The sequence below is a fragment of the Castor canadensis genome, chromosome 1 (assembly GCF_047511655.1).
Source record: "Castor canadensis chromosome 1, mCasCan1.hap1v2, whole genome shotgun sequence".
In the NCBI taxonomy this organism is placed as follows: Eukaryota; Metazoa; Chordata; class Mammalia; order Rodentia; family Castoridae; genus Castor; species Castor canadensis.
This window is the reverse complement of record NC_133386.1, coordinates 173,029,590-173,278,585: the sequence shown is the minus strand read 5'-3', so window position 1 is coordinate 173,278,585 and position 248,996 is coordinate 173,029,590. Positions and strand designations below refer to the sequence as shown.

Below are 248,996 nucleotides of genomic sequence, written 5' to 3'. Positions count from 1 at the left end.
TTGATATTCCATTGGTGAAAAATCTTGAGTGATTCCTCATTTCCATTGGGTCAAAGTCCAAATGCCTCAGCATGGCATGACATGATTCTTTAGACTCATCTTCCCCTTTGTACCCAATTCTCCATCAATGCTGGATATCCTCCAAATGGAAAATCCTTCCCCCTGGTGAATAATTATCATCCTTCAAGATTTATTCAATTTTGAAGTTCTCTAGGAAACTTTCAACCTAAACAGAGTGTAACACTCACTCTTTTCCCAAATTATCTCTCTTTACAGGACCTATCAGCTTATATGGCACATTTTTACCTGACTTTCCTATTTGATAGATATATTCTAACTTTAACTTTCTATCCTTAACAGAAAGGACAGTTTGGGGGCACACTGAATTGAATTAAGTTTATTGTACACAGACTGACATAAACTCATCTCGGCAGTTGTTGTCTTACTAGTTTTCTGATTCCTTAATAAATAAAGGATGAACTATAGGAATAAATTATTTGTGTTTTAAGTATCTTGATCAATCCTACTATCTTATAGAACTTGAAAACCAAAATGCACAGAATGAGATGAGATCTTGAGTTAAATTCATTCTTTTTGCTAGTGAAAGGAATTCCTGTGGGATTAGAAGGATAGCATAGTAGATTTAGATGGGATAGACAACCATTGTAATCCACATTGACAAAATTCCAAATCATTTATATGCCACAAAATTCCACTCTAGCATGAAACATTGCTGTTTGACTTAAAATTTACCATAAAAGACATCACATTTTCCCAAACCTGATTCTGTCAAGAAACACCTAACAGGACACACTTACTTTTAAGAGAAATAATTCTTCATCTTGTCTCCAAATATCAATCCAACAGCTCTGTATTCAATTAAATCATAATTTGTGAGAATAAAAAGGAAAGCCATCGGGTGGTAAGGGAGGGGGTGGGGGCAGGGGGGAGAAATAAACCAAGCCTTGTATGCACATATGAATAATAAAAGAAAAATGAAAAAAAAAAAAAAGAAAGCCATCCATAGCATTCATTTTTAAAGGCTGAATAAGTGTAGCTTACGCATAAAGATCCCCTAAATCTATCAATAGGCAACTTCTGGGTATCTATCAATAAGCATTTATTAAAATTCCAAGACCAACATTAAATATTATGCTATCTGCAAAAGAAACAAAACAGAAGCCCCACCTTTAGAGAACTTACAGTATCATTGTAGAAAGGGGCCAGAGGCAGGACAGGAGACTTTTAGCAAGTAAAATAATTTGTTTGGATAGCCTATGTAGTGCAGGCTATCCATCTGATATTAGCTCTTTGGTTTTTTTAATTCATATTTGCATACAATGTTTGGGTCATTTCTCCCCCCTTCCCTTACCCCTCCATCCCCTCCTTCTCTTCCCCACCCCCTCGTTACCCGGCAGAAACTATTTTGCCCTTATCTCTAATTTTGTTGAAGAGAGAGTATAAGCAAAGCTCTTTGTTAACCTTGGATACATTGGTAAAATTAAGATATTGGACCAAAATATCTCTAATTTTCATTACTATATTTTCTGACTCTTTCTTGTTAGCATGTATTAATTGTACAAAATTGTTTCATTGTGGTATTTCCAAACATGCATATACCCTACTTAGGTCAAATTTACCCCCTCTATTACTCTTTATTACACCATGTCCCTCCCTCCCTGCTTCTTTTGCAGTTTAAGTGAATTTCATGTTGCTATTTTCATATATAAATATACTATATTTGATATCAATATTATTTTACCCCTATGACCCTGTCTTTTTCCTCTCCCCCTCTTCTGTTGGTCCCCCCCCTGCAATGGAGAAAGAGAGTCTAGATTCCACATATGAGTAAAAACATGCATTATTTGTCTTTCTAAACTTAGCTTATTTCACTTAACATTATGGCTTCTAGTTCTATCCATTTTCCTGCAAATGACATAATTTCATTCTTCTTTAGACTGACTAATACTCCATTATGCATATATATATTATATATATATATAATTTTCTTCATCTTCATCTATTCATGCATTGATGGGCGCCTAGACTGATTCCATAACTTAGCTATTATAAGTAGTGCTGCAATAAACATGGGTGTGCAGGTATCTCTATTGTATGCTGACCTATTTTAGATATATTTCCAAGAATGGTACAACAGGATCATATGGTAGTTTTAGTTTTCTGAGGAACCTCCTTACTGATTTCTATAGTGGCTGCACTAATTTACAGTCTCACTAATAATGTATAGTGTTATATTGACTTCTGCTGAAGAGATGCTATGACCAAGATAATGGAAAATATAGAACAGACCATCTGAAGTGTTATGCAAGATGGGCGAATCACTGATTTTGAATGAAAAAAAGTATTAATTTCTTTAGAACAAAGATGGAAAGATAGTTATCTAGAATCAAATATTTACTTAGTCCTTAATTTGATCCCAGTACCAAAAATATATATATATATATATTTGAAGGGAGACATATAACTTCATCATCAGGAGGAGAAAAAAGACAAAAAAATCCATGATAAAAGAGGAAAGAAGCCAGAGGAAGAAAATTGACCTCATGAAATGATGACATTATCAAGGACTGCAAACACCCTCCCCTTTATCTCTTCCAGCTTAAAGTTGAACACAGTCATCTGAGAGAGTGAGACACGAGTTCACAGGCAATGTAACACTGAAGTAAAAAAAATGCTTAAAATTGCTACCATATCACTTAAGCTTATATGCATAACCCTTCTCAGACTTGGACAAATGCTCTCACACTTAATATCTTCCCAAAGCTCTCTTCTTATTCTCTACTCTGGCCTTGTGTGGATTGTCTCCCTTGCCCACCTCTCATTCTTCAATGGTTTCCCTCTACACTCAGGGTAAGTCCACAGAGTCTGGGACCCTCTGCCTGATTCTCCAGTCATGGAATCCTTACCCCCTCTAACCACTCCTGCTCACTGATCTTCCCAAAATTCCTAAGCACTTTTGATTGCTCTCACACCTCAGAACTTCCCCACATGCCAAGTCCGTTCCACTTGACCTCACCTGCATCATTCTACCTGTCTCCATGTAAATGTTCTTTCTTCCAGATGCTTTCTCTTACTACCTAGTCTAAATTTTATTATCCTATCAGACTTCATATTTCACCTATTTTACTCTGGTGTATCTAGTGCTTTTTCCTTCATCACACCTACTAGAGTGTGTTGCCAAACATTTACTAGTGTTATTGTCGATTTGATGTCTACCTACCCACACCTCTTTGTGAACAGAAGCTGTCTATCCTCACCACTGTATCACCAATGCCAAGCATATACTGCCTGCTTAGAGAAGACCTCCTACAAATACTTGTTAAAACAGAAGCTGAAGTGTTAGAAAGGGTGTCAGGAAGGATGAAGACCTTAACTGGGCCTTAAAAGACAAAGAGATGCTACATTCTCAAAGTCAGGAGTAATATTCAGTTATTCAAAATGTCAGTCCAAAGAGTTGGGTACGTAGCTTAATGGCAGAGCACTTGCCTAGCATGTGCAAAGCCCTGGGTTTGATCCTCAGCAGTTTTTTTTTTAATTCTTGCCAAAAGGCTTGGTCCAGAAAGCTCCTAGCTCTGCCAAGAGTTAACCTACTACTTGCTGGACTGTAGAGTGATCCAGGGTTCTTGGAGGATGGGGTGGGGCTGTCAGGAAAGTAGAGGGGCACTTGGGCTTTGGAGAACAGGCTATTTACCTATAAAAACAGACATGTTTCAGTATTTTAAGATGTTAATGCTACAGAGACAACCAGACTGAATCTTAGTCTGGAGTGAAAGAGAGCTTGGGCGCCTCCAACAAAGGCAGGGGAAGTGGAGTTAAGTTTGGCAGAGATAGAAGATTGTGAAGATATGATTCTGCCATTTTCTGGCTGAGGTATGCTTCCATGACCTCATGTGTAGCACAGAAATCAGAGTAGTAACCACTTCAAAAGGATCAAATGAGATAATATTTGCAAAGTCCTTACCACAAAAAAAGTTTGATAAATGCTACCTTATTATTATTATTACTATTTGAAGGTACTCAGTTTGAACTCAGGACCTTGCACTTGTTGGCAGGCACTCTAACACTTGAATTACACCTTCAACCCTTTTTGCTTTGGTTATTTTTCAAATAGGATCTAGTTTTTTTGCCCAGGAGCCAACCTCAGGTGGCAATCCTCCTACCTCTGCCCTCTACATAGCTGGGACTATAGATGTTCACTACCACCTCTGGCTTATTTGTTGAAAAGGGATCTCACTAAGTTTTTGCCCAGGCTGGCCTCAAACTATTGTCCTTCACTCTTCTCCTCCTGATAATAGCTACTTTTTTGACACTATGTCTCACTAGGTAACCCAGGCTGACCTCAAATTCATGATCCTCCTGCCTCAGTCTCTCAAGTAGCTGAGATGGTTGCCCCCATACCCAGCTTATTATTATTACTGTTAGTACTAGAAGTATTAAGTAGCAGCAGCAGCAACAATAGACGTAAAAGCGTTGTACAAAAGAACCTGAGATCTAGCCAATTTTGCCATAATCCAAGTGGTCTTGGACAACTCAACAACCAAAATTTTGATCAAAGCTTTGAATATATAAGAATGTTCTAAAGAACATTCTCTACATTTTCATCAGATTCTCAAAGGAATTAAAAATAAATAAAAAGTTCTATTATTAACCTTAAGTCTCCGAAAACAAATAATCTCATCCAATGTTAGGATAAATTATATTCTATCTTTATGATATTGGCCTTTATTTCAAAGACAGCCAAATTTATTTTGCATTTTCCTCTAAGAAAAAGCTGTTAATTTTAAATGTAGCACTCAATTTTATTAATATAGAACAACATAAATCACGGCACCAGTTCTTTTCAAATCTTAAGCTTTTATTTCAAACACTTAAACACAAAATTGTGACCAATACTCACAATATTAACAAGTGGAAATATTAAAATATAAAAAGGAAGTGTCGAAACTCATTTCCTTAAGCTGGGAAACATTTAACATGGAAATACAGGTCCTCTGCATCAAATAAATCCATTGCATCCTGGTACCTGAACTTCCCCTAAAGGAAAAATAAGTATGCTCTTGGAAACCATTAAACAAAATGTATGATTATTCTCAAGAAGCATAGAGTAAAGTGCAATTCCACAAAAAGAAAAATCTCAGCAAAAATTAATACTGAAGTGAAACATTAAGTAGATTCCTGTAGTTAAAGGGGAAAAAAGTGAAATGGGTACAAAGAATCTACTCTTACTTAAAAATCTCTTAGCAGAGAAAGAATGGAACATCTGTCATACAATAACTGAAGACACACACATCTACAGTCAAAACCCAGCTGCATTCAGATGATGGCCTGTTCCCCCCAACCACCAGTAGTTCCTACAAGTCCTACCTCCTACTTGTATGGAATTTAATTTTGTTTGATGTAATTCAATACTCACAATTTCAACCAAAAAATTCTTAATCTTCATCCATATTTTGTAAAAACAAATTGAGGCAAAGCTAAATTCAAGTTCACTTGGAAGAAAAAGACATTTCCTTACTGCTCTGGCATCTGTGTTCATGTTTATAAATCCCAAGGCATTTTTTAACCTCACACCAACCATTCATCAATTTTCATCAGCTACTATCACTGGTCCCTGCAGTGCACCTCAGTGGGTCGGCAGGAAAACTTGTAGAGGCAGGTTTTCAAGAGAGAAAAATGCATTGCACTTCTGAAGTCCCAAAACCCTCCATTCAGTGTGGTGAATTTCCCAGGAGTATGTGACTACATTTTCAATAGCATTGTTAAAATAAACACAAATATAAAATCAGGGTCTAGGTTATTGCCATCTCAACAACGAAGGCAAAAATAACCATAGGCCACTTTTCTACCTATTGAAATTCCTGTGACCAGATGTTCCAGGGATTATTATAATGTGATCTGATTAAGGAATCACTGAAAAGGTTGTGCTATAAATCATGCTGTTAGTCACATGCTTTGGAAATAGTTCCTACAATGCTAGAAAAGGGGAATTTAATATTAGAAAGTATTTACAGCACAACCAATTGAGTAACAGAGTGGAAATGGGTTGGGAGGGGGAATCTACAAATCAGTGCCAGCATGCTTCAGAGAGCAGGAGGATTATGTGAATTTAGCTGCTTATTAGTGTGGGGACACACTGTAGGGATTAAGCAGGATGAAGGGAAGGGGTGGCTTGGAAAGCCCATGAGTTTCCAAAATGCAAAGCAAATAGTTTTCAAGAAAATTAATATTCATATACATACGTATATGTTTTTGACAACTAAATTATGAATGTGTTTGATAGTCTCCATATAAAAAGTAAGGAAAACTGTTATATTTTTAATGGAAAATACTGAGTTCAATCCCTGCAAAAGCACCAAACACATACCATTTAGGATAATGTCACTGATGCATGTTTGACAACTAAATTACAAAGCTCTTTGATATACTGTGTATGAAGAGTGGCAATTATGGCCAATAAAATGAAAGGAAGAAAAAAACTAATTAACACTAACATATCATTATGACTCACTAGCACATAAAATCCCTTGCCTGCTCTAAATTGCTAGCAACTGGCAAATCCCAAATTCCTAAGGATGTAGACAATAATTCCAAATAACTGGAGCCAACAGAGATTTCATGGACTCTTTAGAGGTTTAGTATTACTTTCTCATATCAAATGACCCACACATTCAAATTACTTAAAAACTTATCCACTCTTCCCCCCAAAAGATATAACTCACAGGATAATAAACTATACCAATATTAGTTGTGTCTACCAAATTAACTCTGATAATACCTTATAAGCAAAGATAGTGATTAATTTTGTGGCATACAGAATGTGAGATTTAGAAATAAAAAGCCTGGGTTCAAATTCAACATCAGGTATTGATTATCCCGGTAATTTTGGAAAAATCATTGAACCCTCCATCAAATGGGGACAATAACAATGACTACCCCCTAGAGTTGCCACAATGCAAAATAAATGTGAAAAAATCCAAAAGTGACACAAAATAAACAATGTACAAGTGTTAATTCCTTCACTATTTTATGAGTAGTCTCCATCTAAACTTAACAAGTAGAAAAAGTAAAAATTAACCTAGCTACTAAAATCTGAATACACTGAAAGTAAACTGATCATAATTGAAAGAATAACACACTGAATTTAGTAAAAACCTGCATTTAGTGAAAATTGACCCAGATTTCACATAGAGAAAATCTGACAGAAATTTTCAGCATGACATTAAATCTGTTTTAGGCAGTAAAGAACATGGATTTTTACAAGTCTCTATGACCTTGAGTTTGTATGAAAAAGAACGTATAGACTCTAAATTACTTGAAATTAAAAAATAAAAACACCTAATCAAACTTGGTTACTAATAAATAAGTAAACATATATTATGAGATTTAAAAGCTTGCTGTAGCTAAGAGGTGTATTCTCTAACTTCCTTACTGTAAACTTCAGGACGGTAGATGACCCCCAAAAAACTCTGAAGGTGACAATAGAAATACTGTTTAAACTTAAAAAGGAGATGATTTTCTGAAACTTTTCTTGGTGGAAGTTATTTCTACATAAATGTACCAAATGAGAAAATGCATCGAGAGCTTGTTGTAAAGGTCATTGTGACATACAAATCTAAGATATTGTTAGAGAAACTTAAAAAGTTCTTTTGAATCTTGTAGAATAAATCAAGAATGTGAAATTTATAAAATAAAGAATCCTACAAGAAATGTAATAGAAAAAAAAACATTTTATCTCAATACAAAATGTAACAAATTGAGGGGAAAAAAAGACAACCTCAAGACAAATTCCTTTCCTGTTCTCACTGGCTGTTCTTTGACAACCTTGGCTTTGATTTTCATGACACTCAGTCGCATACACACACATATCTTTGTTCATCTCTAGTCCCCCGCAGTTACTTCTGATCTGTGCTATTGAGCTTTCAAATAACTGATTTCTCCTGTTGCTTTTCTGAGCTCACTAAATGGCTCAGACAATCAGCTCATCAGTTATCTATTCCTGACCTGGTTACAGCACCTGTGGCCTCTCACTCCAACTTGCCACCTCTTGGGTGGTGAAGCCCCACACATGGAAGTGAAGGGTGCTGAGAGAAGACCTCACTGCAACCCAAAGGAAAATTCATTTGCAAAAACCAACTCCTAAGTGGTTGCCCTACTTAAAACTCCATTGAATCTTGGCTTTCCAGAGAGTCCTCTATGTCTAATGGGTCCCCTGTGATTGCCTTTGAGTTCATGGTAAACCCAGAGGTTTTTAAAGCTTTATGAGCATTCATAAACTTCTGGAGATATTTAGAGGTATACAACCAGTGATGTTTCAGGACATCTTCCATTTCATAGCACTTGGATTGCCTGGCATTCATTTTCCGGAAACGCCTGAACAGTTTGTTACCAGACTCATTTCCCTCACTCGCCCATGCTCCAATAGAGCCATCCCTCTCAATAATTTCAGGGACATGTGCCAAGGTTTTGTGAAAATAATTGGTGATTTTTCCCTCATATCTATACTTGAACTTGGTAGAGAGGAGCTCAGCAAAACGCTGTGAGTTAAAACTATACTGGCAGAGAGACTCTGGGCACTCTTTAGCTGGGCATGATGAGCGCCACACAGGTTTCATTTTCAGGTAAAGGTCCATCAGCTCTCTGAGAGCTTCATGCCTCTCCTTAGAAGGAATTAACTCACAAACTGCCTCAACAGTCTCTTTGGTCATAAGCTTCCTGGCAAAGTTGCCATTCATCCTCATGATTGGTTTTAGGTTCATCTTCTTCCGGAGATGCTTGTCCAGTGTCACCTGCCATCTTTTCCTTTCCTCTTTGGAGGCACTGGGATTTTTATACACCTCTCCTATCTCTAGCTGGAAAATCTTGTAGAACTCTGCTGCATTGCCAATGTCACAGTGAAGTGCATCTATAGAAGGGACTGTCTCAATGAAAGGTTTGGCCGAGACTCCTTTCACTCGATCCCGCAGTTCTTCCACTGACTCATGGAATGGGTTGGAACGCCAGACCTCATAGCGCTCCAAGTTCTCAGCGTGGCTTCTGGTTATGGAGTGGAAGACAAGATTCTGAGAAGCTTCCAGGCGGGTGGCATCACAAAGTGTACAAATGTAGACTGAGCCAGAAGCCTCCAGGCCTTCTACTTCCCGGACAAGTTTTTCATCATATCCAGTGCCCCTGAAGATGAACTTGAAAGTCCTAAGGATACCTCCCATCTCAAGCATCAATTCACTGTTCTTCATGGCCTCCCTCTCTGCAATGAGAGGGCTGAGGATGGCAGTCAGGGTCTCATGATCAGACTCATCCGCCAGCATAAGACACAATGGCTTGCAACACAATTCAGAGTTTGGTTTGGTTTCCTCAAACACCTTCACATTCTGGGAGCCATGCACTATGGTGATATTCATGACTGTGAATGAAAAACGAACTGCCTTTTCTGGAACTGCTGGGCCACTCCCGTGCTTCTCGCTCACATCTCCCATTCCATCGCAAGACTCCTTCACCACTACAGTGAAAGGGCCATTCAGGTAGTCATCAAGGTCTTGGGATCTCATGCCTTCCAAGATGTCTTCTTCCATGTCCATCAAAGCAGACACCAAAGCAGAATCATAGCGGAACCTCTTTGCAATGGTGTCCACTGGGTAATCATCCACAGAAGAGGAAAGTCCAGACAGCCCATCGATGATGCCAACATCAGTGCTGGAGGACACATTCTTCAGAGGTGGCTGCCACTCAAAAGGATGGTAGCCTGGCAGAAGGACCTTCTCAGCATTTCGAAGGGCATGCAATGGCTGAAAAATCTGCCTCCCTGTGATGGCTTTCACCGTCCTGTACATCTTGTGGTACTGACTACAGCTGAGGAACGTGTTAACACGGATGGCCAAGCAAACAGCTGGCTGCAGGCCAGAGCCCCGTCCCTGCATGATAGCCTCCAGCTCATTGGCTTGTCTGTGTTCATTCCTTGCCCTCAGTGCCAGCAGGAACAAGGTCAAGCATACAGACTTCACATCTCCACCTTCTTCTTTGTCAGCAAATGCCTTGACCTGCTGCTTGAGCTCCCTCAACCGGTACTTCTGAGCTCTCCGGGTCAGTGACAAGAGATGTTGACGAGGCCGGCCCCCTTTATTGATATGCACAAAAGTCTCTTTGGATTCCTTGTGACTTGAGACATGGTGATTATACTTTTCCAAACTGACTTCCTCATTGCACTCTTTTGCTGGACATTTTACCATCAGGGAATTCAGGATGCTCAGAAAGGATTTCACCGGACTCTCCAGGTCAGTTGGGAAGCATGGATATCGGCAAGAGGGACAATAGCTGCCTATGACTTTGAGGCATCTGAGAATGCAGACCCTGCAAAATACATGCTTACAGCTGGTCTCCACAGGGTCAGCCAGAATGTGCTCACAAATCTGGCACGAGATAGACTTCACAAAGTGTGCTGGGAAGTCCACTGTCAGAAGCTTGGTACTGAGATGTATCTTATTGCAGTCAGCAATCTTCTTCATGACTTCCTTGCTGCTGACACTTGCCTGAGCTCTTCTCTTGTGTTGACGGACTTGCTTCGCTCGGTCAAGCATAATTTTGATTTTTTTGCTGAGCTGCACATTTGTCTCATGTCTCTTCCTCTTGAGTCCCTGCTGGGCAGTGTGGCAGATGTCACAGGATGGCGTGTGTGGGCGCCATTCCACGGTTGCATTCCTTGGGAAGTAAACCTCACATGGGGCACTGCTAAACTTCCTATACATGATGCTCCAGCAGTTATGGCAGAATTCAGTGGGGTGGATTGAGTCAACATCTGCCTTCACATCAATCCGGAAAACCCTGGCAATGAGGTCTGGCCAGGAAGTGGCTCTCTTTTCCTTCTTCCTCAATAGGCCTTGGGTTTTAGCATCCACAGGCCCATGGACTGGGTATCTCCTCTTGTGTTCATTAATTTTAAAAGGATTTCCACAGATGCGGCAGAAGTGTCGAAGTTTGGCTTGGTGAATTGCTTTGTCTCTTGCTTTCCCATTGTCATGAGATCGCTTTGAAAACTTTGGGTGAACCTTCAAGGTTGGCTGAGGCAGGACTGACTTCTGATCCCCAGCCGTATCCAGAACTGCTGGAGATTGCTCTAGAGAGGGTTTCCCCTCAGAGGAATCTTTCTTCTCTTTTTGAGATTCTTCAGGTGGCTTTTCAAAGGATCTCACTCTGAATAGCTTAAATTTCCATTCTGAAAACTTAATATGTGGGTGTTGAATTTCATCAGGGGCAGAACTGAGTCCCAAGGTGGGTGGCAAGGAGACAGCCATGCTGGCTGAGGTACCTGGGGACAGTGAAAACAAGTCACATTAGGAAAAATGTCAGTATCCCAGTGATATGGCTTCAAAGTCATAAAAAATTGATACATTCAATTATACATTCATTAATTCTTTCAAAAATTATTTATTAATTCTCTTATTTTAATATATCATGTTATGTACTAATCACACAGCAAGAATACTCACTCCCTGTTCTGACAGGCAGAATATTTATACCACATATATGTATAATTTCAAACTATCTGTGTATATGCAATTTAATTCCTTCCACAGAAACCTTAACATCTTTAAAGACAGAATCTTTGAGTGATTGATGTTCATCTCCCCAAGGTTCCCAGTACACATTAGATACTCATTAGTTATTTGTGAGTAAATGCAAAGATAAACTGGCTACTAAACCAAAGAAAAACAATATTTTCCACATTGTATTAGCCTCATTTCACTAGCTGGACAATATATTTCTGGCTTTTTAAAGCAGTCTTCTGGGATGTTGGTTGTTTATTTCTTCCAAACGGGTCATAAAGGGATGATAAAGCTACAAACCCAAAGAAACTAATTACTCACTACTTGAAAGGATGAAGTGAATTTTGAGGTTTATGGATGCAAACTAATAATAAGTATCATGGATAGTAATTATGCTTATAATTTTAATTAGTGAATGCTGCTGTAAATTAAAAGGCTGTGTCTACATTAGAAAAAATCCACAGAGCTCTAAACTTGAAACAAACCATAGTGCGTACACACTAAGATGTCAAAGGACTTTTAAGATGAAAAATTCTAGCAGTTTCAGATTAAAACTCACACAGGTCATCCTGCAAGTCATTGCAGGTCAATGATCACTAGCACCGCAGTGCTCATGGTTTTCTTCTGGTAAAAAAAAATATTGCATATACCAAGGAACCCTATCAAACTCGGTTGTAGTATACGTGTGAACAGGAATGTAGAAAAAGGTCTAACAATGCCATCTGAGTACTCTCCGGAGCCACTTAGACCAATCTTCCCAAAATTTACTAGTACATAGTTGGAAACAGACTTGGTATTTTCAATATACCATCCATACTTCCCAAATTTGTTTGGTTAACTCTTTTGGCCTACCAATTATATCAAGCAACATATGTTTTTCCCTCAATTGATTAACCAAGTAGATGAGATTTTTATAATCACATTGTCATGAAATAAACTCTCAGATGAACACCTTTTGACCTGGGTTGGAATTTGGGTGACTGGGAGAAAGTGAGGGTGGCAAGGACTAATCCTGACTCCTAGTACCAAATTTCCTTTTCAATTCTTCCCTTTAAACCTGAAGTTTATTCCATCTTATATGCATTATGCATCAGAGATTAGTGTTTTTCATTAAAAGTACTTTCTAAGACTTGGTTGAAAGGGAAATACAGTTGGGTTCTTCATTACGAGGACTGTGTGTGAGTTAAACAATTCCAAACTGTTTCAAAGCTCTCAGAAACCTCAAAGGCATTTCAAGTGAAACCCAACAAACACCTCAAAGTTGCTTATGGTTCAATTTTGTTTCCTAGTTCTCTCCTGTGACCATGCTAAGTCATTCCTTATCTCTCTTGTCTCTATGGCTTAAACTCCAGTTCAAATGCCTTTTTTATTCCTTTAGCATTCACTTCCCAGTCTTTTCTAAAACATTTGTCCTTGGCATTCAAAGATGATATTTTGAGTAGTTGTTTAAAGAAAAAAAAAAAGAATGCATGACCATTTCTGGAATTCATCAAGTTAAATATTGACCTTTCACATTGAGCAAGTTGAGCACATGCCCAGAACCCCTAGAACTATCTCCCCTCCCTACATATTCCTCCCCTGACTCCCACTGGCCTGAAATATTATGCCAAAATCCACCAAACCACATTTGTTTCGTGTCATCACCAATAGTTGTTAGCCAATGATATCCAAATTGAATGTATTTGTTAGTTTTCCAACTCAACTCCTAAAAGTTTATCCAAATTAGGAACGAGAAGAGGTGGCCAGATGTGTTATATTTTTAGGGGAATATATATTAAGATTCTAGTGGTTGGTATTTGTGAAAGCTACACATATTTTATACTTTTTTATCCTTATATGTGATTTTCACTCTTTAAAATAAATATGTATTACTTTTGAAGGAAGATAAAACATTTAAGAACCAGATTTAGTGAGGTATTGTCATCTATCCAATTAACAAAGATCAAAACTATGATGCTACTCAATATTAATGAAGTCATTGAGAAATTAAGAAATCTCCATACATTCTTGGAAAGAGTGCAAATTGGTATAAAATGTCTATTAGACACTTCAGTAATGTCTTTTAAAAGTTAAAATATATTATCTTTGCTGCAATAAAACTCCTTTTGAGAAGATATTCTATACAGTAATATTCATATGAAGACAAGAGATTTGTTTGACAAGATATTGTTACCTTGAAAAATAGGAAATAATGTAATTATCAGAAGAGCATTATTAAATACACTATGATCCAGACACACAATAGAAAATTGCACATAAAATTAAATTTCTATATGCATTATTCATATATGTAATTTCTATACGTATCAGTGACAGAAAGCTCACATAAATTAAAGCAGAGGGCAAAACAACAATAACCTGTGTAGTAGGACCTTGTTTGTGCACCTAAGATTCAGGCTTGTGTTCACACCAAAGTACAGAAATTCTAGAAGGACATGCACTAAAATCTTAACAGTGTTTAATCACTGGAAAATACAACTAGCACTAATAAGAGGGTTTCTTTTCATTTGAATTTTTACAACACTTGCATTTTTAAAATTTTGTGATCAATTCATTTTGGATTAAAAAATCTTTTAAAGACTCCATGTATACGTACCCACATTCACTTTTCCATCATTTATTCTTAAATTTCCTCCCAGAAAAGTTTAAAACCTGGCTAAATTTCAAATCTGACCATAATCATTAGATTATCTTTCTTCTCTATTAAGCATGTAGAAAAGGGACTGAAAATATCAACCACAAAGACAGCATGAAGTTAGAATTATGCAAGAGTGATCTTGTATTCATGCTTTGACACCCAGAATTTTGCAAATGCCTAATCTCCTGTTTGGTTGGTTGGTTTTTGGTACTGGGGTTTGAACTCAGGATTTCATGCTAGTGAAGTAGGCACTCTACGGCTTGAGCCATGCTTCCAGCATGACGGATGTGTATCACCATGTCCAACTTTTTTCCATTGAGATGGAGTCTCACAAACTATTTTGCCCGGGCTGGCCTTAACCTGTGATCTTCCTGATCTCAGCCTCCCACATAGCTTGGGATGACAGGCATATGTCACTACTGAGGCACACTCAGCTATTGGTTAACAGGAGGTCTTGCAAACTTTTTACCTGGGCTGGACTTGAACCAAGATTCTCCTGATTTCAGCTTCCCAAGCAATCTCCTCTCTTATAACAAAGGTCTCAGTTGTAGACCAACCTCAGCATCTAAAAGGCTAAGGGGCTGGTGCTGGCTCAACCCTATCCCCACAGACACTGTCAACTCAGCATTGCCTTTGTCTGCCATCATGGGTGCATGGGTCCCTTCCTCCACAGTACATGGACTCATGTTGGTAAACCAGCCTGAGGTGGCTTGGAGCAGGCAAAGCTGTAGTTTGTAGTGAGTGTGATTGTTAGTTACCTTAGGAAGCTAGACCACAACAGCAGCACCACTGCCCATTTTCCTCTCATCCTCCCACTCTATAACATATACATTCTACTACTTGGCTCACTGTCTGCTCTCTGAACATCTTCATTCTCATCTAAGCAAGTTGTGAGCAACCATGTGTACCCAAGTGCCACAGATTGCCCAGATGTGTGGAGTGCCAAGAGTCATTTCACAAATACTATTGCCTACCCTTTGCCACACACCATTCATCACAACACTGATAGCATCAAAATCCTTTTTATAAGTCTCAGGCATCCACAAAATGAGTGAAAGATGCTTACCCTTCCTTCATGCAACTTCTACCTTGAACCACTTTAGATGGAAGTCTACAGTCACAGCCCTGGTCATGAATTCCAACTCGAGAACATAACCTCAAGCAGAGTCTCTTCCACAGAAATTCTCAAAATTAATACGAATCACAGTCACTAGGGAGATTGTCTTCCCAAAATTCAGATCATTAGAGGTCCAAAATTGAATTAAAACAAGCATTCCAGTGATCTTGGTGTAATTGGCACCCAAGTCACATTTTCAAAACCTCAGGCCTTCTCCTTAATCCACCCAAGTTCATGAAATGCCTGGAATCCTGGTAATACCAAGGAAGCCACACATTTCCTCCAGCCCTGGAATTTCTTTGTTCCTGATTACTTTTCTTGTCTGTACTACCAGTATTTCTTCCCGAGCCTCACATCTTTCTCTGCGCTGATTCGTCTACATTCATTCAAGAAGTTCTCTTTCAATCCTCCTTCTGCAATAGCATTCATTTATAGTAACTTAGGTATATTACATTTTTTCTATGAGCCTTTAGTGTCTCTAAGATTGACCTCTTGTAACTTTTCTATTTTCATTCATTTCAAAGAAAAACAAAATTGATGTCAATTTCCTTCATTCCCTCCCCTCGTTGCCTGCTAGGGAAAAAAGCTGGAGTAGTTCTGATTAGAAATATAAAAAGACAATAAATATTTTTGGCTCAGGGCTTAAGAAATACAAATGTTACCTTGCTCAGCAGGCTGCCTGGCCAAAGTGTTGGAATGTCTGCAATTTGGTTGATATTACTCAGTACCACAGAGAAGATGAAGGGTGTTCTCTGCTCCCTCCTTGCTCTATTGGCCCTCTGTACATACTGCTGCATTATTTATCAGCCCCCATGGTCCTTCCCAGCCTCTCCCACCACAGAGAACTAACCACAAATGATGGCAGCCAATCACAAGCCTGGAGCCCCCCCTCCCAGCTCCAGCTGGCACCTGGCTCTTCAGGAAGCTTAGCTGGGGGACCTGAGTGTGCAACCGTGCATGAATATGGCTACCAGTTCAGTTCCCAAGAATGTTTGGGTTGGAAATGATCTTGCCAAAATAAGCTCTGGCTTCTGCTTGGATTCTGTAGCTTTGTGCCTCGATTCCTGCGTATGTAAAATGGAAATACCTCCGATTGTCAAAGAGTCAATGAAATTATACAGTAAGAATTATTATAGGAAAATTCATAGAATGGTACCCGGTTCTTACTAGATGCTTATCAAATATTAACAATGCTATGAATTTTATCATTATGTAAAAATGGCATATAAGCAGTTCCAGAATCCTTCTACCTGGTCAATTCTTGATCAGGGAAGATTAATCCTCCTTGAAATTAAGCTAAGTTTAAACATGACTAGAATTTTGAGGATAACAGACCTGGATTTAAATCTTGACTCAGGCATTTGATTCATTATTTAAGCTTTTTGAACTTCAATCTCATCATTTACAACCTAGGATTGGCAATATTTGATCCTATGATTGAGAACAATGAGCCAGGCTTGTCAGTGCTTTGCGGTAGTATTTAATTCTTACAGCAATCATACGCACTTGATATTATCTCTAAAGAGAAACAACAGAATTTCTTAGCAATGGAGAAACTCGCCCAGGGCACATCACCATTAAACTGTTAAGGTGGGGTGGGATGGTGAAGTTCATGTTCTTAATCTCTTCCGAGTGCTATAAAAGGAGAATGAGGAAAACCACTTCACAGTAAATAGCCTGCGGATGAATCAAGAATGAGCACATAAAATGAGAACCTGTGTACCTAGCACAGTCTCTGCTTCGAATTCCCTTTGTAACTCTTAGACCAGCTTTATCCCCAAAGTTACCTCTGTGTTCAACTAGTATGTGAGGGATTGCTGTGTTTCTCTGCTCCTCAGCAGAAACTGTCAAGCAGGCAAGCGCAAGGATTTCCTTGTTCTGTGCTGCCCTCATTAGACAATCTCATATCCTTGCTCTTTTGCACTTGAGCATGTCCGACCACACGGCAGTCCTGGGGATGGAGTTTCTCCTCACTAAGTTAACAATGTGACTTCAGTTCTACATGCTGTCTTAGAAATTAACTGAAATTGAGGTGACTAAACTGTCTTTGTTTGCCTAGGACTTTCCTGGGCTTAGCATTGAAAGTCCAAGACAAGCAGAGTTGTTTGTCATCATTTAGCTCCAAACCAGAGTTGGGAAATTTGTCTGAATGCAAATACTTATAAGTGGAATTCTTCTCAGTTTTTCTTGGGGAAGTTAGCCAGTCAAATAGACTCATCAAAGAATACACACTAGGCCATTGGGGACAAGAATGTAAGAGTCAGAACTGATAACTAGGGGAGTTCTCTCTTTTTTATATATACCACATTTACCACAGATCTCTGTATTGCCTAAGTTTTATCAGTCACATATTATTTTTATAAATGGGGGAAACCCATGAGAGTGACAAAATTATTCATAGTAAACTTAAAATGAAAAAATGAGTAAAAAAAAAATTGGGGTGAATATGAAGATAGTCATATAATTGTTTTGTTCTGCCAAAGTATGAATTTATATAGGTCAGGTTTTTCAAGTTCTTCCACATTTCACTCAACAGCCTTTTTTTATCATTCACATTTAAATTGCAGCACTATGACTTTCTCCCCTTTCCCCACCGGCAAAACTGAGAGATGAGTCCTCCTTTAAATTACCTGGGAAAACAAAATTCCCTTTGCCTGAATACTATAATTCCATCCACTGTCCTTTCAAATATTTTCCATGCAAAAACTGAACCTGGAGAAATCCTTGACTTTCATCATAAAACGCAAAGTCAGAGTTGCCTAGGATTCTGCGTTCTTCTAAGCAAATTAAAAATAAGACACTGCTGACAGGTGTTGACCAAATTCTACAGGAGGCAAAGAATGAAAAGGGCAAACTGGAGCCTGGACAACGCAATGCCAGGTTGCAGCCTTCAGCATAGCCTTCCAGCTGAGTGATTAGCTGTGGATAATCCTGGAAGTGCAGATAGGCCCTTCAATGGCCCTTCACTGTGCTCCTCCAGGCACTAGCTCCTGCTGTCCCTCCTTTCATATGCCTCTCCATCCAAGCCCCAAACTCTCCTTAGCAAGTTGCCTATACTTGTTCCCTGTGTCTCCCCAAAGGCCCTTTTAAAAGTACTTTTCAAATTCAATTTCTTTCCAGACAGCAATAAGCTCTAGTTGCTGATATCAATCAAAATCTTCTCCTGCAGCCTGAGTGTATGAACACTGCATTTTGCACCCTTATCATAATCCAGCAGATGCTGTTGTCTGACACTGTGTTTACATATATAAGCATGTATCTATACATCTCCAACTAGCATGATTCTTGTCTTTTAACATCACTAAACTGAAAGTCAGAGCTAAAAGAGAACCTAGACGTTATCTGGCCCAGAGGATGTATTTTGAGGTCCAAAATTGTCCCTCAAGGGCAAAGTGTCCTTTCCAATGTCACGGAAGGGAATTAGCCCCAGAAAAAGCATTTCAAGCACGGTCTCAAGGGTCCAGGACAAGATTCTTTCTTCTGCACTGGAAAAGGGACATCCCTCCCTCTCTCCCTCCAATGTCATCTTGTCTGCTTTAGCCTGGACAGGAACTTGAGTTGGCATGGAGCAGATCCTTAACAGGTCATTACTAGATTAGGGTGACAGTGTAAATTTGCCACACTGCACAGGCAGTAGAGAGTATCTCCACTTACTCATTTCTTCCCCACTTTCCCAGCCTCAAAAATGCTTTCTAATTAACTCAATGTGGATTATCCCTGTTAGTAAATTTTCTAATGCGTTATTAATTACTCTGAACGCCAACTGCAGCTCATTTCCAGCACATTCAGGATTGCCACAGTCGGCTTTTTGAGATTGGCCAGGCTGTTTTCTAAACAACTAGTGCCACCGTGTGGGCAAAAATGTCCATACCCATGAGGGATTAGGAAAAGCCATTAGAAAAACTCAAAAAACTATTAAATTCACAGACTGATTACAAAGGAGTCCTGCCGTTGAATTCTTCTTGATAATTAACCAGAATATGAACATTTGTACTTAAAATAAAAAAGATTAAAAAAATAAAATTTAAAACCTGGGTTTTAAATTTTAAACTTTAATACACCAAGGCATTAAATTAAAAAAAAAAAAAGGAATCATGTTTGCTTCTCTTATCTCAACCTCTCTTCTGTTATCTCAATCTGTCTCACCTCTACCTAACCCTCCCACCACACCAGTCTCTGTAAGAATTCCCCTATAATTCAAAAAAAAAAAAAAACTAGGAAACAAGACCAAAAGCTTAAGAGGTCAAAGTAATTTGACAAAGAGCCTACACCTAGTTCATGCCAAACTTCTATAAAAGTTAAGGGTCCAATATGGAACTCCAGCTTCACTGTCTTACTCTTGCTGACTGGTCCCCCAAAATAAATACCTTGGCTTTATTCCTCAAACAAGAAAAGGCATTTGGATCATGTCTTCATGAGGGAAATTGGAAATGTAAAAAGTGATGGCCAAAACATAAGTCCCTAATAGACAAATCTAATTTGGTGTCTCGTGTTTCATTCCCAAAAACAGAAAGGCAATCTTTGCCTCCTCATCCTATTTAACTGCAAAGAGTCTAAATTTAATACAGGATGACTTTGATCTTAATGTCTCAGAGCTAGTCTTCTGGATTGGGGAATGAACTTTTTCAAGTCTAGAGTACACATAGCACCCTGAACACCTAATCACAGGGTAGCAATGGCTGTTTCCAGAAAAAGCCAAACTAGGTAACTGCTCCAACCTCTACGAATTGGGGGCTCCCAAAATTTAACAATAATCTTTGGAGGGTGAGAAAGAGATAGTTTTTTAAACAAAGGGGCCTTAATTGTAATTTAATTTGACAATGTTTCTATCTATAGTTACTCTGTGGCTTTATTTGCTGTATGATGAGAACAATTGCCAATTTTTTAATAAATTTTAATTAAAAACCAATGGAGAGAGATGAAAAGGCAGAAGGAACTTCTGGCTATTTTTGTGCAAAACTCAGCCACTGAAGAATTGTCTATAATTTATTTTTCAAAAAAAAGTTTGTAATTTAATGTGTGATTTAAATATTTATCTTATTATAAAAATATTCTGAAATATTCCCTAAGAAGTATGATTCCCAAGTCCCGAGAAACCCCACTTTACCATTTACATTATAGAGAAGAGAAGAGTCTCTATTTCCACATTGGAGATAGTGACAAATAATACAGGTTAAGCATCCCTAATCCAAAAATCAGAAACCCAAAATCCAAAAAACATTTTAAGTGTTGACATGACACCACAAGTAGAAAGTTCCACCCATGAAACTTTGTTTCATGCACAAAATTATTAGAAATATTATATAAAATTACCTTCAGATATAATGTGTATATGAAAATAACCTCAAGATACCTCATATGTATGTTCAAATATTTCCAAAATTTCTAGTATTTTGGGTAAGGGTATTCAGCTTGTAATATTTTGTGTCATTGTACCATATCTTTAAAGGCCTATCTTGATTCTACTGGTTCTCACTTATTTTTCAATTTTTCTAAAAAGTAACTTTTTTGTGATGAGTAAGGGGAGACGAGTTGAATGTAGTTAACATTTGCCAATTCCACTGGGTTAGACCCCACCATCTCTGAGCTCATTTTACCTTAATTACTTCTTTAAAGACCCTGTGTTCAAATATAGTCACTTTGAAGGTTAGAGCTTCAACATGTGAATTTTGAGAAGACATAATTCAGTCCATGTACTACCATTTGACCTAGAAGTCCACATATACTAATTTATATCAAGAATATTCAAGTAAAATAAAAGCAAAATAATATATGTATAGAATTATTCACTGAATTCTGGTTTGCAATACCAAAATATTTTTTTAAAAAGAACAACTTCAGTTATTATTGGATAAATTCTAACCCACCTTGTCACTGGAGTATGATAAAAGCATATCTATATAGAATAATCTTTGAGTTATTATTAGTGGAAAGAACAGAATACAGGACAATTCGCATGCTATCATTTATGTGAAAATAGCAGGAAATACAGAAACATGTATGTTGCTAGCGTATGCATCAAACATCTATGGAAAGATGTGAGAAGCTAGTAATCTAGAATCTTCAGAAAGGGGAACTTGATAGAGAGGAAATCTTAGATTCCTCTGGCATCCTTTAAATTTTGGAAGGTTCTAGGGCAGAATTAGGTCCTTACTTCTTCCAGCCTGTATAGCTGCATTCCTTCTGTTCTGTCAGAGTGGACACCTCACTCTAATCTCTCCATCGGTGTCACACTGTCTTCTTCTACCTGTGCTAAATGATTCCTCCCCTTCTCTGTTGAAAGGACACTATTATTGATTTTTAGAGATCTAGAGTTCATCTGGTTGATCCAAGATAGTCTTCCCATCAAGAAATCCTTACCTGATTCACATTTGTAAAGTCTCTGTTATATCAGTAACATTTTCACAACCCAGGGAGTAAGACCTTTGATCTTTGGGACTCATTATTCAGCCTACTGTGCTGATCCTAAGAGAATGGCTAATGGTAAGTTACTGGTTTATGAATTGTGGTGAATGTGTTGTACAAATGTAGATCATCACTAGAGGAAAATAAATGTAGGATGTGTGAGGATTATCAGTACAATATTCCCAATTTCTCTGTTAATTTGGAACTGTTCTTTTATAAAGTGTATTAAATTAGAAAACATGCAACTACTATACAGCCCAAGAATTGCATTCCTGGGCATTTATCCCTGAGAAATAAAAACTATGTTCCTACAAAACTTGTACACTAATTTTCATAGTAATTTGTAATTAGTCTGTTGAAATTCATTACCCAGAAAATAAACCCAAAAGAAAATGTTTTGATATGCCTAAGACTGGGCTTTCTGAATTTAGCATATCTCATAAATAATAAAATTAGGTAATCCCGGTCTCAAGGATATTAAATATTCCTTGGAAGGAAAGATGGAGGAAAGGAGAGAAGCCAAGCAAGAGACAAGGCTGGTGAGAAGGGACCCGTGCCTAACACCCCACTTCAGAGTTTGAAAGTGCCCTCAAAGTTCATGTATTGGAAACTAAATGTCCAGTGCAGCAGTGTTGAGAGATAGGGCCTTTAAGAGACAATTAGGCCAGTCATGGTGGGGTATACCTGTCATCCCAGGTGTTGCAGGAAGATTGTGAGGATTGTGAGGTTGAAGCCAGCCTGGGCTATATACTAAGTTTGAGGTCAGTTTGGGCTACAGAGCAAGACCCTGTCTCAAAAAAAACAAATATACACCCAAACAAAAAAGAGGTAATTAAGACTTTGGGCTCTGCCTTCATGAATGGAGTTTGTGTTTTTGGTTTTTAGTGGTGATGGTACTAGGGTTTGAACTCAGAGCCTTGCACTTGCAAGGCAAGCACTCTACCACTTGAACCACAGCTCCAGCCTTTTTTTCTTTTAATTATTCTTCAAATAATGTATTGCACTTTTTTCCTGGGACCACCTCGAACCACAATCCTCCTACCCATACCTCACTTGTAACTGTGATTACAGGAGCAAGTCACTGTGCAGGAAATGAACAAATTATTGTCATCCTGTGAGTGAGTCCTTATGAGATAGTTTGTTATAAAAGCAAGGTCATCCCTGTCTTGGTTTTCCCACAATGTGATGCCACCCATCATATTTTATCACTGAATGAAGGCCCTCACCAGATGCCAAAACCTTGACCCTGGACTTAGCTTCCTGAACTGAAAGAAATGAATTTCTGTTCTTTATAAGCTACTCAATCTATAGTATTGTTAGAGCAGTGAAAAATCCACCTTAGACCAAGGTGGGAACAGGTGGAAGGTTACAACAGAACCACTCCCCAGTATGTTCTGGGATCTGAGACAGAAAGTTCTGATTTTCTGTGTAGATCCTGAAAAGTGAGCAAAATCCCATAGTTCTGATGTAACATGCCTGCATAAAGCTGTCAGCAAGAGAGTCAGTAACTGTACAGGAGGCAGGGTATCAGAGAACTGAGAAACGCCTACCACATGCTCGTTGATGACAATGACACAGACAGATGAGAGAGGACCTCACCTTCACAAGGGGGAAAAGGGAGAGGCATGGTCAGATAACCAGTCTTGAAAAAAGAGTGATGTCCACAGAGACCACACTGAGAAGGTGTCAGCCAGGTTCTTACCTGCCATCCAGGAGCCCTAATGTTGAAATGAAGGAGTCACTAAGGAAAGAGAGGGGAAAAAGAGAGGAAAATTCGGAGGTGATTAATCTGAAATGACAGCTACAACTAGGTCTTCAAGTTCAATGGGGATTCCTAACAGAGTCAGAAAATGAAGAAGCTCGCTTATTTGCACAACCTAGATTTGTAACTGCTTTGCTTAGGAATTTTAAATACCGTCTGCTTCCAATTCCACAGGCTTGGCATCTCAGGAATCAACCAACTGTGAACAAAAATATTCAGGGGAAAAAATTAAGGTTGTACCAAACAGGTACAGACTTTTGTTTCTTGTCATTATTCTGTAAACAACACACTAGAACAGCTATTCGTATAAATTTACGTGTATTAGGGATTATAAATACACAGAGATTATTTAAAATATATGGGGGAGTGTGGATTACGTGCAATAACTGCTCCATTTTGCAGGAGAGATTTGAGTATCTGTGCATTTTGGTATGAACGGGGGTGGGGGGGGAGTCCTGAAATCAATCTCCATAGAAACTGAGCAACCACTACACAAGTCTTTCTTCTATTTTTTTCTACGTTGGAGGTATAAAATATATGCAACAATTGTTGTGGAAATATTGACAGACGAGAAACCAAGAGACACTTGGATTTACGGCCCTGTTTCAAGGCTATCTTCCTCATCACAATAGCCATTTAATTGATTAAAAGGAAAAGATCCAAAATATGATGTTAGGCCCCCACGTTCAACAACCATGACATCAAGCTTTATTATTTTTCCACAGCCCTGTCAATTCACATGCCCCTTTGATATAGCTCAAAGTCCCAGGCTTCCCATATCTCTTGATGTGCCTTGGAGATCACTGTCCTAATTCCCCTCACATTGCTCTTCTTGTTTCCTCCAGGGGACTATCAGAAGGGCGACTGGTCAGAGACCTTCTCTGTGCATCAAGCATGATTGAGATCCATAGAGATGGGCCATCTCTCCTGCTGGCAACCTCTCCTGATGGGGCTGGACCAGTCTCTTCTGGAGCAACTTCTCCTTCCTCTTGGGCATCTTCACACGAGATATCACTAATAATCTATTCTAACTCTGCACTCAGCCTCTCTGCTGACATCCCAAAAAGCCCTCAGTTTCTTCAAGAGTAGCAGCAAGGAGGAGGAGTTGGAGGTAGATATGAAGCCCTACTAGTCTCCTCATAATGTCTCTGTGGGTACCACTTTCCCATATGTTTTCCTGTTCAAATACCACCTATGAAATTATTTATTTGATACTTTTCTTAAAAGGACTCATTTTTTAGTTTAATTAATTCATTTAAAGAAGGACTTTAATATGATATCAAGTGGTAGTAGAAGAAATACAATCGAAAAAGGGAAAATGTTCTCTGTTAGAAAGCAAGAGTAGTGAGAATATACAGAAGTGTCAAAAGGCCTACCAACACCAAACAGACACTTTTGCCCAAAAGTGTCTTTTATCCCCAAATAAAAGATTTGAAAAAGTATTGGAAATGCAATTCAATGTTAATATTTGCCCAATATTAATGTGTGCCCACCTAAGGTCATCTTGTGGATCATCTAAAATCATTTCATGTGCCACAATAAGACCTGGTGAAATGTCAAAGAATGCTCCCCATGTGACTTTTGCATGTCACGAATCATTTCACATCTATCCCTGCCCAGCTGACAGTTCAGGAAAGTGACCAGTGGACAGCAAGACTGAAACAAGTGCTGCAGATGCCAGGCTTTTCTTAACATAGCTCCTTTGTTTACAGCTCTGCAGCTGTGGTTTCCAGCTCTGGGACCTGCCTGCCTCTTCCTCCTCACCTGCTATTTGTCTACATCTGCCTCTAGGTCCCCAAGGAAAACAACAGACCAACATATCATGTCATGTGGAAACCACAACAAGGGACTCCTAATACTCATATTTGTTAGGAGAAAGCTGCAAACCACTCTCCCCTCATCGTGAACTCTTGAATTTTCATCTAAACCTATGAAACAGAAAAGATCAAGGCCACTGTGGCCCTGGATCCAACTTGAGTATTTAAAGCAATCAACTGACCATCTATCATTTTTAAGCATCAGCATTGTGCCAGACAGAACATGATAACCTGCTGCTTGCAAGCTGCAGGTTAATTGGGCAGATGACATTAAAACCATTGCTATCACAGAAGGAGCAGGATTGAAAATAACTGCTAAATGACATGATAGAAGCCCTAAGAAATGTGAGGTTTCAGAGATGAATGGAAGGCCAAACGGACCCTTCTTTTCCAAAGTCTCATTACATTGCCTATGAAAGCATCCAACAGGAAAGAAAATTTCTGCACACCGATTATTAGTGAGAAAAACAGAACACATGCCAAGATCCCCAGAAGGAGTCACTATAGATTAGCAGAATTATGGGTAAATAGGGTCTGTATCCATAGCTAGGGCTGCCATAACAATACTATAGATCAAGCCTGGTGTGGAGCACACTCCTATAATTCCAGCTTCCCAGAGACTGAGGCATAAGGATTATGAGTTCAAAACCAGCCTGGACTACATAGAGAGACCTTATCTCAAACAAACAAAAAACCCCAATGCCACAGACTGTGTGGTTTAAACAGCAGACAGCTATTTCTGATGCTATCAGAGGATGAAAGTCCAAGATCGAGGTGTTGGCAGCTGTGTTTCATCTGAAGCCTGTCTTCTTGGCTTGCAGGTGGCTGCTTTTTTGCTATGTCCTCACATGGTCTGTCCTCTGTGTGTACCCACCCCCGGCATCTCTCCATCTCTCTTCTTATAAAGATAATAATTGTATTAGATGAGGGCCTCACCCTTATGATCATCTATGATGTTAATTACTCCCTAAAGGCCCTATCTCCAAATACAGTCATATTAGGGGCAATTTAATCCACCAGAAGGCCCCAGCCCAGTCTTCAGTTTTTTTCAGAGAAAACAGTGTGGAAGAAAAACGGTGAAGAAAAAGAATAAGAAGGAAGGGCCAGAGGTAAAAAAGTGAATGTGTCTTGATGATTGAATAGGACTCCTTCCTTAATAACAGTACACCCCAGGAAGCTTCCAACCTGGGCACAGAAAGGAAGGAGACACTAAGGAAAGGCCTCTTAGAGCAAAAAGGCTTTGGAACACAAAGCTGAATAGAAAAATCTGCTCAGATAAACAGATTTCACAAGCGTTTGGGAAGCAGACTCCAAAGGGAAGAAAAAAAATCCATTTCAGCTGTACAACATGGCACTAGCTAGGAAATCAGCCAAAGGGAAAAGGTTAAAGAACCCCTCAGAAAGCCTCACTCAAAACTCCAACATACCCCTTTGCAACTGCAGCTGCAGAAGCATGTAGGGTTATGCTGAGTTCAGTCAACATGCATTTGTTTTACTATCTTAAAAAATGTTATGAGTCGGGTGTCCAGTGGTTCATGCCTATAATCCTAGCTATTCAGGAGACAGAGATCAGGAGATTGTGGTTTGAAGCCAGCTCAGGCAAATAGTTTGTGAGACCCTATCTCAAAAGAACCCATCACAAAAAAAAAGGTGGGGGCTGGTAGAGTGGTTCAAGCAGTAAGAGCGCCTGCCTAGCAAGCATGAGGCCTTGAGTTCAAACCCCAATACTGCCAAAAAAAAAAAAAAAAACTTTACGAAGTCTGCAAATTATACAATAAGCCAGGAACCTACCCTTATTTGCTTTCTTATTCTTTCAAGTAAGAACCCATTGAATTAAGTAAGAGAAAATTCAAGATAAGTTTATTTGCATTAGCACTGGAGAGTTTTACTTTTGGAAAGCAATCTAACCTCTTATTCCTTATCCATGATGGCTTCAGCCTTTGACTCAAGCAGGAGCTGCAGCCAGCAGCTGTTCTTTAATGCTGGCTACACATGACTTCTCTTCTTCCTTCAAGGATGAGTTATAGGGCAAAATCATTATGATAGCTATGAAGAAATTCTACAGCACAAAGAAATCTTTTTAATGACCAAACTATACAACAGAAAGGTTTTTCTTTGAAGAAAAGAAAATGACAACATATGTACTTCTGATCCTGTAAAGAATTGTCTCATTGCTGGGCACTGGTGGCTCACATCTGTAATTCTAGTTACTCTGGAGGCAGAGATCAGGAGGATCACAGTTCGATGCCAGCCTAAGAAAATAGTTTGTGAGACCCTATCTCAAAAATATCCAGCACAAAAAAGAGCTTGTATAGTGGTAGAGTACCTCCCTAGCAAGTGTGAGGCCTTGAGTTCAAACTCTAATGCCACCAAAAAACAATTATTTCATTCCTATTTTTTGATCTTTAGCAATCAGCTATAGATTAAGAATTTCTTTGCTTGAATCAACAATAGAGTTCCTTTGCAGAAGACAAATCTGAAACCCCTCTTCTATAGGTTTATGTAAGGTTGAAACTTGAGACTTGTAAGACCTTCTGGCATTTAAGTGGGTTGCAGAGATTCCAATCTGTCATGGCAAGGAGGGCATGATGGAGCAAAACATTTTATGACATGGCAGCTAGGAAACAGAGCCATCCAATTGTTTTTCAAGGCAATCCTCAATCTTAGAATCCAAGTGAAAATGAGTAAGACACACCAAAAGGTGGATAGAGCACAAATTGATACAATCTTTCTGGGAAGTCATTTGTAACAAGAGTCAAAAATATTCATAGCCTTGGACCCATCAATTTCCTTAAAGTAATTCTTTAAAGTCATAAAGGGACAAAGATTCATGCACCTTATAAAAGCAAATTCAGTAGAAATAACTTGATATTCAACCTTAGAGGAATATATACACTCTTCAATATTATTCTGTATCATTTTAATTTCAATGGAAAATGCTTGATAAAAGTTAAGTAAAATAAACTATTTCAAAAGCATTGAAACTAATGCTGTTAAATTGTTCCAGTTTCCAAGTATCCAACTATGTTCTGATTTTTAATACTTTATTTTCTCCATTGAATATGATTTTGTCTTTTCATAGATTTAGTTCTGAGAGATTTTCTATCAGAAATAATGCTTCTTTGATTGTGACTAAAATTATTCCCTGTTCATTGATTTCGAATTTTAACCCTTTATATCCCTAGTTCCCCAATACAGAAACCAGAAAATGTAAATGACCCTTAATAAGGGTCATTTTATGTAAAGTTGAAATCTGGGACTTGTAAAACACTTCCTCTGAAACTCACTTAAGAAATTACCACTACCTAAGGGAGGGGGTGGGGGCAGGGGGGAGAAATGAACCAATCCTTGTATGCACATATGAATAATAAAAGAAAAATGAAAAAAAAAAGAAATTACCACTACCAACACTACGAAACCACACTGAAGGTGTCAAGTATTCAGAGAACATTATTAATTTAGCATGATTTTATACATATATGAAATAGAACAATGAAACCTCTTGCAATTACTGTAAGTGCGGTGGGGAAGGGGTCGAAGCAGGGAGATAGTGGGGGCAATCTAACCAATGTATAATGTAAGACTGTTCAAAATTATCATAATAAATCCTCCCTGTACAAGAAATATATTCTAATAAAAATGAATAAATGAATAAAAAATTTAATCTGGATTGATACTTTTGGTAGATGAAATACTAAAAGTTCAATTTGGGGTTGAAAATTATTTTGTTCTTAACATCATAGGTATTAACAACAACTATGTGAAAAAGGAAAATGTGGGCAAAGCCTGTAGGGACATGGAATGTGAATCCTACTGTAATGCTAGAAAATTAAAGGGTTTGATAGCATTAATGGAACACACACACATACACACATACATACATGCACATATGCACACAGGCACACACATGCATACACTTGCACAAAGCTTCCATTTCCCTTAGAAGGAAGCAGTTTGTAATTTACCTAATTTCATCATAGCAATAATCTTCACTGTAGGCTATTATCAGTCTATTAAAGAACTGTATATTTCTTCCCCCAGAACTTTTTTATTTAGCATTTAGAACAAAATGCATACTGTCTATAGAAACAATATCATATAAATTGTGACTAGTTTCCAAGTCTGTCCCAAAAAAGACTACTTACCTTATATTGTATCTGAAATATATTTGCAATAAAAAGATACAATTACTGAAAATAATACTGTTGCATAAAAAGTACATTATTTCAACTATACTGTGGATAGTTCGTGGACACTAAAAATTATTTAATTGCCTTGGGGGATTATGCTACAAATCCTAATCAGGAACACTGGGAATACATCTCCTATTCTTCCTACAAGTTCAAACTGTGCTTGAGGACACTTCCTGTTGCCTTGCCTCAGACAGTCTCTGCTTTTGCTGCTGCTTTCCACCAGGAACATACACAAATCAGACTGTAACTCACACACTTTCTAAAGGATAAGCCTTTGATTGTTCAAAATATGTATAAACTAATAGTTTAAATATTCATTTTTTTGTTTTGTGTTGCAGTGCATAATTAAAGTTTATTATAAAGATCCCAATGCTCTGAAAGATTCAACATTATCAGATCCAATGGTCACAAACATCCAACACCCAGCAGTCTGACTGTGTGCAGTTTATTCAACACACAAATACTGGAAAGGAACGCATTTAAGCAGGAATGTGATGATGTTGAAGCATAATTTTCAAAAAGTTAAACACAAAACTGACACAAAAATATAAAGTGAACATGTCTTTCAACTCAGCAGTGAATGAAGGAAATCAGTAAGATGATAAAAGTGGCTCAAAGAGAATTTTTAAAATGGACATTTTATACAGGAAGTCAAAGGAATGTTGAAATGACTTCTGCTTAATAGACACAAAGCTGGTTAAAACCTATATGGTATGGTATGGTATGGTTATGATATTTTTCTTGGAAAGAAATCAATAAATTACTATGTAGCTTCAATGTCTGGTGTCTTAAAATCATAAATAGCAAAATCACGAACATAGTTACTTCATGAGCATGTCAAACAATGACACCGAAAAGATACGTGGACACTCGTTTCTTTATTTCAAGTTTTGGAAGATTTTTCTTAATAATAATTTTTAAATGTGACAAGAAGGGAGTATACCAGGAGTCATTAGATACTTTTTACCTTGGTGAATTAATTTGACCCTTAGCTCTGTCAATCCAAAAACTGATGCATTGATTTTATCCATACTGTGTTCCTGTCTGATAAGCTCACAGGAAGCATATATACACATCAGACCAAAGCAGCCATTTACGTTAGAGCTATAACTCACAAGACCAGATACTTGCACGCTCTGACTGGTTCATTCTTTGCCTCAAGGAAAGCCGTTAATTGGGTCAATTTATCATCTTAACCTTCCTTGAGGAGCAGCAATGAAACTAGGAAAAAATTAGTCCCAATGCAATGGAAATGTCCTGAGAGAGGGAGGGAGAGAGACAAAGAGAGAGACAGAGAGACAGAGAGAGAGACAGAGACAGAGAGAGAAAGAGAAGGAGGGAAGGAAGGAGAGAGAGCAGGGAAAATTAACGTGGCTACAAAGAGCCTATGTTCTTGACTGGGACTTGGGGAAGAGAGTGCAGATAAGCTTGTCCAAAGACAATTGACAATGAGTTCATTGACAATTTAGGGAACATATCTAGATACCAAGATTCTATGGTTTGAGGGCACTTTGTCCCTCTGAATTCATGTTGGTTTAATCCCTATTGTGAGACACTAAGGAGGTAAAAACTTTATCTGCTTATGGTATTCAGAGTATATTCTTTGGGAGGTAATTAGGATTACATAAAGTCATTTATGAGCCTTGATAAGTGAATTCTGATGCTTTATAAGAACAAGGCCAGAACACTCAGACAAACACACGCACTCTGTCTTTTACTATGTGATACTGTCTTGCAACTCTGCCAGCAAAGAGACCATCACCAGATGTGAGCCCTTGAACACCCAAAACTTGGAGCTAAATAAATCTTTCACTTATAAAGTCACTCAGCTTTATGTATTTTGCTATAGTAATTAAAAACAAACAAACAGGGCAATTCCAAAGTGAAACTTCTGCCTCATGGTGGCTCATCACCTGCTGTCTGCTCTCTGACAGCTGACTGAGCCAAAGGCACTGCTCCAAAGCCTATTATTACTGACTCAGTCTCCCCAGAAGCCTTCTTGTACAAACCCACATGCCCACACCGCTTTCTTTCCCTCTTTGTTCCGTTACCTCTTCACTTCTCACCACCTCTTCCCTCCCTTGTTCTGAACAAATTGCCTCATTTTGATGGAGAAGAAAAAAGTTGTGGAGAAGAGAGAGGAATGGAAGAGGCTGCCCTGAAACTTACTGTACTTGGAGTATATTCCAAAGCCAAAATCCTTATTAGCTAATACTCCCTCATGTGCTCTTTTGGCTGCATTGAACCACTGTTAGCAATGCTGAAAATAGTCAGTAGGTAATTGCTTTTACAACTCAAAGATTAAGGACATCAAGCCATCTCCAAATTCCCTGCCTTTGAAAACAGACAGGGGTAGATTTTGATCCAGGGTACCTCCTCCTCCAAACACAAAATATGGCCCTTCTTGAGGTTCCATCATATCTAATCTCTCTTCTGATTAACTCATTCTTTCTTGTTTTTCCTGCTTCTGGCCTGGATATGATTCTGACTCTAAACTGCCTTTGTCTGGGTTACTTGTGCCAGATTATATCTTTTCTGAAAATACAGTTTACCTCAGTAATATCCCTCCCTTAAAACCAGCTGGGCTCAGGTACCTTCTGGAAAGCCTTTGTGTCTCCTCAGCACCGTCTCCCTACTTCCACCACAGGACTTTATAGATGCTGGTTGATAAATCATGCTCATTTCAACCTCCTAATTAGTTGTTCTCACTGCCTGGATCACTCAGTTTAAAGATCTTTACATAAGAAACCATCATTCAGGCAGGTACTCTACCACTTGAACTACTCCTCCAGCCCTTTTTTATATTGGATACTTTCAAGGTAGGGTCTCACAAACTATTTGCCCAGACTGGCTTCAAATCCTCCTGATTTCTGCCTCTTGCGTAGCTAGTGTAGCAGGAAAGAGGATCAAAAGAAAACAGACTAGGCCTGAATCCTGAGAAAGTAGCAGGGAGGTAGGGATGGCACAACAGAGAGATAAAACCTGAGAAATCTGAACATGAGGAAGGTCATGTAGGACCAGGGAGGGGAAATTCACATAGCACTAGGATAAAATAAACAATAAAATTAAAAATAACCATATATGGGTTAAACCTTGCTTTATGCTTCTGTAACCTGCTTACAAGGGTTTATAAGGTGAGACCCCTTTGTTCTTGGGGCTCAGCCTTTGGACAGGAGTCCACTGGGTCTGTGCTGGCATAATAAAACGTTGCTTCTTGCTATTTGCCTCAAGAGTCCTGTATCTCAGCTAGCAAACTCCCACAACATTTCTTGGGGGCTCATTATCCAGGATCGCGGAGATGATTATCATCTCCCTTGTCACCGGGGTGCATCCTCCCTGACTGCCAGGAGACGATCCCACCAGTTGCCAACAGACAGCTTGATCCAGAGGGGGCAGATTCATCCTCCTGGCAAGTCAGGGTGAGGGCCTCAGATGCACAATGGAACCCAGTGAGACACAGGAACCAGTGAGGGATGGGGATCACTGCTCATCAGACTGGTAAGAACCCAGGTTCAAATTCAGGCCTGCCCCAGGATGCAGAAGGGGATCTTGATCACCTCCCAATGGGACATCCTGGTAGCCAAAAATTTGGGGGATGAAATCATGTCTCTCAGGCTCAGGAAGTGGGATGAAAGTACCGTGCTGTGTGAGAGTATATGAAAATGTGAGCTGAGATGCAACCCAGCTGTGAAACAAGTGAGGAGTTCCCTCCCACTCTGTGTCTGTCTGACAGTCTGGTAACAGGAGGAGATGTGTGGAAATCAGAGTAAAAACACTCCCTTGGAGTGTATGATTAGTAACTTCAAAAAGAGATTTAATGGAGACTATGGAGTTAACTCCTAACAAGCTAAAGGTCCTTTGTGAAGTAGATTAGCCTGATCTTGGTGTAGGATGGTACCCAGAAGGGTCACTAGATAAAGCTGTGATTAATGAAGTTTACAGAGTAATTGTGGGGGAAAAAAAACAAAACTTAACACACAGGAGAATGGGAAAAGCCAAGAGGCTAAAATGATCTTCAAAACCCAGACTTTGCTGTTTATTTAAGTTCAGGTAGCAATTTATTGGGCATACTGAGGAGAAATCAGAGTCTTTCAGTCTTGATGGGTAGTTTTGGTGTCCCAGTTTGCACTTCTTCACCCAAAATGGGGATCCTGAAAGAGGACTGAGGCTCAGCACTAACTGAGCTCTTACAAAAATTAGCACATGAAGGATGGACTTGCACTGATACATAAGATCTGGTCTGACTTGAAAGAAAAGGAATGTTGCAGAAGGGCTTTAAATGTGGAGAGAGGGAAATGGAAAAATGGAAACAAAATTGGGATGAGGTCTTCATGGATGAAGTGAAGGGGGGGAGAAAGAGAGAGAGAGAAGAGAGAAAATGAGGGGAGAGAAAGAAAAAAATAAAATGTCATAAAATGTTTAGAGACAGAAAAGAGTGAAAGGTTTAATACACTCCTTCAGTTGAGTTTTTATGTCTTAAAAATAAAAAACAATTTAGGATTATCAAAAAATGCCAAAAATACTAAACTTGCTGGCATCTTTATTTCTAAGGAGCATAAACAGGAAGAACCTACCTAACAGGGTGGGAAAAGGAGCAACTTTGTTGCTGGTAAAAAAACTGTTCCAAAAGGTTGGTGCAGTAAGCTTGATCTGTTATTGAGACAGTCATGAGATGCTTATGTTTCCCTTGCTAATGGCTGGTCAGATTATGCATCCATCTAATGGTGTACTCACAGTGTGTGTGTATATGTAAACACCTTCAAAATTGCTCTTAAAATGCTGCTATAAGGTTAATATGATACTCAAGGTAACAAAAAAAAACAGGATATTTATTTTAAAGATCTCTGTTATAAATTGCTTAGGCTTTTTACACATAAATATGTAAACATCTTGAGAACAATTCTTATTATAGAGTCAATGTAAAAATTATTACTCTGTTCTGCTGCTACTTTTTAAGAAAACAGGTTTCCAAACTTATTTCAATCAGATCTCACTAGGATGCAGGCATTCAGGGGTTAACACTCCAGCTCAGACCAGAGAGGGAAAAGAAAAGAAAAGGGGGGCCCCAGCCTGCAGCAAAAATCTTACAATTTGAGTAAAGAAATGACCTTCGCATGTTTCATTCTTCCATAAATACAATCTGGAAATATTAACAAATGGGCTTTCTATAAATTCTTTTTATACAAAAAAATAATTTTAAGGTTGCTTTCTTTCTGTTTTTTCCCATACACATATAAGGTTCTAAGTTCAAAGGTTTTATAAATTAATTTCTACAAGTAACACGATATTAAAGATATAATTTTTTTAAATAAAAGGATAAAAAATACTTTAAAAAAAGATAAATACAAGCTCTCACAGGGGATACAAAATAAGTTGTCATAAAGATACAGAGTAAGTTGTCATAAAAGATGGAGCTTATGTAAGTGATTAAGTTAACTAAAATCCAGTTAAATTAAAGGTTTTGTAAGGTCAAAATTTAAAGTACTGATGTTAAACTAAAAACTTAATTCTCTAAGATCATAACAAGGCTATCTTTAAAATATTGTATTGTTCTTGATAACATTTGCAAAAAAATTATCTTAAAAATGGTTTTTGTTTTGTTAAGATAACTGTCAGGGAATTTTTGGTGCAACAAGTTAATCCACATATTTGGCAAGACAACAAGAGTTTATTAAAACACACAAAAACAAGAGGCAGCTGAGCACAGGGAATACTGCTATACTGATGTGAGAGTTAAAACAAATTTACTTATAAAAAGCCAAAGTGCACCCACCAGATAGGAAAAAAAAAAAAAACTCAAAAAGGAACACTACACTGGAAGTCAAGTCCTCCAGTTTTTATTGAACTCAACAGAGTGAAGGTGTTAGTCCTACTCTTTCCACATGTTGGATGGAGGGAATGTTTTGCCCTGGGATGGCCAGATTGGGCCTGTTATTTTAGGGGGGGGCTCCATTGACAACAGGTTGGTGGGATCCTGCTGTATGTCATGAGCCATTTGTTAATATCAACAATCTGGATGTGATCCCTTATCAACATCTGAACCATGATTCTTGGCCACTGTGTTTCCTAACTCCACACTTAGTCCCCATAAATATTTACCTGTGTTCTCTGGTGATTTTTGTCGGGGTTTTAACTACTAAGGTAACTGAGTCATGTTCATTTAAAAGTTGGTTTATGTTGGGGTTAACAATGAGGACAGCCATGTTAGGACTAGACCCCCTCCCCCTTGCAGATGGCTTCCCTTTATCTCCCTGGATAGATGCCAAGGACAGTTGGGCAGACAGTGACCTAACTACAACTTATCTTTCTTGGTTGTCCAGCAACAATATCCTTTAGTGACCTTCCTGGTACTTTTCCACTAGCCCCCTATATCTAGCGCAAGTCTGTGTATGGCAATGGGCTCTAGCTCTCTTGCTGGGGTCTCCATCCACAGGGCTCCTGCCTGAACAATAAACCCTGTACTGGTGTTTGAGTCATCTCTCTGCCTCTTCCATGCCTCTTATTTTCTAACAGTTTATATAAAACTTTCTAGATGACCTCATGGTTAAACAACTGTTGTCTTGGGAGATTCTAATACAGTTGGTACCCTATATGTGTCTGTGACTGGGTTATTTGGGGTCATTGATAATGTTCCCCCCCAAAAATGATGAAAAAAATCTAAGGTTTTACTTCAAGAGCAACAACTAAACTAATATGTATATATAACCTCATAAAAGCTGTGATGCTGTTGCTGGTTCCTGTATATTAAGTATATTTACGTTTTTCAAGTATATCAAGCCTTCTAAAATACAAAATTTAGTCAAACACAGTAACAAAAAGTTAGTGACACTAATATACTGTTCTGTTAGTTGCTAAATTGTCCATCAGAATTTTAACCATGATTCTTAAGTTTTTGTCATTACAGTTCTGATCCTTCTGGGACATTTACAATCAAGTCTATAAAAAAAAATGACTCTAAAAACTACTTGTGTGTCAACCAGGTTAGCTTTTTAGACATCTGCTTTTGTTAGGTTTTGTTTTGTATTGTCCTTGTCTAGAAGCCCACTGCCTAAGAGCCACTCCTTCTAAGCCTCTTTGTTGCTTAAATTTGGCCAAAAAGGTCTAGTTGGGTACTGACTCCCACCTGATCTGCTCGTTATTCCCTCCCAAAGTGGGACCAAAACCAACCAAACAAACAAAATCCAGGAAAAGGCAAATCCTGACAATGACCAATCAAGAAAGATCTTCAGTCGAAGGCCATATCATCTGATCTCGGAAGCTAAGCAGGGTTGGGCCTGGTCAGTACTTGGATGGAAGACAGATCTTCAGAATAGACTGCTCAGAGACAAGCAGTTTGGAGACAAAGGGGGGAATGCCATCAAAGTTCCAATGGAGTCACTGATGTCAGACCTCTCAAAAATAACCAAGGCCAGGAGGATTAAAGAAATGGTTCTTATGCATGTATGGCTATCTGGCATTAAAGCTTTTCCAGTCACAAACTAATATTTTTAGACAGCATCTTCTACTTAAATGGAGACAAAATAACTATTTTTACTGGCTCTAAACATGTGATACTTAAAGATGGAGGTTTTAACCTTTTTAAATGAGTTTTCTTGGACATATATACTAACAATATATTGTTGCCAAGGTAATTCTACTTAGTTAAAAGAAAAAAAAACTGTCTGGGTAAAAAATAAAATAAAATATCCAACCATTGGTGGGGCCCTTTTGTTGTTATCTTGTCTACTTCCATCATAGTTAAAGTAGCAGAGATTGCTCCTTGGATCCACTACAGTCGAGTCAAATCAGCTTCTCTCCAGTGGGAGTGCATCCCTGATACGGCTTCACTGTATAGGATCACCCTCCAGAACCTGAGCACCCTCCCTCAGCAGGACACTGTTTCCCAGGAAACAACAGGGGACCAAGAACAATGGAATGACAGCCCTGCGCTAGTCACCACTGGAAGCTGACTAGTCTATGAACAACAGAAGCTTGAGGACTCAACTCTCCAACAGGACAAAGGGGTTGTTTTTCACCCCAGTTATTTCACTGTAATGCATTGTCACACATCCTTGTTTATATCTGCTGCTGTAGTTCTCACCCTAGTTTTCACCATAGGCTTGGCATAAACCACCCCTGCTGATTGATCACATGGTAAAAGGTTTTTATTTGCTCTCTTCTATCTCTTTTGAACAGGATGCATATTTACTATTTATTATTACTGATCTGGTTTAACAAATGACAAAATACACAGCTTTCCTTCATAAGGGAAAGCTGCCCCTAACTACACCCATGGCACCTGTAACACTGTAAATTTCACTGTACTTAAGCCATCTGATTAAACACAGAAAAAAGTAATTAGTATAAAAATAGATAAAAAGGGTCTTGACCCTGAGAGTCTGATACACCTCAAATTAGTAACTTTTACTCATGAGAGTTCCTCATACCAAGTTTTTCACTCCTTTTATAGAGATGAAAAATGAATTTTCCATCTCTGCCAAAGCTAAAAACTTGTTCTTCTCACTGGCTGAGTTGATAGCCCAGACACTAAATGTCACTTTATGCTATGTTTGTGGGGAGGACCAACATGGGAGACCACTGGGCTTGAGAAAAAGGTGACAAATGGCCTTACATATAATGATGTTATAAAAATACAAAGCCCTAAATTAAGATGATGCTCTTTTGATTCCAAGATGGTGGCTACAGGGAGGAAGCAGAAAGCATGTCTCCTAAAGTGAAATCTTGGAGAGATGCTGGAGACACACCTTACAGGCAAGGCCACCGAGAAGAGGCAAAACTTTGACGCCTCCACACCTCCAGCCTGTGCAGAGCATCTCCACTTCACGTTGAACAGAGAAACCAGGAGGGCCCCCGGGCCGCCAGATGCCCGCACCCAGATGGCTTGGGAAGACACGGACAAGGTGAGCTAAGCAGTTTGTGGTACTTCCACAGACAACCCTGGGCCAGATCAGCATAGCCCCCTGGACAGACTGACCCCCACCCGGGGAAAAAAGAGAAACTAATAAGCAATAAGAACAATACAGACACATAGCAAAGAGGGTGGAGCACCCTGAGCTCCGAAGGGGGTGGGGGGAATCCCTCAAAGAACTGTAAATAAACAAGCCGGGCCTGGCCAGAGAGGAGAGGGCGGTAGTGGCGGTGCGTGCCCAGCAACCAGGAGCGGGAAAGCTTGTGAGAGTGGCAGAGGGAGGAAAACTCCACAGGAGAGGGGGGAAGACCCACCTCCCATGTGAGCTGTAAATAAACATGCAGGCCAGAGAAAGTGTGTGCAGTGTCATCTCCCCCAGTGTGCTTGGAAAGGGGAAAGCTTGTAACAGTGGCATCGCACACAAAACTCTGAGTAAACAAAGCCTGCGGAGCCAGGTGAGTGGTAAGCTCACCCCAAGATCTGCATAAATAAAGCTGCCAGCTACAGCAGGCTGACAGCAGTAGGCATGCGAGCCACAGCCGCAGATAGCCATTCACAGAACTGTCTCCAGACTCTTTTTTTTCTCTCTTACTACCTTTGATAAGAAAACAACTGAACTACACCCGCATGCTGAAAAACTTACTGAAACTGTATTGCATTTGAACTTGGGACTCTTTGTGGGGTTTTTTGTGTGTGTGTGTGCAGTTTTGTTCTACTTCATGTTTCCCCTTTGATGAGACAACTACAGAACAACATCTGAGGCACCATCTCCAGGATTGGAGGCTGAGGGACGAACACCAAAATTATTAAGACTGAAACTTCATTGCATTTGAACTTGGAGGGTTTTTTTTATTATTTTCTTTTATTTTATTTTTATATATTTTTTCTTTCATTTAGTTATTATTTCTTTGTATTCCTATCTTTATTATTTTTAGTTTTTATTTTCAATCCTCTCTCTGTCTCTCTAATGCCTTTTCAGCTTAAGGTTAATTAGTACACTGTCTCTCCCTGTGTATATCTTTGAAACTTTTTTTGTTTATTTCTTTGTTTTGTTTTTTTTCTACTTAATTACTTGTTTTTCCCTTTTCCTTTAACTTCTTTGCTTTCCATCCCCTCTCACCCTTCCATTCTAAATATTACCATTGTTGTTATTACAAGCTAGAAAATACTTAATTTCACACAGTACAGGGACATTAACACCACCAAGGACAATGACGGGAAGACAGAAAAAACAGGGAAACAAGTTTCCCCACAGCAAAAAATTAGTACAGGAACCAGAGGGAAATGAAGAAAATAGATACTCAGATCCAGAATCCAACAAAATGAAGATAAACTATGCCAAAGAACCCAATGAAGCCCACAAGAACAATCTAAAAGAAGACTGAAAGATCCCAAATCAATGACCTAATGATACATCTCAAACTCCTAGAAAAACAGGAACGAGCAAATCCCAAAGCAAATAGAAGGAGAGAAAAATAAAAATAAGAGCTGAAATCAACGAAATAGAAACCAAAAAAACCATACAAAGAATTAATGAAACAAAAAGTTGGTTCTTTGAAAAAATAAACAAGATCGATAGACCCCTGGCAAACCTGACTAAAATGAGGAGAGAAAAAACCCAAATTAGTAGAATCAGGAATGCAAAAGGGGAGATAACAACAAACACCATGGAGGTCTAGGAAATCATCAGAGACTACTTCAAGAACCTATACTCAAATAAATTTGAAAATCTTAAAGAAATGGACAGATTTCTGGATACACTTGATCATCCAAAACTGAACCAAGAGGAAATTAATCACCTGAATAGATCTATAACACAAAATGAAATTGAAGCAGCAATCAAGAGTCTCCCCAAAAAGAAAAGTCCAGGACCTGATGGATTCTTGGCTGAATTCTATCAGACCTTTAAAGAAGAACTGATACCAACCCTCCTTAAACTGTTCCATGAAATAGAAAGGAAAGGAAAACTGCCTAACACATTTTATGAAGCCAGTATTACACTTATCCCAAAACCAGGCAAAGACACCTCCAAAAAGGAGAACTATAGGCCAATTTCCTTAAAGAAATTGATGCAAAAATCATCAATAAAATAATAGCAAACCAAAATCAACAACACATCAAAAAGATTATTCACCATGACCAAGTAGGCTTCATCCCAGGAATGCAGGGGTGGTTCAACATACTAAAATCAATAAACATAATAAACCACATTAACAGAAGCAAAGACAAAAACCACTTGATCATCTCAATAGATGCAGAAAAAGCCTTTGATAAGATCCAACACCATTTCATGATAAAAGCTCTTAGAAAACTAGGAATAGAAGGAAAGTACCTCAACATTATAAAAGCTGTATATGACAAACCTGCAGCCAGAATTATACTTAACAAAGAAAAACTGAAACCATTCCCTCTAAAATCAGGAACTAGACAAGGATGCCTACTATCTCCACTCCTATTCAACATAGTATTGGAATTCCTAGCCAGAGCAATTAGGCAAGAAGAAAGAATAAAAGGAATACAAATAGGTAAAGAAACTGTCATCCCTATTTGCAGATGACATGATCCTATACCTTAAAGACCCAAAAAACTCTACTCAGAAGCTCCTAGACATCATCAATAGCTACAGCAAGGTAGCAGGATATAAAATCAAAATAGAAAAATCATTAGCATTTCTATACACTAATAATGAACAAACTTAAAAAGAATATATGAAAACAATTCCATTTACAATAGCCTCAAAAAAAAATCAAATACCTAGGTGTAAACCTAACAAAAGATGTGAAAGACCTCTACAAGGAAAACTGTACACTTCTGAAGAAAGAGATTGAGGAAGACTATAGAAAGGGGAGAGATCTCCCATGCTCATGGATTGGTAGAATCAACATAGTAAAAATATCTGTACTCCCAAAAGTAATCTACATGTTTAATACAATTCCCATCAAAATTCCAATGACATTCATTAAAGAGATTGAAAAATCTACTGTGAAATTTATATGGAAACACAAGAGGCCACGAATAGCCAAGGCAATACTCAGTCAAAAGAACAATGCAGGAGGTATCACAATACCTGACTTCAACTATATTACAAAGCAATAACAATAAAACAGCATGGTACTGGCACAAAAACAGACATGAAGACCAGTGGAACAGAATAGAGGACCCAGATACCAAGCCACACAACTATAACCAACTTCTCTTTGACAAAGGAGCTAAAAATATACAATGGAGAAATAGCAGCCTCTTCAACAAAAACTGCTGGGAAAACTGGTTAGCAGTCTGCAAAAAACTGAAAGTAGATCCATGTATATCACCCTATACCAATATTAACTCAAAATGGATCAAGGATCTTAATATCAGACCACAAACTCTAAAGTTGATACAGGAAAGAGTAGGAAATACTCTGGAGTTAGTAGGTATAGGTAAGAACTTTCTCAACGAAACCCAGCAGCACAGCAACTAAGAGATAGCATAGATAAATGGGATCTCATAAAGCTAAAAAGCTTCTGTTCATCAAAAGAAATGGTCTCTAAACTGAAGAGAACACCCACAGAGTGGGAGAAAATATTTGCCAACTATACATCAGACAAAGGACTGATAACCAGAATATATAGGGAACTTAAAAAACTAAATTCTCCCAAAACTAATGAACCAATAAAGAAATGGGCAAGTGAACTAAACAGAACTTTCTCAAAAGAAGAAATTCTAATGGCCAAAAAACACATGAAAAAATGTTCACCATCTCTAGCAATAAAGAAAATGCAAATTAAAACCACACTAAGATTCCACCTCACCCCTGTTAGAATAGCCATCATCAGCAACACCACCACCAACAGGTGTTGGCGAGGATGTGGGTAAAAAGGAACCCTCTTACACTGTTGGTGTGAATGTAAACTAGTACAACCACTCTGGAAAAAAATTTGGAGGCTGCTTAAAAAGCTAAACATTAATCTACCATTTGATCCAGCAATACCACTCTTGGGGATATACCCAAAAGACTGTGACACAGGTTACTCCAGAGGCACCTGCACACCCATGCTTATTGCGGCACTATTCACAATAGCCAAGTTATGGAAACAGCCAAGATGCCCCACCACTGATGAATGGATTAAGAAAATGTGGTATCTATACACAATGGAATTCTATGCAGCCATGAAGAAGAACGAAATGTTATCATTTGCAGGTAAATGGATGGAATTGGAGAACATCATTCTGAGTGAGGTTAGCCTGGCCCAAAAGACCAAAAATCTTATGTTCTCCCTCATATGCGGACATTAGATCAAGGGCAAACACAACAATGGGATTGGACTGTGAGCACATGATAAAAGCAAGAGCACACAAGGGAGGTGTGAGGATAGGTAAGACATCTAAAAAATTAGCTAGCATTTGATGCCCTCAACACAGAGAAACTAAAGCAGATACCTTAAAAGCAACTGAGGCCAATAGGAGAAGGGGAAGTAGAGAAAAGGTTAGATCAAAAAGAATTAACCTAGAAGGTGACACACACGCACAGGAAATCAATGTGAGTCAATGCCCTGTATAGCTATCCTTATCTCAACTAGCAAAAACCCTTGTTCCTTCCTATTATTGCTTATACTCTCTCTACAACAAAATTAGAGATAAGGGCAAAATTGTTTCTGCAGGGTTTCAAGGGGGTGATGGGGAGAGGGAGGGGGCGGAGTGGTTGGTAAGGGACGGGGTGGGGGAAGGGGGGAGAAATGACCCAAGCATTGTATGCAAATATGAATAATATAACAATAAAAATTTTTTAAAAAGATGATGCTCTTTGACCCTAAGTGGGTCCAAGCATCAAAGGGGGGAATAACTTAGCAGGGAGGAGGACCAGAAGAAAACAGTCTAGGCCTGAGTCCTGAGAAAGTAACAAGGAGGATGGGATGGCACATCAGGGAGGTAGGGATGGCACAGCAGAGAGACAGAACCTGAGAAATCTGAATATGAGGAAGGTCATGTAGCACCAGGGAGGGGAAAGTCACATAGCACTAGGATAAAGTAGACAATAAAATTAAATATAACCATATATGGATTAAACCTTGCTTTTTGCTTCTGTAACCTGCTTGCAAGGATATATAAGGTGAGACCCCTTTGTTCTCGGGGCTCAGCCTTTGGACAGGAGTCCACTGTGTCTGTGTTGCTTCCTGCTAATTGCCTCAAGAGTCCTGTATCTCAGCTAGCAAACTCCCGCAACACTAGGATTATAAGATGAGCCACCGGTGTGTGGGTTCATTGTCTATTGTTTAATATTTATGGTCTGTTTCTCCCTCCCTAATGAAATGTAAGCCTCATGAGGAGCTGGTTTGTTTATCCACCACTGTATCTACTGGGCTGAAATCAGTGGTAACATGTTCTATTCATTATCTGTTACTGAACAGTAAACAAATAAACCCAACATTTAGAAGCTTAAGACAACACATATTTTATCTCATAGCTTCTGTAAGTAAGGAATCCAGAAGCAACTTAGCTAGATGGCTCCATCTTAGGGTCTCTCATGAGGTAACAGCTGAGGTGACAGCTAGTGGTACAGTCAACTGAAGGCTGGACTAAGACTGGAAGATCCACTTCCAAAATGGCCCCTCATGGGGCTGTAGCAATCCTCTGACTGTTGTCAGGAGGGCTCAGTTTCTCATCACAGGAGCCTTTTCCAAAGGGCTGCTTTGGTGTCCTCAAGAGTTTCCCTTAGAGTGAATAATTAAGAGAGAAAAAGACAATGTCTTCTGCAATCTAACCCAGGAAGACCTTCTGTAATTTCCACTGTATTATATTGCTATGAGTCAGCCCTATTCATTATGGAAGGGGATTACACATGTACATTAATATCTTCAAGGCTAGCTGACGCACACACACGTAATCATAAGGCAATAAATATATTTTGAACTAATGAATTGTATCTTAATTTTATAATTTAACTTAGTGGGTCATCTTATTTTCAAATGTTTGGAAAAGAATCTCTTACCCATTCAACCCTATCCCCACCAGCCTATAAAGTGTGTCCTATTTAATTTTTCAAATAGAATGTTAAAAACAGCAATCCAGGAATAAGTACTATATGTTGTACATATTTGATTTATTTATAAGGAGAAATGAACTAAATATTTTAAATCAGCAGCTTTTCGGAAAACTTGGTAATTGTGATTGCCTCTGACTAGCAAAGATAAGTCTGCTAATCAGAATATTCTATTCTTTTGATCTGTATAGGACTTCCTAATTTGCATACAGTTTTTGCATATGGTCTCATTTGAACTCATTTCAGCTCTGAAAAGAAAACAAAGTAGATTTTATTCCAACTTCACATATGAGGACACCTGACCAGGTCCCAATTTTAATGAGAAGCAGAGATAGAAGTACAACTTTGGTGTTCTGATTCCTAATATCAAAGAAGACTTGAAGAAGGAGGTGTGCATAAGATAGGCGAGGTTATGATACTGAAAAAAAAAAACCCAATATCTCAATAGCTTAAAGCAACAAGAATTTGTTTACTACTCATAAGTCTATAGCAGGTGGTTTGACTCTGCCAGGTAAGTTCTCTCCATACAACAGTACAGTGATTTACCCTTCCCTTCCTATAGCGACCTCCTGATCCCCATAGTTGTGATGGTTAATCTTAATGGTCAACTTGATTAGAGAAGCACTGAGGAAATTAGTAAAGTACACCTTTGGGTGTATCTTTGAGGGTTTTTCCAGATACCATAAAATCATGAGGGCTCTGACTTAATGAATGGTTTAATCCATTGATAGATTCAGAATTTGAATAAACTATTGGGAGGTGGCGGAACTGTGCAAGGTGGAGCCTGGTCAGAGGAAGTAAGTCACTAGAAGGTATATTCATGGGGGATATATCTTGTTCTGGCCCCCTCCTGTTGCTGCTGTGTTCTGCTTCTACCTGCCTTGGTGTGAACTTCTCTGTTCTGTCTTTGTCTCCCTGCCTTAATGGATTGTATGCTCAAAAACCATGAGCTAAAACAAATTCTTCCTTTTTTTAAAGCTGTTTCTGTCAGGTATTTTGGACACAGATACACACAGGTAACTACTACAGTGGGTGAACACAGGGAACAAAGTCTTGCAATGCAAATCAAATGCTTTGACCTAAAAATAAGCATTCCTTCCCATCACAGCTCATGAACAGAACATGGTCCTGCCTGACAGCAAGTAGTCAGAGATTTGTAAGTTTCCTGTGTGCTCAGCGCATGGGTGAGTCCTAAGACTCTCTACTACATATAAGGTAGTGAAAACAAATAAGATTTGTAGAAGTAGAAAGAGGGCCCTCAAGGACACTTATAAAAACAATGTAAAGAAATACACACAGAACATCTGATTTTTTTTTTGAAAAGCCTAGTGCTGAGTTCTCTCACATTTTTTTTTAGTTGATCCTGACCACAGCCCTGCAAGGTAGACATCATCCCTTTTTTATGGTTTAGGAAACTAAAGCTAGTAGGTTACATAATTTGCCCCAGACACCAAGAGAAATATAATTCCCTTGCTCTTCTGTTCTTCACTTCTCAATTTTATATAATGATCTCTTCTCCATCCCTTACGAATTTTTCTGAATTGAGAGAGTTTACTGGGGATGGATACACAGGGTCTGGCAATTCTGCTGATAGTATTTTATTTTTTACGCTGGGTGATGAGCATATACAGGTTTGTGCAAAGTTTTTGTGCTTTTTATGTCTTAAATATTTCAAAACATGTTTTTTTAAATGGGAATCCAGTTGAGTCTGAGAAGTAGTGACAGATTCTTATCTTTAAAAGATAACCATTTTAATAAGTATTGGCAACAAGAAGAATAAATATTGTTAATATTTATTTGGTATGTATTATTTCCTGAATATTAAACCACTTGTTTACATATATTGACTTATCCCTCCCAGCAGCTGTATTAATAGCCATATGTTAATATGAGATGAGGGAGCTGGAGACATAGCTCAAAGACTAGAGTGTCTGCCTAACATGAAATGAGAAAACTGAAGCAAGTGCAGATTAAGTGACTTAATCTAAATTCAAACACTTTATAAGGAGGAAAAAGCGTATTTGAAGTAAGCATTGTAGTTTCAAAATGTGTACCTAACCACTAACCTGTAATACCTCCCCTAACAGGTGGAGGATGAGCTCAATTTGCATAGGTGGAAGAAAATCTTTGTGCACCTCTTGCAATGTGCTTATTACATCCTGCAGATGTTTGTGTCCTGTTAAACAGGGAAATCAAAATAGCTTTCCCATGACAATGAGAATAATCCGGCTAGCGTCCTTGACAGCAATTTCAAAGAAATGTTTCATTCATGGGCTGACTTCCTTGGACTGGATGAAGGGGAAGGACCACATGATTCACAGATGGTTCTGCAAGGAGGGTGGATTGGGGAGGGATTAAACAATTACCGAAGGTCAAAGTCTCCTGCTTGGATAGGAAGGCTATGAAAGTACAGTTTGGGGTTACTGCTGTGGCTGCTATTCCCCAAAGCATTGCGAACTTTCTTACTGCAATTTATTCGCGCCCCACGCCCACCTTCACACACACACACACACACACACACACACACACACACACACACACGGCAAAGCCACATGTACACATCTTGAAACACGCACACTCCAGTTCCGGATTGTGGCATCAGGAATCCCCAGATGGGACTCGGAGTTGGAGGGAAGCCCAGCCTGAGTGAGCGGAGTTGCCCTGCGCCTGCGCAACAGCTTGAGCAGTGGAGGACCGGCGCCAGGGGGCGCTCTATCCACACTGGCCGCTCTGGCTCCCGGGGCGCCCCCCGCCCCTCGCTGTCCTCCCGGAGCTGAAAGGCGGAAGCAGTGGCGTCCGCGGCTGGGGCTGGGGCTCCCGGGCGTCCGCGGACGCAGAGGCGGGGGCCTCTGGGGTCGGGAAGTTGGCATCCCTGCCACCTCTCCTCGGAGCGCTGTGTGCGTCCTCTCGGCGACTTGGCTGAGCGGTCCGGTGGAGCCTTGCCTGCCTTGTTCGGCGGCCCGGCGCGCACAAGCGGTGGTCTGCTGTGGAGGGCGGCGGCCTCGCTTCCCCGGTCCCGGACGCCGGCCCCGGTCCCCCAGCTTCCCACAGGTAAGGGACACCGCCCCCTTGCCCCAGCTTCTCACGGGTCCAGGATGCCGTCCCTTGACTCTCCTCCCCCCAGTTTCCCACAGATCGGGACGCTGACCCTGGTCCCCCGCTTCCCACGGATCCAAGACGCTTCCCACAAGTCGGGGTCGCAGCCCCTTGTCCTCCAGTTTCCCGCTGATCGAGGACGCCGCCCCTTGTCCCCCTCTTCCCACGGGTCCAGGAGCCGCTCCCTGTGCCCTTGTCATCTCCCCTCCCGGCAGGGCGCCCCACGCCAACTTCCTCAGTCCTGCTTCCCCCTCACCTCGCGTTTTCTGCTTCCTAGAAAAGGAAATTGCCTCCTGGGTCTTCCACTCCCTCGGGAGCTGTTACCAGCTTAAATTAAAAAAAAAAAAAAAATCCTTTAAATTCCCAGCGACTTCCTCTGTCACTATCATGGGAAAGCTATTTTGGGGTTCCCTGTTCAACTCGATAGAGGTTCCCAGGTAGCAAGTTTTTTTAAAAAGTGGGATAACACGAATGGGTCCTCCCCGCCCCTGCATGCTAGTTGTAGTGATTGTTCAGACGCCTGGCTGATAAAGCTGTTCCTAGTATTTGGCTTTAGGGGAACTCCAACTGAGAGTGAGGACTGGCTTGAATGTGAACAGAAAACACCTAAAGTATTAGCAGCTTGAATGTATAGGATTTGGTTATTTCTCGGCCAGCAGATTGCTGTCTAGATAAACAGGTCTAGAAACGAGAACAACCTGTTAAAGTGTTGGTTTATGAACTTGGCCGCTGGCATTTCATTCCTTCTCCTTTGATACCAGGGAAGATATAGGGGCTTTCCTATTCTGAGATTGGGGGGTGGAGTAAGGACAGCATGGCCTCTTCTGTGACTCAAGGAAAGAATGTGTTTCAGGCATTAGTTGTCCATGTCATGGGGACAAGGACCAAATCCAAGTTTAAACCTTGATGCGCCTCGAACTTCACTATATTTAAGAATTATAACCTGATGACTTTTTGGTGATACATTCTGATACCTAGTGCTGATAGATTTTTGGCAACCTTGGATTGTGAAAGAACATGTTCAAATCCTTGCCTCCTGGAGGAGAGCAAATAGTACCTAAGAAGGGAGATGCATCCGGAGATGCATCTTGAATTTGGATTCAAAATTAAATTACAGCAATTGAGCGTTTTTGCTGCATCTCTTGGCCATTGTAGCACATTTGCATTTCAGGAATGGATTTTAAAGAGTTGGTAAATAGATCTTGTTAGTAGTCAATTGAAGGTTGGTCAATATTTTCTTCTACATAATTTTACTTTATAAGTTTACCCGTATTTGAATTTCAGTTGACTTAAAAGTGACTCACTCTAGGCATAACTTGATTTCTTTAGCTTCCCACAGTTCTATACTTAGCATCCATTGATCTCAGGAGGAACTATATTTTATGGGTCACCCTATCCCTCATCCCTAGACATTTAACAGTATTGGCTTTGGATTATAATATATACCCAGATACTAACTGGTAGATACATGCCATGATTTACGAAAAGGCTAATTTCAATTTTTATTCATTTTTGCAGTCAAAATAAGTTGGCAATAGTCACAGTATTTAATTAAAGGAGCATTTAAACTTAGATTCCCAACTGCAAAAGGGAATTGCAATCATAAAGCTGAGCATACAAGTTAAAGGACGATTGAAACTTTGTTCCCTCCCCTTTATTAATTCATATAGATAGCCACATAATTAAGTGGAGAAGAAGCTGGAAGAAATACTTATTTAACCTAAAAATATTAGTTCTTGGTTTAGCTTAGCTCAAGCCTGCTTTTGCAGCAACTCATGAAGTAGCTCCCTTGGTACAAGAGGAGGATAAAAAGAACCCTGATAAAGCATGCTATTTTCTATATGCATGCCATGTTATCTTCCATTTATGTCTAGAACTGACTCAAAGCACCTTTTGCTCTTTTTTGTGTTAATTAAAATAACCATTCATGATACTTAAGTTAGAAAAGTGATTTTCATTATGTAAGTAAAGGGGAAAATGTTTTAACTTGCCTAAGAAAAAGTAAATAGAAAAATGCTAAATGGCATTCAAAATATTGCTTGAAGCTTAACTTTCCCTTTGCAGTCTAGTTATATGGGACTCTATATTTAGATGGTGACTGTCTAAAAAGTTTATTTGGAAGATATAAAGCTTTTGTGTTACTTCTTAAAGCATGGGAAGAAATGTGAAAGCAACTTGATGTCATACGGATTTTTAAGGTGCTCACTTTAATGTCTTGCACTGTATTCACACAATGGAATTCCTTTTAAGGAAATGTAACTGATTAGACGGATACACATAGCTATGAAAGGTCTCTTTAAGACTTTAGAGGTTTTTAACTGGACAAGAGTATCAGTAAACTGATTTTTTAACTGGACATTTGAGCAGAAAAAGGTAGACTAAGTTCAGTCACATTTGCCATTATCTTCTGGGCAGCACTTTGATGTGTGCAGAACAACTACATTACAAACATTAATTTCTCAAAAATAATTTTACTTAAAAAATAAAGACTTAAAAGTTAGTTATACCTAGTGTTGTCAAAGGTAAAGAAAATCGACTCATATAATCTGTTTCAGAGTAAAAATTAGAAAATCTTTGAGATATATATATATGTATATATATATATATATATATATATATATATACACATATATATGTATGTATAATACCTTTCAACCCAGAAATTCTATAAAATATACCTAAGGAAATAATTGAGCACAGTCTTAAAGGAAGGAAAGTAATGAAGAGTATAAACCCTACTGTGGCAAAACTGTCTTTGTCCTCAAATCTGAAGGGTGTAAAGGGGACTTTATACCCCACCTAAAGGCACAGGTATCTATATATACATGACTAGTTCTGCTGCTTACCACTGTCTCATATTCCTTTCTTTCTTTTAATCTGAATGAGCTTTCCCTGGAAGTCTACATTAGAAATAACAAGGCTTTGAGAGCTATTTTTAACTTTTCAAAAATATATCAAAACAAGTAAAATAAAATGCCATGTCTTTGCTGTGTCTTTGGAATCCTGTTAACTAATGTACTAACACCTGTGTGGTCAGCTCCCTAGTCTAGTAGAATAAAAATAAAGGGAAATAAGTCTTAAATGCTTCTTCATAAAAACAAAAAATTGTCAAAATGCAGATAAACGTAACATGTTACAAAGTGTATAAGCTCTGTTATTTATTAATCTTGGACAAGTTCCTTAGTCTTTTTAAGCTCCATAACTTCCGCTTTGATAAGTGGGACCAATAAAATTAATGAATAAAATGCTGTATGAAAGCTACATGAAATAATAACTCATTCTGACTACCAGGTATGGTTCTAAGTGCTTTGCACATATTAACATTTAATTCTTGCAGTAGCTGGCAGGTGGATCCTGTTGTTAACCCCATTTTGCAGATTAGGAAATTAAAGCATAGAAAGGTTATATAACTTGCCCGAGTCATCACCAAGTGATGAAAGAAGAGATTAAATCCAATTTCAGTGCCTGGTTTCACCACTTCACAGTACTGCCTTTCCAGCCAGAATAGCACTCATCCTTTGCTGGTGTTCATCAAATGGACCTCAAAATCTTTGAGACAAATAAGAAGGTATTTGTACTTGTAAAAAGATTGAGAACTGCTGTCTTAATCCTCTATTTGGCAAAGTGGCAGACAGGATTTTTTGTATAAAAATGAGAAAAGCAGATGCATAATTGCCTACTGTGTTTACATTCTGCTTGTAGAACTTACCCAGGATGTATTTGGAATTTTCCTTAGGAATAATTATCTAAAATAGAGACATAGCTACATGAACTGTGAATTGCTTTTAGATATTAGCTTCTCATGTAAATACCGTAACAGTTTAGAATTTGAAGGCATCCCATCTACTCATTAGAGGAATGGTTTTCCATAGGCAAAGAAACCTCACTTGTTTTTCCAGTCATTAATAATGAAACATAGTCACTTGACCTGACTGAAGGCAGTAGGACATAAAGATATGCTTTTTTCAAATTCTGTTCTTTCTACATAGTAGAAATCCCCACAGTGAACATTTGGAAATTCTTATAGAATTTTAAATCAAGAAGAAGAAACGAAGATCCAAATGGTTAAGTACATACCCAGAATCACACGCCCAGTAGTGGTACACGATCACTTGATTTCTGTACACTGTTCTGCCTAGCACTACATTGCTAGCCATACTGCTCACTTCAAAGAATACTTGAAGGAACTTAGGCAATATGATTGAGTTCTTCAGCAGATGCCCAATGAATACCTTTTGTGAAAAATCTTGTGCTAGGTACCAACAGTATGAAAACAAAAATTAAAATTCCTGACCTTAGTCATAGGAAATGGACATACAAGCAGATATTGTGATATAGATCAGTATTACAATTGAAGTGCTTTTCCTTTTTTATCTTGTATTGTCATTCTCTTAGATCAAGTGTTCTGAATGCTTTGCATAGGTGCTGATATTTGTTTTTTGGAGGGAATCAGAAAATTTATTATTTTAAAATAGTAATCATGAAACAAAGCCCAAACACTATAAAAGTTATTTTGCAAATGACATTAACACAGCTAGTGTATATGAACTAATAGGTGACTTGCATAAATAATCTGGAAAGTCGTATGTGTGTGTACAAAAATATGCTAATTTATTTTTTCTTGATATTTTTACAGAGTAATTGACAGTCAAGTTACTATGAGTCTGTTAAACTGTGAAAACAGCTGTGGGTCCAGCCAGGCTGAAAGTGACTGCTGTGCTGCCATGGCCAGCTCTTGCAGTGCAACAGCAAAAGATGACAGTGTGAGTGGAACCAGCAGCACAGGGAACCTGTCCAGTTCCTTTATGGAAGAAATCCAGGGATATGATGTAGAATTTGACCCACCCTTGGAAAGCAAGTATGAATGCCCCATCTGCTTGATGGCATTACGGGAAGCGGTGCAAACACCATGTGGCCATAGGTTCTGCAAAGCCTGCATCATCAAATCGATAAGGTATGTGAGCAAAAGAAAGAACTGTGTCCTCCAACAACACAGGCCATTGCAGGAATAGTTTTACACATAGAAACCTACTTAGGAAAAAGGAAATGTGGACAGAAATTGAGAAAGTTAGTTTTTTATCCCAGGTTGTGCCGTGGTACAAAATGTGACTTCTAGCTCTTCCTCTCCCTGACCTTCAGATAAATAAAAAAATAAATAGCTACTTATACTTAAAACAATTCTAATGTAGACTAGGTAATAATTCTATAACTTATGAAAATAATATTTTTTAACATACCATTATTCCTGTGGTTGAGATCATGATATTTTACTAATTCTGTATGTGATCAGTTATGAGTTTAGCCATGGTAAATTCTGTTACCTAATGTATATGGATAACTGTGAAATAAATAGTATTTTTAAAGAAAGTATTAACTGGAGGTTCTACCTTCATAATATCCACAAATCAATCCCTTCTTACGTCTCCACTGCTACTGACATGTTTGGACTCACCATCAGCTCTCACAGGCCTTTCTGCTTCTACACTTGCCTTCTTCCAGTCTCATTACAGCTGTCAGAGTGATCCTGGTAAATAAGTAAGAGGGTGTCAGCTCTGCTCAGAGCATTGCATAAGTATCCAGGAGTAAAACCAGAGTCCTCAAAAGGCCCTGTATAGAGGCCCATGGTTCATTTTCTGACCTCTTGTCTGCTGTGTTTGCTCTCCTTCCATTACTTTCTTCTTTGCTATTCATTGAACTTGTCAAGCTGTCACCTATCTCAGTGAGTTTCTTTAGCTCTTTTCTCTGCTTCAAACATTCTTGCCATAGCTAACTGCTTAACTCCCTCTCCAGTGTGGCTGAAATACCACTCTCTCATAGGTTCTTTTGCTACCATATTTTACCACAACAAGCTTCAACCCCACTTGGCCTCTAGCACTCTAGTCTTCCTTACCACACTCTACTTTTTTTTTCCCCTAGCACTTTTACCTTCTAGTGTATTTAATAATTCAGGTTTATTGTCTAGTTGCCCCAATGGATGGTAAGCTCCTTGAGAGTAAAACTTAGATTTGCTTTATTTCTTGAGTGCCAGGAATAGTGCCTGACCCACAGTAGATGCTCAGTATGTGTGTTGCCTCGATTCATTTAACAAGATCTGTGTAGGATAGGTCTTCTTAGCTTTGGCACTGTTGTTGTCTTAGGCCATAAAATTCTTCGTTGTGGCAGAATGTCCTGTGTGTTGTAGAATCTTTAGCTGCAAGCCTGGCCTATGATCACTGGATGCTAGTAATATCCTGCTCTCCCTCAGCTGTAAGATCCACGGTGTGTCCTAGGGGCAAGATGGTCCCTGGTGAGACCTCTGGTTTAGGATAGCTGGGTTTAAGTCTCAAACCTTTTTTCTGTTTAAATAGTTTTTATTTATACTCTAGCCAGGTAAAAATGGTACCACATTCTGAATTGTCAATTTTTCTTGTTAGGTAGAAATGTGCAATATTTATTAAGTGCCACTCATATCCAGGAAGGTAACTAATCTTTAACAGGTTTTTAATAGCAAAATACTCATGAAAATAGTGGGACAGTGATCTAAAAAAGAAAACAAAACCCACAAAAGGAAACCTGAGGCTTTTCTCTACCTCTCTCTAAGCTAGAAATGACCACCTTACATTGGTTCTAATGTTCTTAAAAGAGCTACTCTAAAATGACTATTCAACGAATCCATTTTCTTTTTGGAATGGTTGCTAAAACTGTACAGTGATGTTCAGTTTGCTTGGTAAGTTTCTTATTTTCTTCTAGCTGTGTCACTTTAAGTTTGGGGTATGTATTTCAGTAAATTTGTTCATGGCTTTCTATGCTCTCAGCATATTTGATGGTATAATTACAACAATATGCAGCCTGAGAGAGGCCCTGTAAAGATCAACGTGTCTCTCTTTTATTAGTTCTGTGCCATCTGACAGCAGATCCATTTTTTAGTCATCTTTTTTTACCTACTACAGAGCAGAGAGCACTGATGAGCACAATGAAGGTACTCGCAGGTGTTTAAGTGATTGATTAGGGCTCCTCCCTGACCTGTCATATTTTGTGAGTGAAGATTAAGACACCCCAGAAAATAAAGAATGATAGCCAATGCTCCTGAAGATGGACAAAAAAACACTGGGAAGCAGGACATGTAGGTCCTTTAAATCCCTATTACATTATGCCCTAGATACACAAATAAAAGAAACCTTTCATTGCCCAAGAGATACAGTATCATAGTGACTATTTTGATATAAACCTTGAAATGAGACCTTTGTGAGATTACTGCTAATTGGTTAAATTTTCCCTTATAACTGAGCAGTCCACTGTAGACTTGCTAGTATTGTGAGTAGCACAGACCATCTTGCTAGTATACTGTATGGGTGCTGCCAGAATTGCTAGAATTCCTATTTTAAGTTTCATTTATGCCAAGAAAAATATGATTTTATTCAATTGATTTTTTTTCTCATTCTTTAGCTGAAATCTTTCCCACAGTCTAAAATCTCCTATCTTTTGACAGATGATCAATGTGGTACCAGTTTGTACTCATTTTATAAAAGAATAATTCATAAACTATTCTTAAAAGGAGAGATCATTTTTGTGGTAGTAGGCAATATAATGCATTACATTTTTATGTGGTAAATTAAAGCTGGTTTTTCTCATGCAAATGTTTAAATCTACTAATTACATGTATCTTGTTTCTTTTAGAGATGCAGGTCACAAGTGTCCAGTTGACAATGAAATACTACTGGAAAATCAACTATTTCCTGACAATTTTGCAAAACGAGAGATTCTTTCTCTGACGGTAAAGTGTCCAAATGAAGGTTGTTTTCACAAGATGGAACTGAGACATCTTGAGGTATTGGTTACTTTCTAGCTGTGAGCATGTATGCGAGGCAGTTTCTAAAGAACAGAGAATAGGGAATTTTTGATGTTTATCTGTGCATTGACTATACCTCACATATAATAATCAGTTAATAAATTTTTACTGAACTAATACTAACTCTTTGGTTATTAAATATAAATATAAGAAGATATCAGAAATTTTTTATTCATTCTACTTTGTCTCAGCAATAATAAAAAATAAGTATTCTGCAAGTTTTGGGGTAATCATTATCAGCAATAAAATTACGAAGAGCTTTTTAAATAAATGCAAGAGTCACATTTTAACCCTGTAATTTTATTTCTTTCACTTTGAAAAAAGAAGTAAGTACCAAGTAGCCATCATCTCAGTACCCTCATCTTACTTTTTTCTCTATTTTTCTGAATTAGAGATTAAAATAATTTGCTTATAAGTTAAATCAGTTCTTAACTTGGTGATTGTTTTTTTACTAGGAACTAACTAAATATGGTTAATATTCTATTTGAAATGTTTAAGATAGATTTGCAGTTTGCCCTTTTGAGATAGCCCTTTTTGAAGGAGTGGTCCTTTGAACACAGCACTAAATTGCTAATCTGGAAAGCTGACTTCTTTCCAGCTCTCTTCTCTAATTGAACTTGAGGATTCATATTTTTTGTGTCCACAGCTATTATTTGAAATAATTCATAGAGGGCTTCATATTGTGAATGGTTTTGTGGTGTATATTAGACAATGTAGGTTAAGTAGCCAATTCTGAAAAAGAGAACACTATATTCTTAGAAGAAATTATCTTTAGAAAATATTAAGGTTGGCAAATACTAATCAATTATTTTTCTACATTGTAGGATCATCAAGCACATTGTGAGTTTGCTCTTATGAATTGTCCCCAATGCCAACGTCCCTTGCAAAAATGTCAGCTTAATGTTCACATTCTGCAGGATTGTCCAAGGAGACAAGTTTCTTGTAGAAATTGTGCTGTATCCATGGCATTTGAAGATAAAGAGGCATGTACTAACTTGGATTTCTTAATTTTACTACTTCTTATTTTTTAAATGTATATTTGAGGGGGTTAGCAGTAGATAGTATACACAAAAATGAGCATATGTTAATTAATTTTTAGAATACTGATTTTTAAGAGATAAAGTTTCAATGAATCATTATAAATAAGTGTGGAGTTTATATTTGCATATTGTTCTTAGAAAACATTGTTCATACTAGTTAGTACTGTTGTAGATAAGCAAATAAAAAGTACTAGGAAAGGCATTTGCTGGTCAACTTTCATATGGATGATTCTAATGACTATTCAGATTGCAGACAAACAAGTAGAATGATGGCTCTATAAGACATATACAGAATTATTTTGCAAAAGAGATTGAGTTGTTACAACTATTACAAAGAGAGAGTATATTTATAATACTTTAATTAAAAGATTTATCTTTTAAAAAGAAAGTCCATGGTGCCTGGCACCATCATGATGGTAGAAACCAGGATATAGAAAGGTTAAGTAGTTTTATATTAATATTGTCAGTGTCAAAACCAACACTGAAATCTTAGCTATTGATCTATATCCTTTGTACTCTCTACTAAAATAATCTACATGTAACTTATGGTTTTTTATAACTAATACTTAGATTCCTTCTTAAACTTTAGTTTTTATAAATTTATGTTATCATTTTCTCTAGGAGATCAAGTTTATTATACTTATATGTTGATAAAATATTTTGAAAAGTCAACTAACTTGCTAAACATATAGAGAAATCTCAGTCATAATTGGAGCAAATTGATGTCTTCTTAAACTTGAGTAAGTTAGATGGATTCACATGGAGGGTTAGTTATTTCTCAGGACATCATATAAACTAAAGTCATTGTATTCTAGTAAACAAGGCTTGCCCTTCTGGGGCATATGAGAACCTGGGCACCAAAACCTCATGCCCCAATATTGCATTTGTTCTTCAACCCGACTGAAAAGAGCTGTAACTAGAATGTCATGCAGTTTTGGGAAAAGATTGCCTTTGGAAAATTATATCATTGGCAGCTGATGTCCAAGCTAGTCATAGATAGTCTGCCTCAGTTAAAAGGAAGTAATTTTAAAAACTGCTTTACATGATTCTGTTTTCTTTGAATGAAGCAGAAGCTTGAATGAATCTCATTATTCCATAGCAAAGGGAGGGAAAATATCTTTTACATAGTATTCTTACACTTTTGCTTTATAACAAACTTATGTTATTAATTTGTTCATAGTGAAAAAATACTCTTTTTATAAAAATTAGTTTTACATTTGAATTTTCTTAAAGCTTTTCTTGTATTTTTCTCATGAAATTTAGATCCATGACCAGAACTGTCCATTGGCAAATGTCACCTGCGAATACTGCAATACCATGCTCATCAGAGAACAGGTATAATGATTCTCTTTTTAAATTAATACTTTATTTCCATACTAGCTTAAGTAAGTGATAACTTTTTTAAGTGAAAATTTAAATCAAGGCAAAATCAGTACAAGCAGAGGAAGTATTAGAACTGTGCAAAAATGTTTCATATAAATTAATGTAATTAATAAATATTTTCAAAAGATCAAAACATCCAGTACTTTTTAAGTACTTAAAATTCCTAAGTCATTGACATAATGCCTACATTTATGAATGACAGGGACTGGGGGTATAGCTGCGCTATAGCACTTGCTTAGGATACTTAAGGTTCTGGGTTTGATCCCCAATACTGCTCCCTCCAAAATATATAATCAAAACCAAATAATTGTAAAATAAAAACAATTGAAATTAAGGATAAGATATAGCAATAAATAGAAGAAAGTAAATCTATTCCATGGCAGAACATTATTTGTTGTGGCATATGGAAGGGTTTTGAGATTTCCAGAACCTGTGGCCTCTGTTCAGTTGTCCTTTAGGCCACTGACAGGGCACCATCAGAGGTAGTAGTCATGACAGAAAACTGTATGTTTTAATTATTAGCAGAGAAAGAAAAATTCCATCTGGTTGTTATCTTTTTGACATTTGGGAGTTTACCCACAAAATATGAATATTAGTCATTAAATCTGTGTATATACCCATGAAATCTGTAAACCCAGAGATCATTATTGATTATTATGAAGTAGAAACAGCAAAACCTGTCACTTGACTAACTCTTTCCATTTGTCTGTTAACACAGTCTTTTAGTTTCTTTCCGACTTGAAGGCGTTAAGCTTCTTTTTGCCTCTGAAGGTGCCACCTCCCTGGTTTTCCCTTTTGTTCTCTTTTAATATCTAAAGGAAACCATGCAGCACATTTAAAACCCAGCAATAAATAAAATGTAATAGGGGAAGAAAACCTAGACAAGGTATCAGTTCCTGACTGTGCCATTAACTTACCATCTGATTCATAGCTATAGCCAACCTAAACTTCTAAAGAAAATTTGGCACTACTTTCACTTGATATTTTGTTGTTGTTGTATTTTTGTGGCTTTTTTTTTTCCCCCTTCCTATGCTAGGGATCTAACCCAGGGCCTCTCGCATGCTAGGCAAGTGCTCTACCATTGACCTGTATCCCCAGGCCTTTCTAAGTGTGATGATACTATGTAATGGATCTCACCATAAAGAATGTGTTTGAGTCCCCAAATCAAAGACTGAAACCTCGTTTAGAAAGCGCTTAAACTACCTTCCAACACCTTAGTCCCCCGGTATAGCCAAAATTTGCCCAAGTTAGCAGAAGAGAAGTTGAATTCTGAAAGTTTGTCATGAGGGAAGTAATTAAAGTCAGTGACTTTAATGCATGTAGTTGACTGGTCCCTAGTAAATGGCCTAGATCACTAGGAGAGCCCTGGTTGAGTTTGCATTTTTTTTTTGTTTGTTTGGTTGGTTTTTTTTTTTTGCATTTGTTTTTTCAGTGGATTTTTTTCCTTCAAATTGCCACTAGAGGGTACCATTTCCCAGCAATAGGAACAGATTCATTTTATGAAATCAATTTTAGCAAACTTGGGAGTGGATCATGTGAGATTGTTAATAATTCATTTCTCTCTGCATTTTAGAGGTTAATACTATTTTAATCTCTATAGGCTACAGACTTCTATAGCAGCTCACTTAACTTTGCTAGTGTTGCCCAAAAGAAGCCAGTATATATAGTTTTGTTAAGGTGAAATGTAAATTTCGAAGTATAAATCAAATGAGATCATGATGTACAGGGAAAAACATTTTTCAACCTTTGTTTTGATTTTAAGATGCCGAATCATTATGATCTAGACTGCCCAACAGCCCCAATCCCATGCACATTCAGTACTTTTGGGTGCCATGATAAGGTAAGTTTTCTTTTTTTAATATAAATAAAAACTACTCAGTTTATATAGTCTAGTGGAGAATGCCAAAAACATTTATGTACAATGTTTCTATAAATTATATGATAAAGTTGATGCTGAAAGCAGATACAAGGTACACTTAGCCATGGCTAAAGCATTTAAGCAGACATGACAAAATGTGATTGGGCTGAATCTTGACAGATAAAAAAAGTTGTCCAAGAAGACAAGGGAGGGGCTGATGGAGTGGCTCAAGTGGTAGAGTGCCTACCTTGCAAGTGTGAAGCTCTGAGTTCAAACCCCAGAAACCACCAAAAAAGAAAAGAAAAAGATGGCTAGTGAGACTGAGTGAGCATGCTGATCTGGAGAACTACAGGTAGTTTGTTTTATGTTATTCAACTCAGTAGCAATGTCAAAGATTGGAGGTTTTGGAGGGAATGGCAGTACTTGAGCTTGGATAACAAGGCCAAAATGGGAACAACATGAATGATGGTAATGAAAGTGGAGATGGATCTAGGAGCCCAGGATTAGGAGGGAAGAGGTATTGACTGTATAACTAAGTAAATATAGTGGGCAGAGGAGAGAATGGCATCTAGAATGGCTTTTGGTCACTGGAGGGCTGGGAAGGGACCATTCAGCAAAAAATAAATAAATCAATAAAAAGAGTGAGCACAAAACAGCGGAGATGGAGGATAAGAAATTAGTTCTGTTTTAATAGTATGAAGTTTCAGATAAGAGTTCACCCAGCTATGAAATATCCAAGTGGAGATGACTGTCATGCACTGTATATGTGGTCTTAAACTCCAAAGAGAAACTAAGACTTAGAATATTGACTTAAGTTGTGGTGACGGTGGAAGGTGTGATCGTGATTGTGTAGAATGAGTATTGCAGGAGAGAGAAGTAGACCAAGGAAAGGAGCCATGACAACAGTACTAAAAACAGGTGAACCAGGCAAGGAGAAAGTATTGTTATGGTCTCCCAAATTAGTTTTAAGATTAGTGACCAGTGGTGTCAAGTGTTTAAAATTTATTTATAATAAGTCATTCTTTCTGGAGAACGCAATTATACTTTCGCTTTTCTGTTACACTTTTTTAAAACTTATTACAACAAACGTAATAATTTAAAAAGATAAAATGGCATGTGGTATGATTACATTTTGTAGAAAAATTCTGTATTTATATGCATAGAGAAAAAGACTTGAAGGGAATACATCATAATATTAATGAAGTTAGGTGAGATAGTAGGTAATTTGTTTCTCTCTTAATTATCTCTGTTTCTTATTTTTCTATAATGTACATGAGTTTCTTTTATAATGAAAATTGTTATATAATAGTTTTCATATAATAATTAGGATGTTCTTGATGGCCTTAGAATAGTATAGAGACATTTGTATTGTAAATGAGGAATTCTGGACATTCCAGGTGGATTATCCATGATTTTAAAGAAAAAGGGAGAAAATATATTAACTAGAGGGAGGCATAAGATCAACAGAAGATTTGCTTTTTTTCTAATAGGAATGATTTAAATAATATTCTGAGGGAAAGGGGGAAAAATGAAGATAAGGGAAATGAGGATAACTGAGTAAAACCTCTGAGCTGTTGAAAGGATTGGGTATCTTATCATATTGAGTATGAGGAGAATCACCTCTGAATAAGCAGAGGATACGTGTGTGGCAGAGGGAGATTTGTCTGAGTAAAAGCTGATAGTTCATCAGGTGTCTCAGTTTTTTACTAACTTAAGAGGCAGGATTGTTTTATTGGATCCAGTGAAGGCGAAAGGAAGTCGTAGAATCTGAGGGAAGTGGTGATACTATTTTAAAGCCTCTTATTTGGCCTGGCCAGGTCTTTTTCCTAGTCCTCATAGCATCTGTGCCCAATCTAAGGCTTGTGCTTGGTTTTTAGATGCAGAGGAATCACCTGGCACGCCACCTACAAGAAAATACGCAGTCTCACATGAGAATGTTGGCCCAGGCTGTTCATAGCTTAAGCCTTGCTTTACCACCCATTCCTCCACGTGATATAACGCCATATGAACCCCGGCGTTCCTCTGGCTGTAACCCAGAGGATGAGAATTTCCGAGAAACCATTCAACAGTTAGAGCGTCGCCTTGTAAGACAGGACCATCAAATCCGAGAGCTGACTGCTAAAATGGAAACTCAGAGTATGTATGTAAGTGAGCTCAAACGAACTATTCGAACCCTTGAGGACAAAGTTGCTGAAATCGAAGCACAACAGTGCAATGGGATTTACATTTGGAAGATTGGCAACTTTGGGATGCACTTGAAATCTCAAGAAGAGGAAAAACCTGTTGTCATTCATAGCCCTGGATTCTACACAGGCAAACCTGGGTACAAACTATGCATGCGCTTGCACCTTCAGTTACCAACTGCTCAGCGCTGTGCAAACTATATATCCCTCTTTGTCCACACAATGCAAGGAGAATATGACAGCCATCTCCCTTGGCCCTTCCAGGGTACAATACGCCTTACAATTCTTGATCAGTCTGAAGCACCAACAAGGCAAAACCATGAAGAGGTAATGGATGCCAAACCAGAGCTGCTTGCCTTCCAACGGCCCACAATCCCACGGAACCCCAAAGGTTTTGGTTATATAACATTTATGCACCTGGAAGCCTTAAGACAAAGAACCTTCATTAAGGATGATACGTTATTAGTGCGTTGTGAAGTCTCCACCCGCTTTGACATGGGTGGCCTTCGGAAAGAGGGCTTCCAGCCACGAAGTACTGATGCAGGGGTATAGTGTCCCCTCATTCATTTCACAGAACAACAGATTATATGGAAAAAACAGTGCCTTTCTTTGCCTATTCTTGATAATATGCAAGCAAAAATGCAGTGGGAAAGATATACACAGTGAATGTTGTTACCACTTCTTCCTAGTCAAATACCCAAAGCAGTTTCTTCTTGAGAATCTTCAGATTGCATGCCTATTCAAAATGTTACATCTGAGGGGTATTTGCAGCAGCTATTTTGTCAGTTAGTATACCTCTTTGTTGTACTTTCATGGGCTTTTGTTTTGTATGTGTTTTATTGTCAAGAAACCCGAAGTTGGAGTGGTAAAGCTCACACCTTTAATAATAATGGGCTTTCCTTAAAAACTTCAGCTTATTTTTATAGTATTTTATGTAACATATTGAATGTGAGAATCGCTACTACCTTATACTAGTGCCAACAAGAGTTGTTGCTCTAGAGTTTTGAGTTCTCATTTTATTTGCCCTCCTATAGGTTTCAGAGGATTTGAACCATAATCCTTGGAAAGCTTAAGTTCTCATTCACCACATAACTTCCCACCCCCCATGCTAACTAAGGATATTCAGGGACTAGTTTAAATCCTGAGCACAGCCTTATTTAGTGTAAGTAAATATGTTGTCTGTTGAACAGTAATGTGTTTAAGTGTTTCTCTATCTTGCTTACTTATTTCTTTGAGGCTGCAAAGTGGCAGCTTCTCCAGAGTTTATGTCGATTGTGGTATGGATTCCAACTGCTGAGTGTTACCCTGTGAAACCCTTGTGTCTGTTCAGTATAGGGTGAGTTCCAGTCCTGCAGATATCTTCAATTTGTGCACAAAAAATCACCAACATAAAAATTCAAAGTGATTCAAGTAGTCAACCATTACAGCATCACTTTGGTGATGACAGAAACTTATATGAGCCTTTCATGTACCCTCTGGTTTAAGTTAATTAAATGGAGCCAAACTGATTTCCTGAAAACAAAATTGTTTAAAAATTTGAGAAATTTATCAGAGGTACCTAAGAGGCCTCTAGCCCATAGTTAGAGGTCATATTGGTTTTATCATAGCTTAGTTTGAGTGGGTTGCTTTAGTCCAACAGTTCACTTCAGATTCTGAGGCTGGTCCTATAGAATGTATTGAAGTAGCTAGATATTCCTAATAAGGAGAGGTGATTTTTGTGCCGTTGTATTTGTTAAGGTTTATACATATAAAATACCATGGAATCTAGTTCTCAAGGAGTCCCACAACTAGGTTGAGCATTTATAAAGAATCTTAGAGAATCCATCCACTGCTGTTTAAACAAATTAAAGTTTCTGGTAGTGAGAGATGGTATTATATCTCCCAAGAAGTGAGATCTGAACCCCCAACTAGTGTTCAAAAGGAAATCAGGGACCTTGTCTGTGGAGAGGAGTCTGGTTTTCAGTTCCAAGAAACTCCAGCCAAGTGTCACTTTGCTCTTTCCCTTTACTTTTTCCTCTTTCTTCCAATCCACCCCACCTTCACCCCATATTGGGGCTCTTGTGGTGAGCTGTTAGAGAGTAAAAATAAAAGTCAAGGAAAGACCTTGTTTTCCCACACTCTGCCAGTTTGTTTCCTGGCGGTTAGGTTCTGTCCCTTTGCTGTGCTTTCACACTAGCTCTTAAGAATTGTTGCAGCACTGCCTATAGGTAGGGAAACCTGTACTGCTGCTGTTCCTCTGATTGTTTTCTAGTGAATAAGTACAAAAAAAAGTTCTACTTAAAAAGTAAGCAGTAGTTATTTTTGTATTTGCATAGAAAAAGCCTAAAGAAAATACACTATTTTTGATGGCATTCTTCAATTTTTTTTACATTTTCTACAATAAATAAGTATTTTTATCAGAGAAGAAAATAACTGTTGCCGCAAAACATCAACTCCCCCACACACACCCTCCTGCATACTTTTAAAAAAGGAAATGACATTTAAAACCTTCCTGGTCAAATTTCTATTAAAAGCATGTCTGTATTAGGTACTAAGAGGAGTCATTTCCTGGTTTGGTTTTGTGTTGTTTTTTTTTTTAACTAAGGAGTCTTTAGAAGTTTTTGCCTAACTTCAACTTTTTGTAAGCTTCAAGTTTCCCATCTGTAAAATGAGTTACACTAGATGTTTCTAAGGTCCCCTCTAACCATAAAATTCTGTCTCAAGAAATTAAGTTCTAGTCAGCAGAACATTGACAGTACTTATTAAGGGATTTTACCAGGAGAAAATTGCTCTAACTTTCTCTTTGCTGACACTGAGACTTTACCTCAATTTAATGTCTATCAACTGGGTCACATCTTAATTAAGGTAAGCAGTTTTGTAACTCCCCAACATTTGGCACTTTCAGTGTAATCAACCAACCAGTTATTTTATCCTTGTCATTTATTGTGAATGCAGAATAGAAATAATCGTCAAGTTGTTGTGCAAATAGAAACCTTGATAAGGTTTAACTCAGAATCAAGTCTTAACCTAAAAAGCTGCTTTCTTTGTATTGTTTAATCTACCCCACTCTTAAACATTTAGCTTTACCCAATTGGCCTACAAGCATTTGGGCTATACATTGCTCTTTTGTTAGCATATGTTAATGATACAAAGAGGTGTCATTGTGATATTTCCATACATGCATATAGTATACTTTGATCAAATTCACCACCTCTGTTAGTCTTCCTTATCTCCTCTTCCCCTCTTTTTAACAAGTTTCATTATTTAGTTTCATACCTGTGTATAAAGTACTTATCACCCCTCCTTTATGCTCTCCTTTTTATGCTCCCTGCCTCCTGGTGGTTCCCACCCACAGACAGTCCCCATTTCACACCCATGTCATTTATTAGGATTTATTAAGTCTAGATTCCGCATGTGAGAGAAAACTTCAGTTTATTCACCTTTTGGCACTAATCTGGGATGTTGCTAATTTTTTTTAAATTGTTTCCTTTGATTTCAGAAATGCCCAGTTCAATGTTGGATGAAATCTGCAACAAGACATTTTGCTATTAGAAACAAGTCTGAGTGGTGACATAGTTTGGTAGCTTTGCAGCAACGGCAGTTCCTGCCTGTTCTACAATGAGATTCAACTTTTATTTGGGGGATGAATAGTAGAAAAAAGTGAACTAGAATGAAAGGTGGGTTTTTTTTTTTTTTTAAACCCTATATTGGGTGATCTCTAGCAAATAATTTATGTTCTCCGTTTCTGGTTTCATACCAGTAAGTCTCAGGCAAACTAAGAATCTGCTTGTGAGTTGTCCATGCAATTAGAATGCATTTGCTTTACAGAGGAATAGTTGTTAATTCTTTATCCAGAGCTTCCTCAGCTCTCTGTGACCAAAAAACATTTTTAGTTATTGTAGAGATTCTTTTATGACTTTGAAGTACTTTTATTCAGTTACTAGCACAGCTGTTTACTTGGCTTGCCTCAATTAAGTTCTATTCATTATTATATATAAAATACCATTACTGTAAGATGTGTTTGTGTGTGTGTGTGTGTGTGTGTGTGTGTGTGTAAAATACCTAATTCCCTAGAGAAAATGAAAAAGGAACAATAAAAAGTCTTTTATATTTTCCTTTTGAAATATTCTTTTTAAATTTTCAGACTCACATGATAATCTGTAGTTAGTTTTGCAGTTACTGTCATTGTATCTATAGAATCGGTTGGAACACCCAGATTCCCAGAATCTGTGAAGATGATCTCATGAAACCAAATTTAATAGCTCTCAGCAGATTGTAACACACAATTACAGCCTTCACTTTGAGTCAAAGACAAACACTTGTAAGAAAATGCCTACTTTTTTCACCAAATGTCACCTGTGTCTTTAAGTTTTAAATCTTCCTACTGTCCTTCCTGCCCAGAACATTCAGGTTATTGTAAAGTAAAAGTGAAAGATAATTCTAATGGGGAACACATTTTGTGGAATGAGGAGACATTGTGCCCCTTTTCCTATCAAAGTGCTTTCTCCAAAGGACACTAGCCCTGCCTTTGAGACAGGACTACAATTCCAGTTGCAACACAATTATCAGAAGTTTCCACAAAGAATTTATGCTTGTGTTACATCTGGAATTGTAGCCCTCGCTTTAATCTACTTTTAAACTTTTGTATGATTGTTATGCTGAATTTCAATCTTATTTATTTTGCCTGAAGGGATATTTTTTATAATGGATTTATTTGAAGTCCTTGGTCAATTGTGCAGAATATTCCAATATTTTCACACTTGATAAGTTGTTCAGTTAATTTCATTGGTGAGAATATAATTTTGAGTTCATTTTGCTCTTACAAGTTTCCAGGATTGTATTCCCTGGGGGCTGAAAATGCTGTATAATTTAGCATCTAAACCACTAAATTAGGAGCTAAGGGATAACTTTTACTCCTGACTAACTATGAGCAAATCAGTTTTCTTTGTAACAGTTTATCTACCTGTAAAGTTGGGTACTAGAATTTAAAATTTCGATGTTATATAATGGGTAACATTTACTAATGCTTATGTCTATTTTTAAAGACACTATGAATCCAGGAGGCTACTTAAAATTCTATAACTATGTGACAAGCTATGGAATGAAATAGTTTTTCATGGAATTTCTCTTTTGAGAAATTGAATCATCCAGTGATCAAAGTATCAGAAAGCCCACTGTTGCTTAGAAATTATATTGTCGTGGAATTTGTAAATGGTCTGTCTAACCCTTCTGGACTCTGAAAATATGTGGTTTACAAGACAGAGTGAAAGATGAGGGGGTTGGGTGATAGTAATCATAGAGAGTCTGAAAATCAGTGTTCAGTTTAAGAGCAAGAAGTGTTGAAGGGGCAGATGGAAAGAGTTGTTCAGATGTAGTACAACACACTTAATTACTGTCCCACCCTTACCACAGGTGACACATAAAGCTGCACCTGCTGGCAGCTTTGTCTCAGATGGTCTCCACTGGGTCAATACAGTTGAATTGCAGGGTTGACAGGGAAGAACTGAGAGATAACCAGGTTCTCTGTACTCCACTTAATAGATAAGTGTGATCTATTCCTTGTAAACCCAGGTTATGAATGTGGATTTACATTTATCTCACAAAGGCACATGGAGTTTTGACTTTATATCAGATCTTAGTAGTTGGAAGGATATGACCCTTGAATTACACCTCACTGAACATAAATTCAGAAGCAAACAAATGCCAGACTGACATACCTCCTCCCTCCTCTCTGTTGTTATTCCTTTATTGGCCTGTATATCATACCAATATCATTACCCCAAAACATACTCTAATTAAAATTAATTATATATTAAAATATAATATTCCAAATTTTTTTTTAAATAAAATAGACTGCTTTGATTTTTGGTTTTGGCATTACTGTATTTTGGTGACTGAAATTCACTATATTGGGAAAGAAGAACAATGTCAGATACTAGTTTTCACTTGAAATGAAAAGAACTAATAATCTTGCTCTTTTAGGAAATTGTAAATGAAGATTCATTGTAGTTCTTGGTTTAGGCTATGATTCTATCCTGGAACTATATTGCATTTTATGAAATACAGGCTCAAAGAGGAAAACTTTTCTACAGTGCTTTAGGCTCGATGAGAAGAACGGGTGGATGCAAAGTGTGAAACCAGGTAACAGTATGAATTTATTCCCAAAAATAAGGGTGAAGCCTCCATTCTCCTCAATTCCAAGGTTGTGACTATCCCTGCCCTCTTCCTGGCAAACTCCCCAAATGGGGTTTTTTGGGTGTGGGTGTGGGTGGTTTTCTGTTTGTGTTTGTTTTTAATAAAGCTGCCTCCATTATGGGGCTTTTGAAAGCATTATTAGGAAACTGTGGGTTAACTCATGTCTTTTCTAAAATAGATTCAACTTTCCTGAGTGGGGTATAAAAACTAGTGAGATGTAAATTCTTCATAAAATACCACCTTAATTTTAAAGTTCCAAAAGTGAAATGCTGTTAGTATCAGAATAAGCAATTAAAAAATTACATTCCACCTCTACTTTGAGTAAGCTTCTCGACACTTTATATCTTCTGATCCATTCTGTGAATGACTTCTACACTTGCCACATGTTTTTTTCTTGACATAACCGAGGTTTGAACTCAGGGCCTGACACTTGATAGGCAGGAGCTCTACCAATTGAGCCACTCTCTACCAGCCCATTTTTGTGTTTTAAAACTAAGTTTTGTACTAGCACCAACAGAACCAAGAGTACTTCATACGGTAACAGTTCTGTCTTTAAGGGACTGATGCATGATCATAGGAATTTTATTGGGGGGGGGTAGTTAACTCCCCCAACACCAATGTGACAAGATAACTGGAATAATCAACTTAAAAGGAGGACAGGTTTATTGTAGCTTGAAGTTTCAGAGATTTCAGTCCATGATTATTTGCCCTGGGGCTTTGTACTTGTAGCAGCACAGTGCATCATAGAAGGAGCACATGGAGCTGCACACCTCATGACAGCCAGGAACCTAAGAGACAGGAATATCCCAGTCCTGGGCACACCCCCAGTAACCTAACTTTCCTCCACTAAGCCCACCTCCTAAAGGTTCCACATCCCAATAACACCATTGACTGGGGATCAGGCCTTTAATGTGGATTTTAGGGACCATTTCAGATCCAAACTATAGTAGTCAGGATAGAAATGTGTACATTTTAATATAAAGGTGAGTTTGGTCTTCATAGGCTTTATACTTCTCAAAGTTAAAAATACACACTGAAAAGTAGATTTCAAAATCCTGAAAAATAATTCCTCTCATTCTTTCTACTTTCCCACTTGCCATTCTAACCTAATTGTCAGGGGTTGTGTTTTGGTTTCTTAAAAAAAAAAAAAAAAACCTGCCCCAGAGAGACTGGTTTCTTTATCTTTATGCTAGCTGCATTTCTCCTCAGGTATTGAACCTGGACCTTTATAGATACAGCAGACCTGTTGTATCTATGAAAGTAGGTAGGCTGGGCACCCGTGACTCACGCCTATAATCCTAGCTACTCAGGAGGCAGAGATCAGCAGGACCATGGTTTGAAGCCAACCCAGGCAGACAGTTCACAAAACTCTTACCTTGAAAAAGCCCATCACAAAAAAGGACTCTTGGAGTGGCTCGAGTGGTAAAAGCACCTGCCTAGCAAGTGTGAGGCCCTCAGTTCAAACCCCAGTGCTGCCAAAAAAAAAGTAGCTAGTCACTCCTTTTAGAATAGTTAGAAACTTAAAATTATTTTAGACCTAATTAAATATTCCTTTGGAGCCACCGTGAAAACAGAAAATGAAAGAAAGCCAGTTTTTTTTGTTTGACAACTAGATTAGTAGAGTTAAATTTGATTATTTTTATGCATTTAGGGAAATAATATATACACTGATTCAACTGAAACAAAAGGTTTATGAATCACTTGGTTTTACTACATCCAATGTATTCTGATATTATCTCTTCTGGTTTGCTTTTAATATATAGCTCCAAACATAAATGAGTTTATTAGATTAAATTGCAAGTTGCCTCTTGAGTCAAGACCTGAGGATTTAATTTAATAGCCCAGAAGGCTAGAAAACAAATTCATTCATGCATTCTCATTCTCTCTCTCTCTCTCTCTCTCTCTCTCTCTCTCTCTCTCTCTCTCTCTCTCTCTCTCAATCTCTCTTCTCTAGTCTGTAGGTGCTAGCACTGACCCAGGGACCCAGTCTTCTGGACCCTCCCATCCCTTCCTTGCTCTTGATCCAAGCAGTCTGGCCTGGTCTCGCTGCTTCTACCAATCCCTCCTCTCTTCAGCTGGAGATATCTCATTGTTTAAAAGCCTCATCTTTGCTTCTCCAAGATTCAGGGCCTTTCTCACTCTACCTCTGTAAATTCTTCTCAGAACATAAGCTTTAAAAAAAACAATCCAGATTTACAATCTTTGTTCTGTCATCTTGCCATGTACCTGCCTGCCATGAGGTATGATCTTACCTGTTTTAATGGGGGCAGCCAGGAATAGAGGAGCATGGAAAATGTGTTAATACCTTAAAAATTACTTGCATCATTGCACATTTCCTTAATTAGAATGAGATTTCAATGGGAAAAAAAAACTGTCTTATATGGGAATCTGAGATCTTATTAAAGGATAATTTTGAAACGAGTAATATGGCTCTCATACAGATATCAAAAGAGCATGTGTTAAAGATTTTATTAAATTTTTTTTTTTTTTGGTGGGACTGGGGATTGAACTCAGGTCTTTATGTTTTCAAAGCAGGTGCTTTACCACTTGAGCCACAACTCCAGTCCATTTTTGCTCTGGGTATTTTGTAGATGGGGTTTTGCAAACTATTTGCCCAGACTGGCCTCAAACCGTGATCCTCCCAATCTCAGCCTCCCAAGCAGCTAGGATAACAGGCATGAGCCAGTAGTGCTTGGTCAATTTCATTAAACTCTTAATGAGGGAACCAAGATATAACCAGTTCAATGTAGAAGTTGAAGAATAAACACATAGTCCAGAAATATCAAAATAACTATGCAAATGAAGGCAAAAAGATCTTCTTCCACAGTGTAGAGGAGGAAAGTCAAGAGAAGTGGACATCATTTGCATTCTAGAAACAGAAGTTAACCACTACAAGACCATTTTAAATAAGTTTCCATAGAGCCAGAACCAGATAAAGGATATTCACTACACTAGACAATGCATAGTGTTCAACTAGCAGCACACAGTTCTCCCCACACCCTGTGCTAACAATAATTCAGTGTAATGTGTAGATTATAAATAAATCAATTTCGGGTACCCATTTCAGCCTATAATTGAACTACTCTGTCAGTTGGCAGAAGATGATAGCTACTTTCCGTTTAGTTTTTTGTGGTACTAGAGTTTGAACACAGGACTTTGCACTCGCTAGGCATGTGCTCTACCATTTGAGCTATGCCCCCAGTCCTAAATGACAGTCTTAACAGTTCCTACAAAACTCCAGATGGGAAGACAATGACAAGGCAAAACAAACCCAGTTTAAGAACAGTGTGGCAGTAGGTGGCAGCAAAACTCTACCCCTTAAGAGTGCAGCCTTCAAAAAGAGATTTGTGAAATAGGATTAACCACAAGTCCCTGGGCCTTTAAGGAGTCCATAAATTCCCCTGAGATTATATGCAAAAAGTTGTACTGGATGCATTTTTCTGGGAAGTCAGACCTTAAAATTTTTGCTTTAAACCTGATGAAAGCTATGAAGCACTGAGCCCAAATAATGAAAATCCCTTATCTAAACTGTTGCATTCACAAGTTGGTTGTCAAATAAGCTTCAAGTTAGAAACCCTGAGGAGTTATTAGGGCAAACCATATAAAGCTGCCTTTTTGTAAGGTCAAAAAATAGTTAGGTATTGCCAATTTCATGTGGTTCAGCCTGTGTATTCAGAATCCTGATTGCCTGCAGCCCCATCCCCATCTATTGCAGCTGATGGATACTTGGTCATCTGAGATCAATAGCCTTGGGCAAGTCAAAGTTTAGGGAAATGTACTGTTCCATCCCAACATCTCAACATTTACTTGCCCCCATCTCTACTGCCTATGAACAGTTAGAACCAACATGACATTAGGATCCTCACCAGCACCCAGTTCAGTTGGTTTTCCCAAAGTGTCTAGCCTGAGCACCACAAACCTCAGGATCTCCTGAGGTGCTTACTAGAATGCCTATAAAGGTCTGGGAATGTAGCTAAGGTAAACCACTTGGTTAGCATGCATAAGACTCTGGATCTGATCCCCAGTAAGCCTACCACCAAGCCCTAAGCCCCACACCATACTCCTTGAATTAGACTCAAAGGGGCAGGCTAAGGAATCTGCATTTTAAGGAGGCTCCCTAGACACTTCTGAACCTAAAGAGTAAGTAATCACAGTAGATGGGAGGAGAAAGTGTGAGTGGAGATATATCAGCTATCAAAACGTAACTGTTGAGTTCTCCCATTCAAGTGCAGACTCAGTGCTCTGCTAGCTCCCCAAACTCTGATGCTTTTAGGTTACATGCCTAGGCTTTGATGCTTGATACCCCTGTGGGGACAAACTAGGGGCCTGTGGGACAAATGGGAACCTGCCTGGCCCACAGACTGCACAGCTTCTTATAGACAGAAGCAGCTCCCAGCACTCAGCTGACTCTTGACTGTCCCCTGCCCTCAGCCCACATACAGTGCCAATCTGTACAGTAGGAACTCCAAGATACTCCAGCTAGTTTTCTTCTGAGTTGTGCTGGGGATCATACCCAGTGACCTGAACTTGTGGGCAAATGGTTAGCTGTTGAGCTATACCCCCAGTCTCATGGTGAGAAACTGCTCTTCAACCCTGCCACTACCTGGTCCTGACTGATCACTGAAAGACTACAAGTAATTAAAACCTCTAACCAACAACTTAACCTCAGATGTGAAAATACAAAATCAGAAACACAAGAAACATGAAAAAAATAAGGCAACTTGACTCCCCCAACAGCCAACAATTCCACAACAGTAAACACTGCAATAGGGAAGTGGATGAACTCTCAAAGAATTCAAACTGAAAAGTCTAGAAAAATTGGATAAATTTCTAGATGCATATGGCTTAAAAAATTGAAGCAAGAGTATAAAAACAATTTAAGCCATTATAATGAGTAATGAGATTGAAGCAGTAATAGTCTCCCGACAAAGAAAAGCCCAGGACCAGACAGATTAACTTCTGAATTCTACTAGACCTTTAAAGAAGAGCTAACAACAATGAAGAACTAACACCAATGCTCCTCAAACTATTCCATGATATAGAAAGAGAAGGAACACTACCATATTCATTCTATGAAGTCAGTATTACCCTGACACAAATACCAGATAAAAACATGACAAGAAAATTACAAACCATTCCTTTAATGAATATAGACACAAAAATTCTGAATAAAATACTTGCAAACTGAATTCAGCAATGCATTTAGAAGATTATACACCATGATCAAGCTAGTTCCATTCCAGGGATGCAAGGATGGTTCAACATATGCAAATCAATTAATGTAATAGAACACACAAACAGAATAAAGAACAAAAATTACATGATCATCTCAATAGATGTGGAAGATTTTGACAAAACTCAACATCCCTTTGTAATAAGAGCCCTAAAGGAACTAGAAATCAAAGCAACATAGCTCAACATAATAAACCTATAGCCAACATTGTAGTTAATTGTGGGAAACTAAAAGCACTTCCTCTAAAGCCAGGAATGAGAAGAGGTTGTTCATTCTCTCCACTCTTATTCAATATAGTGCTTGAATTCATAGCCAGACAAATAAAGCAGGAAAAATAAATAAAAGGGTTACAACAGAAAAGGAAGGAGTCCTTTACTTATGATATGTTCCTTTACTTAAAGACCCTAATACTCAACAAGAAAGCTGTTAGATCTTTGGCCAAGTAGCATGATACAAACTCAGCATACAATAATCGGTAGTTTTTCTATAGACCAACAATAAATAGTATGAGAAAGAAATCAATCCCATCCATAATAGCTTAAAAATACCTAGAAATAAACTTAACTAAGGGGATGAAAGACCTCCATAATGAAAAACAGGCTCAGAAAGAGTAAACCAGACTCAGAAAGACAAATATCACATATTTTCTCTTTATGTGTGGAATCTAGACCTGAAAAAAAAGAGAGGAATATAAAAAGGGACTGTTTGGGAGGGGGAACAAGTAGAAGGAGGGAAAGTAGAAGGTGATGGGAGATGAATATGAATATTATATGCATGTATGAGAATGGAATAATGAAACCCACTAAAACTGTATAAAAAGGGGGATATGGAAAAACTATAATAATTAAAATGTTAAAATCATGGCTATGTAAAATAGGAACATGTCCAAGGTTTTGTTCAGCTCATGAATTGCTACTGAACCATTAGGTGGTAAGGCTGATTCCAAGAGCACTTGAGGAGAAGAGTTCATATAATCTGCCAGGAAAAGCATCTTCAAAACAGAAAAAAGAATGTCAGAGTAAGATTACTTGATTACAAATGAAACAGGTTAATGTCCTATATACTAATAAACCCAAAGCCTTTGAGATACCTTTGCTAACCAGGTAGAAAAATACAAATTAACATGTAATTCATAGTATATACATTCTAAATTTTTGTAATTGCAAAATCAAACACAGACACATTCTTCCAGAAAATCAAATAATCCTTGGGTGGAGTTGTTAAATGATTCTCCTATATGAACATTGAATAGACATGCTGTTCAGCTTTTTATCTCATTTCCACATTGTAAATGATTCTTTTTTCACACTGAATACAGCAGAACATGAAATGAATAGATTCCACACATCTAGGGGATAATATTCAGGCTAGAGCAGATAATATTTTAAAACAAGAACCAGTTAATTCAGAGGGAGGAGAAACTGACTGAGATTCAGAATTCCTGCATACACTGCTTAGATTTATTTTAGACACTAGGTCATTCACTTCCTCTCGGTTTTTAAAGAAGTGATTTGTCATCTTCTTAGTTATTTTGCCTAAAAGCTAGCCATTCCTTAATAACTTCTCTTACTTTAAAGTGACAGAGGCCAATAGGAGAAGGGGACCAGGAACTAGAGAAAAGGTTAGCTCAAGAAGAATTAATTTAGAAGGTAACACACATGTACAGGAAAGCAATATGAGTCAACTCCCTATATAGCTATCCTTATCTCAACTAGCAAAAACCCTTGGTCCTTCCTATTATTGCTTATGCTCTCTCTTCAACAAAATTAGAGAGAAGGGCAAAATAGTTTCAGCCTGATAGCGAGGGAGTTGGGGGTGGTGGGGGGAGAGGGATGGGGCGGGATAGGTAAGGGAGGGGCGGAGGAAGGGGGAGAAATGACCCAAACATTGTATGCACATATGAATAAAAGAAAAATAAATTAATAACTTCTCTTAGAAAGTTACCATCGAAGTTTGCTAAGGATTTTAACTTTGTTCTTTTGTTTTTAATCAAAAAAATCCAGGTTCTTTATTTGTTCAAAGATCAAAATATCCTCTGATTTCTATGAAACAGCTGTCCACCTGGGGATTAAACTATGCCCCAAGAAACATGAACTTAGCCAGGTGCTGGTGGCTCACGCCTGTAATCCTAGCTCAGGAGACGGAGATCAGGAGGATCACGGTTCAAAACCAGCCCAGGCAAATAGTTCACAAGACTATCTCAAAAAACCCTTCACAAAAATAAGGCTGGTGGAGTGGCTCAAGGTGGAGGCCCAGAGTTCAAGCTCCAGTACCACAAAAAAAAAAAAAGAAAGAAAAAGAAACATGAACTTAAATGGAAAAACCATGTGTCCCAACTCAACTTCAATGCTTTTCATAAATTCATTTTTGCCTTTGAGGATAATTTAGGAATGGATTCCTCTGTAAGTGAACAAATACCTGAAGTTCAGCAAATTCTTCATTTTAGTTCCTTCTAAATGTTTCAGGTCAAATTAAACTTTAGTAATTTTTTTAAAGTACTCTTTCAAGTAGTTATCTCTAAATGGGATTGCCAATATTTTTTTTCTTGGACTTTTTCATTTCCCCCCCTTTTAAACCAATAATACGTATTTTTATAATTAATTTTTGGTATTGGAGATTAAAACCTTGGCCTCATACATGCTAAGCATGTGCTCTACCACTGAGCTCCACTCCCTGCCCTCGAAATTAACTTTCTCAAGCTTACTTTATGCAATAAATTTACCATTCTTTATTTATAATAACAGCATGTGTCATCTATTGACATGTCATTTATTTATTTATTTATTTATTTATTTATTTATTTATTTATTTATTTATTTTATGGGACTGAGGTGTGAACTCAGGGCTTTGCACTTGCAAAGCAAGTGCTGTACCACTAGAGCTATATCTCCAGCCCATTTTGCTCTAGTTATTTTGGAGATGGGGTCTTGCAAACTATTTATATACAAATATTTGTAGCAGCATTATTCACAACAGTGAGTAGTCCAAATCCCCATCATTGGATGGATGGATAAACAAAATGTGGTATATATACATACAATGGACTACTATTCAGTTTTTATAAGGAAGAGAATTTTAACAAATCTATAATATGGATGAACCTTAAACACATTTTGCCAAGTAAAAATTGCCAATCACAAAAGGGCAACTATTGTATGATTCCACCTACATGAGGTACCTAGAATAGTCAAATTGTAGAGACGATGAGTAAAATGGTGGCTACTAGGGGTTGGGAGAAGGAGAAATGAGGAGTTGGTGTTGGATGGCTGCAGTTTCATTGGAAGAAGAGGAACATGTTCTAGTGATGAATGGTGACCATGGTTTCACAACAATGTGAAAGTACTTAATGCCACAAAACTATACATTCAAAAATAGTTGAAATGTGAAGGTTTATGATACATGTATTTTACCACAATAACAAAAAGGAAAACAGCAAGTTCAAATGTGTAATTCAGTCATTTGGAGGAACTTTCCCAAGGGGTGCAGCCATCACCATGCATCAGTTTGAAATGTTTAGAATGTTTCATCACTGCAATAAGATCTAGGCTGCCCACTTACAGTTCATCCTCATTCCTACCACCAGCCCAGCCTATTACTCATCTGCTTCCTGTCTCTATGAATTTTCCTGCCCTGGACATTTCATATATATGGAATCATGCAATGTGTAGTGTCTTGGGCCTAGCTTCTTTCACTTAGCAAACTGTGTTCACAGTCTCTCCACAATGTAATGCATGTCAGTCATTTGTTTCTTTTTTATTGCCAGATAGAATTCCACCATATGGATAGACTCAGTTTTGTCTTTCCATTCATGTTTGGTGAATGTTTTAGGTTGTTCCCAGTTTTTGACTGTTCTGGATAATGCTTCTTGAACTTTAACACATAAGCTTTTGTGTAGACATGTTTTCATTTCTCTTAGGTAGATACCTAGGAATGGACTTGCTGTGTCATATATGGTGGTTTTAGCTTTGAATTCTGAGACATTGCCAAACTTTGAAAAGTGACTGCATCATTTTACATTTAAACCAACAGTGTACAAGGGTTCACATTTCTTCACATCCTTGCCACATTTGCCATTGTCTGTCTTATTTACTATAGCCATTCTAGTAGATGTAAGTGGTATCTTGTGACTTGGAATTTTCAGTTTGCTGATAGGATGTTGAACAGCTTGTGTTATCAACCATTCACGTATTTTCTTTCATGAAATGTGTATATCTTTTTCCCATTTTTGATTGGGTTGTTTGTCTTCTTAATTATTTTGTGGAGTTCTTTGTAAATTCTGGGTGCAAATCCTCAATCAGATATTTATTTCATTTTCTCTTAATCTGTTTCTGTTGCTTGTCTTTTGTGTTCCTTTTTTGGGGGGAGGACTGGGATTTGAACTCAGGGCTTCATGCTTGCAAAGCAGGCACTGTACACTGCCATATTTCCAATCCATTTTACTCTGATTATTTTGGAGATGGGGTCTCTTGAACTATTTGCCTGGGCTGGCCTCGAACTGTGATCATCCTGATCTCAGCCTCCCAATTTTTGTGTTCTTTTTTTTTTTTTTATAGTGGTATTGTGGTGTGAAATCAGGACCTCACACTTGCCAGGCAGGTGCTCTATCACTTGAGCCACTCCACCCAGCTCAATTTTTGTCTTCTTAATGGTATTTTTGAATTGAAAAACATGTATTTTATTGAAGTCTAATGATTTTTGTGGACCATGGTTTTGTGTTGTATGTAAAAAATCTTTGCTTAACTCAACATCTCAACTATTTTCTCTTAAACTTTTTATTGTTTTACCTCTTACATTAAGCCTATATCTATTTGAGTTAATGCTTGTGCAGGTGAGGGTCTAACTCTGTCTTTTTGCATGTAAGTATCTAATTGTACAACCAGCAGTTGTCCAACTATTTTAAACAATTCTATAATCAGTTGCCTTGCACATTTGTCAAAAAACAACTGATGATAAAAATTTGTTTCTGGTCTCTCAGTTCTGTTCTGTGGTTCTGAATGTCTGTCTTTATGGCAGTGGCATATCATCTTGATTATTGTAGCTGTGATAAGTGTTGAAATAGGTAAATGAAAGTTCACCAATCTTATCTTCCTTTTACAGGTTGTTTTACCTATTCTAGTTGTTTTGCATTTCTATATAAATTTTAGGATCTACTTGTAAATTTCTGCAAAAAACAAGTCTGCTGAAATTCTGATCAGAATTGATTGAATCTATCAGCTTGGAGAGAATTGCCTTTGTTGCTGTACTGAAACTTCTAATCCATGAATTTCAACCGTCTGTCCTCTTATTTGGATGGGCTTTAATTTCCCTCAGAAGCATTTTGTAATTCTCATTGCATAGGGCTTATACTTCTTTTGTTAAATTTATTTTATTTTAATCTTCTTTATGCTGTTATAAGTAGAATTTTAATCTTACTTTCATATTCAGATTGTTTATTTTTATAATATCAGTCTTGTATCCTATAGTCTTGTTATACTTGTTAGTTTTAAGAGGAATTTTTGGTGGATTCCATAGGATTTTCTATAAGATCATTTCATCTTCAAATAAAGAAGTTTTCTTTTTCCTTTCCCATATGTAAACCTTCTATTCATTTTTCTTGCCTAATTGTACTGGTTGTTGAAAACCTCTAGGACTATGTTATACAGAAGAAGCAAACAGGCATCCTTACCATGTTTCTGACTGTTGGAGGAAGCTATTCAGCCTCACCATCATGTATTAGGTTCACTGTAGGTTTTTGCAGATGCCCTTTATCAAGTTGAGGAATATCTCTTTATTCCAAGTTTGTTAAGTTGTTTGGCTTTTTTGCATTAAAAAAAAAATCACAGCCAGACATTGGTGGCTCACCCCTGTAATCCTAGCTACTCAGAAGGTAGAGATCTGGAGGATCATGGTTTGAAGCCAGCCTGGGCAAATAGAACCTATCTTGAAAAAAAATCCTTCACAAAAAAGGGCTGGTGGAGTGGCTGAAAGTGTAGGCCCCGAGTTGAAGCCCCAGTATCTCAAAAAAAAAAAAAAAATCACAAATTAGTGTTGGATTTTCAAAGTTTATTTTTATCAGTTTTTCTTTTTTTCTTTCTTTGGTGGTGGAGTTTGAATTCAGGGCCTCACACTTTGAAATTCGTTTTTAATTTCTATTTATAATAAAGACATCACATGTTCATTTCAGAAAGTTAGGAAAATATAGACAACTTGAAAGAGCAATAAAACACTCATATTTTTGCATACCCAGAGACAGCCTAAGCCTTTTCTGTGCCATATGTGTGTAAGAATGTATGTGTATATATATATATATATATATATATATATATATATATATATATATATGTATGTGTATATATATATTTATATATATATATAAATGCACATATATGTTGTTATATATATGTATATATACTTTGAATATTGCAAGATAGGCATAATTAGCTTCATTTGCAGAAAAGGAAAAGATAGGTTAAGTAACTTGCTAAAGACCACCCAACTAGTTTAGCTGCATCTGTCTGATTGCAGTGATAGTAGAGTGATAGAGAAGACAGTGGGTGAGGTTTAAATCCAAAATAGTAGCCTCTGGTTTCTCTGTGGAGTTAGCTTCAGGCTTTATACCCATGGATCTCTGGTGGCAGGATTTGGGACTGAGCCTCATGGCTCTCACAAAATGGGGGGAATCCCACAGAGAAGATTTCCCTCATGTGCAACAACTTCCCTGTGGTTCTTAGGGGCCACCTGGTAAGCTCTTGTCTTAACTCTTTTTGGTAATTTAGATAACAATTTTTAGAGTGAGGAAAAGTTTACAACAGTGGTTAAAAGCAGGGCCCCGGGAGCTGGACTGTCTGGGTTCATGCTCTGGTGCTATCACTTATTAAAGTCTGTGGCCTTGGACAGTTTACCCTGTCTGTGTCTCTGTTTCTTCATGTGTAAAATGTAAATAGTAATGTGTACTCTGCTAGGCTAGGAGTTTTAAATGAAATAATAGAGAGGAAGGAGTATACCAGCACCTGGACATAATAAAACCCTATCATTATAATTACTTGCTACAGAATTATCCTTGGGGTCTCAGAAGCTTGGATGCCACATAAGGTGCATGGATTCTCTCTACAACATCCGGGCTATCCACCACCACAGCACATCACGCCTACAGCTTCAACCTGTTTCCTCTGTAGGCGTTTCCAGTTGTACCTGCTCTGGTAGTAAGAGGAGTGGCGATTGACGGCAATACTCCTGAGAGAAAGCACACTTCTTTTAGCTCAAGGGTACAGGGTGTCATTTTAGGAAGTGCCTCAAATTTGTGGTTTCCACCATATTCCCCCTCCCACCCTGAAGATGGATGCATTTGCCTCCCACTCTCTTGGGACTCTGAAACCCCTTCTACATGAGCCTGCTACCTGCCTCTCCTTCCAGGCATCTTTATATCTTGAGGAAGGGCCAGGGCTAGAGGCTGCTTGGGAAGGATGATCCAGGTTTTTCTGCTATGGCTCCCACTCACACCCACGTGCATGGATTCAGACTAGAATAGTCTCCTTTTCCCTGAGGACCACTGAATCTCCCTTTCCCACTCCAAAGTGAGGTTTTAACAGAGGCTGACATATGGAACCATGTAGGATGGCACTCCTCAGCAATAGAAGGTAGACCAGGATGAATAGTGAGTTTCGGACCAGGCCATTTGGATACTTGGAAATTTAGATTAAGAAATGTAAAGAAACTAGTCTGTGGTCTGTGAACTGGAAAGTGTCTTAGACTTGGGTTGGGGTAGCCTTTGGGGGCTCACGTGTACAGAAGAGTAGAGCAATTTGCACAGAAGTGTGTGTGTGCATGTGTGCATGCATAAGGGAGAGTCAGACAGACTGCTATAGTTTTTAATGGTTTCCAGTCTAGATTTTCAGGCAGTCCTGAAGAATTCCCACCCTTGGGTTAAATAACAGTCTTGTGCCCTCAGATCCTCTCCAACTAGTTCAAGCAAGCATACCACAGGTAGCTTGGTACTTAAAAAATAGAGCAGTGTTTAAAAACTCTCTGGCAAGAAATCACAGAGAACTGGGTTTGAATCCTGTCTCTACCATCTCCTAATTGTGTGACCTTAGGCAAGGCTCTCTAAGCTTCAATTTCCTTATCTAGTAAAATTGGGATGATAAAATTTACTTCATAAAATTTCTTGAAGAACACAAAACAACTCATGAGAAATACTGATGGTGGTGCTTGGCATATTTTGATGACTAATAAATGATTTGTGTATTATATTCATATCTTCCTTTTGAACTGACATTTTATCATTATGAAATTATGCTTTAATTAGCAACACCAAGTTTCTTTTGCTAGCATTTATTTTGCGTGGTATATCTTTTTTCCATCCTTTTTATTTTCAATCCTCTGCTTTCTGGTATTTAAAGGGTAACTCTTATAAGAAGCATATTATTATTTTTCTAATCTTGTCTCATTTTTATTCATTGTCTTATTTAGTCCACTTACATTTAATGTAATTGCTGATAGAGTTGTGCTTAAGTTCAACATCTTACTTTGGCATGACCCCTTATCTTTGAGTGAGGCCTTTCTAGGGTCTCAGTCAAAAGTTGAGGATGCTTTGCCAAAGCCCTCCACCTTTGTGGGACCTGAACCTCTATCTCAGCATTCTGTAGGTGCTAAAATCAGTTCATCTCTCTATCAACCCAGATGATACTTTCCTTTAAACTTGTTTCCTATAGTTGTCACTGTGTATGCTGTGTTAATCAGCTTTCCATTTCTGTGAAAAAACACCTGAAATAATCAACTTTAAAGGAGGAAAGTTTATTGTGGCTCATGTCTTCAAATATTCCAGTCCATGGTCATTTGGCTTTGTTGTTTTGGGGCCTGTGGTGAGGCAATACACCATGTGTAGGGAGTACATGGTGAAGCAAAACTTCTTCTATCATGGCCAGAACACAAAAAGAAAGAAAGGAAGGAGCCAGGCTCCTATTATACCCTTCAAGGGTGCACCCCCAGTGACCTAAGTTCCTTCCACAAGGCCCATCTCCTAAAGGTTCTACCATCTCCTATGTAGCACCACAGGTTGGCTACCAAGTCTTCAACACATGGCCTTTGGGGGACATTTAAGATCTAACATATAACATATGCTCAGCTTAGGGGTCACCCAACAATTTAAGAGGAACTTGTATGCAGATTTCTCACTCAACCATCTCTTTCATTTTACCTTTAAGTTTTAGCTACTCTGGCAGCCTTAAACTCTCATCTGATCCAGAAAGATTGCTGCCTTCTGCTGTTTTCCCCTCCCTTTACCCTCAACACCATAAGTTATTGGGGGAAATGCCTTCAAGGGAGAAAACCAGACTGCATATGAAGCTTGTCTCATGTGTTTTCTTTCTCTTGGTGACCACAGCCTCTCAGGTCTTGCCTGCATTTTGAACTCTCAAATTCCTTCAAACAGTTGCTTTATATATTTTGACTAGCTTTTATCGTTATTTTGGCAGGAAGATTAATCAGATACAAGCCCTTCCCCTGTGGCCACAACCAGAAGCTTTGTTCTATTTCCATTTATTGAGCCTTTCTCAAGACTGCTCAAGTGGGGTAGCAAAAGTTTCTCTTGGCAAATAGTTGACTTGATCCTCCTTCAGTCTACAGAGAATGGAATGACCGCATAAGTTGGACCACAAAGCAATCTGAGATGTTTAACTGATATCAAATTGAAATTTGAGTATTTGCTAAGAGTTATGTGGTCCAGAGAATATGAAAGAATTAGGGAATCTATTAGACTGAACATATTTACAATTGTTCAGGATTCCTCTCCAAGGTCATTAGACCTAAAAGAGCAAAGAAATTAAAAATCAATCTAATGAGTGACTTAGTGAGAAAGGCATTCTTCTGAAGATCTAGACAATTGCACAATACTACTTCTTTTAAATTATGAAACCACTGACTATACAACTGTAAACAGGACCCATTTTCTCTGGGGAAATTTGGTGAGACTTATGCTTCACCTGTAAACTCAAGAATGCTGAGGGGAAATCACCAAAATTACTTAAAATGATGGTACAATTTCCTTAGGTGGAGGGGAGAAGAATCACTCTGAATGTGTACAGTTCTGTTTACACACCCAAGTGAGTAAGATCGATTACCTAGAAGGATTATTGTCTTCTCACTAGAGAAGGCAACCCTAGTTCATCTGTCAAGGTCTAATCCAAGGACAAAAGCCACATCAGTTATTTTAACAGAGAGTTTAATATAAAAATTATTAATCAGGTATTGGGCAAATAAAATGACAAAGAGGTGGTAACTCCAGGAAGCAAACCACCACCCTTACAACTGAGGAAACAAAAAGAAGAGATGTTGACATTGAAAAGGTTGAAGAGGGGCCTTGCCAGCTGGGCTTTAGACTTCTGAACAGGGGCCAGGCCAGCTGGCGCTGGTATGTCAGAGGGTAGGTGTTACCCCTGGTTCTGAGAATGTGCAAAAACTGCCCACAGGAACTTGCTGCTGCTACTGGAGCCAACTGCCCCTACCAGGTGATGATGATATAGACAGGATGTACCCATCTCTTCTCACCCCACCACTCCCAGCTTCCGGCAGAGCCCTCAGTGGCAGAGCCTCCCAGGCTGACAAAGCAGAACTTGGTTTGCAGAATCTTGTCTGCAGCACACAGCAGTGGAAAAGACAGCTACCTCTCCAGGGATGCTTAGATTTAAGGGCAGAAAGACTTAAGAGAAACAAAACTCAAGCACTAATTAATGTTTTAGGTTAGGATGGCACTTTTGCATAGTTGGTATTTTAAAAATGTGTGCTATTTAAGGAAATAAAGCCTATTGGAGTGACAGTTTTATAACTCTACTTTAAAAATGTGTAATTGAGAATTAACTTAGACTGAGTTTTTATGGTGACATCCACATTTACGTAGTGTAGTATAAAATTACTTAACAGGACTTAAGTTTTCCCTTATTTATGAGCTTAGTTCATTAGCTTCCATAATTATTTAGGATTTGGGATGATTTTCCTTCCTGTCAGAAAAACTGAACTATTTAAAAAAGAAATAAAACTTACATTTATAAATTCATTTAAAAGCATTTGAAGTGTGAGCTGAGCTTATAAATAGAACCAAACATTACTCAAAAGCAACTCTGAAGTTATTGCTAAAATCCACTAGATTTATAAATAGAATAAAAATTGGAAGCTGAACTTAAGACAAAAACGGTCTTTGGATTTGGTTATTGACTGAAGATAAATTTATTAGAGTATCTTTTGGATTATTAATAATTATTAAATTTATTAAAACATTTAAAACTGAATTATTATTCAGCTTAAAGGAAAAAATGTATTGGACTCTTTTCTACATAAGAAACCCACTGTCCAGGACAATGATATCCCCTTTCTTCACTTCTCACCATGAGTTCTCTAATAGAAGCCAGACTGAGGAGAGTAGGAGACACAGCTTTGTTCTCCGTCTTCTTGGGAACTGTGAAACCGTCACTCACCTTACAGAGGCTAAGGAGATTATGCACTTGATTTAGCTACCCACTTTCTCATTTTCTACCAGTCAAGATACCATAGGAAGGCATGACCACTGTGGATTTGGGATGAAAGAACCTGAGATTGAGTCTGACCCAGTGCCATAGCTTAAATGACTAGCCTCAGTTTCTTCATCTGCAAACAAAGGGCCCATACCTGCCTAGCAGGTAGTGAGGATTAGCAGGACAGTACAGCTTGAATCTCACCTGCTGGCTCCAGGTGCTGGGTGGGTTACCACAAGGAGGTTCTGGCCTGAGCACACTGGCCGGGGACATGCCCTGTTACTTCTTGACAAGAGGGTTTCTTCAAAGAAATGGCCTGTGACAAACACTACAACTGTCTTCCTCTTCCTCAGTGCCAAAGGTGTTTTTCAACAGACAGAACGAGGACAAGGCAAGGAAGAGGCCACGGGCTCTGGACCATAACAGCAGCCCGATGGACATGTTAATTCTCTGTGAGAAAACTCAGGCTCTGGCTAGAGCAGGAAGAGGTCAGGTCTTGGCATTTCTGTTCACAGGGTCTCTTGGCCAGATAGGCTCATTTGGAACATGATTGGAGAGTGTTGTGGAAAGATCCCTACCTCCCTACTGAGAAAGGAAAGGTCTGAAGTTTCTTCCTTCTGATATCTGGGATAAAAGGGGTTCGGGTGATAATTATTCCATTCCATTAATTTGTTCAAAACACGTGATTCTGAACCTTCTCGGTGATGCCAGGCCCAAGGTATGCAAATATATATCCTTACACATGCTTGCCTTCCTGAGGGAGCACAATGTTGTTCTGTGAACAAGTAGAGAAGTAGTGGCTGTTCAGGGGGAGGAAAAGTGGAACAAGGCAGGGGAGTGAGGAGGTGGGAGCCATCTTCCCAGGAAAGTGAGCAGTCCCTGGTGAGGCTGATGCTGGTCTCTGGCTTACAGGGGAGTCAGGGAGGAACAGCACTGGGGGCCTATAAAGGACCTGGAAATCATGACTAGTTTAGGTGTGTGGAGTTTCTTGAATGCCTGGAAAAAAAATTTAAGCTGCAGTTGCCCTTTAGAAAGATCAACTGGGGACGTCCACAGGGAGAATCTTGGGACACACAGAAGTATCAAGTTATAGTAGAACCCCGGACATGAGATGGAAAGACTTGAGTGAGGGACCCTAGAATCATGGTCACCATGGGAGGCCAGGCCATGTTGGAGGCCAGGCCACCCAGTGTCCCCTGGACACTGAGCCTAGCACCTGCAGGCTGTAGTCTCATCTTCCTGGGGTCCCCAGCACACCTTTCTCTTGTGGGAGCAGAGGGACAGCTAGAGAAAGCACATAGAGCACAGGGGGTGTGCAGAGGAGACACCAGTGGACCTCTGGCTGGGGTAAGGGGGCGAGAGCATTTCCACACTTTCAGAAGAGCTTTAGCCAACTTCCCATGGCTCCTTTGGTAGCACAAACTGGGTGAACCCTTGGGGAAGACTTTCTGTCTTGCTCTCCTACATTTTTTCCCAAAAGATTTCACTGAAATGAGACCCCACAGGTGGACATGGAGTTTCCTCAGCAGTTCAGGTGGTCTGCCAGGAACTTTCTGCCTAGAAAAGGGTCAGCAGAACAGGAAGCATAACCTGAGCATTTTTGTGGTAAGAATAATGCTTCCTGTCAGAGATGTCCCCATACTGATCCCCAGAACCTATGACTATTACCTTCCAAGGCAAAAAGGACTTTATAGATGTGATGAAGTACCTTGAGATTATCCTGGTTATCTGGGTGCCCAGTGTAATTATAAGGGTCTGCTAAAGTGGAAGGGGGGGAGGGCAAGATGTAGTTGGAGTGACGTACGTAGTATGAGAGGGACTCAACTCACAGTTGTTGCCAGCCTTGACAGTAGAAAAGGCCAGGAGCCAAGTAATATGGACAGCTGGCAAAGGCAAGAAAACAGATTTTGGGGGTTTGTTTTAGCAGTACTGACATTTGAATTCAAGGCCTTGCACTTGCTAGGCAAGTGCTGTACCATTTGAGCCACACCCCCAGCCCTTTTTTGATATTTATTTATTTATGGCCTGGGACTGGCCTTGGACTGCCTCCCCCATAGCTGAGATTACAGATGTGAGCCACCACACCCAGCTTCTTTGCTGAGGTGACATCTCACTTTTTCCTGAAACAGCCTCTAACTGCAATCCTCCTGATCTCCACTTCCCAAGTAGCTGAGATTATAGGCATAAGTTCCCAGACCTGGCCCTAGGATACATTCTTGAGAGCTTGCAAAAAGTAACGCAGTCCTGACAACTTGAGTTTAGTACAGTGAGATCCACGTCAGACTTCTAACCTACAGAACTGGGAGGTAATAAATGTGTGTTAAGTTGCAAAGTGTGGTAATTTCATATTGTGAAAGCATATTGTAAGGGTGAGTCCTCTGTCATTCACGTCTCCACTCACTCGTTAACTTCAAAAAGGACCCCTTGCAGTCATCCTACCTCTGTTAACTTCTAATCACTCATGCTAGTGTTGTTCATTATTTGAAAGGCTAGTGTTGACTTGAGTTTCAGCCTTCCCCACTAGATTGTAAGCTCAGGGAACAGGAACCTTAGTTGTTTGTCCATCACTGCATCCCCAGTACCAAGCAAAGTGCTCACACACAGTGGAAGCTCCACAAAATATCTGATGAGTACTTGAGTGGATGGATGAATATGGCAGTGCCCTGACATGCCACAGACACGCCAATGACATGAAACCTCCTGAGGCAGAGTGCTCAGTGACTGTTTACCATAGCAACGGCCAGTGAAGTCTCAGCAAAAATGAAGGGTTATTAATCAGTTCAGATCAAACACTCCTAGGAAGCCTTCTGAGGTCTCAGACTACTCTGTCCTCCTAAGAGTATTTATGTCGAGTATTACAGATTTCTTCTGCCCAACAGAATCAGAGGGCAGTATGTGAGAAGGAAGTCCAAGAGTAAATACAGTTAAATGTCCCCTTTGGGTGGAACACACTGGGATGGAAGATAATGCTTGTTTTGGAAGAGGCCTTGCTTCTCAGACTTTTCTCAGTATTTTGTAAACTCTATAGATAAGCTGTTTCTCCAGGAAATGACTGGTCATTTAGTCCAGAATGGCAAACAAAACCAAGGAGGGCTTAGCTAAGCTCAAGCCATTGCATGACTCTGCAGAGGAGGCAACAGGACAAGGAATGAAGTGGCAGGACACAGGGGAGGTCAAGGACAGGATACACCAAGAGGAAATTTGAAGACTTTGTTTGCAAATTCAACTAAGATACACTGAAGGCACCCGGCCTGGCAATAAGGTAACGTGAACAAAATGATGTTTATTGGGCCCATTTTGGAAACAGACAACATGAAAAACGGTTTTGGTTTGTGAGTTCACTCAGAGTCCAGAATTGTGATGGTTTCCTATCATTCATGGGAAAATCCTGACATAAGATACAAATAATTCTTCATCACACAAAGGGGAGTAAAAGTGGTTCAACCCACTATACATGTAGTGCTTATAACAGATCTGATGCTAAAATTCCCAAAGTATCAACAGCATTTTTGTGTGTACAGTCTGCAATGCTAACTGTACTAACATCAGGTGTGTTCAAAGGTGAAGTTGTAAACCATCTAACAGTCAGCAGCAGTTAAGCACAAGGATCTGTACTGACTCCCATTCTTCACCTGAGAGCTTCTATATTTAACTAATGACTGCTGTCATCATCAGAGACATCTGAGATACGGAAAAGGCACTATAATATATATATAATCTTATTAACTAAAAAAGCAAAACCCAGGCATGATTAATTACTTTGCTTGGATCAATAAGTACCTGTCTCAAGTGCGTGTTAAGTATCCTAACAAGGACAGACATCATCAGTTCAATAAAGATTGATGCTGTTACCTATCCATGTTCCATTTGCTCAGGCAAGTGGACTTTCCACACACATGTACAGAGATTATTTTTTGTTGGAACTTTTCAAGAGATCTCCTTTGGCCATTTCTCTTCCATCAGTCTCTTAGCAGAATTGCATAACAAAATTTCCAAATCACAAATCATCAAAAGCACAACTCTAGTCTTATTTCAGAAGAGAAATACCATTAAGACTTGGATGAACTCAGGTTTTTGTTCTGCCGGCAGCTTTAACTGGATCCTCACCCTCTCCTAGTCCCCTCTTGCCATACTGAACACTAAGGTGGCGTATGTCTTAACATTTCATAAATGAAACTCCCAAAGACCAACAGGATCCTGAAGGCCAACATGTGTTGCCAGAAGGGGTGAGAGGGAGCCTTCTCTTTTTCTGGAGCTGATATCAGCAGGACAAACAGACAAACACGAAGAAGACATGGACTCTCCCCAGACCTGGAGGGAGCAGTAGTAAGGACCTAGCACAGTACCAAAACCTGCTGCCTCAAATAGCATTTTGAGACTTGGTATGTTAGATCTTCTAGCCACTTTTGGGTGATTCTGTAATCATAGGAAATAAACATCCCTCCAAAAGATCTTGCTCACATCTCCCATTTCCCTTGGCCATAAAGCAAAGAAACACTACATTTGCTGCAAATCGCTGCCCATGAGGCAGTGTAGCCGCCCCAACCCAATGCAGCCTTTCCTAGAAACCACAGCACTCACAAACACAGGCAATTCTAGACTCAAGTTCAGCTGCTTCCAGAGCTGGGTATTACATGGACCCTGCCTGCTACAAGTCCCTTTACTCTGCACCTTTCCCCGTCTCCTGTCCCAGGAGGTCTGCTTGGTTTTTAGTTTGAAGACTCACCCCATCAGAAATAAGCAGTGCAAGATCCTATGTGCAAATATGACAAACAATATTTTTGAAACACATTTTAGAAATTCAAGTCAAATCCAGGTACAGACTACATGGTTGGTATCAGCCAGCCCCTCACATCCACAAGAGGAAAGTGGTCCATTTCTGAAATGATAGCAGGATTAAGGCACCAGTGACTCATGAGGATGTTAGTTCCTTGAGTTTGGGAGGGAGTCACAGAGGGAAATGCTGAGACTTAATGAAAAATAGGGCTGATCCAGCCTCATGACTGTCCTGGGCCAAAGGATTTGGTGCAGGCAGCATGTAGCATCTGGATGTAGGTGAAGATGGACCATCACCCACCCGTGGACAATGCTTTCCCAGTGATTCTGAAACAGAAGTGAGGAGGGTGCATTCCCAGGGCCATGAGTAACAGGGGGTGTGATGGCTTTCACTCTGTGCAAACCCTTCTGCCTCTTTTCAGCCATAGGCCTACAGCACAGGAGCCTGAATGGGAACAGTCCATTCTTTGCAGGTTTGTGTGTGGTCCAGACAACCTTCTGCTATAGTAATGCCTGGGGCATTGGGATATATCCTTGGGAGTATCAGGCAACCCAATATGAGGGAGAAAGGCCCTAAATTCCAAGATCCATGCCAGGCAGGCAAGGCTGGAAATCAGAAGGTGAACAGTAGGCAATGGGGTCTGTGTGGCAATCCAGAGCTGGTCACAGACACCCAAGTGAAGAGGCTTACAAGGGTCTCCCCTAGGGCATTTAGACCAGGTTGTGCTGCCCAGAGGTAGGGCTCCATGGCAATTCATGGGGTGGGGCTGTCATCCTGGAGGGGGGTGGCTCAGCTGAGGGAAGCACAGTTCAACTCCGAGTCCTCTTGGCTGCCACTTGCCACCTGTTCCAGTTCGTCAGGGCTGTCAGAGATGCTGGGCTCACTGGAGCACTGCCGGTGGGGTGATGGAAAGCTGGGTGGCAGAAGCAGGCACTTGTCCTCACTGCCAGCCTCCTCCCCCAAGCCTGAGTGCATCATGGTAGTCATGGCCAGCAGCTGGATGTCTGAGTGGGCGTTGGCCACTGTGTGCCGCCGGACACTGCCACACTTCTCCAGGTAGGCTTCCCCCTCCTGCTCCGTCAGTGGGGTCAAGGCCATCTCATTCAGTGGTCGGCTGACTGTGGTCATCGGGGAGGCATAGTTCGGGAGAGTCACCTTGGACCGGACCCTGGAATGCCGCCTAGCTGCAAGAGAAAAAGAAGCCAAGGCTGTCATTGGGGAGGGGGTAGTGGTGATCAAAAACAACTCACCCGCTGGAGGAAGAGCAAGGCAGTGGTTCAGCCTCTAGGACCAGCTTTCTGTAGAGCCCTACTGAACTGCAGGGGAGGACCTAGTCATGTCTACATGTCTGTCTTGCAACTTTACCCATTTATACCAAATCCTTTGCCCCCGAGCAACCCTGTGGTCATAGGAGGTGATCACAAAAATCTTTTTGCTGGACGGGGCACAGGAAGCTTCTCTTCCCAGCTGCTGCCAGAGCCTCACTGAACTCAATTCCATCTCAACCATCTCCTCTGAAGACTCACGTGTCATCTGGGTCAGCTCCAAAAAAGCCTTCTGGCTCAGTTCAGAATGTGACGTCAGCAGTGCCAACAGATGGTGTGGAAGAGGCCTCATATGCTTAAATCCAGAGGAAGAGGTGGCTGGTGACTGCATTCCCTCAGCTATCAAAGCCAGGGTAGTGGACCATTCTCCAAATCCTGAACCAGGACACTGATGCTCTTGCCTCCCACCGGATTGAGGAGCTGAGACCTGTGTTCAATTCAAGCCAACTCTCCTGGATTCAAACAAGCCTTCAATGCCATAAGAGAACAGACTAGGTTCCACGGATGGCCTCAAGAACGTAAACACAAAGAAGAGGGCTGGGCATGAGTTATAAAACTGCTACATTCTAAGTGTGTACCATATTTTACAAACTGTGCTAAATCTTAACATGCATCTTGTGAATCCTCCTAGAAACTGAACCTACATCATGATACAGTATTAGCTTCCACTTCACAGATGAGAAAACTGAGTATCAGATAGGTAGTAACTTACCAAAGGCCACACAGCTAGAACACAGACAAACAAGCTCTGAAATTCAAACAAGTTCTGTCTCACTCCAGACCTTGCTCTTCCTGGCAACCCATGCAAAAGCCCACCAATAACTACAACAGTCAAAATACTCCAAGGGAAGGATATGCCAATGGAGTTTGAAGGCAAGAAAAAGTATCTGGAGACAACTGGAAAACTTGCCAAGGAAGATGTACATTGGAGATAAGTCTCCCAGATGGTAGAATTCCCAGGGACACAGAAGGTAACAGACAGCATTTTGAATGATGGGAACAACCTGAACAAGTTGCTGAGACAGGTGCTCCCTCAGGTCACAGCCTAGCTGGAGCACAGAGTTCATGGAACAATGGAGATATGGCCACATAGTCAGGACAGCATGTCCTAAGAGGTCCTGGAGTGTCAGATGGAAGCATTAGATAGTCCATGGGGGCAGGGCAGGGGGATGTCCTTCAGGAAGAGATCCCAACAGAAGCATGGAACATGGGTTGGGACCAGAGAGATGAGAAGTGAGGAAAGCCAGGGAGAAGGCTGAAGTATCCATTTCTATAGCAAGTATGGATTAGATGTGAAAAAAATTAAATGCAAACCTCAGAGTAAAGATGAGAGGTGATCAGGACAGGAACTAGAATTGTGGCAGTGATAAGGGTGAGGAAGATGACAGGCAGGAGATACCAAGAGATTGATACTACTGAACCAGGGAAATGAGAGACCACAGGATGCCCAGAGGAGTAGGAATCAGGATGGTGATGGGCACTGAAGTGGGGAACAGAACACCAGGAGGAAACAAAGCAGACTTAGACATGTACTGAAAAAGAAAAAGCAGCAAAGGCTGTAACTAGAAGGTGGGGAGGCAGGTGTGATCAAAACACCTCATCAGCTGGGGGAAGAATGAGGCAATGTTTCACTGGACTAGAGATGGGGAAGAGGCAGAGGAAGCTGCTCATAAGCCCCAGAACTTGGCAGTGGTTGCAATGGTCAGAGACACTGACCTGCCCCTGGCAAGCCTCCTCAGGCAAACAGCTTTGCAATTTGGAAGCCCAGGGAAGACATTTCTGCTTAAAGATAGGAATTTGCATATTGCTAAAGAATATTTAAGGACATCAGAAAAATGTTCACAGTATGGTATTTGATGGCAAAAGCAAAATATGAACAATACTATTTTATGCATTTTTCCTTTTTTAAACAAAGCTGAAATTATACTGTGGGTTATGCGCACATGTGTATGTATAAAAGCCAGGAAGATTATACATGAAAATATCAATAGTATTTGTCTCTGGGTAGAGGGGTTACCAGTGCTTTTAAAATACTATTTTTTTATATTTTCTAAATTTGATTCCATGTGCATGCTTTTCTTTCATAATGACCAAAAAAGAAAAATATTTTGGAACATGGAAATTGTAGACTCACCTGGACTTGATTAATGGTTGAAAGGTCATTAATCAAGTCATGAAAGTGAACATGACCTCTCTGAAAATGGAGAGGGCTCAAGGATTGAATTACTCCATACCTATGTGCAGGGGTAGATGAAATGAAAGGGGCTAAAATGACAATAGAAGTCTTAACAGCTAACACAGCTAGCACGCCAAACACTGTTCCAGGTATCCTGTGTACAGAAACTATTTAAATCCTCCCAACCCAGTGAGGTCAGTACTTATGAACATTTTGTGGACAGGAAAACTAGGGCACCCAGAGGTTAGATGACTCATCTAGTATCACAAGGAGGCAAAGCTGAGGCTGGACCACAGGCTTGGCCTCCAGAAGCAGAGTGTCTTAACAGGTGATCCCCCGCCTCTTGAACAGCTGGGAAACCCTAAGGTGGTGAGAAAAGCCAGAGAAGACCCAAAACAGTAGGATAACCAAAGTCCAGGGAGAAGATTCCCAAAGGCAGAAGCAGATGGACCAACAACCCCCACTTCCTAAGGTCTCTCCTCTCCCCACCTTCACAGAGACCATGCATGCCAGCACAGAAACCTAGATGGTCTAGGGCAGATGAGGACCATGACACACCTGTGTGCCTCCATCCCAGGGGTAGTTCCCCGAGGCATGCTTCTCGAGGGGACCTCTGCCTTGTTCCCACACAGCTTCCATGGCATGAGCTAGATGAATGACCTCAGAGAGGCAGAGGAGGTATGAAATGTCCTCAGCCAAAGCAGGTCAGACCTGGGAGACAGCAAATTTGAAGATATAGAAATGCCAGAAACACAGCTTTGAAGCACTGACAACAGGCAGCTTCTGCTCCAAGACTCCTTCCTTGAAGCCTCCTTTTTGGCAAGAGGACACCTCTTGTGTCCTCTGTTACCTGCCACTACTTTCCATAGCACCCTTGCCAGACACCTCAAAGAGCACATGAAAGCACCACCCACCCAGTACAGAGGGTGATGCCATGGGGAGCCACTGACAGGATAGGGGACACGCCCTACAGGGAAGTCACGCAGTCATAGACTGGCCTTGGGGACACTTAGCCATGCTGCTTGGTTTGCTTCCTGCTTTTCCTGTGCATCCAGAAGGCCCTGACACATGTGCCCACCTGTTCCAGAGCTTGTGGCCATGTCCACCTGCTGAGCTCACAGCAGCTCCCATCACTAGATCTGTGTGTGTGTGTGTGTGTGTGTGTGTGTGTGTGTGTGTGTGTGTGTGTGTGTGTGTATGTGTATGAATAATGATGAAAGGATGAAATTCTAAGACTTAGGACTAAATATTCAAGTCTTCTGACTCAGGACCCAAGTTAACTTCAAGTTTTGAGTGAGCCCCTATCTTCAGCCTCACTGTTCAGTCCTTCTGAAACAGGCAGGACTGGTCTCATTAACCCCACTGCACAGGTAAGGTAGACCAGGCTCAGGCCCAATTCTCTTAGGTTCTAAATGGCAATGTTCCAATACTCCCCATGACACACTACATTGTCTTGGGGTATATTTTGAACCAGTCCACCCTCTGAAGTCAAGTCACTGCAAACCCCGTCCCCAAGCAGGTGCTAAACAGGAAGCTGGTGGTATCCGGGAGTGGCTGGTCTTTGCCATGCCTCTCCCTTTGGTGATAGAAGACAGATGCCAATGAACAACCAGGAGAAAGAATCTATACATGATCACTTGTCCCCTCAAGCCACACATTTCTATAATCTTCCTGCATTCTTACAATAACTATGCATTACTTTAATGATCACAAAATTGATACCTATCAAACAGAAGCACTGGAAAAGTTCAAAGCACAAAAGACCCCATTAAAGAACTATCCTTTAAAAAAATAGCATGTGGTAGAACATGCCTGTCATCTTAGCTATATGGAAGGCTGAGATAGGAGGACTGCCTTTCAAGGCCAGCCCAGGCAAAAAAAAGTTTTCAAGATCCCATCTCAACAGAAAAAGCTGGGCAAGGTGGCATGTGCCCATCATCCCAGCTATGGCAAGAAGCATAAAATAGTAGATCTAGGTCCAGGCCAGCCTGGACAAGAAGCAAAACCCTACCTCAAAAACACACACACACACACACACACACACACACACACACACACACACACACACACCACTCTTGAAAATAATTTCTCTCACACTACTGTTAAAAGCAAACACTTTGGATTGACTGTAGGAAAATTCACATGGGCGCCTGACTCCTATGAGTAGCCTAGCAGAAGACAACTACATCTATTCAGAGAGAATGGACTACATGCAAATCTCTGTGCTCCCAATCTTGGGCACCATCTGCTAAGGGGCTGGTGTCGAAGGCAGAGCCAAAGAGGCAGGTAGGAGCCCCGTAATTTCTACTATTGAAACAGGCTCAGATCATGTTTTAGATAGGAGTATGGGGGACCTTTCTGACTGGGGAAGAAGTATACAGAAAGCAGCAGTATTGATGTTCGGTTTATAACATGGCCAAAACGTGGGATAGGCAAATTGGCCAGGATGGGCAGTCCAGGAAGAAGAAAGAATTGGAGCAAAGTCTGGACTGTGTCCTGATAAGGACATGGTAAGTTGAAGGAATGGGGACTCGATAGCCATGGCTGACACACACAGAGCATCTCTGGAGGAAATGAGAATTGGTTGAAGGATTTCCCTGGCCCCACACCTGATGGAACGAGCCAGAGAAAGGTATCTCCAAGGGGTTTCTGAATGTCATCCATCTCTCACTCTAATCAAGTCCTTGGAGGGTTCAACATGCAGACAACTGACAAAAGAGGCCACTTCAGCTGTAGCTGAGCAGGGCTGAGAGCTGAAACCAGAGTGCAAGTGGCCAACCCTGGAGGAGGGGCCCCAACCACACCTACCCTGCCTGTCCTTCAACAAACCCTTCCCAAGCTGCAACTTGCAAAGTGCTGAGCTAGCTGTAGAGAGGAAGAGAAAAATTGGTTTGATGCAGGGCCTGTAGGAGAGGCTCAAGCCTAACACACTTGCACATGTGTGGTGGGGTAGAGGTCTGGGGTCCCAGGAGCAACCATGTACCCTGTCCAGCATATGGTAGGTACTGTACCAAAAAGGAGGCACTTCACCAAGTCTCCTCGTGATATTTTGCAGAAGAGAAGCCTACACTTGAGGGGCTAAATGACATCATGATTAGTGATAAAACCAGGACTCAAGCCTAATGCCCTATAGCACGGCTCCTGCTCACGACCTTCACACTGATACCTGCTAGGATAAGTTCACATGGAAATGCAGAGGAGGAGGGGGGAAGGTCATGAAGAGAGATCACTTCAGATGGACCACACTCACCAGGGACTGACTTACGGACTGGACCCACACTGGCCATTCACTCACTCACAGGAGAGGTATGCTGGGATACAGAGAGGACAGTGTTTCCTGTCCTCAACAAGCACGGTTTAAGGTGAGGACTGACAATCGGGCCATGGCAACACAGCTGTACCAGGATTAGGGGACCAGGAAATGGAGAATAGGAGGCACATGCAACCTCCCACCTGGAATGACTCCATGGGGGCAAGGCCACCAACAACAACTGGGGCCTCTACCACAGCAGGTAGCAGTACTTCCTGGCCCCACGCTGAGACAGGGCAGGTTCTTCCTCCCACTGTCTCCCAACAGGACAGGGTCTCTGTGTTCAGCGCTCTGCAGCTCAGAGAAGTTAAGGAACTGATTCCTGGACACACAACTGAGCCCTAGCTCTTGTGGTTTTTAAGGCCCTACTCTCTCCACGTTGCCTTGGCCTCTCTCACCCTGCAATGACTCATGGGAGAGGCCTATAGCTCTTCCTTCTGCTTTCTGGTGGCATGTTTTGGTTCCCAACTAGGCGTGGGCAGAGTGAAGACCACAGGCTGTGTCAAGTCCTCTGGTAGACAGAGCTTCCTTACTAAGCTTACTTGCCAGGCTCCAGAGCCAAGTGTCAGCTGAGCTGTGTCCCCACTAGGGTCAAACTTTGCTATCCCCTTGGGAGGACAGAAAGCAAAGGCCAGGCCTGGGCTGACAGACAGCTACCTACACTTGCTTCTTGCTCTCCTCCTCCTCTCTTCCTTGCACGGGGGAAGGGAGTCTTCTACTGAGAGACTGATATGCTGGGGTACTTGTAACAGAGAGACCTAAGAACTGGTCTCTCTGACAGGGAAAGGACTCGCTCTGACACCTTAGCTGACACTACCCCCAGGCTACCTGCCCTTCTTCCTTCTCGCCTTTTACTTGGTGGTGGATCAGTGGGAACTTTCATTCCTTCTTTCCTCACAGGCACCCTGCTGAGTCTGGCCATTCATCCCGGTGAGACAGCAATGGCAGTCGCCCTTTTGAGAACCCAAGAGAAGCAAAGCTTGGATAGGACTGTCTTTTATCCTTTGTCAGGGACGGGCTCCCATGCCTTTCATCTCCCAGGCCATTGTCCCCCCTGCTGCCTAAGTCCACTGTGGCTCTGCCTCCAGGCCCCACATCTGAAAAGAGAAGCTGTGTCTCACTCAAGACTAGGGGGCTGGGGACACCATAGAGGGAGTTTAGTGGGAGGCTGAGCTTTTTTGTGAGAGAAATCCAGCAGCTGAGTGTTTGCTAGGGAGAGGGAGAGAGAGAGAGAGAGAGAAAGGAAGGGAGAGAAAGGGAGGGAGAGAAAGGGAGACCTGTGAGCCACTGGAAACACAGCTATGATGGAAGCTCAGGAATTCAGGGAACTTGAGTACTCAGGCCTGGCCTCTGGCAGATGCATTTTTTTTTTTTTTAATTTCAGATGTTCCACTCTCTTACTTGCCCACCAGCCTCCAAATCCTCCCAAAGGATTCCCTTTGCCTGAGGTAGTCTCCTGCTGTTTACTCAACTAACTCCTCTTTATCCATCAGTTCCCACCACAGACATCACTTCCTCTCAGGAGCCTTCCATGATTTCCTGGTGCAGGTGAAGTCCCTTGCTGTGGTTCCTATGGCCCTTATACTTCCCTCTCAGAGCATCTGTGTAACGATGGGTCTGGTTTTGCTCACAAATATATATCTGCAGCACTTCACAGGGTGCCCTGGGATAGGGCCTCAGGACGTATTTGCTGAAATAATAGTAATTTTCAAATCGCTTTACAAGGGTAATGTCCTTCCTTCTCTGTTCCTACTGAGACAATTCTCTAAAGGCAGAAAAAAGGCTAGGGATTTTGCCTTATAATTTGACAAAAATGTATAGTACTCTTATTTCAGCTAGAGCCCAGAAGTATTCCCTCTGAGAGCTGAGTTCTCACTGAACAAACTTCCAAAACTACTCTTGTTCCTTATGTGGGAGAACATGCCATTCCAAAATAGGAAGGGCTGATGGACAGAGTTGCTGAAAACTGAAAGCAGTTAAGAAGCAGGTTCAAGGACCCTCTCTAACCCCGCTCCCCGAACAGCCCCATTTACCTAAAAGCAGCATATAGATTTACCAAGACAAAAAGTATCTTGTTCCCCTTCTATCATGGGGAACAAAGGTTAACCACTGCAGACAAGTTCAGACCCCTGTCACCTGGGACTGTACCAGCATTCTACACTAACAAGCTTCTAGTGACCCTCTGTCATTTACTTGCCTTCCCGCAGATTGGTGCCTTTAGAGAATCAAAGTCATTTTCCTTTGTCTTGTCACTTCTCTAAAAAATACTGTTCTGTGTTGAAATAAACTGGAACTTAAAGCCACCTATTTGAAAACCACTTGCTCCTTGGTATCTCCCCCAGTGTGTATGAACAATGCATGTCAATAAACATTTTTTTTTTTTCAGTACTGGGGCTTGAACTCAGGGCCTACACCTTGAGCTAGCTCCTTTTTTGTGATGTTTTTTTTTTTTTTTTCCAGATAGGGTCTCGAGAACTATTTGCCAGGCTGGTTTCAAATGGCAAACATCCTTACCTCTGCCTCTGGGTAGCTAGGATTACAGGCGTGAACCACCCGTCGCCCAGCTAACTTGTTTGTTTTTTATTTTGCTAAGCCATTACAGGGCTCTGTTCCTACCAAGTGCTTATGAGGGTTGGAGAAAAATTATTTTTCTTTCCCTGCATTGACATTAGGTAATGGTAGAGTCCCTGCCATGGCCCAGTTTACCTGCTGGCAACCTGACATCTTGCTGGGTAATAGCAGGAAGGTGGGCGCCTGGGAAACCAAAACAATATGGTGCCAGTTCAGGGCTGGGGAAGGCAGGAGACTATTTTCCTTCAGTATCATTCAACTCTGGCTCTTTCTACTTCCTGGGTGGAGTAAGACCCTAGCAGGCAGTAGGCTGGGGCCAGTACCCTCCAACCTATGGCAGCTGTGGTTAAGCTGGTATGTCCAGAGAAATAAGACCAGGGCTGGAAACAATGTCAGGAAAAGGCCCGACCTTTTCTGCAGGAGCGAGATCAAGGAAGGGCAGGAACCTCTCTGGAGGCTGTTCCTGTCCCTGGGGCTTTGAAGCTCAGTTACAACTCCACGATAGCGCAAAGAGGAGCAACAGGTTCCAAACCCAGGTGCTTTTTCTCATTTTGCACCTCTCTGTGGGTGATGCCCTAGCCTCAGATACAGCTGCCTACCTTCCATCAACCACACAGTTTTTGAGTGCGTACTCTATGCCTGGCACCATTCCAGTTTTGGGGGACAGAACACTGAACAGATTCCTGAACTGTGAGGGCTTACATTTCAGATGGTAACTGGGGAATGTCTGTATCTCATAGCCTTATCTTACAGCTGTTTCTATCAAGACTGTGGCTTCACTAAGAGCTATTTTATGTCATATTGCACTGTGTTATCCAGCCACCCCTACTGAGGCCCATAGACTGTGGTCTCACTGACAGGAGATGGTCTGATTCATCTCTAGATTCTCCACGAGCCTTGTACAGAGTCTGACACAGATATAGCTTCACAGCCATCAAAAAAGGCCCCAGCAGGATTTGTCCCCAAACCTAGAAATCCCTTTCCTTGCCGCAAAGGCCTTGGCAGCATCTACAGAGACAGAGTGGGGAACAGCAGTTGAATATGATCCAGTTATACAAGCAACAAGTTGGCTTCATATGTTCAAGCTGCTTTCAAAGGAAAATCCATCATAGGCGGGTTTTCCACTCAAGCCAGGGGAGGCACAGCTTCTTATATCAGATACAGAAAAATTAATGTCTCAGGCACATGAGAAAGATCAAAGCCACTGATCAAAGATGTGGATGAGACAGGCACTGGCACAGAGGCGGGGAATCAGTCTCTGGGGGAGGAACAGCCATGGGGGAGGTCACCGCGACACAGGCTGGATCGTGAGTGGATTAACATGCACAGATTTGCCCTGACCCACAATGGAAGTTAAGTGCACAGCATAACTGGTGCTCAGTACCACACATCATTATCCTCCGGCTCCTGGCAACTTGAGAGATGTGTCCCTTACCAAGCGTGTACGTGGGGCCTGAGCAGCCACGGTCCCCGCTGATGCCAAGGAAGGGAGAAACCACTTGCTTCACCAGCTCCTCCAGCTGCAGATAGCCCTCGCTTGGGCCTGTGGGCTCATGAACACTCTGGAAATGAATATCCAAGACAAAGATCAGTGGAATTGAAGTGTCAGCAGGTGCTTCTCAATCCCTCCTGATCACCTCCTCTGTGTACAAGGCAGTGTGACTACTGACCACCTCCTCAGGGGTAGAACAAAGGAAACCGAGGCTGAAGCCCTGGTCATTTGTGATGAATCACAGTGATGAGGACAGTACATGTGAACATATGCAGCCTCTCCCATTGGGCCCTCCCAGGGCAGTGTGGGTGGGACAGTGGCCAGCTCCAGCTCCAAAGTGAGTTCTGACTGGGTTCAATGACAGTCCTACTCACAGTGGAGTGACAAGATGACCTGCAGCACACAGATACTTTATCAAAGCACTTCACATGTACTACCAATGCATGGACACCTTCCAACAACCATGGACAAAAGTGCTCTCACTGTCCCTCTTCCACAGATGAGAAATAAACACCCAGAAAGCTTAAGTCATTTGCTCAGCACAATCCAGCCAATAAATGACAAAAGCTATCTACTTGGAGCCCATCTTAGGTCCACTTGTTAACAGGCTAAAAATGGGGGAAAGAGCATGGAAAATTCCAGAACAGCAGAAGAAAGGTAGAGTCATTCTAGAAACAGGCAAATTCAGCAGCAAGATGATGAGCTGGTTCAAAAGCCCAGCATGACAGGAGTCCTTGAAACTAAACCCTGGATAAACATCGACCCAAACAAATGACCTCGCAGCCAAGACCACCAGGCTCTGGGAATTCTGCTTCTTGCTGGAAAGGCACGCTCTCCCAGGGAAGGGCTGCAAGGACTCAGACCACCTGGCAAAGGACAGGGGCCTGAACAGGAAAGAAACAAGGCTCTGTGAAGCTGTGCTCAGCCCTAAAGGTTATCATGCCAAATTCTCAAAGTAGATTTTGAATTGCCCTCACTTAAAAAGTAAAAGCTGTCCATCACACTGAGGTATTCTGGAGATAGAAGGTTGTTGGACAAGGAGGTGGGAAGGGCTGACTCCTACAGGTTGGGGATCCCTGGATGAGATGCAGCCCCCCAAAGAAATGGGCTTCCTTCGCCCTTGTCTGCTGCACCACACAGGAGATGGGGAGATGGGTGTGCTTAGGAGTGCAGGTGTCCAGGGGTAGTGTAAGGAAACAAAGAGGCTGAGGAGGGACTATGCATAAGGATTTGCAGGCTGGGATTGGGAAGGGGTCAGAACAGAGAAGAGGAGAGAGAGTGGGGGCGGGGGAGAAGAGCCTTATTGTGTTCCCAGGGAACCACCTCAGTTTTCAAAGCAGAGCAGTTTCAGCCACAAAACCACCTTGATTAGGTTTCAAAGCCCAGGAAACCTTTTTTTTTTTTTCTGTTCTTGTTAATTTTTCTCTGGGTTTTCCTGTAAGCCTTTCCCTGCATAGTGCATGAGTGCTGAACAGGGAGAGGTGACAGAAAATGGAAAATGGCAAGAGGTGGGAGGAAATGGATAATGGACGCATGAGTAGGAGCTGGGTGGTTCTCCCAGGAACAACACCCTTGAGAACTTAGCTGGCACAGAGCCTTCTAGGAGTTTATTGCCCTCCACCCTCTGCCTGACTGCCAGACTGGCTAGGAAATTGATGAGATTTTCGTGGTCCAGTACAAAATGAAGACACAGGGCGCTTCATTCCAAAATTATTAAGAATGTTGAGTGGGTAAGGAGAGGTGATTAAACCAGGCACACACCCCCTCCCCAGGTCATAGGGCAGGGCCCTCAGAATGTACCTCATTGATCAAAACCTCTGGTTCATCCTCTTATTGCGACAGCCTGAGAACAGGAGCTTTCTGCTAACAGCAGGAGGCCCCTCTTGTGTCTTTTGGGAAGGGAAGAGTTGGTTCAGAAATATTTTGGAAGAACAATGGAAAGCTGAAGTCTGTGAGAGGGCTCCAAACTGTATTGGTCAAGTCATTTGGGGAAAAAAAATCAGTCCCAAGTCTCATGACACTGTAGAAAGTAAGGGCCCCTGGGCAGAATGGATAATTCTGAGTACAGGTGCTGGAATTTCCTATAGCAGGAATAGCCCCAGGGTACAGCTACCTGGAAGTTCCATTCAGACTCACAGACTGCTGCCCCTGAGAAGATGGAATTGGGGGCCAGAAGTGATGGTACAGGCCTGTAATCCCAGCTACTCTGGAGGTGGAGATTGGGAGGATCTAGGTTCAAGGACAGCTCTGGTAAAAAGCCAGTAAGACAGCATATGAACAAATAAGCCAGGCATGGTGGTGCACTATAACCCCAGCTATGAGGGAGGCATAAACAGGAGGATCACAATCTGACATCCACCTCCCCACCCCGGGGAAAAACACAAGAACTTATCTAAAAATTAACTACAGCAAAAAAGTGTTGGGTGTGTGGCTCAAGTGATAGAGTACTTGCCTACATGCGTAGCAAGTAAGAGGCCCTGAGTTCAAACCCCAGTACCACAAAAAAAAAAAAGTCTTGGGCTGAGGAAAAGGAAAGAGCTGTATTTATCACTGTCACCCTCCCAGCCCCAGTCCCTTATAGCTCTGCAATAAGGAAGAATATTACTGGAGACTGTTCCCAGGACACCCTGTGGGAAATGATGCCATGTGCCCACATTGAAAGTGGAACCACCTAGGTGTATGTCTAGTGTTTCCAGGGTGGCAGCAGGAAGGAAGGCAGCAGTGGCCAAGAAGGCTGAGCAGAGGGTAGCAAAAGCAAGTGTGAGGAACAGCTCTGTACAAATCCCTGTGTGATGCTGAGCTATCAGCCAAGTGAACCTCAGTCTCAGCTTGAAGTGGGAAAACAGTGATATAGTCCCTTGAGGGGCTGTTTCCTTGCCTGGCTTTCCAGAAATTTGCCACCGCCATGGAACTTCTCCAACTGTATTTCACGCTGCCAGGAGAGGCATCCCTGCATGAGGATCACCACTTGTGGAATGTAAGTACAGGACCTGAAGACTTTTCAGGCTGTCACTCGCTGGTCCTCACAAAACAATAGTTAATGAAAACCTACTATGGGCCAAAGACAGGGCTGGGTGCTGAGGACACAGCATAAGGAGGAAGCCTTTGTAAGAGGTGCTTAAACTGCTTTTGCTGAAAAGCATGGACTCCTTATTCAAGCTCACGAACTAACTAAAAGCAGGAGAAAAGCATGGCGTCTGTCCTCCATTTTGTATCTGTCTTTGCTCTAAGTCATTCTCTTTGCAGTCACTTTGGATTCCAGGAAGAATAAAACTGATAACATCTTCACAACAAGGAACTGAAACTACCCCCAACAGTAGACCCTCCTCAGGAACAACCACCCTACAAGTAACAACTCTGGAACGTCTCCCAGAACAAGAACTGTAATGACCAACAAACCTTACCTGTGACTAGGACTGTTAAGCTAAGCATACCTTTTGTCCCCTTCCTACAGTTCTTTGTCTATTTGAACCTATAGCTCATGTCTGTACCCTGAAGATAGCTTAAAATGGGTTAAGTGCTTACTCTGCCTCTTCCCAGACATGTCCAGAACTGTGTAATAAACCTCTTTTCTCTGCCCTCACCATGCCTCTTTATTTGGCATTTAGAGGCAAGAGGACGGACCTGTGGAATCCCAGGAGTTTGGGCCCAAAACTCCAGTTTCACCTTGACTGGAAGGAGGCTTGTCCTAGAGAACAGAGTATTCCACACATAGGGAACAGTGAGCACCAAGTTACTGCTGTAGCAAGAACCAAGAAGTTCTCAGCGCCAGGTAAGTCAGGTTCCAGATGAGGCTGGAGAGGTGGGAGAAGCTTGAGGCTGGAGGACAGACTTGAGCTGTTTTCCTAAGGTCAACTGGGAAGAGTTTCCAGCTGCCCCATGGGAAGCAAATTGGGGCTGGAGCCAGGGTGGATGAAGACTAGCTGTCTAACCGGATGATGGCAGTCTTCTACTATATTGTCAGGTTGTTCAGGACAGGACCCAGACTCTTGAAATGCAGATGTTTTTCATTATAGAAACAGACCCTCCTGTACTAGCATCAACAAGTCAGAACTCTCACCTGCAAAAACAGATCAATTCTCCTTGCAAAAAGAAAAAAAGAGGACAGCTAAAATATATAAAGGAGTATATTCTCATCCTCAAAATACTATAAATAGAAACAGGACGGTAGAGCCACCCCCAAGGATTCATTTCTACACTGGGTATTTGGAAGCCACACTCAAAGTTGGGTTTCTCAGAAGCAAGCTGCAGACACCTTTCCATCCCCCTCCTTTACCTTCCCTGCCATAAAAATGCCTGACCTGGCATTCCGGGCAATTACACCACCTTCATTCAATTAGGCAGTTCTTCCTCTTCTCTGATTACAGGAAAGGGGGCAAATGCCCAGAAGGATGGCCCAGCTTAGAGCATCAAAAGAGAACAGCAGCTGGGGGAGGCAGAGGTGCCAGAGGCCCCCACGTGTGACTTCCATTCCTGCTGCTCTGAGGCAGCACTGGGTCACATGAGCCTGATCCATCCAGATTGGGGCTGAGAAGGGTATGCCCCACCCATAGGGAGGGCTCACTGAGGCCACTTTTGTTCAACTTGGTCCTACTCAAAGGTCCCAGCTGATTGGGCACCTAGCTCAAATGAGCCAATCAGGTCCTTTTCCTTGGGGAGGAAGCAGGTTGTACATAGTTCTGAGTCTTACTACATCTTACCAGCTGAAGGATTCCAGGCAAGCGTGTAAACGTCCTAGGTTTTTGTTTCCTCATCTTTAACATGGGATAACAACAATACCAACCTCATAAGGTAGTAGTTGGATTATTTAAGAAAACAACACATTTGAAATCCTTGGCCTGTGCCTGGGAAATAGGCAAGGACCAACAAGCATTAGTTTATCTTCCTGTTGTTGATTTAGAACTGGGATTAAGAGCAACTAGGCAACCATCTGAGTAGTCTTTTGCGGGCAACATGGAGCTGTGGCAAACCACGTTTGACTTGGTGCAAATCAAAGCACTGAACACAATTCTGCAGGCAGAGAAAGACCAAGTCCAAGAGTGATTGAGCAAGGCTGGGAGAGGCAGCATCAGAAACAATGAAGTCCAGATACAATTAGAGACTAGAAGTGAAGAAATGCCATGGCTTTGCAAACTGTCGTGTCACAGTCTTACTCTAGTACACAGCATACCTGCTCTGGGAATTCTGAAGAATGCCAGGTCGGGCATTCTTCTAATGAATTCCTGGTCTGGCTCCTGCTAGGTTAATGTGGGTTCTCTGATGACACTTGCAACCCTTGTCTCTCTGACATCACTGAAGAGGGGAGAAGGGTGTCCATGTCCTGAATGAAGGGCCATATTCTTTCATTCCCCACTGCAATGGCAGCACTGACCACAGCACCAGGGATTGAATGCACATCAAATAAACAAGAAACACAGAGCAAGTAAGCCTCAGCAATGCTAAGGTGCTCTGTCACTTGGTCCCTCTCCCCACATCCTACAGTGGCCATCTTCCTCTTTCGCTTCCTCCCTGGGTGTTAGGGGCAGGCCTGTACCAGGGCCTCACCTGCAGGACAAGCAGCATCTGGACAATGGATGAGGGCAGCTTGGGCTGTGCCAGTAGCAGCAGGTCGCCCAACTTCACCTTCAGCAGGACCAGGTCTCGGAAGCCCAGCAGAGAGATCTGGCGGATGGTCAGCTCCTGTCCCTGGAGAGAAGAGAGGAGGGAAGGTAAGAGGTGAGTACTTGCTAGATCTGCAACCAGCCACAAAGAGTTCAGGACAACACAGAGCAGCCAGGATGGGCTAGGACCAGGTATCTGCAAGACCCAGGGAGTATTGACAGAGAAAGATCCAGCTCCTATCCTTTGGAATTAGAGCTTTCAGGTAAGACGGGACCCAACCTGTTTAAATGAGCTAATGTAAGACATATATGACAGGCACCAGGCTGCCAGGTGGTATGAGTGGTTGGAAGAAATGAGAGAGAAAGGTTGGGGAGAAATGAAAGAGAAGACCAATGCCACTTCCTCACAGTCACAGCTGCTTCCTCACATTCATCTGTTAAGCATTTCGGCACCCATCATATGCCAGGCAGAAGAAAAACATTAGTCGTTGCATAAGATAACAGACTATTATTAAAAAAAAAAAAAGCAACTTAGGAACAAAAATAATTGGGAAAAAAGGAAAGGCACATTTTCAGGGGTGAGGATAGGGATAGAAGATGAAAATAATAACTAATCGTCACAACAGCTGGCTTGGTTCCAACCTGTGATGCTACTGGGGTGTGGTAGAACCTTTAGGAGGTGAGGCTTAGTGGCCACCACAAGCCCAAAGCAACTGGGCCATGGAATAAAACCTCTGAAACAATGAGCCAGTATAAATCTTTCCTCCTTATCTCAGTTATTTTGTCATAGTGACAGAAAGCTAACACAGCCCCCATAAGTGTATGAGTCAATTCCTCACAATAAATCTCTATAGATACATATATTATAGCCCGGTATCACTTATTGGTGGGAATACTTCCTAAGAAATGTGTTGATAAGCAATTTCATCATCATCACCCAAACATCCTAGATTACATTTATTTGACAAACCTTCCAGGTGATCCTGACACACTGCCTGGCTCTGCCTAAGCCAGGTGGCAAAGGCCCCAGGACAAAATCATTGTGGGCTCTGGACAGAAGTTCTTTAGCACTAAAACATTTCTCTGGAACCTGGGAAGGACAGCAACCCCTTCCTCTAGAAACCTTCCAGGGAGACCAGATGCTGTCACAAAACAACACTGAGGGACTCACAGCATTGGAGACTGGCCACTGTCACCATGCAAGTGCCTCCTCCTGATGGTGGAAGATCTGTTCACTGACTGGGCACCGAGCCTAGGGCAGCAGGTACCCAAGAAGAACTGTTGCTGACTTACTTTTTAGTGTAGCTTTGTCACTTCTTGCCTGTTACAGAAGCAAGATGGCCACACATGACAAGCATACCTATATAAACTAGTGAAATCTGATATCATGAGACACCCATAACCACACTTCACAGTTTCATATCCCTTGCATTTATTTACAGCTTTCTTTCTATAGCATTAAAATAAGTACAAATAAATGGAACTAACAACATGTTGGGTGCTTTAAGTTATCTTAATTAAAAGGCACTTTTACTTGGTTTTATTCTATCATTGTCTCTGAAAAGTTGGTATGATCTCTATTTGATGAACTAATGGCTAGGGCTTTGAAGTAACCAGTATTACGCCCCCTTACTGTATGATGCTGGGAGCCAATAAGAGCTACTCAACTTTTGTTCGCACCTTCCTGTGAAGTGAACAATACACCTATTAGATTTAGACTGCACAACAATGGGGAAAGAAAAAAAAAGAAGACTGGGGCAGGAGAACTTCTAGAAACTAGTCCTGAATAGCAAGCTGGGGAAAGAAGACACTTCAAGGTAAAAAGAAGCAATTCTAGGAACCCCTGCCCAACAACCACCAGACCACTTCACAGAACTGACTTTCCAGGAATCCTCCAAAAGGTCATTGAGGCAACCAGAGGCCTCTCCACTCCCCAGCACTGCACTCCAAATAGAGACAACTCTCATTTCTTTGCCTTTTTGTCTTGCGTTCCAGTGTTAAATCATAAAATAGACATTTATAGGCAAAGGTTAAAAAGGGGTTAAAGTAAATGACAGAAGCCCTCTTCTGCTAGTCCCCTATCCTCTTTTCACATAGGTAACTACTCTTATTTTATTTTATTTATTTTTTGGTGATATGGGGATTGAACACAGGGCCTCACACTTGCTAGGCAGATGCTCTACCACTTGAGCCACAACTCCAGCCCATTTTTGTGTTAAGTGTTTTCAACATAGGGTCTCACACAAATTATTTGCCTAGTCTGACTTCAAACTGTGATCCTCCTGCTCTCTGCCTCCTGAGTAGCTAGGTTTATAGGTGTGAACCACTGGCCCCCTGTTTAGATAACCAATCTTAAAATCTTTTATTCATCTTCTGGGTTATTCCAGAAAGTTTATGCACCAATAAAATTACATATATACCCTTTACATACACACAGAGATTATACCCTTCCTGCTTTTTTAGTATATTTTGGACACCTTTTCATAACAGCACATATTACATCTTCCCCTTAAACTTCAAGGCTGAATAATATCCCAATGCATAAACCTCCATCTCCTCAACCAAGATACCCCCCCTTTTTTTTGGCCTACAAATAATGCTATCATAAACACATACATCCATGTCTCTCTGGGCACTTAGTGTATCCAGATTACCACTCCTTCAAAGCAAAATTACACTATTAAAATATGCCTTTTAAAAGTCTTATAAAAAGAATGATATTTTGCTGTTTGCAAGTAAGTAGATAGAACTGGAAAAACATCACCAGGTTCAGAAAATCAATGGTCACATGTTTTTATTTTTTTCTCTCATATGTGGACTATAGGCCCAATACAAATACAAACAATATTACATATACATAGAAATATATATAGACATAATGTACCCAAAAGTGGGATTGGTAGAAAAGACTAAGGGAGGAAGAAAAGAAGGAAAGAAAGACAGAGAATACTAATGAAATACATCACATCTGTGTAGGAACAAGACATAAGGAAACACGCTGAAAACTTAAACAACACAGGATGGGGTAAAGGGGGCGAGGAAGTGCAGTGGAGGAGGGTTATATTAACTTAAGCACAAAGCATGTGCAGGTATAACACCAAGGCAAAAATTCCACCTACCAATGAACAGACACTTAAACAACAACGGACAATAATGAAAAAAAAACTAAAAAGGTCACACTAAGGGGAGGGGCTAATGGACTATTGTATTAGGGTTACATTGTGACATTTACGAAAGTGCTTACAATATACCATAGTCAAATTCAGTCCCTCCATCATTCTCCTTAATCTACCTCTTCCCATCCCTGGAATAATTTCAACAGGTCTCAGTGTTCCACTTTCATACATGAGTATGTAATAATTTTAACATGTTTGCCCTCCTACACCTTTTCCTCGTATCCTCCCTGTCCCACTGGAACCAACCCCCATACAGGACCTGTTTTACCTTCCTGTCCTCCATTTTTTGAAAAGAGACACTTTTGTTTGTATAAGATTTCCTTGTATAAGATAGCTATACAAGGAGTTTCATTATGATATTTTTATGTATATATGTATCAGATCATTAATTGGTTTATTTCCTCCAGTTTTCTGCTTTCTATCTTAGTCCTTCTCTTGTGATTTCAACAGGTTTAAGTATTCTATTTCCTTGTATAGCTATCTTATACAAGGAAATCTTATACAAACAAAAGTGTCTCTTTTCAAAAAATGGAGGACAGGAAGGTAAAACAGGTCCTGTATGGGGGTTGGTTCCAGTGGGACAGGGAGGATACGAGGAAAAGGTGTAGGAGGGCAAACATGTTAAAATTATTACATACTCATGTATGAAAGTGGAACACTGAGACCTGTTGAAATTATTCCAGGGATGGGAAGAGGTAGATTAAGGAGAATGATGGAGGGACTGAATTTGACTATGCTATATTGTAAGCACTTTCGTAAATGTCACAATGTAACCCTAATACAATAGTATAATGAATATTTTTTAAAAAGTCTTGTAGCTACTGCCACACTGCCTGCCCTGTTGATTTATACACCAACAAGTATATGAGAGAGTCTACTGTCTCACCAAAAATGTGATGATTTTTTAAAGCAGGATAATTATGGTGGACAATGAAGAATAACCCATTCCCAGCCCACATGTGCAGCCCATGACAGATCCAAATAACTGGGCCATCAGATGTAATTCTGACAGCTTCTGACTGCTCAGAGAACAATAATGATGGCAACAGTGCTGATGAGAGCAACTATTCCTAAGCCCTTAGTCCTATGCTAGCCTCAGTGCTTTTCATGTACTATCACATTTGCTCTTCTGAACACCCTGTGGAGGAAGTATTATAAGTTACAGAAGGGGCCTGAGCTTAGACAAGGGAGGGTATCTTCCCGAGATTCCCATGATGTAAGTGGCAGCCTGGGTACTTGGCCCAGGCCAGCCTGAGTACAGCTCACGCTCTGAATGCCCTGTTCTTCTTTGGTGCAGACTTCTGCCCCTCCCACCACACACTCTTCTTCTCTCTTCATGTGAAATGACTGCAGTCACCTAGACATAGGCTAGGCATGAGTGGTTCTAAGATTTTCCTGGAGAAGTTGAAAGATTTTTGCCTTTGGGGCCTCCAAGTCCAAGGTTAAACATTACCTGCTCAGGAGGAAGGCCTATTTATAAGTGACCAGAAGGGTGAGTTGTGTCAGTAGCTGGCGCCTCCTGGGTTGAAGGTTAGCTAAACCTGGCTCAGGACAGCAATGTGGTACCACCATTTACACTGGAATTGGCTCCAATATCCCATGTCATTAATCCTGCCTGAAACATGGGACTTTATTTTGAGAACCTCTCTAGTCCCCAAAGCCTCAAAGACCTTTTCCATACACAAATGCATTTGTGGGAGGGTGCAGTACCAGTTTATACCAACCTGCCATATAAGCAAGTTAATCATTGCTTCCTAAAAGGACTAATTGAAGCCATTAGCCAGGGCTCTGACTTGTCACCAGACTCTGCCATCTCTTCAGTTCACAATGAACAGAGAGGGAATTCATACTAACCCAGAATTGGTTTGTCCATTCTCGTTTTAGGCTGGAATAATAGTATGACCAAACCGAGCCTATCTCCTTATAACCTCTATTAAAAAATAATGCATCACCATGTTACCCAAGGTGCCAGTCAGTTTCTCTGGGCTAATCCCAAAGAAAGTAAAAGCTGAGTGCATTGAGTCCCATCAAATCACGAATATGGGAGCTTGGGTCAGAAGAGGACGGAAATCCTTTTCTGGGTCTCCTCTACCTTGGATGCCCATTTGCTACAGATCTTCCCTCCCCCCTCTGCATATTCCCTATCCAAACTTTGAATTCATCTCATCCTTGCCCCATCTTAGCTAACTGACTAGTAAGATGGTTTAGCCATTTGAAGGAGGCCATGGCAAAAGAGCAGAGGCAAAAGTCAAGTCAATTGCTGGTGGGCGAGAAGGGTGACTGAGACAGTTATTTTCAGATCTTAGGATTTTCCAGGAGAATCAGGACAGCACCATTCCATCCTTAAACTCATATGAATGGGCACTGCCCTAACTCTTAGCTTCATAGAGCCCCTCGTTGCCCACCTCTGGCTATACTATCCTGGGTCCACCCAGATCCCATATTCCTCATTCTACAACCATCAGAGCACTCTGGAGTTCCCTGCCCCAAAGAGAAACCAGGATCTGTGTACCCCTTCCATAGGGGATAAAATATAGGGTGCCCAGTTAACTTTGAATCATATTTTAGTATAAATGTCCAAGTATTGTATTATTTGTTGTTTATATGAAATTCATATAAACCTGTATTTTTATACAGGTTTATAGCACAGGGGCTGCTTGTTCACATCAACACAGGCTGGGACTGGGGACGGGATAACAGAAAGTAGCAGGGTGCAGATCAAGGCTTCTAACTGTTCTGTCTCACTGGAAATGTTAGGGACATGAAGTCTATAAGCACAGCCTCCCAGCTTTGATATATTAGATATATCTTTCAAGCAACTCTAAATTCCCTTAAAACACCAGTCAGATCAAAACAATCCCCACGGGTCCTTCCCTCTGGTATGAGGAAATTCCAAGCATTGTTAATGGTCCTGCTTGTATTCTGAAGTGTTATACCCACACTTCAACAAATCCTAATTACACGTGAGGCCTCAGCCCCAGAGGGTGGAGTGGAATGTGAGCTGCAGGTCTACTACTGCAATGTCTTCCAGCCACCCTTCCCGGGGAGCAGCCACTCCAGCCTGGCAGCCATCTATGGAAGGAAAGGAAATCGACAGAAGTCGAAAGATTGAGGTCACAGAATAATAACGCTACAGAGCAGCCATTCCACTTTTCCTCTAAATCTCTCACTATTCAAGAGATGAATGAAGCCACACAGAAGTTAAATGAGTTTGCCCAAACCCCCACTCTCAAACCCCAGTCTGCCGATTTCTCGCCCGTCTCTGTTTTGAGTACATCATGTGACTCGGTCTCAGGATCCCTTACAGAGGGCAAGGAATATCATCTCTCCCACAAAGACAACAGCAGCTTGCCTAAAAACTGAGGCTCAGGACTGGCGGAGTGGCCCAAGCGGTCAGAGCGCCTGCCTATAGAAGTTACGATATATTTGATGCATTGTAAGAACTTTTGTAAATGCCACAATTACCCCCACCCAGCACAACAAAAGTAACAATAATAAAAAAGCGTCTGTCTAGCAAGCATGAGTCCCCGAGTTCAAACCCCAGTGCTGCCAAAAAAAATTAAATTGAGCTTCAAGGGGACCAGGGAGGGGAGGGAAGGAACAAGAGCAGCAATGGTGGGGAGGAGTGGAGGGTGAATATGACCAAAGCATATTACATACATGTATGAAAATATCATAATGAAACCCATTTTTCCATATATGCTAATAACTGTTTTTTAAATTATGCTTCAATAAAATGGGGGGGGAAGGAGAGGTGGAGGGAGAAAGAAAGAAGAAAAAAGAAGCCTCCCTCCCCAGTCTTCTCTACTTCAGAAAAGCAAGAAAAAAGAAAGCCATTCCAAGATTATAAAAACATCCTCAAAACCAAGAGGGTAACAAGAGCCTAAAATTGCGAGTCTCACAAGCTCGTTTCTTCACTTGAAATTAGGAGCTAAACATAGAACTAGAGAGAGACCTCCATGGTCCCTCACTGACTCAAGCCCCATCTCCAGGGGCTCCCCCATTGTTGCAGGAGGCCCCAGCTTGCCAAGGTCAAGGAAGCACACTGCTGAGGTGGTCAGGAGGCCCTTACCAGGAAGACTGACCTGAACTGGATAGAATATTGCCTGCAGGGTGGGGAGGGTCTCAGTGAAGAAGTGGTCCCAGACTTCAGCCAAAACCTCAACGCGACTTTCACCTACATGAGGGCGAGAAGATGGGAGGGGAAAAAGAAAGAAAACAACTTGTCATTATGGAGAGGCCACAAGACAGCTCCACCTCAAAGGTAAAGTCGCCCACATTAGAAAACCGGGCAGCCAAGAGCTGTCGAAGTCCAGAGGGTGGCGCCATGGTGGGACAGGGTCTTTGTCCCTGGCTGAGGCCACCAGAACTCTTCAGGGCAGAAATATATTTGGTCTCACTAGGATTCCTACAGTCATCAAATTCCTACTTCATTCCTAAGACTCAAATGTGAGGAACAATGTGGGGGGAAGGAGAGACAGCACAGCTCTGACATGCAGTCTGTGAGGTGTGACTGCAGTAAATGTGGGACTCGAAGAGGTCATTGTAAAACACTGACTCAGTGCCTGATCACCTCCAGGACTAGGAAGCCTGGGCTCTGGCCAAGTGCCACCAGCAGGCAGGAGGACACAGTCACCTAATCCCCTGGAGGGCTGTGAGAGGAGCTGAGTACCTGTGGGCCAGGCGGGCACTGGCAAAGGGACCTGCTGGGCAGCTGCTGGTTAATGACCTAGATATCAGAGTCACCAGGCACTGTCTTTGCTCATCCCAGCAGAGAAACTAGGTCAGCCAAGATTAGACGCTGAGAGCACGTTTGGCAAACACGGCCAGTTCCACCCAGCAGATCTTGATTCATTTGGCGTCCTTGTCTATTAATTTAATGGACAATAAAAGCAGTGGGAGGGAGAACACAAGACGGCACCACTGGTGGCTAACAGGCTGCAGATGTGCAGATTGTGAAAGGTCAGGTGGCCTACACTGGAAACAAATGTAAACCCTGCTGCCCCCACCTTCCTCACAAAGCACTACTGCACTCTCTTGAAATTGCTCCTTTACTTCCCTGTTCCCTCCACTAGAACAGGAGTGAGACTCCATCCCTATCTGTCCCCCTCACTAGTACATTCCTAGTGTTTAAAATGGTGCCAGGCACATCAATAAATCAATTTTTAAAAGACTTCATACTCATGAGTAGCAAGTGGTTTTCACAGATGAATGGAAGGAGATACCATTTAACCCAAATATGAGACAGTATACAGCAGGACTTGCTAGTTAGCAGGAACTTTCCTTCTCTTAGAACAGAGAAAACTTCCATAGTGTAGTCTACACAGCCAAGAGAATTTGTTTTCTTCTGTGTCTTTATCTTCTACTGAATTACCCCCAGCCTTTGGGCTCAAAATAGACAAATTTTATCTCTGCCCCGCCTCTCAGGACCTTTATTCATTCATGCACAGAGCCTTTGCATATTCTAGTTCTCTACCTAGACTGCTCTTCCTCTCCCCTCTTTTCCTAACCCACTTCAGTTTATAGAATCAGCTCAAACTTCACTTCTATAGGAAAAATCTTCCCCCATTGGTCAAATCTCTTTAGTGTGGATTATACTGTTAGCAGTAGTCTTAGTTGAAATTTTATGTTTGGTGATGATTTGATCAATATTGGTCCCTACTACCAGTTTATGGGCCCCATGAGGGCCAGGAATCCTATAATAGTTTTGCTCACTACTGTCCCAAGCACCTAGCAAAGTACCTGACATCTAGAAGTAAGTAACTGGTAAGTGTTCTATTGACTTGACGAAAGGGAGGTGACACTCCTTTACTGCAGAGGAGACAGGGAAGTCAAAGGGTCCATCTGAAATGCTGGGTCACCCTAGCTCCTAAATCCAGTGTGAACCCCAACACCTAGACCATGCACCCAAAGGGGGAAAAGGTTACTTCAGCTGCATTGTTGGTGACCCCTATGCAACAAATACAAGCAGAGGCCCAAGGACCTAAAGAAATAAAGGAGAACCCTGCGATCAGGGCTGCACTTGTTTCAATGCCAGGATGGAGGTCTGGTCCACACCCGAGGGAATCCTGCCACCTGGCAGCAGTGAGGTGTCTCCCAAGAAGATGAGTCTACCTGCTGGCTGCACACTTCAAAGAGTGACAGAAGTTTTGGAAAGTGTTCTGAAAAGAACATTAATCACACACGGGCCAACAAAACAGAGCAGTCTCAGGGAAGAAAGTGTCCAAGGAAGCAGTGGCTTTGCTTCCAGAAACACCCACAAGTCCAGGACTTAGCTCCCTGCAAAGCAGAAAAGAGTCTGGACGGAAGGTTCTACACATCTGTCTAAACTAGTGTGTTCTGTGATGCACCACAGGAGTTAAGATAACCAGAAGTATACAGGTAGGTATAAGAAGCTTCCTGAAAGTCAAGGCCACTGCAGCTCTAGAAGGGATGACTGAAATTAACATGGTGTCTTCTGCCTACCATATGCAACAAAGGAACACAAAGAGCCACCTGTCCTCTGTGCCACGCTCAAGCAGGCCTGTACATACGTAGTGAGCATGCACATATGCAGGCAAATATGTCAGCCAAGTGAAGTTTTCTCAGCAACTGGATTGGTCATACTGGTGCCTTCTAAACTTTATTTTATAGCAAGAGAATCCTTTTATCCAAACAAAACACTCTTGGAGCTCTGCTACATGAAATGGAAAAGTAGCGATGCTCTGGTTAAAGATGGAGAAGTCTCTTAAGTCCCCACACATCTGTTCACTGTTTAGAAAATGCCCAGAGCCCTGGGACTAGAGGATATGCTGCCACACCTTGGGGACCCAGGCACAGAATCTCAGATGACCGTTGTTCATGCTTCTTGGCTACATTTCTAAGTTTTCACTCTGAATGTGCCTCAGGGGAGGGCCACTTGGGTGAGACATTCAACTTCCTCCATAAGGGCATTTGAATCTCTAGTTTCACTCAGCACCTCTCTCATACAGCTGGCTTATCCACATTCCCAAGAGCTTGTAAGAATTCCCCAATGACCAACATATAAGTAATGTGGCCAGGGACAATGCTTCTTGTCTCTCCCTTGACACCCCTGTACCAATCTGATTCCAAAACGCAAAAAAGCCATTAAGTCCCTGGTCAAAGAAAAGCAAGTCACTTAAAAATAAGGCTCTCTACTGCCAGATGAACGGATGAAGACAATGCTGAATATCCATATACTGGAATATTATTTCAGCCTAAAAAATAGGAGAATTCTGTCACATACTCCGTGGATGAAGTTTGAGAACATTACGTTGAATGAAATAAGCCAGTCCACAGAGGAACAAACACTGTGTGATTCCACACACATGACACCAAGAACAATCAAAATCACGAGCATGGAAAGCAGGTGGTGATTGTCAGGGGCTGTGGGAAAGGGCCCAGGGGGAGGGTTCAAGAGGTGTGGAGTTTCAGTTTTGCAAGGTAAAAGCTCTTGGAGATCTGCTACACAACAATGTGAGCACAGTGAACACCACTGGACTGTGGCACAATTATGAAGGTGCATTTTATAGCATGCATTTTTTAGCCACAATTTAAAAAAATTTAAGGACCTGGTTTAGTAGGTATTTATAAGGTTGAGCCAGGTGTGCTGGTGCATGTTTATAATCCCAGCACTCAGAAAGCTAAGACAAGAGAATCATGAGTTCAAGCCCAGCCTGAACTACAAAGTGAGATCCTGTCTCACAAAACCACACATGCACAAAATCACAGCGTAGATATATTCTAAAGGAAAAAAAGACTACAGCCTCAGCTAACTAGCGGAGGCTAATTTCCAGCCTTGAAGCCTCCAAAAATTTGGGAGACACTTACTGCTTGCCAACCACTGGAACTTTCCAGTGTCAGTTTCTTGTTTTCCTTTCAACTTTGCCTTTCTACTTTCCTGGTCTCTGGTCTCTTTCCCAAGGAACAGGAAGAACATAGAAGTCACTAGCCTACAGCAGAAAGAAGAGATGGCACCAGTATGCAGACCTACTGTGTGCCAGCTGTAATGTTGCGCTGGTTATATGCCTTGCACTCCCTACAAGCCCTCACCACATTAAAAAAAAAAAAAAACAGAGCGATTCAGAGAAACTAGTAAGTTGCCAAGTCACCCTTGAAGTAGGCAGCAAGCTAGAATCAGGCTCCACATTGGTGGTAGCTAAGAGTCACCACCAGTGACTTGCCTTTGGACCATCCCCCATCGCTATCAGCTCCTCGGTATCATGTCCGGTGGATTCAAAAATCTTAGCATAGACCAGGAAAATTTCCTTTTCCTATCAAATCCGTTCCCATTGTGTGGATGCCTTCTTTTCCTAATGTCCCCCAAATGGCGAGCACTACTGCTCTCCTACGACCTCAAGAAATACTGCAAAAGCCTGGGGACAAACCAGAGGGTCCCACAGTACAGTGAAAATAACCCCCAGGCGCACCCAGAAAATCCCTTACCACCCACTCCTGCTTCATTTTTCAAGCCAGTTCCAGCTTGCACTGCCATGAGTGGCTCACTCAATCGAAGTGTTACCCCAAGTTGGGAAGCAGCAGATGGGTGACTCACTCGCTTGGAGCCTGACACTCTCAGGCAGGAGCATCTCAGCTGTCCACACATCAAAGGCTGAGTGAGTCACAGAGGCCCCAATCCACCAGAGCTGCCTCGTACTTGCCTTCACACAGCTTGATCTTCTCCTCCACAAAGAACAGTCCCTTTGCAAGAAGCTGGTTCTGCCAAAAGAGAACAAAAACACAAGGTGGGTGACTTCAGAATGTGAGTGACCAGCCCTTCTCCACTTCCAAGGGGTGAGCAGATTGAGTTAGGTAGGCACTGTGGACGAGTTGTGCCTTCAAGCTGAAGAAGACTTTTGTCCTGTTGAAAGGTCAAGGCCTTGGAAGAAAACAGTGAAATGCCCCCCTTTCCCCAAAGGCCAAAGAGCAAGTAAGCCAAGAGCCAAACTCAGCCACCACACCCACTTTGAAATAGGGATCAGACACAATACAGGCTTGGATGAACTCACTGCTATTGGCACCCAATGTCCTTGGGCCCTGATTATCTAAACTCAGAATCCTAATCCTTGAGGATTAGGAAATCATGCAGAAATAGATTTTTTTTTTTTTTACAAAAGATAAATTTAGGGTTTCTTACACTCACACGAAAAAGACCACGTGCAAAAATCTTTAGCAGCGGTATGTGTCCAACGGTGAGGGGGTGCATGGGCGTTGGGGAGAGGTGTGCTCACTGAAGACACAGCTGTTCTTTCTGGTCCCAGAAACTATGCTCTTCCACTCTGCTTTCCAAGGAGTCCCTCCACCCAGACCCCGTCTTTCCCTCAAACGGCTACAGCTGGCCCCTAAGACATGGAGCAGTCCCTGTGTGAGTGACAGAAGCTCAGAGATCGGTGATGGGCTGGTGCCTCTGTAACATTTCTCAGGAGGTTCGCGAAGGCCTACGTTTGGAGTGGAGCGGGAGGCAAAAGGTGCAATATGCTTGTAAAAAACCTAATGCGTTCCTCAGCACTGGTCCTTATAAACCCTTTACAGTGATGATGAGGGCATGCCTAGCAGAGTGGAAAGGACTTGGGTACCAGAAAGGTTTAAGTTCCATCTCAGTACTTTTGTTTTGTTTTATTTTGGCTTTTTTTTTTTTTTGTCTCTCTGTGCAGCCCAGGCTAGCCTTAATCTTTCTTTTTTTTTTTTCATTTTTCTTTTATTATTCATATGTGCATACAAGGCTTGGTTTATTTCTCCCCCCTGCCCCCACCCCCTCCCCTACCACCCACTCCACCCCCTCCCGCTCCCCCCCTCAATACCCAGCAGAAACTATTTTGCCCTTATCTCTAATTTTGTTGTAGAGAGAGTATAAGCAATAATAGGAAGGAACAAGGGGTTTTGCTGGTTGAGATAAGGATAGCTATACAGGGCATTGACTCACATTGATTTCCTGTGTGTGGGTGTTACCTTCTAGGTTAATTCTTTTTGATCTAACCTTTTCTCTAGTTCCTGGTCTCCTTTTCCTATTGGCCTCAGTTGCTTTAAGGTATCTGCTTTAGTTTCTCTGCATTAAGGGCAACAAATGCTAGCTAGTTTTTTAGGTGTCTTACCTATCCTCACCCCTCCCTTGTGTGCTCTCGCTTTTATCTTGTGCTCATAGTCCAATCCCATTGTTGTGTTTGCCCTTGATCTAATGTCCACATATGAGGGAGAACATACGATTTTTGGTCTTTTGAGCCAGGCTAACCTCACTCAGAATGATGTTCTCCAATTCCATCCATTTACCAGCGAATGATAACATTTCGTTCTTCTTCATGGCTGCATAAAATTCCATTGTGTATAGATACCACATTTTCTTAATCCATTCGTCAGTGCTGGGGCATCTTGGCTGTTTCCATAACTTGGCTATTGTGAATAGTGCCGCAATAAACATGGATGTGCAGGTGCCTCTGGAGTAACAGTCTTTTGGGTATATCCCCAAGAGTTAGCCTTAATCTTTCAAACCTCTCTCCTCAGCCCCCTACAGGCTGGGATTCAGACTTGCACCACCATACCAGGTTTTTGGACACTTTTCTTTTTTGTTTCTCACTTACTATATTGTTTTTATTGTATTTCTTTTTAAATTGATTTTTAGTTCATTTTAAATTTTGACACATAATAGCTGTACATATTTATGGTGTGACATTTCAATACATGTATACATGTTGTGATCAGATCAGGGTAGTTGACATAAAGATTGCCTAAGATATTTATGATTTCTTTGGGGACATTCAGAATCCTCTCTACTAGCTATTCTGAAATATTCAAGTAATTGTTGACTACAGTTACCCTGCTGTTTTACAGAACATTAGAAGTCATTCCTCCTACTCCAATGTACCTCTACGCTCAGCCACTTTCTAGCTGCGTGATTTGGCGTTTACGTTCCCTGAGTCTTGATTTCCTCGTCTGTAAAATGGCACAGTGCATTGCAAGAAATAAGCATTATAAATACACACACACTATCTCACGTCCTTTGTACTTAGTGGCGGTGGTGGCGATGGCAACAGTTGCTACCTCAGGCCAGCTTCCTCACAGAAGGACAGGGGTTAAATTAGAAGCCCAATAATGAATGTGCCTCTAGCAAACCCAGTAATAAGATATGTTATCAAAGTCACGCCACTGTTATGCTGAACCCAATTCTATAATCCTACTGAGATTCACAAGGGAGGACCTAATTTTAAAAAGCAATTGCCCACCATTTAGTTTCAAGATGGCAGATGGACCCCAATCAAAGTGAGAATGACATCATATTGGAGCACACCAATTTTCCTTAAAAAAAAAAAAAATCGTCTTTTTTCCAGAGAATTATGGCAGGGACTGGCAGTTTCAATAACACTCCAAGCTGTTCCCTAGCCCCAGCTAAGCAAAGACTTCCAGCAGCCCCTGGCCAGAAAGCAGGAAATTTGGCCAGAACCAAATTCAGGGTCTCAGGACCTATGACTGCCCAGCTGGATGCAAAAGACTGCACAGGAGTGTCACACTAACAATCACTCCACTTTCTACGCACTGATCCCAGGTGACCTGGAGCATCTGCCCCAGGTCAGCCTTTCAGATAGCCCAGGTGAGGGCTCCAGAACGAGCCCTCAGTGTTCTGAACCAAGTCTGCAGGCATTCTTCTCACCACCTCTAGGTCAACACTGATGCCCCAGCCTTCCTCCCAGACAACTTTGCAAATCCTCCCTCCTTATCTCACATTCTGTGATCACCTCCAAATATAACCAAGACCTCCCTCCATGAGGCGGTTTTCACCATCTTGTCCATCCCTGTGTTTACCTACATTTTAAAGGTGGGGGGACAGTAGGAAGCTGAGGCACTCAGAGAAATAAAAACCTGGTCCAGGTAATAGCCTAAATTAGTAAGAGAAATGAATTCAAACAACATATTGATTAGGGTATTAGGCCCTTAGGATAAGGACCATTTCTTATTTTAGCACCCTCATTCCTAACATAGTGCCTAGACTACAGTACGTACTTAAGAAATATTTGCTGAATGCATAGCCTGACTTCTTATTTTAATGATAAGAATCATCAAAGATAAGAGATGGAATTTTTTTTTTTTTGCGGTACTAAGGTTTGAACTCAGAGCCTACACCTTGAGCCATTCCACCAGTCCTTTCTCGTGAAGGGTTTTTTGAGATAGGGTCTCATGTACTATTTGCCTGGGGCTAGCTTCAAACCCCAATCCTCCTGATCGCTGCCTCCTCAGAAGCTAGGATTACAGGCGTGGGCCACTGTAATGGAGAAATGGAACATTTTTAAGTAGAAGAAAATGTGATATAAGTTTCCTAAACCTGTTGTCATTTTCCTCACTTGATAAAAATTATTTTGCCCAAATCTGAAGGAACACACTTTAAAAAAAAATGACCTAAATCCTCCTTCTTGTTTTATCTTAGTCTTCCCCCTCAAGGAGATGCTAGCAGAGAAAATATTTTTATACATTTCCAAGGAATAGGTTATTCCTCTAACATGGAGAAATGATAAAGAAAACTTCTCATGATACATAGCATGGAAATTCTACAGCTTAGATAAAAATAAACAAAACTTGGGGCTCACAGGAACATTAATACTCATTAGTCCTTCTCCCCTCCTCGGATTCCACGATCAATACAAACTGATCGCACACAGTTTTGATGATATTTAAGTAGATCCAGAAATTCTTATATCCTGAGGAGTTTTTGCTTTGATCTTACAGTTGAATAAACAGGATAAATTCCAACACACAGGAGTTAAGACTCAAACTCTCTTCTCCCCTTCTCCCATTCTGCACATGATAATTAGAGTAAGGATTCTTTGATTTAGCCCAAACTCTGCCCCTTTTCTCTAGAGAACTGTCACAGAGCTGTGACCCCTCGACCCCTCGTCATTCATGCACAAACAACTAACCACAACCACATCCGTAGCTGAGCTGGTGGGCTAGCTTCTGTCCCAGCCCCTCCTGGGTCTCAGCTGAGTCTTCTCTCCTGGGAATCTGCCATCAACAATGTCAACGTTCTCAAAGGTCCTGCTTTCCTCAGGGCCTTGCACTCTGGAGGGCCCTGCACTTGGGATCTAACACTCTGCAGTTGCTGTCTTCAGTTACTAACGTTTCTATCTTTGAATTTGTACTTCACGATGAAGTCTGGTTGGACAGTGTAGCACGCACTGGGGGCTTGGCTTGAGCCTCAACATTGTGGGGTCCCGCCTGCTGCCACCCCCTCACCCCCGGGGAAGAGTTTTCAGGCTCCTGCTCTTCACATGTTGGGTGGTGCCTGGGTCTCACCAGACTCTCCTCCCTCCCAGTACCACTGATGTCACCCTATTCCCGAGGTGGTGATAAGTCATGTAATGGGACCAAGGTACAGTGTGGGGAGGTTAGGGTTGCTCATATGCATAATGACATCTCGGGCAGAAGTACATGGCAGCCATCCCTGCCCTGGCCTGGCAGTACTCTTGAGGCATTCACTAGTGACCCATAATCTATATAGCACAGTGCAGACTCCAGGATTTTGACAGACAAAACAGGAGGGAGAAAGAAAGGGAGAGAAAAAAGAGAAAGAGGGAGGGAGAGAAAGAGGAAGGAAAAGTAGCAGCTCTCGGTATTTTCTGTCTTTCTAAGAACGTCTGTTCTTCCTGGCCCTCACCTCACCTACCTCCATCCCCAACAGACACCACCAGAAGATTCTGAGAGGATGTTTGCTGCTGGGCAGTGGCAAGGGGGCCATGTGATAACAGAGCAGGAGAATACCCCTACTTTTTCCTGTCCCACTTCCTCTTAATGGCACCAACTCACCACCTCCCCTGCCAGAAGGCAGCAAGCCAAAACAGTTACAAAATGACTTGGAACTTGGAAATGGGCCCATTGTTACTTACTGTACCTCCCCCCTTACTATACGGGAACTTGGACATGGACTAAATAGCACTTTAATGAAGTGACAGAGAGGTTGGGAAGTGAAAAAAGAGCTGACATTTTATCTAAGACATAGAAAAATGGGCTGCAAACAGAAAAATGAGACTCATGCAATCAAAGTTTCCAGGCGTCACACACCACGCAGCATTCAGTGAGGAGAAAAGACCCAGATGGTCCTGGGTAATATGGCGGAGGGCTAGAGGCAGTCAGGGTGAGTGGGGGAGAGGATAGGCATTTGAGGGGTGGGGCTTATCAATCATATATGTTTCCTATCAAGTAGGTACCTTCCAACCTAGTGAGAGAGAGACACACAGATAAAAAGGGTAACCAAGAAGACTAGAGAGCCAGGCATGGTGGCACACACCTGTAATCCTAGCAACTCAGTTGGCAGAGGAAGGAGGATTGCAGAGGCCAGTCCTGTCAAAGCTAGTATGAGACCCGATCTGAAAAATAAATAAAAGCAAAAAAGCTTGTGGAGTAGCTCAAGAGGTAGAAAGTGTGAGGCTCTGAGTTCAAACTAGAGAGGGGAAAAAAGGCTAGGGAGAGGGAAGATTAAAGCAGGAAGGACTTTCCACATAGAGTAGGAACTCTAAATGCTGAGGCTGGAAGCTAAGGCAACTGCTAGTGCTAAGCACTGAGGATGACGCAGACAGATAACAGCAATTGTTTACTAGTTTACCCTTCTCGGACACAGTAACATACTCTTCACATGTTACCTCAGTTTGCCTTTGCCATGAACCTATCCCCTTCTTAGAAATGAAGAAACCAAGGCTCAGAGAAGCAACCAGCAAATGTGAGACTAGAGTGCAGAGCATGTTGGTCTGAACCCAAAGCCCATCTCTTTCCCCCATGACAGTGCACTCCTCAAGTTTACGTTTAGCAATTAAAGTACATTGACTGCTCACTATGTACCAAACACTGAAATATTGCACATCACTGAATAACCTACTTCGCTTAAGAAGTAGATACCATGATTACATTGAGATTACTGCTAAGAAAACTGAGACTCAGAGAGACTAAGTAACAAGGTCAGGACACACAGCTAGTAAGTGTCCTAAGGACTGGAATCCAGACCTTCCTAGCAGAAGATGGACAGCCATTAGACTGTCCAGTCCTGGAAAGGTTTTTTGTGCTTTGCCACAAGAGAAGCAGATCAGATCCTTTTCTGGTTCAGACCCCGGGGGAAGTTGCTTGGCAGTATCAGAATCTAGGTTCTATAACAAAGGCTTCCAGCTATTTCTGCTGCCCACTCCTACTGCCAGCTTCCCGACTCCCCTTCCTCTCCACTACCCACATTCAGTGTCTAACAGGGGAATATGTGGTCCCCAGGCAGATACCATTCCCAAATGAGACATTCTTTCCTATCCCTGCAGGTTCTAGTGGCTGTGTTGCTGCCCACCAAGAACTCATGCTAGCTAACAGTTCCAACCCAGGCTTTTGTTTCTGGTGCTAGCGATGTCTGCAAAGGTTCCTGTTACCGGCAAGAACCCAGAGATGGACATCATAAGCCACCACCATGTTTTTCCCTCTGTGACTTTGAACAGCCATTGCCTCCAACGACTTCTGCATTTCCTGTGAACCTGGATGACCTCCTAGACAAGCAATAAAAAGCCTCATAAACACAACTCACCCCACCCCACCCACAGAGCTCCTAATATATCATCCTGGTGTGACTGGTGTATCGTCTGTGTTGCTCCTCACGAGGGTATATTTTCAGGAACCGCTATTAAAAACTGATGATCTTACAGACCCTGGAAATGTGAGTGTTAGTATCAGTGTTAGAATCAGCCACTCCGTGGAAATAAGAAGTGAAGAGTGTATCGGGATTCCCGTTAATATGGAAGACAACAGGGAAGCTTTCTCTAAGGCCATGTGAGAACTAGAAGCACAGCTCACATTTTATGTACTTGCATGCCAAGCCTTGTCTGAGCCAGTGCTTCTCAGTGTTCCCCTGACCACTATCCTCAGCATCACAAGGGTTGTCAGACCCTACTCAGCCTAACTGAATGAGGAACCCGGGGGACTGGGGCCCAGAAATGTGGGTTTTCATGAGCCTCTCTGGTTCTAATGTGTGCTCAAGCCTGAGAACGCTCTTAGCATTTTGGGGTGCCAACTCATTCAATCCTCTAGACAACTGATGGAGGCAATTCTGTTATTACAAAGTTGCTTCTTTCAGGTTCTGCAAGAAACTACCATTGAGCTAAAGGGGATTATAAAATTCCTAATTATACCCCATCTAGGAGCTCATCTTTCATGACATACTGTCAGCATTCTGCACATCTGAGGTCTTTCCTTTCACAACTGAATGTGCAACAACCGAACTCCAACAAGACTAATGATTAGCACACCTATTGATTTTCATCTTGATCCCAAATATAAGAATAGTTATCAATCTCAAGATCCATTTTTCCTTTTAGCTTCATAAAATAGGAGAAAAGCACAATAAAAAATATTTAAATTTTTTTTCAAGTAATTCAAGTAATTGTTGAGATGACAACACAGGACAAAGCTGCTGAGAGAGGCTGACAGGAACTTCTAGGACACCCCAATGTTAGCAATATCCACCATCCCTTTTTCCAAGGACTGGTTAATCCACAATGCAACTCTAATGACCTTCTCACCTAAAAATCTAATCACCATCCCCATCATTGGAAGCCCAGCTCCGCAGCTGGACCCAAGTTTATCTTCAAACTAGGGAATATGGAATTCCTTCACTCCCTGCTGCCCACCTGGCTATCCCCCTTTTCCCTTTTTGGAATCCTGATTACAGAAGCCTTCCCGGGCTGATCAAAGAACACCTGAAACTCTTCTTCCCTATTTGGCTTGGGTTTGGAAATTCCAAAAGTTGCCTTCAACACTGTCCTCTCCACACCCCATTTGTCCCGAGTTCTTGTTAATCCTATCTTTGTTCCTACAAAGAATATTTATTTATTCTATTCTAGGCCTGTCTATTAAGTCTTTTTGCTATCCATTCAGGTCTTCAGCTAATGCTACCCTGGGTGTTCCCTGTGTAAATTCACCTATATCCCTGCACTGTTTTCATTGTTAAACTCCATGTTGACCAGGACATTTCACAAGGGGCTTGTCCTTCTGCCATGTGTCATAATTCCTTAACTCTCTTGTGACGATGAGTACCATCCTGGGACTCTTGCAGATATACAAGCTGCAAATGGAAAAATACATAAATATACACACGTGTATATGTGAACACACAACCAGGCACCCATGACTTATTAGCAACTATGGTGGCTAAGTTCCCCTTCTTCCTAGGACTAACTTACTCAGAGCCATTGATTGTAGCCCCAGTTTCTGTATCAAGCAAAACTCCAGTCTCAACGACAGGGATGGAATATTCTGGGCTCAAAGAAAGGCTTTTAACAAACAATGTAGCCCATGGATGCAGAACAGGAAAAGTGCTATGCGTAACCCACCACCACCAAGATACCTAACGAGGCAATGAAAAATGCAGAATATTTCATATCGTCTGTTTCAAATGTTATAAGGAGCCAATTATCCTCAGTCACTAGGCTGTAGAGTTCTACTTGGAAACCCCAATTTTCCTTCTGGGTACAATTCAAATCAATTCAGAGCGAAAAGAAAAAAATCAATACTGGAAATGTCAGAGATTTTACCAGCCAGTGTCTCATGGAAATCTGCCTAGGCTTGGGGATCAAAGGACTCTTTCTGCACTGTGTGCAGAGCACTGATAAGCGCCATTCCCTCTGCTGCCCGTGCCCTCACCTGGGGTCATTTGCATTATTATTGAGTCTTTAAAGTTGTCAATTGAAAATGCTCACTTGCAAAGCAGAGCCTCAGAGATTGCTCTGCAAGGGGTGAGCTCTGAGTCAGAGGGTGGGGTCTCAGGAGCAGAGAGGCCTGGCTGCTGAATGCAGATGCCTGGGGTTGGTCACTGAGCCTCACCTGAGGAGCCCTGGCCCTCAGGAGCCCTGCCCCCCATTTCCAAGCAGCTTTCACCCACAATTGTGGGGACTTCCTGGGGCTCTTTCTGGTTTCCACCAAGACTATACCTGGTAGATGGATGTGAAACTAAGCCTGCCTCCTCCATTAGCCTGAATCGACATGGAAATTTCTGCTCTAGAGCCAATGGCTTTGGAGACAGCTCTTTTTCAAGCAGCCCCCAGCACCAGGCTTTCCTGCTGGAGTCCCTCCTGAGCCACCTTAACAATCGAGGCCATGGCTTGAGCCACCTATCCTATTATTTTTTGCATATTATTTTTCTTAAATCAGACCCTTTTTTCAATGCCACTATATTTACAGAGAAAACAAGTGGTAACATCATTTACCAGAAGTGTAGTATCACTCAATAATCAACTCAATGCAAACAAAACAATGCCACCTAATCCTAAGTAGAGGCCAGGAATGGTGGCTCACTTACTTAATACCAGTTCTTATGAGGTAGAGGAAAGAGGATCGAGGTTCAAGGCTGGCCCTGGCAAAAAGCATGAAGCCTATCTGAAAAACAAACTAAAAGCAAAAGAACTGTTGGTGGAGCTCAAGTGATAGAGCTCTTGGAGCACAGGGCCTTGAGTTCAATCCCCATTACTGCCAAAAAATAAACCCACAAATAAATAAACCTTAACTAGACAGTGGTCCTAGTTGAAGTCACCACGTTCAAGGCCGGGAAAAGAGAAAAAGACATAACTGCAGCACACAAGACTCTCTGTGGCATGATCACAATAGCTAAAGAAAAATAAAAAAGGGAACCACTTTGCTACTTTGAGCTCTAATGCCAGTTAGTGCCACTTTGGGTCAACTAAATGGTTTCAGGTTTATGTGGTGGATAATTGCCCCCACTCTCCAAACTGAACATCTGCTCTGCAAAGAGGAGGGAATCTTACTGGGTGCTGGTGGCTCAGGCCTGTAATCTTAGCTACTCAGGAGGCAGAAATCAGAAGGATCATGGTTCAAAGCCAGCCCAGACAAATAGTGCTCAAGACCCTATGTCAAAAGTATGCATCACAAAAAAAAAGGGCTGGGGAAGTGGCTCAAGTATTAGAACACTTGAGTTGCAAGCATGAGACCCTGAGTTCAAACCCCACTCCCGCCCAAAAAAAAAAAAAAAAAGTAGGGAACCAAATATTTAAAAAACAACAGCAATGCAGAAAAAAAGATTTTAAGATACAAGTCTTGAGGTCTACATTTTAGCAAAGTAGTATCTAGGAGGCCTTCTTTCCAGTCTAATACTTTAAATAAGGAAAACCCCAGATTGAAAGATATGAAAACCAGTCCCCACCCCACAGCCCCAGAAAGAGACTAGATATTCACCCAGCAGTTTTACTGATTACACTCCTGATAGGAAATGACTAGTGGTTATTAGTTTTTAAGTATCTGGCATGTTTTGTAAGCAGTATTAACCACCCCCGAAAACCTCAGGGCTTCCCTTATAAACAAGTCCCCACCCAAGCACGCCTTCCCTACCATCCTAGGGGTGGCCCCAACGCCAAGACGACTGACATTTCAAACCTGAGTGAAACCATACCAACCCCTGTCGCTATCAAATGTCACAGAGAAAGGTAGCCAGGCCCAGTGGGTGTCTCCAGGTCTGACTGAAAAACCAGTTCCCAGTCACTGACTTTAAAATCAATCAGCCAGCACGGGAGGAGGGGGAGGCCAAGCCGGGCCTGAAGAGATCCACATTTGTGACTAATTAGCTCTTAATCTGCATGTTTTTCTCTCCCTGATAGGAGCTGTGGTCCAAACAGCTAAGACATACGACCCAAATGAGTTCCAGGCTTCTGGGTCTCGCCTGTTCAGATTTAGAGTAGCCATTTTCTTTTCTCTCTCTGTCTCTCTCTGTCTCTCTCTCTCTCTCTCCCCCCCATCTGTGTGTGTGTGTGTGTGTGTGTATGTGTGTGTGTGCATGTTTAACCGACATTTTTCATTCTTTTAAAGTGCACATAAAAGTTTAAGCTTCTTGAAACTTGAGAAGGAACAAATAATAAAAGGATATCTGTGTTTTTAAAACCTAAAATTTCTTTAAACTGTCTTAAAAGTATGCTGTACTTGGACAAGAAAAAATATAACCAATCTGAAACCAAGATCATCTGTGACTTGCCCATTAAAAGGGATAGATTACACTTTAGAATGTCACACAGGAATCCATATAAATTTAACAAACAATGTTATTCTCTCCTACTCCACACTGGTCATTAAGTACTTTATAAATAACAACTTGCATAGTCCTCACCACAACCTATAAGGTTAGGTCCTATTACTCCTGTATTGTAGAAGAGGAAACTAAAATACCTAAAGCCACTTGCTCAGCTAGAAAATGGCTCTGCTGGCCACAAGAACTCAGGTAGTCTGCCTCAAAGGTCCCATGCCTTTGACGACTGCCCTATGCTGCCCATACAATGCTCATACAATGACCTTAAAAAGTAAGCAGTATTTTTATTCCATTTTACAGATCAAGAAACTGAAGCAGAGAGATGAATAAAGCACCTTGCCCAAGCCCACTCAGCAAATAAATGAGTGAGAAGTGGGAACTCTAACTTCACTAAACTGTCACCCAGTTACTCACTGTCATCCAACACTTACCCACATCCCTTTGGTTAGTCAGGAAGGGAGCTTGTGTCCATGAATTAGAAACTGTCCTCTACTAAGACTCACAACCCCTTTACCACAGTGTGCAGGCAGGAAAGGAGGTTGGTGGTCAGATCCAAATTTGTCTTTAAAAGAAAATCCCAGATTTATACACAATGGAATTTTATGCAGCCATGAAGAAGAATAAAATGCTATCATTTGCAGATAAATGGATGGAACTGGACAACATCATTCTGAGTGAGGTTAGCCTGGCCCAAAAGACCAAAAATCATATGTTCTCCCTCATATGCGGACATTAGATCAAGGGCAAACACAACAAGGGGATTGGACTTTGAGCACATGATAAAGCGAGAGCACACGGGAGATATAAGGATAGGTAAAACACCCAAAAAACTAGATAGCATTTGTTGCCCTCAGTGCAGAGAAACTAATGCAGATACTTTAAAGCAACTGAGGCCAATAGGAGAAGGGGACCAGGAACTAGAGAAAAGGTTAGATCAAAAAGAATTAACCTAGAAGGTAACACACATGCACAGGAAATTAATGTGAGTCAACTCCCTGTATAGCTAACCTTATCTCAACCAGCAAAAACCCTTGTTCCTTCCTATTATTGCTTATACTCTCTCTTCAACAAAACTAGAGATAAGGGCAAAATAGTTTCTGCCTGGTAGCGAGGGGCTGGGGGTAGTAAGGGAAGGGACGGGGGGGGGGGGGGGGAAGAGGGGAGAAATGACCCAAACATTGTATACACATATGAATATAATAAAAAAAGAAAAAAAAAAGAATGTACCAGGAGGCATAGTGACAAGAAATAACTTGGCTAAAGGACACATAGACTTAAACCAACTACACATAGCACACAGGGCTAAGAGGAAATGTCCTCAGAGCAGCAGTCTCAAAGTGTGATTTGGGGTTCCCAGGGGGGATCTCCCAGGCCATTTCAAGGAGTCCACACAGTCAAAACTCTCTTCTCAGTAAAACTAAGCTGTTTTCACCTTTTCTCTTGCATCCTCCAGGCCTGCTCAGTGGAGCCATCCTAAGAGTAGGTGACATACAATATCATAACTGATCACAATGCAGATAGAAGAACCAGGCATCCTCTAAGAAGCTAGATGGGGAAGACATTTTCAAACACATAAAACAGTGTCACTCTTCTTGCCTCAGTGTTTATTCCGAGTTATTTTTCATAAAAGTGTGATGTTCCTATGTAATAGGCTTATTACTTAAATTAAGACATATTTGAAAGTGTCTGAGGCTTCATTTCTCAGTAGGATAAAGGCAGATGGACATTACCCAGATAAGCAATAATTTTTGAGAGCTTAAAGGAGTCCTGAGACCCAAAGGCCCAAGACCACTGCATGACCCTGTTATCTTCAGTAACTTTAGGGATCACATTCACCTGGGTCCCCTCCACCCCCATGTACTGTGTTGCTAACACTAGTGGGGACTCAGCAGATATAATGGTGACCAACCAGGTGTATATTGCCATCTCTTTGGGCATCTGGACCCACATGCAAGATAATGATGGAGCCTTGACCCACATAGCTTACCTGGAAATAGTCTGTAATGAACGACCCGAGTTCACTCTTGAGCAGCCTCCTGGGGAAAGAGAACACGGTCAAACAACCCTCGATGGTACAGCTCACTCATGGTGAACAGTTCCCAGCTCAGGACAATGACAATGTGCTCCCCAGCAGCACAGGGGCTGAGGCCAGGCCTGGAGCCAGCAAGCACATTCCTAGGTCCTGCTAAGACCCTCCACCCCCAGTGTTACTGCAGTAATGGGAATCCTAAGAGGTCCTCTTCTTAGTTCACACTGTAAAAGTGACACGTGAAGACAGCAATGCAGAAATCCTGGCTCTGACAGCTGGCCAAGGCATGCCAGGACACTCAGCTTTATGGGGGGGGAAATAGCAAAAGAAAGAAAGAAGCAAAGAAGAAAATGACTACCATTTTGCAATCTCTCACATTTTTTTTGCGAAGCATTATAGAGTTTAAAACACGTTTTCATATATTGTGCAACTGAGGATTTAAACTGTGCATGTATGTATGCATGGGTGTCAGTTATCCATCTTGTACAGATAAAGAAACCGAGGCTCAGAAGTCCCTCAAATAAATAGTGGCAGAATTCAGACCTTTCTCAAATTGAACATCTTTTCCCATAACCCCAACTCCCCTTGCCTCCAAATCTATCACAGACACCCAGACTTGAAATCCAACTTGTTACCATGGCCGGGTGTGGTTGTGCCACTCATTGTATGTAGATTAAGGCATTCTTCCCAGAGAACCATGGCAGAGAGATCAGAGATGCAATTTTGAGCTGCCCTGTATGCTGTACCAGGAGGATGAAGGTGAATAAGACAGACAAGGTCTCTACTTGCATGAAATTTCTGTGCTTAAGGTTGAGGAGGGGCACGTTCATAAACAAGCTTACAAGGTGATTTTCAAAGAGTCTTAAGTGCTAAGAAAAATTAAAGTTAAAAAACAAAACAGGGATTTGGCCACCAGATCTCTTCTCCCTACAATAAATAATGGGATTATTAATTTGATCCAAACAAGGTGAGGAAGCAAAAAAAAAAAAAAAAACACGAGTAACTGGCTGCTGAGATCCAGTGAGTTCTCTAGGGAGCAGACTCCATGACTTCAATGATGTCGTTTGCTCCTCCCACTGGCTATCATTATTAAGGAGCAAACACTCAAACTTCTGACAACCCTCAGTGGGATTAACTTCCCCCAAAATAAACTCAGACACTGTGCTCAAGATAGTGTTCTGTGTAGAAGACAGGCACAAGAATATTGAGACAGAAGACAAACATTCACGACTGAAATTTCCAGAAGAAGCCCTGGAAAGCTGCAGACACATGTTGAACAAAGGAAACACCTTCCTTTTCCTACAGTAGAAAAAATGTTGGATGGTAGATGCTGTATTTTGAGATTAAACTTAGTAGCATTAAGGCTCCTGGAGTGACACACCATCAACACATCCCAGGGGGTTCTCCCAGATATGGGCAGATCCGATCAGAGACAGGGTAGGCTTTGTCTCTGATCATTGTCATTTGTCTCTGGGTCATTGTTTGTCTTAAATACCAAGGCTAGAAGCATTCTGAGAGAGGAAACAGCAGCCTAGTGGACAGCCCCAAATGGATGGAGGCTTTGAAGAAGAAAGAGGTAAGGATTTTGCTTCTGACATGGTTGAGAGAGAGAGAGAGAGAGATCTCCTAACAAAGTCTTAGTAGCCACTGGGAAAGCTCCAAAGCATTGGTGAAGAAGCCATGCTTGTGAGAAAGTAGAAAAGCCGACTCCTTAGGGCACAGCTTCCCCTTGCCATGCTGAGCAACTAACCATTCTAAGATCAAATGACACACTGTGGAACTGGTGTCCCAAAGAACCCAGCCTCCCAGCCTGGGAAAACACTGTGCTCACGGAGATGTTACAGGAGAAATGAAAAGAGAAAGAAGGTATGGGGAAGGGGAGAACTTCAAAAAAAAAATGAGTGATGCTTCCTGGAGCAAGAAGGAGGAGGGATCTATGCCAGCGTAAAAATCCCGAGTTGGGGCTGGATATGGTTAAGTGTTGATCCCTGAGACATTCCCAGTGGTACTCAGGTAGCATCTATGATGTTGCCCAATTCAGGAATCCAAGAACCTTCCTCCTGTCCCTGCGTGGGAGGGCAGAAGAGACTGACTCCTATAGGGAGGGCAGATGAGGGTGTGCCCCACCAGTGGGGTAAGGCACGGCACCCTCATATTACAGCCAGGGCTGCAACAAGCTACAGAGCCTTAAGGAAAGCAAAACATCAGGCAGAATCGACTGCTAAAGGAGCAGAAGCTAAGAGTTGAAGCAACTACAGAGACAAAGACTTAGGGAAAGATTCTGAAGCCAGACACAGCCATATTGGGATGACAAGATGATGACTGGGAAGAATAAAATGGACACGAAACGGTGCCTTCTATCACACTGATAAGGGTGATGGTTAGTTCTTCACTGAGGAGGGAGCAGACACTCATGTAGGAACCTGTTTTATATCCTTTAAATGTAACGAACTATAGCCAGTGTCGGCAGGGGATCCTAAATACTTGTCCCTTTATCAAATCCTAAATTCAAAGCCTTCGATACCAGCCTTGTTTGTTTGTTTGTTTGAGCCAGGGTCATGCTGACCTTGGAATCTCCATGTAGTCCAGGCTGGCCTTAAACCCAAGACTGTCCTGCTTCAGCCTCTTGAGTGCTGGGATTACAGTCATGTATTGCCTCACTGTACATTACTGTATAGAGTTATCTGAACAGAAAGAATTCATCTGATGATTTAAGTCAGCTGGGCACAGAGACACATAGCTGTATTCCTAGCTATATGGAAGGTGGAGATAAGGGGGACTGAGGTTCAAGTCTAGTGTGGGCAAAAAGTTCACAAGACCCCATCTCAACCAATGGCTGGTTACATGCCTATCATTCCAGATATGCAGGGAAGCACAAACAGGAGCATCACAGTCCAGGATGGCCTGGATATAAAGCAAGAGCCTATCTTAAGGAAAAAAACCACAAAAGAAGCTGGCAGAGTAGCTCAAGTGGTAGAGCACCTGCCTGGCAAGCACAAGGCCCTGAGTTCAATCCCCAGTACTGCCAAAAATATATATAAAATTCTGAGTGGACAACTCAGTAAGCCACACTGCCCCACCTCCATTTTATTCGTCTGAGCATTATGAATCAGGTAATGTAACTGTGCATATGTGCAGTTTTTCATTGCAGCCAAATATAGGAATCCACACAAATACGTACCAGTACAGGGCTAACTTAAAAATTATGGTTCAGCCATACAATGGAACTCTACAGAATTATAAAAAAAAAAAAGGGAGAGGGAGTGAAGAAGTGCTCTAAGGATGATATGAAAAGATCTAAGTTATATCAAATTTAAAACAAGCAAGATGTAGAAGTGTGTACAACAGGCTGCCTTGCAAAACAAGAAGAGGAAAATAGGAATCCACATTTTCAGTTCTGCTCCTACAGCTGGCATCCAAGTCTGTGGGAGCTGTACAGTTTGGTTTTCAGTAGGCCCATCGAACTAAGATACATGGGACCTTGCTTTTAAAACACATATCCATCTTCGAAAGTTACGTGCAAAGGCACTGGGTTGTGTGTCCTCCTGCCCATCCTGAGGTAAGGGTCCGGAGAAGGTTGAAGCTATGATTAAAAATTAATTAGGGCAAAACAACACTTCAGCAAACTGTATTCCCTGACATTAGACAGACATACTGTCCTACAGACATCACACCACCCTGGCAGACTAGTCCAGTCTCCTGTACAGTGTCCCGTGCTGACAGTTGCATTTCCACAAGTATTCCTTATATATGTATGTAATGAAACACTGAGCGGGGGCTGGGAGCATGGCTCAAGTGATAGAGTGCCTGCTCAGCAAGCATGAGACCCTGAGCTCAAACGGGAAGGAAGGAAGGAAGGAAGGAAGAAAGGAAGGTAGGAAGAGGGAGAAAAGAAACCGAGTTGGGTATGGTACCACACACTTGAAAGCCCAGCACTCCAAAGATAGAAGAATCAAAAGTTCAAGGACAGCCTGGGCTACATAGCGAGACCCTGTCTCAAAAACTAAAAACAAAAAATTTATAACGAATACCCAGTAAGTTACTACTTTCATAATACTTATCTTTGAAAAAGAGGTGACAGGAACTGTGATGCTTGTAATAAATTTGTCATTTTTGAACCATGTGAATACAATCCTATTCAAAAACATTTTTAAAGGTTCTAAAATTAACAATAACCATTGCCAAGGTTACTGCACAATGGCCTGAAGCCTAAGAAGAAATTCTAGGAATGAGTCCCCAGCAAGGGCACAGGGTCAGGAAGCAACCATCATAAGAGTGGCAGAGAATCCTGAAAGTCCTGGGAACCAACCCATCTGGACCTGCCTCTAGCTGGTAACCTGACAACCTTTGTTCCAAGGTAGCCAGAGCCAGAGGAGGTGAGGAAAGGGGGCCAGAAGCACTAAAGGCCAGGCCGCCATGTGAGCAGATCACAGCTGAGTCAGGTGCAAATCTGCTCTGCACTATGTCTATTCTGCTTGTACTTGGCCTCCAAGGAAAAGGCACTTCTGAAATTCTCTACTCTTGTCTCAGCAGAATAAGAGAAAGGGGTGTTTCTACACAACTATCTCGATAATACTGTCGGTGGTAGAACTTGGTAGAAGCTTCCCCACTTACGAGACACAGTCTCCCCTCACACATACACACACACACAAAAAAAAGAAAGAAAGTATGGCGAATAGGAACCCTATTCATTAATTCTCTGAATCATAATAATTTACTAGAAACCTGCTATGTATCAGACATAGTGCTGTATACAAGAAAAAAAAGGATGAAACTGATCAGACAATGATTTTCTCCTTCTTGGACCATTCTCTCATGGGCAGAGGAGACTTGTCTTATCCAAAAATTAAGAAAAAAAAGTAATAAAATTATACATACATATACAGGCATCAGACACACAGGCCCAAATCAGAGTGGGACAATCTCCCCACTGAAGTCTAGCTTGCTAATTTAATTTGTAAAGCACAAGAAACAGAAGAAAAGCAGGAGGAAGAAAACCAAATTAAAGAGCCTGTGGTTTGCAGTTCCCTGCATGTGAAAAGATGAAAATCCTAATGCCTGATGCCCAGGACACAGGTTCCTACAAGGTTCAGAAGCCAAGGTAGCAGTCTCCCTTCTCCTTTTTCCAGTCTTTCCTGAGATTTCTTCTCTATCAACAAAAAAGCAATTATTCACTGGAATAAAATTAAATAAACTGCTGAGCAAATCCTTTGGTCCTTCTTACTTCCGTTTCCTCAACTAGTGTATTGGAATAGTAAGAAAACCTACTTGGCAGAAGTTTCTAGAACAGCATCTGGCCAAACAGGCATTGGCCCCTCTAATTCTACCCAGGTCCTAAGGACTCCATCCTGTTGCTTCTCAGCACTTCTTACCAGGACAACCCAACTGGCATTGCCTAAGCCTGGGATTACGGACCCAAAGGAGACTCCTGAAGGGGCCATTTTTGGTCAAGGGGACCACCGCAACCAAAGAGTTAGCTGGAGACAGAAGGTGGAGACAAACTAGAGAAAAAGGCTGCTGGGATTGGAGACTGACATGAACACAACCTCTCAGCTCAAGCAGAAGCCACACACAACCAGTTTCACATTCCAGAAAGGACATTCATGTCCAACTCCATTTGAAAAAAGAATTCTGCTGCTAACAACCACCTCCAGCCCAAGCCACTGAGCTCAAAGGACAAGGAAGCTGTAGAGCAGAATCATGGGAAGGGAATGTTGACGTGGGACTCAGCCACAAAGGGAAATGACATGAAGTTCAGTGAGAAGCCAAAGGGAGCCATGTACAGAAAAAGGGGAACCATTCACCCATCTGTATTGTCTCACCCCTTCTCCCTCCCAGGCTGACCAGCTGAGATACTACTCCCATTGGTAGGACTTCCTGTTAGACCTGAACCTGTGATCTCACTCCTCACTGTCACTCATGTGGGTCTGGAGGAAAAGGAAGGCACCACCAAAGTTGGGAGGCACCAGGACCACATACAGATCCCACAGGGGCAGAAGGGACTTAGAGAAACCACCTTGGACCCAAATCACAGTCTCCCTCACACACAGGCAAAGTCACGCTGCCTGCCCACTTCTCTTCCCAGGTGAGGTTAAAGATGAGGCAGGTGCTTCAGTTCCACCAGGAGGAGTCAGGACAGGAACATCAGCTGTTAAATGCACTGGTACCATTTGGTTTCAATCTGAGGGGCTGCCTCAGATTTCCCCAAGTACCTAGGTTCCTTTGCAAAAGCCAGACTGCCTAAGATTCAGGCACAACCAGGGCCCTCCAGAGCCCTGTGCCCAACATTATGGCTGGGCAATGACCATGCAACCTGATGGCTCCTTTGTCTGCAGGTCCCACACCTTGCTTCTGCATAGGACTCATCTCAAGGAGGCAGTCCCGGTGTCTTTTAAGCAGTAACTGGAAATATCCTTTTCATCCTTTGGCCAGTTCCACTGGGACCCATCGGGGGTGGTGTCCTTGATTTAGGCACAATGCTAATGTTCCCAACTCTCCACTGCCTGCACTCCAGTGGTGGAAACCAACAACAGGCATGTCCTGAGCCTTAATTATGTGGTGCTCACTGTCCTGGGCAGCTTGCACAGCTTCCCACGTAGGAGCGTACCCTCCTTTGCAGATGAGGAGACGATACTCAGAGCAACTCAAGTGAGGCCCCCCTGAATGTCAGTCAGCGGTACCCCCATGCCCACACAGGCAGGCCAGGAAGGATGAGGACTTAGGAGAACCTTGTAGAGCCAGCAGTCAGGGTTTGCCACCCCCCCACCTCTGACCGGTTCCATGCCAGACTGTGGACCCAGCGTTGCCAGCTCTGAATTTTCCAGAGAGACCAGAAACCTGGAATTTTAGGGGAAACCACTAGATTTCTAAACAATATGTAAGCCAAGTACCACAGAGGCCAGCTGCATAGGATTCTGATTGCCACTTCCCTCTAAGTACCTTCCTGTCTATCTCCCAACCATAGCAGTCACAAGGTCCCAACACAAGATCAGGCAGAGCCACCTGGGTTCACAGACAGTCACCTCAGTCCCTCCCAAGTGAGGGTTCTCAGAAGAAAATGTCCCCCACTCACCTTGTAGTCTATAAGTGAGCCCATGCCCAGGTAATTCAGACCCAAATCTGTGCAATGCCAACTCTGTGTATCTCCTGCACCTAAATGCAACACAGCAGGCTTGGGTTCAAATCCCAGCTCAGGTACTCTGTAGGGAGATAAGTGTGGTGAGTTATTCCACTTCTGTGTGCCTATATTTCCTCACCCGGAAGACAGGGAGACTGCATCTGCCTCAGGGGAGACAGGGAATGTACAAGAGAGAACACACAGAGAACACTTGGAAGGTCCTGGCTCACACCACGCTCAGCTGGTGTCTGCTATGATCATTACCTCATGGAATCACGCCTCAGACTGGCCTCCTCAGCCAGCCTGTGGGTGGGACCCAGGCTCCCCTTCTTCTCACTTCACCCCAACACTTCCCCTAACTACAGTCAACAGACTCTGTGAGAGCTGGAAAACTCTGAGGTGGATTTCCCTCCGGGTTCAGGCGGCCAGCTGACTCCGTAGGAGGATGCTTCACTGCAGACAGTCAGAGATCAAGTGCAGTTCTTGGAACCTTGAAAATCTACCAGTTTTCCTTCAGCCACCTCCTCCCTCCCTGAGAACAGAAGTAGGATGGTTGGAGAGAGAAGGAAAATATGCATTTCCTGCTGCAGATAACTCATCTCTGGCTTCCGGAAAGCTCATCACTGAGCATTTACTTCTGCAGAGAAAAAGTCCTTCCAGGGAGTGGAGAGCACAGGGTGTGGGGTGCAAGACACTCATGTCCATAGCTGCCCCTTCCACCTGACTGCCATCAGCATCCTTCAGGTTCCAACTTAGGGATCACTTCCCTCTAAATTTAATTATGTGCCCATATTTCACACAGCCCAATACTCAGGGTTCTGCTACCATTCCACTTAAAACATCTGAATGTGACTGCTCAGTTCCCCTCTCTCACTCTCACCCAAGAGAGCAAGAGCCACCTATCTCAATGGCTGCCCCACCACCGGGCAGATCACACACTCATTTGTTAATGCAGCATCAAAGACACCTCCTCCTATACACACTCCCTCAACTACTCAAAAACGTGAAAGCCATTTAACAATCTGCTTGCACAGGTTTTTACTAGACCAAGTCTTGAACGTTCCACTTTTCTTGCTCTCCCAGGCCACAGAAGTCAGTAGAAACATGGACTGTTGAGGAAAAATGTGCTCCGTGTCAGAGCTCAGCCACTCCTAATTCTGAAAGGGTTTGTGACACCCAACCAAACCTTGAAGTCACACTTAGCTTCATTGGCCAGATGTGGCCAATCAGGAGTGAGGCTGGAGAGGGATGTTAAAAACCACGTCACTGTCACAAAAAGAATTCAAATGGGATAGTGTCCAGGTTCAGCCCAAGCTGGGGCAGACAGAAATTCAGGAAAGCCAGAATTGTAGATTGGGATGACTGGTGAGTTAGCCGGATATGTGTATTTTAAAAGATCATTTTCTTGCTTTTAGGGATATAATACATGATGCAAGCTCTGCCTCCTTCGAGCTCTGCCTCCTTAAGGTACTTTCAACAGAAAACATTCTGATTTAGAGTTTTCATATCAACAGACCATGAGCCTTAACTATTATTTCAAGAAAATTGGCCACTCTGTTTCTGATGGATTTATTCTTAAAATATGGAAACACTTGTCTCTAAATTCAAACTTAACTACCTGCAGTCCTAAGTTCTTCTTCCTACTGACTTCAATGGCTATCTGTTAAAATACAAACTAGAGTTCATTCTCAGTAATGCATCTTAAGAGAAAAGGCCAATTTTTATGATGACTGCATTATAGGACCCACTTATATAAGACATTCACCTTCCTGGCATCCTTTGCATTGGCTAAGATTTATATACTTTCACATTTTCCAGGCACTTCCTAAATTCACAGTAGAAAGAGGGCCTGGGATGAGTGACCCAGGAAGATTTTTTTCAGGCTTTCACACTGGACTTGGACAACCCATCAAAAAGTTTATTACCATTTGGCTTGAGAAGAATGGAGAACTGAGAGAGTCATTTCTTTTTTTTTTTTTTATTAGTTTTCCCCTCTCATTGTTTCTTTAGAGAGTCATTTCTTCTTGTTCTTGTCTCTGCAGAAAGAAAAAACAACTGGCTCTCCTTGTAAGAACTCAGCTTCACTCAAACTTCAATTCCAAGCACAGTCTTTGAGGCACCTATTAAAAAGGACTTCAACTCATCCAAATCCTGGAGAAATCTTTAAGCAAAACCTTCCATGGGACAACCAGTTACCTCTGCTGTGCTCCCATTCAGATCACTTATCACTAAGTGTTCCTAATAAAAATGGTAAGACTAATATTATCATACTAAGGACTCTTTAGCATTATCTCAATCCTTCCAACCACTGGAAGGATTATCACTCTCATTTTATAAAAGAAAAATCAGACTTAGGAAAATTTGGCCACTCACCCAAGCTCACAAGACTCAAGCAGTCTGAATCCAAAAACTACTCTCTTAAGTCAAAACATTCTACTGGCACATAGTAGGACAGTTACAACTGACTGAAAAAAAATCAGCTTGGCAACTTAGCCTTCTCGCCTTCCACATCTTCTTTCACATGGACATCCCCACCATCCTGTGCCCTCCACACTCATGCCTCAGCCTGCTGAGTTTATGGATCTCTTCTGCAAAAAAGGTCTTCAAGAGGAAAAAGAAAGGGAAATTCAAAACTCAAGTGCCTATTAGAATATGGTCCAAGGACAACTTGTCTCTTTCAGGGTTTCAGGTCCTCAGTAGGATAACTGAGTTCATTTCTACAGAGGCACCTGCAGATGTGGTAGGCTTGCTTTACACACCCTGAGACACCCATGTCACATATATGGGCTGGGACACATGTCTTGTTCCCAGTGGTACCTCAAGCCTCTGTGATGTGAAGGCCTGTCTACACTCCAGCCACTCTCTTAGAGAGGCCAGGGATGGAAGGTTCAGAAACAAGGGCAGTTCAAGTTCTGGGTTCTGAAAGCCATGACTTAGTCTGGGCTCAATTTGCACCTGAGCAGGTAATTTTAAACCCCAACCATCTGTGGTTCCCACCAGTCTGAAAAATCACTGAAAACAGAGAGGAACATCTAGGGGCATCCCCAACACCAGAAAGATGTGGAGAAGTGTCGCTCCTCAGTGGGGTGTTAGAATCAGCAGGCTATAAGAGATGGGCTCACAGAGGCTCCATGAAAGGAACTATGCCAGACAGAAAGATCAGAAACCATCAGCTTAACCATCCTCCCAAGAAAGGACTTCTCCCACTGACACGGCATGGTACGAAGAGCAAGGGTGTTTACCATGAACTGAATTATGTCCCCCCAAGTTCCCATGTCAAAGCTCTCCCCTTCAATGGGATGGCATTTGGAAATGGGGCTTTTGGAAGGCGATTAGGTTAAGAGGAGGTGATTTGAGCAGGCTCCTCAAGATGGACTAGAGTCCTCTCCAAAGAGCTCCTCTCCTCACCTCCAACATATAAAGAAGAGATCATGTGAGTACTCAGTGAGATGGTAACCACCCACAAGACAGAAAGTGGGCCAGAAATGAATATCAAGCACCTTGATTGATCTTGGATTGCCCAGTCTTCAGAACAATGAGAAATAAACTTCTGCTGTTTAAGCCACCCAGTGTTTGTTAAGATGTTTGTGGTGGCAGCCTGAGCAGAAAAATAAAGTTGTCTATGTGAGGCAAGAGTTCAAATCCTGACTACATCCTTCCAGCTGTGTGACCTCGGGCAACCTATTTAGTTTCTCTTATCCACAATTCTCTCCTGTGTAAACTATTCATAACAAAGGCCTGTGAGGAGGCTGGATGTGCTGGGATAGGTGAGGTGCCTAGCGCTGTCGGGGATGCAAAACCCTCCAGCAGTAATGCCTCTTTACACAGGCGATGCTACACTATGGGCCCTCTTGGTAATAGGTAGCTTGTTGGGCACACTCACAGACCAGATCTGTTTTATTTGGCTTGCATCAATGTTTGGGGAAATCTGGATTCTTTACAAACATTTAAAAGTCAGAAAATTTCACATCAAAATCACAATTTCTAGTTCTTCTTGAGAAATAAGATCTGTCACTGGAACTGTGTTCTGGCAGAATAATTCCCCTTTTGACAAAGGCCAGGAGCTTGTCGCCATGCCAGCTTTGTCACTTAGAAAACCTGCTTTGGCTGGGCATTGGCGGCTCATGCCTGTAATCCTAGCTACTCAGGAAGCAGAGATTAGGAGTATCCCAGTTTGAAGCCAGCCTGGGGAAATAATTCACAAGACCCTATCTCGAAAATACCTAACACAAAGGGGGCTGGTGGAGTGGCTCAAGGTGTAGGTCCTGAGTTCAAGCCCCAGTACCTCAAAAAAAAAAAAAAGAAAGAAAACTTGCTCAGCCCCTGAGGGCTGCTCACTTCACAGTCAGCACCCAGGGCTAGTGGAGCTGGTGAAGTCAGGCTCAGACTGTCTGTTTCTAGCTGTCCACAAACAGATTTTAAGTACAATTTCAGGATCCATGTCCCGAAGCAAGGAACAATTAGCACATTCTGGAGTCACCTTTTTATTTATTTACACTTCTACTGGGAGCTAAAGAACCTAGTGGAAAGGCCAGGACCTCAGTTCTTGGAGTAAAACTGAGCTTTTGCAACTTGGGGGTTGGTGACCTAGCTTTGCCCCTGACACGCATGTTTTTGGGATCTCAGTTTCCTCCCTGTGAAATGATGCCTCTGCCTGGACAATCCTTTTGTCTCTTTCCATATTTATGCAACTATGATGTGAAATTCAAGTACACCCATAGAAATTTAACATAACTCTGTTTACTTATGAGCTTTAAAGGTGTTAATGAAAGAAGAGCTCTTAAAACATTCCCCCGACCTCAACACAAGCCTTAACTCAGTAGAAACAGGACCCGAAAATGGCTTTGTTTATTGTTCTGCCCACTTCAGGGTTGGGTCTTGCACTTAACATACCCAGAGAGGAAAATACACAAAGGCACTGGAACACTGGCTGTTTAACCTCCTTTACCTAGCAGACACTGGTGCTCTGAGTCCTGCCCAACTCTCTGCCTTCATTTTACCAAGACACAAACCCAACCACTACCCAACCTCTGATGTTCCATGCACATGAGCCTTCTGTCAGTTCCACTGCAACCACAGGACCTTTGCACCTGCAGTTACCATTTCCTGGAGCCTTCTTTACCTGGTGAATCCTCACTGTCCCTAAGATCATAACACAAGCATCACCTCCTTTGCCCCTGGTCTCCTTGGCAAGAGATGTCCATCATCACATCAGCTGTGTTATAGCACTCTTACAGATATGATTAATTGACTAATGATTATCTCCTGAACTGATATAAATTCCAGGAGAGTAGGTTCCACATCTGTCTTTGCTCCTGGTTGTCTCTGTAGTGCCTGACCAACAGGGAGGTACTCAATATTTCTTGGTAAGTCTCTTACTAAAAGGAAGGACAGCAATAAATTCCAGGGTCTTTGGTTCTAACCACTAAGTCATATTGCCTAATACAGTGCCTAACAAATTAAGCAGAGCACAATAAATGACAGCTACCTCTATCCCTACACCCCCTAAAACACAAACAAATGGGTGAATTCACTCAGGGCCAGAAGCCTAGATAGATGAAGGTTTTAGAACTCGACAGGCAGCAAGAACAAAGCAGGAAAACAAAGCAAAGAAAACAAAGCAAAACAAACAACAAAAACCGTAACTGAAGGCTTCTGGAGCAGTAGCCCTGTGGCTCAGCACAGGGGACCCGTGCTGGCCTGGCCTGTGACATACCTGATATTTTCATTCAGTGCATAGAGCTCATTGCTTTGTAATCCGCCCCCTTTGAAAACATTGATCACAGCCGTCTGGACACTGTAGAGAAACAACACAGGGTCAGATGATCTGCTTCCAGGGCTGTTTCCACAAATAGATCAGGGCGAAGGCGGGTGGGAAGAGCCTGGAAGCCATGGCACAAACATGGCACAAACTCTCTTGCAGGCCACCTGAGGCTTCCACCTTCGCCTCAGTGGCAGCCCACGCTGAGCAGCCACAACAAAGGGCAGGTAGCAGGATCTACTCTCAGGAAATTGTGTGGCCAGCACCATTGGCCTGGGAGCATTCAAAGTGGCCTTGTCAGGAAGCAGGACCTGACCCTGCTTGGGTTCCTTTAGCTGGAAGGCCACTATCTTCCTAGGGTGGGTTGGAGACCTGGGGTAATTGCAATTGATAATTCCTCGCCTTTCAAATATAGCCTTTCCTGTAAGCAGGAGAGCCTCCCTGGGGCCTTTGACTCCCACCCCAGGATGTGTGCAGGCTGAGTCCCTTAAGGGGCCACAGTTAGGGCTTCACTCCACATTCTCAGAACTCCAGCCCAAAATGACCACAATGGAGCTGATTACAAGCTTGTCTTGGCCTTTTGTAAAGAACAAGGATCCACCCAACACCGAAACATCTCAGAGGCCTCTTCATCCCCATCAGCAGAGCTGTGATTTCTGTGTCCATGCTCAAAAACTTCTGTAAGGACCCAAACTATAAAGAATTCAGTAACTCATTAAAAGCAAGACGCAATTAAATTATCCCAAAAGTACCTGCATAAATTTGGAAGGTAGTTGCCCACATAGGCGTAAGACAATACGGATTCAGTCTGCTCAGGGCTTGATACGTAAGATCAGCTAAACACCCCCCAAAACTGCCACTGTCTCCTCTCCCAAGTGCCTGTGGTTCCCAGGGACTGAAGATCTTTAGCTGACACCACTGAGCTTTTTGCAGATAACATGTCAAATGTTCCCAGAGGGGAAGCAGATTACTTGAGGTCACTTATATGATCCACCCTTGCACACTTGGGAGCGACTAAGGAACACGAGCAGTAACAGTAAATTACAACCCCACTGTCCCTGACAGGTTAACTGCCTGATAGGCCTGTGCTCTCACTCAAATAGCTTTCTCACTATGAAAACAAGGAACACTAACAGACACGACAGATGTCAGAAAATTTGCTCTCTCCATCATTTGTCTCTATCATCATGACCTTCCAGAGCAGACACCCCAGAAGCAGCACACAGACACTGAGATAGTCACCAGATGCCCCCTGGCCATGCCTTAGCCTTAGAAGCCCTCTAGTCCACCCCCCTCCACCTCTTTACCTGTTCCAGGCAGAGTTGGAGCTCAGCTGCAGAGCCTGCCGGGTGGCTTGGAACCTGGGCAGATCACTGAGCACTGGGGAACTCATGAAGCGTGGTCTGGGCCTGCGGAAGGAGCCCATCTTGTGGAACTCGATGGGCAGGAGTGGAGCGAGGCCACGGGTCATAAGTCCAGGTAACGGCTCAGCTTTGCCTCTATGACCAGAAGGTTCTGGCTGCCCACAGAAAGGGCTCCTCCCAGAGCTGCCTCCTGGCCCTCAGGCTTGCTTAAAACCACACGTTTATCCAACACCTAAAAAGAGAGAGCAGCCTTTATTGAGAACTCCTGAGCAGAGGAGGCCCCATCATAAAGAAAGTTGGCCAGGACCAAACTATCATAAAAATAACTCAGAGACAGCAAGAGCTCGATTGCTCTTGGCTTCCCTTTACAAATTTTCACAGGTCTCTTTTTGGTTTTAACAATGTGGTCACCTCAGAGTGGAAAACCAGAGACTACCAGGCCAGACAGAAGCCAGTGCCACAAAACTTGATCTCTAAGCTGTCCTTGATTCTTGTTCCTGTGCACATCCACCAGCCTGGCATTGCCTGGGTTTCTGTAGACCCTCAGTGTTGTGCTTTAAGCAATGGCTTTGTTGTTGTTGTTTTTATTGCAGTTTTGTTTCAGTAGTGCTTAGGATCAAATCCAGGGCATATCAGAGCTATACCCCCAGCTCAAGGAGACAGCTTTTTAAGTGCCTGAAGGAGACAACAATGGCTCCTTGCCCTGGTATCAAAGACCTTCCCCAGTGCATCCTGCTGGTCCATGAATGAGTCTCAGTACTTCCCAAAGCAACAGGCATATCTCCTCCCTGCCCCTTACCTGTCACTCACTCATTCACTCCATCAGGTCATAGTTATTGAGTGTCTCCAGTTTACTAGCCACTGTAAGATGTGGAGCACACAGAGGTATCTGAGGTCCAGGCCCTGCTCTCCAGAGGCTTACAGTCTATGGGAAACAATTCACGACCTGATTCATGCAAGAAATAGTCATTTAGCACCTACGTGCTCCAGGCACTTGGGCACTGGGACCATGTGCCGGCCTACAGTCCCTCCCCAGGCCGTTTCATGAATACTCAATCCCCTTCCTGGGCTTCTGATCCTATCTATCACGCCCCTTCTTCCAGAATTCTCTTCCTTCTGCTCTTTGCTTATATCTAAATCCAACTCACCCTACAAGGTTGCCACCTTGCGGCAGGTCATGAGAGACTTTATGGGAGTGTGGGTAAAGGCAGTGCATTTGGAGGGAACCTGGGTTCAAGTTATGACTCGGCCACTCCTGGGTTGTGTGACTTTGGACACAAACTCTCAAGTCCTCTTACTTAGCACCAACCTCACAGGACTGTGGATCTCGTGTCTAAGGTCAAGTGACATGTCCAGCAGAATGGCCAACCCAAAGTCCTCAAGGGCTGGCTAGGTCCCTTCAGAAGAGCTTCTTTCTCTCCTCCATCCTTTGGACATATCATTTCAGTCTCACTTTTTTTAACTACTTTTCTATTACTCCAATTACATGTATATTTTGGCTATTAGATGTCGTCTTACAGATCATTACACACTGTTCACCTATTTGGATTCATTTTTTTCTCCATTCATTTTATCTTCTCTTTTTAAATTTTATTTTATTTATTGATTTTGAAACAAGGGCTTGCTATGTAGCCTAGGCTACCCAAACTCATGATCTTCCTGCTTCAGTCTCCCAAGCGCTAGAATTACAGGCATGCTCCACTCTGCTAACTCTACTATCCCAGAAACCAATGATGAAAGGAAAAGAGAGAGTCCAGCAAGAAGCATCAGCCCACAGGTTGGCAGGGGGAGAAAGTTTAGTAGCCCTAGATGTATTGCTTGCAGGAGGAACCAAGGTGCCAAACACAGCTGTGTTGGGAACACAGCAGCAACACAGCCACTGGGAGGACACTGAGGTGCTGGTGACTGTCTGTGGGTAGTAGGCACAGTGACAACCGACTCACAACATGGAGGTCAGGAAAGGAATGGCTTGTCCCACCGGGTAACTTTTCTTTAAGGAAAGCAGACTTGTGTACCATTTTCTCTTACAGTTTCAGAGTGAGTTAACAGTCCCTAAAATTTATCCATGAATGCTGGGGAAGTCGTAATAGGCCTGTAAAGCTTCAGAGACAGTCTCAATCACTTCGCAAGTGCTAGATTTTGAAAAGATTTATGCACCGTGAGTGAGGAGCAGATGAGATAATGCCATGTCCCCCCGGCCAGGGTCCTTACACTGGCTGGCTCCGGGGTTTCACTTGCCATAAAGGTTGCTCTGTTAAGTCAGGATCCATGTCACTGTCCTCTTTTAAAGAGGCTGTGAAGTGTGGCTCATCTGTGTAATTACAGGAGATTAACTCCCTCCAGGAGAATCTTTATGAGCTGCCTCCCACTCTGTGTCACTAGCACAGGGAAGCAAAATGCATTGTCCCGGGTATTCGTCCCTGCTTTTCCAGGAGGACCTGGGGGTGCTCCTGCTCCCTCCCCTGCTCAGCCATTCCTAGGCCTCTGGTCCAGGCCGTCTGAGCATCAGTAAAGCACACAGGCCTCCTGGTGCACATCACAGCCTCAACAGGGGACTGTTCAGCCACTAGGACAATGATGGCAGTGCCCACACTTGCAAGTCAAGAGCAACATGCACAGCGAGGCACTGCCTCTGACTCACTGTGCACCTCCAAACTCTGCCCCTGACAGGCTGGAGGGAGCCGTTGGCCCCTCTGCCTCCAGCTGTAGACAGAGCCAAGGGGCCTCCCGAGGACCACAGGAGGAGGCTACTGGGGGTCCTGATGAGAATGGCCTAGAGAGAAAGCTGGCATACCCTGTGTCACCTGCTTTGGTGTTTGTGCCTCTGGCCCCTCGGGCATCAATTTGTCCCGACCTAAACACATCAAGTCAGAAAATAAGGAGACAGACGAGGCCTCAGGGTGGAGTCCATCCAGGCCTCACTTTCAGGTGACAAAAGTGAGGCAAAGAAGCAAAGAAACTTGTCCAAAGTCTCTGAGGTGGGAGACAGCCAGGACAGGGTGGAACTCAGGGTCCCTGATTCCTAATCTAGAAAGTTCCCCAACCTGCATGGAGGCCCGAGTGTAAGCTCCTTGAAGACCAGCATGGGGTTATTCATGTCTGAGGCCTCTAGCTTGAGCTCACTGCTTCAAAGATGCTTAAGAAAAATGTGAAGGAAGAAGTAGGAGTTAGTAAGGCATCAGCTGTCTGTACTGTCACAACAGGCAAACTTATTCAACTCTCACGAAATGTCAAGTGAAATCAGAGAGGGTAAGTAACAAACTAAGCTACAAATGTTGCCTGTCAAATTCTGCAGTTTATTCCCACTTTGCCATGATGCCAAACTCAACCAGAAAACCAGAATCAAAGCTAGTCAGGAACATCAGTCACAGATATCATACCAAAACTTAAGCAAGTCTGTAGCCATATCTCATGGGGACAAGAGGAGTGGTGGGGAGAAAAGATAACAAGAAAAAGCACAACTGCTGGAGTTACAAACCAGCCCTCACTAGCTGTGTGACCTTGGGCAAGTTACTTGACCTCTCTGAGCCTTGATTGTCTTCCACAGGAAATGAGCATGCTAACTGAGACTACCTGGGTCATAGGAGGATTAAATGAGTAACTTTTTGTAAAGCATTTCAAATGGTACCTGGCAAATAACAAACCAACACGAACTTTGGCTACATAAGTAAAGTAACATTGCTGTTTTTGTTTCTAGATGGTTCAGCCATGACTGCAGTGGGGAAACAGCAACACTTACATCTACTTCTGGTGATCTCTGCAGGATGTGGAAAACTTCCACTCCAGAGCAGACCAGGCCGTCACAGCACACAGAGGCTTTGCCACTCCAAGCTTCAGTCACTGGCTTCATTTACTAAAACCTTCATGTCTAGGTAGCACACTCCTAGTGTACACGTGCTTCTGAATCTAACCCCAATCCTACAAGACGGGCAGGGACCCAGATACAAACCAGGAAACTGAGGGTCAAGCAGCAGGTGGGGTGACTGGGCCCAGGCTGGAGAGCTGTTAGACCACCACTCGGATCTGCTAGGACCTGCACCTGACACAGAGGCTGTACCCTCAGGCCTGGCTCACCAAATTGCCTGCTGGGCAATTCTTTTCATTTTTTTTCCTTGTATATTTCACTATATTTTCATTACGAATCATCCTTGAAAAGTATGTACACACACAAACGTACATTTTAGCCAAGCGCCGGTGGCTCACGTCTGTAATCCTACTCAGGATGCAAGAGATCAGGAGAATCATGGCTCAAAGACAGCCCTGAGTGAATAGTTTCTAAGACCCTATCTCAAAAATACCCAACACAAAAAGGGCTGGCACAGTGGCTCAAGTGGTAGAGTACCTGCCTAGCAAGCATGAGGTCCTGAGTTCAAATTCCAGTACCACACACACACACACACACACACAGACGCACCGTACATTTTCAACTATTTCATCAGCTTAAAAATAAAATGGTTACCTTGGAAACCCCAGATATTCCTATGTTTTAGATAATAGCATATATGCTTATTTCTATAAAAAATGCAGACATTCACCCAAATCTGCAATACAGACAGAAAGGCCTCCTGGTCACACCATACTGCAGAAAAACTCTACCCTGGGATGGCAGCGCCGTCCTATCCCTGTGTTGTCCAGTGCTGTAGCCACTGGCCACACGTGGCCACTGAAATGTGCCTAGTGCAAGTGAGGAACTGAATTGTAACTTTATTTAATTTTTAATAGCCACATGATAAGCACACAAAATATTTTAACAAGGGTAGGTACTTTTTTCTTTCCTCTTAATACTACATCATGGCTGTCTTCCCATGTCACTACATACTGTGTGACTTTACTACTGGGATTGGTGGTTTAGCTATTCCCCATAGGGGATACTATGTTTTATTTAGTCATTCTCCTACAGGTGGATATTTAGTAAGTTTCCAGCTTTTTGTTACTGTGAAGAACGAGCACATCTGTGGGTCTCGGGGACCACACGACAGGTTTTGCAGAGTGCCTTCTGACAAATGGAGCTGCTGGCCTCACTCTGTGACTCTAACACCCACCCCCATGGCAGCCCCAAAATAGCACTGCAGGAAAAGGGAGGGAGGGGGACGATTATGGCTCTGGAGGATAAGCAGCCACAAGACCGTGTCACTGGAGGCTTTGGAGCCACAGGAGTTGTGGCATCAAGATTCTTCCTCCATTCACTTAGAGCAGAAGAAAATGCTCTGAGGACACCTGCACATCTTTGGTTTTTTTGGAGGTACTGGGGTTTGAACTCAGGGCCTCACACTTGCTAGGCAGGTAGGCAGGTGCTCCATCACTTGAGCCACTGTGCCAGTGACATGAGCACTTCTTAATCCCCAGAACCTGTGAATATTACCTTACGTGGGTCTTGAGAGCAGGCGCTTAGCCTGGGTTATCCAGGTGGGCCCTACGTGCAATCACACTAATACACTCACTGCTTGGCCTTGGGCCACTCTGAACTGCAATTTCTATATCTGAAAAATGGAAACAGGGTGAGTTTCCTTGGAGAGTAGCTGGGAATAGCAGAAAGGTTGGCAAGTGGTGCCTGGCATGGTGCCTGGCATTATACAGGTCACTGGCCAGGTAGAAGCGGAGGCTCAGAGCTAAGCAGCAGAGACAGGCTGGTGTCACCACTTCCTCTGGGACCCTTGGCAGGTGACTCCAGATTGGGCTGAAGGTTGGGTGAGAGGATTCAAGAAAGGCACACAGTAAGTGCCTGATAAATGCTACTTACTGTTTATTCTTATTTCCACCATCACCACCCCACCTCATTAGTGTGTTGGAACTGATAGAACAAAATACCACAGCCTGCATGGCTTTCACAACAGAAATGTACTTTCTCATGGTTCTGGAGGCTGGAAATCCAAGATCAAGGTGTCAGCAGGGTTGTTTTCTTCTGAGGTCTGTCCTTGGTGTACAGATGGCCTCCTTCTCCCTATATCTTTCCTCTGTGACCTCCTATCCTTGTGCCTCCATGTGCCCAAATGGCCTCTTCTTATAAGGACACTGGTCAGATTGGATTATGGCCACCCTGGCGTCTCATTTCCACTTAGTCACCTCTTTCAATCGCATTGGGAGGTACTGGAGGTAAAGGACAGAACATCTGGATTTGGAAGGTGACCCATTCAGGCCATCTCCACCTCCACGCACCACCACTGTCATCACAGAAAGCTCGAAGTGTCTCTGAGCTAAAGAAATTAGAGTTCTGGTCTGGATTTCCTTCTGAGGGACAATGCTATTCATATTGTTCTTCAGAAGTGAGTTAAGTAGGTGGATTCAGGTACTGAAGGGTTTTTTCTTCAGCTCTGCGGACAGCTGGGGTCCTGGGCCCCTGCAGCACTGTGATGGCTAACAAGGTCCCTGGGGACTCACTGACCTGGCTCTTGAGACACACCTCACACTGTTTCTTGGAAAAGCTCTGTACCCAGGACCTAGGATGTGCTGCTTGGAGAAAAAAAGACTACAGTCTCGTTTTCTCCTCCAGCAGCTCCGGGCAGGGCATGGGGATGGGGACCTAGCCCTGCCTCCTGGGTCACTAAGAGAAGAAGACAGCGCACTTACTGGAAAATGCAAATGAATTCCACTAAGACTCCAACCCTTCACTCTGAAAAGGGAAGTAGAATCAAGGCATAAGAACTTAAAATAAAGAAGTGGGTGGCTTGCAATGACTCTGAGGCTTCCAGGAAAAAGCCGCTCTGAGCATAAATAACAAACTAAAAGCAACGGATCCCCAGGGTGATGTGACCTCCTGGGGCAGGAGAAGCCAGTTCCCTGGGGAACAGGACACGACACCCTCCAGAGCCTGAACATAGCCACAAAGACCCACTGGTTTCCTGCCTCGGCAGGACTGAGACACTGATCATCATTTAACTGGACCTGTCCATCCGCTAACTGCAGCTGCTTACTGGGTGCCCACTAGGCAGCAGGCACTTGCCATGTACACCTCAGTGTTTTAAAAAGGGCAGAGGGCAAAAAAAAATAAAAAGGACAGAGGGCGTGGTGACTTGTAACGAAGTAGTATGTACTCACACTCACTGAGTCAAGATGTGCCCTGCATTTTGTAGGGCGTGTAGCACTCAGACCTCACAAACACGTTTTCTGACTCTCACGACCATCAGGAGTAAGGTGCTATTACCATTCCCTGTGCACAGAGAAGGACTTGGAGGTGTCCCATGCTTAGGAGACAGGTGCTAAGACAAGAACCTGACAGTACAGGGCTCACAACATTCATGTCATTCTGTCACTTCAATGCCTTTGAAGACTCCCCAAGTCCCATCCTCACACCTTCACCTCCTTCCCCTCTGCACACCAACTCACTGCTCTTCCCTGCCCCAAGACCTTTATACATGCTGCATGAAATATCCCCCACTCAATTTTCCACAATCAAACCCATGCACTCTTTATCATCCATACTTTGGTTGCTCAAAGAAGCCCTCCTTTCCCCTCACCCCTTCACTAGTTCCCATCTCCCTGAAATGACAGCCTCCCTCCCCACCTTTATAGCTTTATCAAAATCCAACTCAACAAATATCTATAGAATTATTTGTCACCACTTTTTCAAGGCCAATAAGGTCAGGCACACTATTTCTGTCTTGTTCTCAAATGCATTTGCAGGACTTACCACAGCAGAGTGTAAGCAGGTGGTCCCAGGTCCTCTCCTAAATGGGGAATGTGCCAGCTACACATGAGGCAGTACTGCTGGGCCACCCAGGAACCATGTAGCAAGGGTAAGCTCAAATGTCAGCCCCTAAAATTACATGGGATTCTGCCATATATAAACATGATGGTATTGAAATCGGACTAGCCCTGCTCAAATCCAGCTTCTATTAGCTGGGGACCTGCATGAGTTACTCACATGCTCAGAATTCCATTTTCTTCATTTGTCAAGTGAGTGGGATTCTTGTCTCAATGTTAAGATTAAAAATAAAATAACTTAGATAACGGCCTGGCACAGTATAGGGGCCCCAAAAGTTACAACTCGTGTAATATTTTTATACGCCCCGGTGATCTTCACAAAACCCTTCACAAAACTCCAAAAGATGGCCAAGGTATGGGGACACAGGAGCTCACACACATGGCTGGAGGGAAATTTGACTAGCGCTACCAAAATGACAAAGGCCATGCCCTCTGACCCAGCAATTCTACTTCTAGGAATTTTACTCCAGGCGTGTCACGTAGCTTAAGGCACAAGGGTTTTCACTGAAGCTTTTTTATGCAAGCAACAACAGGCTGGCAATAATGAGCTAAGTTGGGTGCTGGTAGCTCCTAAGTATAATCTTAGCTACTCAGGAGGTAGAGATCAGGAGGATCAAAGTTCAAAGCCAGCTGAAGCAAATAGTTTGTGAGACCCTATCTTGAAAATACCCAACCGCAAAAAAGGGCTAGTGGAGTGGTTCAAGTGGTAGAGCGCCTGCCTAGCAAGTGTGAAGCCCTGAGTTCAAACCCCAGTACCACAAAAAAAGAAAGGAAGAAAAGAATGAGTCAAATGTCTGAATGCTCACCACAGGGGGTTTGGGCTGCTCATATATACCATGGTCTCCCGCACACTGGAGTACTATGTAGCTCTAAAGCTTTCTTTTCTAAGAAAAGTGCCACGCAACAACAGGTCCTTTGCAGAGAGGCTCGTAAGAGAAGGCGGAACACAGAACCTCGAGTATGTTATGCTACTATCTATGTAAAACAGATGAGAAGAGCATTTGCATATCTCATTGCATATGTATAAAGTATCTCTGGAAGAACAAACCAAAAACTGATAACGGTACTGCTGGTTTCCCTCAGGACAAGCAGTTGCATGGCAGGGACACAGAGAGATGACCTCTCTACACGCCATCTGTACCTTCTGAATTTTGAAATGTGAAACTGAAATACTTATTGAAATAAGTAAAGACAACAACCATGGCTCCTACCTCATTCCCAACCTCTTCCCCAAAAAAGAAAGACCAAAAAAATGGTGATGTGATTTGCTCAAAGTCACTCAGTGCTTAGGACAAGGTCATGACTGAACTTGGTTTTGGATCCCAAGCCAGTGCTATCAGTTACACAGTCATCCATTCAACACCAACTGATCTATCCACCACAGGGACTGCCTTGTGTGTAGAGGCATGTGGACCAAGAAATACACCCCCTAGTGGAAGAGAAAATGAAAGCAAGAACTGAGTTCTTTCCCTTTTTGTGCACCGTGCATCACAGACTCACTGAACATGCAGTGTTTGACCATCACGGGGAGTGAGCAGACAGTGCACTTGCCTTCCTAAGCAGTGCCTTCTCAGTAGGACAGGCAGCCACTGCACAGTCCAGGCTGGTTTTTGCCATCTAGCAATACAAGCATAGTTTTGGCAGACCCGACTTCCCAAATTCAGATTTTTTTTTTTTTTGAGTCTTGCTAAGGCCCAGGCTTGCCTTGAACTCATGGTGATCCTTCTGCTCCCATCTCCTGAATGCTGGAATTACAGTCATACACCACTACACCATCACCTCCAGCTTCATTTTTTTGTTTTTTGTTTTGTTTTGTTTTATTTAATATGAAATCACCTGATTTGCAAGTGCTGGCAACTAATTCACCAAGCTGACTGGGCACTTATGGAACCAAACATAAGGTTTGTGGCCTTTATTTTTATCCCATCTATCACAGCTCTGACCCCAGCCTTCTCAGACCTTGGGCAAGTCACTTCACTTCTCTGGGACTCTGGACTTAGCTTAATGAAGGGTTTGGCTTAGTGCTGACCAGGGTTATCTGCAGGACTGTGTCAGCCCCCAGCTCTACACACTGGGCACCTCTGAGAGCCAAGGCAGGGGTTTAGACCCTAACAGCACAAATGAGGAACCAGCCTCAGCCAATGTTTTGACTCCTACTATAGCTCATCTGACTCACCTCTTTACTAAACCTCTCTGTCCTGTCTCACCCCCACTCATCTCTGATTCCTCCATGAAGGCACAGGTACCCCTGTGCACTTCATCACACCCAGATCACACTGCACAGAGACAGGATGAGCCAGCAGCACCCGAGCTATTGGCAGAGGGAACCCACAGAGTAGATAACCCTCCGAACCAACTCAGAAAATTGGGTATGGACTCCACGTACAGACGTGTGTGCATACACATGAGTCTACCGGATGGAAATTGGGTCAGATGGTTTCTCATTAATTGTCTACCATGGCTATTTTACTGTCATTATTATTGCTGATAAGAATAATATTAACTCTGGTTGTAATGGCAGGACTATACCAGGCCCCTATATGCATTTATTCTCTCAGTTTCCATCCTAAACCAATGAAGTTGGTGTTCTTACTCTCTTTTGCAGATGAAGAAACTGAGCGTGGAGATTTACTTGCTCAGAGACAGAGGCCTAGTAAGAGCGACCGGGAGTGAAATCCATGTGATTCCAGAGCCTCAGCTGTTTACACAGCATACACATCTGCCACACGTGGACCCCCTTCATTGCCCTTGGTGAGTGTGACCAAGAGCTTAGTACCTCATCCAGGCAGCACACTGTCCTCAAAGAAAGGTGGCTTTGTCCCTGCAGGCACTTACTTCTCAAGCTGAAGTCACTGCATGTATTCAACACCTGGCCAGGCCTGAGAGGATGGAAGCTCCTTAAAGAAAAGCCTTGTCTGTCTTATTCCCTGCTGTATTGTGATTCTGAGCACATAGAAAGCACCCAAGAAATATTTTTAAGTGATAGGATGAAAAGGGATTTTCCAAGCACCCAGGAAGAACAGACTTCTCATTTTGAGGAACCAGAAAAATTCTCACTGCTGACTGAACACAGGTCCCCCTACACATTATTGTTTGCAGGGACAAGGACCTAGATCACATGAGCAAGGAATCCTGGGTCAGGGTGCTTATCAATGGATACTACAAACAGCGGAACAGAAGTGTGGGCTTCAAGAGTAGAGCACGTTTATTTTGATTAAGGACCAACCTTCTAAACTCTTATGAGACAAAACCCCTAAAATACTCTTAGGGACAGATACCGACTCCTACAAACAAGAAAATCTCAGGGTCAAGTTGAGACCATGGAAAAGGCAGGACAGGAAGCATGAAACAACTTTCTCAGGGCTTCCCTGGAAACCAAATGCACACAGAAGAGTTTGGGAATCCAAATTTGGGCAACAATAAGTATTAGAGCAAGCTCAAGGGTTTATGTCTACCACAGTAGTCACTCGCCATCCACATGGCTCAAGACACTGCAATTTAGTTTTACCTAGAAGTAATTATATCATCACATCATCACTTGGACCCACAAACCACCCTGTAATCACCAGAAAAATCCCCTTCTTTGGTACAAGTGAAGCAAAATGGTGGGAAACACCACACACATCTTACTCATCTGTAAGCCCCACTTGAAGTATCAAGTTTCTTGGAGTGCAAATGGTTTGGGTGTGGCCCATAAATGCCATCCAGTATGATTGTGCAGCATCTACAGATGATAAGCCAAAAAGTCTAGACACAAGCGGTAGCTGAGATTCACCATTATGGAGCAATTACATTTCTGACACATAACCTATTTAAAACCTGGGGGATGAGAGAATGGTCAAACACTACCACCTGGCCACCAACTGGAGGTTCAGGTTTGGGGAAATAAGCTCTAGATTAAAATGTGCTATTCGTTAAAAATTAGCTTTTCATAAGAAAAGGAGTAAAAAAGGAAGGAAGGTTCTCCCCAGGTCATAGAGCCAGGGAGAGAGTGTTGAACAGAGGGTCTGAGCAGGGATGGACTATCCCAATACCATCATTTCCTGAAGGTCACAAGTGCAATTCAAGGCCACTTAACGCAGCCAGACACTTGCAGTTCCATTGTGTGCCAGGATCTGAGTGAAGGAACCATGGGAGACAAAGAATTAAGTACCTGCTCCCACGGAGCTCAGTGTCTCCCAGGAAATATCCAAAAGTAACACTATAATGTACCTTGACAGTTGAGACAAGATTGGGGCAGAAAGGTTAAGTCATATTCTAGACTTAGGAGGAAAAGCTAGTATAAGGTCAACTGAAAACTATGGCTTCTCCATTTCCTTGCCATGACTCTAAAGAATATGGGAATTGAAGAGGAAATTTTGAAAAGGAAAAAACAAGCTTTCATAGGTAAGAGGAGTACGCAAGGAGTACACAAGATCTTCTATGATAAAACAGGATCGGATAAAAATATCACATTTTAACAACAGTAAACCCCTACTACACTGGCCATAAAGATGAGCCAGTGTGGCTCATAACAGAAATAATAAGAAAAATAAAAGGGAGTGGGAAATCGGCCATGATCAATGAAAAAGGCAGGAAAGCCCAAAGAAGGGACAGCAAACTCAAGGTCTATAATTGCCAAGGTCAAGAACATGACCAAGGCTAAAGAGACAGGTAAGGACTGTGGCAAACTGAAGAGCATCCCCAGTCTTTTCGTTTTTAACAAAGAAAAGCAAGAAACCTGAGTTTGTATGTCAACTCTCCCAACTTTTTTTTCTCTCTTTCTTTCTTTTTTTTTTTTTTTTTGTGGCAGTACTAGAGTTTGAACTCAGGGCCTCACGTTTGCTAGGTAGGCGCTCTACCACTTGAGCCACTCCACCAGCCCTTCTCACAACTTTTAAAGACTGGAAAAAACTAATCTTTTTTTCATCAAAACACAATGCAAGTCAAATAAAACATGTCTAAGGCCAAAGTTCAGTACTGGGCATCCAGTTCAAGACCTTTGGTGTGAGTGAGTGGAGAAAAATGTTGGCAGGTCATCACTGCAAGGGCTAAAAGAAGAATCAAGAGAAATCGTGAAGGCTGCTGAGCTAGGCCTAAGAGAAAACAATTACAGTCCTGGGAAAAATTAAATAAAGCAACTGAACCAATAAAATGAAACTCCAGAGGCCTGGAGTATTATGATCACTGCTAACATCTATGCCCCACTTAGAGAACCTAAAGCGCTCTCTCTTAGGCTATCCCATTCAGTCCCCCAACAGCCCTTGCCCATGAGGAAGTATTATTACTACTCCTATTTATAAAAGACGAATTTTTGCTTCAGAGCATTTAAGCAAAATCCCTGGGGGTCCTCAGCTATTGCACCAGAACTTAAGTCTAAAACTTGGACTTTTCCAGAATCTCAAAGAGAACTCCAGGCTGCCTTTTTATTAGAGTATAACCTTTTTATTAGAGTATAGTCGTCCTCACACATTGGGGCTACAGTCCAGGACCCCCAGTGGATGACCAAAGCTGTGGGTAGTGGCAAACCCTATTATTCTATGCTTTTTCCTAAGTCTACATACCTATGATAAGGTTTAATTTGTTAAGTAAGCAAGACATTAACAATAATAAAACAGAGCAACTGTAATAAGTTTGCACTAAGGGCTCATTAGTAAGTAAAATAAGGTTTGTGTGAACACGAGCATTGCAATACAGCGACCATAGAACTGATAACCTTGACAGCTGTTAGGTGACCAACAGGCAGGTAGTACACACAGTGTGGGTACACAGGACACCCAAACAGAATGGAATGGAACAGTATGAGACTTCATTACACTGCTCAGAAGTGTGTGCAATTTAAAACTAATGAATTGTTTATTTCTGGGATTTCCCATTTAATTTTTTCGAACTATAGTTGATTGTGGCTAACTAAAACCAAGGAAAACGAAACCATCAGGTTCCTGATCTCAATTCTCCAACCTGTGTCATCCCCCAGGGGCCACTTAGGATCAAAATGTGGGCTCATTCAGTCAACAACTGTCTCTCTGAAAAACTGAAACTGGTCGTTGGTGGTGGGAGATCATCAGTGTTTTTTTGGTTTTTTTGCTTTTTAGGAGTTTTTTTTTTTTTGAGGCCTGAAAGGAATCTATTGTCCTGTTGGTGAAGAATTAAAAAAAAAAAAAAATTTATCTCAAACACCACAGAGGATTACCATGTTTACCCACTAATTTTGCCTCCAGATATTTTGCAAGGAAAACAGCCATGGGGGGCCCTCACCATGGGGGAGGCCAGCAGCAGCCAAATGTAGCTGTTCTCCAAATGACGGCAGCACACCATGTGGTCTCCCTTAGAGACATCTGGGGAATGATGCTGAATCTGTTCCAAAGAGCATTTAGAATTAAACGGCAAGCAGAGAAGGGTTTGCCCTGAGGACTTACGCAGCTGAGGTCGCTAGCAGGTTGTGACAGGGTGTAAGGCAGCTTAGTCAGGCTCATGCAAACACAGGGCAGAGCAAGTGGAAGGCTTCTGCCCCAATCCTGGGGAAGAAAACAAAAACTTGCAGCTAGCTATTATTTTTCTAGGATCCAATGAAATGGATGGATAGTACAGTTCCCTGAATGGCTGAAGGAGCCCAACACAGTCCCTTCCTTAATCCTTGTACCTGCAAGAAACCCATCTGCTGTGAGAGGTACCCTCCACAAAACACAGAACTCAGCAGTGCCAACAAGAAAGAACCATCAATGCTGGAAAAAGTTCTGCAACAAGCAGAGAAGTGAGAAACTGGGGTGATTGCTGATTTTGGGTAACCAGCGAAATTGAACCTGAGTACACATGTGTGTGAGACAGTCTTACTTGACACCTCAAAATTGAGAAGACAGAAGATGAATGAAAGCCCAGAAAGAGAAACATGAGTACATACACAATTTTATGGGAAGCAGAATTATACATAAAAGTAAATTCTACCAATAGTTAGGACTGGCTAGACGGTAGTAGCTCTTTACCAAACCTCTCCATAGGCCACAGTCAAAGAGGAAGAGCGATCTGGTGAGTTCCATCATTCTTGGGTAAGTGGGCCCTCCAGAGGCTGCCAGAGCCAGCTGAACCTGGTCATGAGCTCTGCTATTTAATGAAGCCAAGATATAATGATGTCATGTATTGTCTGCTATAGAAACACAATATCTTTAAGGGGGTGGGGGGGCAGAGACTGTCCTCTACACATTTGAAGAATACACACAAAAGGCTCTAAAATTCCAGAATATGTTACAGCTGAAAATATTGCAGTTGAAAAAAAAAAGTCAGCTTAAATTTAATAGACCGTTTAAATTCCTACTTGATGGTAATTAGAGAGCAAGCAGTATTTCTTTAAACGCTGCTAGACAGAACTTAATCCAATTTAGGTAATCACTAGCCTTTGCTTTTTTTTTTTTCCCCTCTCTCTTTTTCCCCTGCATGAAATCCAAGGATTGATCTACAAAGGCCATAAACTGGCAAGGCATAAGAAAAGAATATTTGAAAAGATTGGATGACTGTTACCTCAAAGGGCCAACTCCAATTAAAATGGAAACAGGTCTCACAAGCTCCCTAATTTATATGGACGGTAAGTTGGCACCCGTTCAGAGGACCAGAGGACGGTGGGGGACTTACTTCCCTACTTCTCCCCTCTGGGAACCTCATGCTGCATGTCAGTCACCGTGTCTTGTTCAGCAATGTGACAGCCACTCATTCCCAGGCCAATGCCTATACAAGATGCTCAGGACTGGACTCCTCCTTCTTCCTAGGGTTGTAACTACTGTCAGAGTTATCCAGACTGTCCCTGAGGCGCCACTGTTTCCCCACTTCCTATCCTCTCATTTTAGACTTCCCGCACTGCTCTGGCATTGACTTCCAACTCAGAAACTTCTACGTAAACTACTAGAACCTTCAAGGTTCTATATGAAAGGCCTTCATGGATAGATATAAAAATGTACTTGAGTCAGGCATGACTCAAGTCATGTCTATAACCTCAGCACTCAGGAGGCTGGGCAGAAGGATTAAAGTCTGAAGTCAGCCTAGGCTACCTATGGAAACCTGGTCTCAAAAAAAATAAAATAAAATTACTAGAAAGAACAAGTGGTTTAAGTTAATGGCTGTGTAACATTGGGAAAGGAGCAAACCTCTCTGAGCCTCTCTTTTCTTATCTTAAAATACAGGAAATATCTCCCTGTCCAGATTGTTGGGTGACTCAAATACCATTACCATAACTGGACCTGGCTCACAATAGTTGCTCAATAAATTAGTCAGCTCATTTAATTCTAACTGCATGAATTTCAAAGTAAACCTCAGATCCCCAGACCCTGCCGAAAATGTGAATTAACTCAAGTTGGTCTCTGATGCTCTGTCATTGCCTTATGTCATCTCTGCTTCCAGCTTCTTTCTTGGCTCCAGTGTGGCTTCCCTTATAAAACAGTACCTTCTGCTTTTCAAAGTACCACCCTGTCTATTACCAAAATCCACAGAATATTTTCCTTCCAAATTTCTGCAACTGAGATATTGATTCACACTGACTTGTTAGCCAGTGAGTATTGTATATAAGCATGGCCTTGAATTTGTATTTACATCCTAAACAGACACAGGCAACAGTCCTGTAAAGAGACCTTACAGGCTCTTTCAGAGAGACTCACACAATTCCTTAAATCAATCCTGTATTGGTCTAGCTCTATGAAAAATTTAAAAGGAAAACAGCAGCAATTCAAAAACAATTTCTGTGTATTTAACCTGGTACAAAGGCAGTATGAAAGGAATGATCACAGAGAAATAACCACATGCACTTCCACGACTCACTAGGATAGAGAAATCTGAAGAAAAAAAAAAAAGATGAAGGTTCAGGAAGCCTTACTGAGTTCAGTCCTCTACAGATAAATGTCTTAAATGTTGAACATACATGAAGTCACTAAGTAAACCAAAGATTATGATATTTAGGCCAGGACTGTCAGGATGAGGTTTTCAGGCAATTTTCTAAAGACAAGATTAGGGGCTTTTTCAATAATTGTGTCACTTTGTGACATTAAAAAGAAACACCAATGTAATGAACTATAAGATGATCTAATTGACAGCCAGGAAATCAAAGGGGAAGACATCTGCAGCCTACAATTTGAAACTCATTCTGACCTCCATCCCTATGTATGGGCCTGTAGACAAATTACTTATATCCTCCAAGCCTCAGTGTGCTCACCCACTCAGCGGGGATGTAATCATAGCTCCGTGAACATTCTAGTGAAGATCCTGTAACACTATCAGCCTCTTCGTGCAAAGTTTGACATAATAAGATCTCAAGAAGTGCTTTAATGTTTCCCTTTTTCAATATCAGAGGAACATTTCATAATGTTCAGAGAACATCATTGAAATAAATATCACCCCCATTGCAATAAATATACCCCCCATGGCCTCCTGGTCCTAAAAGAAATGAGGTCCCACCTTGAGAAACAGGCCAGACTAAAGGGATAGTTAGTCTGGACATCTTCCTTCACGTCAATGGTTCCAGCTGAGAAGCATCAATAAAACTCTAAAATGACAATGGCTGCGGTGGAAAAAGTGAAGACAACTTTGTGAGCTATCCAAGCATTGCCTGCCTGCTCTGCAAGGCTACCTTCTATAGAAACCACTCTGAACACCCCCCTAAATGGATTCTCGGGCTCAATAGTGCAACAAGAGAAGCTGACCAAGATTGCTGGAGTGGCTCAAGTGGTAGAGCACCTGTCTAACAAGCGTGAGACCCTGAGTTCAAACCCAATACCGCGAAAAAAAAAAAAAAGAGAGAGAGAGAGAAGCCGACCTGCCAGGTTCAGTGGAGAAGGAACCTCGTCAAGAGCTAAATTCAAAACGTGGCTAGGTTTCTGCAAGCTCCATTTCCCCTTCTGACTGGCTTGCATGCTTCATGCTATCAGTAACAGTGCCTTCCATCTCCGGAGCAAAGGAGCAATTTACCAGAGCTCAGCACTGAATGCAGGGCAATGAAACATCATGACTGCAAACCGTCGGTGGTCACGATCACCAGAGGGACGTCCAAAAGGGAGGTCTCAAAGGTTCATCTATATAAGGACTGGGGTTGGGGGGGGAAGAACCCTGGCTGTTCCTGTACTGCTTTGGTTCTTATCATGGGTCATCTGAATTTGCACGTACCGCCTGGGCAACAGGCCGGAACTCAAACCGGGCAGGAATGCCCGGAGACTCCCGCCCAGAGCTTTGGCCATGTGGGTCTCCTGGTGCAGACGTGCATCTGAGCCGCCGAGCGTGAGCCTTGCATCTTGTGGGGCGCATCGCCCGGCTGTAATTAAAACCTTACACACACACACACACACACACACACACACACACCCGCAGGATTGCAGTGGCGTCTAAAAATACTTACCGCCTAACTGCTGACAAACAAAACGCGGGCTCCCGGCACTGCAGGGGAAGAGACGGCAGCATGTGATCGCGGGAGGGGAACGAGTAGTACTGGGGGAAACCCCTGCTGCCTGCTAGGGACAAACCCCGAAGTCTATTCCTGAAGCACAATTCGTAAGTACACAGCTTGTACTGACCCGGGGTGACAGTCCCTGGAACACTGAGCAGGGGAGCTGGGAAGGAAGAGCCGAGCCGCGGGACCCGAGGTCCAGAGCGCCCCCTGCGCGCAGAAGGCGCGGTGCGCGCACAGTAGGCGCGCAGAGGAAAGCCTGGCCAAATCGAGGGCGGGCGCGAAAGATGAAGCGGAAAGGCAACACTGCGAGCGGCAGCGGGCTGTCCCAGGCCTTCCCGCCGCCCTCCGAGAAAGGTCTCCCGGGGGCTGCGCCCCGGCCCGCCCCGAATGCAGAGCGCGCGTCCAGCGGCGCGCGGGACCAAGTAGCTGCCCTCCCCGCCCGCCTCTCCCACGCCTCCGTCCAAGAAAAAAGGGGACGGCGGGGTAAAGTCTCCTGAGCACGAGATTTTCCCCTCCGGCCGAGGGAGAACTAGCCAAACAAGCAAACTTTCTTTTTCGATCTTAGGTCACACGATTGTTTAGCATCTCCCTATCCTACTCAGAGCGGTCCCTCGCCCACCCTAAACTGCTGGCGCCCAGGGAGGCCTCCCCGCCCACAACTTGGTGGTCAAGAGCCAGACCCCCTACGCCCGCCTGCAGCATCGGATCTGGAGATCCTCAACCGTGTGGGATCTCCATCCGGTAGACCTCAAATAGGACGCCTTCCCCACCCTCCAGTGCCTCCACCCCCGCGCCCCGCCAGACTATACCTGGAGATTTCTTTCTCAATCCTGTGCTCCGGCCGCACCCGGGACTTCCCCACTCACTCCTTTGGGGTCCCCGGCATGAATCACCCCAGCCGCTCACACCCACCGCTCGCCTCCGTCCCAGACTCTGCGCCCGCAGGAAAGTTTCCGGTGTTCCCGAGAAAGTTTTCTCACTGGAGAGAAACGAGCGACCTGGATGGTTACCGTCCTCCCCCCCTCCCCCTCACTCCCCACTCCGTCCTCTCCCAGTTCTGTCCTCCGCGGAGTCGCGTCTAGCGTCTGTCCTCTCCCGCGCAGAGCTCCCAGAGTCGGGCTGGTGACACGTTTCCCTTCTCTCTCAGTTTACGGCCGCCTCCTCCCCCTCCTCCTTCTCCTCCCCCCCCCCCGCACTTTTCCTGTCCGGTGCACATCGCTTTAGTTTCTCTCCAACGACCCCCGCCCCACTTCACCGCATCTCACTCCTCCTTCTCTACAGCAAGTCTTTCCTGCTGGAGAGAAGGGGACAGGGGCCCCTGAGCTTACATCCACTTCGACAATTTCAGGAAATCCAAGCTCTTTGACTTAAAAAGCCCGGGAGGATGTAGCAGGTCAGGAGAGCTCAGCGCTGTATCTCTCCCTCAAGATGACATCTGCCTCCCACCCTTACCTCAGGACAGGAAACTCTGCCTAGGAGCCAAGAGGTGGCTCTATGGCTCCCTTAAAAAGGAGCAGGGCCGGGCCAAGCACAGGACTGGAGCCCAGGAGGGGTTTTTTGTTGTTTATTTTAAAGGAAAGGGTCCCAGACCCTTAAAACGACAAAGTGCATTAATAAAAATAGAATAAAAGTCTCTTCCTTTGATTTGCAAAATTCTTTCAAAGGTCCCAAATTCTCTTGTAGGCTGCAGGTTTAATGAATTTGAGGATTTCTTGGGGGAGGGGGGAAGGGTTGAAACCACAGAAAATCAACCAATCCAAAAATTTTAAAACAATGTAAAATGGTTTTCAAAATTGTGGGGTGTCAGGTGTTAAGAATTTGATACAGCTGTTTACAGGATTCATTGGCTTGCATAATTTCACCCTATGGTTGAGCAGGAAATACTTTTAAAATGCTGTCCGTGTCACATCACACTTAGACTTTGAAACCACAGTGACATTTGCTGAAGAAAAAGATGTATGTTTCTTTTTTGGGTCAAAACTGAGCATAATTTGATTTTGTTTTGGTCACTATGACCTTACAAAACCTTTGTGTTAGGGTTGCCTAGCGGGTAGGGAGCAGGTTGAGTGCCTCACTTGTCCAGGGATATTAAATAAGCTACAGGATTCTGAGAAGAAACTCAAGACTGATGAAGGCCCTTTAAATCTCATCCCAAGAATCACCTATGACAGGGCACATAACCCTGGAACCTGGGGAAGAAAGCTTGCAGGGAGGGGCAGTGAACAGGGATGCAATTAGAAGGAGGTCCTCGTTAAAGTCAAGGTTTATACACCATCCCCTCCTCTTCCTAGCCTCAAGATATTAGCCCAGTTGCTTAACTTCTTTGTGCCTCAGTTTACTCATAGGAAAATGGGAATAAAAGTAATAGCTGTGTTTTAGGATTGTTAATGAAGACTTAACGAATTGGTAGGAAGGAAGGAAGCTATTATTATTACTATTATTATCCCGAAGGACTGGAAAGGGGAAAGGGGAGCTAGTGCCATAGGGCCACAGGGAATGAACTGAAATCATCCATTCCCCATAGCTACCTCTCTCTCCTCTTCCTCAAGTCCTTGTTCAATTAGGCCTTCCCTATTCTGTCTGCCTTTAATCCAAGCGCCAGGGAGGTGAAGGCAGGAGGATGGCAAGTTTCAGGCTAGCCTGGACTACAGAAGGAATTAATGAATTAAAGTTGTAATTCATTCCTTCCTCCCAACCCTCCTTATTTGACTCTCCTTTGTTTCAATAGCATCTATTATATAAATTACTTTTCTCGCCTCAGTTTATTCTCTCTCTCTCACTACCTCCTACTTCCAGGCTAGAACCATCAGCTCTACAAGGCAGATTTCATTTGTTCACTTGCCCAAGTTCCTAGACCAGTATCAGGTGCCTAGTGAGTACCAGACCAATGAATCCACGAATGAGTTCATTTAGCACATTTATTCCATACTGTGGTGAGTGGGGCATTGTGCACTAAAAAATATATATATTCATCACAATGATGAATGATGGGCAAGTGCTCACATGGAGGAGGAGGCCAGCTCCATGGAGACACCATAGAAGTATTCAACAACTTGAAGGGAGTTTTAATGAGGTTAAAATCTTTACTCTGTACCACTTGAGGCATACCCCTAGCCTTTTCAGTTTTAGTTTGTTTTTCACATAAGATCTCACACTAACTTTGCCCAGGCCAACCTCTGACCCAGATCCAGATCCTCTGGAGTAGCTGGGATTACAGCTGTGCTCCACCACACCTAATCTTAAGAGTTGCTAATTTTGTAAACATAATTCCCATTAAATGAGAAACCAATATTCTGGTGTAAATCAGAGCCAATGTTATTATACTTGCTACTTCCTAAATATTAATGAATTTTTTAACTAAATGTCCATGGGGCATTGCCTTTTCTTGTTAAGAGAAAACAATACAGATCATTCTATTTGAACATGCATTTATAGAGGTGGAAATTCCCAGGTCTTCATTATATATTTGGGTATATAGTTTGCCATGTCCAGCCTCTGAAATGGAATCTGGCTCAGTCAAGGCTCCTGCTGAAAGGGTAACTCTCTGAGGCTGCCTTTTAAGACTAAAGGAGAGCTCCTGACCTAGATTCAACCAATCTATAGATTTGTCCCAAAAGGTGCACTGAGTAAATCAGGTTTCATTTCAGGAATGTGAACATACAGAGAGATTGAGAGAGAGAGAGAGAGAGAGAGAGAGAGAGAGACAGAACAAAGCTGAAAGATTCTAGAAGCTGCAGATTTGCTGCCGATGGGCCAGTTAGATGTATATTATTTGAACTCAATTAATATTTTTTTAAATTACTTAACAAAGTTAAGTAAAAAAAAAAAAATAGAAACTTCATGTAAAAAATACGGATTGTCAGCTTGCCTTGAAAAATCTGGAAGCCTTGGCTTGGTTCTTGCTGCAGGCCTGCAGGACCACAATTGGCCAAGTCTGCAATGCTTTTCTGTCTTTTAGAAAGGACACACAGTTTCCAGCTTGCCACAATCACAGCCACTCCCTGCTTCTCTTGTTCCCGGCCTGCTTCATCATTTCCCTGCCACTCCTGATGCAGCAAGAGAGGGGTGCTGGCCCATGTTAGGAGGGGCTAGAGCTATGAGCAAGCAGAACTTATGCAACAGGATGGCACTGGCTCAAACCATTTTTCCCCAGCAAGAGAACCCATTTTTCAAACAAAACTTTGCTTGGAGCAGTACAGTTTGAGCACTGCTGAGGAAAAGGAAGCCATGGAGGAGACAAGGAGGCAACTGGGCAGGGAGAAGCAGAGGCCCTGGGCGGCCCCGGGGTCAAAAGCACCTTTCAGTTCCTGCTCTTCAGAGGCCTGTTGTTCCACTTTTCCTTGTTCCCATGACAGTGCCTGCCCACCCGTCCCCATTACTCATTTCCACACTAAAGAACCTAATCAGACCAAGTTTAGGAAGGATTAGATCTTTTGCCCAAGGTTGTACACAAGTGAGAAAGAACAGGGAAGGATCACCGATACCAACCTAGTTTCTTTCTCTTGGTCTAATTAACTGCTTCCATCTCTGAATAATAAAGCAAATCGCTTCAATTTACATTGCATTTAATGTCTTAACAGTATGGTATCCAATAGATGTGAAACAATGTCTTATATTTAAGTATTGAAGGTCTCATTCCAGATCAGACCACCTGCCAAGATACCTGGATGTCCTTGATATGTCATACCATGTCATCAAAGTATTCCAGCAAAAAAAGGCATCATATCCCATACATATTTTTCTTCTTTTTTTAGATTACAAAAAGAGGTACTGCCTGGAGTTAGTGGCTCACACCTGTAATTCTTGCTACTTGGGAGGTTGAGATTGGGAAAAATCACAGTTTGAGGCCAGCTGGGGGAAATAGTTTTCGAGAGCCCCCCATCTTCAAAATAACCAAAGCAAAATGGATTGGAGGTGTGGCTGAGGCAGTAGAATGGCTGCTTCGCAAGTGTGAAGCCCTGAATTCAAACTCCAGTCCCACCAAGAAAAAAAGAAAGAAGCACTGAGAACCCAAGGTGCTTTGCTAATGCCTGGTACAGAGCACAGGTAGGTGTCTGAAGCACATGTGCATTGGAACAGTTTTTCAGGTCCTCCAAGCTCTAGTCATAAAATAAGTTAATGTGGTTACTCATGATAAATACCAATCTAGATATAGAACTTGCATAAGCATACACTATATATCCACAGCACTGCACCAGCCATAAAAACAAGACCATTTGAGAAATAAGCTCAGCATCTGATCTGACACCAGGGTGTAAAATCAGTGACCTTTGATACAGCAGGAAGATTTAGCACACAGATGAAAAAGCTCAGGCTCCTCTGCCCTCCTTTCCACATCCAGTAGAAAAATTGAATACCTTGAAATTTGTTTAGAAGGAGAATTTAGATGACATAAACAAAAAAATTATTTTACTCCCACTCATCTTTTTCTTGATAGTAACGGGTATTTCTAGTATGTGGGTTTTTACTGTCTTTTTTGTCTTTTGGTATTGAGGAGTGCCTGAAAATAACTTAAGCAAATCTTAAAGGGAAAAGAAATTTGAAGATCCTACATGCATTTTCCTTGCATAACTATTATTATTATTATTATTATTAGCAGCCCAAGGGTATGAACTCAGGGCTTCATGCTTGCTGGGCAGAAACTCTTAATACTTGAATCACTCCACCAGTCCTTTTTTGTGATTTTTTTTTTTTTTGAGACATGGTCTCTGAACTATTTGCCTGGGCTGGCTTTAAAACTTGATCCTCTTGATCTCTGCCTTCTGAGTAGCTAAGATTACAGGTATGAGCCACCAGTGCTTGGCTCAATTACTTCTTTCTGTAGTTCCAAATCAGTTGGTTGGTTAACAAATATTGGCTGGTCACTGATTTGTGTTAAGTACAAAAGATGTGAGAGTGAACAAGAAAGACAAGGTTCCTACCATCAAGCAACAGAAGACAAACAGTGAACAAGGAAACAATTCACGGTATGTGCTTGAAAGAGGATAAGATAGGACATTAGAGCTGGAAGGAAGAAGTGAAGTGCTTTATCAATAGTCCTCAGGAATGGACTCTCAGACAAGGTGACTTTGGAGCAATACTTAAGTGATGAGAACAGGCAATCATGGGAACAGAGGAAGCCCTAGTTAGGAAGAAGAGGGCAGGGTTGGGGTGGGAAGAAGGTCCATACAGCTGAACTTTAAACAAATAGCAAAGAGAGCAAGATGAAGTCCAAGAAACAGACCAAGGTCAGGTCAAAATAGGACCTGGCAGGTCATGGTAGGGAGTTTGGTCACTCTGGAAAGTCATTGGAGAGTGTTAGGTAATGTTATAGTTTGGATCTTGACTCCCTCCCAAGGGTCCATGTGGTAAAGGCTTGGTTACCAGTATGGTGTTTTAGGGAAGTAGTGGAACCCTTAAAAGGTTAGGTCTAATGGGATGTCTTTGAATCCTTGGGTAATCACTGGGGAAGTGCCCTCAAAGGAGATACCAAGACCTAAGTCCCTTCTTTCTCTCTTTTACTTCTCAGCCATGAAGTGACCGGTTTTGCTCTATCATGTGCTCCCTCCATGATATACTGACTTACCACAGACCCTTACCCATAGTGGGGCCAAGAATAAGACCAGGAGCTAAAATTAGCTGTTTGTAACTTATCCTTATATGTGATTAGCTCAAGTATTTGTTATACTGACAGGAAGCTAACACTGGTAGAAAGTCCAGTGGTCCCCCTTATCCACAGTTTCACTTTCCGTGGTTTCCATGATCTATAGTCAACCATAGTCCAAAAATATTAAATGGAAAATCCCAGAAATAATCAATTTACAAATTTTAAATTGCATATGTCATTCTGTGTAGCATGATGAAATCTAGAATTGTCCTGCTCTTTGTCAATCATCCCTTTCTTCAGTGGATCCATACAGTATACACTATCCACCCATTAGTCACTTAGTATCTGTCTCTGTTATCAGATCAACTATCATTGCTAGTGTTTAAATAACTTATTTTACCAAAACACAGGAGCAGCAATGCTGGCAATTTGGATATGCCAAAAAGAGGCCACAAAGTACTTCTTTTGAGTGAAAATTCTCTAACTTAACAAGTAGAGAAAAAAATTGTACGCTGAGGATGCTAAGATCTATGACAAGAATGAATCTTCTATTTGCGAAATGTAAAGAAGGGAAAAAATTATTAATTTTTCCATTGCACCTCAAATTGCAAAATTTAGGACCACTGTGCTGGATGAGTGCTTAGTTAAGGTGGAAAGGCAGAAGTGAAGAAGGTGATTAAGGAGAAAGGACAGCATCCAGAACCAGTCTTAAATTTTGATGAAACCATAAGTTTCAGTACTATTAGTGGTCTCAAAAATCTGCTGGAGGGGGTGGTGCTTGGATCAAATCTCCTGCAGACAAGGGGAGCACTGTTTAAACACTAACTGTTTCTCATTAGAAAGACCCTGCAAGCTGACATGTGGAAGATGAACTAGCAGCAGGGCAAAAGTGAGTGACAGTGGTCCCTTTAAGGAGATGACTACAGTAGACCAAGGAAGAGACTGCAATGCTTGATTAGGTGTGGAGCCATGATGGTTTGTGATCCATTATAAAAGCAGAGATAATTTCTGATAGATTGGGTGTGTGAGGAAAGGCACTTCAGCTTTTTTATATAGAGTGGTTAGTCCCAATGGAAGGTCAGTACTCACTTAATCCATTTCTGCACCTTAAGGCCGGACTCAATGGGAAACATTCCAAATAAATACTAAAAGTTGCCCCAAAAGGAGGTTTTCCTATTCCTCGATCATCACAGAAGGAATTTAGGGATATCTTCCCAGACCACACACAGTGGCCATGCATCTCTGAGTAGGATGACTTGTATCAAGTGACTGTCCTGGGATGAAGAGTGGACACCTGACACAACAGAAGGTGAGGGGTGCTAATGAAGTTGCCTTAAAGACCAAGCCTTTTAAGGGATCCACAGACTCTGTAAGATGATTGGCCTCCTGGCTTCGTCCCTCCCCCAGCAGAAGCTGTACCACATGCTCCTTGTTTCCTGGCAACCCTCATGGTTCCATCACCACTTTTCCCCTGATCTCCTTCAGCCCTGTCTCTGCCACTCAGCACAGGAAAATAGGACTAAATTAGAATCTCTTGATCCTCTTATCACCACTTTCTTTTTTCCTATCCCCATTCTATAAAGGCTTCTGTTGTGTTCTCTGGAAGCCATGGCCCATTACCAGCAAAATCTCCTATACTTTCATTTCTTATCTGAATATCCCCTTAACCTGTATGCCCTGACCCAGTAATTCTCCAACATGTTAATCTCAGGACACTCTTTGTAATAGTTGAGAGCCCTAGGGTAATGGTGCATGCCTGTATCTCAGTACTTGGGAGGCCAAGGCAGGAGTTAGAAGTCAATCTAGGGCGTCTCAAGAGAAAAAATGATGTCCCCAAAGAGTTTTTGTGATAGATACCATCAATACTTACTGTATTTGAAATTAAAAGTTTAAATTAACATGCTGGGTTTAAAAATCACAATGATAAAACCACCACATATTTTATGAAAATATCAATATTTTTCAAAGCAATAACAAAGTATCAGGAAGGATGGCATTGTTTTACATTTCTGCAAATCTCTTTAGCTTCTGACTCCGTAGAAGACAGGTGGAGCCTCCTGTCCATTTTTGCATTCAATCCACTGCATAATCACACATCGTGTTGCCACTGGAATGGCTGAGTACTTGTGAGAAAGTGAGAATGAAAAAGATGAATAGCATTTTAGTATTTCCATTACAACAGCTTTAGTTTTGTGGATCTCTGGCAAGAGCCTGGAAATTCCCTGGGGTCCGTGAACCACACGTTGGGAATGGCTATTTTAGTTGAAACTGGGGCTCTCCCCTGAGGGCTTCTCTCCCCACCCACCACCTTCTAAAATGGTGGTGGTTTCTCCAAAAACTATCATTTTATCACTGCACTGCAATGTAGGGTAACTATTTTCCTTGATATTTTTGCTACCAACCAGACCACAGCCCTTCTTAAAATTCCCATTGACACCATCAGACTATTCTCCCTGCTGCCCCTCCTCGCTGTGGTCATTACAGACTCCTGGGTTATTCCCCCTCTTTCCTTGAAGCTTTTACTCTTATTTTATGGTCCCCATAAACAGGAGCTATTGCTTCTGTCATAATTCTTGGCCAATTTCAGTCTGCATAGACAGAATTCTTCCGATATCCTGACCCAGATCCTTGACCTCTGCTCCAATGACTGGTCCTCCACTCTTAACCTTGTCATTTCCTATCAACACTCCTCCCACTCACAAACCACCACTTCGAATCTTTCCAGGTCATTCTGACTCTGGCTCTGACTCTCATAAATGTTCATCTCCCCTGAGACGTCCTACCTTACCACACTCTGCTCTTCCTCCTTCTGTCCTCACTTCCTACCTGCCCCCAGCCAGATGCATTGCTATATTAACTCCCTCATGTACACATCGAACTCCTTGACCCCTTTCAAAGCCTTGTTCAGTCTGGTTCTCTTCCTACTTCACCCATTCACCAACATAAACACAGACTGAAGAAATTCATACATACAAGCTGCCTGGTTTTACTTTAAATTCAGACTCACACCCTCCTTGGGCCTTAATGCCTCTCTTCACCCACCAGTGTATCACTAGTTAATCCCCATTCCTCTCTCCCACTTTCATTCTTCAGCCTTCCATAATTTCTCCCACATCCTCCCTCTCACCCGAGATCCCTCTTTACATGAGTATATCTTAGGACAACATCCATGGACTGCCACTGACATACCTGTCCACCCACCAGAATCAGGAGCCACACTCTGTCCTACTCCTGTTACTGGAAATGAGTGGCCAGGACCAATCTGAGGCCAAACCTTCCACCGTGCACACACTCGGTCTCTTCTTGCCCTCCCAGGTGGGTCAAGCAAGAGCCTTCACCCTTCCAGTGTATGTAGAGAACATGTTGGAGAGTCAGCCATATTTGTTGCCCCTTTTCTTTCTTTGGTCCTCTTCAGTCAGGTCCATCCTCTCCATCTTGCTAAAGCTGCTTGTCATGGGTACCCATGAGCTCCTTGTCACATGGGTACCAACAAATACTTGTTAACAGAATGAATGAATGAATTCTCAGATACTACATCTCCCACAGCAGAAAGTCTTATGCACAAGTGTGCACACACAGAGATAGAGATAGTCATCCCTGGTTTCAGCTCCTATGAAGGCTGGTGGAGGCTTGTTTCTGTGAGAGGCCCATTTTATTAGAGATAGTAGGATACAGAGTTCAAGTAAGGTTGTCCTTTGAAACCCAGATATCTTGTCCAGAACAATCATCCCTTCTAGTACGAAACAAGCTTGACTGTCAGCAACTATTTCCTGTGGGGGGAAAGCTCCAGCTTTGACTGAGGCCTGAGGTACCCACTGGAGTACAGTCCTTTCATTCACTGGAAACTTGGAGCCTCAGTTGCAGATATTACCTTTTCTTGGGGATTTTGTGAGGCCCAAAGGAGATGGATGAGACCTATGTGAGAGATTTGTTATGGTGCTTAACATTTAGTAATGTATCATTTTTAGTAGCAACTACAGAAAAATAATTAGGCACAGCATTCAAAATAAGAAATCTTTGCATGTTTATTGCCCATGTGTGTTTCCCCTGATAAATAATCCCAATTCTTTTATGGCAAAGCCTAGTACTTTGTGCTTTTCTCTGTTTGGTTGACATGTTTTAGTCTTTCTTTACACTCTGTTTTTAAGCTTTTTTTTTTTTTTTTTTTTCCAATTTTGGTAGCACTTAGGTTTCAGCTCAGGGCCTCACACTTGCTAGGCAGGCTCTGTACTGCTTGAGCCATTCTGCCAGTCTTTCTTTATACCTTTAACAAGTGTGGTAATACTGCATAGCAAGGAATAAAAAGGAGCCTTCAGTAAGTGGCCCATGCATATGGAAATAAAATGTAAACTTAAAAATAAAGCATGGCTTTCATACCTTCTCCCCTTCCAAAACAGATCAAATAAAATTAAGATGCATAATAATATAATTATAACAAGAATAATGACATAAGATAATAACTGACACTGGATATATCCAAAGGCAAAGGGACTAAGCAAGAGTGTGCTTATATTTACTCATTCCTGTCTGTGGAGGAGAGAAGGGAAAAAAAGGGAGGAGGAGGAAAAGGAGGAACAGGGGAGAGAAGTCCTAACTCTACTGTGAAAGAGTTCAGGTCAGGGTAATTCATTTAAGCCATGAACAGAGGCCTGGTCAAAAATCCCTCAAGGAAATTTGGGTGTCTTTCCATGGAGTCAAAACCTTCCACATAACCCTCTAACCATGAGACAGAGAAAAGGTGCATCCCATGCAAGTGAGCTTTTGGGGATTAACTCATGCTTACTAAATTTCCCAGAAACTGATGTATAAACTAAGTCACTAAATGAATATCCAATCAGTAATATTGGTTTCTAGGGCTCTCTGCCTAGAATCACGTTTATAAATTATCTCTTTAGGTGAATGAGATGCCATTAGTAGGAAATGCATTCATTTCCCATTTTCATCTAAATCTTCCTTTGTAAAATGGAATTTACATTTTCCACTAGGCATTGCAGATGCCTCTCTCTGTCTCTCTCTGTCTCTCTCTGTCTCTCTCTCTCTCTCTCTCTCTCTCTCTCTCTCACACACACACACACACACACACACACACACGAGCTTGCATACAATGACTGATATTAACATTACTCTCAGACATGCAGAGTGCTGACACTGAGGGGAGAGGAACTTTGAAAGCAAAGCCTCACTTATTCCCCAGACGCTGCTGTGACATGGGTGCTGCAATTACTCCCATTTTACAGGACAAGTGGTTGAGGTTTAAAGAAATGGTTGTGTCCTTTCCCAAGGTCACACAGCTTGCCACATTAGGTGGTTTTATTTCCAATTGTTCATTCTACTCCAACTTCAGTCATCTTGATCTTCCACTTAAGGAAAAGGAAGTTACAGAGCTACTTGGAGAAAATAAATGTTCTCATCCACTCCATGCACTGTAGTGAGGTTTTCCGCTGGATACGGGAAAAGAGGAAAATTCAGAAAGTGGACAGAGAATGTGTCTCCTGTTCTCGAGGAGCCAGTTTATCTTCCAGTGCTGGCCTGTCCATTTCAGTCAAGGTGAGCCCCACTGGCCAAATGCATGGCTGCCCTTCACAAGGAACTCTGTCATTCTTCAGCATGAACTGGGGACAGGAACCCAGACCAGCCAATTACTCAGCACCTGCTCCATTTCTTCTCCTGGGTGTCAGACTCATGTCACTAGAGTCCTGGAGATTCGAATGACTTTCCCCAACAAGTCTAGCAGGCTCTGCTGGATGGGCATTTTTGAGCAGGCCTAGTACTGCAAGATGTTGCTAGTGTTACGGAAGCAAGGATTCTTACTCAAAGAATTCTTAGAACTAGTACACATGCAATTATAATAATCATTGTTATATTAAGACCTTGGAGATGGTCTGCAGAAATGGAACATTTGATAATTTACATTTCCGATGAACAGCTTAAAGAAATAGCGCTCTGCCTAACCCAGCTGGGGGAATGTCCTAAACAAAAGAATTCTATGTCAGTCAAACGTGCTTTGAAAAGACTGGGGACTGTATGAGATCGAGGGGAGATCTTAATTGAGTCTACCCAGTAGACTCTGCTTTCTGCGTTTTAATTTCCTGGATGACTAGTCTGCTGATAGTATCCCAAATTTACAAGAGAAAAAAAATATCCCTGCTTCACTTTCTACTGCAGAAACAGAACAAGTAACCTTGAACAATCTTTCTTCATGTCCTGCTCACGGGCCTCCTATTAAGAGTCAGTCACCTCCTTCCCAGGAAGGCATGATGAGACCTAACAGAGATGTGACCTAGGAACATCTGAGAGGAAGTTAGCATGAGTGGCATTTTTATTTTATTTTATTTTTATTTTTGGTGGTACTGGAGTTTGAACTCGGGGCCTCATGCTTGCTGAGCAGGTGTTCTACCACTTGAGCTACAGCCCTAGCCCTCTTCACTTTTTAATTTGATTTTAGATAGGGTCTCTGGCTTTTGCTCAGGCTGGCCTCACCTCTGTCTCCTGAGTAGCTAAGATCACAGGTGTGCTACACCACTCCCTGCAAGCAGCTGTTATTTACTGAATGCACACTGTCTACTGCGACAGACAGCCACCTGTTGAGTCCTCACAGCCTGCTTGGGATGCACAGTGTTGAATGTTCACTGGGGAAAATTCAGAGCTCAACATGGCGCCTCACCCACTCAGCAGGCGTTCAGTGAATGCTCATTAACAGAAGAAGGGGGAGACAAAAGATGGGACAGAGGAAGGAAGCATGCTGGGGTTTGCCCAAAATCACACCTCTAGCAAGCATAGCTAGACCTCCAACACAGGGCAGCTGAGCTCTTTGGCACCTCGATAAGCTGCAAGGTTTTGTGGTAAATAGCACAAGGCTCTGACCACACCGGCTCAGTGCATTAACTTTGGCCAGATTGTTGTTTCATAATCAAAACTGCTGTGTAGGTGGCATTTCTTTTGAGTGCCTGAAAATGACAATAGGTAAAATATGTCGTGCACTTACTAAGTGTCAGATATTGCACTAAGAACTTTACAGAGCTCGCTCCCCAAAGCCATCCTCAGAAGCAGGTACAATTATAACCTTAGAATTATTTCAGAGGAAAAAAAGTGAGGTGCAGAGACATCAGGCGGCATGGCCTCTCATTAAGTGATAGAGTTGGGACTTGAAATGAGGCAATTAAAGCTCCAAATGTCTGCTTTTCACCTCTTCACTAAATCCATTCCTCTGGCTAATGGCAGACATCCTGAGAAAAGGAAAGGACACAAGTAAGCAGCACCCATAGTGGTAGGAAAATTAAAGATATATATTTTATACACTTAGCCTTTAAAATGTTTACTCTCAGCCAGGCAGGATGGTGCATATCTGTAATTCCAGCTACTCAGGAGGCAGAGGCAGGCAGATCAAGAGTTCAAGACCAGGCAAAGTTAGAGAGACCCTAACTCAAAAACAAAATAAGGGGCTGGAATTACAATTAAAATGGTAGAGCACTTGCCTAGCATGCACAAGGCCCTGGATTCAATCCTCAGAATGATGAAAAAAAAAAAGGATTTCTATGCATAACTCTAAGCACATCATAAATATCAACTCATTTAATCCTCCTAACATCACGAAACAGCACTATGAGGCCCATACTACTACTGTTATTATTCCTATTTCACAGTTAAAGAAACTGAGGCACAGAGAGTACCTCATTCCCTTGCCCCAAATCCCACAGCGAGTGTCAGAGCTGAGATTGAAACCCATACAGTCTGCTCCCCTGGTCTGTGGGCTTAACCACCATTGACAAGAACATGCAGCTGCCTTTTTTAAAACAAAATACTCTCCAAAAAGCAGTGGCTGAGAACAGTCTATAAGAAAAAAGCAGAGCCAGCTGCAGTACTGGAAGTTACTGGGGCCAGGCAGTTGAGTGACTGAATCACTGTTCAAGTTAGATTTCCTGGCTGCATAGGTTCCTGTTGACCCTGATGCAAATTCAGAGCTGATTGTTTCTTGGCATTCTTGTGGGAGAGTGACCGTTTTCCTTGGGCCCAGCTGTTTCTGGAAGCCTAAACTCTCAGGCAGCATCAAGCAGGTAGAGAAAGGCTGGCAGTTAGGGAATCAAATCCCTTTCTCCAGCTCACTTGGCAGAGATGGGTCCACTCCTGATCCTTCTGCTCATCCAGGAGCTGGGCCTCCCTCCCCGCCTAGCAGGAAACCTGCTTGGGTCAGTGCCAGGCGCTTTTCACACATCTGATGATGGGAGCTGGAGGAAGGAAAGCAGAAAAGACCTGAGTCAGGTCATTTGCTAGCAGATGGGGCCAAAGGGCTTCTCAGGAAGCGGCGAGAAGCTCCAAGCACTGCATCTGCAGAAATGACATCGAACTGCTAACAGGAAACCCTCCATGGCAGGTCTGTCCCCAGAAACTCTGGAGAGAAAGAGCTGTGATGTCGATCCTGGCACATGACAGTTGCTCTGTGCATATACCAGCACCTCAAAACACCAGACTTTACTTTCGTTCTGGTCCATAAACATTTGGTTCTTTTTTTCTGCTTGCTGGCATGATAAAGGTATGTAGAATCTTAGCCCAGCCTCATTCAGGCCACTCTTTCTCCTCTCTCCCCCTACCTGTTCCTGGTTTCACTAGCTGCCTGTGGTTTGGGAAAGACAGCACTGCATCCGGTGGGCAGTGCAGGTTGTGGTACCAAAACATCAGAGGGAACCTGGGCCCATTTCTTACCCTCTCTGGGCCTGGAGCACCCAGTTCTCTTGCACCCCCCTAAAAATACCTCTTCTCCCTCCAGCAGCCAGAGCAGAGGGCTATTCTGTCCCTCCATCCCTGGCAGGCTGCCTGGCACTTTACACACCTTCCCTCCACATAGCTGCCTCAACCTGTTACAGTGATCCACTTACCTGTCTGTCCCTACTCAGAAATTATGCAATGAATGTCAACACACTATTTATCTTTGAATTCTCAATACATAGGCAATGTCTGAGATAAAACAAGAGGACACACAGCCTTTTACAGAAGGAAGAAGAAAGATGGGTGGTGAGGGGGGTGGATATAATTGATTCCTCCTTAAAATCACAGGTATGGTTTGACAATGTTCCTTTCCTCAAAACATCCACTCTGGGGTCTCCTTGCTTCTTTTCCAAGGGTGATGTGTTAAATTATTAACAGTCATGCAGCTTAGCATCCCTTCACAAGACGGATTTTTAAAAGACAAGTGGGGCAAAGTCACATCAGCACTTTGGAGCTAAAGGCGGAGGAAAGGGGCCCCAAAAGGGAAGGGAAGGATTCACGTCGGTGAGTCAGAGTCACAAGAATGCGAACTCGCCACTCTGTTCCCACCCTTCCCTCCTCATCAGAAGTGCCCTCTCTGTTCATCACTGGGACCAGGTTCTCTGCTCAGTCTCAAACTGGTGGCCTGCTTCTTCAGCACCACACAGGAATGTCTAGGGACCGCTCCACCCTTCAGGTGGACAGAATCCCACTGTGTCTCCTTTTGTTTTCTTTTTTCCTTTCCTGTACCCATTCATTCTGACTTCAGCTCTATGACCTTGGACCTGATAAGGGAAAGATACTCTACTGACATTCAAGAGGTGAAAGGGACCTCAGCAGTATGCCTCATGTGGGATCCTTTGTCATTCCCCCTTAGGAAGGGACTAATATCTTCAGTGAGCATCCCTGGAGAAGCTGACTGCCTCTCAAGCAGCCGTTCCATCTTAAGAAGCCTTGAGGACCCAGGACCTACCTCTCTGAAACTTCTACAGCGGAGAAAAATAAGCAAAAGCAAGTGCTATGTGTTAAGTCACACCATGGGAAATCCTGCATGCATTCCAGGGTAATAACAAAGGTTGTCCTTCATCCTTTACCTCGCTGTTTTTTTCTTTTTAGTAGACGTTCATTTACCTACATAAATGAAGGAACATAAACACACTGCCTGTTTTCATCACATTCTCACACCAGTTTCTTTAGAACCTAAGACTTTCATTTTCTCGGATTTTTTCTATTGATATTTAACATATCAGAAACTAACATGGAGAAAATTTTTATTTATTTGTTTATGTGGTACTGGGGATGAACCCAGGGCTTCACATATGCTAAGCATGCACGCTACTATAAGCTGCACCCCACTCCAGTGGAGAAAAATGTTTAATGCTAGTTTATTAATTCATTTAAAACTATTTTAAAACCTATTACACGGTAACATAAATAACATTTTAACGAGAAATAGTTATACTTTCCAAAACCAAAATATCTATAGTAAGCAAAACAGTATTGTTTTTCCATTGCTGCAAATCTCTTTAATGTTTGGCTTTTAAAGAAAAAAAAAGAAAGCAAGAATTTCATACCTGCTTCTTCATTCATTGCAAAACCAATGACAGGTGGTGTCTAGAAAAGTCCACTGTATACTTGTGTAAGAATGATAGTGGAAAAGGCAAAAAAAAAAAACATTATTAATGATTTTATTATTATCACAATAGCTTCTAGCCCATGGAATGCCCTGAAAGGTTCTCAGGCAACTAAGACAAGGTACATGACTTGTGAGGATGAGTATCGACTGAAAATATGGTTCCTTTGCTCAAATGATGCTAGGAATTTCAAGATGGCCATAGCAAAGCATTAGAATGAGCCCACAGAGGTGGAGCTGTTGCTAAAGTGATAAAGCACTTGCCTAGAATTAGAGAAGCCCAGAGGCTTTCTGAATCCAGGGCCTGGTGTGACTTCACAGTTCCTCCTGCCAACCCCCATGGACCCTTATCTCCTGTGAACTAATGGGTAGAGTCCTACCTGTATCTTGGATCAATGAGTGCCTTAGGGTAATTGTGTGTTTGTGTGTGTGTGTGTGTGTGTGTGTGTGTGTGTGTGTGTTTGAGCTAATGGACCACCAGGAATCAGTGTTCTGGAGTGATAACATATACACAAGAAGATAAAAGATAAAAGCATAACTTATGCAGATTTTCCCTGGGTGATTACCATAAACCCTTCTACTTAGCCTTTTATTCCGTGCTGACCACACACACAAGTGCACACCCACACCCTCCCACAAACACCTCAAGCTGATAAGTTGCACCCTTATCTTCCAAATGACTGCACCCCAAATAGTCAGATGCTTGTCAGAGTTTCCTGCTTTATGTTTTTATTGTGGGCACAGGTTTTGATCAGCAAAACTAATACCTATACTCCTCATTTTTCTGCTTTACCCATGGAAGGCACTGTAAGCATTTGCTCAGGTGGGTAAGGAAAATTCGACTGATTAAATACTATTAACAACAGATGGCTGGCAGCATAAATGGACAGCTTGGTCCTCCTTCCCAAGAAGCAAGCAGCTAGGAAGATCAGAAATCCCACTGATAATTGTGGATTGTGTGTTCAAAGGACAATACATCATTCTGCAGAACAAGCTAGTGAAGGCTGGGGGAGTGGCTCAGATGATAGAGTGCCTGCTTAGCAAGTGTGAATTCAAACACCAGTAACCCTCCTCCCCAAAATAATAATAAAAAGAACAAGCTAGTGATATTTCATGATGACGCTAATACCCATACCTAGATGTGGCTAATAAAGGATGTAAGTTTTTTTATTAATATTTTTGGGGTACTGGTATTTGAACTCAGGGCCTACACCTTGACCCACTCCACCATGCCTTTTTTGGTGATAGGTTTTTTTGAGATAGGGTCTCACAAACTATTTGCCTGGGCTGACTTTGAACGACAATCCTCCTGATCTCTGCTTTCTGAGCAGGTAGGATTACAGGTATGAGCCACTGGTGCCTGGTGGATGCAAAAAAGCAGTACTTTTTTGTGGTATTGAGTACAATGCTCTTAAAATCCAGATAATAAATCAATCCATTTTGGTGGACATTTTACATGTTTATAAACACATATAAATGCAGAGTGTTATAATTTTGGCTCTCCAGCTCCAAGGGGAGTCACTGTGGCCTCTCTCTTCATCTAAGATAAAAATCTCACAATAAGGATTAATGAATTATTCCCTGAAATGTGGCATGTCCTTCTGTCCACATGAGAAGTTAATAGAGCTGAGTACAAAGGACTCCATGATCTTTTGTTTAAAGCTGTCACTTTACAAATGAGGAAATAGGCTCAAAGACATGAAGTGACTCATTTGTACAAGATCACACAACTATTGAATACCAGCACCAGAATCAAACTTAGTAATTAGATAATAGGCTATCTCCAGGGAGAATATGACCCTGCTAGACAGTACTGATCCAGATTACTGGAGATCCAGTCACTGATTCCTGAAAATTCAACTGATATATTGGGGATCTTTATCAAGTAAAGTCCAAAACATCTCCTGCAAATCTAGCCAAATGTTAAAGTTCTCTACAAGTGCTGAGCATCACCCCATCCCAGATGTGTGTATGAAATGTCTTTGCTCCTTTTCAACATCTCCATCCTCTTCCCTCCACCTGCAGCCCCTCTTTCTTCCTTCCAGTGTATAATCTTCACCTTGGGGAGAAGAAACAAACCTTCCCATGGCTGACTGCTCCTTAAGGTTGTGATTCTATTTCTTTCTTACCTGTTACTACCAACCTCCTGAGAGTGATACATACATTGGAGGTTTCCCCTCCCTCACCTCGATCAACTCCCATGAGCCTTTGCAGTCTGCTGGCCTTCCCAGCACTCTACAGAATCCACCTACTCAAGGGTCAATGATGTGCTCATAGCTAAGTCACACAATCTGCATTTGGTTGTAATTCTCCTTGATGTTCATGACTGTGGTTCTCTAACCATGAGAGTCGCCATATTAATAATACAGAAGCTTTTTTACTTAGAAATAGATCAAGTGCTAAAAAGCTACTGGTAAGTTCAGTTGTTGGAAGCTTTGGCACTTGAGCCAGGCTACTTCATTCAAATCTTGCTTCCACAGCTGACTAGCTGGGTCCCCTAAGTAAGTTGTGCCTCAGCTTCCATATCTATAAAGTGGAAGCATAATATCACCTAGCTCATTAGGCTTGGTAAAAACTCATGAAATAAGCTTACAATTGTCTTGTGCATAAACTCAACGTTTTCACATACCATGCGATTCCCTCTTAACTGTTCTGCATAATAATAGTCATAACGAGAGACATTACTTGGGTGCTCACTATGCCAGCTCATTTCTAAGCACTTGATAAGTTGTTATCATCCCATCATACAATGCCTAACCTCAAAAGTATATGTAGCAGTCTTCATTTTCTCACTTTCAATTTTTAAAAAAATGACCTCTACTTTCATTATGAGAGAACAACTCTTTTAATAACACATTCCTCTCACTGTTTCTGTGTGCACAGGAAAGAACAGGTACAGTAATATTTATGATACCAGGAAACTAACTACAGACACAACCAACACACCATTAATAAGGGACAATCAGATGCCAAAACTCCAATGACTGGCCCCAATGTTTAGTGTCACTGATGTGCAGTTCCTGAGAACATGACTTTGCTCCTAACTATAAAATAATATAAGCCAAAAAATGACTAGAGAAGCTTCAGCAGATATGTTGAGTGTTGATCAGGACCTTAGGCACTGTGCTAACAGTTTTCCATGCTTCCCACAGACAAGGAAATTGAAGGTAAGAAGTAATTTGCCCAAGTCACAGTAAGCCAGGGTCTCAACACAAGTGCACCCGCCTATGAAGCCCACTTCCCAGCCAGTCAATTCCTGGTTAACCTTTGCCACAAAGCTTTCTCTCTCCTGATTTTCTACCCATTTCCACTGTTTATCCTTTGCCTTCTTGACTTATCTCTTCTATCTTATTTCCTGTGGGAATCTAGAAGTCTTAGGGATAGTCATTCATTGTTCACTTCACTGAGCTTGACCATGAGCCAGCTAAAGTCTATTTAATTCATTCCTGTTTGACTATATTTCTGGTACCACAGCTCCTGGCATGTGGTACAGAAACAACACATATTAGTTGAATCAACGGACACATCTTCTTTCATACACTTATTATGTGTATGAGGTGTCCCTCAAAAGGCTCATGTGTTAAAGTGTTGGTCCCCAGTTGATGGATCCAGTCATTGAGAGGTGATCAGATTCTGAGGGCTATGCTCTAATCAATGGATTAATCCACTGATGGATTCATAATTCAATGGCATTATTGGGAGATGGTGGGAAGTAGGAGGTGGGGCCTGGTTGGAGGAAGTAGGTCACTGGGTGTGCCTTTGAAGGATATGTCTTGTCCCTGGCCCTTTCCCAGTTCTCCCTGTTTGCTGGCTACAATGAGATGAGTAGCTTTCTTCCACCATGTCTGTCCTCTGTGACATTCTGCCCAGAAGCAATGGAACCAAGTGACCATGAACTGAAATCCCTGAAATAATGAGCCAAAATAAACCTTTCCTCTCCTAAGTTTTATCTCAGCTACTTGAACCCACTGACAAAAAGCCAAATAATGCAAGATCATTTGTAAAAATATAATCATTTAATGCTTAACAAGTGAGATGATATCCTTACAATTAAATCTTTACCATTTTAGAGTTCTCTTTGACCAGTTCAATGCTGGAGCTCATTTGCAAGCATACTGTAATAGACAGTTTTTCAACCTGGGCAATTTCTACCCTCCCCTCCCCACACCCGCCCCCACCATCCTATCAGGGACATTTGGCAGTATCTAGAAATGTTTTTTAATGTCACAATTGTAGGGGCAGGGACAGGGGAGAGAATTCTAATAGCACTTAGTGGCAAGGATGCATGTGAGAGTTGCCTACAACAAGGAATTATCTGGCCCAAAATGTTGATGGTGTTGAGGGTGAGAAAGCTCATAGAAGGGTTTCTTTCCTTCCTAAAATTGGTATCATGGTGGCTGAAGTAAGCCAGGGATGAATAAGCCCCACTGTTTCCCTAAGTGCCAAACACGATAGCCCAGGGTCAGCATCATCCTCTTAGCTGAATAGAAGGAACAGAGATTCAACAACCAAACTTCCTACCCTGAAACCAGGTCCCCAAATGGGATTCCTCTGCAAGCATGTTGTTTACCCTCCCTGGACATAATTTGTCATTTGTGAAAAGTTCTTCTAGCTCTGAAACTCTCCAGTTTTAACAAATTCTGAAACTTGAACTTTGTAAACCTTTCTTTTGTGTCATATCTGATCCCAAGCCAAGCTTTCTCTTTCCTTTCAAAAATCTTTCAATTGCCCTTTCACTCAAAGATATTGCTTCTCTCTCTCCCTCTCTCTTTCTCTGCCCAGGCCCTTGTCATTGTCTGGATTATAGCAAAAAATTCCAAACTAACCTCCTTTTCCCCAGGGCTAATCCTTGAGAGATTCAAGGGCTTGGCCTGGATTCTCACAGCCCTGAGTATGACCTAAGGTCTGCTTTCTGTCCTCCTGCTGCTCTCTCCACAGCCCTTGGACAGCTGCTCATGCTCTGAAACGCTTCTCCATGGACGCTTCTCTGCAGTCGGCAGCACTGCCCCTTCTTTGCTCACATTCTAGTGCTGGCTCCCATTTTCCGCTGACAAGTTCCCACTGCCCTTCCCGGCAGCTCAGAGAGCAATACTGACCCTGGGGTAGGAGCCTCCTCACTTAGCAACTAGATAGAAGTGCCTGTAAATCCTGGGACTAACAGCCCACAGATTTTAGGGGAAAAAAAATCCGTACATTTGTGTACTGACAATGTGTTCATGCATCACATAGGCCAAGAGGACCTTGGCAAAGGCTCTTATTTTGCTCATCCAAATTAAATATTTTCCAAATTCCCAGACTTAGAAATAGTAATCCCTACCATGAGATAAAATTATTCTTGTACTTAACACTAAATATTGTCTAAAATAGAATTTTTTTCTTTTGCAGCACTAGGTTTAAACTCAGGGCCTCACGCTTGCTAAGGCAGACACTCTTACCACTTGAGTCACTCCACCAGCCCTTCTTTATGATGGATTTTTTTCAAGATAGGGTCTCTCGAACTATTTGCCCAGGCTGGATTCGAACTGTGATCCTCCTGATCTCTGCCTCCTGAGTAGATAGGATTATAAGCATGAGCCACCAGTGCCCAGCTAAACTACAGTTTTGATCACATATTAATTCTACTCAAAATCCTTCTATATTATATTAGCTAACTTTCTATCACTATAATTAATTAATGTAATTATTGTTAGCATAATATTATTAACATAATTAACTTATAGAAGGAAAGGTTTATATAGTTCAAAGCTCCAGTTCAAGATGGATAGACCTATCTCCTTTAGGGTCATCTCCCAATGACCAAAGGGCCTGCCACTAGGCTCTACTTCCTAAAGGTTCACAATACCTCTCAATAGTGCCACCCTGGAGACCAAATGTTTATTAAGATATGGGACTTTTTTTCTTTGTATATCAGTTATATGAGTGACATTTCCACTTTGATTTACATTGTATATTAGTTACTTTGCTCCTTGTCTCTCCTCCTCAATCCCCTCCCCATCACACTTACAGCAATCACAAGAGGTTTCTTTGTTCTATGTCATATAAGCATATGAGGTCCATCAACCATATACCCTTAGCCTATGAGCCTTTGAGAGACACTCCTATATCCATTTCCTAGGAAATCAAGTCCAGAATTCCACATGGCCTTTGATCTGTCCAATATGGTGCCCATTTATCCTTCCTTGCTCCTACCTTCTTCCTCTCATGTAGCACATACCAGCCACCAAACTAGAGGTGCCCTACACAATCACACCATGTTCTTTTCCTAGGCTTTTGTTCATACTCTTTGCTGACCTTGGTATGTCCTTCCCTGTACATTTTGTATAAAATCCTACCTAGCCCTTAAATTTCACAAACATAATGTTGAATAAAAGAAGCCACACAGATAATATTATAGTTTTTGAGTCCATTTATATAAAGTTCAAAACAGTAATACTAAATATATGCTGTTAGAAGGATACTGGTGCCACCTTTGGGAAGGAGAGATGGGGTCAGATTGGAAGAGGCATGATGGGGACTTTTGGGGTATGGATATGGTTCTCTTTGTTGACCTGGGTGGAGGTTTATAGCAGTAGGACATTTCACCATAATCCAGTGATCTGTATATACTTATGATTTGTGGATTTTTCTGTATTTTTATTTCGACTTAAAAAGTCAGCTTTAATGAGAGGAAATGTAATTCCTAGAAGTTTAGCTCAATTAACTCTTCTAACTGAGTTATAAAATTATAAGACTATAACTCAATTAGAATTTATATTCTAATATAATGAACTGGACATGGTGGCTGTAATCCCAATACTTGGGAGGCAAAAGCCAGAGGATCGTACATTCAAGGCAAGCTAGGCAACACCGGGAGCCTATGCCTCAAGGCCTTCTTCCTTGCCAAAAGCAATCCAGATGTAGGCCAATGTTAAGAGTGTCAGGAAGGCAGGAGGGCAGGTGAGGCAATATGCGATATGGAGACCCACCTGCCACCTCTCAACAGAAAACCTGAAATACAGATTTTCTCTTACGAAGTATCTCCTTTAAAGTGTTGTTTTTATTGAAGAAGGAGGAGGAGGAAGAGAGCACTTTATAGAGCCAACATACGAGTGTACATACTTCTCACCTTCTGCCTCATTTTCTGCTATGTTTTTATAATACTTCTATGCTTGTAAAAAAATGATCATTATAAAATTCAGAAAAGTAAAACAACAGAAACTTTTAAAAACATCGGCAAATTAAGACCATCCCAATTCCTAGCACCCAGCCTCTGTTAACATTGATGAAGACATCTTTCATCTTCAGACAGTTTTCAGTGGCCCTTTCCACTTCTGCCTGACCAAGGAATGCATTCATTTCTTCAGCAAATATTTGCTGAGTGCCTACTGTGCACCAGACCCAGTTTTAGCCAAAGGGATACAGCAGTGAACAAAATAGACAAAACTCCCAGCCCTTGTGGAGTCTGGATTCTGTGGGGAAAACAAACTAGAAACTAAATAAGTTAATTATATGTAAGTCGGAGGGTAATCGGTACTATGGAGAAGAAGAAAGCAGGGTAAGGTAGGTGGGGAGTTTGTGTATGAAGGGAGGGATTTTGTAATTTGACTGTTTCCAGTATGCCTCACTGAAAAGGCAACATTTGCATGAAGACTTGAACAAAACTGGGTCCAAGGGAAGAGCATTTCAGGTGGAAAGAGAACAAGTCAAAAGGCCGGAGGTCAGGAGCCCTTGCTGGACCACAGAACAGGGAGGGAGCGAAGAAGGCAATACATGAGATGAGGTTGGAGAAGGGAAGGCAGTCAGGTCCAAGGAGGCTTGAGGATAGCAAGGGGCTTTGGCTTTGTGAAACAGGCTGCTGGAGGGGTTTGAGCAGTGCCATGATTCCTTGGGCTGCCATGTTGACAGTGGATTTTAAGGGGCAAGAATAGAGTCAGGGACACCCCTGGAGAAGCACTGCAACTACAGATAAGAATGATGGCAGCATGGAACAGGATGATCAGGGTGGAAGTGGTGAGACGCTGCAGGTCTCCCGGTCCCTTGTGAAAGAAAACATGCTCTCCTCAGGCACTGGGTTTGGGCTGGAAGACTAAGAGAAGCAGCCAAGATGTTTGGCCTACACAGCTTGAAGAATGAAGGCATAATTACTGAGGTGGAGAAAACTACAGAAGGAGGAGGCTGGAGACAATGTGCACCTGGGTGACTATGAAGAGGTCTGTCTGTCTGTGTGCTTCAGTATGTTTCCTGACCGGTGGTTGGACGTACAATCCTGCAGTTCAAGTTTGACAGCTTAATGGCCTATCTCCCCTCACAAAAGTAAGTCAATTGAGGGTTTTCACGTTCCATTTTAACAAACATTCATCAATTTGGATACAGCACTTACCTGCTTAAAGACCTGTTTGTGGGCATGCTCTCTCTCTCTCCCTTTCTGCTGTAAGTTCTTTGAAGGTTGTGGCTGTGACTCAGGAAGTCAAAGACTATTATTAAAAATAACTGGAGCTAGGCATGGTGGAACATGTCTGTAATCCTAGCACTCAGGAGGCTGAGGCAGGAGGATGGTGAGTTTGAGGTCAGCTTGAGCTACATAGCAAAACCCTGTCTCAAAAAACCAAAAACCAAAATAAAACAAACAACAACAACAAAAACACAACTGGTCACAGCCAAGGCTGCATTATGTGGGCATTTGGGAGTACTAACAATTGTTGTAATTGTGGAAAGGCTGGGGAGGAGGCACTGATTTTACTTGGAAAAATGTGGTGTAAAGCCGTTAGGTATGAGGGGTTCTCAGGTTCAGACTGGAATGAGAAAGCAAGAATAAAGGAAGATAAAAGCCTTCCATTTTTCTCCTTTTATCTTAAGCCACCAGAATCACAAGAGAAATGAGAATGAAAGACATTTCTCTTCAGGGTAAGGGTAGTCACAGGCCCCAGCAACACAGAAGCCAGTCAGGTCAAAGGCAGGGATATCTAAAAGCTGTGCTGTTGTTGATAACTGATCATCTAATGCTTATTTTGTGCCAAGTATGGTACATGACTCCCTGCAAATATGACATTATTTAATCCCCGAAACAGCCCTATTGATAAGTACTGTTTATTGTATGCCTTTTACATAGGAGGACACTGAGGCACAGAGAGAGGCCTAATGACATCATACGGCTTGTAAGTGACACAGCGGGGACTTAGGCAGGGAGATTTGAAGGTGTATGCTTTTAACCACAAGTGAGTGTGCTGGCTCTGCAATGCAATTCTGTTGCCCAGAAAAATCTGGGAAGTAGAATTGAAAGAGAATTATATTTACACCTTTACCCTGGGAGCAAGGTGGTACAGAGAGCCCCTAGGGGGTGATGGAGAGAGGCCCCCACAGGAGTTCAGAATGGGGATGGTGCTGTTCCTCCCTTGCCAAATCCTCTGTGAGGATGGGTCTTTCTAGCCAGGTGTCAGTAGCTCATGCCTGTAATCCTAGCTACTCAGGAAGCAGAGATCAGGAGAATGTGGTTCGAGGACAGCCCTGGGCAAATAGTTCGCAGGACCCTATCTTGAAAATACCCAGCACGAAAAAGGGCTGGTATTATGGATCAAGTGTTAGAGTGCCTGCCTAGCAAGCATGAGGTCTTCAGTTCCAACCTTAGTATCACAAAAAAAACTTTTTTCTAGTTATTAAAGGCGTGAGCTCAGAAACCTATGGGCATTGCAAGTGCTCCAGTTACATCTGAATCACCCAAAGATGCCCTGTGAAGAACAGGAGTCAAACAATGATGAGTTAAAAAAAAAAATTAGAATGAAGTGAACTAAAGCTGTGTGTCCTTGCCTCAGAGCAGGAGAAAAAGGAAACCTCACAGACACACGCCATCGCTCTTAGCCCTGTAGAAGGGGCAGACCTGCCTCCACCCTGCTGGGCTGAGGCTCATTGCTCCTACTTCTGAAACAGAGGATACCTTGGGGTTCCCAAGAAAGAACAGAAGGCCCCTTGCCTTCCTTCCCATGAACAATCGACCAGAAGGAAGCAGGACACCAGGCCCTGGATTTCCCCACAGGAAACCGGGGTCCAGTTCCGGCCTCTGCTTCCCCTCCCTCACTGGCCCTGGTTGGGTTCCAGGTGAGTTTGGTAAACAGATGACAGGAAGGGGCAAGCTCAGGCAGATTTTTTTTTAAACTTTAACTTAAGTTGCATGTAGAAATAACCATTTTTTTAAATCTCCAATTCATCAGAGGTACTACAAGTATTTTACTTCACTTTTACCCTGAATGTAGCTTGTGTCTGCTTAGCACAGACGGAACAGAAAAGAATAGGCTCTTAACATACTTTGGTGATTTTGAGCTACTTCGTTACTTTCCTGAACCCCACTGCTCACCAGTGAAGGGGCAATATTATATCTACCTTATAGGCGTGTTGTGGTATATACTCATTTTTTCTGAGATGTGTCTCACTATGTAGCCCAGGCTAGTATTGAACTTATGATCCTCTTGCCTTAGTCCCCCCAGCGTTAGAATTACAGGTGTTTGCCATAATTCCTGGCTTAAAATATTAATTCTATGTGTAGACATATAGCACTACGTCTGAAACATAAGACTCTCCTTGAATTTGGCAGCCACCATCAGGTTTTAATTAGTAATTCACATGAAAATATGTAAGACAAAAATCCTAACTCTCTAAGACCTTACTGTCAGTCTTGGCTAGGATGCATACATATAAAATCACTTATGAAGCAGAGCTGTACCACAAAATTACCAGTCCAAATGGACAAGGCAGACGCAAGTGCCCCGAAGTTCCAGGAAGAGGCATCCATGTGATCAGAAGGGGCAGGACCCAAGTCGGATGGAGGAGAAGCAAGATTTAGACATGCAAAAAGTTGAAGGACAGAACGCCAGGCTGTGGGCTTTGTGCCACTGCAATTTGTAGCCTGCATTTTGCTCTCCAGGCACATACCCATGGAGTTTACCATGTACCCTCTACCTCATTAGATAGGAACAACAGATTGAGGAAGTCTGTCTTATAAATGAGCAAACTGAGCTTAGAAAAAGCCATGCAGCCACACCATCGGGTTGGTTTTGTCAAACACCTCGAGGCAAGATGTTGGGAGGATAAAAGGACAGACCTATCCAACACAGGTGGAGGAGTCTACTGAAAGAGGAAGGTGACTGTTACAGTTACAAACTATAATAAATATAATAAACTATATAATAAATATAATAAACTAAACTAATAATAAAAACCACACCAACAACAAGCTGTTACCATTTCTGAAGCACTTATTTACTACATCAGCCGTTATGAAAAATACTGTGTATTGACTCATTTGGTTCTTGTAATAATCCAATGAAATAGACATTTATTTTTGCTTTGTACAGTGCTTATAATCAAACTTAGGGCTTTGAGCATGCGAGGCAAGCACTCCACCATGGAGTTACATCTCCAGTCATTATTATTATCACCACCATCGTGTTATCATCACCATCATCTCTTGCAGAGAAAAATGGAAGCATGGAGATTCAGAAATGTTTCCCAAGGCTGCAAATTCAGCAGTTTTCCCCAAAGCTCAGGATCTGAACCACCATGGGAATTTTTTTTTCAACTCCTGAATCCTGCAGCAACCAGCTCTTCTGGAATATTTTTAGAAGAAGGGCCATGTATAAGTTTCATCCTAGTGGCTACGTGGCAGTAGGTACAGAACAGTAGGGTTCAGGGTGCAGCCTGAACCCTTTTCTCCTGTGCAGAAGGTGATGGCAGCTCATGCACCCCCACGCCGCCCTGTCCTCTTCAGGTTGAGTGTGTGTTCTATTCCTCTCGGCCGAACTTCCTCACACTTTGCCTTCCCAACCTCTGTCTTCAACAATCATCTACTTTGTCCTTGTCTGCTTTATAATCCAGTACCCAAAACCAAAAGAAAGCAATTCTCTTTTGTGACTTGACTGGTGCAAACACAAACAAACACAAAAACAAAACAGTGAGACCGTCTCTCCTGTTAATCAGAAAATCATACTTTCATTACTGTCATCTCAAATTGGGACAGGCTTTTAGCAACAGTCATTTTCTCTGGAGCTTGTGGTCAACCAAAACCCCCTTAAATCAAGTAAAAAACTTTTCCACTCCACAGGCAAAGGCATTTCTATACAGCTGGGAATTCCCAATGCTTAACTACATCATTTTAGGAATTTGAAGAAGAAATTACAAAAGCAATACATGTGTTCCATTTCAAATCAAAGAAAGCAGAAACGAGTAAAGAGCAAATGAATAATCACCCCATTCCCATCCCTCCTTCATTCTCCCCAAGGTAACCAGTATTAACATTTTGAAGTCTATCCTAACAAACTACCCAGTATACAAAGGTTCTTTTCAAAAATATTGTAATCTATGCAAAGTATCACAAACTCTGGCCTGCAGACTAAGTGTAACCTGTGGTCTGATTTTGTAAATGAAGTTTTATTGGAACACAACTACATCTATTTTGTACATGTCTAGAGCTGCTTTTCTACCAGAATCACAGACATGAGTAGTTATGGCAAAAGCTAGGTGGCACACAAAGCCTAAAATATGAATGATTTGGCCATTTTCAGAAAGTATTTGTCTCTCCCTGGGCTGTGCAGTACACTTCAACTGAGGATTCACTTAAGAAAATGTCATTGACATGCTTTTAGGTGATGGCTTACAGATCTTACATTCTTTAAAGAACTATCTAACATTTTGTAATATAAATGAAGTACCATTTACTGAATGATTCCACTATCAATGAAACTATAGAGCTTCTCCCTCAGAAAAAAAGCATGTCTGTTTTTCTGTATGAATTGTGCATAAATTCAGAATGTGCACAGGTGCTCTGAAAATGCTATCCATGGCACACCATCCCTAGGTTACCAATCCAGCTCCAGATAGAGTGTAATCCCAGTTTGCCAGGCCTTTGTCAGTGGTTTAAGACACAGCATATTTCTCTGTGATTCATTAGTATTTCCCGTCTTACGCCACTGACCTTGTGCCTGCTGTTCCAAAGGTCTTCCTCAGGCTGGCAGTCATGTGACTCCTTCTTCCTCCTGCCATCCTGTTTGTGAAGATAAACTCACTTCCGAGCTCACCTCCCACTAGGCACAGAACACCAGCATCAATCCGACCAGTGGACACCATCCTTCCTGCTGCTGTCCTCACCCTGACCTGCTTTCCTAGCCTTGGGTGCAAGCCCACATGGGAAAGACCCTTCAATCTCTAGCCCTTTGCCATATGGAACAGTCTTCCGGAACTTTCCTGAAAGCTGTAAATTTTCACAAACTGGGTTTTCCTTGCTGGCTCCTGCCGGTAAATTTGATGACTCTGGGGTTGCTAAATTTTAACAAGGCAAACTTGAGAAAAATGCTCCAGTAAAGCCAAATTTAATGACCAAGGAGAATGTCCATTGGTATTCGTGAGCTCTCCTACTGGCTAGAAAAGTCCTAGTAAATAAATAAATGGCTGGTCAGTCCATTCTTAATCAAACTGTTATAGTTTAATTTTTTTATTTCTAGTCTCAGTCTTGAAAGAGAATTGTCATCTTTGTCATTTACAAAGACAGAGTACACTGTAGTCTATTTAATGCCTCATAATGTCTATTAAACTATTCTTGCCCTTTGGGATAGAATTTCCTTTCCAGAAATCTGCCCTGATGAAAGAAAAAGAAATGTAAACAAGAAATTACTCTCAGATATGACTCTCTTGTTGTTATTGACAAAAGTCAGGATGAAGTTAAATGTCTAACAACAGGTGCCACCATGTAATTATGGGATGGAATATCATGTTTGCCTTAAAAATTATGCTCATGGAGATTTTTTAATTCTATGAAGGGAGTACTTATACCACATTAAATAAGCAAGTCTCAGTACCCTAAGTACTGTACAATCTCAACCAAATATGCATGTAGTAAGTCCAGAAGTAAAACAGCAAAGCATCATTTGATTTCTCTGAATAGCAGAATTAGCCTATGTTATACATTTATACCATTTCCAATTTTCTTGTGAGCATGTCCTGTTTTTTAACTCAAGAAAAAACTCATAAAACTTATTTCTGCATAGTGGGAGAGCAAGGTTTGGAATCCCATGGCTTAGATTTCTGTCCTGATTCTGAGTCCTTGGATAAGTGACTCAAGCTCTCCAGACTTGCTTCTTCACTCATAAGTGGAGGTAGTAACAGTGCCCGAATCTCATTTATTAGGAAGGTCGTGTACATCACACATGGACCACTCTTACGTTCTTTTTGGTAAGTGATGGGAGCCACTCTAAAGTTTGATGGGTGAAGTTCAGTTGCTCTCCCACCACCTGAAAGCCAGTCTTAGACCAAATCTTCCACTTCTACCAACATTGGCAAAGCTTTTATTAGTGCCCAGTAATAGCCTGGTTTCTACAGCCTCTACTGCAGGCTTAGTGAAATCCTTGTTTGTGCCTTTTCAGCTGCTTGGACCCACCTCCATCTTGCATGAATGGGTCCCCAAGGTCATTGTCACCAAATTTCAGAGGGAAGTTTGGGGTCCTCTACAGACAGCTTCCAGTAACTAAGAACTTCTCCAAATTGCTACATAAGGTGATAAGTAGGGGTCTTGACTCTTTTATCTATTTTTCACACTGGGTGCAGACATCAATAATCAAATATTTCAGCCAGTCTACAAATCTTGAATATCACTCACTGAGAGCTCCTCTCTAGCATTCATCAACATACTACTAATTTCACCAATGAAAACCCATTTCTGACCTTAAGTTTGCTAATAAGCAAAACATTTGATGTTTCTCAAAGGTTAAGGTATCTGAAGCACTTCAAATGGCCTCTTTGAAATAACCCTCTTCTGTTAAAATGAGAGCTAACCACAGGTTAGAATGGGAACTGCCTATGGGGTGAGACCTCAAATGATAGACATAAATACCTCACAGTCTGTGCTGAAGTGTTTCAGAGTAATTACATAGCACCTGTAAAGCAAGAAAGATCATCCCTGTCACAGGTAAGTGCTCAACAAACCATGTGGTTACTAAACCTGATGTAAAAATTCTAGATAGCTCTATATTTTGAATTTTATACTTTTCACATGTACTCTTGTACAGATTTTGAACTACACTTCCCTTCCTTCATTCCTTCCTTCCTTCCTTCCTTCGTTCCTTCCTTCCTTTCTTCTTTCCTTCCTTCTTTCCTTCTTTTTTTCAATGTTTGAAACAATTCTGAGCCTATTTCTGATTAACATGGAATTCTGAGCCAGGTCATGGAAAGTGGTCACAACCGTCCCTGAAAGGAATCATTTAGGGTCTTTGCCCAGTTGGATGTGAAGTCATCAGCCCTTCTAACTCAATGGTGAGTCTTAGTAATGAGCAGCCAGTTGCTTTAAGAATCCCTTTTGCAAAAGCATGACCTCTATTGAAACATAAAATTGTTCCTTCTTTCAACCCAGTAATACACTTTCTCAAGTCTATTCTGAAGCAGTTCCAGCCAGTGTCTAGTATGCAGTCCCTGGCTTATGACTGGTATTTTAAAGCACATGCAGATTTTTAAACAGAGACTATGGGGGCGGGTACCAGCATTACCAAATAGTAGAGTTTTATGAATTTATTTTTTCCATGCTTTTCTAAAGTGTAGCCATGGGGGAGAGAGACTGGGTGGTAAAGGGTTTCCAATCTGAATCCAGAGAGAAAAGAGCAGGCTGTACCCCTGAGGCTGCTAGGTCTGGAGAGGGTCCCCTCCACCACCTCTTCCAGGTCTCATGCCCCTCAGGAATCCCATAAGAGGCCCCGTTTGGTATTCTGAGAGCTCTCCATTCAGGGAGGTCTTATCTGAGAAATTAAAGTACAAAGTATTTGGCTCAGATGACAGGATTAAGTGTCATTCTTCTCATTCTGCAAGGAACAGATCCGAAGGACCAGCCATGCCTTACTGAGGCAGTCTGGCATACTCAGTGCTGCCTGAGGCTCGCCTGGGATTTCCTAAAGCTGCTTTTTTCTGCTGGCTGCCGGGCTTCTCCAGAGATGGGGTGCTAGTATAATACTCCTCTTTGTTCTCTTGGGGCAGAATTTTCCCTCCTGACTACATCACTCATTCTCAGCTCTGTATTTCCAGGTTGGTGTTGACAGACAGAATAGGTCTACATAATAAGAGAATGGTAATGCTAACAATAACAGGAGCTAGCATTTATAGAGGATTCTTTGTAAACCGGTACCAGGCTAAGCACCAGGCATTCACAAAGTCACATGTAGCGAGCTCTCACTGCCTACACACCTGAGTTTTCTGCATGCTCCCAGAGATCTGCCTTCATCTGGGCCTTCAGGAGCAATGGCTGTTTCACTGAAGATGTGCAGAGATGCAGGTAGTCATGGAGTCACAACAGCACAGACCTAAAAAGTTCCTATTTGCTGTCTCCTCCCACCACCAGGCAGCCCTTTTCTAGGGCTCATCTCTGCTGGTTCTCTCCCCCATTCTCAGTCTCCATTAGACCTTTGATTTTCCAGAGCTGATAAATGCCTTGTGGAGCCTGAAAGACTCCTCAGATTAAAGAAAGTGGGTGGGCCTGCAGAGCACAGCTACGTGGCCTCAAGCACATCCCTCTTGGGGAGGGGGTTTTCAGCAAATCCCAGCCACTACCTGAGCTGCTATAATTCTTTCTTTCTTTCTTCTTTCCTTCCTTCCTTTCTTTTCTTTTTTCTTTTTTCTTTTTTGCAGCACTGGATTTTGAACTCAGGGCCTCACACTTTGCTAGGCAGGTGCTCTTTCTGCTTGAGCCACTCCACCAGCCATTTTTGCCATGGGTCTTTTTGAGACGGGGGGGTCTCACAAACTCTTTGTCTAGGTTGGCTTCAAACTGTGATCCTCCTGATCTCTGCCTACTGAGTAGTTAGGATTAAAGGCATGAGCCACTAGTTCCCAGCTCTCATGACATTCTTGAGAGGGAAAAACTCTGTAACATCATCATTCCCATTTTGCCCGTAATGTAACCTGTTCAGAGGTCAACATGCCCACTGTCACTCAGCCAGAAGCAGAACCAAGACTCCAGGGATGTGGATGGTTTTAATGACTCTGCTTACTGTGACCACAGGTCCCAATTAACCCCAGAGAGCCCCAGCTTAAGCCTGTGTTCTTCACACTCAAGCACCCTGTGTGGAACCCTCGGTCACCCTAACTACAACATAGGCTCCCCTGTTGTCACATCCACAGTTTCTGGCATGCAGAAGTGCCCAATGAGTATCTTCAGCTTGCGGTTGATCTCCAAACCAGCTATAATCCTTCTGCCTCTGAATGATGGAAGCTTCCAGATGAAACTCTGACTTGAGCATATGCATGTGAAGAAAGCTTAGTTTTCCAAGACTACCAGGCAAAGAAGCCAACCAAATTCATTTCTGTCTGTATGCCAGGTTCCATTTATTACACTGTGAGCTCTGCAGCCCAGTGTTGTGGTGGGGAGGGAGTTGGGGGAGGCTCAAGCAGCCTGGTGACCACTGTAGACAGCAGCACAAAGATGCTTGCTCAGCTGGCCTTGCAGATCCTGTCACCTCCCCATCCCACCTGCCTCCTCCTAAGAGAGTCAGGGACAGAGATGGATTGCACTTGTTTATGGGCTAGTGTTTCAAGTGAGAGTTGAATGGAGGCCAAATAGAACTGATTAATTCTCTCGGTTCTGAGAGAGATAAGGGGAAGCTCTCTCTCCACCACAACTGGCTCTGAGGTGGTCCAGAGTCACTGCCAAGTACTCACCCGGGGCCTTTCACTGCTCTACTTTCAGTGCAAGTTCAGCTTTGAGCATTAGAGAAAATAGCCTTTTCCTACTGGCCTGCTGTTCCTCTAGGAAATCAGCTCTGTGCTTTTATATTTTCAGGATGTTGACTTTAAGCAGCACAGAGCACAAGGGCAGGACCCCTCCCTGCTTTCCTCTCAGTTCACGAATTCCAGCACCTGCACAGATAGGTAACAGTGTAGTGCTTAAAAGCAAACTCTGTATATATAAAATGTACTTTGATCCTCTTCACACCTCCATATCCTTTCCTTTACCCTTCCCTCCCCCCACTAACCCTCCTACACAGTCCACTATTTACATTCACATCCCATTGTCAGCACCATCATCATTATCATCATCACTTTGGATCTAGGGTCCACGAATGAGTGAGAGAGCATGGCATATTTGACCTTTTGAGTTTGGCTTCTCTCACTCAGCATGATGATCTCAGTTCCATCCTTTTGCTTACAAATACGATAATTAAGAAAATGTAGTATATATCCACAAGGGAGTTTTATAAAGAAGGACAAAATTATGTCAATTGCAGGAAAATGGATGGAACTGGAGACAATCATGGTAAGCAAAATAAATGAGACTCAGTCAAAAAATCAAAAAACAAGACTGTGAAGCCAGAATGCCAGGGTGAGAGTCCCAGCCCTCCTGCTATGAATGTGGGCCTCGATTTCCTCATCTGTAAAGTGGGAGAATAACGGTAACCCTTCCAAAAGCAACAGGTGCTAAAGGGGATAGCTCTTGGAACAGGTTCTGACACATAGTGTTAAATATATGTGCACTTTACATTGCCATTATTTGTGGCAGGCTAGCAAGGAGAATGAACATGACTGCAGGTATATGAGTAATAGGGAGGAGGAAACAGTACCAACCCAGTCAGCACATGCTGCCCCGCAAGTTAGCAGCCTGAGTCCATGGCATGCAGACCCAGGGTTTCTAAAATCCTTCATGTGTTTCAGGAGAAGCACGAAGTCCAGACTTTGCACAATATCTTCTAATTTGTAAGTTCTGACAATGAAGTAAACACATTAAACCCTGGGCTGCACTAAACGGAATAGCTGACGGGCCTGATCCAGTGGGGGCTCCAGTCTACAGGGTCTACTCACCTACTCCATCCCGTCACTGCAGTGGCAGTGACATCAGAATTCTGCAGCCCTGGGAGCCACAGAGGTGGGGAATTGTTTTTTCATTATGTCTGAAGTAGGATCTGACAATAGAAAAGGAGGAGAGGACAGAGGTTGGCAGTTGAGACATAGATGTGGAGTGGTGTAAGTTGACAGTGCCCAGCACGGGGGACACTCTGGAGACAAAGGCATCCCAGCCCAGGAAAGCTTCTCACTAGGTTGGGGAAGCAGGCCTAGTGCACATGTAGGTGGCTATTTTAAATGACACCAGAAAAAAATCTTTCAATCATGAAACCACCTTTGCTCTCCAGTCACCTTCTTAGCCTAAAAGCAACTGTATGTCTCTATATATAGATATATAATGGTTCCTGCCTCATAGCTGCCAAAAGAAATAAAATGATAGACTAACATAATGCATAGCACATAGTAATTACTCAACAAATATTATGAATATGAGGAATAATTATTTAATTACTTAAATAAAGCAACAGAAATTCATGCAGTACTCAATGATGTGCACAAATTTTAAAACCAGACACCACACAGGAAATATTAAGATTTTGAGGGGAGGTCTTGCATCTTATTTACTATAAAATCCCCAACCCGGAACACAATGCCAAATGTGAGTTAGGAGGCCAACAAAGTTTCACTGAACAAGGGGCTCCATCATCAGGGAACCCAGAATGTGTAAGCTGTCAGTAGGGAGATATTTCAGCTGCTCAAATCATCAGAGGGATAATCGAGGCACAAGTAGGTGAGTGGAGGACCAGCCGCACCCCACTCACAGTGGGAAGCACTCAGCTTGGGAAGTCATTTCAGATTCCAGCAGTCAGGAGGTACCGCAGGCACAAAGACCAGGAAGCAACATTTCCATTTTGAAATTACAAGAAAACAAATAGGAATCACCAGGCAAAGCTTCATAAATCAAGGAAGCTTTGAAGAAGAAATTATTTATAAAAAAAAGTGGTTGTCACCTTGGCTAAGCATGAGTGGCGCTGGGGAGAACCTGGTGTTTTTGAGTCTATTAATGTCCTATGGTCTTGCTGTCAACGCTTCCACTTAAGTAGACCACGCTGCACCTGCATCCTAAGTAAATGCCACACACGTGAGAATAACTTGCAGTGTGGCATGTCCTGGCCTCTCCAGTAAAATGAACAACGTAAACAAGTCCCAGTGTGGCTGCTCTCCCTGAACACCTATTCTGGTCCTACCCTAAGTAATTCCAGTTCCCCCACAGGAAAATGGGAGTTAATGAACTGTGCAGTAACTTTTTATTTCCATAAACTCTACTCATTTCACATTATCCAGCCCAGCACATAAGCAGACAATATTTATAGACAGATCTCAGCTCCATGCGTAGATGATGACTTAAAAGAACACAGTGAAGGTCAAATGATCAAATGAAATACTGTGAAATCTTTCAAAACCGACACCTGAAGAAGATCATTAGTGAGTCAAGTGTTTCAGTCAGGGCTGGGCAAACTACACAATTACTCCTCACATCCTCAGTTCAATTAACAGTGCTATTTATAGCACATTCACTCACTCACTCACTCACTCACTCACTTAACAAGGTTTCCATATCTGCTGCCACCTTGTCAGGTACTGAGTTAATCACTGGAACACAAAGGTGAACAAGAAGATGCCAGTCTAGTGTGTGAGAGAGATTAACCCAACTGTCACACAAATACAAAAAACTATGAGGAGGTCTGCATAGGAAAGATGAGTGCAAAACAGAAAGCAGATGGGGCATAATGCGAAAGTCCAGAGAGAGCTAAATGCCGAAAGAGTAGTTAACCAGGCCAAGAGGGAGATGAAAGAGTTCAAAGAAGATAGCAGACTCATTAATCCACTGGTGGCATGCCAGAGGAGATAAAGGCAGTAAGTTCTGGCAAGAGTTCCAAAATACATGAGAGTAAGGAACAAAGGTGAGATGTAGCTCAGTGGCAGAGCACTTGCCTAGCATTTGTGAGGCCCTGGGGTTCCATCCCCAGCATTGCAAAAAAATAAGATGTTATCTTGGGCTACTTGGGTAAGGTTTTGGAGACCGTGGCAAGGAGCCTTTAGACTGTATTCTGAAGCAGTGGAAAGCCACAGAAGAGCTTTAAGCAAAGTGGACAATATGGTCAGATGCATATCTTGAAAATACGGTACAAGTGACAGTGTCAAAAACTAAATCTGCTAATCGGGCTTCAGTAAAAAAATCTTTTCCCCCACAGTAAAAAAATCCTCTTGTCCCATCCAACCATTTGGACAAATACTACATTTCCCAGCCTCCTTTGCAACTAGATGCCTCTTGTGACTAAATTATGGCCAAGCAGAATGTGCAAGTGGGTGGGGCTTCTAAGGCCCTCTGTTAGGAGGAGAGCCATAATAGCCCTTTTGCTTTCCTCCATTCTGCATTCCCAGAAACTAAGGGCTGCCATCTTGGACCATAAGGAAGAAGCCATGTGTGGAGGAGTGACAAGAGAAAACAATCCTGGGATCCTGACATTGTGGAATGCTTTACCAGCCCTCAAGTACTCCTTCAACTTTTAAATTCATGTATGCCTTTTTTGAAGGGGAGAGGGGGAGAGAGTGAGAGCACAAGCCTAGCTATGAAGTCCAGGCTGAACTTGAACTCACTATCCTCCTGCCTCAGCCTTCCAAGAGCTGGAATTACAGGCATGTACCACCACGCCCAGCTATATACACTTTTTTATATACAAAGTAACTGCACTTATTTAAAATGTGCTGGCTGGTGTGTTCTCACAGCTTTTCATAAAACCTTCTGGGAACCAACACACCAAGGTTCAGAACATTTCTGTCACCCTCAAAAGATTCCCGCGCCTCTTTGCAATCATCCCCTCTCACCACTGATACACTTTCTGTTGATACTTTTCACTTTGTATAACTTTATATATACTGTATGTGCTCTTTTGTGTCTGGCTGCTTTCATTCAGCATAATTTTTAATTAACATTTTGATGGTGCTAGGTGTTGAACTCAGGGCTTCAGATTTGCTAGGCAGGACTCTAACAGGTAAGCCACACCCCCAGCCCTCTTTTGCTTTAGTTACTTTTTGATTAGGGTCTTGCAGCTTTTGCCTGAGTTGGCCTGGACTGCAATCCTTTTATTTCTGCCTCTCCCATAGCTGGGATGACAAGTGTGCACTGACACGCCCAGCTAACTGGTGAGGTGGAATCTCGTTAACTTTTGCCCTGGCTGGCGGAGAACCACATCCTCTCAATCTCTGCCTCCCAAGTAGTTAGAATTACAGGCATGTGCCACCACATCCAGCTCAGCAGAATTACTTTGAGATTCATCTATGTTGCTCTATCAAGATCATTCCTTTTTATTACAGTCATATACTATTGTATAGATATACCATCTTTTGTGAACTGAGTTGTTTATTGTTTTGGACTATTATAAACATGTATTGTATTCTCCTCCACAAATTATTCATACTTGTTTTTATAAAGAAATACTTTTTAAAAAAATTATTTGCCATGATTAAAACTGGAAGATATGTCAGGTGGATCCTTGGCTGTACACACCCAGATCAATGTACACATTGACACAATGTACACATAGCCTAAGGGCTGAAATCACCCTGTAGAAGCCAAACTACAATCAGGTGGGACTAGAATTGAAGCCCAGCACCCCACTTCCTAGCTCTGGGACCTTGTGCAAATTCCTCAGTCTTGCCAAACTTCAGTTTTCTTATCTGTAAAACCTTTGCTGGGCTGTTGTAAAAGGGTACATGGAGCAGAACACGAGGGCGCAGAGATCCTGAATTCATCACTGTGAAGAATCCTTTTCTGAACTCTCCTTATCTGTGCCCCCAAAATAGAGCCCCAATAAAAGAACTCAGCTGCCATAAACCTTCTCCCCAGAGTTTTGCAATAGAGCCAGTGACTGCTGTCACTTGAGATGGTACCAGGTTAAGGAAACACCTAGACATACAGTGTCACAAAACTATTATATCTAGAGCCAGGTGCCAGTGACTCACACCTGTAATCCTAATTACCTGGGAGGCTGAGATCAAGAGGATCACAGCCACAGGCCACTGGGACAAAATAGTTTTTGAGACCCCCGTCTCAATGGAAAAAAGCTGAGTGTGGTGGCACACACCTGTCATTCCACCTATGGTGGAAAGCTTAAAATAGGAGGATTGTGGTCCAGGCTGGTCTGGGCAAAAAGCAAGACCTATCTCCAAAAACACAGAGCAAAAAGGGCTGGAGAAATGTCTCAAGTGGCAGAACACCTGTCCAGCAAGCACATAACGCCTGAGTTCAAATCCCAGTACCATCAAAAATAAAAACATGTATCTTTCATCTATTCTCCTCAGGGTCTATTTATCCTTCTTAAAAGTCATTTGCTTCCTAATAAGCACTCTTCTCCCCATTTTCTTCCCCTATTTCACCACTGGCTTTTTTGAGCCTCCAGCTTTCAGATAACAGATTGTGGAACTTCTCAGCTTCCATAATCACACAAGCCAATTCCTTCAAATAAATCTATTATATTTCTATATTTCAATCTCTATTTCTATCTCTACCTCTATATCTATGTCCTTCTGACTGTTTCTTTGGAAAACTCTTCTTTCATAAACCCTAAATGCTAACCACCTTCTTGAGTCTCATTTTTCTGTGAATTCCTGTGTATGTATGTGAATAAAAATCTCTTTTCTTTTGCTAATCTCTTGTCAGTTTAGTTCACAGTTTAATTCATGTGTCAAGCTGGTTAAGATTGAATAGATTTATTACAAGTTTCTAAAATGAGTTTTAGTATCAGCAGCATTTCAATGCAAGACAGAGTTTGGAGTTCTCTTTCTTAAGATAAAATTTGGGGATTATTGGCATGTTCATAATGGGAGATTATAGAAAGTTTTTATTTACCTTTCGAGAAATCTACCTAGGAAATAAAGATTCTGTGCCTATCACAATAATTTTCGTGTCTTTGATTATTGAAGAGAACGAAATCTTCTCTTCAGAAAGATTTCTACTTAATCAAGTGTTCAAAAATTTTAACATTTTTGACAACTTCCCCAAATCAAATCTAAATCAAGTTTCCTTGACCTTGAACTGACTTTGAAATCAAGAGGGCTCCTGGAAAATCTCAAAAGATTTGTCCTCTCATTTTGACAAAGCAGAGATGTTTAAGAATGAGGTATATTTGATATTCTAAAGCATAAGACGTGCTATCAAGTAGGAAGGTACCTAACCTTCCCTGTGCTATTTAGGTCAGGATATATGTTACTAATGTAAGTACCTCAAAAATTATATAAGGTTCCTAAGAAGTCTGTAAATGTTCTTGATTTCTGGGTATATGCCCTGGTATAATGTTATCCATCATAATTTCCTTTAGTAGTCTTAAATGTCACATGTCACAGAGACAACCAAGTTCCTTTGTCTATTTCATTATAATGAACTCTCATCAGATCTTTAACTGTGCACATTAAGCCTGTTGTCACTCACAGATAGTTATGATTTTATTCTTATGCTCTTCTAAGTCTTCCTACAATCAGCCACAGGCCAGAGTGATTCATCCTCGACAAAAGAGTCTGTTTCAGAAACCCACAGAAGGGAGATGACAGGTACTCAGAAATATAGGCATCTGATGACATTGCCTAAATAGCTTTAAAATGCACACTGAGGGAGGGTTTCCAGAACTGACAGAGAAGCTGATGGCTTCATAAAACTGCTAACCCAAGATCAAGCAGAGCAAGAATTAATTCCGTGGAACTAAATGAACAGATTAAGAGTAAATCTAATTTTTATGGTTATTTTCTTTGGAATGTTGTTGGTTCTTCAATGTTATACTTCATGGATCCAAGGAACTCTCTTTTTTTCTTATAACTTAGAACAATTTTGTCAATTATACTTAAGTAAAACAGAAATGAAGCATTCATCTTTTTCTCTCTACCTGATTACTCCAGAATTCAGACACTCTTTTGAATATTCTTATTTTCACAGCAATAGAGTTATTTGCATAAGTTCAATATGCAAATAACTATGTTCTCCTTATAATGGTAATAACCAATGTTTCCAATTATGTCACATTATAGGGTCTTGCTCCGTAGACCCAGCTGGCTGTGATCTTGCAATCCTCCTGTCTCGGCCTTCCAAGTCCTGGGATTATAGACATGTGCCACCATATCTGGTTCCAACTTTAGGATATTTTGGGGACCTTGAGAAAAGAGGAATTCAACTTAATCTATAGGTACAAGGTAATACTGACAGCAGTTTGGGGCTTGGCTTCCTAACCCTCAAGAGGCTTTTTAAAGTACAATCTGAGATTCTTTATAAAAGTTCCAGTGAAGCAAACTTTAAAAAGGCTTAGTAGCCAGGTGCTGGTGGCTCACGCCTGTAATCCTAGCTACTCAGGAGGCAAAGATCAGGAGGATCACAGTTCAAAGCCAGCCTGGGCAAATAGTTCCTGAGACCCTATCCCAAAAAAATCCAACACAGAAAATGGCTGGTGGAGTGGCTCAAGGTGTAGACCCTGAATTCAAACCCTAGCACTGTAAAAAAACAAACAAACAAACAAAAAAACTTAGTAGTCAACTACCATTTTTGTTGTAGTTGACCATTGGCCTGCAATGGTCAGGCCAAGTTAAATGAGGCTTGACTTATTTTGTAAGCAAGAATAATCTTACTTTGATTCTTTTATCAAAGTAGGAGCAATTATAGAAAGAAATTTTATGTTGAATGGAAAACTATCACATTCTAGTTCTATTCATTGTCTGGGCTATTTTTGCCTCTTTGTCAGCTGGATCCACTGAACATAGAAGAATTATTGTAATACAGATAGCAATCAACTTAATACCAACCATCAGTAATAAATGTTTCCAGTTTTCCTTCCATTACTGAAAGCGAAAACTGTACTTTTCCCAAAGCCCTATAAACTGAAGTTGGACAACTTGATATAACTTTAAAGGATTTATCACAATGGTTTGGGCCATTCAGAAAGGACCACCCCCATGGTTGGAAATAACCATGCCTGTGACTTTACCATTTCCATCCTCACTCCATCATCTAAAGATCCTTGGTGCCCAATGTCCAGAAATCACCACTGACTGCACTCCAGACTTCCAAAAATAAGTTTATAGTTTGCTCCAATCATTAATCTGTTTTTCTTTTGTTTCCATAGAAATGTTCTTCATTAAATGCCTGATTGCTTGTACCATATAAAGGCCTAACATTGATGAATACAGTACTCCCACACCTATTCCACTGCCCCAACAAGAGACACAACTAGGTAACTGGTCTGACCTTTTCCAAGACGACTGGCTCCTTAAGATACGGAGCAGTCAGTAACTGGGCTCCTTATCTGTAAAACTTTTAGAGACAATTTAGATGAAGCAAATGAAGAGATCCAGAATATACCACTGTGAAGAGTGTTTTGTTTTGTTTTTTTCCTGAACTCCTTTATCTGCTTAGAAACAGAGCTTCCCAAAGGAATTCAACAACCATAAATCCTCTCTCTGGGAATTCTGCAAGTAGGGAAGATTGATTCCTATCACTGGAGATGAGAGGTTGACACTGGGATAAGAAATCACCTAAATATTATGGCTATCATATCTCCAATCTGTTCTCCAAAGGATCTGTTTATCTTCCCTAAAAGTCATTTGTTAGCCTCTAAGCCCCTCTCCTCCTTTCATTCCCTGAGTATGATGGCATGTAAGGCTCAGCTTCTAACCGTTTCCTTGGGTCGCATTTTTCTACAAAACTCCATGTAGATACATGAGGGGTATCAGTGAGGGGGGGAGGAGGTGAGGAAATGGTGAAGGAGGGTGAATATAATACAAATACTGTGTACACATGTATGTTGATGGAAAAATGAGACCTGTTGAAACTATTCCAGAAATGGAGGGAGTGGAGATAAAGGAGAATGATGGAAGGGGTGATTTCAAGTATGATATATTTGATATATTGCAAGAACTCTTGTGAATGCCACAATGTGCCCCCACCCAGTGCAACTATTTAAAAAATAGTTTAAAAAAAGAATTCCCCCCAAAATAAAAAGTTGTTCATCGTAAAAAAAAAAAAATCTCGCCAATCTGTCTTTTGTCAGTCTAATTTGCAGTCCTCTAATTACAAAACATAAAGGGTAGAGGAAAAGGTTTTCCACACTTTCCCCCACCACTCCCCGAGGGTAAGTGAAACAGCATCTGCCCCAAAGTTGGTATTAAGTTGATTGCTATCTGTATTACAGTAATTCTTCTCTGTCCAATGGATTCAGCTGAGGGGCACAGAAAATCCACGAAGTAAACATGGAGGGAAATATCTTTCCCACTCCCCTTTGGCTTGAGATTTCATATCACCTTTATACTTCATTTCCCATTGACCTCTGTGGGAATCCGCCCAGATGTCATAGCAGGTCTTTATTTTTTATTGCCCCTAACTAGACACGGTTTGAACAACCACTTACCCTGACTTTTAATTGGGTCCTTAAGAATGGTTTAGATTCTTTAAATAGCCATGACCTTCCCAGGGAACATTTTAACACTCGTTTCAAGAGCTTAACAACTTTGAATGAAACAATCTAATGGATCCTTTGTCAGCTACCTGCTTTGGGGTAGTGCAAGAAGGAGGACCAATGTTAAGGACACCACAGGGGTGCTGTCAATCAATGAGGAATATGGGGCATTCTATAGGACAAGAGCCTGGAGCCAGACCCAGGGTATTCAAACAAGTAGAACTGGGAAAAAAGGAGGTGTGGAGGGAAGGAAGAGGGGAAATGTCAGAGACAAAAGAAAATCAGAAGGTAGATCAATCTAATGCAATGTTAGTTGAATCTTAATTCCAAAAAACCAGTGTTAAAGATACTTTTGAGGGACTAGGGATGTAGGTCAGTGGTAGAACACTTGCCTAGCATGTGTAAGGCCCAGGGTTTGATGCCCAGCACTGGAAAAACAAAGATCACAGGGCTGATCACCAGTGTGGTGGTATATGTCTGTAATCTCAGCAATCAGGAAGGTGAGTTTTAGGTCAGCCTGGGGTACATAGTGAGATTGTGAAAGAAAGAAAGAAAAGAAGGAAGGAAGGAAGGAAGGAGAAAGAGAGAAAGAAAAGGGAGAAAAGGAGGAAGGGAGGAAGGGAGGAAAAAGGGAAGGGAAGGAAAGGAGGAAAATTTGGGGGGAAAATTTATTGTGAAGTGGGTATTAGAAGATTTGATTAGAAATGAATCAGATTGTTGTGTATGATAGTTATAATGGTGTTTTGTGTGTGTACATATATGTTTGTCCTTATCTATTGGAGATACACACTAAACATTTGGGGTCAAGAGCTATAACATCTGCATTTCACCTTAAATATATTAGAAAAGAAAATAATTGTATATTTTGATGTGGGTGAGTACTAATTAAACAAGAAAAGAAAAATGTTGATAATTATTAAACATGTATAATAAGAAGAGACTCATGACCCATATGAAGAAAATGCCAAGTGAGGACAGAAGCAGAGACTGAGCTGATGCTACAAGCTAAGTGGAGCCTACATGCTAAGGACCAGCAAAGACTGCTGGCAACACCAGAAGCTAAGAGGAAGTCATGAATAGAGTTTCCCCTAATGTACACTAGCAGCAGCAATGTGTGCCTTTTTATTTTACTTTGCATCATGTGTAATCTCAAACATGCAAAATTAGAATAGTATTATGAACCCTCTCTATAACCATCACCAATGTTTAATAATTATCAACATTTTTCTTTTCTTGTTCTAGTAACATGAAGCTGACTAATACAGTTAGGGAGGACCTTATTCTGAGGAGTAACTTGGGGAGGGGCTATCATGAGCAAACTGTGTCTCTCCACAACTCTTGCATTGAAGCCCAAGCCCCTGTACCTCAGTGTTCACAGATAGGACTTTAAAGAGGTAATTAAGTTAAATGAGGTCATATGGGTGGGCCCTAACCAACCGTCACTGGTTTTCTTATAACAAGAGATTAGGACACAGTCAGGCACGGATGAATGAAGATACAGGGAGAAGACAGCTGTCTATGAGCTGAGGACACAGGCCTCAGAAGAATCCAACCCTGCAAATACCTTGGTCTCAAACTTTGAGACTTCAGAATTGTGAGAAAAGAATTTCTGTCGTTTAATCCATCCAGTCTGGGGTGCTCTGTTGAGGCAGGCTGCGAAAATTCATACAGGGACTTAAAAATGACACAGAGGATTAAAACACAGGTGGTGAAGCCAAGTTGATGCTCTGTCATTACCACCCTGTCATGGAGTGCTTCCTTCGGGGTATGCCTCTCCTGTATCCTGGTGAAGACCAAGTCAACCAGCTGTTAGAGGTGGGGCTGGATTCACTTAAGCACATTAGTGGTTCTCACTGTGGGCACTTTTTTTTTTTTTCTAAGAATAGGTTCATGATCTAATCTGGGCAAGTCAAGCTTGGAAAAACATTTGCTAGACTTCTGGGAAACAAATTTTCTTTTCTGAGAAATCTGCTGGGATGTGGAAAAGGAAGCAGGTAGCCCTAGATCTATGGACAACGAACTTGCCATCACGAGTTGAGATCGTTTTACTGTGAAAGATCTCCCAGAAGGCAGAGAACAGAGAAAAGAAAACCTTTAGGGACATTATTGATGTCAGTATTAAACTTAAATGTCTTTGTAATTATATGGGACGATAGATGCCCATTCTTAAATCTGTTACTACAGAATCCTTGTATGAAAACATCCTACTTCAATGGTTACATAATCAAAAATTTTAAATATGCATACATTATTCTTATAATTTTAGAGAAATAACTAAAAGTAATCAATTGTATCAAAACCCAAAGAATTATTTTTTTTAATTCCATAATAAGAATAAGAAAAAAAAATAGGAGGAACTTTCTAACAGGAGCCTATTTCTATAAATCAGTTAAATCATTATAAGCAATTGTAGCAGTTACTATTTATAGTGGTCTCTGTTTCAGGCTCTGTATGAAGCATAGAATATACAGCATCTGATTTAATCCCATGAATCTACAAATACCTGCATTTTATAGATGAGGAAACAAAGATGTCAAGAATGTAAATAATCTACCCAAGATTGCACAGTGAGGAAGAAGCTCAACAAAGATTGAATCTCTCGAATCTAACTCCGTGCCCTGCACTCTGAGCCAGTCTTAAGCAGGTAGCATGCACAGTTCTGATCCTCACACCACCTTGCAAGGTAGGGCTGAAAGAGATGAAGAAATCAGTACACACTTTGAGTAGCATGGTTGGGGTGGGGTGGAGGGGTTCCCACAACTGGTGGTTATGCAAAAAACTGAATTACAAGGCACAGAGATTAAGTCTTTGAGATTAGCAGGCAGGAGATGATGGATAGATGGGAGGTATCACCCAAATTCAGCGCTCAAAAGGACTGTAGCATTACTACTTCATCACTTTCTTTTTGTACTTAAAGAACTAAGGTCCAGAGACATTTGGGATCTTGTTCAAGGCAAAACAACAGGTTGGTGGCAGGGGCACAACAGAAACATAGCTCTGAGCTGGGCACCTGTGGCTCATTTCTGTAATCTTAGCTACTCTGGAGGCAAAGATCAGGAGGGTCACAGTTTGAAGCAAGTCCCAGGCAAATAGTTCATGAGAACCTATCCCAAAAGAAAAAAACCCATCATAAAAAAAGGGCTGTCGGAGCTGTTCAAGCGGTAAGAGTGCCTTCCTAGCAAGTGTGAGGACCTGAGTTCAAACCCCAGTGCTGCCAAAAAAAAAAACCCAAACAAACAAATTGGAACACAGGTTTGTCCACTAGTGTTTTTTTTCTAACATACAGCACTGTTTGGATGAGCTACATGTATAAGGTGTCTGCTGAAAATGTCTGATGTGGGAAGGCTCCCTGTCTTCATGCAGCAGATCTGCGCTGAATGGCTGCTCACTTGATAGTAGCCCCTCATTTTCCCCATTGGAGCAACTCTTCCTCTTCTGCAGGTGGCTTTGGAGGGACTGGAAGCCCCCCTTCCCTGAGCATGTGACCTGAGCTCCAGCCATTGGACTCTCTCCTGAGAATGTAAATTTGGACTATGGTTTATTTTGATAATAAATTTCTGTTTTCTCTATTGTCTACAACCTCAGGCCCTTTACCAATAAAGGGTTTTTTAGTTAGAAGTGCTAGAAAACTCAAGTCAAATATGGCTTACTCATAAAAAGGAAGCTAACGTCTTAGATGAAAGATTTGCAAACTTTTGATCTCAGACCAAATCCTGCCCACCACCCACCTTAAAAATAGTTTTATTGGAGCACAGCTATGCCCATTATTTGTGTATCATCCATGGTTTTTGTGCTCCAATGATGGAGATAAGTAGCTGTGACAGAAATGGGTTGGCCTATAAAGCCAAAAGCCCTTACTACCTAGCACTTTACAGGAAAAGTTTGCCAGTTCCTGACTTAAATAGGGAAAAATTGGATACAACTTGATCAAGGGACTCTAATACCATTTCTGGAGTCCAGTTTCTCCATCTCTTGGCTTTTCTGCTTTCTTCCAGGTGTAAGTTTCTTGTGCTCTCCCTTGTGGCAGCCAGATAACTACAACACCTACAAAACAGCATCTTCTCAGCTTCATCCCATCTCCAAACAAATATAACTCTTGGGTCAGACATTCATTGGCCCTAATAAGCCTTTTAGTTAGAGAAAAAGGACTTGCTGATTGGTGAAGTCAATCAGAACCTAACCCCTAGAGCTGAGCATAGATAAGCAAGCCAGTGTTTTGTAGCAAATGTGAACAACCAGGATTCTGGAGAGTAGGGAGAGAGTTCCTGACTTCCTTCATTTGCCTGGATTCCTTATACAAATACAACTACCTTGACTGATTTCATGCAGCCAACATAATGTCACTGTGTTAGTCAGCCTTCCAACACTGTGACAAAATATCTAACAAAATCAACTTAAAAGGCTTATTTTGGTTCATGATCATGGTTTCAGAGGTTTCAGTCAATCATCACTGGCTCCATCAATTTAGGCCCGTGATGTGACGAGATAGAACATCATAGTAGGGAGCATGTAATAGAACAAAGCTGTTCAAGAGAGAGAGAGAGACAGACAGACAGAGGGCACAAAATATACCCTTTAGGAACATGCCCCCAATGACCTACTTCCTCCAACTAGACCTCATTAAGGTCTGAATCCATAAGTGGATTAATCCATTTATAAAGTCAGAGCCTTCATGATCCAATCACCTCCCAAAGGCCCCACCTCTGAACACTGCTGCATTGGGGTCCAAGCCTTCAACTCATGAGCTTTGGGGACAATTATGATCCAAACCATTGTAGTCACTGAATACAAAGGAATAGATACATAGAACATATTTTTCTATTGTATGAATGTACAATAGACTAACTAATCTCAACTGAGTCGATGATACCAAAGCATAGCAAAACAGTTAGAGATGGATGAACTTGGAATATTTGTTACTTTTGTCCTTAGCATGTTAATTGTACACTTACGCAGTTCAATTTTTTAAATGGTTGTATGTTCCAGATAGCTGTACTTAACAGTTGGCTCTCACTGACTCAGCACTGGGTTGCACACACTCAAACCATTATGGGGAATTCTTTTACCACAATAAAAATATATATTACACGTTTAAAAAAACCTAAACCAATGAAACTCCACACGTGGAATACTAGTTGATAAAGTAGGGAATACAGGAAACAGCATGTGATTTTAGGGAAATAAAATACACCCATGGGTGAATCTAACAGGTACTACGTGCCTCAATGACCTCCAGAAAACACTGGGGTTATATTGGTTTAAGTTGAGCCCTTGGAGCAGGTAAAGTCACCCATTGCCTCATACAGACAGTTGGTTCAGACAGCTTATAGAAAGAAATCAAGCCACTTAGGAAGCCAGATTCCAAAGAAATTTAAGGGCACAATCCCATGGAAATACAGATAAGCACTAAGTGCTGTTCTTATGAAACATAATTCATCGATAGCACAAATGGTCCCTGGAAACATTATGTCTTAGATCTGTATAGTGCTGACAGCTCTGAAAGGACAGTTCTGTGCACCAGCTGCTGTGACTCCCATGTCACTCTTTGGAGTAGTCACTGTCTCTACAAGCGAGAAAACAGAAAAACTAAATGATTATGGCAGGGAATGGATTGAGCCGAGTCCATGATTCTGGCCTTCTGACTACAAACTTTCTTTTTTGCTATTGCTGTTTTTGCAGTACTGGGGTTTGAACTCAGGGCCTACACCTTGAGCCACAGCACAGTCCATTTTTTGTGCTGGGTTTTTTTGAGATAGGATCTTGTGAATATTTCCCTGAGCTGGCTTTGACCACAGTCCTCCTGATCTCTGCTTCCTGAGAGCTAGGATTATAGGCGTGAGCCACTGGCAACTGGTCTCCAACCTTTTTCTACTCTATGAACTATAATCCCACAAACGAAATGCTTTTAGTTGGGATGTGTCCACATTATCATAGGTCAAAGCTAGAGAGCTGATAGTCACCACAAAAAAGCACCATAATAAAATGCACGCTGGGACCCAAAAGACTGTGACACAGGTTACTCCAGAGGCACCTGCACACCCATGTTTATTGAGGCACTATTCACAATAGCCAAATTATGGAAACAGCCAAGATGCCCCACCACTGACGAATGGATTAAGAAAATGTGGGATTCCAAGATGGCGGCTAGAGGTAGGAAGCAGAAAGCGAGCCTCCCATACTGAAATCTTGGAGAGACGCTGGAGACACACTTTGCAGGCATAATCACTGAGAAAAGGCATAACTTTGACCCCTCCACACCTCCAACCGGCACAGAGAATCTCCACTTCATGTTAAACGGAGAACCGAGGAGGGCCCCCGGGCCGCCAGTGGCCGGCACCCACTGGGAAGACGCGGACCAGGTGAGCTTCACGGTACCGCGGTTCTCCCACAGACAAGCCTGGGCCAGAGCAGCACAGCCCCCTGGACAGACTGACCTCCACCCAGGGAAAAAAAAGAGAAACTGAGTAATAAGCAATAAGAACAATTAAGACATGCTGGAAGGAGCGTGGGGCGCCCTGAGTGCTGAAGATTGGGGGAAGGGAACCCTCCCCAGGACTGTAAATAAACAAGCCGGGTGGGCCGGAGAGGCTCTGGCAGGAGCAGGGCGCACGCCCAGCAACCAGGAGCGGGGAAGCTGGTGAGAGTGGCGGAGGGAGAAAAACTCCACAGGAGAGGAGGGAAGACCCACTTCCCACGTGAACTGTAAACAAACATGGTGGCCGACAGGAGCAGCAGCACCGCCCAGTAATCAGGAGCAGGAAAGCTTGTGAAAGTGGCAGTGGGAGGAAAACTGCACAGGAGAGGGGGTAAGACCCACCTCCCACATGAACTGTAAATAAACACGCAGGCCGGACAACACTGGGGCAGTGTCACCTTTCCCAGTGCTTGGAAAGGGGAAAGCCTGTAGCAGAGGCTCCCGCACAGGAGAAATCTGAACAAACAAAGCCTGTGGGACCAGGTGAGTGCTAAGCTCACCCCAGAGACCTGCATAAATAACGCTGCCAGCTACAGACTGAGAGCAGCAGGCAGGCAAGCCACAGTTGCAGATACCACTCTCAGAACTGCCTCCAGACGCTTTTTTTTCTTTTTCTCCCTACCTTTGATGAGAGAACATCCCAATTACACCTGCAAGCTGAAAAACTTACTGAAACTGTATTGCATTTGAACTTGGGACACTTGGTGGGGCTTTGTGTGTGTGTGTGTGTGTGTGTGTGTAAGTGTGTAGTTTTGTTCTACTTTATGCATCCCCTTTGATGAGACAACTACAGAACAACATCTGAGGCACCAACTCCAGGACTGGAGATTGAGACGGACACCCAAATTATTAAGACTGAAACTGCATTGCATATAAACTTGGAAGTTTTTTGGTTTTTGTTTTTCTAATTTTCTATTTTCCATTTTATTTTCATTCATTTTTATATATAGATATTTCTTTCATTTACTTATTTTTTATTTTTTTATCTTTGATTTTCAATCCTCTCTCTGTCTCTATAATGTCTGTTCAGCTTACTGTCAATTAGTACATTAACACTCCCTGTTTATACCTTTGAAACCTTCTTCTCTGATACCTTGTTCTGCTTTCTCCCTCTTGTCTGTATATTAGTTTTCCCCTTCTCTTTAACTTCTTGCTTTCCATCTCAGCTCACCCTTCCATTCTAAATATTACCATTGTTATTATTACAAGCTAGAAAATACTTAATTGCACACAGTACAGGGACAGTAACAACACCAAAGACAATGATGGGAAGACAGAAAAAACAGGGAAACCAGTTTCCCCACAGCAAAAAATTAGTACAGGAACCAGAGGGGAATGAAGAGAACAGAAACTCAGATCCAGACTCCAACAAAATGAAGATAAACTATGCCAAAGGACCCAATGAAGCCCACAAGAATAATTTAAAAGAAGACATACTACAGGTACTCAGTGAGAATTTTATAGAGATGATACTGGATAGGGTCAACCAAAATGTACAGGAGACACTCAAGAAATTCCAAGACAACAAAAATAGAGAATTTGAAAAAGCAAAAGAAGAAATAAAGGAAACCATAGAAGCACTGTATAAACACCAAAGTGAAAGAGAGAACACAGTGAATAAACGGATAAATGAACTCAGGACAAAAATAGACAACATTAAAGAGGAAAACTGCCAGGATATGGAAAACCTCAGAAAAAAGAACAAAACAGAACTGCAAAACAAAACGGAAGGCCAATCCAGCAGAATAGAACAAACAGAAGACAGAATCTCAGAACTTGAAGATGAAATGGTAATTAAAGGAAAAACCGAAGAACTATTAATTAAACAACTCAAGACCTGTGAAAAGAAAATGCAAGAACTCACTGACTCCATCAAAAGACCAAACCTGAGAATCATGGGCATCAAAGAAGGAAAAGAGATGCAAGCAAAAGGAATCTATAACCGAAATTAATAGAATCAGGAATGCAAAAGGGGAGATAACAACAAATACCATGGAAGTCCAGGAAATCAGCAGAGACTACTTTGAGAACCTATATTCAAATAAATTTGAAAATCTAAAAGAAATGGACAGATTTCTAGATACATATGATCATCCAAAACTGAACCAAGAGGAAATTAATCACCTGAATAGACCTATAACACAAAATGAAATTGAAGCAGCAATCAAGAGTCTCCCCAAAAAGAAAAGTCCAGGACCTGATGGATTCTTGGCTGAATTCTATCAGACCTTTAAAGAAGAACTGATACCAACCCTCCTTAAACTGTTCCACGAAATAGAAAGGGAAGGAAAACTGCCAAACACATTTTATGAAGCCAGCATTACACTTATCCCAAAACCAGGCAAAGACACCTCCAAAAAGGAGAACTATAGGCCAATCTCCTTAATGAACATTGATGCAAAAATCCTCAACAAAATAATGGCAAACCGAATTCAGCAATACATCAAAAAGATTATTCACCACGACCAAGTAGGCTTCATCCCAGGGATGCAGGGGTGGTTCAACATACAAAAATCAATAAATGTAATAAACCACATTAACAGAAGCAAAGACAAAAACCACTTGATCATCTCAATAGATGCAGAAAAAGCCTTTGATAAGATCCAACATCATTTCATGATAAAAGCTCTAAGAAAACTAGGAATAGAAGGAAAGTTCCTCAACATTATAAAAGCTTATGACAAACCTACAGCCAGCATTATACTTAACGGAGAAAAACTGAAACCATTCCCTCTAAAATCAGGAACCAGACAAGGATGCCCACTATCTCCACTCCTATTCAACATAGTACTGGAATTCCTAGCCAGAGCAATTAGGCAAGAAGAAAGAATAAAAGGAATACAAATAGGTAAAGAAACTGTCAAAATATCCCTATTTGCAGACGACATGATCCTATACCTTAAAGACCCAAAAAACTCTACTCAGAAGCTTCTAGACATCATCAATAGCTATAGCAAGGTAGCAGGATATAAAATCAACATAGAAAAATCATTAGCATTTCTATACACTAACAATGAGCAAACGGAAAAAGAATGTATGAAAACAATTCCATTTACAATAGCCTCAAAAAAATCAAATACCTAGGTGTAAACCTAACAAAAGATGTGAAAGACCTCTACAAGGAAAACTATACACTTCGGAAGAAAGAGATTGAGGAAGACTATAGAAAGTGGAGAGATCTCCCATGCTCATGGATTGGTAGAATCAACATAGTAAAAATGTCGATACTCCCAAAAGTAATCTACATGTTTAATGCAATTCCCATCAAAATTCCAATGACATTCATTAAAGACATTGAAAAATCTACTGTGAAATTTATATGGAAACACAAGAGGCCACGAATAGCCAAGGCAATACTCAGTCAAAAGAACAATGCAGGAGGTATCACAATACCTGACTTCAAACTATATTACAAAGCAATAACGATAAAAACAGCATGGTACTGGCACAAAAACAGACATGAAGACCAGTGGAACAGAATAGAGGACCCAGATATGAAGCCACACAACTATAACCAACTTGTCTTTGACAAAGGAGCTAAAAATATACGATGGAGAAATAGCAGCCTCTTCAACAAAAACTGTTGGGAAAACTGGTTAGCAGTCTGCAAAAAACTGAAACTAGATCCATGTATATCACCCTATACCAATATTAACTCAAAATGGATCAAAGATCTTAATATCAGACCACAAACTCTTAAGTTGATACAGGAAAGAGTAGGAAATACTCTGGAGTAATAGGTATAGGTAAGAACTTTCTCAATGAAACCCCAGCAGCACAGCAACTAAGAGATAGCATAGATAAATGGGACCTCATAAAACTAAAAAGCTTCTGTTCATCAAAAGAAATGGTCTCTAAACTGAAGAGAACACCCACAGAGTGGGAAAAAAATATTTGCCAACTATACATCAGACAAAGGACTGATAACCAGAATATATAGGGAACTTTAAAAACTAAATTCTCCCAAAACTAATGAACCAATAAAGAAATGGGCATGTGAACTAAACAGAACTTTCTCAAAAGAAGAAATTCAAATGGCCAGAAAACACATGAAAAAATGCTCACCATCTCTAGCAATAAAGGAAATGCAAATTAAAACCACGCTAAGATTCCACCTCACCCCTGTTAGAATAGCCATCATCAGCAACACCACCACCAACAGGTGTTGGCGAGGATGCGGGGAAAAAGGAACCCTCTTACACTGTTGGTGGTACACTAGTACAACCACTCTGGAAAAAAATTTGGAGGCTACTTAAAAAGCTGGACCTCGATCTACCATTTGATCCAGCAATACCACTCTTGGGGATATACCCAAAAGACTGTTACTCCAGAGGCACCTGCACACCCATGTTTATTGTGGCACTATTCACAATAGCCAAGTTATGGAAACAGCCAAGATGCCCCACCACTGACGAATGGATTAAGAAAATGTGGTATCTATACACAATGGAATTCTATGCAGCCATGAAGAAGAACGAAATGTTATCATTCGCAGGTAAATGGATGGAATTGGAGAACATCATTCTGAGTGAGGTTAGCCTGGCCCAAAAGACCAAAAATCGTATGTTCTCCCTCATATGTGGACATTAGATCAAGGGTAAACACAAGGGGATTGGACTATGAGCACATGATAAAAGCGAGAGCACACAAGGGAGGGGTGAGGATAGGTAAGACACCTAAAAAACTAGCTAGCATTTGTTGCCCTCAACGCAGAGAAACTAAAGCAGATACCTTAAAGCAACTGAGGCCAATAGGAAAAGGGGAACAAGTACTAGAGAAAAGGTTAGATCAAAAAGAATTAACCTAGAAGGTAACCCCCACGCACAGGAAATCAATGTGAGTCAATGCCCTGTATAGCTATCCTTATCTCAACCAGCAAAAACCCTTGTTCCTTCCTATTATTGCTTATACTCTCTCTACAACAAAATTAGAAATAAGGGCAAAATAGTTTCTGCTGGGTATTGAGGGGGGGGAGAGGGAGGGGGCGGAGTGGGTGGTAGGGGAGGGGGTGGGGGCAGGGGGGAGAAATGACCCAAGCCTTGTATGCACATATGAATAATAAACTAATAATAAATAAATAAATAAAATGTACGCTGGGCGCCAGTGGCTCATGCCTAAAATCTTAGCTACTCAGAAGGCAGACATCAGGAAGATTGTGTTACAAAGCCATCTCTGGGCAAATAGTCCTGAGACCTTATCTCAAAAATACCCAACACAAAAATGGGCTGGTAGAGTGGTTCAAGTAAGAGTGCTTGCCTAGCAAGTGTGAGACCCTGAATTCAAACCCTAATACCACTAAAAAATAAATAAATAAAACGCACTTCTACTTAGATGTTTATTTTCACAGCCAATGAATCCGTTAGGGTAATTTTCATTAACTAGACCTATAAGTGTCCGAAAGTGTGTAGGTTGTAAGGCAGTAATTCAACTCTCTTAGCTATGGATAATATGGTGTTTCAGAGTTCCAGGTCTAGAGTCAGGCAGCCTAGATTTGAAGACCAGTTTTACCATTGCTAGCTGGGTGATGTTTGGCACACTATTTAACTTTTCATCTGTAAAGTTACAGGGCTTAGTTTCCTCGTCTGTAAAATGGGGATACTAATGGTACTCCACTTATAAGGTTGTTTAAGGAGTGAGTGACATATATGAACAGTGCCTAGAATGGTGCATAATGAAGTCCAAACAGATGTCAGTTGTTAGTATGAGAGGACTGGAATAATTTCACACCTGAGGGAGAGGAAATCTAAGACTCAGAGGCTGGATAACTTGACTATGAGGCATCACAGACACAACCCAGAGAGGTCCCTTGACCCCAGAAGTTCCCTCAGGAAGCTGCACTTGTTTACCTTTGGCTGCTAAATCATGTGGCTGTTCTTGGTGTAGGAACCTCCCCCAAGAGTCCAGGTACCCTTGCTGGCATGATAACTATTGCCTGGGGCCTCCCCAGCATCAGCACCCCTCCTTCTATTGGAAAAGTCACTTCCCCCCTATTTTCAGCCATGCAGCTTAGGCAGGGCTGACTCTACCCAGCTCCATGTTGGATCCTGACTGTTTAATGCAGTAGCTTACCTCAGACTCTTGGCTATGTGATTGGGTAAAGTATTGTCACATGACTTTTGGGCAAAAGAGAGGCAGTGAATCCCAGGTCTTTAGCAAAGGCTACCATAAGAGATTCTACCTCTTGCCATGCACAACATGGAGTGAGAACTCTAATTGCTTTAAGTGTTTTGCTCTCTAGTGAGAGGAGAGATGGAAGCTATCAAGGAATGAGGATATGTCACATAGTTAAGCAGAGGATGGAGTCAACAGTAGTGAAGGCAGAGTAAAGATGTGGAGACAGTTCCAATCTTGGTAATGCCATTTGAACTACCAGGAAACCCCTCATCTGAGCCCAGCACCTTGGTTACGTGAGCCAAAAACTTCCCTTGATTATTGAAGCCTTCATGTTGGGTTTTTTGTCACTTGCAAGCAAGTGCTCAATCTGGTATAATAAGCTACCAATTCGACCTAACGCACCTCAAAGATAAGGAATTTTTAGATTGAGCTAGTTCCATCATCTCGGCGTGGGATATTTACTGTTCACAGTGCTTGCTTCTGATCCTAAATCTCCTTCATTCTCTTTATTTCATTCAGTACCTATCTAAGAGTCAATAACCCATTTTATTCCCCATCAAGAGGGGAAATGGTGGATATTAAATGCTTCTATTATCAAAAAAAAGCTTTGCTGTGTGATTTAGACCATTAGGGCCTTGCTATTTTTTTAAAAAATGGGAAAAGTCAAGCAAACTAGCTCTCATCAGGCCAAGAGCTCATGAACATTTTTTGTTGTTGTTACATTTGAGCTGCTAACATTTGCTACATAGTTGAACCATTCTTTTCCGCCTTCCCATCTTCCTTGCCTTGAACCTATTTTGTAACCCATCAACTCTCAGTTCCTCCTCATTTTTCCATGTGTCCTGGACCCTCCTCTGGCTATACTGCATAGCTGCTCAAATCTCCATCTCAATATCCCGTTTAACCTCTCCCCTGAAATCCTGTTCTAGGACAGGCTTTTGCTCTCCAAAGCTTCCTATTTTTCACTTCTGTTCAACCACCCTTACTTTCAGTTAAATGTTAGACAAACAAATGGGTTATACCAAATAACATCCAAGTGCATGTAATCATTCATAGCTGACAGTAGTTCCCTGCATCCATCCTTTTCAGGTGTGTTGAAATGAGCTTAAATGAAACTGGTAGAGTTTCATGCTTTTGTCAAATCTTAGGGTTGGAAGGAAATTATCCAATTAATCCAATGTTCTCAAATGGTGTATATTAGTGTGAAGAACTATAAGCAATGTGATAAACTAAATAATTTATTTGAATCACTGAATTTAAAAAGTAAAACATACATAAATATACTTACATTAAAATAAGGAATATTATTTACCAAAAATAGACTGGTAATAGCTAAAGTTCTCATGCCCAGACTATATAAAGAACTTCTACAACCCAGTAAGAAAACTTGGCATTTGAATTGTCACTACACAAAAGAGGATATTCAAATAGCTAATAAGAACATGAAAAAAGAGCACAAACTCTTTACTCACTAGGAAGATGCCAATTAAAACCATCAGAAACCAGAATGGTAAACAACTGGAATTCTCATAACACTGATGAGGGAAGTGCAAATAGATACAGTCATTTTGCAAAATTGCTTGGTATGCAGTAAGCATTTTAGTACCTGCTGAACATACACAATCTAACACTGAACACGTGCAACCTATGACCCAACAAGCCTACTCCTAGGTATATTATGGAACTAGTCAATAAACTGTGCACAGAACCAGTTTATGGGGAGTTGCAAATCTGTATGAAAGGTGATAATCCTCCAAAGACTTTGAACTTTCCTTAAACTGTCCATAAAATACAGTGTTACAGACACACCATCTCTACCATTTAATGGATGCTAAACAGTTTATATAACAAAGTTCATCTGACCACCCCCCCACCCCACTCTAGGAGACAGAGTCTATCATTCCAATTTTATAGATGGGCTCAGAGAGGTAGAATGACTTTACCAAGGTCATACACCTAAGTCAGGTGACCCCTGTCAGCTTCCATAAGCTTTCCATTCTGTAAGACCTCTCCAACTGGCTTCCTTCATTTAGGCAGGCAGCCATAAACAAGGGGGAGAAAAAAGAGGTTTGAACAGTCCCTGTGCCCCAACTTCATGCACCTATTTCGTCCATCTAACCAGATGCTAGCCTGATTCTGGAAAGTGGTGATTTGGGTTCTCCCCTTCCCTAGTTTCCCATTCAGAGACTTAACCTAGATCAGGACCTGGCAAACTATAGCCCATGAGTCAAGTCCAGCCCATCACCTGTTTATATAAAGTTTTACTGAAACACAGCTAGACTCTTTTGTCTATGTATCATCTACGACTGCTTTTGCCCTGTAAGGACAGATTTACATAGTTGCAAACAAACCATATGGCCCTTCATGGCTAAACTGTTTACTCTCTGGCTCTGTATTTTAAAAAGTTTTCTGATCCCCAGCAAAGACTAATGAATGTTCCTTGTTGTCAATCCCCTATAAAGACCAGGAGGGGACTGATTTAATTATGCTCTGATCCTGAGCAACAAGCCTCCTAGAAGGCTTCATCTCCAAAGAGAGCTATCCGGATTCTATGGGTTCTGGGAATTCTGAGGGCCCCCACGCTGCTTTTGGCTCCTGACAGGCCCACCCCTTCCTTTGGTAGCTAATGTTGTTTTGAGCAGGGCAACTATAGTCATCTCTGTGAACTGCATTTATATCTAGTTACCACACAGCACAATTTTGATTTTACATATCCTTTACAACATCACATTAAATTTGTTGCAAGCTTTACTTGATCCCAACACTAGCTCATATATATTCCATCTTCATAACTAGTAGCTCGTGAAATAAGGCCAATTGCTCACAATTTACACAGAATCAAAGGGAGCACTGGCCAGGAGTTCTGGGCTATTAGCTCATACTGCAAATTAATTCTGAATGTGTAGCTGATAAAAGAAAACCACTACAAAGCTAACTGCCCAAAAAGAACTTGAGATTTCCTAAACTAAATATCAAGAGAGAACTATTAGTAAGTTTATGACTTGTGTATAAGTTTAAATGTCTAAAGTTAAACCCATTAACTTAAATTAAATAATTTCTGTCTTGACGAAAGTCTTTGATAAAATAACATTGAGATTTTCTAAATATATCTGAACCTTGAAAACTTGAATTTTATGAATTGAAGCTAATAGTTTGAACTAATAGTTCAATTGCAAGCATAAGCTTTTAATAATGGCTAAGGTTTCCTAAACTCTAAAATTGAACTGGGCTCTGTTTTTCATGTCTTATCTCATTTAATTTTCTCACTAACCACAAAAAAGCACTGTTTATTATTATCCCATTTTATAATGGAGGAAATTAATAAGTGATTCACTTTCAAAAGTGAATCACTATCTGTAGCCCAAATTCTCCACTCCTTTATGACCCCATAGTGTCTTATTCACACATCAAAAAAGTTATCAATGCCCATTTTCTCCTAGGAGAAAATCCCTCACATTTATGTGAAGGATTAGGCTACTGATTTATTCAAAAGCATGCATTCAATCCTATTACCTTGCCTAGAACTGTTCTATATTTTCCAGGCATGATTTTATTTCATCTTCCCAACAACCCCAATGGTACCATCATTATCTTCATTTCTCAGATGACTAATCTTAGATTCCATAGAGGTTAAATAATTCACCCAAGGTCACATAGTTAGTAAATAGCAAATCAGGTGCTTAGGGTGTCATCAGAGGGCTTTGAGACCCCTCAGGAAAAAGCCATCTTGATACACCAATGAATCATCTTGTGGATGTCGGGCCATGGTGTGTTTGATGAAGTAAGAGTGTTGGTCAGATCTGGAGCAGAGCCCAACAACTCTGCTTACTAAAATGAGTAAAGAATTTGAATTTCCCAAGAGGTAGAGAGAGAACACCACTGGCAATCAGTGTGGGGAAAGGGGCATGGAGGGAAACCCTCAAAGCACAGCCAAGTAGGACTTGGAAAAGAAGAAATCCTGAAGGCATTAAAGCTGTTTGCAGTGGGGTGTGCACAGGTATGCATGGTATGCATGCAGCACGCATTCCCTCATCCTCTGAGGACCTCACCTGATACTGTGAGTGAAGTCAGCTTGCCCACAGATGTGTGAGGAGGTTCTCTTTGAGTGACCCTAGGTCTGGATTGTTACAAAACAAAACCGTCCACTGCACATGTGGGCGCAGAAGCCCATGTCCAAGCAACCACTGGCCTGTCATCCAAGTGACGTAAATAATTTACAGGGAACTTATTTATTCCAAGTCATTTGTGACAAGTAAACAATTCCACTGAATTAAGTACTTTTTAGTACTTAAAAACCAACAGCAACACAAACTTCTTACTGGTTATTTTGAGATTGCTGACTCATTTAACCCTCACAATAACCTGGTGAAGTATATAATCACCATTTTATGGAAGAAAAACTGAAGCACAGAAAAGGCAAACAAATGGGTCAGAACTGCTTGTAAGAAACAGCTGGGATTTGAACTTGGACAGTGTGGTTTCAGAACCCATAACCTGACCCTCTACACTAAACTGTCAGAGAAGGATGCTTGGAGCATGTGGACTGTGTGGACTAAGGATAAATCAGTAATGACAGGAATTGTGGTGCCCTCTGATCCCCCATCTCCAGTTTCTGAGGCTGTAGCGTCCACACTGTATTTAGTGTTATTCTTCAGGGCAGACTTAACTAACAAGGCAGATGAGGTCAATGGCCCTGTTAAGATGATAGCTTGGCTGCTACTAGCCCCTGAATTTGAAGTGTTTGGATTTTTCATACAGAAAAAAGACACTGGCGATGAGCTTGGACCATCCAGTCACCAGCCCCTCCCTGCCCTCATCTTGGAAGAGCAGGCTTGCCTGTCATTGGCTCTCCTGCTGCTTCCAAAGGAGACAGTATTCAGTTACACAACAAAGCGACCCATGCCTTTGTTCAGAACAGGAGGATGAGGACAAAACTGTTTTTCATAAACTTTTTTTTAACTTTTAAAAACTTTTTTTTTTCTTGAGACAATGTCTGACTATGTTGCTGAGGTTGACCTTAAATTCCAGGCTCAAACGACCCTCCTGTCTCAGCTTCCCAAGTAGCTGGGACTACAAGTGTACACCATTGCACCTGAGTTTTATATTAGACATTTTTAAAACATGGAACACGCTGAACTCTTTGAACCCTGAATATTGGTGCAGATTAAAACTATTTTTTTTTCATTTTGGTGGTACTGGGGTTTGAACTCAGTGTTTCACATTTGCCAGGCAGGTGCTCTACCACTTGAGCCATTCTACCAGCCCCAAAACTTCTTTCTGAAGACAGTAAAATGCAATAATATTAAGAGTCTGGAATCCCCAATAATTAGGCTGACACATGCTTTACTTTTTGTTTCCCCAAACAAGACTCATTCATCATGAATGTAACTCCAAGTAAATTTATTGACTGGAGTGAAATCTGTATCCATCACTTCCTTCCACAAGGCAGAGAGGACTAAGAACTAACACTCTGGTGTGGGCGGAAGTGGGAGGAAGGTTTTTCTATTAGAAGAACCATTAACTTTTAGAGTCATTTTGACAATGACATTAAGCCATTTACTTAGCAATTACACAGGGAGTAAACATTGGTAGGCTGTTCTGAGATCACAGATGCACAGCAACATCTGACGTTGCCTCTGGAGTCCCAGAGTACACATCTGCTGGCAGAGCAGCTCTGGAGAGCCCCACACTGAACCCTTAGATACTGGGATGGAGATGCAGCTGCTGTCTCCATAGGGAAGTCAGAAGAGGTCAGGATGTCTGGTTTGGCTGAGAAGCTGTGGGCTTGGTTCCATCGTGAGTACAGAGTCAGGGTCTCTGCTCCTGATCATGAAGATCACAACTAAAGGAATGAAAATTGGTACCAAATGCTGTTGAGCACCTCTGGTGGACCAGATGCTGTCCTGTGCATGCTGGTATACTTCATAAGAGTGAGGTGGGGACTGGTGTCATTCCTGCTCAACAGGTGAAGGAACTGAGGCACAGACAGAATGAATTAATCAAGTGCACATATCCAGCAAGTGACAGAGCTGAGACTTGAAAATAGATTGATTTGATGTGGGAGTCCATGCTCTCCTCCATCACTATGTCCTGCCTCCTAAGAGAGTGGCAATGATAAGCTGTCACAACAGATTGTGTAACAGATACTATAGTTGTCTCCGAGTCAGCAGTCAGATTTCTGAGCACCTGCTTGCCGAAAAGACACCTGCTGGTGAAATGTAGAGAGCTCACCAGGATGTGTTTAGGAGATGGGGATGGTGCTCTTACCTTCAGGCCGAGTATCCCACTTTCTCTTCTCCCACCTGTACCTTCCTGTCTTCTCATTCTTCCTTTCTATGAATCATGATAAAAGATATCTAGATGACTTATGGTATGAGGAGCAAAGCAAATATTGTAAGTCATCCTTCCATTCCTTCACTTTGATTCCTTCTCTAGATCTGTAGACATATTTAGGCAATATATTTGTGTTTCCAGAAAATGCTTTTCAGTGAAAAATCTTCCTTCCTCTCAGGCCCCCATTCGCTGTGTTTCCATACCTAAGCCTGATCTGTTAGTATCTATCTTCTTGAGATTTCTTCCAAACTTTATGCATATGTTCGGCACCACAAGAATATGTTAATGTATTTAATATTTCCCTTATTAATTGATACCTGAGTGTTTTCCCATATTTCGCTATTCTTAAGTTGATATTTTCATTCCTTGGATCTATACTTCAATTTGTTAGAACACAAAGAGAAGGAAGAAGATGACATTTCAGAATTCCAACACTATCCACCATTAAAACTGTCAGAGGACAAAAGCAAAACACTATTTAAAATCCCACTGTGATCAGCAGCCCATGGAACCTTCTCCAAAATAGATCATATCCTAGGGCACAAAGCAAGCCTCAGCAAATATAAGAAAATAGAAATAATACCGTGCATACTATCTGACCACAATGCAGTAAAAGTAGAACTCAACAACAAAAGTAAAGACAAAAAACATGCAAACAGCTGGAAACTAAATAACTCATTACTTAATGAAGAATGGATCATCGATGCAATAAAAGAGGAAATTAAAAAGTTCCTGGAAGTCAATGAAAATGAAAACACAACCTACCGGAACCTATGGGACACAGCTAAGGCAGTCCTGAGAGGAAAGTTTATAGCCATGAGTGCATATATTAAAAAGACTGAAAGATCCCAAATCAATGACCTCATGATACATCTCAAACTCCTAGAAAAACAAGAACAAGCAAATCCCAAAACAAATAGAAGGAGAGAAATAATAAAAATAACAGCTGAAATCAATGAAATAGAAACCAAAAAACCATACAAAGAATTAATGAAACAAAAAGTTGGTTCTTTGAAAAAATAAACAAGATCAATAGACCCCTGGCAAACCTGACTAAAATGAGGAGAGAAAAAACTGAAATTAGTAGAATTAGGAATGCAAAAGGGGAGATAACAACAAACACCATGGAAGTCCAGGAAATCATCAGAGACTACTTTGAGAACCTATATTCAAATAAATTTGAAAATCTAAAAGAAATGGACAGATTTCTAGATACATATGATCATCCAAAACTGAACCAAGAGGAAATTAATCACCTGAATAGACCTATAACACAAAATGAAATTGAAGCAGCAATCAAGAGTCTCCCCAAAAAGAAAAGTCCAGGACCTGATGGATTCTCGGCTGAATTCTATCAGACCTTTAAAGAAGAACTGATACCAACCCTCCTTAAACTGTTCCACGAAATAGAAAGGGAAGGAAAACTGCCAAACACATTTTATGAAGGCAGTATTACACTTATCCCAAAACCAGGCAAAGACACCTCCAAAAAGGAGAACTATAGGCCAATCTACTTAATGAACATTGATGCAAAAATCCTCAACAAAATAATGGCAAACCAAATTCAGCAACACATCAAAAAGATCATTCACCACGACCAAGTAGGCTTCATCCCAGGGATGCAGGGGTGGTTCAACATATGAAAATCAATAAACATAATAAACCACATTAACAGAAGCGAAGACAAAAACCAATTGATCATCTCAATAGATGCAGAAAAAGCCTTTGATAAGATCCAACATCATTTCATGATAAAAGCTCTAAGAAAACTAGGAATAGAAGGAAAGTTCCTCAACATTATAAGAGCTATACATGACAAACCTATAGCCAGCATTATACTTAACGGAGAAAAACTAAAACCATTCCCTCTAAAATCAGGAACCAGACAAGGATGCCCACTATCTCCACTCCTATTCAACATAGTACTGGAATTCCTAGCCAGAGCAATTAGGCAAGAAGAAAGAATAAAAGGAATACAAATAGGTAAAGAAACTGTCAAAATATCCCTATTTGCAGACGACATGATCCTATACCTTAAAGACCCAAAAAACTCTACTCAGAAGCTTCTAGACATCATCAATAGCTATAGCAAGGTAGCAGGATATAAAATCAACATAGAAAAATCATTAGCATTTCTATACACTAACAATGAGCAAACGGAAAAAGAATGTATGAAAACAATTCCATTTACAATAGCCTCAAAAAAATCAAATACCTAGGTGTAAACCTAACAAAAGATGTGAAAGACCTCTACAAGGAAAACTATACACTTCTGAAGAAAGAGATTGAGGAAGACTATAGAAAGTGGAGAGATCTCCCATGCTCATGGATTGGTAGAATCAACATAGTAAAAATGTCGATACTCCCAAAAGTAATCTACATGTTTAATGCAATTCCCATCAAAATTCCAATGACATTCATTAAAGAGATTGAAAAATCTACTGTGAAATTTATATGGAAACACAAGAGGCCACGAATAGCCAAGGCAATACTCAGTCAAAAGAACAATGCAGGAGGTATCACAATACCTGACTTCAACTATATTACAAAGCAATAACGATAAAAACAGCATGGTACTGGCACAAAAACAGACATGAAGATCAGTGGAACAGAATAGAGGACCCAGATATGAAGCCACACAACTATAACCAACTTATCTTTGACAAAGGAGCTAAAAATATACGATGGAGAAATAGCAGCCTCTTCAACAAAAACTGCTGGGAAAACTGATTAGCAGTCTGCAAAAAACTGAAAGTAGATCCATGTATATCACCCTATACCAATATTAACTCAAAATGGATCAAGGATCTTAACATCAGACCCCAAACTCTTAAGTTGATACAAGAAAGAGTAGGAAATACTCTGGAGTTAGTAGGTATAGGTAAGAACTTTCTCAATGAAACCCCAGCAGCACAGCAACTAAGAGATAGCATAGATAAATGGGACCTCATAAAACTAAAAAGCTTCTGTTCATCAAAAGAAATGGTCTCTAAACTGAAGAGAACACCCACAGAATGGGAGAAAATATTTGCCAACTATACATCAGACAAAGGACTGATAACCAGAATATATAGGGAACTTAAAAAACTAAATTCTCCCAAAACTAATGAACCAATAAAGAAATGGGCAAGTGAACTAAACAGAACTTTCTCAAAAGAAGAAATTCAAATGGCCAGAAAACACATGAAAAAATGCTCACCATCTCTAGCAATTAAGGAAATGCAAATTAAAACCACACTAAGATTCCACCTCACCCCTGTTAGAATAGCCATCATCAGCAACACCACCACCAACAGGTGTTGGCGAGGATGCAGGGAAAAAGGAACCCTCTTACACTGTTGGTGGGGATGTAAACTAGTACAACCACTCTGGAAAAAATTTGGAGGCTACTTAAAAAGCTGGACATCAATCTACCATTTGATCCAGCAATACCACTCTTGGGGATATACCCAAAAGACTGTTACTCCAGAGGCACCTGCTCATCCATGTTTATTGCTGCACTATTCACAATAGCCAAGTTATGGAAACAGCCAAGATGCCCCACCACTGATGAATGGATTAAGAAAATGGGGTATCTATACACAATGGAATTCTATGCAGCCATGAAGAAGAACAAAATGTTATCATTCGCAGGTAAATGGATGGAATTGGAGAACATCATTCTGAGTGAGGTTAGCCTGGCCCAAAAGACCAAAAATCGTATGTTCTCCCTCATATGTGGACATTAGATCAAGGGCAAACACAACAAGGGGATTGGACTATGAGCACATGCTAAAAGCGAGAGCACACAAGGAAGGGGTGAGGATAGGTAAGACACCTAAAAAACTAGCTAGCATTTGTTGCCCTCAACGCAGAGAAACTAAAGCAGATACCTTAAAGCAACTGAGGCCAATAGGAAAAGGGGAACAAGTACTAGAGAAAAGGTTAGATCAAAAAGAATTAACCTAGAAGGTAACCCCCACGCACAGGAAATCAATGTGAGTCAATGCCCTGTATAGCTATCCTTATCTCAACCAGCAAAACCCGTTGTTCCTTCCTATTATTGCTTATACTCTCTCTACAACAAAATTAGAAATAAGGGCAAAATAGTTTCTGCTGGGTATTGAGGGGGGGAGGGGGGGGAGTGGGTGGTAAGGGAGGGGGTGGGGGCAGGGGGGAGAAATGAACCAAGCCTTGTATGCACATATGAATAATAAAAGAAAAATGAAAAAAAAATAAATAAATAAAAATAAAATCCCACTGTGAAAAGATCTTACTGTGCCAGGAGAGGCTGCCATGTCCATTTTCCTCCAAAGATCCCCATTTATCTCAGGCTAGGAAAAATGAACATCTTGAGCTAGGTCACCTCTTCGTAGAGCATTGGTGCTCAATATCTTAGAGTTTTTTTTTTTAATCAAAGTAACAAATCCTTGCTGATTTTTCACTTTAATTTTAGGGATTCGTTAAGGTAATAAAAAATTCAACCCAGCATAGCCTACCAACTCAAGGGGGGACCAAGTAGGGAGGCCTTTGCTTCTCTAGTCAGATCCATCACTAAGCAGCACCTCTCCTTTGTGATACTTGTTTCACCAGCCCTGCCCCATCCTAGCCAGAGATGCATGCCTGAAGTTGTGAAAATATCATGTCAGTGTGGAATGTGTCACCAAGAGGTGGTGTGTTTCTTCTACCTCTTTAAGATTTTTTTACTTAAGACACCTATGGCAACCATCCGTAACTTGGAATAGGTCTAGCACTAAACAAAATGAGAATTAGGAAATTGAATGCCCTTTGCCTTCTCCCGACATCCTTCCTTTCCTAAATTCAGTCACTGTATTTCAAGCCTTCTCCTCCTTCCCTTTCTCAGTATAAGAGACACTGTTAGTACTCTACCCATGTTTCAGGGCACATTGTTCTGTCTTTCAGTGACCAACATCTGCATTTCTTTGCTTTAAGGATTTCCCTGGCTACCGGTGTCCATGTATCTTGTGCACAAGTTGGAAGGCTCAGGAATTAACACTTTTCTATGACCTCCCCAGCTGCCCTTCCACCAATGACTGGCCAAAACTGGTATAAATAAATAACCCAGCTTCATTGCCACTTGGGTGGAGTAAGCCTAAGAATTACATTTTATATTGTCTTTCAGAGTTGCAGGAGAATTAAGGCCAGTTAGGTAACTTACTTGGTAGTGTACCCTTTATTGTCTTTCCCTTGCTTACTGGTTCTTCCATCATATTTCAAATTAACCACTGGTACTGGAATTCTTATCTTAAATCTTCTTTGTTTCGGAAATGTCCCTAAAAAACAGAATCTCAGGATAGGATTCTAGAAGTTGGGTCATTTTCTGGCCAGATGACAAACAGGATCAGTCACTGGTGGGAAGTAAAAGTTTTTAAATCCTAGTATGCTATAGCAACAAAGGGTAGCGAGTCAAGACAGGGTGCAAGTGGAAGGAAATATACATAAATGCCTTATGTAATATCCAGCATTAGCGAGACAGGGGAGTAATGGTAGTTATAAGGACTGCAGAGCTGGCTAATTGATTAGTGGGTAAATCCTACAGAGTTCTGAAGGAAGAAAATGACAGTCTCAAAGAATCCAGTTATCAACTCAGGTTATATTGTAAAAGCCATTTACAGAGATCTTTATCTCTAAAGCCAAAGAGAAGACTGTGCTGAAAAATCAAGCAAGAACCTGATTTTTTTTTGGGGGGGGGGAAGATTTTCTCCCCACCTGAGGACTGTTGTTTTATTTATTTTATTTTTTTTTTCATTTTTCTTTTATTATTCATATGTGCATACAAGGCTTGGTTCATTTCTCCCCCCTGCCCCCACCCCCTCCCCTACCACCCACTCCGCCCCCTCCCTCTCCCCCCCCTCAATACCCAGCAGAAACTATTTTGCCCTTATCTCTAATTTTGTTGTAGAGAGAGTATAAGCAATAATAGGAAGGAACAAGGGTTTTTGCTGGTTGAGATAAGGATAGCTATACAGGGCATTGACTCACATTGATTTCCTGTGCGTGGGTGTTACCTTCTAGGTTAATTCTTTTTGATCTAACCTTTTCTCTAGTACCTGTTCCCCTTTTCCTATTGGCCTCAGTTGCTTTAAGGTATCTGTTTTAGTTTCTCTGTGTTAAGGGCAACAAATGCTAGCTAGTTTTTTAGGTGTCTTACCTATCCTCACCCCTCCCTTGTGTGCTCTCGCTTTTATCATGTGCTCATAGTCCAGTCCCCTTGTTGTGTTTGCCCTTGATCTAATGTCCACATATGAGGGAGAACATACGATTTTTGGTTTTTTGAGCCAGGCTAACCTCACTCAGAATGATGTTCTCCAATTCAATCCATTTACCAGCGAATGATAACATTTCGTTCTTCTTCATGGCTGCATAAAATTCCATTGTGTATAGATACCACATTTTCTTAATCCATTCGTCAGAAGCAAGAACCTGATTGCAAAGTTGCCAAGCATGCTGACTTCATAGCTCCAGAAAAATCTCTGATGCTAAAGTCAAAAGTTCTGGCAGGGAAGGGTTCCTGGCACTGATAGCATACTCCAGGTTTGGATTTGCCTTTCATGGTTTCAGTGCCTCAGCTAGCACTGCTGTCCAAGAGTTCACAGAATATCTGATTTATTGTCATGGGTTAGTGCATTAACATTGTCTTGCCAAGGGACACACTATAAAGCCAAAGATGGATCACAATAGCTATAAGATCTAACAGACCCACCTTATACTACATCACTCAGAAGCTTTTTGTCTAATAGAAGATTGAAGTGACTCACAAGGTCATAGGTCAGATGCCAACTTAGGAATGACATTCGTGGAGTCAAGGTACTGTCCTTCAAGGGGTAGTATAATTTGGCCAGGTGCCAGCAGTTCATGCCTATCATCCTAGCTACTCAGGAGGCAGAGATCAGGAGAATCATGGTTCAAAGCTAGCCCAGGCAAATAGTTCCGTGAGACCCTATCTCAAAAAAACCTTCACAAAAAAGGGCTGGTGGAGTGGCTCAAGGTGAACACCATAAGTTCAAGCCCCAACACTGAAAAAAAAAATAGATGTAGTATACTTTGAACCAATGGTCTTTATATGGTGCCATGCCCCCAATCACTGGACTGCATGTGTTCAGAAACCAACAAATTTAAGTATGAGTGTCTTTTCTTGCTATTATTGTCAGTGACCTACTTAGAGAATTTGTGCTTCTCATCCTCCCAACTCTAGGAAGGATGTAATGCTTCTGCCAGGCACAGGAAAAGTTACAGTAAACCTAAAACTTTGGCTGATAGCTGGTAATTTTGAGAAACTCATTGCTAGTAAATCAGCAGGCAAAGATAGGAGCTGTTATATAGGTAAAGATGATTGTGATACCAAAACATTTCACAATGGAGACAGAGAAGAATATTCTGGAACCCAGCAAATCACTGGGAGCACTTTGCAGTGCACCGTATCCAGTAATAAGTATGAACAGATAACTGCAGTAACAGTCTCAGTAACCAGAACCTCAGGTCTCTTGGTGATGGCAGCCTAGAGTGCCTCATTGTGTAAGCAGCCTAGAGCAGCAGACATATTGGCTAGGGTAAAGGAAACTATTATAGGGTGAAGGGGAAAGAGATGATGTTTATTGGGTTTGGCCCCAGGACCAACTATAAAAGGAGAACCTCACTTCCCTGTAGCATGATGTATTAGTCTGTTTTCACTGTTAGAACAAAATACTTAAGTCAGGCTGACTTTATAAAGAAAAGAGGCTTATTTAGCACACAGTGTAGGGTTGAAAATCCAAACAGAATGGCAAATGAGGGCTCTCACCCTTGACTGTATCAACTCATGGCAAAAGTGGGCACATATGTAAAGCAAATGATCATATTGCCAGACAGGAAGCAAAAAGAGACAATCTCACAGTCTCTTCTCAGGACCTCTCAAATACCTAAGGACATCTCATCAGGCCCCACCTCTTAAAGGTCCACCACCTGTCGCCACCACTAAGGACCAAACCTCGGTCACTGGGCATGGTGGTACTTGCCTATAATCCCGGCACTCAGGAGGCTGAGGCAGAAGGGTCCTGAGTTTGAGGCCAGCCTGGGCCATAAACCAAGACCTTGTCTCAAAAACAAAACAAACAAAAAAACATAGCACATGGGAACATGCCCCATGCATTCTCTGTTTTTAGGTTTTTTTAGCTTACTTCATTGGAATTATGTTTGGCTATATCACCTTGAAGCACCAGTGACAGGACAAAATGAACTTAGAGGAGGACAAGAGTAGATCTGATGGTGCCAGGGGTAGACTGTACAGGAACCTTTGGTACCCTGCCCATTTCCCCTTAGGCCTTTCCCCATCAGTGCATATCTTTGTCTAAGGGCATCCTCTGGCTACCAGGGTACATTCTGTCCATGTACGTGGGAGGCCAGGAAAGACAAGGGATTAATGGCTCTGGAACCATCCTCACCAGTGACTAAGGAAGCAGGTGAAAATACTTCTGCTTCCTTTCTGCCTGGGTCAGGTAACTCTGAGGTACATGTTCCATGTTGGTTCCCAGGGTTACTCAGTAAGATTTAACTTCAGTCATGCATAGGAAGGGCAATTTTCTTATTGTACCTTTTATTGACTGGTTTCTGTTGCCTCTCTCACCTCCCTACTTTACAACAGTGACATTCCAATACTTGCACTTGTATTGTTGTCTCAGGTCTGTGCCTGGGGAAATCCTCCCTAAGACACGTCACTCCACTCTCACTTGATTAGACTTTGATGGACTGGTTCTTATTAAATTGTAAATGACTCATAGCCCCAGGGGAGCAAATATAAAAGAAGAAATATCCCTAGGCAGTGGTTCTGATGCCCTGAGCTGGTCACATAGGAGTCCTTTACAATGTGATGACAAATTATGATTGAAGGGTAAAATCTGTTTTTGAAAAAACTGACTGCACTCATTGTTAAGCTGTCAGATGGACTTGTGAACTGGTCATACCCTTGAGGACAGAGTAAACCGGGGTACATTTGCAGCAGGTGAGAGGGAAGTAGCCCAGCATCATATTGAACCCAGATTGATGATGTGGTCCTCTGAGAGGACATAGACTTCCAGATCTGTTCAAACAGTGACACTGAATCAAAGCACCACCACATAGAACTGTAAAGTGACTGTGTTGTGATTACAGTTGTCCTCTTGAGAGTAATTGAGCCCCTTCATCCTTATTTTAAGCTTAAAAATGTGACACATACCCAATATCTTAAACCACAGCTTTCAGATTATGATCAGTTTGAAATATCTAGGAGGGAGAGGAGACAAAGAAACCTTCTGGAAGACATTGAAAGCATACATCTCCATCATCCCTGCTACCGCCACCACTGCCATTTGTAGACTATGCTCATGGTATCAGTTATTTTCAAATTAAGATGCAGAGAACGCTAAGGGCTTTGAATAGGAACCTGGCAGGTCAACAATGAAAAACTTAGTACCAAATAATGAATATTTAGACTGACGGTAGTATTCAAGTTAACAGCTTTGATTGATTTTGTTTGAAAAGAAAAATCCCATTTATTAAAGTACAGCTTGAAAAGCATAGATATACAGGATGATTTACTTATTTAAACACAGTGCTGAGGCTTGAACCCAGGACCTATGTAAGCATTCTACCCCTTGAACTATGCCCTCCAGTCCTTTTGTTTTTGAGACAGGTCTTGAGGTTACCTTGGCCCAGACTGAACACAACTTATGATCCTCCTGCCTCTGCCTTCCAAGCAGCTGAAATTACAGCTGTATACCACCACACCTGGCTTCATTTTATTTTTATAACCACTTCAATTTGCAAATGGGGAAAGTGAGGTTCAGAGAGAGTAAATGATTTGCCCAAAGTCATAGACTAGACATGAGTAGAACTGTAGTACGCAACTGTGATCCCAGCCCCACCCATGTCCAGTGCTCTTTCCTCTATATTATACTACATCTGAGTGGTGATGATGAAATGCATGGTTTAGCAATATTCTTGGCCATCAACTTTGTTTTGGTGATAAGGGGTCAGAGAACAGTTTATAGAAAGTTCCTAGAATTTAGATTGTTTCAAGAAACTTGCAAGACATCGCCAGTTCATTCTCTTCCTGAGCTACATTCAATACTGCTGTTCTAGAAGCTACTTTGATGGGACATGTTCTCACAGCTTGTCCTACAGGTCCACCCTATCAATATCTTTGAACAATGTCCCCAAATACCAATCAGCTATTGCTGCAATGCTGTGCAAAATAAAAACTTTGTGGCCTAAGAAAATTTTTTTTTTCTTGTTCACAGGTCTGCCAGTTGGCTAGGCCAACTCTGCTGGGAGTGGTTCTGTTCCCTATGACTAACTCTGGGGTCCAGCACTACTTAAGGTGTGTTCTTTTCTTGGTGGTTACAGGAATGCAAGGCCAAGCCAACACTTTATAGCCTCTGATATAGTCAGGTTCACTCACATTCCACTGGCCAAAGTAACTCAAAGGCCAAGCCCAAAGTCCACTCTGCCCCAAGGTGGGAGGAGGTAAGTGAAGATTTGCTGAATGATATGCCCATCTATCCTGTCAGCTGAGTGTGCCTCCACAAAGGAAGGTCAATCACACCTTTCCAAAAATCTTCAAATCTAAAATATTTTCTTATTTTTCAAGTCAGTTTTGCAAAGTTGCCAAAAAGTGACCTCCTTTACAGGGGACATCTCCCAAAAGATGAACTGGGAATATGAAGTGACTGTCTCCACACGAGAGATCCCCAAGATGGAAATTATCCATTTGATGTTGGGATTTTTATAAGAAAACCACTTCATTCCTAATGATCTGCCCAAATCAAGCCTCCCACTCCCCAGCTTTATAGTAGATTTGGAGACCTACAGAGAGAGGGTGATTTATAAGCTCCACCCTCGAACATCAAATTCTACCAATGAGAGACTTGGGTAAAATTAAGAGAAGTATAGCAATTAGGCAAAGAGACTCCTGAGTTTGAACATGTAAGTTTGGGTCTCTCCTGACACTGGACACTATTGCTTCCTCCACCCAACTTCTCAACGCCCATTTCCCCTTCTCTCTTCCAAACAGAATCCCAATTTTGTAGATGAGGTTGTAGCTCCGCAGTAGAGCACTTGCCTGGCATACACGAAGCCCCAGATTAACACATACAGTCCCGATTTTGCTCAGGGAACTTCCCTTCTCAGAAGACAATGACCCACTTCTAGCACAGTGCTCAGGAATAGGTCTAATTGCCCTGGAGCTAATTCCATCCCCTTTACCAGTGATCAGGCCCCAAATCCTAAGTGGCCTAGAATGGGCCAATGAGACTTGAGTGAGACTGTGGGCAAAAGTCTTCTGGAAGGATGGGCTCCCAGAAAATGTTTCCTCATTCCAAGGAGAAAGCCAAAGAAAGAAACTGCCCACACTGTTCCCCTGGACTTTACTGTGTCTTGCTGTCCCTTCTAAGCCCTACTTCAGTCTGAGGATCAAAGCAATAGGAATATGGCAGTGCAGCCTGATAAGTACCAGAGTCCCAAGGATACAGTGGAGGGGCTGACTTAGCCATCCTTACAGTTTACCCTGACAGTCCTCCCTTTAAAACGAGATGATAAAATACCCTTGTTCATGACGCCTGACTTGCAGTTATAGGCATCTTAAAAGTATCTACCTCAGTCACTTACCTGCAGCAAGTCTTTGGGTAAGTCACCTAATTTCCTTAACTCCCTTTTTGCACCAGTACCTATGTCACAGAATTATTGGAAGGAGCAAATGACAACCCAGAGAAAGCATCTTCAAATCAAAGTTGTCCAGCAGCTGATCAGGGTGCAATGCCTCACAGGTATGGTTTGTCACAGGGACGGGGCTGGGGGTGGGGGGAAGTTTGGCCCCTTCTAGTGAGAAAATACAGGCCCAGGGCAATAACTGCACTCCCCCTATGATTAGTTTTGCTGCCCCCTGGCTGTTTCTTCTAGAAATGTACAACAAAACCTTAACAATGGGAAGGGCCCATGTGTCTGCTTCGGATGCACAAAGTAGAATCTCCTATGTTAACCACTACCAAATCTTTGAGGGATGGGAGACTCAAGAAGAAGATATGTAGGGGTGCTTTATTTTTTAAACATTATATGATTATGACATAACCTGTTTTAGCTATATGAGAAAACACAAGCAATCAGAGAAAAGGAAATGAAATTTCATCCCTGATTCTATTGTTCAAAGACACCACTGTGAACACAAGTGTGTATTCTTCCAACTTCAAGAAGGAAAAGGGAAGTGAAAGATAGTCACCCTTATGCATTACATTAAGAGGGTGAAATGGTAAAAGCTTTTTTTTTCTTAAGAAGGCAATTTTGCAGCGTCTTTGATTCTGCCCTTTGGCTCAGAAATTTAACTTCTAGAAAAAAAACCAAGAGGGTAGTGGACACATACATACATACAGCTAACAAGTTCCCAGGCAGCATCTTACACACTTCATGTCTGTACTGTCAGTCCTCAAAGCAACTTGTGCATGCGTGTGCATGTGTGTGTGCGCTGGGCTGGAGGTCAAATCCAGGGCCTTGTGCATGCTAAGCAGGCATTCAACCACTGAGCTATATCCCCAGCCCCCTTCTCTTTTTAAACTGATGACTTTATTGAGATGTATTTCACATGCAGTCTTAGTCTGTTTGGGCTTATACTTAAGAGAAATTTATTTCTTATAGTTCTGGAAGCTGGGAAGTCTCAGATCAAAGCTCTGGCAGATTTAGTGTCTGGTAAGGGCCCACTTTCTACCTAGTGGATGGTGACTTCTTGCTTTGTCCTCACTTGTTAGAAGGGACAAGGGAGCTCATTTGTGTCTCTTTTACAACAGCATTAATCCCACGCATAAGGGCTCTGTCCTCATGACCTAATCACCCACCAAAGACCCACTGCTTAACACATTGGTCTCCTCTTTCTTTCTATCTGTCTTTCTTCTCTTTCTCTCTCTCCCTTCCTTCCTTCCTTTATTCTCTATTTTTCAGGTAGGATCTCACTATGTGACTCAGGCTGGCCTCAAGTTCACAATTCTCCTGCCTCAGCTTTTCAAGACCTGTGATTATAGCTGTGCAGCACAATGCCTGGTTAGATGTTAGGCTTCACCATATAAATTTAAGGTGACATCAGTATTCAGACCATAGCACCTACCATAAAATAGAATCACTTAAAGTACACAATTAAATGGTTTTAAGTATTTTCTCAAATATAACCAACCAATCATCACCATGGTTAATTTTTATAACATTTCTATCATTCCCAAAAGAAACCCTGTACCCATTAGCAATCGTTCCTGATTTATTTCCTTCCCTCCCCCCAGGACTTTGTCAACTACTCATCTCATCTACCTTCTGTCTTTGTACATTTGTCTATTTGAGACATTTCATATAAATAATACATATGCAATATATATTCTTTTCTGACTGGCTTCTTTCACTTAGCATAATGTTTTCAAGGACCATCCACATTGTAGCATGTATCAATATTGCATATTCTCTTTAATGCTGACTAATATTCCAGTGCATGGATATACCACATTCTGTTTATCCATTCATTAGCTGATGGACATTTGGATTTTTTTCCATCTTTTGGCTGCTATGAATAATGCTATTAATGAACATTTCTGAGCAAATTTTAATGTGGATGAATGTTTTTTGTTTCTCTTGGGAATGCACCTATGAGAGGAATTAGTGGGTTAAATTGTAGGTCTAGAATAAAACTACCTGCAAAGTGGGGGTACCATTCAACATTCATCGTGCCCCCCAGCAGAGTACAAGATGTACAGTTTCTTCACACCCTCATCAACATTTATTATGTTTTATCTTCCTATTGTGTATGTGTGAACTACTGTCTCATTGTGGTTTTGATTTGCAGAGAAGAGGTATTATTACTTTCATTGTACAATGAGGAAACTGAGGCACAGAGAAGATAATTAATTTACACACCATGACTCAGTAAGTGTGCAGAATGGTGTGTATAATGATGTATGCCAAAGAAAGTTACTGCAGCCCTGTTTGTAAAAATAAAAATGGGAACTGTGTGTGATCAGCAAGAATGTATCCCTACAGAGGATCCTCTGCAGCTCTCAAAGAACAAGGAAGGTCCATTCATGCTCACATGAAGGAGCTCAAGACATATATTTAGTGAAAAAGCCAGTCACAAGGCTAGGCATAGCAATGCACATCTATAATTCCAGCACCTTGGGAGGTAGAGGTAGGAGTATGGCAAGCCCCAGGCAAAAACCACAAGATACTATCTGAAAAACAAACTAAAAGCAGAAAGGACTGGGGCATGGCTCAAGTGCTAGAGCATTTGCCTAGCAAAACAAACACAAGGCCCTGAGTTAAAAAAAAAAAAAAAGAGCCACTAACAACCATACATGCATACAGCAGGGACTTTGTCACTTTGTGTGTGGAGGTCTCACCAACCCTCAACACAGGATGTAACATGTCATAGCAGCTGAACAAATGTTTGTTGTTCAATGAGCAAGTCCATCCAAGAAAGGAATGAAAGGCAAGGAAGTATGCAGAACTCTTGTTTCATGCTGCAGACCCCTGTCTTCTATGCATGAAATCAGTAGTAGTTGCAGCATTTTTGACACAGACCAAAAAAAAGATCAAAAATTCTTAGGGCCTTTACCAAAAAAACCAAAAAAAAAAAACCAATGAGGTCCCAGGAGTTGGTATAGCACTGAAAAGTATCCTCAGTGGCTTCCTAAATTCCCAAGGATGCTAGGAGGACCATCCTGGGCTTTAGGGTCCTCACTTCTAATGGGTGTGTGACTTGCTCCCATCCAAACTCTGTCATTGGGGGTTGATTTTGTAGAGGGGCAGACAGGCCCATCCCTGCCTGCCAGACATCCCCAGCCGATCAATAAGCCACTCTTCCAGGTAACAGGAATTCAATGTTGAGATGCCAACAGCCAATCTTGTTTTCATGCCTGAGAATATCTTGAAAATCAATAAGCATTAGAAGACACGGCCACGGATTTTTTCTTTCTATCATTTCTTAATATTTAATTTTTCATCCCAGTTAAGCACTCTGAAGAGGCTCAAGAATCAAGGGCTTCTGGTGAAACATACACAGGTGTGCAATCATATCATTCAAGGCCCAGGTACACTGGGTAGATTGAGAGACAATTAGAAGAGGGACCAGGAGCTGTGGTTTGATGGTGTTCTGCCAGTCAAATGAGGGTACAGGAATAACCTACATATTACAACAGTTACAGATTACAGGATTCAAACAGTGTAAATGACAAGTTGCACCAAAAAATGATGGTCATCAGAGGCCAGGACAAGAGAACGTGAGGTGGATGCACATCAGGCTGCTCCACGCCATTAAAGGGGAAGGTGAGGGTCTACTAGTACCGTCGTCATTTTTTAGTTTAATGAAGAGGGTTTCTCCACAATCTCTTGTTCTACCCCATTTATCATGCCAATATGATACAGGGCCAGATTTTCAGTGGAGTAGGATTTCCTTCCTTCCTTCCTCCTTCCTTTGCTTTCTTTCTTTCTAGGCACATTCATTCTTTCATTTCTAGGCACATTCTAGGCAAGCTCTGTGCCACTGAGTTACATCTCCAGCCCTGAACTGGTATTTACTTTGAGAAGCTTCTCTTATTCATCACATGCCTACTAGGGTCCCTTCTCTGTGTTCCTACAGAACACTTGCTTCTACCCACTTCCTTGATAATTTGTATTTTAAGGTCTTAGTATGAAATAGTCCATGCCAAAAAGTCAAAAGAACAACACAATGACACACATGAACTCCTGTATACTCCCAACAATTGGTAATATTTTAATGTTTGTTCTCTCCCTCTCTCTCATATATGTTGTGTATGTACGAACATATATGTGTGTGTATTTGTTTCCATGTAAATTGCAGGCATCATGACATTTCAACTTGCATCCCACCAAAGGCTAATCTTCCACCTAAAATGCAATGCAATATGATTATCACATTTAAAAACTTGATAACTCTCTAAAATCACTAAGCATTTGGTCCTTATTCACATTCCTTTGGTTTGTCTCCAATTTCCTATTAGATTTCCCTTTATTGACTGGTTTTTCTTCCCTTTGGACTGTCAGCTTCATGAGTAATGGAATGTGACCCTCCACACCCAGAACCCAGCTCATAGCAGACCCTCAGTATGCACTTGTTAAAGGAAAGATGAACTCCCATGCCCCAGTAACTCCAGAAGCATATACACACACACACACACACACACACACATCCGTTCATCCGTTCTATGGTCTATGTCAGAAGCCCTTCCTTCAGTTGATCCCCTCATAGCACCCACATTCTCTGGCTTAACCCTTCTGCCTTTGCCCTTTGGGCCACGACACCTCCATGGTCCAGCATGTCCTTGCCCTGCCGTAGGGTTTCCTCTCCAAAAGGCAAATCCGCACTGGTCACTTTTCTGCTTAAAACTCTTCTGTGTTCCCACTGAGGCCAGCCTAGCTTCCCAGCTTCAAGTACTAACCTGGTGGCTCCCACCTTCTTTCCTCTCTCCCTCCTGACTCCTGACCTCCCTTGACCTCTGGACTGTACATGAGCAATCCAAAACCACACATATCATGCCTGTCATGCTTCCATTCCCTCCACTTGGCACCTCCTCTTTCCAGTGCCTCACCTTCTTCTGAGAATATAGAGAGAAGCTCAGACCTCTTGTCCAGGGCCCATTCAATCATCTGTTCAACGCTGGAGCATGCTCACAAAGGCTTTGGGCACATGTGTAGTTCATTAAATAATTGCTGCCTGGACAAACAGAAACATTGTCCTAGCCTTCCTCCTTGTACCCAGTCAGCTGCAGCCCTGGCCCAGCCCAGTACTGTTCTGGGACCCAGCTCTCTCCCTCCCCAGCCCAGCCCAGCAGCCACTGGATGATACTCTGAGACAGCCTTGCCACTAGATGATACTCTGAGACAGCCTTGCCACTAGCTTCCAAATGGCTGCCAGGACCATGTGTGGTCTTCCCTTTCCTGGGGAAGGAGAGGCAACCACAGAACTGATCTTTTTATTTTTAAAGAAAATAATTAAAAATCTAAACACAAGAAGCTTTTTAGAGAAATAAATACTTTATATCTTGAAGTCCTCTTTAGGTTAAAGTATCCCCTAGGAGACAGAGGTGAGATGGTATGGTCCCTTCTGCCTCAAGTAAGATTCTCAGAATACAATATTGCTTCTGTGTACTTCTAAAAGAGAGATTTCAGTTCTACCTCTTATTTCACTGGTTCAGTTTACACTCGGAGGAGGGACAGAGGACTTTTCAAGTAGTCAAAGACATCTCTTTGGTACAAGAAACTCATCTTATACTGTACCTAATAAAGCTCCTGACATACTTGTCACCCCTGTCACCAGCCCCAGTGTAATAAGCAGAGCACGTAGAGATGACCTTTACCTTCATGACTCTCTGTTGAGGAGGGAATTTGTAACAACACAGACTAAATTCTGGTAGAAGAAAAGCTCAAAGAATCCCAGATACAGAGGGCCCAGAGAAGTGTGTAGCCAAGGAGGTTGGAGCCAAAATCCTCACTTCCTCCTCTACTTAGCAGAACACTCCATCTTGGGTGAATTCTTTAACCTTTCCCAGATCCAGATTCTTCTTCCACCTGTAGATAATGTCTTTCTCCCAGCATTCTTTATAAAAATGGAATGAGCTGTTGTTGTGTAGCAAGGTATAAAAGCTATTTTGGATTGAGTTTGGGCTGAACACCTGACACATGGCAGGCTGTGATTCTACTTAGCAAAGTAGCATGAATCTGCTTTCCCCTTTCTTCCACCTCAAAGGAAGATGGAAGAAGAGAACAGAATGGCTGAGTATGGGAGGAATTTTCACAACAGGTGCACTGCCATCCCCAATTGCTCACTCCTTTCCCCCCAAGAGTGGCCACAAGGGAGCACAGTGTCCCTGGAGCTTGGACATGACTGAGGACTGAGGTTTGAATCATGCCTGAGAAACCCAAAGTGCAAGAGAGACAAGTGGTCAGGTGGAGTGATGCAGCACAGTACTGAGTACTTTCTACAAACCAGAGACATGCCACAGGCAATCTGTGGGTTGTGTCAGTCTTTTTGAAGAGGGGCACCAGCAAGAATAGAAACTCTTCTGCAGAAAGGAGCTGATGACGCCTGTTATTGGGCCTAATTGTGTCCCCCTCCTAAGTTTATAAGTTGAAGCCCTTACCTCCCACTCTCCCCAGCTCAGAAGGTAACTGTATTTGGAAATACAGTTAAATACAGGCCTTTGAATAGGTGATTAGGTTAAAATGAAGTCCTTAGGGTAGACCCTAATCCAATCTGACTGAATGTATGGGCACACAGAGACACACCAGGGATGTGCACACACAGAGGAAAGACAGTAAAAAGACACAGCAAACCAAGGAGAGAGGCCTTGGTGTCAACAGTTGACTTGTGGTCTTGGACTTCTAGTCTTCAAAACTGTAATAAAGTTCATTTTTGTTTTGTAAGACACCTAGCCTGTGGCACTTTGTTATAGCAGTCCTAGCAAACTAATACAGCACTGCGCTGATGCCTGGGAACTAAGGAAAGAGTCTCAGGCAACCAGCTTCAGGGGGAGGGCAGTTCAGAGACTTTCAGAGATGAGGAAGGAAGATACTCTCAGAAGGAGCCACAAAATTGTGCCAAGAGATGAAGCATCAGGCTCAAACATTCACCAGGCCCAGCCCACAGGACATTAGCTTACCATGTTACTCCTCGAGAGCTTTCTCATGAGCTCTTGTTCTCCCAACCTCACTGAGGGCAACTGGAGATGCAGAAAAGACAAATGATAGAAGACAAACATGCATAAAGTTGGGGCCAAGTGTGCTGGGCACTCAGATGGAGACGCACAACAGCCTCATTGCTTCCTTTCCTCTAAAAACTCTTCTTTTTCCTTATTCTTTAAAACCTTACTTCTAAAGTCTTTCTTTTCTGTTCTTTAAAGTCTCTTTCCTTAGACTCGCTCTGTTCCATGTTTTCTTTAATCTCTCTTAAAGTCTTGGCCCTCAGACTTGCACTGTCTCATGTTCCCTTTTATAGTCTTGGTCCTCAGACTTGCAGACAAACAGCAGCCGCATCTAAAAACTGCATTAGCATAACTCTTTTTTTTTTTTAACTATACAAGACAAAAGCCCAGAGACTTATTAGCATAACTCTTAAAGTCTAGTGCTCAGACTTGCACTGTCCTATGTTCTCTTTAGCTTTTCTTTAGCTTAGCTTTTCTAAAGCCTATGTACAAAGTTCTCGGTGCAGAAAACTGCTCTGGTGGAGACTCACAATAGCCAGCATTCTCATAAGCAGCCCGTAGCCAGCCAATCAACAGTCCCCATTAAAAAAACCTCCCATCAATCCCCCATCAAAAAACCCTGCCATCAAAAAAACTCGCATCCTCCTCAGAGAGTCCTTTATATCCAGTGGTAAACAAGGAGGTGGAGCAACAGTTCTCTGGGAGGGATGTGACATTGTAACAAGAGAAACCTGTGTTCTTTCTCTGAACATAAACAACTTAGGAAAAGCAGCTGTGCTGTATTTTGCCTTTGCCCCCTTCTGCAGCTGGGGCCATGCCAAACTCAGCCTGTCATTGAGCACAGCTGTGCTTATGTCACATTCTCCTAGCTTCTCATAATCCACTCCCCACAGTTACCAAATGCTAAAGGCCTGCTCACCAGCCTGTGGTGCTATTGGGAGGTGGCAGAACCTTTGAGAGATGGGACACACTGGGAGGAGCTCCTTGGGGTCATGCCCTTGAAGGGGATGTTGGGACTCTGGCCCCTTTCTCTCTCTCAATCTCTCTCTCTCTCTCTCTCTCTCTCTCTCTCTCTCTCTCTCTCTCTCTCTCTCTCTCTCTCTCTCTCTCTCCCTCTCTCTCCTCTATTTGCTTCCCAGCCACCATGGGTTAAACAGGTTTCTTCTGCCACATGCTTCCACTATGATATAAACTGCCTCACCAGAGATCCAAAACAATAGGGTCAAGTGACTATGGTCTAAAACCTCTGCAATCATCAGCCAAAATAAACCTTTCCTTCTTAAAAGTAGATTTGCTCAGGTATTTTGTCACAGCAACAGAAAACTGACTAACACACCACAATATTAACCAAGTAGGAACTGCTGGTTCCTCTCCTGTCTCCTGTGTTCCCTGACAGGGGTCACAATCCTCACTGAGCCTCACATAAGCAAATGATGAAAGCATAAGGCGGGGATGAGAAACTAGCCAAAGAGATCCATTTCTCAGCAGCAGGCTCCACTGGAGGAGAGACAGAAGTCTCTACTGCGCATGGAGTTTGAAGTCTGACTTCTTCCACAGAACTGGACATGTAAGTTGTTGACTGAGACAGTGTTGGAACTAGAAGTGACTAGAAAACTTTTGACTCCTGAAAGTCAGCCAGCAGGGTCATAGACCTGCCTTAATTTTCATCCCAGAACAATGGAAGAGTGAAGCCCCACAGAAAAAAAAAATTATAGACAGTGATGGGCAAAAATAAAGTTAGCTTCCTGAATACAATTCATGAGTCCTGTTTATTTAACATGAATCCTCTTACATATGCAAGAGATGCTTATCCTACTCTCTGGCCAAGTAAGAGACATTGCTGAACAATTAACACCATTCCAAATTCCTTCCCTGACACCACTGACAACTCCATCTTCCTCAAGCAAGACAAAACTTGATGACAGCAGACAAAGTACTTAACAGATCCTATATGCCTTGATCTGACAACTCAGGAGCAGATGTTCTACAAACCCAAGGACTGACCACCTTCTAGACCCAAGGCCTCAGAGAAGACTAACCCCCAACCTGTGCAGGCCTTAAATCAACATAATACTCCAAAGAAAATGGACCTTAATGCAATCTGGCACTTAACAGGTGTGTGACCTTGGGTGAATGACCTAACTTCTCTGTATTTTAATTTCTTTGTCTGTAGAAGGGGGGTAATAAAGTATCCATCTGATAGGATTATCGTGTAGAACACATGAGAAAATCAATGCAAAAATATTGAAGACATTGTCTGGAATAGGGCGAAGAATTCAATTTTCATTCTGTTCTCATTACCCTGCATTACTTCTCAAAATGAAACTTTGTGATGACCTTGGTTTATCAGCATGACCGTGTTGCACAAAACATGACTGTTACACAAAGGTCATAAAGATAAAAAGCACAGATTCTAGAGCCAGAGTGACTGGGTTTGAACAGAGCAGGAATGTGAGGCACACTGTGTAAGTGTTTGCTATTCTTGTTATTAAAACAGTAATATTTATGTATACAAAAAAAATAGTAAGAGCATATTAACAGTAACTGTTATTAAGAGATGATCACTTCAGTAAGCCTACAAGGCACTGAAGATTCTTGTCACCCAAGGATATCAGAGGCACTGAGTGGAGATTAGCTGGTCCCTCATTCTTGGCTGAGAATTGACACCAAGACCTCTACAGATACCAGAATCTGAGGATGCTCAAGTCCCTTACTTTAAAAATGTGGTAGTATTTTCATATAACCTATGAACACCCTTCCACCTACTTTAAATCATCTCTAGATTACTTATAATACCTAGTACAATGTAAATGTTACATAAATGGTTGTTTAGAAAATAATGACAAGGGAAAAAGTCTATGTATGTTCAGTATAGATACAATTAAAAAAATATTACCTATCAGACGTTGATTGAATTCTCAGAAGTGGAACCCATAGATATGGCAGACTGACTATTTCCCTAACTGGGAAGGTGCCAAACTTGATCTCAGTTGCTTCTGCTTATTTGTTGATCGACAGACAATGCTTTTCAAGCAAATAGAGAACCTTCAACACAGAAACTCATCTTCTTTGGGCTGGACCCTCAATCCTCACCAGCAGTGGTCCCTACCCCCAGTCCTCAGCCTCTTGTATTACCTGGTCTGATTCCTTCCTCCAGGGCAGATCCTACCTTGCAAAGGAGGGATGAAGTACCCTGCTCTTTCAGCCTCCTGAGTAGGTGACATTTCGATGGCCTCCCACTCTCCTGGGCCCGGCTCACCACTCACTGACCTTGGGCCTGAAGACTGATGGCGAAGCAAGCGGAAAATATGAAAAGCCGATACTCCCTGCAGGAAATCATTGTTTGGTCGGTTCCAGAACTGAAAAACAAATGTAACGTTGGAGAATGGAGGGAAAAGTGCCATTCAAGGCCATTGTTACAGCCACTGCTCTGTGTATTGGGGAGACAAAGGGAGCCTGTGTGCAGGAGGACAATACTGTTGTGTTGCCAGCTGCTTCTGTGTTACTCCTGGGGACAGGGGACGAGAAATGAGGCCACAGTGTCTTCCTTGGTTTGATGTGCTCTGGACTTCACTAATCATAGCGACCAGGTCAATTACAGCCAGGAGGAGAGATTGGGAC

General features: G+C 41.8%; 3 protein-coding genes across 13 annotated transcripts; 1 reads left to right on the top strand and 2 right to left on the bottom strand.

The window, feature by feature from the left end:
• Nucleotides 1-7,812: 7,812 nt before the first annotated feature.
• On the bottom strand, nucleotides 7,813-11,306 carry Rag1 (recombination activating 1). The gene has a single exon (XM_020174920.2). The coding sequence runs from the start codon at nucleotides 11,304-11,306 to the stop codon at nucleotides 8,175-8,177; it is 3,132 nt and encodes a 1,043-aa protein (XP_020030509.2). The 3' UTR covers nucleotides 7,813-8,174.
• Nucleotides 11,307-47,189: 35,883 nt separating this feature from the next.
• On the top strand, nucleotides 47,190-62,998 carry Traf6 (TNF receptor associated factor 6). The gene is made up of 7 exons (XM_020174917.2): nucleotides 47,190-47,468; nucleotides 52,150-52,467; nucleotides 55,170-55,320; nucleotides 56,166-56,324; nucleotides 57,645-57,716; nucleotides 59,527-59,604; nucleotides 61,500-62,998. Exons 2-7 carry the CDS (start codon nucleotides 52,172-52,174, stop codon nucleotides 62,355-62,357), a joined length of 1,614 nt encoding a protein of 537 aa, XP_020030506.1. The 5' UTR covers nucleotides 47,190-47,468; nucleotides 52,150-52,171; the 3' UTR covers nucleotides 62,358-62,998.
• Nucleotides 62,999-87,958: 24,960 nt separating this feature from the next.
• Nucleotides 87,959-248,744, bottom strand: Prr5l (proline rich 5 like). Of its 11 annotated transcripts, XM_074044615.1 has the most exons (11): nucleotides 248,545-248,744; nucleotides 164,335-164,504; nucleotides 163,475-163,512; nucleotides 145,369-145,657; nucleotides 144,017-144,097; nucleotides 131,142-131,190; nucleotides 117,783-117,840; nucleotides 113,208-113,299; nucleotides 105,891-106,031; nucleotides 100,290-100,416; nucleotides 87,959-90,656 (listed from the first exon to the last, which is right to left on the bottom strand). In XM_074044615.1, exons 4-11 carry the CDS (start codon nucleotides 145,530-145,532, stop codon nucleotides 90,262-90,264), a joined length of 1,107 nt encoding a protein of 368 aa, XP_073900716.1. In that variant the 5' UTR covers nucleotides 145,533-145,657; nucleotides 163,475-163,512; nucleotides 164,335-164,504; nucleotides 248,545-248,744; the 3' UTR covers nucleotides 87,959-90,261. The 11 variants fall into 11 exon arrangements, with proteins under 11 accessions (XP_073900716.1, XP_073900712.1, XP_073900717.1 ...); XM_074044611.1 differs by lacking the exon at nucleotides 163,475-163,512; XM_074044616.1 differs by lacking the exons at nucleotides 163,475-163,512; nucleotides 164,335-164,504; nucleotides 248,545-248,744 and adding exons at nucleotides 162,541-162,643; nucleotides 163,246-163,455.
• Between the last annotated feature and the right edge of the window lie 252 nt (nucleotides 248,745-248,996).

Bases quoted from the DNA above. Each gene is read 5' to 3' on its own strand.
- Rag1 (XM_020174920.2), bottom strand. From the start codon at position 11,306: ATGGCTGTCTCCTTGCCACCCACCTTGGGACTCAGTTCTGCCCCTGAT.
- Traf6 (XM_020174917.2), top strand. From the start codon at position 52,172: ATGAGTCTGTTAAACTGTGAAAACAGCTGTGGGTCCAGCCAGGCTGAA. The intron at 52,468-55,169 runs GTATGTGAGCAA...TGTTTCTTTTAG, and splicing joins TGCATCATCAAATCGATAAG to AGATGCAGGTCACAAGTGTC. The intron at 59,605-61,499 runs GTAAGTTTTCTT...CTTGGTTTTTAG, and splicing joins CTTTTGGGTGCCATGATAAG to ATGCAGAGGAATCACCTGGC.
- Prr5l (XM_074044606.1), bottom strand. From the start codon at position 145,532: ATGACCCGTGGCCTCGCTCCACTCCTGCCCATCGAGTTCCACAAGATG. The intron at 131,191-144,016 runs GTATGTCACAGG...CTCTTTCCCCAG, and splicing joins GCACTGAATGAAAATATCAG to GAGGCTGCTCAAGAGTGAAC. The intron at 113,300-117,782 runs GCAAGTACGAGG...GCCCTCATGTAG, and splicing joins GAAGATCAAGCTGTGTGAAG to GTGAAAGTCGCGTTGAGGTT.